Source organism: Diabrotica virgifera, chromosome 1 (assembly GCF_917563875.1).
Source record: "Diabrotica virgifera virgifera chromosome 1, PGI_DIABVI_V3a".
Taxonomy (NCBI): Eukaryota; Metazoa; Arthropoda; class Insecta; order Coleoptera; family Chrysomelidae; genus Diabrotica; species Diabrotica virgifera.
This window is the reverse complement of record NC_065443.1, coordinates 2,953,177-3,173,553: the sequence shown is the minus strand read 5'-3', so window position 1 is coordinate 3,173,553 and position 220,377 is coordinate 2,953,177. Positions and strand designations below refer to the sequence as shown.

Below are 220,377 nucleotides of genomic sequence, written 5' to 3'. Positions count from 1 at the left end.
TATGTATTATTAGTAAATACGGGCATCTGTGAAATATTTTTAAGACAACTAGGATCAATGTCTTAAGTAGGTTATAGATAAATTATTTTATATTTTTAAATTTAGGGTACCTTAAGTTTTATCACGGAAGAGACTGTTTTATCAAGGAAGAGGCTGTTTTATCAGTATTACACTCAATGATTGGCTAGAACGACGCGTGGTGATTGGCTGAAAAAGCAAAAACGTCAGAATTTGACAGGTGAAAAAAATAATCAATTATATTGTTGTTCGATACGCGTTACGTGGTAATATTTATGAGAGGTTTTTAGGTTTTAGAGACGTGAGTAAAAGCAATAAGGCAGAATATATTTTTGGTGTTTTAAAGAACAGATTCAAATTTTTTGATATCAAAAATAAATTGGTAGGGCAAACTGGGGCAATCTTATGACGGCGTTGCTGTGATGTGTGGTGAATTGAATGGTCTCCAGTCAAAAGTTAGAACTACATATTGCATCACAAGCTTTATTTACTCACTATTATGGGAATATAATGAATTTAGTTTTGCATGATACGTGTAAAAAATAAAGAATATCGTCTTTTCTTGCCAGTTTAGCTCACCTAAACGGATTACTGCTTTAGAACAAATTTGTTTCGAAAAAAAAGCGAACAGTTTGACAGACGCGATGAAATTTTAAATCTCGATTAGTTTTATCTAAGCAGATTATCTCTGGTAGTTTTAGTATCTGTAACAGATTTTCGTGAACAGCTTTTGGAAGTTTTTGATTTTATTATCGAAGGCGACGATTTTGAAATTGGCGATACCTTGATCCGTGAAGCAATCGGTTTAAGAACTTTATTAAATAATTACTCTTTTAATATTCTTTTAAATATTTTTAAGACAGAGTTTGCCCAAGATATTCATTATTGTTCAAAATCAGTCAACTGACATTATTTATTCAAAAAATAGAATACGAAAGCTGGTGCAAAATCTCAGAGATTTTCGTAATGATAGTAGTTTCCAATATATACGCAGTGAAATTTTGGATTCGCTTGATATTTCCGAACCATCCCAAAAAAGACAACAACATGATACATCTCTCGAAAAACGAGTAGGTATATCTTGAAATTTTGGATACCTACTAATATATGCAAATATAATACTCGTTTTTCGAATTTTGAAGATTTGCAAATTTTTGACCTCTTTGACGATTCAAAATTTAAAAGTTACCTTCGCCAAAGAATTTCCAAGATATTTATTATAACAAGATAGGTACTTAAAAATTATGCCGATCCAAATATTTTCAGAAAGTGGGATAAGTTACAAAATATGTATGTATAATTCTATGTAGTAAGTACTGCAATTCATTATATCAAACTGTTCATCAATTTTCTTATCACCACTACCACCAAGAGAGAATGTCAAGTACATCAAATAAAAAAACAAAAACAACAAAATCTCCTATGATGATTAAAGCCTTTTAGTTTGATGGTATACCTATATGAGGAGACGGAGACAAAAAAACCTTGCCGACCCTGTCTCCAATTCCACGAGCCGCCACTGTGCGTACCTATATAGATACTTAAAGATAAGTTGCAGAGAATCTTCCTAATACTGTTAAAAGAGCTTATGGCTTTTTGAAGTTATACTTCTTTCGACACGAGGGTGAATTTTTACATTCCCTGGCGCATGCGCACACCGAAAGTATTGTATTAGTCGCTCAAACGTTATACGGGATATGATTGGGCGTTAAAATCATCTGTCAATAATTGTTCAATATGGAGATTATGCATAAACAAATGTTGTGTATATTAGTTTTTATTGTTGTGATGGCAGAGAAAAAAGCAAGTTTATATTTGTAGTGACTTTTTAAATAGTTTTTTAAAAGCGACTGGTACGTAATAATTGTAAATGTTTCAGTATCCTAATAAAAAATTACATAGGTACCTATACCTACTTGGAAAATTTAAAATGAATATACCAAAATAGTATGTAATGCTTTGATATACATAATTTGATAACCATCAAAATTTCTACCGATATTCACCTAATATATTGTTATTCCAGAAAATATTCCTTTAATTCCACAAAAATCAAACTGATTTGATTAAATTCATATAAGTAATAAACAACTACTGTCAAAAAGTTTATGGTGTAAACATTCAGTTGGTGTATATTTCCACATGACAGACACGCGAAGTTGGAGCAATGCGGGTTCGATCCCAATGCAAGTTACTACATTTTATTTTTTTATACATTTTATGATTGTAGGTATATTATTATATATTTTTTTCAGAAAATACGTATTTAGTTAAAAGTTTTGGCAACAATAATTATTGTTCAGAAATCATTTCTTTGTGGCATTTTTCAATGTGTTTGTGTGTGTTTTATTCTTTTATTTTTTTAATTTTTGGTATTGTTTTAATAAAAATTTTTGGAAAGTAGTAAGTATTAAAATTAGTTTAATAGTTAAATTAAATATAAATAAATTGTTTAAAGTATATTGATTTCGTTGAAATCATATAATAGAAGTATAACTTCTTACGTGCGTACAAAGTACACACATTCTTTTTTAACGTGAGTTTTTATTTTGCAGTTATGATCCCAAATACCCTTAATATTGCATATTTTCTGTACCTACTCTTTCTAACGGTGTATATGTTTATGGTAATTTGAGCGTTTATGTTGATGTTCTTACTAGAACAGATAGAAGCCTGCAGGAAACAAAACGTACATGCTCATATGGTATTCATTGATCTTGACAAAGCACATGATACAGTTCCTCGACAGATTCTGTGGTAGGAGCTTAATAAGAAAGTAATATCTGAATTGCCGATATGAATGAGGAGAGGCAGATTAAATTAAGTTAGAAGAATTTTTTACTAAGCAAAAAAATTTGTTTAATTTATTAATATTTTGTATTTATATAATGACCTCCGAACTGAAATTCGAAACGTCAATAAATTTCATTTTTAAATTAAATTGTGACTAATTTCTCAATAAAATAGTAAATTCTATAAGATGCCACAAAGGAACAGCTTCAGAACAATATTAGATTATTAAAATAAATTGTCACTTCGTCACATTATATGAAAATCATATTAGTCCATGTGGTGAGACCGCTCCCGTCTGGAAAAATTTCTGATTCGGTTTCTTTGTGGATTCCTATTCAAAAATGTCCCCTTTAAACAAATTTGAAGGGTGCCGGGCGGAATTTTTGGGCAGAAATTGTTTAAACAATTTTTTAGACAAATACAAAAGATCACTTTTTTGCTCCGGAACGTATATTTTTTAAATTTTATGGGTCATTCTAAACAAGAAAGGTACCTTGTAAATTTTTTCAAAAATTGATAGTTTTCGAGTTATAGGCGATTTAAAATCTGAAAAATGTGAAAATACGCATTTTCGAGGCCTAAAAAGTCACATTTAAATTAATATTTCTAGCCTTAATTTAAACCGTTGTTTTTGAAGATATTCTTCTTTAGCGGCGAATCGATTGAGGGTAAAATTGTACATGATCCGCGCGCCTGCGCACACTGACAGTATGTAGTTCTGACAGTATGTAGTTCATTGCTAATCTTTCAAGATAGGTATGTATGTATCTGTAACCGTGCAAATAAGTCATTAAAAGAATATATTAGTGGTTTTAGGAAATGTATTATTTATTATAATTCTTGTGTTTTTGGATTTGTGTTTCCCTGTAGTAAAATAATAAAACATTATGTAAGCATAACATTTTTACACTATATGTCGCCGTGTTGTGTAATTATATCCGAAACTTACATGTCTATTTCTAGGGCCTCGCTGGAGTAGTGGGAAATGCGTTAGCACTGAGATTGGAAGGTTGCGGGTTCCATTCCTGGGCGATTCATATTTTTTTTATTTGTGGTTGTTTTAATAAAAATTTTGTGAAAGTGGTAGATAAGAAAGTTAGTTTGATTTTTAAATAAAATACAAATAACCTTTTAAGTATATTTACTTCGTTTAAATTATCTATTATATAATAGAAGAATATCTTCTTACGTGCGTACAAAGTACACACACATTCTTTTTTTAATTGTTAAATATGCATGTCCATCCGATTTTTTTGCTGGTACAGATCGCCCTATTTTAAAAATCTCCAATTTTCCCCCGACAAATATTTTTTCTAGATTATTTGGGACATTCTAAATAAAATAAATTTCTTGACATTTTTCTCAAAAGTTAACAGTTTTAAAGTTATAAGCGATTTAAAATCCAAAAATGCGTTTTTTGGCATTTTTCGGATTTTTAATCGCTTATAACTTTAAAACTGTTAACTTTTGAGAAAAATGTCAAGAAACTTATTTTATTTATAATGTCCCAAAGAATCTAGAAAAAAATATTTTTCCGAGGAAAGTAGAAGATTTTTGAAATAGAACGCGCCGCACCGACGAAAAATTGGATAAACACGCATATTTAATAATAAAAAACAACGGTATAAATTAAGATTCGACGCGATTACTCTCAGAATCTTGAAGCTGAATGTTTAATCTTGAATTTAAGTATCTGGAAACCTCAAAAATAATAAATTAAATATGAGTTTTTAAGCCTCGAAAATGCGCATTTTCGCATTTTTAGATTTTAAATCGCCTATAACTCGAAAACTATCAATTTTTAAGAAAAATTACAAGATACCTTTCTTAGAATGACCGAAAAAACCTAAAGATACTATAGCTGCAGAGCAAAAAAACGTGATCTTTTGTATTTGTTTAAAAAAATTGTTTAAACAATTTCTGCCCAAAAATTCCGCCCGGCACCCTTCAGATTTGTTTAAAGGGGACATTTTTGAATAGGAATCCACAAAGAAATCGAATCAGAAATTTTTTCAGACGGGAGCGGTCTCACCACATTATGACCTATTATATTAGGCAATTAAGTACAGGTACAGACTTTAGAATATCTCCGATGTAGGCAATATACTATCCTCATCACTGTATAGTTGTGTGCATACTCTTTGGAAGCGAACCTGACATTTGTCTAATCTTAGCTGACTGACAGCTGACAGTGACAGATCTGACAAGGCAAAACGCAACCAAGCCTGTAAAAAATAAAAGTAAAATCTAAAATAGTAAAATTAAATTACACATTACACCACTACGAAATGATCATACTTTGAACAAATGTTTGTAGTAGATAAGCTTATCAGTCGTCGTATTGTTCTCGTCGGGCAGTGATTGTTTAATGACCACCCGTCCCTTTGTTTTCGTTTAGACCTGTCCATTAACTAAAACAGGTGGATGATTCATTCTTCATGATTTTAATTAAAATATAAAATCAATTTTTATTAGGTAGTTATAGTCCAAAGTGTTCAGGTGCAAAATGTTCAAGGCTGCCAAGCTTAGATGTTCCATTATATTGCTAGTGTTTTTCCCTGTAGCTAATAAGGTAAGTTTTTATCTTTTTAATCTGTAAAAAAATATAGTAAATATCACTTTCCATTTCATGGATTTCTCCAGGGTCATTATATTTATAATGTTAATGTATGTTTTCTTCCTCTTCTATTGAACATTGAATGTCATCATATTTATATTTGTTTACTACAGGTATTCTAAACAATTAATTTGGAGTGCAACCAAACCACTCTTAGATTTCTCTTCCAGTGCATTCTTCTGCAGCCCAGATTCCTTCATCCTTCAATCTTTACCTGCATTATATTTTGTAGGAATGTGTATTTTTGTCTTAAGAAGAGCAAACACTGAGAGAAAATTGCTCAACTTGATCAAGGCACGAAAAATTGGTTACCTGGGCCATATCCTGAGAGGGGAAAAATATGCAATCCCTCGACTAATCATCCAAGGAAAGATTGAAGGCAAGAGTGGAGTAGGTCACAAACAAATGTAGTGGCTGCGAAATATGGACGGCGTTATGCATAACTCGACCAAGCGCCAAAACATAGTTTTGAGATAAATGGCTTCAAAGTTTTTCGTTTCTTGGTTGCTTAATGGTCGCTTAATGGTAAGTGGATTAATATCGCTGGGTTTAATTTTGTTTTTCTTAGTAACCGTTAACGTGACAATAACGGGGATTTTTTCCAAGATAGTTTTAGTTATGTGTCACCAGAATCCTCTGTTATCTCGATATTAAAGAAATGGCGCTTGGTTGAGTTATGCATAACGCTGTCCATATAAAGAACTGGACAGGCATAACTAACACTGGTGAACTTTTGCATGCTGCAAAAAACAGATGTTTGACTTTAAGATAATTAGCAAACACACTATAACCATAAGAAGAAGAGTGTATTTTTGTCCCCGCTTTAGATAGCCCAAGTATTCCTATTTTCTCTTTTTTATGTTAAGTGAGTCGTCTAGTTTTAATACCCGACAAATGCACTTTTTATGAATATTGAGTTATTCGTGTCAACAGATTTGTAATCTTGCCCTCTACAAGTTTATACTGAATTTCTGATGCAAAACCCTCCAAATCTAATCTTAATTTGCATTTGAAATATTGGGTTGGTTTCAAAATCCAGCAAATCCAATGAATACCCATAAGCTTAACTTTCATACTAAAACAGTTTTTATGAATTTCTCAACATTTGACCTCAGTGGATTTATCGGGTTTTGAAACTAGACGACTCGAGTATTACTTCAGAAAATCAGTAGCCTCAGATATGCTGATAATACATTAATAACCGCTTCAAAACAAGAAGAAATGCAAAACATAATGAGACGGATAGAGGAGAAAGGCAAAGTAGTGTATTGGCCAAAGCTAAATATGAGCGAACACAGAAAATTCTTCAGTATATTAAAGAGACCGGGGGTTTTGAAGTAGTAGATAGTTTTATATACAGTCAGAAAAATGAAAGAATACACATGAACGATCATATCAAGCACATATTTTGGATTGACTGCCTTTTTCTATAAATAATGAATGAGAGAGAGAGAGAGAGAGAGAGAGAGAGAGAGAGAGAGAGAGAGAGAGAGAGAGAGAGAGAGAGAGAGATTATTAAGTGTTGTCTACTAAGCAAAAACGTTATCCAAGACATACGCAGTTACATAAATATTTATAATTGACAGAGTGAGACAGCGATACAATTGTTTAACGTAGTTATATTAATTTAGTAACAAATTTAAACTCATACCTGAGTATTTCTGTACTTCTAATGTCATTCTTAGAAAAACATTCAACATCAGTAGAGATAATGATTGTATAAACTACTATTCAAGTAACTGTGCTGGTCAACTATAATCTGACAGATTCAATTTCTGTCACTTTGACAGTGAAACTGGGTTAGGTTCGGTAGAGTTTTATACATTTTAATAATCAGTCATATTTACTTGAATAAACTCAGTTCTTTTAAAAGCTATTTTGATATTATATTGTATTTTTGGTTTGGTAAGTATTTATTTAATTAAAAGAAGTCAATAAAATTTGTAAGTAATCATCTGTCAATATGGTTAACTTCTATCTATGAGTTTGCCAAACGTGTACATATTACTCTAACTTTTCAATCATAGTGTTTAAAATTACAGATTAGTATGTTTTTATGAATGTACATTTATTCGCATATGTCTGGAAAGTGATCTGGATACGAAAATGATCTGAATTCATTAAGTTTACTTTCATTTAAGTTTAAGTCACTTAATGCAGCTGACATAAACAACATTTTTTAAATTCCTGTTACTATTTATGTCCGGCAACTTTAACATAAAGAAATTCACAATACAATACATAGAAGGCTTACTATCATAAGAACAGCTATGATAAAGCTTATAAGAATTTGGAAGAATCTACCATAACAGTGCACACAAAATTAAGACTTGTACACTAATGTTCCATTTTTTGTTCAATTTGTTGATGATTTGAAAATGTCTATAATAGTTTAAGACATAAACAGCTGTTTTAATCTTCAGAACGACTTTGATGCATTGAGCAATTGGTCATCTCTTAACCTTCTCCCATTGAATCCCAATAAATGTCATTGCATATGTGTCTCAAGAAAACAAACTCAATTAAATTACGACTATATTTGTGAACAATGATGTGTCTTTAATTCTTGTTACTGAAATAAAGGACTTAAGGATTCTTTTCAATTCTGATTTAACTTTAAAGAACCATATTAACCAGATTGTGAATAGAAGAATGAGAATGTTGGGATTTATAATTTGTAATACTCGGTCCTTGTCAGCTTATGTATCTAAAGTAGTTTTTACAGCCTATGTCAGATCCATTTTAGAATATGGGTCTGTTATATGGAACCCACACTATTACAATTCAGTTGAAACGACTGGAATCAGTTCAGCATAAATTCTTTAGATATATTACATTTAAACTTCGATATGCTAGAGCAGGGGTCACCAATTAGCGAACTGCGGTCTGCATCTGGAACGTGAGCTACTTTTGTGCGACCGTCATTAAATTCAGAATATAGCGTTTGGCAATTTTGAAAATGTTTGGCCATGAAATTGTATATTATGACTCAACTTATGTGTGCGAAGCCGCTTTATCAAGAATGAACTTTATTAAAACTCAGTACAGATCTCAGCTAACAGATGAAATATCTCAACTCCCCAATGAGAATCAGTTGCACCAAACTCACTCCAAACTTCAGACAGGTTGTACATAATAAAAAATGTAATTTTTCTCACTGATAATTTAATTTTGTAAAGAATGACAAATTTTCTGATTCTGTTTTTTTTTGTGGATTCCTGTTCAAAAATGTCCCCTTAAACTTTAAACAAATCAGAAGGGGCTCGGGATGCCGGGCAAAACAATCTTTTTATACAAATTCAAAATTACCTTTTAGCCCCGAAAATTGTTATTAAAAAAAGGTCTCTTATCATTTTTTTCAAAAGTTGATGGTTTTCGAGTTATAAGCAATTTAAAATCTGAAAAATGGAAATTGGAAATTCTTTATTGAAATAGAAATCCTACTAACAATATTTAAATATGAGTTTGCCTAATTAAATGTAACATACAATATACAATACATGCAATATTATACAACACATACAGATTTATTAAAAATTATTTTTTTTATCTAGGTAAAATATATGTCTTCAGTAATTTTTTAAAAATTTGAACTGTCAGTGCATTCTTAACACTGGGGGGAAGATGGTTAAATTCATTCATACATTTGTAAAACAGGGATGTCATTGTGCTATGTTTATTAGTTTTTTGAATATCAAAATCTTCAATATTTCTCATGGTATATGAATGAACTTGACCCCTCAATGTAACATATTCATTAAAATATGCAGGCAGCATTCCTTTTTTTAATTTAAAAATGAAAACCATAGTAAGGTAGTAAAGCCTTTGTTGAACTGAAAACCAACCTAAAGTAGAGTACATCATCTCAATTGGCGTGTAGCGATTGCATCGAAGAATTGTTCTCATACCTCTGTTATACAAAATTTGCAATGATTGAATTGATCCTTTATCACCTAAATATAAAGCACTTGAACAGTAGTCAAAATGGGGCTGAATTATACTTCTAAATACAGTGATCCTTGAAAATAATGATAGATCTTTGCTAATGTGAAAATACCTACGCATTTTCGAGGTTTGAAAACTCATAAAATATGTAAATTATTAGTTTTCAGGTTGCCAAGTGCCTAAATTGAAGTTTATAAATCAATTTCAAGATTCTAACGAGTAATCGGGACTTACTTCAATATAGACCGTTGTTTTTTAATTGTTAATTATGCGAGTCCACTCGACTTTTAAGTCGCTGCACATCGCAATTTATGGTGCGTCTCTGTCGCACTTTATTATACATATTATAATATGTACTTATGCAAAAAATGCCCAACAAATACTCCACATTTATTAAAATTTTATAATTTATTATTAACATATTTTTTTCTATATGATTTATTTATTTATTCAATTAATTATTGCCAATGTGCTAATTAAATATGCCAATAAAAACAAATGGTCGAAATTGAAATAAACCCCGATAACTCATCAGAATCTTGAAATTGAATGTTTAAACTTCAATTTAGGCACTTAACAACTGCAAAAATAATAATGTACACATGAATTTTCAAGCTTCGAAAATGACTATTTTCACATTTTTCAGTTTATAAATCGCTTAAAACTTGAAATCTATCAAGTTTTGAGAAAAATGACAGAAAACCTTTTTTTGTTGCTGAAAACATATTTTCGGCAAAAAAGGTGATGTTTTGGATTTATTAAAAAACTGATAAAAACAATTTCTGCCTAAAAATTTCACACTGCACCCTTCTGATTTTTTTACCGAATTGGAACAACCAGACACAGGTAGCGTTGAATCCGGACCGCGGAAGTGTCATAGGTTTTCGAAACGGACTCTCAGGAAATATAATTGGTGACCCCTGTGCTAGAGCAGTGGTGGGCAAAGTACGGCCCGCGGGCCAACTCCGGCCCGCGAAAGTATTTAATCCGGCCCGTCGATAGTCCATCGACATGTATAGTATACATATAGCTTTATCACAAAATGCATTTCTTCAATATAGTTCTGGCCCTCCTACAGAATTTCGTGAACTTTGAGGCCTCCCATTAAAAAGTTTGCCCACCACTGTGCTAAAGGTACATATAGTTATGCAGAATTACAAAATCTTAATTTTATTGTTTAAAGTTATATCCGGAATTGTTGGTTCAGAAGAACTGTTATTCTTTAAGAGTTACAAGGAACAATGTTTTGTTTGCCCCTAATAGTCATATAACCAACTATGGATACCATGCTCCAAACAGGGGTTTCTTTAGCGAAATTTCATAGGGACAATCTACTAATTTGACTGTTTTTTGTGTTTTTTTTCTCTTTGTTTATGAACCAATATACAGGGTGTAACAAAAATACAGGTCATAAATTTAATCACATATTCGGGCATAAAAAATAGTTCGATTGAAGCTAACTTACCTTTGTACAAATGTGCATTTAAAAAAAGTTTTGAAGCTTTGCCCTTTGAAGTTACAAAATGAAAATCGATTTTTTCCAATATATCGAAAACTATTAGAGATCTTTTATTGAAAATAGACATGTGGCATTCCAATGGTAGTAGTATCTTAAGAAAAAATTATAGTGAAATTTGGACACCCCATAAAAATTTTATGGGGGTTTGGTGCCTTTAAACCCCCCAAAGTTTTGTGTACGTTCCAATTTAATTATTATTGTAGTACCATTAGATTAGATTAGATTAGATTATGTGAGGTCGTTAAGGCTATGGAGCCTCTCAGCACTTCGACCTATAGAGATCTTTTGTGCATACCTTAATCTAGTTAAACTCTAGGATGCCAATACTTCTGATGAAATTGATTAGCATCCTAGGTGACTTGTTTCCTATGTCAGAGGGCGTTAGGGTGACCTCTTCTAGGAATTTTAGTCGTTTGCAGAACAACGCTACGCAATTGCATAGGATGTGTTCTGCCGTTTCTTTTTCATTGTCACAGAAACGACAGTTCTCACTATCGGATTTGCCCATTTTTTTGAGATGATATCTCAGAGGGCAGTGCCCAGTGAGAAGGCCAGTGACCATTTTTATATCTTTTTTACTCATTTCGAGAAGGCGGTGTGTTGCACTAGGCGACACCTTTATGAGCCTTTTTGCTTGCCTTTGTCCTGGTGTGTTGGACCAGTATAATTTTAGTTGATTGAGTTCCCAGGTCCGGAGTTCCTCTCCGATGTGGCTTTTTGGTAGTCCACAGAAGGGTTCTGGACCTTGGAATGGGGTGTTGGCCCCTTCTTTTGCGAGGCTATCAGCTTCCTCATTTCCTGCAATTCCCTTGTGACCTGGCACCCACATCAAAGTTACTTTGTTGCGTTCCGCCAGCTTCTTAAGGGATTGTTTACATTCCCAAACCAACTTTGACTCACAAGTAAATGACTTTAGAGCCTTTAAGGCAGCTTGGCTGTCTGATAAAATGAAGACTTTTGCCCTACGAGTGTCTCGGTTGAGACATTCTTGGGCACTAATCTGTATGGCATGTATTTCTGCCTGAAAGATAGTTGGGGCGTTTCCAAGAGATTTGGATAGGCTGAAATTCGGCCCAGTAACTCCCACTCCTGCCCTTTCATCTATCTTAGATCCATCCGTATACCATGCGAGTGAACCTTCCTCCAGTTTCGGTTCAACTGTTTCATTCATTTGGTGGTTTTTTATGACCACTTCAAATGGTGTTTCAAAATCGAATTTGACTGGCATGACGTCTGTCGGCTTATCCTTAGAATTCAAAGGAATTTCTTCCAGGATTTTAAGATGGCCCTGTAGATCGCCAGGTTTCATTATTTGTGTCTGTCGCAGCTTTAAGGCGGTGGCTACTGCCTCCCTTCTTATGCAGAACTGCAGGGGAGGAAGGTTCAGCATCGCCTCTAAGGCTGCCGTGGGGCATGTTGACATTGCCCCTGTGATTCCCAGACAAGCTAGCCGCTGCACTTTTTGCAGCTTGGCATTAGCTGTTGTTTGTTGTGTTTTTGGCCACCATACGAGTGATGCATATGTGACCATCGGCCTAATAATCGTTTTATATGTCCAGAGAGTCATTTTCGGTTTTAGGCCCCAAGTCTTTCCAAATGTCTTGCGGCAGGTCCAACTTGCCACCAAGGCTCTGGATAAGATTTTTTCAATATGACTATTCCAGGTGAGTTTTTGATCTAGGGTTACCCCCAGATATTTTACTTCTCTGGAATAGTCTAGTGTGATGCCATTCATAACTGGAGCCTGTAAATTGTATTTACGTCTCCTTGTGAACGGTATGAGAGTCGTTTTGCTAGGATTGACATTTAAGCCCTCCTTCGAACACCAGTTTTTGATTTCGTTCAGAGCAGTTTGCATGAGACTAGATATAGTCTGGTCATGCTTGCCCCTAATTGTAACAACTAGGTCATCTGCGTAGCCTTGAGTTGTAAAACCAGAATCATGCAACTTAGTAAGGAGGTCATCCACAACTAGAGACCACAGCAGGGGCGATAGTACTCCCCCTTGAGGGCACCCCTTTACTGCTGTCACAGTTACAGACTCTCCCCCAATACTAGCTGTGATGATTCTGGTTTTTAGCATGGACTGAATCCATTGTATTAGTGAGGCTTCAATGCTCCTCTTTACTAGTGCTCTTTTTATAGATTCATATGAGGTGTTATCGAATGCTCCCTCTATGTCAATGAAAGCGCAAAGAGCTATTTCTTTTGCCACTATTGTCTTTTCAATGTTTCCAACAAGAGAATTTAGAGCATTTATAGTGGATTTGCCTGTCTGGTATGCAAATTGATGTTTGTGAAGCGGTTTCCTAATTAGAGTTTCGCTTCTTATGTGGTAATCTACTAGTTTCTCCATTGTTTTTAGGAGAAAAGAGGTGAGGCATATAGGGCGATAAGACTTTGGTTCGTCCGTAGGACGTTTCCCCGTCTTTGGTATAAATACCACTTTTGCGTCCCTCCAAGTTTTTGGAATGTGACCCAGCACAAGGCTTGCTATGAAAAGCCGCTGTAGTTGCGGCTGCAGTTGCGTAAAGCCTTTTTGAAGTAAAGCAGGAAAAATTCCGTCTTTGCTCGGGGATTTAAAAGGTTTGAAGCTTTTAACAGCCCATTCGATTTTGTTTTTTGTAAAGATTTTTTCCGCTAGCTGTCTGCCGGATCTATTGAGGCCTTTTGGGGCCTCTGCCAGCTGGATGCTTTGCGGTTCATCTTCTAGTACTTGTTGAGAGCCAGGAAAATGAGTCTTTAAAAGCTCTCTAATAGTTTCCGTTAGACTCTCAGTGTAGTCACCATTCGGCTTTTTAATCAGTCCGATTTCATTTGAATGATCTTTTGAAAGAACCTTTTGGAGTCGTTGTGCAGGGGCTAATTCCGTTATCCCTTCGCACAGTTTCTTCCAGGAGTTCCTCTTTGATTTCCTGAGTTCTTTATTGTACTCAGTAAGGGCACTTCTGTAGGGGTCCCAGCTACCTGTACGTTTTGCCCTATTGAAGAGTTGTCTGACCTTTTTTCTAAGTTTAGCCAACTCTTTGTTCCACCAGGGAACATCTCTATTGGTTGTCTTACGTTTCAATGGACAACTTGATTCATATGCCTTTATTATGGCATTTTGAAATTGTCCCGAGGCTCTATCTAGATTTTCCTCTGTGTCAAGCGACGTATCGAATTCCTCCATTTCGCTTTCGAGACGCTCTGTATAAGTGTCCCAATCGGTCTGTTTTGGTACTCGATACTCCTCAAGGCCCTCCTCAGATGCGCCCAGGTCGAACCTTATGTGTTGATGGTCCGACATTGAGGCTTCATTCGAGACGTGCCAGTTGTATATATTATTTGCTATAAACGAACTAGTTAGGGTTATATCAAGAACCTCTTTCCGAATTGCGTTTATGAATGTGGGTTTATTACCTCTGTTGGCAATATCTAGGTTGTTAGTAGATATGTAGTCTAGGAGGTACTCACCCCTGTTGTTAATTCCTGTACTGCCCCATACTGTGTGGTGTGAATTTGCATCGCAGCCAAGAATTAGTTGTCTATTCCTCCTCTTGCACCATCCCATGAGTGTTTGTACTTCCTCTGGAGGTGGATGGTCTTCAGAGTCACCCGGGAAGTAGGCCGAGGCAATAACTATTTGCCTCTTGCCTACTTCTGTTGGCATTTCCACTATTGCGGTTACCAAATCTGCCGTAATGAATTCTGGAACAGAAATGTATTTAGTATTATGTGAGAGCAGTAATGCTGCTCTTGGATTATTAGTATTGTTACTATAGAGTAACCTACCTGATTTTATGTTGAGTCCTTGTATTCGTCCTCTATTAATCCAAGGCTCCTGTAGGAGACCTATGGCTATGTTGTCTTCAGTAAACCTTCTTCTAAGCACGCTGGTAGCTGCTTTTGAATGTTGGAGGTTTATCTGTAGACACTTCAGCCTTTGAGTTGGTTTTTCAAATGGGCTTAGGGACATTTTAATTCCCCTTGTCTTTATCCGGTTTCCCAGATTTTTTATCTACGGCTGATTCCTTGGAGTCAGGCCTTTGATTGCCTGTCCTCCTGGATTCAGCTTGGATTTGCTCCAGAGATTCGTTCCCCTCGGTGCTCGTAGCTTGAGCACTTTCTTGCTCATCTGGGGCCTTAGATATTGTAGCGGGTTTTTGAGACCCGCTTGTTCCGGGTTTTTGGGACCCACTTGTTGCGGGTTTTTGGGACCCGCTTGTTGTAGGTTTTTCAGACCCGCTTGTTGTGGCTTCGTTCCTGCCACTCTTTTTCCGGATAACTGTACGACCATATCTATAATTGATCGTATAGCCCATAGTTCTTAGTCTTTCGGCTGATTGGCTATCTACCGAAAGGGTTAGAATCTCCACGGCTCCACTTGTAGACCTATTTATTACTCTCCATGAGGAGGTATGGAGGCTGTTTTGGGCCTCTATTAGGCCTAGAATTTTATTCGTGGAATACTCTTTACTTCCGTGAAGGTACGTCGTAAAGAGTTCGGTGTGAGGAATTTCTTCTCCCTCTACAAGTCTCAGCGTGGCGCCCTCCCATGGATGTATTTCTCCAATGTGTGTCTTTAGCCACTGCAAGGTGGCTTTATCGGCGCACATCAGAGCTAGCCAGCCGGGCCTGTTTTGAGCACTCAAAAAGTTAGGCTTTTCGCTCTTTTCCCTTTGGTGCTCAAGAATCTTGTCTAGGATCAATTCCTTAACGGCTTCTAATTGTTCCGTTGTAAGGGATTGACTTGGGAATTCCGAGGGCATAATTCCCACTTTTATACCTTCAGCCATTTGACTGAAGGAGGGTTTTGCAGATTTAGGCACAGTGTCGCCTTTGTCTGCATCACTCCTTGATTTTTTTGCATGTCGGCCTTCAGGAGTGTTCTCTTCGGAACGGACCCTTTTGGGTCCTTTTCCCAGAGATTTCTCCTTTATGGGCTCGACTGCTTTCTCTCGGGCTTCTTTCGGAGTCAGCCCTTTCTTAAGAAGGTATTTAAACCTTTTTCTTGCGGCGCCACTGAGCTTTATCCTTTCTTTCCCTTGTTCAGGACCTAAGGACTTAAGTTCATCGCCACTTGTTAGGAGTAGCTCTTCCTCAGTTTTTTCAGGCTTGTTTTCGGCCTGTACATGAGGTTCGCCAACTTCCATTTCTGTTTCCGAACTTTGGGAGTCGGATGTCCCTTCGTTTTCTTTATTTTTAGATTCCATAAAAGTTCCCACGAGAAGCTAGGGAAATAAAAATCGCCTGCAGCAGAGCCCCGCATGCTACAGGAAGGCTATTGAAACTGGGGTGCGCCAGGTGCCCCAGAGTTCGCATAATACTAGTTAGATACCCTCTAACCATTCATCTCTTCGGCTTATGCTGTTCCACCTTGAAATTGGGGGGATTTTTATTGTGGTTCCCTTCCACTTGGCCGGCCGGTTAAGGCAAGCCCCCACATCTATGCTCATCTTATGACGTAATAGATACGGTTTATACCAGGCAGGTTTCCGCAGATGGCTGTCTCCCCCCGCAACAAAACATCAATCCGGACATTGATCCAGTCTTGAGATTCCATTGCAGGGGGCGAGCACCATCCTCCACGCTGTGAATCCTGGTATTAGTAGGGGTAGGTTGCTTCTTGGTCGCTGAAGCAGTTCATCCATTCTTAGTCTCTTGACTACCTAGGAAGGATTCCCAGATATTCAAGAGAGCTAAGTTGTGACAGGAAATGCTCTAGTGAGGTCGTTTCACATCCTTTCATACTTCCTGTTCACCAGGCTTGTCCGTTTATAGGAGGTGCCTTCATTCATCGGAGAGCTCCTATTAGGGAGATCCCGTTCATTCACACACACACATACATGATCCACTTCCTGCGCCAGATTACAGCCCTATCTGAACAGCCAGCTTAAGCCCCCGAACCAACATCAAGGTCTTGCAACCACTATCGGGGGTTGTAGTACCATTAGTTAAACACCATGTTTTAAAAACTTTTTTCCTCTTAGTACTTTTTCGAAAAGTCAGTTTTTATCGAGATATTTTGAATATTTGTCAAATCCACCACATATTTGTATATGGCTAAGTACGATTATGGAGACTTGGTAATAATATGAAAATTTATTTAAGATTTACATTTTTAGGTATATTTTGAACCATATTAAAAAAAAGAAGTAATATCTCGATAAAAAGTGCCTTCTCGAAAAAATACAAAGAGGCAAAAAAGTTTTAAAAACACTGTGTTTAACTAATGGTACCGCAGTAAAAGTTTAATTGTAACATACACAAACATTTGGGGGGTTTAAAGGAACAAAACCCCCATAAAATTTTTATGTAAACATATTAAAAAAGAAGCCACAACTCAATAAAAACTGCCTTATCGAAAAAATACTAAAAGACAAAAAAGTTTTAGAAATATTGAATTTAACTAATGGTACCACAATAATAATTTAATTGAAACGTACACAAAAGTTTGGGGGCGTTTAAGACAACAAAACCCCCATAAAATTTTTATGGGGTACACAAATTTCATAATAATTATTTTTTAAGATGTTCCTGCCATAAGAATGCCACATGTCTATTTTCAATAAAAAATCACTAATAGTTTTCGATATATTCGAAAAAATCGATTTTCATTTTGTAACTTCAAAGGGCTGTAACTTTTTTTATGTGCATATTTGTACTAAGGTAAATTAGGTTCATTCGAATTATTTTTGGTCTCAGAATATGTGATTTAATTTATGACCTGTATTTTCGTTACACCCTGTATAGTTGGGACATGGTTTTAAGTATGTAGGTTACATTTATTTAAGTTTTTAAGTACATAGGTACTTAGGTTAAATATTTTATTATTTTATTTGTACTTTTATTTGTGTAATTTTTATTACTTTTGACACTTTCTATATGTTCTATTTCAGTATTTTATGAATGATTGTAAAAAAAAGGTTTTACCATTTAATAAATAAATTTTTCATATAGCTACGTAGGCGTCTGATACATGGACAGCAGATAAGAACAAAAGAGAGGCTTTTGAGATGTGGGTATACTGCCGCATGTTGAGAATATCCTGGCTTGAACATGGAACAAATGTATCCATAATAGAACAATTCAATATAAAAGATAGGTTACTTAAAGAAATACAATAGAGATACTTACAGTATTTTGGACATATTTCCAGAAGAACAGGCACTACGAAAAAACTTATCGTCGAGGGCAAATTTGCAGGAAAAAGACAGGGGAGTATATCCAAGCCATTGGATTCATAGTGATATGGATCGGTATTGCTTTGGAAAAACATACAGAAGATGTGCAGGTGATAAGGCGAATGCCAACTGACATGTACATTGAAAACATTTTAGAATATCATAACTTGCCAGTCATATTGGAGATGACAGATTTGTGCTAATGCACAATAACCCACTATTAGAATAGTGAATACTTCCTTAATGAGAGTCAATTTTTAAAATTATATTGGCCACCATATAGCTCATATCAGATTTAAATCCAATTGAGCATTTATATGACAGTTTAAAACATCGCATTCAGAAAAGAAATCACCAAGTACACCCGATAAAATTATGTTAAACAAACTTTTCTGGCTATTACCAGAGGCGTACGACAGGGGACAGTGAATGGTTGACCCTTCCCAAATTACACGCCACTGGCGGAAATGCCATTTTAGCGTAATTTTTTGATTCTCCAGTACTCTCTATGTAGATAATATGCTTCATTTGCAACGATAAAGTCATTGGTTTTCGAGATATTTGACGTTAAACATGTAATGGCACAGATATTTGATTAATGTATTGTGCCGCTTGATTTTAAACTTCAAATATCTCTAAAACCAATGATTTTATCATTAAGACTGAAGAGTATATTATTCATTCATAATGAAAAAATCTGGAATGTTCATTTGGAAAATTTGGAATGTGCATTTAAAGATGGAGTTACTACAAATAAAATGGTATCTTTGGATGGTGAAATGATTGTGAAAAGCAATAGTTTTAAGTACCTAGGATCCGTATTACAGAGTAATGGAGAAATAGATGCAGATGCATGCAGAATTAGGGCTGGATGGATGAAGTGGAAAGAAGCGAGTGGTGTGTTGTGTGACAGAAAAATTCCAATGAAGCTGAAGGGAAAATTCTCTAAAACAGTCATAAGAGTGGCTATAATGTACGGAACTGAATGTTGGGCAGTGAAAAAGAAAGAGGAACAACGAATGCATGTGGCGGAAATGAGAATGCTTAGATGGATGAGTGGAGTGACAAAGAAGGATAAAATTAGAAATGAGTATATTAGGGGAAGTCTAGGTGTGGCACCAATTGATGCCAAAATGAGAGAGCATAGGTTAAGATGGTTTGGTCATGTTCAACATCGAGACGTTAATCACCCAATACGAAGAATAGCTGAAGTGCAGATTCCTGGAAGGAATAGGAGAGGAAGACCAAAGAAGACCTGGGGGGAGACGATAAGGCAGGACATGTTGGTGAAGGGGATTAACATTGATATGACCCAAGATAGAATTGTGTGGAGAAATGCAATTAGGGAAGCCGACCCCGCATAGGGATAAGGCAAAGAGAGAATGATGAATTCAGAAAAGAAATCCTATTCCCATAACCAGTGCCGGATTTAGGATATTTGCGGCCCTAGGCCAAATTACCCCGAGCGGCCCCCGATAACTTCACGATTATGTAATTAAAGCATAAAGACTTAATAATAATAATAATAATTAAAACGTTTATTTCAATTTTACTTTTTAAAATTCATAATACAAAGTATAACATAAATGAATAGAAATGCCTCTAATGTTCTATTTGAATACGGACATAAATATGTTGAAATGTATTTACTAATTAAATAATCTGGGTTTGGGGTTTGCAAATTTGGCTAAAACCCCAAAACAGCTCTAACAATTTCTATATTTATAGAAATTTCGAAAAAGAAAATTTATAGAAAGAATTCTATATTTATAGAAGCCTTTGAGATGTTGGTTTTTCGAAGGATGCTGAAGATCTCTTGGACAGATCACGTGACCAACAACGAGGTGCTGAGAAGAATGGAGACTGAGAGAATTCCTAAATATTGTAAAAAACAGAAAAACGAGTTATCTAGGAAATAATTTACATAGGAGAAAGATACAACTTTTTACGACTCATAATGGAAGGGAAAGTGGAAGGAAGAAGAGGTTCAGGAAGAAGAAAATGCTCCTGGCTGAAAAACGTGAGAGACTGGACAGGCATGGACACACATTCGATACTAAGAACCGCTCAAGATAGAGAACAATTTTCTGTAGTTATAGCCAACTTTCAGTAATGGAGAAGGCACCTTAAGAAGAATATAGAAAATATATAATTCAAAATGTTAGCAAACAGCAGTTATTTGTAAAATTATTAACATTGCTAAAATGATTATATTATAAATAATTAGTATTGTAGTTAATTGTTAAAATTAAATACCATTTGTTTCATTCGGAGGGAAAAGTAGGTACAGATGACAACAAAAAACTAAAAGAAGCCGAGTTGAAAAGACATTATAAGTAAAAGAACAAGCAAAATAACTACGGTACTGAAAAATAAAAATATTAATGCCTGGTTGCACCAACAAATCTTAAGCTCCAGCTTAACCCAGCTCAGCTTATAGATAGGGCCGATTTAAGTGTCACATACGTTGCCCCATAATTTTCAATTCTTATCAATGCAATCCACATGACAATCCATTGTGACAAGCTGGAAATTGATCTAAGACTCAATGGTGCAACGCATATATGTTTCGTTAATGCACGATTAAGATCTGTTGGTGCAGCAACCAGGCATAAAAATACAACAAATAAACTTCTAGATCGTTCAGTTCATTATTCTCTTATAATAAATATCATATCTAAACTCTAAAATCTCACTTTTCTAGCTTTTTCAAGTCTGAAGCTTGAAAAAACTCTGCATTTGAAACAAAACTGGCCGAACTAGACAATCTAGAATCTTCGTCAGAAGTCGAGTTACTCAAGTAGTTTTTGATTCTTTTCAACACATTAGCTGTCATCATGCATAGTAGAATGCGCAAAGCCGTGTCCATATACCAAAATAACGTTGTTAACTGTTTTTCATGAATGATTTTCAGATACTCCAAAAGTGTATTTCTCGGAGGCTTGGTAATCTTGTTGTCATGAGGTTCTCTTTCTTCATCAAACATATCTTCAACAAAGCCTTTGAACTGTACACACTCTTCTCTTCTCCAAAGACGCCATCTATGGCGATTCGATACTTTTTAGTCAAATAGAAACGTTTACCCCGATTTCTTCATTGGAAATTGATGATAAGTTGTTTTAAATCCAAATTCTTCATTAAGACTGAAATAAACTTCGGACCTTTCATTCAATTTTGAATAAAGCGTGTCAATTACAACATTGAATTGTTAAGTTTTCTTTGCCATTAAAGTGGGATTCAGTGGAATTATCTTCTTTGTCTTAGTCAGGAAGAGCTTTTCTTTTCGGGCGTCTTTTTATTTCAAGAATATAGGTTTCATTTTTAGACAACTCTTTTCCTCTTTTTTCATAGGAATCAAAGTTGTCTCTCAGACTCAATGCATACTCCTTGTAGGAGTGTATGTTGCAAGTCACATTCAAGTCTGTAGCAGTTAATGTTTTGCTACTCTTGTCAAAACGTTGTAAAATACCGTACCACGTGTTTAGTAGAATAAGTAGCCATTATCTTATTTGAAAAATTGTTTACCGATTTCAATTCAATTAGTAAAATTTTTTTACCAAAAAAGGTTTTTTTTTTACAAAATGCCCTTTCGCTTGCGGCCGTAGGCCGCGGCCTAGTCGGCCTAGTGGTAAATCCGGCACTGCCCATAACACTGAGGGGCTAAGGATTGCATCACAAAAAATTTCGCTTAACATGATAATCTTAAAATATGCAATACATTTCTCCATGAGTATATTTTCAAATCATTTAGGTTCGTATCTTTAAATGATCCCTCTATTTCTTACAGAATTTAAATATTTTTTTAACCTTTGTTGTTATCATACAGGAAAGAACTGTTGAGTCACAAAATAAAAGAAATTAGTCATTGAATATTACACCAACCAATCCACTTACTATGTTGTTATTCAAACAAATAACATATGAAATCAAAGTTTAATTTATTTATCAGTATTTGTCACATAATTTTGTTTTCTTCTTATAACATTACATGCTGATACAGAATGTAAATATTTCCTTATTCATACTGTGTTTGAACCTTGAGATGAAATCAGAAAGAGTATGAGTAGATTTTTGTTTTTGATTATAGCTAATTTAGTAATCAATAGCCATTTCTTTGTGTATTCTGTTATCATTCTATTATATTTAAGCGCAGTCATGCCTCAGAAAAATTAATTTTTATTGGGCAATTTGAGATAGCTGATAAGATAAAGAAATTATTGTCAAAAAAGCTGTATCAGGTAAACAAAGGTGTAACCATATGTTTAATAAATTCTTTAAGGCATAATAATCATTCCTAGTTTTTCATTTAAAATCAAAATAAGTAAAATTGTATTTTATAAGTTGTGTCCATTTCTAAGTTTTATTTATTTATTTATTTATTTCAACGGTAGAACCATTTACAAAAGAATACAAAAAAAATAGTAAAAGTAAAGATCATGTATAAAAAACATCAAAAAATCAACGAATAAAAGACAATTAAACAATCAAATTTGTAAAATAACACAGTAATATCAAATCACAGAAGATGAAAAATATCACATATTTAAATCATTAAACTCCCAAGTTGTTTTTTGAAGCTATTTGCTTGGACAGAATGGATCAAGTAGCATGTCATTGCAAAAGCTGAGCATTCTCGACAAGGGAAAATGATGAGCATACTCAGTCCTATGAAAAGGAATATAAAAGAGTGCAGTGTGTCGAGTTCTATGTATTGTGTAAGTACACATTATCCAATAACGAGGGACAATTAATAGCATTGTTTAGAATTTTAAATAGAAAGAACATATCCGCTCTCAACTTGCGGTTCTTCAGTGTAGCAACAGAGAATAAGGACCATGGTAGCAATGTTAAATTGAGACATTATTCCAGAATAATCTATGATGAAATTTTGAGTATTTCTTATATTAGTATGTGCTTTATAAGCTAAAGATCTTAGAAACTTCCGCTGAACGTTCTCCAATCCATCAATGTAGACTTGATGAAATGGAAACCAAACAACAGAGCAGTATTCAAGTCCTGAGCGCTCTAGAGAGCAGTACAGTAATTTGAATACAGTAGGTGAGAGATCATGACGCGATAATCATGTTGCGATAAATAAAACCAAGATTGGTTCTAATGGCTTCTAAATATCAATGCACGATCCAATAATACACCCAAATCTTTAATCTCAGTAATTGAATCCAAGAGTATATCATTAAGAACATATCTATTAGCTGTTAGATTATTTATACGACCAAATGAAATACAAGAACATTTAGTCGGATTTAGGCTTAAACCATTTTGTTTCGACCATAAACATATATTATTAACATCATCTTGCAGGAGATCTCTATCTGATATATCATGTATATTACGAAATAACTTAAGATCATCAGTAAATAGTAGAAAGTGTGAGTTTTTGATAGCCTTACCAATATCGTTAATGAACAAGTTAAAGAGCAAGGGACCACAATGAGAACCTTGTGGGACACCAGAACAACAATGGAATTCTTTAGAAACATAATTGTTGATGAACTTGTGTACGTCCCATCAAAAAGCTTTTAATCCAATTAACAATGGGTTCACCAAAGCCAGATGCATGAAGTTTATGAACCAACAGGTTATGATTAACCCTGTCAAATGCCTTTGAGAAATCAGTATAAATGCTGTCGACCTGAATCTTATTCTCAAAAAGTTATTGCTAGATTTACAATATCTTTGTCGAAGTTAAAATAAGCGGTAGAAACACAACCTGACACAGAGAGGAAAAAATAGTGCTAAAACAGCGGAGATGAAAACTCTTCGAAAAATCGATGGTAATACACTATGAGGCAGAGCTAGAAGTACAGATATACGACAGAGATGCAAGGTGGACAACATTAATAACTGGGTGCAAAACAGAAGAGTAGAATGGAATGTCCACATAAGCCGACTGACAACAGAGTAGTAAGGACGGCGAGAGACGGTTCCCCAGTAGAAAGACGATTAGTGGGAAGACCACAAAAACGTTGGAACGACAACTCACTGGAGGAACATTGAAAAAATAGAGTCATGCCTATACAAAAAGAACAAGAAGATGTTAAAATAATACATTTAGATGGCTATGACTGTTATAGTCGATTCGCTAATCTGAGACACTGTCTACATTACAATCACAATAAAAATGCACTATATAGAAATAAACAAACCAAGACATGTTGAATGTTCGAGGAGCACTCCCAAATCCTGATTTGGGAGTGTTCCTCTTGCTTGTTTATTTCTAGTGCATATTTAGTGTGATTGTAGTGTACATAGTTGTGTCTCAGATTAGCGAATCGTCTATACAATAAAAACTGTAATGTTTCAATTATTTAGTATTGTTGGTGTTCATTTAAGAGCAACCAAAGTCCGAAAATTGAATTTTTTAAGTTTTTTGGGTTATGATTGAAAATTATTCTCTGAAATCTTCTCTTTCCAACGATATATAACACATTATAGTAGAAAAAAAGTCCATGGGTACAAAATTATTTTTTTTAACGTCTGCACTCAACTTACCGTGTACTGGTCAATGGCGTAACTAGGATGATCCTAAGGGTGAGGGGGTACAACTACTGGAGGGTCTCTGGGGGTATGGATTACCACCCATTTAAGCTTAAAGTACATCCTAATCTGGGTTTCCCCCCAAACTTCCCCTGCTTACGTCACTAGTACTGGTAGCTTTCTTTATAGCCTATTAGAGTGTTTTATGTTTTTGCGATTTCCCGAATACTAGGTTTTTTAACTTTTGATGTCAAATATATCTGGATTCTTAGATGATAGAAGGTCCAAATGTTTACAGTAGTTGTAGATAGATAATAATATTGATATTATCAAGTCCCGGGTAAAGTTTTATTGAAAAAGGTACAAAAACAAGTAATTAAAATAAAAAATAAAATCTAAACTTTTTTGGGTTTTTTGTAAGGGTATTTTAAAAAAATTTAAAATAACTGTTTCTTTCACTCTAACTTTACAAAAATTTACGCGGGACTAAACAATACATCTAGTTTCAAGATAAAAAAAAAATAGGTCTCTAAGTGCTTTGGTTACAGAGCTATGTGACATAATGTTAATATTGTCGTTAAATGGGACTTCGGGTGCCCTTAAGTCACAATGGATCATATATATTAGTTCCAAGAGTTGTCGGATGATGATTTTGATGGATATGAAGAGTTTGTAGACATAATGAGGAAAAAATGTTACAACCAAATTTATCCAAAAATTTTTAAGTAATATTGTATTTTGCGAGATACTGGTCACGTAACAATCCTCATTGGATGCCTAAATACCACACACTAATTGGTCCCTTTTTCATTGTGGGAAACTTAAATGGTCCGGCACATTTAGGTTGATTGGAAAGAGTTGGCTAGGTTATTTAGAATTCCAAGCTAATACAATGGGTAAATAATATGTCCTTAGATGATGGATTGAAAGGCGTGGGTTTCCTTTAGACTTGAGACTATTTCCTGTAGAGTAACTTAAAAAAAATCGTTTATAAAACAAAACCTGCCAATATTCAGGAATTAAAAGGTAGAATTACCATAGATAAGAAGAATTGAGCAGTCGGGGATGTCGCAAAATGTATTGCAAAATTTTAAAAACCTCATGGCTTGATAATAATAGCCTTTACTGGTTTATCTAAAACTCCTAATTTTTCTACTACTCAAATATTGACATAATTCTAACATGATTTTGTTTTCAGCTGCCATAGGTTTTCTATTGATAAATATTTTAGGTACCAGTTTTGTTTAAACTTTTTACTAATTTATTGACAGGAGATCTTGTTATAATATTGTTATTGTTTGTTTGGATTTATATGACTGGGGACACTAAATTCATTCGCCAATTTTTTACTTAATAGGGCCGGTTTTTCAGTGCTGGGTTAACCCAGATTTTTCGGTCACCGAAATTTTTATGGTTAATCAGTTTTTCAGTACTAGGTTATCGCTTAAACCCGTTTAAGTTGACCAAGATTTTAACCGATACTCGCTATCATAGGTGGTCCGAATTTTCCGACAGACGTTTATCTATATTTGCTGACATAAGAGGTTAGTTAAATTATGACATTTTTTGTTATCGCGGGAAATATGGTATTATGTATTATTATATTCTTGATTATATCTTCATCATCAGATGAAGAATCGGAACTTGAATGCATTAATCATTTTTGTAATGTTATGTTATTTGTTATTTATAAAATAGGTTATGAAATTCTATTTTGTTTATTTTTCTGTCAAAAATCTATAGAATTGCACATCTTGGTTTAAAGCACTGAAAAACGATATAAGGGTTAAAATATTGGTTAAAATTTAAACTAGGTTAGCTAACCAAAATTTTAACCGCTCACTGAAAAACCGGGCCTTAGTCATGTAATAAATGATTGAAGAATAAATATTCAAATTAAACGAGTTTACTGAAGAATTTGACCTGTATTCGAATATTTATAAGTTTCATTTAAAGTTTTTACTAATTTATTGACAGTAGATCTTGTTATGATATTAATGAATAATTATTCGGCAATAAATGATTAAAGATTATTCAAATTAAACGAGTTTTTTGTAGAATTCGACTTAATATTCGAATATTATAAGTTTTTTTGTATCAAGTTTTGTTAACGCTACTATACTGTAACAGTATTTGTTATTGGTTCTTTTAAACCAAGTGCCTTTAATATTATTACTTAAAAATATTATTTCTTAAAAATAACAGCTTAGTAATAAAATAATGACAAAAATTTCTTCAGGATCTTGTACGAGGGGCTTTAAACTTTGATTTAGTCACTTTCTGACTTTCATAATAATCACTTTTAACCGAGTTATTAAGTAAGTAAGTAAGTAAGGTATGCTTTATTGTCAAAAAATTTTAACAATTTGTGGACAAAGCTTATACAAAATAAAAAATATAATAAAAAACAAAAAATAGTAAAAAACTACAAACAAAACAAAAACAGAAACAGACACCAAGTAAATGGCGTGAGTTATACTACTTAATATAATTTTACAGTTATTAAGTACACATTAAAAAATTAAAAATTTTGCAAACAATAAGTATACAACGTCAGAGCAAAAAGAAGGCAAACGAGGAAAAGGGAAAGGGAAAGTAAATCAAAAGTTCTATGCCGCTGCAAATATGTACACAAGTACTCGAAAGTAATAATCCTACAAGTCAATTTGCTGAATTCAAATCGTTTATAAAAAAGTCATTCACTGTATAAAAAGCTTTCTCCAGCAAATAAGCTTTCAAGGCCTTGCGAAAAGCGGGAAATGCTGCAATAGATTTGATGTTAGATGGCAGGTGATTGTACATTTTTCTCGAATTGTATAGTATAGAGCACTTAACCAGCTCAGACCGTGGGGTTGGCAGATAAAGATTATGATCCATGTTTCTAAGGGGATAGTTATGAGTGGGTCTCTCTGGACCTTCTGATGCATGTTTGCGGATTAAACAAACGGATTCAAAAACAAACAAAGAAGGAAGAGTTAATATTTTAAATTTTTTAAAGAATTCTTGGCAATGAACTCTGCTATTGAGTCTCAGGGAGTAACGAAGAGCTCTCTTTTGTAGTTTAAAAATACGCTCAAATTGAGTCGCACAACACGTACCCCAGAATGGAAGGGCGTACCGAAGATGAGACTCAAAAAGGGCATAATAAACGGTCCTAGATGTTGACAAATTCATTTCCGTAGCAACTGATCTTAGCGCAAAACAAGCAGAACTTAATTTTTTGTGTAAGGCATCAATGTGCAAGTTCCATTTTAGAGACTTATCCACAATAATCCCTAAGAACTTCACCGATTCAACTACCTCTAGACTGTTGTTATTAAGTACTAAAGGTTGCATCATACTGTTGTAAGGTAGGACTTTGGTTTTAGAAACGTTAAATAACAGGAGATTCGAATCGCACCACGATTTAATGGTGACTAGGTCTGTAGCTATGGTATTGCGAAGATCCATAATATCCGTGTTACTCCAAGTAATACTAGTATCATCTGCAAAGAGACATATTTTACCTTTAATGTTAAGACTAGAGATGTCATTTATGTATATCAGAAACAATATAGGGCCTAGAACTGAACCCTGAGGTACCCCACATTCTAATGGCATGCAAGAAGACGTCTTCGTGTCAACCCTTACAAACTGACTTCTTTTATTAAGATATGATTTAAGCCATTTAAGAGCATTTCCCCTAAATCCATAGTGCTGTAATTTGTCAGTCAAGATGTTATGGTTTACACAATCGAATGCTTTAGAGAAATCACAGAAAATTGTTGCTGTAGAGTGATGGTTGTTTAGACTGGAGTAAACATGATCGAAAAGGAAGAACATAGCATCATTCGTGCATTTGTCACTCAGGAATCCAAATTGATGTGGAGTAAGCAATTTGTATTTCAACAGAAAAGATAAGATTCTTTTTTTTACCAGACTTTCAATTATCTTCGACAACGTGGGCAGGAGTGCATTTAAGCCTTGAAAATCGCCATATTCGCGTTTTTCAAATTTTACATTGCTTGTAACTCGAAAACGATCAACACTAGAGACTAATTACAACAGACCTTTTTTGTCCAGAACAATTTGGAGCACTTTTCACGTGGGCGACTTCTTGAACTTGTTTTGGGATGTCTCACGAATGTGATTATGCAAAAAAATCTCATGGCAATATTTTATCCAACGAACCCGCCGTTTTCGCCTGGTCTATTTAATGGATAAAAATTATTGGATATGTAATTTAGTGTGTTAACAATTATTACAAAAAAGCAAAGGATGTCCGATCTAATTTTGTTCTGACTATAATTAATTAACAATTAAAAAATTACTTTTTTTTCATAAATTAAAAAAAAATTCGACCCGGTCAGATAGTATTTTAGATGTTTTGGACCATTCTAAACAAAAAAGGTCTTTTGTAATTTTTCTCTAAAGTTGATCATTTTCGAGTTATAAACAATTTAAAACTAAAAAAAGAACGAAAGATGACGATTTTCAAGGTTCAAAAACATAAGTAAAAAATATAATTTTTGAAATTACGAGGTACCTAAATTCAAGTTCAAACAGTATTCTATCAGTTCTTGATAAGTACGTTGAACTTTTTCATTTTAAAATATTGTTTTTCAGTTATTAATGCCCATCTTCCCATAAAGAACATTCCTCATTAACAATTAAATATATTTTAGAATAAAGCACGGCACAAATTGTTATTGGGACCTGATTGATATGTTTGAACTTGAATTTAGGTACTTGATGATTAGAAATTAATATTTTTACCTGTGTTTTAAGCCTTGAAAATCGTCATTTTTCGTTTTTGAAGTTATACTTCTTTAGGCGCGATTGAGAGTAAAATTACACAATTCTGCGCGCATGCGCACACAGACAGTATGGCGTTTAGTTGCTAAATCTTTCAAGTTATGTACAATAATCTTTCAAGTTATATAAATATATCAGTGCAAAAAAAGGCGTGAAAAGAATATATTAGTGTTTTTAGTAAATATATTTATTATAATTTTTGTGTCTTTGGATTTTTCTTCCTCAGGAGTAAGATGAGTATTATTAAAACATTTTATTGTTGTCTGTTTGTTACCATGAATTGTCATTAGGTACGTCCGTACCGAAATAAACATAGTCCTCGTAGCGCAGTTGGTATAGCATTCGGCCAGAGATCGAGAGATCTTGAGTTCGAATCCGGAGCAATCCTATACTTTTTTTTATTTTTTTGAAAGCGGTAAGCACAAAATTAGTTTGGTGTTTAAAAAAAATTAAAACAAACTGTTTAAAGTATATTTATTTTTGAGAAATCATATAATAGAAGTATAACTTCTTACGTGCGTACAAAGTACACACACATTCTTTTTTTTATAGTTTTAAATCGTTTATAACTCGAAAACGATCAACTTAAAATAATTACAGATCTTTTTTATTTCGAATGATCCAAAAAATCTGAAATAATATCTGCCCGGGTCAATTTTTTTAATTTATAAGAAAATGTTTGTTTTTTATAAATTTTAACATACTAAATTACATGTCCAATAATTTTTATCCATTAAACAAATCGGTGCAGATCGACCTTATCGGATCCTCTATTATCATGATTTTTTTCTTCCTGATTCTTTCTGATCTCTCTCTTTGATTGATTTAGCATACTTTCAATGTTCAAATGAATTTAACGGGAACTGTTAATTTGACCAACAAATTTTGTTGAATCATTGTACAAAAATTTACCAATCATTTGTATAAAAATATTAAAAATTAATGATACATAATACAGTTAATTATATTGTATCAACTCGACGCAACTCTTTTCAAAAATGGTTATTTAATTGCAGGGTTTTTGTAAACGCAATGAAGTGGTCTGGAATTTATTATAATACAATTTGTGAAGCATAAATGAATAGAAGATACGTAAGGGGTTTTTTAAGTAAAAATAATTGACCTCTTTAACCAATTTAATGATAATTAGAATTTTTCCTTTTTTGGATTTTTCAGAATGTCCCCAGCCATTGAGTAGTTTTACCTGGAAAGTTTTCCAGGAGTTTTGAAAATTGGTAATTTTATAGATTTCGGTAGGTACACTCTTTTCGCATGTCAACTTTCTCTCTCTCTCCTATGTTGCTAAAGCCTTAGTCGGGCCCTGGCCTTCCTCAGTATCCTCCTCCAAGTATTTCTGTCCTTGGCTGTTTTCATCCAGTTATCCACCCTCAATATCTCTTTATCATCGGTTCTCACTTCGTCTATCCACCTGTTCCTTGGTCTTCCTATTGGCCGACGTCCCACCATAGTTCCGCTAAGCGTTCGACTAGGTCTTCTTCTTCTACGGCACTACAGCCCAAATTGAGCCTTGGCCTCCTTGCTTGTCTGTGGCTGCTCTTCTCCATACACGGACTCCTAAAACGACTTGTGCGTCGCTGTTTACTGTGTCTTCCCAGCGCTTTCTTGGCTTTCCAACCGGTCTCTTTCCCTGCATTCTAGCATTCAGTGCTCTTTTTGGTAGCCTATCCTCTCCCATTCTTATCACATGTCCGGCCCATTGCAATCTTTGTATTCTAATGAAGTCTGACAAGGGTGCTTCCCTATAAAGTTGATAAAGTTCGTTGTTGTATCGACTTCTGAAGATTCCGTTTTCCCTCACAGGTCCTAGTATTCTCCTCAGTACTTTACTTTCGAATGTGTCGAGTTTGTTTTTGGATGTTTCTTTCATGACCCAGGCTTCACTGCCATAGCATGTTATTGGTCGAATTACAGTTTTATAGATTCTCATCTTTGTATTTCGGTGGATACTTTTAGACCGAATATATGGGAGAGGGCAAAATAAGCTCTGTTTGCCTGCATTATTCTCTTCCGTATTTCTCCATCTTCTGATCTGTCGGCATATATTTGTACTCCCAGATATGTAAACTTTCCAACCGTTTCAATGTCATCTTCATGTATAATGTTTTGTGTGACTATATTTCTTCACGTGAGTCATTATTTTTGTTTTTTCTGTGTTAATTTCCAGACCTAGCATTTTTGTTTGTGTTTTTAACTCTGCGTATGCTTCCTGTGATCCTGTTGATGTTCTACTCATAATATTAATATCATCTGCATAAGCGGCCAGTTAAACCGTTCGGTTGGTTAGTAGGTTTCCTCGTCCAGTTTGCATTTGTCTAACCGCATACTCCAGTGCCAGGCTAAACAATGTTGGAGCCCATCTCCCTGCTTTAGTCCCTACGGAATTTTGAAAAAGTCTGTCCGGTGGTTTTGTATTCGTACACATGCCTGAGTTCCATCCATTGTGGCTTTAATGAGTCTTATTAGCTTGTGTGGTATTGCCAATTCAGCCAATATACACATATGTCCAAAAGTTTGGAGTATTGGAATATTTCGTCTTTTTATTGATTTTTATATATAAACTTTTCTGAATAGTTAAACATCATTTTGTTTCAATTCTTCTTCTTCTTAACGTGCCCTATCAAGTCCCCTTGACGTTGGCGATTAACATGGCGAAACTGTCTCTGTCTCGAGCTATTCTAAATAGGTGTTCTGCTTTCTTTATTCCTGTCCACTCCCGGATATTCTTCAACCAAGAGGCCGCTTTCTACCAATTCCTCTGCGTCCTTCGATTTTACCCATCATAATAAGTTGAAGAATATTATACCGGTCTCCCCTTACTACGTGTCCAAAATAGGCCATCTTTCTATATTTGATGTTATCAAGCAGCTCGCGGGTAGCATTTGCTCTCTTAAGGACTGCCACATTTGTCAGCATAGCCGTCCATGGTATTTTCAGAATACGTCTGTGAAGCCACATTTCAAAGGCCTCCAAACGGTTAATGGTGGATATTTTTAATGTCCATGCTTCGACACCATACAAGAGGACTGACCAAATGTAGCATTTAAACATGCGCTTTCGAAGTTGAAGTTGCAAGGTATCATTACAGAAGAATGACTTCATTTTTAAAAATGTCGTGCGGGCTATCTCGATTCTACATTTTATCTCTTTATCTGGATCTAGTTGTTCAGTAATATGGAAACCAAGATATTTAAAACTGGGTACTCTTTGAATTACTTGACCATCAACATATAACCGTGAATCTTGATGGGCCAAACGGCTAAATACCATGTATTTTGTTTTTGAACAGTTTATATTCAGGCCAAACTCTCTTTCCACTGTGTCAATGGCATTTAAAAGGTGTTGTAATCCATTCATATCATCACTTAAAATAACTGTATCGTCTGCATATCTGATTGTATTTATCAGAATTCCATTAACCTTCACACCCCATTCCAAATTATGCAGCGCTTCCTTAAATATTCTATCTGAATACAAATTGAACAACAGTGGGGACAGTATACAACCCTGTCTGACACCTCTTTGTATTTTGCATATTTCTGTTGATTTTCCATTTATGCAAGCTGTCGCTGTTTGACGCCAGTATAATTTTTCTATGATTCGTACATCTTGACTATCAACTCCTTTATCCTTTAATATTTTAATTAATTTGTGATGTTGTACTCGATCAAAGGCCTTCTCATAGTCAATAAATACAGCAAAGACGTCTTTCCTTTGATCTCGGCATTTCTGCAATAACACATTTAGTGCAAAGAGTGCGTCCCGGGTTCCCAGTCCATTTCTGAAGCCAAATTGTGTTTCATCCTGGTCTTCTTCACATTTATCTCTGATTCTACTGTGGATGATACGTAGAAAGATTTTCAAGGTGTGGCTCATAAGGCTTATCATTCTATAGTCGCTACAGTTTTTCGGACGTTGTTTTTTTGGTAGGGTTATGAATTCGGACTTTAACCAATCTTCAGGGATATCACCAGTCGAATAAACATCATTGAAAAGTTTGACTAGTATTCCAATGTTTTCCTCATTTATGAGCTTTAACATTTCTGTAGGTATGTTGTCGGGCCCAACGGCTTTCTTGTTTTTTGCCAATTTTATAGCATGTTGTATTTCTGATTTTAGTATTTCTGGTCCTTCACCTTCATCTAAAGTGTCCAGTTCTTCGGGTCTATCATCATTATACAGTTCATTTATATAATTATACCAGGTAGTTCGAATTTCGTGTTCGTCTATTATCATTTTTCCCGACGAATCGGTTATAGTATGTGGAGTTTTCTTATAATAAAGACCAGCTACTTCTCTAACTTTTTTAAACATATTAAACGTATCATGTTTTTCATTCAACTTTTCTAATTCCTTGCATTTATCCTCCATCCAGTTTTCTTTAGCTACCTTTATTTTTTGTTTAATTAGTTTCTGTTTTTCTTTGTATTCTGTTTTGTTATCTTTCAGTTTTCTTCTCTGCTCCATCAATTCCAGGATTTCATCAGTCATCCATTGTTGTTTTTTGTGCCTCTGCGTCGTTGTTGTATATTTTTCCATTACTTTCCAGGTAAGATCATTAAACGTGTTCCATATTTCTGTATTGTTTTCATTTGTTGAATTCTTTAGCTGATTATTCAGGTCATTTTCTATTAGCGTTTTGTTGGATGCTGATATATGTAATTTTGGTGTTTTGGGGGCTTTCTTCGACTTTTTTGAGCTTCACTTGGATGTCAGTTATTAGAGGGTTATGGTCTGAACTGATATCTGCACCAGGATATGTCGTTGATCTCTTGACACCATTCTTAAATCTCTTGTTTACGAGAATATAATCTATCTGATTTCTAATTATATGAAGTGAGTTATCTCCTGGTCCCTTCCATGTATATAATCTTCTTTTGTGTAATTTGAACCATGTATTTGCGATTATCATGTCATGTTCTTGACAGAACTGGTATAATCTATCGCCTCTTTCATTGCTCTCCCCTAGTCCATATTCACCTATCAGGTCAGATCTTCGTCCTTGACCAATTTTCGCGTTAAAATCTCCAATAATATATGTGATTTCGTTCCTTTTTAGATTATGTGTCTGTTTTAATTGACTATAGAATGATTCAACATCACTGTCATATTTCTTTTCTGAAGTAGGGGCATATATCTGGATAACATTGACATTAAATGGTTTACTATTTAATTGGAGTATCGCTAGTCTGTCGTTTACAGGTACAAATTTTTTTACATATTTCTTGAATTTAGATGTTATAAATATGCCAACTCCATTCCTATGATGTACGTCATCTTCTACACTTCCAGAATAGTATAGTGTGCCTTCATTTTGTTCACATGTTCCCGCTCCAGGCCAGCGGAGCTCACTGATGCCCATTATATCAATTTTTAAGCGTTTAACCTCTTGAACTAAGTTACTGAGCTTGCCTGCTGCATAGAGGCTTTTAACATTCCATGTGCCTAATCTGATTGTACTGCTAGACATTTTTAAAATTGTCGTACTTTTTAAATTGTAGGGGTTTCGTGTGGTGACGACCGGGAAGGCCCTACAGTCTGGTGCGCACCCTTCCCTGCCGGATCTTGGTTTCCGAGATCCATGATCAGTAATACTCTGATTATGTTTGGATTGCGCCATGTTAACTTTACTCGGGAGAAATAATTGGAGTGGTTTCCCGTTGCCTTCCCCAATGATTTTTCTGGCGCATTAGGTTTACTCCTGTGGGTTGGATAATCGGAAAGGATTTTTGGATATTTGGTAGGAAACTTTGATCGGGACATGTCCTCCCCTATTTGGGTTTGGGGGATAGTAATGGCTTGCGTGAGCAGGGTCGCGTCCCTGAAATAGATCTGACTTACACCGGGATCGTATAAGTGTATCTATCCGCTACTACTATTCAATTCTTAAGAATACTAAATAAATCTCAAAACCAGATAAACGATATGCAAAAAAAATATTTATTCTCTTGGAGTGAAAAACTTAAGAAGAACAACTTACATTTAAAAATAAATTAAGTAAAGAAAAAAAATTTTTTAATAAAACTAATAATTAGTGTTTCCTCCATTGGCCTGTATGCATGCCTGTAGGCGATATTATGGCATGCTGCCGATTAACTGGTCGAGCTGGGCTTGCGGAATTCTCTCCCATTCTTCACGAGCAGCATCTTTTAGTTCGCGAAGTGTAATAGGGGGATTGTTTCGCTTTTTGATGCGTGTCTTAAGAATGTTCCAAGCATGTTCAATAACGTTCATATCCGGGGAATTCGAGAGAAAACTGTAATGTAGATATTCCTTCTTCTTCCAGAAAATTTTGTACTGCTGCTGTTCGATGAGGAGGTGCGTTGTCATGCATAAACACAAATTCATCACCTACTGCCCCTCGGAATAGACGTACGACAGGATTTAAAACTTCCTCGATGTACACAACACCAGTGACATTTCTCTCCAGAACCAGCAGTGGCGTCCGTGTATCACTCATAACACCACCAAAAACCATAATACTGCCACCTTCAAACGGGACACGCGGTTAGGCCGTTTCTAGTCGGTCTTGTCGTCCTGGGGCCCTCCACACCAGTGTTCTTCGCGAGTCAGATACCAAGCCAATTTTTGACTCATCAGAGAACATCACGTTATTCCAGTTAGGACCATATTGCACCATTTCTCTAGCCCATTGCAACCTTACTATTTTGTGTTGGTAGGTTAGTTTAGGAACATGTAAGGGCCTTCTACGATACAAATTTACCGCATTTAGTCGGCGTGTTATTGTTTGCCGTGAAATATTCAGTCCTTGCCGCCTAGAAATTTCTCTGGATAAACCACTTGTGGATTCCAGACGATTTCTTCGAGCTATCAATGTTATCTGCCGATCTTGTGCTGCTGTTGTACATCGACTCCTACCACTTCTGGGACGATCCTTGACGTCATTTGTCTCTTGGAATTTTTTTTTAATTTTAGATACAGTAACTGATAGGTATTCTACTTCAAATATAGGTAACTTCAAATAGGGTTCTACTAGCTATTCTGTTATTATTATCTGTATTATCCATTCTTATAAGGTGACATGTATTTTTGCAAAATTTGCAAAACAGAAATGATAAAACGGGAGACTATTATATGCATAATTTGCTATCGAGTTCTTTGTAATATAGGTATAACTTGTGGTTGAGCCTTATTCTCCATATACTGTTGTCGCAAATGGATCTCAATTCCTTAATATCTTTCTTTCAAAAGTATTAATAAGGTTTATTGTCTTATTTGTCATGATCCATGTTTCTACGGAATATGTTCTATTAGCCGTGTATGATGATTTTATATTATCATTCTCTTTACCTTATCCCTATGCCGGGTTGGCTTCCCTAATTGCATTTCTCCACACAATTCTATCTTGGGTCATATCAATGTTAATCCCCTTTACCAACAGGTCCTGCCTTATCGTCTTCCCCCAAGTCTTCTTTGGTCTTCCTCTCCTATCCTTCCAGGAATCTGCACTTCAGCTATTCTTCGTATTGGGTGATTAACGTCTCGACGTTGAACATGACCAAACCATCTTAACCTATGCTCTCTCATTTTGGCATCAATTATTGGTGCTACACCTAGACTTCCCCTAATATACTCATTTTTAATTTTATCCTTTTTTGTTACTCCACTCATCCATCTAAGCATTCTCATTTCCGCCACATGCATTCGTTGTTCCTCTTTCTTTTTCACTGCCCAACATTCAGTTCCGTACATCATAGCCGGTCTTATGGTTGTTTTATAGAATTTTCCCTTCAGCTTCATTGGAATTTTTCTGTCACACAACACACCACTCGCTTCTTTCCACTTCATCCATCCAGCCCTAATTCTACTGCATGCATCTCCATCTATTTCTCCATTACTCTGTAATACCGATCCCAGGTACTTAAAAGTATTGCTCTTCACAATCATTTCACCATCCAAAGATACCATTTTATTTGTAGTAACTCCATCTTTAAATGAACATTCCAAATACTCTGTTTTTGTCCTACTAAGTTTTAAACCTTTTTCCTTAAGCTTAAGAGGTTGTTTCCACTGTTCCATCATCCATCATCAGCATACATTAGGCACCATGGAATGCTACCCTGTAGTTTTGCTATTATCTGGTCCAAAACTAATGAGAATAAATAAGGACCAAGCACCGAGCTTTGGTGCAATCCTACTTTCACCTGAAATTTATCAGTCTCTCCCACACCTGTCCTAACACTAGTCGTTACTCCCTCATACATATCTCTCACAATCTTTACATATTCGCCAGGGACTCCTTTCTTATTGAGTGCCCACCACAGAATCTCTCGAGGAACTCTATCATATGCTTTCTCAAGATAAATGAATACCATATGAGCGTTGGTTTCTTTATTCCTGTATTTTTCCATCAGTTGCCTTACAATGAAAATTGCATCTGTTGTTGACCTGCCCTGCATAAAGCCAAATTGATTATCGGATATTTCGGTTTCTTCACGTATCCGTCTATCAATTACTCTCTCCCATATTTTCATGGTGTTGCTAACCATTTCGAGAATTGCGACCATGCGATGGTTAAAATCTACATAGTGGCTCGAGCTCTCATATGGAATTTTTCTCGCTTCACTGCTTGAAACATTTGGTGAAGGGAGAAAGATGCTTGAGCCACTATGTAGATTTTAACCATGCATCGCATGGTCGAAATTCTTATAATGTGAACGATCGCATTAGGCTGTCTGTCGAATTCTTCATTTAATAAACTGTCAAAATACTTTTTCCATCTCTTTTTGACATCCTTTTTGTGGATTAGTATTTTTGATGATTATATATGATGATTTTATATATTTTAAATTTTACTCCCCTATGGATGTCTTTGGATCCAAACACCTGCGACAGAGAGAAGTAATGCTTTGTTAGCACATTATCCGTTTCCGTATTTCCTCCTCGTCGCTACCGTCTTGAGTTATCAGTACACCAGGTATGTGAGCTGTTTTACTACTGTTATGTTAGCGTCTTCTATAGGGCTTTTCATTGACTGTCATTTGTTTCGAGCTCCTGTCATGTGTCACATAATATTAATATATCTACGTCAGACGTTATTGGTTTGTATTATTGTAGATACTAATAACGTATGACGTAGATATACATATTAATATTATGTGACACACGACAGAAGCTCGAAACAAATGACTATGAATGAAAAGCCCTATTGTCAAATGCTACAAGTTTCGTTGTTTCCTTTCTTGTATTAGGGCTAAGTTTTATCTACGTGGACGGCTAGTCCTATTTCTTTTGCATTTCGCACCGATCGAGAGGTCCCAGACCGAAATTTCGTCCGCATTATCTGCGATGCGACCATCAGAGTCTTCACAAGCCTCTCCGTTTTCGATTCCATCAAACATTTGTTCGAAAATGGTCGCTATTTTCTGTTCTTCATCGTAATCATTTGATGGAACTTGTGAATTGTTACAAGCACCACTGAAATTTGTACATATCTGTGGCTTGATGGTAAAAGAGCCAATGTTTTTTTTGCGATTTTGTTTTGTCAATATTAAATTAAAAAATAGATGTACATACATGTAGGATTCTTTAAAGACAATCGTAATAAAAGTCCTTCTGATGTTTAACAGTTTTAATTAATAAAATAGACAACTAAAATTATAGATACTATTAAATTGACGAAATGTAAAAGTGTTTGTGTAATTGCGACCAAATTTTTACGTGTTCTTATTCTTACAAAATAGATATATTTGGAAAAAATTGCGTCTAATCAATATTATAACCGGCTTGTCAGAATACCCGTCTTAAAGCGTCTAAGTTGCGTCTTTTCCGATTATCCCAAATAACACGTCCGTCTAGGTGCTGATGTTAAATCGACTGAACTCGCACCCCTACGCTAAATAAAAATCTCTTACATCTAATCTCCCTTTTCCGTTTTCCCCTTAGAACCAACCTATTTGGCCCAAAGTATGTACCGACCTTTTCCAATAAACGAAAACTATTAAAATTAGTCAAGGCAGCTACTTGTTTATCTTGCGTCTTAGATTCGATTCTCCGATTCCAAATCCCCAAGCCGATCCGCACATATGTGTTCGTATGCGTGAGACTATTATTTCGTTTTCGTAATATCGTCGCCTTAATACTATAACTTGATAACTCGAAATTAGTAGTTTTGAGATAAACGAGTTTAAAGATTTTAAAAATATTTGTGCTGCTACTCGTGCTATGTTGGTAAATACGGAATTCCCTCTGCGGCTCTAAAATACTGTTGCTTAACTTTTTGGCAACTGATCTATTTAGGAATACGGTGCAAATTTGTTTTTCAATATGGAAAAAACCATGAAAAATTAAAATTATCAACTTTTAGCACTACCATAATGTTAACATTTGGTAATGTCGCATGTTGTGCCAAGTTGCATATAAGTGAACTTTTTAACACAACTAATATTTTAAACATTATTTTGTTGAAAACTAGCCCTCTGCCATGGGGGTTGCCAGATCTGCTAACAATTCTCCAAATCTTGCATTAAAATGAACCGAATAAACAGATAGCAATTATGTGGTAAGCTCAATGGTTTCAGAAAAATACGTGCTACAACTAGATAACTCGAGTTATCTATTTATAGCATTCAGTGTATGTCGTATTTACGATTATTTCGATTAAATAATAGCTTGATAACTTATCTTGTCAACTTTTAGCACTGAATATTAGGGGCATTTGAGTTTTATCAACTTTCGTCAATCATAAATAAATAATTAACCCGTTTGAAGCAAGCTATCAAGTTTTTACACAATATGGAGGCAAATAAAATACATCTTGTGAACTAGTTATCTCAAAAACGTCAATTTTGATGTTATCGAGTTATAGTACTAAGGCGACGATATGTAATTATAATTAAGAAAAATTATATATAGGAGTCTTAAAAATTAAGATAAAATATTTACAATTCTACATACATAACAGCAAAAACATGACATTGGCCCTTTTAGCACCAAGCCACAGATATAAAAGAGCATTTTAACCCAGCTTTTCTGCATTCACCGGCTTTCTGACATTCCTTTTTACACTTACAAGAAATAAGTGTTAACAAAGGTTCTGGAACTGGGGGTTCCAGTGTCGTCACAGGAATTAATCCATATTTTGTTCATTCTCGTACCACTGCCAAACGTGTTGCTAGGTTCGGGATATCTAATATCTTTATTATCCAAACCTACAAATCTGATCATTCTACCATATTTCTTACTTCAACTATACCTAATTCTTGCTTTATGCACGCACAAATTTATATTGGTCTATGTTGAACATCTCTATATATTGTTCATCCAAAGTTGGAACATGGCCTCCCCTAATTTCTTCCAGTTCTGTCGGTCTTAGCCTTCCTGCAACCAACTCCCAGCAACCCTTTTGACGTCGTCTGTCCATCGTGAAGGTGGTCTACCTCTACTTCTTCTGACTGCTCGTGGTCTCCACAATGTAATTTTTGGATCTACCTCCCGTCCTTCATTCTGGCTACATGGCCCGCCCAATGTCACTTCAGCCATTCTTTTTTAAAACTACTTACTACCGCATTTTATCAAATTTTATTAAGTTTACTTAATTTCCATTCTTTGGTACTTTTTCTTGTCTTCCATCATAAATATATCTATCAGTATTATGTCTTATATATTTTATTTGTTTCCTGGCAAATCTATTTTAAGAAATAAATTTATATAGATTAGTATCATCAGACCACTTGACATGACATCAGTAATGACTTATTAGGAAATTCTTATCAGCGTGTTAGATGTTATACTATCACAGTTATAATAATTCCATATAAACATGACAAATGTTTGATAAGGAAAATGTTTTCATTTATAATGTAAAAGAAAACAATATTAATATTACAATAAATATTTATAAGTATTTTTTATAAGGCAATAACAAGATTTTTATTGCGAATTGATAAAAAACGTTATAATAAAAATGCAGATAATGATGAGGAATTAGTTTGATATCTATTGATATTTAGAGTTAATTATATAGAAATATATTAAGTCTTATTTTATCGATACCAATATAGAAACAAGTCAAAATATTTTATTTTCCATCAAAATAATTATACAGCGAGGACGTTTAGGTTAGAATAAATTCATTTTCTCGAGAATGTGACATCATATATACCATACTAGTGACGTCATCCATCTGGGCCATCTGTGATGACGTAATCGATGATTTTTTAAATGAGAATAGGGGTCATGTGCTAGCTTATTTGAAAGGATATTTAATTCCCTTTACAGTAATATAAACGTTAACATAATTATTTGTATCTACAAGGTGTCCGAAAAAAAAAATGTTTTGGATTTAAATTAATTGACAAAAAAAAAGAAGAATGTATATAGCTTATTTAATTCAAAATACATTTTACTGCTGTTAGAAAATAGAAAAAAATGTTTATTTAACAAATAAACATTGTTTTTATAGAGAGAAATACTTCAACGTCAGAATCAACAGATCGACAGATCTACAACAAGTATAAGAAGAAGAATATTGTTTTTCTCTTAAATTCAATGTTAATGCTGCCACCCACCGGCCTCTTGGCAGGAGCTACCGTGGTGCTTTTTGCACGTTTATTCCACGATTTTCTTGGAATTTTTCTCGTGAATGGATGAACCGTTAAATTAACTCAATATTTTTCTTCGTGGTATTATGAAATACACACACCCAAACTTATATGGAATCACCATGTATTTCAAAGTAATATTTATTTCTTTTGAAAAAACTTGTTATTGTTGCGAAGAATGAAGTTTTTTATCGAAAATAAACAAATCGATAAGACGATCAGATGGTACAGCTCGGTGCGGTATGGGTTATTTGCTTGAGTTGCAAATTGAACGAAAATAAATAAACTAATTTTTGCGCCCAAAAACGAAAATATGCCTTATATGGGGTTATAGAACTTACAACGGGGGAAGATTATTGGTCTAGTAGAGCAAGTAATGTTCTGAGAGGAAAATAGCTGCAGAGCTAGGCGTAACACAGGGCGTTCTGTCCAAAACCTATGCTAGGTAACAGAAACTAGGAAAACTCAAAAATTAAGCAAGAAAAAGTCGCCAAAAAGTAATAACGGCTTGCCACAATCGTTTAATTATCCAATCAGCTGGAGACACCCAACCATTTATCACCAGCAGCTCCAAAGACAGCTTTTGGAAGCTACAGGGGTAACTGTTTCAGTTGAAACGATAAGAAGAAGAGTTCGTACCAAGAATTATACAGCAGGAGACAGTTATGGGTTCCCGAGTTATCCAGGCAACACAAGATTGATCGCCTAAATTGGTGTCTTCACCACCAAAACTGGAACATTGGGAATTGACAAAATGTGCTATTTTCAGAAAAAGTCAGGATTTGTGTAAAATCAAATGACCCACGAAATCATGTACTTAGAGGTCGAGGATGACAAGCAAGAACGAAAACTCTCAGATCTATTCACAAATATAAAAGGGAAAGTGTAATGTTCTGGAGAGGAATTGTGATCCTTAAAAAACTCCGTTAATTTTCATCCAATCAACTAACTGCTCATAGGTATGTTAATATAACCTGTAGTTAGGCTGTGGAGAAGTGTAACAGGAGAAAATTTAATTTTTTTAGCATGATAATGGACCTCCACATACCATTAGAGTGACTAGAGACATCATTGAAGCAGAAGGTATCCCTTGTTTGGAGTGACATGCTTGCTCACCCGAGCTTAACCCTATAGAGTATTTGTGGGATATGTTTAAAAGAAAAATTAGAGCTCGCCGGGAAAATCCACAAAACATCGCACATCTATTATAAGCTGCTCTTGAAGAATGAAGCAACCTAGCACAACCCAGCACAACAAAATGTTAATAATTGATTAGGAGTGTGCCCACGCAAACTGAAGCTTGCATAAGGACTAGAGGTGATAACACTAACTACCAAAAAAAAAAGGAATGTGTGTGTGTGTGTGTACTTTGTACGCACGTAAGAAGATATTCTTCTATTATATAATAGGTAATTTACGAAGTAAATATACTTAACAGGTTATTTGTATTTTATTTAAAAATCAAACTAACTTTCTTATCTACCACTTTCAAAATTTTTTTATTAAAACAACCAAAAATAAAAGAAAATATGAATCGCCCAGGGATTGAACCCGCGTCATTCTAATCTCAGAGCCAACGCATTAATAACTACTCCACCGAGGCCCTAGGAAGTGACATGTAAGTTTCGGATATAATTACACAACACGGCGACATATAGTGTAAAAATGTTATGCTTACATAATATTTTATTATTTTACTACAGAGAAACACAAATCCAAAAACACAAGAATTATAATAAATAATACATTTCCTAAAAACACTAATATATTATTTTAATGATTTATTTGCACGGTTACAGATACATACATACCTATCTTGAAAGATTAGTAATGAACTACATACTGTCAGTGTGCGCAGGCGCGCAGATTTATGTACAATTTTACCCTCAATCGATTCGCCGCTAAAGAAGAATATCTTCAAAAACAAAAATAATAAATAAAAACAATTTAAACATTCTTCGTTTTACATTGAAGTTTTTTATGCTATTGACTTTAAAACAATTTGTCTCAATTTGTTTTTAAATACTTTGTTGTTTTATTCAATTGTTATGTATTTGTTATTAAATTGCTTTAAAATAAATATTGTTTGACTTCGTATATTCGTTTTTTTAAATCCGCACGAAATAATAAGAAATATCAGATGATTCCATATACAGTTGAGTCCGCGAGTCTTTACCCGTGCGTCATTAATACCTGGCGAGATAAAACACATACTTTTTATCTAGCATCATTCTCTTCCATGCATGAAACTTATGACAAACCAGCTGCCGTTTGTTATTAAGTAGCAACACATGTTATTTTTATGAACCATCTAGACTCAGAGCATTGAAAAGAGATAGGTACAAAAAAAGACGATTCGGTATGTTTTCATATTTTAAGCACAATAGGGCTTTTCATCGATTGTCATTTGTTTCGAGCTTCTGTCATATGTTGAATATAGTATTTTTACTACAAAAACGTTATTACGTAGGTCAAAATTTTTGACGTAAGGGAACTGTCAAAACATTAGATTGTGACTTTTCATTATTGCCGTATTTTTAATAAACATAGCAATAATGAAAAGTCACATTCTAATGTTTTGACAGTTCTCTTACGTCAAAAATTTTGACCTACGTAATAACGTTTTTGTAGTAAAAATACTATAATCTGTGTATAATATTAATATACACGGATTATACGACATATGACACAAGCTCGAAACAAATGACTGTGAATGAAAAGCCCTATTTGTTTGACGTTTCTGATTTGTTTAATTTTGTGGCTGTCAGTCAGTTGAATTTTTTGCGGTTTTTGTCGAATTTTTGCGTTTTGAAGTTTCTTTATATTACACAAACAGTTGTTTTCACAATGTTCATATGTTTTCATATTTTAAGCACAATTTGTTTGACGTTTCTGATTCGTTTAATTTTGTGGCTGTCAGTCAGTTGAAGTTTTTGCGGTTTTTGTCGAATTTTTGCGTTTTGAAGTTTCTTTATATTACACAAACAGTTGTTTTCACAACTAATTTTATATTGGGCTTTGAAATTTTAAGGTAAATAATTACAGTTGAGTCCGCGAGTCTTTACCCGTGCGTCATCATTTAAAGCATACGAAATAAGTCGGAAATTTACTAAACGCAACGGCAAGTGGATATTATTCCGATCACGGGTTATAGTATAAAATTTGACGTTATCAAATAAATATAATGTCAAATTTAAGTGGTGCTTTAAAATTTTGGTGCATAATTACAGCTACATTTAAAGTAGCTTAATAAATTATTTTATTATCATTGATTAAAAAATACATAAACAATTTATAAAAAAATTCAATAACATATTTTCTTTTTGTTATTTTATTCACTTTGGCGGAACCTTAAACACAAGCATTCAACTGTGTCAACAATGAGGTTAGCTTTGTACGTTGTCAAAATTTATCGTAAAATAACATAAACTTATCAAACAATTTCTAACTCCAATATAAAATTTTTTTGTGAAAACAACTGTTTGTATAATACAATAATAAACAACTGTTTGTGTAATAAAACAATAACAGCAAAAAATTCAACAAACTGACAGCCACAAAAGTAAACAAACCAAAACGTCAGAAATTGTACTTAAAATAGGTGAAGACATCCCCCAATCGACTTTCTTTGTACCTATCTCTTTTCAATGCACTGAGTCTAAATCGTTCATAAAAATAACATGTGTTTTTACTTAATAGCATGCGGCAGCTGGTTTGTCATTAGATTCATGCGTGGAAGAGAATGATGCTAGATAAAAAGTATGTGTTTTATCTCGCCAGGTATTAATGACGCACGGGTAAAGACTCGCGGACTCAACTGTATATTTAGGCAATTAATATTTAAAACATACAAAGCTAACGTCATTCACACAGTAAAGAAATGACTGTGTTTAGATTTCCGTCAAAGTGAATAAAATAACAAAAATAAAATATGTTATTGGATTTTTTTATAAATTGTTTATTTATTTATTAATCAATAATAATAAAAGAATTTATTAAGCTACTTCAAATGTATAGTATTTTTACTACAAAAACGTTATTACGTAGGTCAAAATTTTTGACGTAAGAGAACTGTCAAAACATTAGATTGTGACTTTTATAAAACATGGCAATAACGAAAAGTCACATTCTAATGTTTTGACAGTTCTCTTACGTCAAAAATTTTGACCTACGTAATAACGTTTTTGTAGTAAAAATACTATAGCTGTAATTCTGCGCAAAAATTTTGAAGCAAAACTTACATTTGACATTCTATATATTTGATAACGTCAAATTTTATAATAAAACCCGTAATCGGAACAGTAGCCACTTTCTGTCAGTTGTTGTTGCGTGAAATAGATTTCCGACTTATTTCGTATGCTTTAAGTGATGACGCACGGGTAAATACTCGCGGACTCAACTGTAAGTTTGGGTGTGTAGTGTGTGTATATTATTCCATTGTACATAGACCAGTAAGGATCTGTTTTTAGGTGGACATGAGAGGTGGCATTCAGATTTTTGCGGATAAAGTTAGGTGATAACTTCGTTAATAATAATTGATTTATGCTCCTTCTCAAATATGCCAGGAACATTCATAAAAAAATTCAAATATTTAAAAATTTCGAATAACATCGATTTTTTTTCTAATTTTTTTGTTTATAACTTTAAAACGATTCATTTTGGAACAAAGTCGTATAGAAATAAAACAAAGATAATTAAATTTTCTATCAGATGCGATTGGTTAAAAATGTCTTAATTTATGACCCTTGCTGCAAAATAGCAATAAATATAAAATAAGGGGGCAAAACAAGCCTGTCCTTATTCAATGATTTTCCATCACTTAGGTTACACTTGGAATCTTCCTAATTCGCTTAGAAAATTTTTGTAATGTGCTAAAACCGTACACCAAATTTCATTAAAATTGACTTACTAGATTTTGAATAATAATTTTGCAATCTAAACTTTTTTTAAAAAATTAAAAATTTTTAAAATCTTGCACAACCAAAACTAGAACATACAAAGATTTGTCAAATTTTTTACATATAAAGAAGCATTGCACCTATCTAATGCACTTTACAGAATTGAAATCGGATTATTTAAGCAGCCTCAGCAATGTTTTAAAGTTATAAACAATTTTTTGGCTTATAAACAAATTAGTGCTGTGGCCAGGAGGGTGTGCTACGCGCTCCTTTATTTAGATGGACTTACCCAAGATTTTTATGTATTTTTTGACCCGTAGAACACGATTTTTTTGGGTAACAGTTGATCCGGATGTCGATAAGATTGTTATAAACAAAGAACTTGAGGAATTACATAACATCGATTTTTCGCAAAATAAAACATTTTTTTGTATTTCTTGGGTAATTCTAAGCAAAAAATGTTCTTACAAGTTTTTTCGTAGGATGCATAGTTTTCGAGATAAACGCAGTGGAACTTTCAAAAAATCGAAAAATTGAAATTTTTGAACGCGAATAACTTTTGATTAAAAAATAAAATAGCAATTTTGCTGAGAGCATTTGAAAGTTTAAATCAAATTATACCGGTTTTAATTATTTGCATTGCTAAAAATTATTTTTTTTATTATTAAACAAAGATATTTGTTTATAAGCCAAAAAATTGTTTATAAGTTTAAAACATTGCTGAGGCCCCTTAAATAATCCGATTTTAATTATGTAAAGTGTATTAGATAGGTAGAAGAGCACCTCTTTATATGTAAAAAAATTAGCCAACTTCTAAATGGTCTACTTTTTGTTCAGAAAGATTTTAAAAAATTTGAACTTTTTTAAAAACATTTAGATTGCAAATTTATTATGCAAAATCTGTTAGGTCGATTTTAATGAAATTTAGTACACGGTTTAAGTATGTTACAAAGAATTTCCTAAGCGAATTAATAAGGTTCTAAGTGCCACCAAATTGGTTAAAAACATTGAATAACAACAGGCGTATTTTTCCCCCTTATTTTGTATTTATTGCTATATTGCAGAAAAGGTAATACATTAAGACATTTTTGACCAGCCGTATATCATACAAAATTCAATTATCTTTATTTTATTTCTCTACGACTTTGTTCCAAAACGAATCGTTTTAAAGTTAAAAGCAAAGAAAGCAGAAAAAAATGACGTTTTTCGAAATTTTTAAATATTTTAATTTTTTTATTAATGTTCCGGGCATATTTGAGAAGGAGCATAAGTCAATTATTATTACTGAAGGTGTCACCTAACTTTATCTGCAAAAATCCGAATGCCACCTCTCACATCCAAAAATAGACGTTTTTTCACAGATCCTTACTGGTCTAACAAGAGACTAGGACATTGTCCTTGATATGGTAATTTAAATATAACTTAAAAATAAAATGTTTCGTAATAAAAGGTTGTTTTTTAGAAATATGACAAAAAATTGTGTAAAAGGTATTATTCTTCGGAGAATAAGCACCAACAATATTGTACAAAAATACCTCAAAACATTTTGCAATAGTTTGTTATTAAAGAGAAAAACGTACAGCCAATGTATCAGCTACATTTTTTTTTTCTTAAACTTTTGTTTACTTACATGTTTGCTGACCTGGAATTCTATTTTTAGTAAACAGATGAATAAATAACAAACATGAACAACTATGTTAAAAGCTTAAAAACTCTGCTATAAAATATTGAATACATACATTAATTCTACTTGCATAGCCTCTTTGATAAGGGGTAGAGACCCCGAAACACGGTGTCAGAGGATGGCAAGAGACTCGAATTGAATCAAAACGAAAACGATTATTTTCTTTTCTTATTAATTTAAAAGTACATACTTAAATGAATTAACAATTCGAAGTGTTATTCCGGAGAAATAAAACCTCTAATGAGACCAAATTTCTGGTTAGGCCTTTGTGAGTTCTATTGCTTGCAAACCAAGCGAATGCTGAATAAAAGATTATTTTAAAAAATTCCAGAATCCCCAGAATTTTATTTACATATTTGTTTAATTTTTTCGTTTTAATAATTTAAGTTATTTAATTATTTTTGAAAATTATCTTTTTCAAATAATGTACAATTTTATTTATTTTATCAATCCAGAAAGGATTTAAAAAAGGGATTGTAATAAAATGAATCTGAGAAAAGGTGCGATGAATTATCATTTATTTATGAAAAATAAAATCATTTTTACTCAATTAATTACTCATAATCTTCTTCACTGATGTACTTGCATCGTTTTCATCATCAAATAGTATGTGTTTTTTTATTTATTTGTAATAATTTAGTGATTTAGAAAACTAGTTTTGGTATTAAAAACTTTGGTGATTTAGAAAAAGCACATTTTCATCTACTTAATATTTTTATTGCTTTTTATTTATGTTCAACCAAGATGCACAGCAACGTGAACTTGAAAATAAATTCAACAAATTGATATTTTAAAACAACACAATATTTTTAACCTTACAAATAATATTATAAAATTTTAAATATAAATATCATACAAACATTCTAAAATGTAAATCCAAAATGTAAATCCAAAATTTTCCGCACGCGTATTAATTTAGATATGTTAATATGGCCTTAAAGTAATTATAATACATGTAATAAACTAATATTTAGATATTATTTACTAATTTATTTCAAATATATCTTATTGTGTTCCTGTTTTAATGAAATTAACGCGACAATTCGATAAAATAAAATTATTTTGACATAATATTCGAAAGTCAAATCGGTAGACAATAACAGTCGTTTTGAATCATCGTCATGAAAACCAAGATCGTCGTCATGCTAACTACAGTTGAGTCCGCGAGTCTTTACCCGTGCGTCATTAATACCTGGTGAGATAAAACACATACTTTTATTTAGCATCATTCTCTTCCACGCATGAAATTAATGACAAACCACCTGCCGCCTGTTAATTAAGTAAAAACACATGTTATTTTTATGAACGATTTAGACTCAGTCTATTGAAAAGAGATAGGTACAAAGAAAGATGATTGGGGATGTCTTCACATATTTTAAGTACAATTTCTGACGTTTTGGTTTGTTTATTTTGTGGTTGTCAGTTTGTTGAATTTTTTGCTGTTATTTTGTCGAATTTTTGCATTTTGAAGTTTTTTATAGTATACAAACAGTTGTTTTCACAACTAATTTTATATTGGAGTTAGAAATTTTGTGATAAGTTTATGTTATTTTAAGATAAATTTTGACGACGTACAAAGCTAACCTCATTGTTGACACAGTTGAATGCTTGTGTTTAAGGTTCCGCCAAAGTGAATAAAATAAAAAAAAGAAAACATATTATTTATTCTTTTTATAAATTGTTTATTTATTTATTAATCAATGATAATAAAATAATTTATTAAGCTACTTCAAATGTAGCTGTAATTATGCACCAAAATTTTAAAGCAAAACTTAAATTTGATATTCTATTTATTTGATAACGTCAAATTTTATAATAACCCGTGATCGGAATAATATCCATTTGCCGTTGCGTTTAGTAAATTTCCGACTTATTTTGTATGCTTTAAATGATGACGCACGGGTAAAGACTCGCGGACTCAACTGTAATTATATTGAAAGTTTGGTTTTGACAACCTTTGTCAAAGAATTAATTTGTGTATGTATTTTTATATTAATTAAATTAATTGATTAAGATTTGGTAATTTTTTAAAAACTCTTAGAAAAAATATTGTTTCTAACTCTTGCAGAAAGTCTCTTTTCCGCACTCGACTGCTTGCCGAACTCCCGCTTCGCGTCGTTCGGCAAACTGCAGTCGCGTGCGGAAAAGAATGACTTTCTGCACTTGTTAGGAAAATAACTATATTGCCCCCAAAAACTATATTATTTGTTTATCTTTACCTAGACATATTTTTCTAAATTATATTATTTCTAATTTGCTATCCAATTTCATTCATATTAGAATTGAGGTTTTTTTATACATTTTGTATTTTTCGTGAATTTTTATGTTTTGTAATTATCCCAAAGTATTGATGAAAAAATTATTTAATTCAAAAATGTGAAATTTTTTATGTGCGCACCCATCCAATAGGTAACACAAATAATAGTATAAGCTGTTACAAAATGGGCTATATCTCAAAAACTACAAAAGCTATAATAAATTTGTCAAATTATTGAGATAAAGTCATGCCAATAATAGTTTCCTATATAATTTTTTTTCATTATTTTACGAAATACTTATTCCCAAATTTCATTCCTGATTTGTTTTTTTTTGTTTTATTTTGTTTTTCTGTAAATTGTCAATATAAATGAGCCAGACTAAATAAATTATTAGAAGAATTTTTTTACTTACCAACAACATTTTTGTTTATTTTAGTAGTATTTTGTATTTTGACAACGAACCCCGATTTGGGCTTCGAAACGTTAATAAACTCATTTTTTTGGTAAAATTGTGGCTTATTTCCCATTGAAAATAGTTGTTTTTTTTTGTTGAAGAATAAACATTTTCATTCGCAAATAACTCGAAAAGTATTGACTTAGTTAAAAACTGTATAAAACAAAAGTTCTTAAAATATATAGAACAAAAGTAGTTAAAAAGAATTAGTCAATTTATCGATTTCCGGACTTATTTTGAACGTATGTTTTTCACTCCCGAGAAGAGGTGGCTGAGGGTGAACGTAAAGTAGAGGGTAAAAGGAACCAAAATCCAGATTTTCATACAATTCGGTGGTGAAACTGAAAATTATACGGTATCGTCGTATTTCACGTCCATTTGCTGGGCTAAAAACATTTACAAAAACACGTTATTTTGAGTGCTAGTTAAAGTAATTAAGATTTAATCGTAAATGACTCCAAAAAATTTAAGTTGTTATCAGCATGCCATTACCTTAAATTACTACTATCTGACGCGTGCACCATTTTATCTTTTCAATATAAGAGACATGTTTTATCTTTCAATATAAGAGATATGTGGCTTGACACTGTTTTCAGACACACAATTTTAGTCAATACAATAAACTACTCCAAGAAATTAACGCACCACCTTAAAAATGGGTCATTTTTTATGTGTCGAATTTCCTAAGCCTGCTGTCCGATGTAAGTGATTTTTTTAACATGTTATAGTCTCATTGTCTCATGTTATCATCAAAATTGTTAGACAAGGTAAATTATCACTGTTTATTCTAAATAAGATTCTTTGGGACATTCTAAATAAAATAAGTTTCTTGACATTTTTCCCAAAAGTTAATATTTAAAGTTATAAGCAATTTAAAATCCGAAAAATGACAAAAAAAAACCACATTTTTGCATTTTAAATCGCTTATAACTTTAAAACTAGTAACTTTTGAGAAAAATGTCAAGAAACTTATTTTATTTAGAATGTCCCAAAGAATCTAGAAAAAATATTTTTCGGGGGAAAATAGGAGATTTTTGAAATAGAGCGCGCCGCACCGGCCAAAAAATCGGATGGACATGCATAATTAACAATTAAAAAACTACGGTCTAAATTGAAGTTAGACCCGATCACTCTTCGGAATCTTGAAAAGGAATGTTTAAACTTTAATCGAAGTTATTGGCACCCTTACAAATACTAATTTAAGTATGAGTTTTTAAGCCTCGAAAATGCGTATTTATTTAAAAAAATTGTTTAAACAATTTCTGCCCAAAAATTCCGTCCGGTACCACTCAGATTTATTTAAAGGGGACATTTTTGAATATGAATTCGCAGAGAAACCGAATTATAAATGTTTTTCAGACGGGAGCGATCTCACCACATGGACTATTAGGAAATTCGAGATATCAAAAATGACTCATTTTTAAGGTGATGCGTTAATTTCTTGGAGAAGTAGTGTAGTTTATTGAAAAGTTACATTTAAAGAGAGTACAGCAGGCATCTCTACCGGTTTCGGGGCTTCTTAGCCCCTCATCCAGAGATACATCTTCTCTCTGACGGAACCAGGATAATACTCCGCGTGCAGTCACGGATTGCAACGAACGAAATGGCAGAGATGCCTTCGTTGCAATCCGTGACTGCTCTCGGTGTATTATCTTGGCTTATTCAGAGAGAACAGCGTATGTATATCCTGATGTGGTGCTAGGAAGCCCCGAAACCGGTAGAGTTACTTGCTGTACTCTCTGATTGAACTAGAATGTGATACGACTGCAGTTTCGAGTTACAACGAAATTGAAAATGTTTATTAATTTTTAAACATTTTTACAATGATGTCTTCATCTTTGCTCTGAACTTCATGGTGACTGGTGACCGTGCTTGTGTGAGACAGCAGGAACAGACGAGTCTGTTGCCAAATAACCTTCGAGTTTATCTACAAAACTGACCTTCTCATTAATATTTCATGGAACGATTAATTTGTCAGTTTCCAGTCCAAACACTTGACCAACCTTTGTATTACCTATACATATATAGGCCTGGATCCCGAGTAAAAAAAAGTTTATTAATAGCAAGCTGAAAATTTGTTAATAGCTTAACGGTGTCTAAAAAAAAATAGTCGGACAAACTTTGATGTATGGGAACACTGGAACAGCGGAAGTTTTAATTGTGGAACGTGATTTTAATTGTGGAACTTGTCATCCTGACAGGTTTATGATTATGAAAACTAGTAGGTTGTTTTTAAGTGTATCCAATAGCAACCTTTATACAGTGCATTCATAAAGTGTGGAAACAGTCTATTATCTCATGACTTAATTATTTTCAGAGTTAAAGCTCTGACAGGTCGATTTTTATTTTTAAATTATGATTTTTTGACGTATATCCCATAATAGTGACGTCATCGATTTGGGCTGATGACGTCATGATGATGATTTTTAAAATGGGAATAGAGGTCGTGTGGTAGCTCATTTCAAAGGTGATTCAATTCTCTATTCAGTAATATAAACATTAACATCATTATTTACACCGGGTGGCCAAACAATTTTTTAAATTAAATTAATTGCTGCAAAAAAAGAATATATGTAATTTATTTAACTCAAAATACATTTTACTGCTGTCAGAAAAGAGAAATAAATTGTTTATTTTACAAATAAACATTGCTTTTCGCTTAAATTAAATGTTCAAACTGTCAAGAGGCAGGTGTGTGGCTGTTTGACTTTTAATTTAACGAAAAGCATTGTATATTTATGAAATAAACATTTTTTTATACTATGTGGTATCAGTAAAATGTATTTTGAATTAAATAAATTACATACATTCTTCTTTTTGAGTCAATTATTTTAACTCAAAAATTATTTTTTGGCCACGCTGTATATATAATGTTTATATTACTGAATAGAGAATTGAATCACCTTTCAAATGAGCTACCACATGACCCCTATTCCCATTTAAAAAAACTATCGACGTCGTCACACCCAAATCGATGACGTCACTATTATGTACTATACGTCAAAAAATCATAATTTTAAAATAAAAATCGACCTGTCAGAGCTTTAACTCTGAAAATAATTAAGTCATGAGATAATAGACCGTTTCCATACTTTATGAATGCACTGTATAAATGCAAAAATGTTTGTCTTACAAATATGTTCGGCATTTTAATAAGTCCGACACGTAGAACATGTCAAATGACAGGAATTATGAAAGGTGATAAATATCAGTCTGATTTTTGCATGAGAGTTTAATGAAATGGTAACAAATCAATTGGAAATTCTGCCCGACAAAATACATGGAACGTTTTCGTAGTCCGACGTCCGAAAGCTGTAACCTGTTCCACAATTAAAACTTCCCCTGTTCCAGTGTTCCCGTACATCAAGGTTTGTCGGACTAGACACCGTTAAACTATTAACAAATTTTCAGCTTGCTATTAATAAACTTTTTTTTGGTACGCGGGATCCAGGCCTAATAGCAAAAATATAAAATATAAAAAGGCAAAATGTACAATACATTCGCCGAACATCACTAATGTTGTCGTTAAGACGAATTTCGTTTATGGTAATAAACAAAATATGTTTATTACTTTATCAAACTTTGTAAATGATACGTTTCTTGGCTTAATTATCTAAAAAAACTGGTTGTTAAAAAATTCATAATGGTTAACTACAATATAATTACAAACCTCGTCAGACGATGTGGAATGCAAAGTTCACTAACATAACATCCAATATCCAATCACATTTATTTTTAAGTAATTATTCAACAATTAATTAATGGGATTAAATAATATATTAAACAAAGTCGATCAATCAAAGGAATACATGTATAAAACTTACAAAAACGTTTATTAAATGGTGTGAAGTGGTACATACAATATAATAAATTCGTTACTTGGTAAAATGGCGACTTTAATGAAAAATCCCGAAATAAGTCGATTTTTACTTTTAAATTCGTTTTAATATGACCCGTATGCGCGCCAATGGCGAGTATAAGTTCTTAATTTTATGTCAAAAAATCCGCAATAACTACCTCTTAAAACCCACCAAATTTCATTTGCGTATCTCAACCGGTTTTTGAGCAACGAATAAATCGTCAGTTTGTAAGAAACATTTCAACACCCCCTATCTCGGAAACGATGCATTTGCGGACATACGTTTATAAAGCAAACTGTCATTATTTTATCATGCAGAATTACCCCTTAAAGTTTTCCATACTTATTTAAAAACACCCTGTATTGATGAAAAATTTGGCTAGTTGTTAAAGTACCTAACTTTTTGAAGATATTCTTCTTTAGCGGCGAATCGATTGAGGGTAAAATTGTACATTTACCGCGCGCCTGCGCACACTGACAGTATGTAGTTCATTGCTAATCTTTCAAGATAGGTATGTATGTATCTGTAACCGTGCAAATAAGTCATTAAAAGAATATATTAGTGGTTTTAGGAAATGTATTATTTATTATAATTCTTGTGTTTTTGGATTAATAAAATATTATGTAAGCATAACATTTTTACACTATATGTCGCCGTGTTGTGTAATTATATCCGAAACTTACATATTTATTTCTAGTGCCTCCATGGAGTAGTTAGAAATGCGTTAGCACTGAGATTGGAAGGTTGCGGGTTCAATTCCCGGGCAATTCATATTTTTTTGTATTTTTGGTTGTTTTAATAAAAAGTTTTTGAAAGTGGTAGATAAGAAAGTTAGTTTGATTTTTAAATAAAATACAAATAACCTTTTAAGTATATTTACTTCGTTTAAATTACCTATTATATAATAGAAGAATATCTTCTTACGTGCGTACATAGTACACACACATTCTTTTTTATTATCCAACATAAGCGAATGAATTAAAAAACAGAATATTAAGAAAACATGGGGCTATAGTTGGGTTTCAATTTCAGCATTTTATAGATGCTAGAATATTCCACAGTGTGATACGAACTTTGACAAAAAAAACACCGTTTGACGGGTTGTTGGTACACCCGGTATACAATGACAATTTACCTGTTTAGCAACAATATTATTACAGCGATATTGTTAACCAATAAGGCTATAACATATTAAAAAATCACTTAAATCGGACAACAGGTTTAGGAAATTCGAGACATCAAAAATTACTCATTTTTAAGGTGGCGGTGCATTAATTTCTTGCAGAAGTGTATAATTATCTAATTCACTTGTCGAGGAGTGTATATTAAATAGTTAAATAAAATGTCTTTATTTTTTTACAGGCCGATGAAGCTAGTCAAGATGCAGGTGGTCACTGTATATGGTACGGCGTCTGCTATACAGACGAAGACGGCTTAAGTAAAAATTGTGTATATAATGGTACGGCTAAGCCACTTAATGATACAGACGCCATTAGTATACTTAAAAGAAGATGTCCATATATTTCGCCAGACGCCACTTGCTGCGACGCCGAGCAGGTAAGCATAATGTCATGATTTTTTCATTTTCTTCAAAATTTAGAATGTTAAAAGGCGACACTTCGTAACGGTGACTATTCGTAACTAGCACAATTCGTAACGGTATAATGCGTAATGTCAAAATTGAACATTCTGTTTATTTTTGTTAACGTGGTATAACGATCGGATGGACAAGAGGTCATGAAAGCTGAACCAGAAGGATCAGGACGATATTATCCTTAGATGGAACAAGGAATGAAGGAAGTGGTTAAAGAATTTAAATATCTAGGAGCAACAATCACAAATGACAACAAATTAGAGCGAGAAGTTGAAACGAGAATAATGGCAGGAAACAGATCTTTCTTTGCAATGCAACATCTAATGAAGTCAAAACTTCTTTCACGAGGTGCAAAAATCCAGATATATAAGACCATAATGCGACCAGCAGGCGCGTATGGAAGCGAAACATGCACGCTAACAAAAAGAGAATTAAATAAATTGCTGGTGTGGGAACGTAAAATCCTTCGAATGATATATGGCCCTTGCAGAGATAGCGTGACAAACGAATGGAGGCGCAGATACAATAACGAGCTAGAGTTTCTATTCGGAAAAGAAAATCTAGTCAGATATATAAAGGCCAATAGACTCAGATGGGCAGGGTATGTGATAAGCAGTAACGACAATCACCTTATAAACAATGTGTTCTGGGAAAGGTCAGATGGAAGAAGATCTGTTGGGCGGCCTAGAAAAAGGTGGAAAGATGCAGTCAAAGAAGATCTAGATAAAATGGGAGTGCGACAATGAGAATTAGTGGCACAGGACCGACACACATGGAAGGCAATAGTAAACGCGGCAAAGACTCACGAAGAGTTGTAGCGCCATTGATGATGATGATGATGATGGACAAGGAATTACCGAAGATGGAAATGTCCAATCATTTACATTTGCGATACGATGGTCACGTTGCTCAGTCTGAAGAGATGTAGGCGTGGTTCTTTGGGTTGGGCTTATGTTGCAATAAAAGGTGGAAAAGGAATAAATAATAATATGCAAATAGGGCTAATGAAACGATAATAGACAAAAGATGGATAGATAACAATTAATTGATGGTTTGACACTTGGACTCAAAGAAAACGAGAAATACATAACATACAACAAAAAAAATGGGCGCCATCAAATTTTAACCAATTAAATTTACAAAGGAACAATTAACGACACATAACACAACGACAGAAAAATTAACAACACTGCTACGACAAAACACAACTACCAGTCTTGAGGTGATAGTGTGACTGAATGTACCATTAGAAGAAAACTGACAGAAAGACATTTGAGGGCTTTCCGTCCAGCTCGCGTCTCACAGCTGCCCCCACAACACCGTAGAGCTAGACTTGGTAGCGCGCGAGAATATGCTGACAGGACAGTGGTGGAATGGAAGAACATACTGTTCTCAGGTGAGAGCAGAATAGCCCTAATAAATCCAGATTGAAGCGTGTCTACAGTCTACAGGGCTTAAACTCGAAAGATTTGGTCCGTGCACTGTAACCGAAACAGTCGCTTACCGAGAAGGGTCACCTAACTTTTAGCTTGTATAATTTTTTTTTGTAAGAAGAATGTCTCTCGAATTATTTCTTGTTTTTCATCCGATCCCAGAGATTTCAAAATACTTATTTAAAAAAAGTGTATCAAAATCATTTTTTTCTCTTGTAGCTCCAACTCCTGGACAGCAATCTCCAACAAGCCCAGTCTCTGCTGAGCAGATGCCCCTCCTGTATGAACAACTTCGTGAAGACGTTTTGTCACTTTACCTGTTCCCCAACACAATCCAAATTCATGCATGTCAATACCACAGAACTAAATCCAGAAACGAATAAAACGTACATCACAGATGTGGATGTATACTTGGATAACACCTATATGGAGGGTGCTTACAATTCCTGCAAGGAAGTCAGTGTACCAGTGACTGGAGGAAAGGTGAGTTAAATACTTGTACTGCTTGAAAAATAGGTCATGAATACAATACATGTTTTTTGACGTTTAATCTAAAAGTGTCATATTAATAACTACAAATAATGCCCTGAACAAAATTAGTTATATGCTTAGTGCCAACAAGAAATAATGTACACTTGAGTCCAGGTTTCTTTACCCGTGCGTCATTAATACCTGGCGAGATAAAACACATACTTTTTATCTAGCATCATTCTCTTCCACGCATGAAACTAAAGACAAACCAGCTACCGTCTGTTATTAAGTAAAGACACAAGACACATGTTATTTTTATGAAAGTTCTACATCGAAAAGAGATATGCACAATAAAGACTTTTATGGCGTTTTCAGATTTTAAGTAGGTACAATTTGTTTGACGTTTCTGGTTTGTTTACTTGTCACTGTCAATTTGTTGAATTTTTGGTGTTTTTGTCCTGTTTTTGCATTTAGAAGTTATTTATATTACACAAACTGTTGTTTTCACAACTAATTTTATATTGGAGTTTGAACTTGTATGGTAAGTGTATTCTATTTTTCCATTAATTTACCTAGGGGCCGTCCATTACTCACGTGAGGCTCGAAAGGGGGGAGGGGTCTAGAAAAAATCACGAAATGTCACAATACACGTAATATAGAGGGTCTTAAACCTCACAATGTACCGCCAAGGGGAGGGGGTGTCAAAAATTGCAAAAAAAATCACGTGATTAATGGACGGCCCCATACAAAGTTAACCTCATTCACAGTTAAGGAATGGTTTTGTTTAAGTTTCCGTAAAATGAAATAGATAACAAAAAGAAAATATTTTATTGTCAAATATTTATATTATAACAAATATTTAATTACACTAATGTCATCAAAAGAATTTATTAAGCTACTTCAAATGTAGCTGTAATTATGCACCAAAATTTTAAAGCAAAACTAACATTTTACATACTATTTATTTGATAACGTCAAATTTTTTAATATAATCCGTGATCGAAGCAGTATCCACTGTATGTCACTTGCTGTTGCGTGGAATAGACTTTCGACTTATTTCGTATGCTTTAAATGATTACGCACGGGCAAATAATCATGGACTCAACTGTATAAAAACAAATAATATATTTAAATATTTAATAAAATTTGCTACGTATAGGTAAAAATTAATTGAAAGATCGTTTTTGAACACACCCATGATGTTGAAAAGAAGCTAAATTTAACGTACCTTAGTTTAGTACCTCATTTCTATTTCAGTACTTAAATTGCAACGTTAGGACTACCACAGATAGTTGGGGAATCAGTTAATGTAAAACACTAAAATTTCTACTTACTATAGGGATTCTAACGTTACACATTGGCGCCACACGTTGCGCGCACGTACAATTAAATCATCTTTTTAATCTAAGAAAAAACAAGAACTACACATCTACAAAAAACCATTGTTATATGCATGCGTTCTAAAGTAACAAAAAAGAAAGTTCAACATAAATATAAAAATAAATAGACTTTAACAGTTACTATTTTTTTTGTTTTGGCAGGTAATGAACCTTATGTGTGGCCAATATGGCGCCGAAAAGTGTAATCCTCTGAGATGGTACCACACTTTAGGAGACTATCCAAATACACCGGGTGTACCGTTCCACATTGATTTCATCAACGCTACTGGTCCTACCAATGGATACACGCCTCTGACTGCCGATATAATTCCTTGCAGCAAGTCTGTAGATGTAAGTTTTCTTTTCTCAAAAATCCACGAGGAAAATAAAATTCCTGTAGCTGGCTGTATACCATAACCATAAATCACAAAAATACAGGATCCTTCGTAAAAGGTATATTTAAAAGACCCTAAATAAGGGTTACATTAAATCACATAAGTATAAGCTAATTAGATAAGAAAAATTATTTAAAAAGTTGACTACGGTTAAAAAATGCAAGAGGATACTTACAAAAATAGCATGCCTGAGCCACCAAAATGTTTTGGGTAAAAACCCTTTAAATGTTGAAAGTTGTTGTGTTATACATACTACATATTAATAAAAATACTTAATGATGTAAATATTCCTGTATATTACCCAGGGCAACACAGGACTCTTCCCACGTGGTGTAACATATGGAAAGACACTGTTTTTATTTTAAATATCAAAATAAACTTTAAATTCTATGTCTGAAGTAACAATATAACATTTCCTAACGTTGCATTGACAGTTTGTCTTTGACATCCTTCTAAGGTCCTTTTTACGCCAGTCAATGGGAGCAAGAATAGGATATTACCTCCGAATTCTATCCTACTGCATGGATTTTAATGAAATTTTGGGCCTAGCCTCTACTTATCTCCTAATTCAAAGTCTACCCTATGCCGATGTGCGCTCTTATCTTGGGGGTGGTTCCCACCCCTTCTTAGGGATGGAAAATTTTTTGCTTAAAATTACCACGGAATTCGCTAGAGAACCTAATTCTAAGCAAAAACTGTTCTATAATTTTTTTTTTCGAAAACTCGATAGTTTTTGAGATATTCGTGGTTGAAAATTGGCCATTTTCATTGAAACATAATACGATCGGTAATCGAACGGTTTTTTGCGAATACCTTGAAAACTGTGCATCTAACTAAAAAAGAATGTGTGTGTACTTTGTACGCACGTAAGAAGTTATACTTCTACTACATATTATGTGATTTTTAAGACTATACCAAAAATTTAAAAAAATAAAAGAATAAAACGCACACAAACACATTGAAAAATGCCACAAAGAAAAAATGATTTCTGGACGATAATAATTGTTGGCAAAAATTTTAAATACGCATTTGCTGAAAAAAAAAATTATATAACAAATATACTTACAATCATAATATGCATAAAAAAATAAAACTTGCATCGGGAATTGAACCCTTGAATTTCGTGCCGCTTTGACTCGTAATCGAAGCGTAGACTCACTCGTCCAATCCCACATTATTTATCATGTGGAAAAATACGGTAACTGAACGTTTTACTGTTTGACAATTGTTTTGAAAATTATGTAGTTTCAATTTTGTGGAAGAAAATATAAAAATATAACAAAACAGTAAGAAAACAATATATTAGATGAAGATTGGTAGAACTTTTGTTGGTAATCAAATTAAGTATGTAAATCAAAGCATTACATACCTACTAGATAAATAAATCTACGCCAAAAAATCATAATTTAAAAATAAAAATCGAACCTAATTTGGGATTTCTCTCTAAAATCCGCATTCTTGAGAAAATAAATGTATGTATTTCAACCTAATCCAAATGTATAATTACAATATGATTATAATAAAAACTAGGTACTTACCAAATTAGAATGAGTTTTCCTTGTCCAAAATAGTCCAAAAGTCCAAAAATATAGATATATGAAAACTATTTAAAAAGGCAGTATAACTATTAACTAACTTTTGTTTGTTGTTTCTTTTCACACAAATTTTAAAACGCAACAACCATAAATAATCTAACTACAGCTGTGCCACAGCCACCATATTGAATAATTTTTGACATGTCATTTGAACATCCAATCAGAACAAAGTTATAATGCGCATGCGCCCGGTCGCTAGGTTTTCCCATATAAAAATTTACCCTCTATCGCCGGTAAAGAAGTATAACTTCAAAAAACTGTATTAAACATTTTTGTAGGTTATAAAAAAAACAAAGATACACTTGCCTTCAGAAATCTTCTAGTTATAATACAAAAAGAGATATGGTAGGTGAAAATAGTTTGTTTTTTGGTACATTCTCAAATTGGTGTATTCAACTTGAAATAACAGAGAAACGGTCGATTTTAGGTGTATAATGCTACTAATACCTTTTGTAGTGCTTGAAAAGACCTTTAAAATGAGCTATATTAAAGGTCCATTATATTAAAACTAAGCGGGATATGCTGCAAACAAAATTGATAGCTAATGTATTTTAAGAAAAAATGAGAAGTAATTTTAACCCCCATCCACCAAAATATAAATGCATCGTTTTCCTTCCACAATACCTTTTATTATAGTGTTATTTCTATGTTCAAAAAGTTGGACGGGTTTAAAATGAATGGTTTAAAATGATAAGAGCTACAGTAGTGAAAAATAAAAAGGAAATTTTTATCTGAAAAAGCCCTACATTTTTGTGTGGTATCTTTTTTTCGTATCTCTTATCTTTTTCGAGTTACATGGAGGAAAAGGAAGATTTTTAAGAAAATTTAAAAATGCACTCTATAATTTGATCTTATTTTTTTCAAAAACCATTCATTTTAATCCAGTTCCACTTTTTGAACATAGAAATAACACTATAATAAAAAGTATTGCAGAAGGAAAACTATGTTTTTAAATTCTGATGGATGAGAGGTTAAATATACTTCTCATTTCTTCTTAAAATACATTAGTCATCAACTTTTTTGCAGAATATCTCGCTTACTTTGAATGTAATCGACATTTAGTATTGCTCATTTTAAAGGGTTTTTCAAGCACTACAAAACTTATTAGTATCATTATACACCTAAAATCGACAGTTTCTCTGTTATTTCAAGTTGAATACACCGATTTGAGCATGCAGCAAAAAAACAAACTCTTCTTACCTACCATATCCCTCTTTGAATTTTAACTAGAAGATTTATGAAGGAACGAATCTCTTTGTTTTTTATAACCTACAGAAATATTTTATATAGTTTTTTTGTTAGATGCATAGCTTTTAAGGTATTCGCAAAAATCCTTCCGAAAAGGTGTCATTTTTCAATGAATATGGCCAATTTTCAACTACGAATAACTCAAAAAGTATTGAGTTTTCAAAAAATAATTATAGAACCGTGTTTGCTTAAAATTAGGTTCTCTAGCCTCTTCCGTAGCTATTTTAACCAAAACATTTTTCATCCCCGAGAAGGGGTGGAAACCACCCCCAAGATAAAAGCGCACATCGGCATAGGGTAGACTTTGTTTCCTAAGCTATTCCCTACTTACTGTGAAAATATTAAGTAAATCGATGTAGTAGGATGGAATTCGGAGCCAAATACCCTCATTGACTGCCCTATTTGTATTCAGTTGGCCATTGAACTTCAATATGTGAGGTTTTAATCCTCAAATTCCAACCATGTGGGAAGAGCCTGTGTTGCCCTGGGTAATATCCAGGTATATTTGCAACATCATTAAGTATTTTTATTGATATGTAGTATAACACAACAACTTTTAACATTTAAAGGGTTTTTACGCAAAACATTTTGGTGGCTCCCAAAACATTTTTTGTAAGTATGACCTCTTGCATTTTTTAACCTTAGTTAACTTTTTAAATAATTTTTCTTAACTAATTAGGTTGTACTTATTTTAGAGCTTTTAGTAACACTGATGATGATTTAATGTAACCCTTATTTAGGGAATTTTAAATATATCTTTTACAATGGATCTCGTATTTTTTTCTTTTTTCAGTTTTTGGCGTTACCGAACTTTGTAATAACCAACATTTTTTCCTGTAGGGTAAGTCACCTCCATGCAGTTGTGTCGACTGCGAAGACAGCTGCCCAGCACCACCTCCACCCACTCCGCCCCCAAAACCATTCAAAATCGCCGGCCTAGATGGTTACGTTTTCATCATGACCATGGTATTTATTATCAGTTCCTCTCTGTTTCTTCTTTTCAATTTTATACACAACAGAAATTACTCAGGTGAGCAATGGTGTTTATTTTTTAAAGTATTTTTATTATTTTATTTTTCAATACTAGGGAACTTGCACAATTTTGTTAAATTACACAATATGGTTCAGTTTCGTGTAAAAGTAAGATTTCCAAAATTCCAGGCCTCAAAACCTCATAATGAGTTTTTTCTTTTATGGCCTTTGGGAACTGCGCCCATTTAGCCAGCAACACTTCTTGAAATCGACGCCTCACCATACACCAAGACCATTACGAATCCATTACAAAAACAATCCAGGGTAGGTAAGGGAAAAAAACTTTTCGCACCCAGATCGTTCAGGGTGACTAACCACAGACTAAGTAGAGATAATACGGGGTATTATTAATTTACACGACTAATGTTATAATCTAAAGTTTCAATTTACACGACTTAACATAATTTAGAAGAATCCTAAAGATTGACGGTTTGTTCAAAGGTAGTAAGTTCATCAGATTATATGGGGGATAAACGTTTTCTTGCAATAGCTGCATATTCAACAAATTTCTTTTTGTCACATATTTGTCACATGCAAAAAATATATGATCCAAGTCACTTATTGTATTGCAATTTTCGCACAAAACCGACTGTATTACATTGATTTTATATAGATGTGCGGGATAACAGACATGGCCAAATTTTAGTCGAGAGATAGTAACAATATCGTGTCTTGAAAAATCTAAATTTTTATGCCAATAATCTGTCGAGATTTTCGGATGTAAAAGAGTATACCTTGTCGGACAATTTATACAGTATTGATTCCATTGAAGTTTCCAGTTATCATGTAATCTCATAATGAGTTAGAAATACAAATTTTAAATCTTCTGTGTATTTAAATCATTTCAAACGGTCTGTGACGTCATACCATAATATTTATAATGACAATTCTCATTATGACAATATAAAAATATGTATATACCAGTTTATTTAGATTGGAGGTAATATAGTTTTTGAAAAAATAGTATGGAATTGTGTGTGTGTTTACTATGAAAAATAAAAGTAAATACTATAAGTGTTGTTTAGTACCATTGTTTAGACAACCATAAAAACCCCAATAAAATATTTATTAGATTATCAGTAGATAAGAAACGGCGTAATAGCCCGATAAGGGAACGCAAAATTTTACGAAAACCTCCACAAAATAAAGGAAGGATGAAAATGTGGGAATAGGTAGTTGAAATTGTCTATTATTATATTTTTTTTTTTATTTAACGTCCTAATTTATTTACAATCTGTAAAACAAGTTACAATAAGTAAATGTTGTGACCACTAGTGTAGGTGACTTGGAGAAAATGATTCAATAATCATTTTCTTTACAAATATTTTACATAGATATAAAATTGTTTGTCTCTGGGAATTACGGCACATATAACTAAAATCGCGATGGTAAATCACTAGGTGTATTTCGTCTAAGTCTCCGTCTGACTGGTTGGCTCATCAGGTTTCTGGCTAGTACATTTGGATGTTGTGCCAGTCTGTCTTCGTATTTCTGTGCAAAGTTGGTAATTTCTTCTTTTACTGTTGAAATTTCTAGATCGCGTCTAATAATAATATTTGCAACATACCATGGGGCATTTGTGATTATTCGAAGAACCTATTATTATATAAGAAAAAATTTACAATTCTACATCCCCTCCATTTTACAAAAATTGGAAAATACGGGGTGAAAAATTTTTTCTCGGGGGTGAAAAAATATACGTTCAAAATAAGTCCGGAATTGGATAAAATGACTAATTCTAAGTAACTTTTGTTCTATGAGTTTTTTTACTAAGTCAATACTTTTCGAGTTATTTGCGAGTGAATGTGTTCATTTGTAACCAAATAAAAAATGTTTTTGGACAGTTTTTCGGAGATAACTCAAAAAGTAAGTATTTTAGCGAAAAAAATATCCCAAGTAAAAATATAGCTTATAAAAAATTGAAAAAAATGGTGTATGCATGAGGTCTGCCGACCCAGTAGAAGCAGAGTTGCAGCTAATGAAATGTAGGTTCTTCTTCGTCAAATTCCAAATCGAATATTTCAATGTGAAATAACCAAAAAACGGAGCACTTTTCGGGGAAAATTCATTACAACTTTTTTAAAGTGCTTAAAAAAAGGTTTATTTTTGTTTTTAAAAAAAACTTCTAACATTAAAATTAAGTGAGTTACGCTCAAAATATTGTTGGTCTCTTTTATTTTTTGGTAAAAAAATGGCGAAAATCACCCCTTAATTAGCTTCTCAAATAAAATTAATCGTTACCGCTTTACAAGTTACTTTACTTATGTATTGTTTATATTATCTATAAGTTTTATTGGTTTAAAGTGCTCAGCTTTGAAAAAAATTGGGTTTAAAATAAAACATTTTTTTTTTTGAAAAAAATCGTAATTGTTTATGGAATTAACTTAAAAACAATTAGGAATACCAAAAATCTCAAAGAGTAATAAAATGTACGTTTTGCTTTTCTGAATATTTCTGATTTTTTGTTTTCTTGTTAGACAAAAATTGGTTATGCTATGGCTGTTCAAAATTTGCCTAAACTCGTGATTAGTTACTCGTTCAAGCCATTTTAACTACAGCTTTTTCAAAACGATGCACTTTGAACCGATGAAATTACAGATCATATAAATAATACACATAGACAAAGTAACTTGTGAAGTGGTAATGTTAAAATGTATATGTGATGCTAATTAGGGGGTGATTTTCGCGATTTTTTTACCAAAAAATAAAAGGGACCAACAATATTTTGAGCGTAATTCACTTACTTTTAATATTACAAGTTTTTTTTAAACAAAAATAAACATTTTTTTAAACACTTTAAAAAAGTTAAAATGAATTTTCCCCTAAAAGTGCTCCGTTCTTGGGTTACTTCACATTGAAATATTCGATTTGGAATTTAACGAAGAAGAACCTACTTTTCATTAGCTGCAACTCTGCTTCTACTGGGTCTACAGACCTCATGTATACACCATTTTTTTTCAATTTTTGATGGGCTATATTTTTGCTAAGAATATTTTTTTCGCTAAAATACTTACTTTTTGAGTTATCTCCGAAAAACCGTCCAAAAACATGTTTTATTTTGTTAAACATGAACATATTCACTCGCAAATAACTCGAAAAGTATTGACTTAATGAAAAAACTCTATAGAAGAAAAGTTGTTTAGAATTAGTCATTTTATCCAATTCCGGTCTTATTTTGAATGTATTTTTTTCATTTTCGAGAGGGGGTATTCCCCTCCATTTTTGTAAAATGGAGGGGGTGTAGAATTGTAAACTTTTTCTTATATAATAATAGACAATATCAACTACCTATTCCCAAATTTCCATCCTTCCTTTATTTTTCTTGGGGTCAGATTGTTCTTTGATCGGGCTATAAGTGGTTACGTTCATTTCGAAAGGACATTAAATACATTTTAGTTCATTCTCAAGGTCTTCATATATGCGAAAGATCACATTCAGAGAACACCTGACGAAAACAGCAGCAAAATTGAAAACACGCAACAATATAATACAGAAACTCTGCGGCACTACATGGGGGTCCACAGCATCAACATTAAGATCCTCTGCTCTTGGCCTGATATATCCGGTGGCAGAATACTGTGCTCCAGTGTGGCTAAATAGCAGGCATACCCACCTGGTCGACACCCAACTAAACCGTACTATGCGTATGATAACAGGCACAATTAAGCCCACCCCTACAATGTGGCTACCTACCCTTAGTAATATAGCACCACCCAACCTACGCCGCGAACATGCATTGGTTAAAGAATATAACAAAATAATGGACAGTCGCCAGCTTCTAGTCCACAACGACATCCCCGATATTCTTGGAAACTGTCTCCGATCCAGGTTACCCCCTCTACAATCTGCTCAAGCGCTGCAGCAATCCAACTTTGACTTAAATACCCGATGGAGAGAAGATTGGGAAAGTAGGACAGATCCGCATTACCATAGTCTACCGGACATCATAGGGAAACCTGGTGAATTTGAACGTCCCCGTAAGATTTGGGCAGCCCTTAATCGAATTCGAACAAACTGTGGAAGATGCGCCGACTCCCTCCACAGATGGGGTAAACTCCCCTCGCCTTCTTGTGACTGCGGCGCTGCAAGACAGACGATCAGTCACATTGTTCAGGACTGCCCACGCAGAGCATACACAGGCGACCCTATAGACTTTGTAATGGCAACCGAAGGGTCAATCGAATATATAAAAAAATTGGACATCTGTTTGTGATGCATTGTATAATGCATAAATCTAACTATATTCTGTGATATACTTAAGCCATACGCTAAATAAATAAAATGCGAAAATAAGTTTGAAGTAAGTATTAATGTCTGTTGTCTACTTTAATAGTTTTTTAACGAATTAAGTGTATTTTAGAACAAAAAGAAAATATATCTTTTGGTATACATATTTTGGTAGATGTAAATTGCATATTACATAATATTTACCTGTACAATATCTTTCTGGAACTGTTTTTACTATAAAATTAAAATAAAATAATCATAATAATAAATATTTATGTTCACAATGGGTAAGTTATTTTACTGCCCTTTAGAAAAACCCTCTTTTTTTTCCTTGGGTTTGTATGACTGCGGACCTTAGGGTCCATTCGCCCATCTAACCGATTTTGCTCATTTTTACATTAATTTCAACTACTCTATGTTTGTTTTCATTCCCTATTAATAATTATAATATCATATCATTATTATACATTAACATTTTTTACTTCTATTTTTCATATTATTCATTTTTTTTATTCAATTATTTTTTCCTTTTTTTTGTATCTTTTTTGTTTTTTTATTTTTTTTGTTTTTTTTTTCTTTTCATTACGGTAAGACTAAAACCCGATTCAACATCTCGGAGGTTATTCGTCTTCTTAATGGTTCCGATTTTATTTTTTTTATACTTATTACAATGTTTTTACATTTTTTTTACAATATTTATATGCTTCTAAATACAGATAGTTAACTATAGTTACTCATATTTTCAGTTTAATATTTTTAATATGCTCACATAATAAAACGACCACTTGTGGATTATTACTTTGATTTATTAAGAACTTTAAAATAATTGGATGTATGACATCCTTTAACTTATAAATTTTGTCCAAAAAGATTTTTACTTGAGCTTGAATTAGAGGGCAATTTAATATTTGATGCTATGATCGGTTTTTAAACGAATTTTAAATAGAAATTTGGGAACAGGTACGTGATTAAACCTCAAACGACAAATTTTTCTTATTGCATTTTTGGAAAGATTCCCCTTTATAAACCATTGTTTTTTGGGAATCGTTTCTTGAATTTCTTTGTAATGTTTGCCTTTTTGATTCTTTTTTATTATCTTCTTCCCATTTTGTTTTCCAAACTTCGTTAATAACTATTTTTATTTCATTTGTTGTATATTTGTATTTTGTTCCTTCTCCTTCGTGTATGGCCCTTTTAGCTAAGACATCAACTGTTTCATTGCCCAGTATTCCACAATGGCTTTTGACCCATATTAGATGTATTGTTTTGAAATCTTTATTTAATTCTTCAACTTTTTTGTAAGATTTCTAAAATGATATAATTTATTTTAGATGTAGATTGAAGGTGCTTAATTTTTTGCAAAGCACTTTTACTGTCAGAGAAAATATAAATTTTCTTGTTTGGAAGATGTTGGCAGTATTTTAGGGCTTCTAATATGCCTATTAGTTCAACTGAGTATATGCTACTATTTGCGTTTAATTTAAACATCTTACTCTCATTTGTTTGAGGATCGTATATTGCACATGCTGTTCCTTTAGTACTTTTGGAAGTATCGGTGTAAATTTGATAAGCATTCAATGATACTTCTTATCAGCTTTGAACATCACATCTCTAATACGTGTTGGGTAATTTGAATAATCTCTTAGGAAGTTTATTTTTAAATTTTTTAATTGTACTATATTAAAAATATAATTTAAATTAATTGGGGTTGTATGTAAAGTTTCTTTATATTCTGCCAGTTCTCTATAACATTCAGCAATACAGAGATATTTCTTTTTTTTTTCAATAACTTTTTATTAAATCATTTATCGAAAGCCAATGAATTTTATTAATTATTTATGATTCTTTATGTAATAAATTTACCAATAATTGACTACACAGTTTATTTCTTCTTAGCCTTAATGGCATCTCTGCGCACTCCACATGTAGATTGTTTATTGGAGTAGATTTTAAAGCACCTATGCAAAGTCTTAAATATTTATTGACAATATTTTCAATTTTTTGTAGATGAACATTTGCTGCATCTGCATAGAAAATAGATCCGTAGTCTATTATTGATCTAATATAGGATCTATACCCTCTTCGGTCATTTTAAAAAAGTTGTCTTAACAGAAACGCTCAAATATTTTAAAATACATAGTTCACAGCAACTATCTAAAGATTTATAAAACCGAGATACACCATAAAATGATTATTTTACAAGTAAACAAATATAAAACTTAATGAATTACAAATTATAATGATCTGACGTCACGACCAGTGAGGGCGCATTTTTGGCTGGCTGTTATAATTTGAATTTTCTCTCGACTTTAGGGGCCAAACGGAACACAAAAACAACTTTTTATCTTTGATACATGTTTTAAATTATGTTCTGTTGTGATTTATAGCATTTTTTCGAATTTAAAATTTTATGCAAGTTCCCTGTTTTATTCATAGGCGTAACCAGGATAATCCTAAGGGGGGGGGGTTACAACTACTGGAAGGTCTCCGAGGGGTATGGTGTTAAGCGTATAGAGCTCAAAGTACATCCCAATGGGGGGTTATAACCCCCAAAACCCCTACTGGTTACGTCTATGATTGTAGTATTTTAGATTTATTACCATTTTAGACAAAGACGTTGATATCTGTTTATTAATATTTTTATCTGGTTTGCAGTGTCTGTAGGATCATATGAAGTTGCTGTAGCAGATACAGAAGCGAGTCCTCTTCAGACACCAGGTATGTAAATAGTTTGAACAAATAAATATTGTTTTCACCCATTTTGAACACACGTGAAAACCTTGAATTATCCATGTCTATCCCAGTGAGTTTATAAACACAACTTCTCCGTCATTAGACCAGATAGAATGACAAAAATGATGTGTTGAATGAAAGCTTATAACCCAAGGATGATATTAAAGGTGAGAAATTTAACCTCTGACTTCTACTTCCAGAGTTGCAACCAGAAGTACGTTTTAAAGTCTCCGAAAAGACACAAGCGCTATATTATTCGACGCGCCTTAGCAAAGCGAGAACGAATATATAGTTTTGTTTTTTATATCACTTCCGGTTAAACCAGAAGGGCACATCGTATGGCACGTTTAAATTTTGCACTTAACCGAACTTTACGGGCTGTGGAAAGATCATTGCTCAGTTGTTTAGCTGTAATATGATGTGTACGCAAAGTCTGCAGATGTATATAACGTTTATCTGCGGGGTTCGTGCACCTGAGAAGTCCTGGAACTGGTCTTCTTGTGTATCCTCCACTTTCTCTATACCTTCTGAAAGCACTTGAACCGCTGGATTGGTGGATTCCCACAACATCAGCAAGATATTGCTGCGATCGTCCATCTCCAATTAAAGCTACAATTTGAGCTACTTGTTCTGACGTTATATTACTCATTTTTTGTAAGAACGCACCTCTTCATTGAAAATCAAGCAGACATACTGCACAGATCAAATTCTCGAAGACAAATGTCCAAAATAAATTATTCTGTTTTAACGTTGTGTTTACTGTTTTTTTTTTTTGCAAAAACACGCTTCAACTTATAATGTAATGGGTTTGTAGACACATAAAGAAAACGATAAACGAGTATTTTAACATTCTGCTAAAAATTAAAAAATTATTTTTAAACTTTTTTTCTGTTTTTTTCTAGTTTTATTAACAAATTCTTGTTTCAGGGGAACAAGCACCAGAGATGAAAAATGCTGGGCCAATCGAAGCCTTGTCTTGTATTGAAAAGTTGGGCGCCAACTTCGATATATTTTTGCAAAAGTCATTTGAGAAATGGGGAACTTTTTGTGCTCAGAGGCCCCTAACTGTTCTCTTACTAGGAACTCTTATGGTGGTCAGTCTCGGGTGTGGAATCAAATATTTAAAAGTAAGTAAAAGCTCTATGTAATAGAATAAATTTTTACAATAAACTATCATATGACCCATCATTGATGTACTTTGTTTTTATCAGAAGGTGAAAAATCATATATTATACCGTATGATTGGGGAATTTCTTTCAAGCTCATGAAACTGCAAACATAATTTTAAAATGAAGTGCGCTTGAAAAACAGCAATATCTCGGGTTCTACGTAACGTAGAACTTTCTTTTTTTATTACTTGGAGTCTATCGTATAAATAACAAGTTCTGACATATTTTCACCCCTATAAAATTACCACCACACCCTAAAGAGTTTGTGTTTTATCCTTTTTTTTTGCATTATTTCGGATGGTTCATTTTCTTTACTATTTTCATTATTCAGTTGAATTTTCTTTATATTTTTGAAAGAATACAATGCCTGAAAACCACAAACCATACATACTCTAGACCAGTGATTCCCAAAGTGGTCCAGGTGGACCCCCAGGGGTCCACGAGGGACTCAACGGGGGTCTACGTTGGCGTGAAATAAAAATGGGGGTTCACAAGTTGCAAGTGGGGGTCCACGAAAATTTTATAACAATTTGGTATTTATTTAATCAAATTTGCATTTTTTTATTGTAAAATATCAATGGAAAAAATAATATTTTAATAGTAGTTACTCAAAAATGTTATTATAATGCATCATAACAAGTTATTTTGATTAAAAACAAGTTTTTGATCAAATTTTAGTGTAGAAAACGTTAAAATACCGTTTTTTACATTTTCCTCCATTCCCAAAACACATGTCTTTCGATTTGACTGAAAATTTGCCCACAGATAGTCAAAACACAGGACTGTTAAAATAATTTGTATCGTTTTACAATACAAAAAAAATACGTGGAATAATATCAGAATCAAAAATATAGGCGTCTACTGTAAGTAGAATTAATTCGGAAAATATCGACCATACGAAAAAAATGGTTAAGAAAATTATAATAATTATTGTAAACACAATTTATTTGGATCAATTTCAGCTCCTACCAATTTTGTAGAAAAGTTGAGAATTGCGGAGATATTGAACAAAAACCACTGCTATCAGATCAATCAGGGCTTATGCTCGCGCCTTTACCGCATATGTACTACCTGAAATATTGATTTTAGCAAAAACATGAAAGAGATCAAAATTGTATAAAATTTAATTCTCTCCATTTTTGTATAAGTACAATTTTGTTATAAAACTAATAATAAACGAGATAATTCAATAATTATGCTGTAACTGTCACTCTTTTCCCCCATATCGACGGCACAAAAAAATTTACAATAGAATAAATTATACGAAATCATATTTTCCACAACTTCAACTTTTCAGTCCAGAAAAACGGTTGTTCTTTATGGTAGGGGAGCAAAGTATGCTAAATGTGCAGTCACTCGAGCGCTTTGGGGACCTATTGGGTTGTGATTATTAGGTCCTAAAACCAAAAAAAGTTAAGTAAAATTTTCCATTTTAGCGGGCGCTTGCCATTTTTTAATTTCATTTTCCATTTCCATTAATCGTTTTTTCCGAATATAGCGCCATCTATCCATAATTCGAAAAAATGTTTCGAATAAAAGTTGCTTATTTTTATGCAGAAAATTCAAATCTACAATAAAAAATGGGGGCTCCCATTTAAGATTTTAAAGTAACCCCCCACCCCACCTCCGTGGGGGGTCGCTTTTGGTACCATTCGATAGATTTTTCAAAAATATTAAATAAGTGTATTTTGCAGTTTTTCGATCTGATGTTTATTTTACTAAATATCGCGGGATTTGTATTTAAAATTTAAAATTTACCCCCCACCCCTCTCTGCGAGGGGTCGTGTTTGGTATCTATCGATAGATTTTTGAAAAATATTGAACGTGTAGTTTTTAGTTTTTCGATCTGAGTTTCATTTCGCGAAATATTCGCCTTTTTCTTGTGAAACTTTGTGACTCACCAATTCCCTTACGCCCCGCTCAAATCGTCAGATTTTTTAAATATACACTGTTTTGCATGTACTTAACTTACCTTATCTTAATCTGACAATTTCGAGTATTTTTAAGGATAGATTTTTTTTTCGGGCCCCCTTAAACGAACTCCCCTGTGTTAAGAGCCAATATATGGCAGAGGTACATCTGCAGGGTACCACGTTTGTCCCCATATGATAATCTGACGCGCTCGAGTAACTGCAAAAATCCCCGCTTGGGCTCCCCTACCATTATTCCCGATCTTAAATTTACACTACTACATGCTAACCCGACTGTACTATATAATTTTGACTCTTTATTGCATGTAACTTTTCTTGTATTGTAAAACTATACAAATTCTTTTAACCATTAAAGTCCTCTATTTTGGCTATCTGTGGGCAAATTTTCAACTAAATAGAAGTACATGTATTTTGGGAATGGAGGAAAATGGAAAAACAGTATTTTAACGTTTTCTACGCTAAAGTTTGATCAACAACTTGTTATAAAAGAAAAAACTTGTTATAATGCCTAATAATCACAATTTGGACAACCCTTCTATTAAATTATTTAAAGTATTTTTTCAATTGATAATTTACGATAAAAAATGCAAATTTGTTAAGTAGATTCCAAATCACTGTAAAATCGCTTAAAATAGTATTTTGAGAAAAGAAAAGAAGACGAAAAAGACCTTCAATGTCTTATTTTTAGCCCCCCCATGTTTTCATTACAAGTATGGTAAAAATGTAGCAGCAGGGGGTCCACCGAAACCAGTATATTTTTTAAAGTGGTCTACGAGAAAAAATTGTTTGGGAACCTCTGCTCTAGACTCTAGACGTTCCACCGGCGCGCGACTTTTCCCCAACACGACTTTACCTTATCGGCAGAGTTTACGAGAAGTGTACGATAAATTGAAGCTGTAATTACAAAGAAACAAGTATGTATGTCTTTGTACTCACTTTATCACGCTTAACTTTAACGAATTACAGGATCTGGATTTCAATGCATATTTTTTTTTTTATAATTCTCGTATCAACGTTACGCGTGAAGTTAGTCGTATTGACGACAGTTGGGGAAACGTCCGCGACCCACGTTCCACGACCATGGGCCTGATTCTAATTCATTTCGACAGTCGCAATTTCATTTCGACACCGCGCGATTCTTGGGGATATTAACCTTATTATGTTGAGACTGCTCAGAATTTGGGTTGGCGCTTCGTTTCTTGGATTTTGTTGATAGTCTGGGAAAATTATCGAAAAAATACCATTTTTGGGAAAAATTATTTACCAGCTATTTTATTGCTAAAATCGAATCTTAAGATTGCATATATTAGTAATATGGGGTATGACAAGTCCGCAGAAAGTGTGTTATTTTATTTATAAACAAATTAGCACTCCTAAATCTTCTTTTTTTTTTCAATTAGTGGTCTGTAACTCCTATATTTTTTCCTTTGAGCCAAAAACACTCAAATAAAAATTCACCGTAATTTAGTTCTGCACAAAGTTATTTTTTTTCCGATTTCCTTCAACAAAAATTTTACTCAGAAAATCCGAGTTTTCCCAAAAAATCTGCCATTTTCAATTAAAATTTTAGGGAAGTACCTAATTATTTATCAATAATTAAATAATTGAAGACATGAAAGATTTATTATAGTAGATTATACAGAGGGGCTAAATTATGGAATAAATTCATTTCTTTAAAACGGACGATTTTGGAGCAAAATCCCGAAAGAGGTCGATTTTTATTTTTAAATTACAATTTTTTGGCATATATTTCATACTAGTGACGTCATCCATCTGAGCGTGATGACGTAATCGATAATTTTGTTAATGGGAATAGGGGTCGTGTGGTAGGTCATTTGAAAGGGCGTTTAATTCTATATTCAGTAATATAAACATTAATATCATTAGGTATTTATACATGGTTGCCAAAAAAAAATTTTGAATTAAATTAATTGGCGCAAAAAGAAGAATGTATGTAATTTATTTAACTCAAAATACATTGTACTGCTGTCAGAAAATAGAAAAAAAGGTTTATTTCACAAATAAACATTTCTTTTCGCTTAAATTAAATCACAAACAGACTCCCTCCTACCTATTGGCAGTTTGAACTTTTAATTTAAGCTAAAAGCAATGTTTATTTGCAAAATAAACATTTTTTTCTATTTTCTGACAGCAATACAATGTATTTTGAGTTAAATAAATTACATGCATTCTTCTTCTTGCGTCAATTAATTTAATTCAAAATTTTTCTTGGCCTCCCTGTATAAATAATGAAACTAATGTTTATAATACTGAATAGAGAATTGAACGCCTTTGTAAATGAGCTACAACACGAACCCATATTCCTATTTAAAAAAATAATTACGTCATCACGCTCGGATGGATGACGTCACTAGTTTGAAATATATGCCAAGAAATTTAATTTAAAAATAAAAATCGACCTGTTTCGGGATTTTTCTCTAAAATCGTCCATTTTAGAGAAAATGAATTTATTCCATAATTTAGCCCCTCTCTGTATATCAGGAGACCGGCGACAATCTAACCAATAGTTTAGCAATAATTAAAATGTTAATTAAAAAATTTCGGTCGAAATAATAACCAGAAAGATTATGATACACCAGAATAACTATGATTTTCATATAAAAAAGCACTATACCTATTCAACGTACCTTACAGGATTGAAATTGGACCATTTGAGCGGTCTCGGGAATGTTATAAAGAAACAATTTTTTGGCTTATAAACAAATAGAACCCCTCAGAAAATATTAGATTAAATTAAATTAAGTTAACGCTGTTGAAAAGAGCACGGCTTCTGTGTCCTTTTCGAAGAAAAACAAATTGAATTGCGAGGAGTGATTCCAGGTATAACCGGTCAAATTTGACCGGCATTTGCGACAGAGTTATAAACAACAGGATTTTAATCTTTGAACCATTAGATACCTTTTAATTCCGGTCTTCTTTGTACATACAAATTTTCATATCTTCAAGACACTCATAACAAAAAAGATTTATGTCACTGTCACCAAATTATTTAATTATTGATAAATAATTACTTCCCTCAAATTTTAGTTGAAAATTAAAGATTTTGTTTGGAAAACCCGAATTTTCCGAAGAAAATTTCCGTCGAAGGAAATTGGAATAAATTATTAATGTGCAGAATTAAATTACTGTCAATTTTTATGTGAGTGTTTTGGTTTAAAGTTAAAATTTTCGGAGTTTTAGAGCAATAATAAAAAAAAAGATTTCGGAGCGCTAATTTGTTTATAAACAAAATAGCACACTTTCTGTGGACTTTGCACAGCTATATTACTAATATAGGAAATCTTGAAGATTTTATTTCAGCATGTCCAGCAATAAAATAGCTGGTAATTAATTTTCCTTGTTTTTTACTAATTTTCCCAGATTATTACCTCACATCTTTCATTGAGTTGATGATTCATGTTGTGGACATTCTCAATTATTATATTTCTAATTTAATACTATTCTATCTAATTCCTCAAAACAAGCAAATTTCAATTAAACCCAGCTATATTATAATACCTTTTGATTTAGTTTTCCTTGCAAGAAATAAACAAAACACATCTAAACTAAACCTAACCTCGCTTTTGGCCATTCATTCATCTCCATGTCAAATAATTTCGACAGTCGCCATCGCCATATTGAAAGCGACTTGTTTAGTGTCGAAATTTGATTTAGAATCAGGGCCCATGTTAATCTTTCGGATCGAATTAACGCCATCTCTTGATTGAACAACTAAATTGACAAATTATAGTTACGCGGGAATTTCAAACTATAAATTTTGCTCAATTTTTGATGAAATTTCGCAGGAAATTGAAACAACAAAAAGACAACTCAATGTTTTATTCAATAATTACCTTACCAACTACCTTAAAAGTTTCATTTTCATCAAAAATACTAAAAGTCTTAAGTTCTGTCTAAAGTTATGGTAGTAGGTAGTTTTGTAATCGGAGCTGAAATACCAATTTAAACAAAAATCATAGTTTTACTGAAACTTCAAATATTTCAATTTGTTTTCAAAATGCTAAACAGTACTGCCATGTGTCATGTGAAAGCACTGTTTTTGTAATAAATCAATGTTTAATATTTAGTTGAATGAAAATTTTTGGAAGAATATCTTGTAGGAAGATTTTTTTAGATAAATACCTTATAATCTTTTACAAACTTCCGCAAAATACTGGGTGTCCAGGAAAATAGTGCGTTCCTTCAAGGTAAGGGCTAAGTGCACCATTTAGAGCAAAAAAGTCTGATACAATTTTTTTGTAATGTCAACCGTTTTCAAAAAAATAATTTAATAATTTTAATGCATTTGATTAATGTCCACAGAAATGCAAATACAGCTGCCAACGCTGCGTTCCTTCTTTTATGTAAAAATAATTTTACTGGAACTCAACTATCATGAATCATCGACCATTAGGCATAAATTATGTATTGATAAAATACTGATAACAGTGATAGAAAAACAGCATAATATTTGTTTATTAAATATCTAATAAATAAGGTTTGTGTAGTGTTTTAACTTACATTAAATCGTTATTTTCCTAACAAGTGCAGAAAGTCATACTTTTCCGCACGCGACTGCAGTTTGCCGAACGACGCGAAGCGGGAGTTCGGCAAGCAGTCGAGTGCGGAAAAGAGACTTTCTGCAAGCGTTAGGAACAATATTTTTTCTACGAGTCTTTAAAAAATGACCAAATCTTAATCGATTAATTTAATTAATATGAAAATACATACACAAATTAATTCTTTGACAAGGTTGTAAAAACCAAAGTTTCAGCATAATTGGTTAGCATGACGACGATCTTGGTTTCCATGACGACGATTCAAAACCACTGTTATTGTCTACTGATTTGACTTTCGAATAATATGTCAAAATTATTTTATTTCATCGAATTCTCGCGTTAATTTCATTAAAACATGAACACAATAAGATATATTTGAAATAAATTAGTAAATAATATTTAAATATTAGTTTATTGCATGCATTATAATTACTTTAAGGCCATATTAACATACCTAAATTAACACGCGTGCGAAAAAGTAAAACGCGTGCGGAAAAGTAACACGTGTGCGGAAAAGTAAAACTTTCTAAACTAAAATGCGTGGGCGAAAGTAGACATTTTTGCACGCTCGTAGAAATTTTTTTTATTACAATCAGAATCAAGCTTCAGGAAGTGTCTATCGGTAGAACATGTTACAAAAAATTTGAGTGTTACATTTCTCCATTCAATCTTCTGGGAATTTCGAGTGGTTCAATCAAATGATTACTAATAATCCCAGCCCATACATTAATACTTTTGGCATTATAAAAGTAAAACACACACACACCATTTCTCGTAAAACAAGCTTGATCTGCACACAACACTTTACACATTTTGTTTTGAAACCATCTACAAATCCTTAAACTTCGAGGTAAAATCGCCTTGGTGTACCTAAATCTTGCACTAATTATACACTATAGGTAGGCAGTTAACAACATACTTGCGATCGAAATCATGACAATACCACAACAATACAATGTATTCTCGGGTTACAGGTAATTATGATATGACTGTTTGTGTTTACAATTTTAAACATCTTCGTCATGTCAAAATAAATAAAACTGCCGGGTTGCCAAATGTAAATTTTAGTAAAAGACATTATTTTATTTTTTTGAGGCAACAGATGACTTTAGAAAAAAAATTATAAGAAAGTTTTCTTTTACATGGTGCATTCTACCCACACCTTTAAGGAACGCACTATTTTTCGGGACACCCTGTATATAGGCACTAAATGTTGATGACACACTCGTCTATTGGAATAAACTGTTTCAGGATCCATTATATTATTTTTTACATGTGGAGAAATACAGCACGGGATGATCCAATGCTTAGTGTAAACTAATAATTCTACTCATAAAAACGGAGAGGAGGTTAATAAAATTGATTAAAATTGTGATTTAATCCCATTAAAAACCTAACAGCACTATAATAATTAGGCCACAAATTATAAAGTAAATACAAACATAACCAATTTAATTGTCAAAATTGTCATTGTAAAATGTGACAAGAAAATTGACAAGACGACATCTCTGGATTTGAAAGGCAACTGATTTGCTGTCTTGACCTTGACCATTTACGTGAAAGGTATAGAGTCTAGAGTGTAAGGCTTTTCATCGATTGTCTTTTGTTTCGAGCTTCTGTCATATGTTGTATAATCTGTGTATAATATTAATATACTCGGATTATACGACATATGACAAAAGCTCGAAACAAGTGACTGTGAGTGAAAAGCCCTATGTATTGTTTGTGGTTACATAACGTAAGAAATAATGAAATAATAATTAACATTAATATTAAATATTATTAAAATGAATTTGTTATATCGATTATTTTCGTAGATTATCACAGATCCAGTGGAACTCTGGGCTTCCCCATCTTCTAGAAGCCGCGTCGAAAAAGATTTCTTCGACAGTCACTTCGAACCCTTCTACCGTACAGAACAAGTCATCATCAGAGCAATCAATCTGCCAGACATCACCTTCAATAACACCGATGAAGTTTTGAAGTTCGGTCCTGCTTTCAACGCGACTTTCTTGAAATCTGTTCTGGATTTACAAATGAGGATACAGTCCATTGGAAAAGACAGCGATCACAGCCTGGACAAGATCTGTTTTGCTCCGTTGAGAAATGAGGGCCAGAACGGGACTAAAGTGTCAGAATGTGTCGTGCAGAGTATCTGGGGATACTATAAAAATAATGTTGCGAATTTGGACGGCGACTATTTGAATAAATTTATCTCTTGTTCAACGTAAGTATACATTTTGTCATCTAGAGCTTTTCTGTGCCATGCCCCCTCTTCTAAAGGTGTTGGCGACCTAATTGACCCATCTTATTGTATTTGGTGGGGCAAAATTTTTGAAACGCAAAACCACCTTTCTAAAATTCTTATGCCGCTTTCTAAAATATATAATAAATAAATGATATTTTTATTATTTTAATTTAGTGAGATCCTTGCGCTTGATCCTGGCTACACAGAGATTTTATGTTAGGTTCCAATTTGGTTAGCATCAGTCTCACGTCTCCACGTTGTGTTGTATTCAGCTGATATTTTTCTTACCATTAAATCATTTACAGTATTAAATCCTTCTTCTTTAGGTGCCGTATCGTATTCAGAAGTTGGCCGTCATCGGCCAGCGGCCTATCAGCTGCTGTGCGAAATAATTCTTCTACCGTGGAACCACACCATTGTCTAATGTTACGCAACCATGGAAGTTTCTTTCGACCAATCCATATCTTTCCTTACACTCTTCCTTGTATTATAAGGCGAAGTAGATGGTATTTAGGTCTTCTAATTGTATGGCCGAAGTATTCTGTTTTTCTCCTCTTTATGATGTTTACGAGCAGACGTTCTGAATTCATCATTTGGAGAACATTATCCTTGGAAGTGTGCGAAACCCACGATATCTTTAGGATTCGTCGATAGCACCACAATTCTACTACCTATTTAGTATTGTGGTTTTTAACGTCTATGCCTCACAACCATACAATAATATAGACAGACCACACATAGCATTTCAGGACCTTCTTGCGAATATTCATCGACAGTTTTCGATTACATAAAAGTGGTTTCCAGGTCATAACAGACTTACGTGATCCAAGTTATTATCACTTCATCACAGTCGCAATTTATATTTAACCAGCTGCTAAGGTATTTAAAATGGTTCTATCTCCTCTCCATCAAGAGAAAGCACACCTTGATCTACATTAATCGTTCCAACTGTCATCCACTTTGTATTTGAAATATTGATTTTTAGACCTCTCTGATAAGTTGCTTCACTGATTAGATTTACTAATGTCTGGAGATCTTGTAAATTTTCTGCAAGAATGGCTGTGTCGTCAGCGTATCTGATATTGTTGGCTACTTTGCCGCGCAGTCTTACTCCCTCTTGTCTCTCGTCCAAAGCCTTCCTAAAGATTTCTTCAGAGTACAGATTGACTGGGTGACAAAACACAACCCTATCGTACTCCACGTTTGATGGGTACTTATCCACTATGGAAACGGTAGCAATAGTTTTCTTGCACATTTGGTTGAATTTGGGTATTTGATTTCTGTTTCCTCACAAAGCCATGCCATTGCTCCTTTTATAAAAGTTTTAACTGACTCATCTTGTTGCACTATGTTTAAGTTTTTGCTCTTAATATGTTTCTGACATAACTCAGTTTGGGTAATGAAACCAAATATTTACCATTATTTTTAACATATATTTCATTTCACGTTTGTCGCTTAAAATATTCTATGAGTATCAAACACTACCATAAATCTTTTTAGGCAGTTCCCTTAGATAGCTATCCTACTTCAATATAAAGTAAAAGGTCTTCATTTTTTTCTTTACAAAATAGCTTGAGGAGATACTCACATTTGGCTTTAGTTTTAATAGCATTAACACACCATATTACTGAATGTAGTACTTCATTTAGAACAGACGAGATGTTTTTAGCTACCAAGTTTTCCCTGTGAATAACACAATGCACAAGAATCATTTCTGGATTAGCATCTTTCATCAATTTTTAGCAGCAATTTTTCTTGTAGTCTTCCAGATGTTATATTTTTCATTGGTATATCATTGTCATCAGTTTTTAACTTATTATATATTTAGATTATTAGACATGTTTGAAGGTAGTGGCACTTTCTAATCTTTTATAGAACAACATTTCTTCAGCAAAATGCCCTTTATCAATATATCTCACGTAATTCACGTAAGTAACCAATACTACCTACTATTCAAAAAGGTTTGAGAGACAGTGAGGCAGTATTGGTTACTTACGTGAATTACGTGAGATATATTGATAAAGGGCATTTTGCTGAAGAAATGTTGTTCTGTAAAAGATTAGAAAGTGCCACTACCTCCAAAAAAAAGGTTCTCCGACAGATTGCAGTAATTACCGTACAGTAGCGTTGATATCTCATGCGAGCAAAGTACTTCTAACAATAATCAATGAAAGATTAAAATCCATTCTCTTACCGCAAATTCCACAAGAACAATGCGGATTCGTCCCAGGTAAGGGAACAAGAGAACACATTCTTAATATTCGTCAAATTATCGAAAAATCTCGAGAGTTTTTAGACATAGAAACATATTTGTGCTTTGTTGACTACTCCAAGGCCTTCGATAACGTAAAATGGGATAAAATGTGGCATATACTTGGAGAAATGGGTACGCCAGAACATCTAATCTATCTATTGCAAGCACTTTATAACACCGATAATGTAAGAGTTAATAGTGGTTTCGAAAAACTTCAAATTAAAATCTGGAGTGCGGCAGGGATGTATAATATCCCCCATTCCATTCAATATACAGAGTGGGCCAAACAAAAGTATCCACCTCGATATTTGGCAGTATTTATTAGATTTTAAGAAAATAAAAAAATAGGTCAATTTTTGAACCAAGGGAGACACATGTTTACGGTACAAACATCTGTCATTTGTCAACTCTCTCCCTTCCACTTCCCCCATCCCGTATTTTTAAATAGGGAATAGGGATCGTGTGATAGCTCATTTGAAAGGTTATTCAATTCTCTATTCAGTAATATCAACATTGACATAAACATTTATAATACAGGGGGTCCAAGAAAAATTATTTTAAATTTAATTAATTGACACAAAAAGAAGAATATATCTAATTTATTTAACTCAAAAAACATACTGCTGACAGAAAACATAAAAAAATGTTTATTTGATAAATAAACATTGTTTGTTGCTTAAATTTAATATTCAACCTACCAAGAGGCAGATGGGTGGAAGCTTGAACATTGAAATTGAGCGAAAAACAGTGTCTATTTATCAAAAAAACATTTTTTTTCTGTTTTGTGACAGCAGTAGAATGTATTTTGAATTAAATAAATTACATACATTCTTCTTTTTGTGTCAATTAATTAAATTCAAAATTATTTTTCTTAGACACCTTGTATAAATGTTTATGTAAATGTTGATATTAATGAATAGAGAATTGAATAACCTTTCAAATGAGCTATCACACGACCCCTATTGCCTATTTAAAAATAAGTGGTGGGGGAAGTGGAAGGGAGGGAGTTGACAAATGACAGATGCTTGTATCGTAAAAATGTGTCCCCCTTAGATCAAAAATTGACCTGTTTTTTTTTATTTCCTTAAAATCTAATAAATACTGCCAAATATCGAGGTGGATACTTTTGTTTGGCCCACTCTGTATATAGTGAACACATTATGCGTCAAGTTTTTGAGGAATGGCAAGGTGGAGCAACGATAGGAGGAAGAAAAATAACTTACTAATGAAGTAAAAACCTCACATGTAGGTAGGTGGTATATAATTTATTAAAAAAAACGTTTGTGATTTTATCCATCTTGGATCATTTTTAGAAAAAAATTTTTAATAAATTATATACCACCTACCTACATGTGAGGTTTTTACTTCATTAGTAAGTTTTTATTATGGTATACAGCCAATGAGAGGAATCTTTTCCTTTATATTTTGAAGAAAAATAAAAAACCTACGTTATGCGGATGACACTGTTATATTGGCGTCTTCACCAGAAGAACTGGAAGAAATTATGAATAGGCTAAGAACGGTGAGTACAGAATATGGTTTGAAAATAAATATACAGAAAACCAAAGTACTGATCATCGATAGAATCAGAAACAACCAACCGGAGATCAGAAACTTGGCAGGTTACGAAGTGGTCAGACCATTTAATTACTTAGGCTCCGTTATTACTAACAGTGGAGGATGCGAAGACGAGAACGAGATCCGTAGGCGCATCATAATGGCCAGACCGGCAACAGCCAAATTCGCAAAAATATGGAAGAATACTGACATTACAAAAAACACAAAATTACGCCTTGTTCGAGCGTTAATATTTCCTATCGCCACCTACGCTTCAGAGACTTGGATCATCAAAAAAGCAGTTTCAAAACGTATAATGGCATTTGAAATGTGGGTCTACCGGAGAATGTTGCGTATACCTTGGACCGCATATCGCACAAATAATTCAATAGGCGAACTTAACATAAAAACTAGACTCAGCACAACTATCAACCAAAATATACTGAGATATTTTGGACATATAACTAGAAGAAGAGAAGGCATGGAACGAATGATAGTTGAAGGCAACGTATAGGACAGAAGATCCAGAGGAAGATCTCCATTACGATGGTCGGACCAACTAAGAGACATGACTGGTTACTCGTTCTCCGAAGCAAAACAACACGCACAGGAGAGAGAGGATTGGATAGAAATAGTCAAACGAATTACATGACGCCACTACATCCTTACGAAGGAGAACAGATAGAGGAGGAGGAAATCTCTCAAAGTTTGTTCATCCATTTGCACTGAGAAATGTCTTGTTTTCAGCTTTTCAACAAGTTGTTTTTCAATATCTTCATTCATTTTGTCTGTTCTTCTTATAATAGTATTGTTACCGAGTGGCATAGCTTTTACATATCTGTCATCTTTTTCAAGAGCCGTTTTAAGAAACGGTGATGATATTGACGGTTTCAATTTTTCCTATAGTATGATATCCAGTTTTAGCAATGAATAAAGAAATTTGATAATTAGTCTCAAGAACACGATTATTAGTTATAAGTATGAGCAGAAGGTTATCTTCTTCTTAGGGTGCCTGTCCGTTCCGAACGTTGGCGATCATTCTGGCTATGATGACTTTGTTAGTTGCTATACGGAATAGTTGTGGTGAGGTCTTTCTATACCATGCTCTCAGGTTAGCAAGCCAGGATATTCTTCTTCGTCCTGGGGCCCTTTTTCCTTCAATTTTACCTTGTAAAATGCACTAGAGTACCTCGTATCTGCCTTGATTTCTCATTATATGCCCTAAGTACTGCAGCTTACGGCCCTTCACGATGTTGACTAAATCTGCGGTTGTGTTCATCCTCCGTAGTACTTCTTCATTGGTGACTTTGTCTGTCCATGGTTTCAGGATCCTTCTGTACAACCATAGCTCAAAAGCTTGAAGTTTCGATAGAGTTTCCGCCTTCAAGGTCCACGTTTCTACTCCGTATAAAAGCACTGAGTGCACGTAACATATAAGGAGCCTTATCTTTGCTTTTAGAGTGATGTCATGGCTCTTGAACTCAGAGCTCATAGTCAAGAATGCACTCTTTGCCTTTCCGATGCGACATTTAATCTCTTGAGTATTGTCCCACGACTCATTGATTATAGTGCCCAAATAGTTGTATTGTGAGACACGTTCAATTCTCATTTGGTTCACATACAGATTTACTCCAGTTATGTTTTGCTTGCTGATGATCATTAGCTTGATTTTGCTGGTGTTTATATTGAGTCCATATTATGTTCTACTTGTTTCCGTTATTTTATTCATTAAGTTTTGCAGCCCTTCTATGGTATTGGAAAACACTATTGTATCATCTGCATATCGCAGGTTACTGAGCTTGACTCCATTTATTGAGATGCCTTCATCAATATCTTTTAGAGCCTCTTCAAAAATGTGCTCTTCAGAAGGTTATACTAGTTATAAATGACACTAAAACTCATATTAAGATCTTACTGCATTTATTATTGTTGATTCACGTTTCAATAATGTTTTAATTTACAGATCTCCCTATGACTGTCTCGCACCGTACGGAGGCATAGTTGATCCAGCAATAGCCCTAGGAGGCTTTTTGGAACCAGGAGAGACCTTGGCCAAACACCCGGATTATAAAAAAGCTAACACTGTCATACTAACGTTCATCGTTAACAATCACCATAACAAAAGTATGTTATCTCAAGCTTTACAATGGGAGGAAAAATTCGTTGACTTTATGAAAAATTGGACAGCGACGGAAAAGCCTGAATATATGGATATCGCGTTTACTTCAGAGAGATCCATCGAAGATGAGCTAGAGAGAGAAAGTCAATCTGACGTTGTAACTATTCTCATTTCCTACATGATTATGTTTGCCTACATCGCTATCTCTTTGGGACAAATAAATAATTGGTCTAGGCTTTTAGTGGACAGTAAAATAACTCTAGGTATGTATGATTGACGATATTTTCAATTCTAACAATAAAACACTCAAAACTTTGGGTTTTCAATGCTTCCATAAAATTTATTACAAATTAATTTCACTACAGCCGTTTCGGCAGAGTGCATTTCCCAAGTGATGTGTTTTTACTATGTGTCTACACTTCATAGTCTTTAACTGGATAAATTGAGAAGAGGAGAGTTTTTTTTTCTTTCCTTATTGGCTTTGGATTACTTGATCCATTCAGCCACGATAGATACTAAATTACTGTTTGTATTTTATAATATAAATATTAAGAGGAGAGTTGTTTGTCTAAAGTTTGTCATTCAGAATTATATCTGTATTTTTTAGTTATTAATTTCCGTAGATTGTAATTCCGTAAATAACTTAAGGCCTCTATTTTGAAAGTGAAGATCTTAAAATTGGTCATTAAAAGAATGATTATGATCTAGAATGTGAAGTGCGTACGTAGTTTTTTGTTTTTCTATTACTGAAAGCTTTTTGTGTTCTGCTATACGTTTGTTTAACTTTTTACCAGTTTGGCCGATGTAAGTTTTTGGCCTTTACGCCCTTCTTTTTTATGTATTTAGTTATTTTAGTAGGTATTTTGCCTTTATATGTAATTGAGCAGATAGTACTAATTTCTGGGCTTTCTTATGCTAACTTCAGGGCTTTCTTATGCAGATTTTGGTTTAAAATTTCGTTTATCATTTGCCAGTTGTATCCATTATTTCTCCATCTATGTAACATACTATGGTAGGTTGCCAATTTATGTTAGGTAGGATGGGATAATGAATTGTGTATAAAAGTCTGATAGTTTTTAAATCTAGAAAATGTATGTGAGTATGGAGAGAATATTAATGTTTGACATAGGTCAAACTCGTAGAACCTTTAACAAACGTATAGTAGAACACAAAGGGGTTTTCAATAATAGAAAAACAGATTCTACTTACGCACTTCACCTTATTGAGGCCGTGCAAGTTCGGAAGAGCGACACCTAGTGTCATAGCTCAGCAACATTTGTAGCACTTTTAATTATATTGGCTAATTATATTAGTCCTGGTTACTGGATAACTGTCAAGGCCATAACCCAAAAAATAATAAGAAAAAGTAAGATTGAGGCTATGTTATTAAAAGGTAAACATTGTATGTAGTCAAAATACAATTAATTAAATTCACTCTAATATTTGCATATCATATCAATATTGTGGAGCAACATTAATGCCCGATTTCATAATGACAACCTAAAATACGCTTAACTAAGATTCATTTTAGACTAAAGTACATAAAGTTACTTACTTCTGCTTCATTATGATGGAAATCTACTTTTCTGTTTGTATTAATTTGTGCTTAGAAGTTGGAAACGAATAGAACTTAAATTGACAATTTTTTGTTGTAGTTTTACTATTTATAACACAGCATTTGCGAAATACCATTTTTTTTTTCAATGACAGTAGGTATGAAATATGTCAATATGACAATTTCAATTGACAATATGAATTATTTAAGAAAGTTACAAGATTTCTCCGCTACTCGTGCACGATCGTTTCTCGTATTCTCTCCAAGTACTTGCACACAGCGAATAGATCATAATCATGATTTTAATGACCAATTTCAAATTGTTCATATTGAAAGTGAAGGCCTTAAGCTATCCTTATTAGAATATATGGAAATTAATAAATTAAAAAATACAGATATAATTCTAAATGACCAAAAGTAAAAGTCAAAGTTTTCATCCTAATAAAAATATTTTTAAAAGATATTTAATTGAAAACTTATTGGAGCATTTTCCTGGTAACATCTCAATGGCTTCTAAAAATTGCAAGCCAGATAGATGCTGAAGCGAAGAAGACAAGAGGGAATTGTAAAATTTGCAATTCACGACCCCGTCTGTTCAGCGTAGTAAATTCCAACGGAAAATGGACTCCTTATGATGTTACTCAAAGGAGTAATACTAATATATAATAAAAATGTATACCATTTTTATTCAGTTGCAATGCGAAGCCAAAGCCGTAAGTTTAAATAGGGTCGAAAAAATAAAGTCGAAAATTTAAACTTAGGGCAGAGATAGCAACCTATGCATTCTCTGAGGAGCCACTAAAAAGGGGCGAAATCGTCGATAAGAGTGCTGTTTGCACTCTCTGAACTATGTAAAAATTAACAGTTTTAGCTTCTCATTGCAATTGAATAAAAATGCTACAGTCCTTTTCATGAGCATTTTTCAGTGCGTCACAAATGATAGAAAAAAAGGTAAGTCCGTGATAATCGTGACCAGACACCTCGTAACGCGACAGTTCGTAACGGCGACAGTTCCTAACTATACAAATTCGTAACGGACAATTCGTAACGTCCAAATTGAATTATTTAATTCTGTTTATTTTTGTTAACGTGGAAACTAACTGCTATTACAGTTATAATTGAAATTATGTTTATCAATTTAACGAATCAGTACGGGGATAAACATGTTTAACACATTTTATATTTCGTGTTTCAGTGTATAATAAAAGTCTTCAAACACAAACAAATATTTAAATACATACAACCTTTTAACAATATTTTTAAAAGTTTATTCCTCTTATTGTTCCTTAAATTTGCATATGTATAGACAAAGGTATAATGAAGTACTTAATTCCTGAAATCTTTAATCTGACAACCGTCTTTAGACATTCCAAACTTTTTAAATAAACATTTTGTAAAGAAAAGATTATAATTACCTGTTATTATACTAAGCCTTGTGATTGGTAATAGCTTTTAGGCATTCAATCAACGGTTATAGTTGATAAAAGGGATGGCTTGTAATACTTTAATACTTGGTTTAAATACTTTTATTATATTCTGAAACACGAAATATGAAATGCCTTAAAAATGTTTATCCTGATACTGATTCGTTAAATTTATAAACATAGTTCCATTTATCACTGTAATAACAGTTAGTTTCCACGTTAACAACAATAAACAGAATAATTCAATTTGGACGTTACGAATTTGTATAGTTACGAACTGTCGCTGTTACGAATTGTTTGTTACCAACTGTCCGGTTACGAACTGTCTCGTTACGAGATGTCATGGAACCCGTGATAATACACATTTATGACATTTATTCTAACATGACATTTTAGTTAAATCTGACAGTTGTCACATTTTATTTATAATTTGGCATGAAAACAAATCAATTGTGTTTATTGCATTTATGAAATGGTATTTTCTTTGATTTGTATAGTCTTAAAAATGGTACAGATTATATTCGTAGATATATAATTCGTAAATACTTTTTTCGATTATAGCGCCATCTATCGACAACTAGAATAACTAGAATAAATGTTATAAATGGGCGCGAGAGGTTTCCCCAACACGACTCTACCTTTCTCAGAGTCTACAAGAAGTGTACGGTAAATTGAAGCTGTAATTACAAAGAAAGAAATATATATGTTTTTGTACTCACTTTATAACGCTTAAAGAATTACGGGATCTGCATTTCAATGCATATTTTTGTTAAATTCTCGTATCAAAGTTACGCGTGAAGTTAGTCGTATTAATGACAGTTGGGGAAACATCCGCGACCCGTTATAAATGTCTGTAATCATAGACGTTTTTTGTCACATAAATTTAATGCGTTAGAAAGAAATCGAAAAACTGTGACGCACTGAAAAATGCTCATGAAAAGGACTCTATACATATTTATTAAAGAAAAAAGTATTCAGGGTTTTATTGTTAGATAAAATAAACTTACATCAAATAACAGTAACTATATTTTTGATTTTTTTGTTAGGTCTTGGTGGAGTTTTTATCGTACTAGCATCAGTGGTGTCATCAGTTGGTATATTCGGTTACATCGGAGTCCCAGCCACCCTTATCATCATCGAAGTGATCCCCTTCTTGGTGCTGGCCGTAGGAGTGGATAACATCTTTATTTTAGTACAAACTCACCAGAGAGACAGCAGGAAACCTAACGAAACTCACGCAGAACATATCGGCAGGACTCTAGGGCATGTTGGACCGTCGATGCTGTTGACCAGCGTTTCGGAAAGTTGCTGCTTCTTCTTGGGAAGTTTGTCTGATATGCCAGCTGTTAAAGCTTTCGCTTTGTACGCTGGTATGGCGTTGTTGTTCGATTTCTTGCTCCAGATCACTTGTTTTGTCAGTTTGATGAGCTTGGACATTATAAGGCAGTCTGCCAATAGGTAAGAATATACTTAAGGCCATCGGTACATAATTCGCAAATATTTTAAGGCTATCCTTACTTTTTTTGTCTTTACACGGCAAATTACGTGTAGTAAAATTCACACTGGTATGGATTTGTAAACATTACTAGAATGTCATTCTACTTGAAAATGTCATCATTAACTTAAGGAGATGGCTTTTGATGGAATGTTCTTGGATAACTGTTATTTGTATAATTGCAAATTATTAATTCAGTTAATAGATGTGATAATTTTTTCACTAACTATGTATTCAGTGATTGTAATAATTTATATGTACAACAAAAACTAATACTCAATCGAGAAAAGAGGAAAAGTGTTAAAGTGATTTTTTAATAACATATTGTTACTATGGAACGCTTACAATTTTGAATATCTTTAACAACAAAATACTTGGATCACAGAATATATATTATCCTGATGTATTCTCTGCTTGGATCTTCCACAAATAATACTTAAATCAATTATTTATCAAATACACTATATATCAATATTATTTAATCAACAACTCAAAATATTCTCGATGCCATGTCAAATATTTAAAATTGCCACTGATTATCACTGTCTGACTGACAATATTCTATTCGACTGAGTGCGTTGTAAGACAAAGATAGATTTGGAAAATATTACCACGGATATTGTGTTCAATTTTTTTTCGAATCCTGAAAAAACCAATTAATATTTTTAAAAAAATTTAAACGCAGAATGAAATACTAAATTATTACCAAGGGCCGAAAGTCCCTTAGAATAAATAAAAACTTTATTTTGAATGAGATATTTGAAATTAAAAATCACACTACATTTTCTCTTAGTTTTTCACCCCTGTAACTTATTAAAATAAACATTATAGAAGTTCTCAGGGACTTTCGGCCCTCGCTAATAACGTAATCTTTCATCCTGCGTTTAATTTTTTCAAAAATACTTATTAGTTTTCTCAGGATTCGAAAAAAATTAATCCCCATTTGAATAGCATTGCAGCCGAAAATACGTAAACATCCCCTTAAGTTACAGTTTCATCTTACGTGTAAAAGCAGTCATAATCAACAAAAAAAAAACGTCCGATAGCTTAAACACACATACATAATCGTTCCTCTTTTACTTTTAGGTGTTAAGAGAGATGCGTCTAGCTTTTGATGAATTTTTCTCCATTCTTTTCTCTTCCTCGCCATTTGTGTTGCTTCTTGCCAAGATTTGCCCTTATTTTGTAATATCTCTAATATGTCGCTGTTCCACTCTTTTATTGGTCTACCTCTTCTGCTCTTCTCTATTGGTTTTGCTGTCCACACTCTTTTCCTTTGCCTGTTACTCCCATTCGTGTTGTATGACCGAACCATGCTAATTGTTCCCCTTTATTGTGCGGAGAAAAGGTATATTTTTAAGTAAACTTTCTTATTTCTTCATTTTTGAGTATGTCTGTGCTTCTTGTCCCTATCGTTTCTATTCGTTACTATTCTCTACTATTTTTTCATTTATTGGTTCTAGCTTTAGGTTTTGTCAGATTGTTTCGTTTCGTATTTTGTCTGCCCTCTTTCTCTTTCCTATTTTTCTCGGGAACCTCATTTTCATAGCATTGGCTCTGGATTTTTGTCTCCTCCTCAATGTCTATGTCTTGCTGCTATACATGATTGTTGGTCTAACTACTGATCTAACGACTGCCATTTTTTACTTTCTCCGTTATCTCTTTTTTTTTTCAAAAATGTTGTTTTCATAGTGTTAAAAAAGTGTCCTGTTCGTCCCATTCTCTTGCTTATTTCCATGTCTTGTTTACCATTTGATTCAATTATTTTATAGTTTGTAAATATTTTTAAACCCTTTAAAACTACCCTCTAAATCAGAATTTGTATAAAAAATATTTGTAACTTTAAATTAGGTAATGATGTATTTTGTAGTAATTTAAACTTTATTTTATGTTTGCAATTTAGTTTATTAAGCATTTAATATTTTCAACCCTTGTAAACTACCCCTACAAAGACATTTATTAGATCATTCACTCGCTGTAAAATATTGCAAAGCCTGTGAATTTTAAACAACCGCTTGGGTTGACATGAAATTTGGCATTCACATAGCTAATAAGTCAAAGAAAAAAGTTATATAGTACCGATGTGTGCTTTTGCAGGGGAGGTGAGTTTCAACCCTTCTCGGGGGTGAAAAAATATAGGTCCAAAATAAGTCCGGAAATGGATATTCTGACTAATTTTAAGCAACTTTTGTTCTGTAGAGTTTTTTCGCGAAGTCAACATTTTTCGCGAGTGAATATGTTCATTTTTCAACAAAAGAACCACGTTGTTAGACGGTTTTTCTCAAATAACTCAAAAAGTAAGTATTTTATCGAAAACATATTCCGAGCAGAAATGTAGATTATGAAAAACTGAAAAAATCTGTATGTATGAAGTTTGGAGACCTAGTAGAACCAGAGTTGGAGCTAATGAAGTTCCAAGATACGGGGTGTTGAGATTTCTCTTACAAAGTGAAGATTTATTGATTGCTCTAAAACCGGTTGAGATATGCAAATGAAATTTGGTGGGTTTTAAGAGGTAGTTATTACGTATTTATTGACAGACTTACTATTAAGAATTGTATATTCACCATTAGCCGCATACGGTTACTAGTCTGAATTAAAAAAAAATAGTACACTACTGAGGTATTTCAAATTAAAAAGCATTTTTGAGTTACTTATTTAATTTATGACAGAAAATATATCTTCTGTTTTTTTCATACGATGCGCCTTTTTCACGAAAAAAAAAATAAAATACTTATATCAACGCTTAAAAAGTATTCGACATAAGTTTCAATATGGTTTTTTAACGATAACTTCTGTAATTTTCAAGATATTTCATTGTTCCAATGCTTATTTTGTGGGGAATTGTAAGTGCTAAAAGTATTCAGAAGCTGGACTTTCTGGAGGTCTTTGATTTTTAAAGCATGCGATTCAAAGAGCTTAGAAAACTGCTTCTCACACTTACGTGCAAACTTAAAATATAAATCTCTCACTCAGTGTTTACCATAGAGACATTGAAAAAACTGAATACGTTTTAGTATAAAAAATACTACATTTTAGTATTGATATATATTTTTTAGATTTCTTTTAGTTTTCAAGTAATTTTGGAAAAATGGAAAACATTTATAAAATATCAAAAAATAATTTAATACTAAATTGAAATTTTTTTCAAACCTAAGCACTTTAAACTGGTTAAAATTTCAGAACGCGTAGTCAGGCTATAAATAAACCTAATTGTGTGTGGAATAATGTTAATTTTTATTTTTGTGGAAAATTCACCAATTTAAGTAATTATTTTTTTGATTTTTCAACGACATAATCGTTTTGTTTTTGTAATAACTCAGCCATTTTTTATCCAAATCACTTTTATCATAGCACCTTTTAAAGGTATCAGTAAAATATTTAAAAGATGTCTTTATAATTTTTTTCTAAAAATCTTTATTTCTTGCGTTATTTAATGATAAAATGTTTGATTCAAGGTTAATTCGAAAAAACCCCGATTTTAAGTAGGCTGTAACTTAGGTTGTGTTATTGCTATAATAATTTAAAGAACACCACTCCATTCACCAATGTAATAGGTTTCTTTTTGATTATAATGACTTTTTCGTAGAAATGCATAATTTTAGACATATTTTTGAAAATCCACTCAAAACCGTGTATTTTTCATGTAGGAAATCATCAATTTCGATCGTGAATAACTTGCTAAATATCAATTTACCGAAAAAGTCGTATATAAGATTTTTTACTCAGAATTGAAATATCTATCAATTTCCGAGGTTATTTTGAGGTTAAATATTTCCACCACCGAGAAGGGGTGGTACCCACCCCCAGAGCAAAAGCACACATCGGCACAATATCACTTTTTTCTTTGACATATTATGTATATGTATGCCAATTTCAAGTCTATCCAAGCGGTTCTTTAAAATTTACTGCAAAAACCGTCAAAGAATGGACTATACACAAACATGATTGTTTATAGTCAAATAAATAGGTGACATTGATTTCACAATGTAGGGCACTCGTTTCGAGAACGCCCTAGTCGTCAGCTATTTTGATATTATGAGTATTTCATGGTCGATTCGGTGTCGGCAATCATAATAACAATTACGAGTTTATTTATAGATACGGAGAAAGTAAATCAGAGATCATTCATTAATCATTCATTATTTAGACATCAAGTAGTTAGAATATAGACTTTGCCCACCAACTCATTACTGATATATTTAGTGTGGTAAATAAATACATGATTGATAAATAGTGTTTTACAAGTCAACTTCCTCGTCGGGGGTAAACAACCCCAACCACCATATGGCGATCCTGCCAGGATTAATCATTATAATAATAATTATTATTACAGTTTCTCTTCTCTTCTTATTTAAATTAATATTGTAAGTGTGTGTAAGTAATAACCTACCATGTAATAAACTATTTTATAACGCTTGTTTGCAGGTTTGACATATTCTGTTTCCTTCGAGCTTCGAAGATAAACGAACCTAACTCAACGGGTGGTCAAGAAGGTCTCCTCTACTCCTTCTTCAAATATCTTTATGTACCAACATTAATGAACAAAGCTGTCAGATGTGCTGTGGTGATTTTGTTCTTCGGATGGCTGTGTTCTTCAATAGCTGTAGTTCCTTATATCGAAATTGGTCTAGATCAGGAGCTGTCCATGCCCGAAGATAGTTTTGTGTTGAAATATTTCAAGTACCTGAATGAATATTTAAGTATGGGACCCCCAGTATACTTTGTAGTAAAAGGAGGACTTAACTACAGTGACGTCAAAGCTCAGAACCTGATATGTACTGGTAGATACTGCAAGAGTAATTCCGTGGTTGCTCAAATATATGCCGCTAGTAAAGATCCAGAAGATACATACATTGCCAAACCTTCTTCTAGTTGGATAGACGACTACTTTGACTGGGCAGAAAATGATAAATGCTGCAAAAAATATGCCAACGATAGCAGCTTTTGTCCGCATAATACTAAAGGCTTTGGTAAGTAGAAAAAGTTTTTTTCAATTTATGATACGTTTCAATTTATACTTCTTCTTTTTGTGTAGACATGACTGTCTGTTTTTCAATTTGCCTCTAGTAAGTTGTCGTTCCATCGTTTTCGTGGTCTTCCCACTGATCGTCTTCCTATTGGGGAACCATCTCTCGCTGTCCTGACTATCCTATTTGTTGTCATTTGGCTTTTATGATCATTCCATGCTACTCTTCTAGTTCTTACTCAGTCCTTAATGTCCTCCACTTTACACATCCGTCGTATATCTGTACTTCTAGCTCTGTCCCATATTGACTTACCATAGATTTTAGCATCCTTTTTGTCCTCTCTGTGGCAGGTTGTGTTTCTGCTACGTATGCCATTATTGGTCTGATTACTGTTTTGTAAATTCTCCCTTTAATTTCTTTTCCGATATTTTTATTTTTCCATATTGTGTCATTCAGGCAACCTGCGGCTCTGTTTGCTTTGCTAGATGATAGTGCAGCTTAAATTCTTGCACGAGTTGGATTTTCTAAGCACGCAAACCAAGATATTTTCGCAAGATCTTCCATAAAGTGAATGGATACTAGTACAAGGTCTCTGTGGATGCGTATTATCATTTACAGTAAACGTTCCATGGTTAATCGAATTAATTGCTCTGATGAACGATTATGTTGACAGTTGACACAGATACGTGTTTTGAAGAAAACGATGATTTTCAAAATAAATTTGCACAGTTTGGAAGTGTTGTTCAGGCCTCAGTCTATTCATGCTGAAATGCCAAATAGGTCTGGATCCCGCGTACCAAAAAAAGTTAATTAATAGCAAGCTGAAAATGTCGATGGTTAAACTGCAAAACCCCGTAAGTCGACTTTTGGTCAATTATGACTTTTATACGTTTTTGGTTTATTCTTTTATATATCTTTTAAACTACGGAAGCTTATAAGTCAATATTTAAATTTAATGGTACTAGCGACATCTACAAAAACCTCATAAGTAAGATTTTAAGTTGAAAAACCTCGTAAGTTGCATTTTTATGAGACAATACCTCGTAAGTTTAATGATAGTTTAAGATTTTAAATTTTTGTTAATAGCCTAAGGGTGTCTAGTCGGACAAACTTTGATGTACGGGACCACTGGAACAGGAAAAGTTTTAATTGTGGGACAGGTTAAAGATTTGAAACGTCAGACTACGAAAACGCCCCATGTATTTTGTCGGATAGAACTTCCAATTGATTGGTTGCCCTTTCATTAAACTCTCATCGAAAAATCAGACTGCTATTTGTCACCAACGTAATTCCAGTTATTTGACATGTTCTACGTGAAGGACCTATTGAAATGCCTAATTGGTGATAAATAGCAGTCTGATTTTTGCATGAGAGTTAATGAAAGGGTAACACATCAATTGGAGGCTCTGTCCGACAAAATACATGTAAAGTTTTCGTAGTCTGACGTTCCAATTTTTTAAATTGTTCCACAATTAAAACTTCCCCTGTTCCAGTGTTCCCGTACATCAAAATTTTGATCAACTAGACACCATTAAGCTATTAACAAATTTTTAGCTTGCTATTAATCAACTTTTTTTTGGTACGCGGGATCCAGACCTAAAACCAAACATATATCACTCGACAGATGTCAAAATGACTGCCAGTTAAAAAGATACCTCTAAAAACCATTGACATATTAAGCGTAGACTTGGCATACTCACCAAAAAAGCGTAACGCGGAAACAGCATGGAAACAGTCGATCGGTGGTCTATCTATCTCCTTTAACCAAACGATCCCGCGCATGTGACTGACAAAGATGGCTAGACCACTCAGTCCTATGTCGACTTTACACCCCGATGCAGAGTGGCATATCCCTAGCCAAGTCTATCCTTAACGTGTCTATGCTAAAAACCCCCTATACTTCATTCCTATGAATTTATGGTTACAGTAAATTGTTATTTTCAGTGTGCAAAATGTGCAACATCAAATTCCAAGGGGTGGAAAACCGACCGGTGCCAGAAGATTTTCAACGCTACGTGTCGTTCTTCTTAAGGGACAATCCAGATGAAAATTGCCCTAAAGGAGGTCACGCCGCTTACGGTCAAGGAGTAAACTATAAGACCAATGCTACCACCAAGCTATCTACCGTTGGAGCTTCCTATTTCATGACTTACCATACAATTTTGAAGTCTTCGGAGGATTATTACGAAAGCATGAGATCATCGAGAAAGATAGCAGCCAATCTCACAGATACCATTGGCGTTGAAGTGTTTCCCTACTCAGTGTTTTATGTGTTCTACGAGCAGTATTTGACGATGTGGTCGGACACTCTTTTCAGTGTTGGTAAGTAGTAAAAAATATGTTTAAGTGGGTGAATATGGTTTAAAAATTATGAAATTTTTGATTTTTTTATTATTTTAAATGAAAGTACTTAACTTCAAGAATACTATATTGAGAGGCTATTGAATATCCACCTTCGACTCACATTGCAGCAGCTTCGCGCCAGCGCACTTGAGCGAGTGAGAAACATTTAACAGCTGTTTCCGTTCTCTTTCGTAAATTACTCCGCGATTCAAAAACATATTCCGGTGTGCATTACTTAACGATTTGACAGATAAAAAGAAATTGAAAATAAAAGTTGTCAATAAACTGTAAACGCGTTTTTCTCAAAACTGTTTTTTTCAAAGGCCGTGGACATTGTAAATCAAAAACTACCCAACCAATCCACCTGACATTTTCTATAGATTTTCTTTAAACATTTCGTAAGGTAACGCTATCGAGATATTTTTGTTTTATGCTTATTTTTTGTTTATCAATAATAAACATACATCTAGGAAATTAAATTCCTGTTGCTGGCTGCATCCCATAAATCACAAAAAATAGTAAATTCCTTTGTAAAAGGAGTAGTTAAAAAATCCCTAAAAAGAGTTACATCACGGAACATAACGTTTCCGGAATACTAATTCCATCATCAGTGTTTAATTACAGTAATGTACATGTCTGGAGCCACCAAAATGTTAGGGGAAAAAACCCTTTGAATGTTATAAAGTTTTAAAATTAAATTAAGAATTACAGTGATATACTCAAAATACTATAGCACTGCAAAGCACTAGGTACAAATGGAAGAAAATAAAAGTATTATCAGGTACAATTCCTTTCTTTTTATGGTTCACCAAATGGAAATATTCAGCTCAGTTATTCAGTGGTATGAATAAAAACGGAGTATAAACTCACGAGTACGTTCTCCTGAGTATGAGCATAAGTATAAGTTTATACTCTATTTCATACGAATAAAAATGTAATGATGTGATGACTTTCTACTCACAGCACATAAGAATAGATGGAGTAGATACTCCAACATTTGGAGTATAAACTACATTCTCCTTTTTATTCATACGAGTAATTACGTCGATTGTATGTGAGTTTTTATAGAAGAAGCACTGTTTGATCAAGTATGGACTGGTTAATCTTCACTCCCATAAACTTTACTTAACTGTCACTGAAGACAGAATTTTTACTTGACTTTGAATGGAAATTGATGATACTGGGGGATAATCCCCCAATACCTGGCGAAATAGCCAGTACCGGCCTCCTCAGTAGCTGAACCGGAATTAATAATATGATTGACGAAATCTCAGATCCATCCTCACCACCGGACAGATCTCCACTGATCTTAATACTATCTCCAAGTTGTCAATTTGATTTAATTTCGCTCTCGGCGAATTATGAATAAACAAACACATCAATTTCACTAGTGACGGCTCCTAATATAAACAAAATATTGTTTTTTGCTTATTCTAATTGAAGAGACACTAATGCCTGGTTGCACCAACAAATTTTAAGCTCCAGCTAGCCCAGCTCAGCTTACAAATAGGGTCGCCTTAAATATCACTTACGTTGCACAATAATTTTACTACCGTACTAAAACTACTAATTTACCGACTTCTCCCCCATTATTCCCCCAAACCGGACGTTCAAAATAGTGTAACTTTTTACTGAACAATATGTTTACCATATAGAACAATTTGGTGTTGGAGGAAAACTTTTACTTTGGATGTTTGGGTTAGGCCTTTTTTTGGACGAATTATACTATACTACCTCCGTAACTTTGGAACCGTTCATTTTAGAAGGATTATGCATGGGCCTTTTTTATTTCAAATTTAATGTAGAACATTTTTGTATAGAAGGTTGTTCGTGCTAAACCGCATAGTTTTAGAAATATTGACGAAAAACGTAAAAAACTACGAATTTACCGATTTCTCCCCCCTCCCCCCCTAAACCCGACGCTCAAAATGGTGTGACTTTTTTCTGAACATTACGTGGACCATATAGAACAATTTGGTGTTAGAGGATAATTTTCACTTTGGATGTCTGGGTTTGGGTCTAGTTATACCATACTAACTATATTTAATTAATACTAAACAATTTGAATTCATTATACCTAAATAAATTACACAGAAATCAGTTAAAATATTAATGCACTGCCTTAATTTGTTTGAATTTAAACTATTTTAAATAATTATTACAAAATAATGTCTCATTTGACGTTATATTTACGCAGTCACGGAGTTCCACTAAACCTACTTCATTCGACGTATCTTGTCGAGTCTGGACATGAAACAAAACAGCAGACGTGCCTGGAAGCTGTTTCGGAATCTTGGCAACGATCCCGCTGCTCCGGCAGTCAACATGACAGAAGTCACACCCGATCAGATAGCCCATCATCTTCTAATGAACGGTAAGACGACATCAAGAAAGAACAAGGTGAGAGCTCAACGGAATATCGACGAAGAAAGAGATGTTCTAGGTACCTCTTTTTGTCTAGAGGAGATGAGAGGCGCGATCTATCAAATGAAAGATAATAAAGCGGCTGGCCTGGACGACATACGAACAGAGCAAATAAAGAACTTTGGACTAAAAACCGTAGAGTGGCTCGTAAAAATGATGAATTGCTGCATCCGTACATTACAAATCCCCAAAATCTGGAGAAAAGCTAGAGTGGTAGCCCTCTTAAAACCAGGGAAGGATCCGGCGGATACAAAGAGTTTTAGACCTGTATCTCTCTCTTGTGCCACCTTTTCAAGGCCTTTGAAAGAATGATACTGAACCGGATCGCAGAATATGTGGAGACTAAAATTATTCCAGAACAAGCAGGATTCAGGCCCGGAAAGTGCTGCTGCAGTCAAATTCTTAATCTCACCCAACATATTGAAGATGGTTTTGAACGGAAGGAAATAACAGGAGTAGCGTTCATAGACCTAACTGCCGCCTATGATACAGTTAACCATCAACGGCTACTCGCAAAACTCTACGAAACTACAAAGGATTTCCGACTAACAAGGTTAGTGAAATGTCTCCTCCAGAATAGACGCTTCTACGTAACGCTCCAGTCCAAGAACAGTCGGTGGAGGGACCAAAAAAATGGGCTACCACAGGGAAGTGTCCTCGCGCCGATTCTATACAACATATACACCAACGACCAACCCATACACCAACAAACAAGGCAATTTATTTACGCTGATGATACAGCGGTGGCAGCTCAGGGAAGAACCTTCAATGAAGTCGAAGTGAAACTGACAGATGCCCTGGGAGACTTAGCTCTATACTATGATAAAAACCATCTGAAACCCAATCCCACAAAAACCCAGGTATGTGCTTTCCACCTGAGAAACAAGCATGCCCGAAGGTCGCTGGAGGTGGAATGGCGTGGTCAGATGCTGGAACACAACAAGACGCCAAAATACCTTGGCGTCCGTCTGGATAGAACTCTGTCTTACCGATACCACTGTCAAGATGTCAAGAAGAAAGTAAGTGCCAGAAATAATATCATCCGCAAGCTAACTAATACAAAATGGGGAGCACAACCACACACTCTCCGCACTTCTGCCTTGGCATTATGTTTTTCGGCCGCGGAGTTTGGAGCACCAGTATGGGCAAACTCCGCTCACGCAAAGAACGTCGACGTGGCTCTAAATGAAACGGTCCGTATAATATCGGGTTGCCTGAAACCGACACCTATCGAAGAGGTATACCCCATTGCTGGAATTGCTCCACCACCTATCAGGAGGAAGGTCACGTCAGAGATAGAACGGAAAAAGCAGGAGACGGACCGAAGACACCCCTTATATGACCACCAAACTCAGCCAAGCAGACTAAGATCTCGGAAAAGCTTCCTGAAAACATCAAGATCCATCCCCGAAGCGCCAGAGACGCGCCGAATACACCTATGGCAAGCGTCAGCTACCGCGACACATTTTCCTCCCTCGGAGGAAATGGCTGCTGGACACAATTTACCGTATCCGACTTGGAAAGCGCTAAACAGACTAAGAACCGGCGTTTCACGTTGTGCTAGTAACCTGAAAAAATGGGGATACCAGGAGGACGATACCTGCGACTGTGGCGCGGTTCAGACCAGCCGGCATCTACTATCATGCACAGAGATGAGAGAGACCTGCACAGAACAAGACTTAATTATAGCAAATGACAGGGCCATCTATGTGGCCAACCATTGGAAATACATAATTTAAAGTTGTTGGTGTTCCGGACACGGAAAGTAAAGTAAGTCGAGGTTGCTAAATCCTTATTGGTTAATTGATAATTATAAAATGTTTATTAAGAATAAAATTGTAAAATAAAACAGTTGTAACGTCCATAATTTCTATTCTATAGGTAAATATAATAATTGTCTCATAGGTTATATATTTGTCTAAACTTTAACCACGGATGTAAACAGAATATGACGTTACTCAGAATGAGGTAGTCCACTGTGCAGAAAAGAACTTTCCGGCGCAGAAACGTCACTTTTCTGCACACTAATGTCAAATATCTTATACTGTGAGAAAATATCAAGTTTGCTAACATAAAACTGTGCAGAAAAGTGCATTTTGAATAGTGGTAGAAAAAAATTTTTATGATATACAGGATTACAGCTTTCTAAATTAAATGAAATTTCAAAATGATTTTTGAATCGTTAACTATTATTTTTGATTTTGATTATATATTTTGTTATTTTAAGGTATAAGTTTGCTGGCCATATTCGTCGTGACATTCTTCCTGATGGGTTTCGACATATTTTCCAGCATCGTAGTAATAATTACAATTACGATGATCCTAGTGAACCTGGGAGGCCTCATGTACTGGTGGCACATCACTCTAAACGCAGTTTCCCTGGTCAATTTAGTAATGGCAGTAGGAATCTCAGTAGAGTTTTGCTCCCATCTGGTCCATAGCTTCTCCATGTCTATGAAGCCCACTAGATTGGAGAGAGCTGCTGATGCTCTCACAACGATGGGCAGTTCAGTGTTTTCGGGTATTACGCTGACGAAGTTCGGTGGTATTATCGTGCTGTACTTCGCCAAATCGCAGATCTTTCAAGTCTTCTACTTCAGGATGTACTTGGGAATCGTCTTGTTGGGAGCCGCTCACGGGCTCATATTCTTGCCAGTTTTACTTAGTTTTATAGGTAAGTGTAATAAATGATTGTGTTTTTATGGCATAAATTGAGGCAACGAAGTTAAAATTGTTAGCTTTACTAGTTTAAATTGTGTTGATATGTAAAAATAAAAATATTTATTTTTACATATGTAAAAATAAAAATATTTATTTTTACATTTCAAATTTAACCCAAATTGGTTTGTAAAACCCATCAAACTCAACCATTAACTTTATCCTTTTTTGTAACTCACTCATCTATCTAAGCATTCTCATTTCCGCCACATGCATTCGTTGTTCCTCTCTCTTTTTCATTGCCCAATATTGAGTTCCGTACATCATAGCCGGTCTTATCGCTGTTTTATAGAATTTTCCCTTCAGCTTTATTGGATTTCTTTCTGTCATATAACACACCACTCTCTTCCTTCCTACGTTTAAGTTTTAAACCTTTTTCCTGGAACAGTGAAGAGCTGGTTTTCACTGTTCCAGTTTTATTCTAAGTCACTTTCACCATTTCCTTCTAACACTACATCATCAATATACCCTCCCTCGTATCTTTTGAACGGTTATACCTATGATAGTAAAATTTGGAGGGAGGAAATAAACGGACGTAAGCTTCTTAACTAGTCATGACAGGTGACGTAATTATGACAGATAACTTTACAGCGCCACTGTGACAGATAATTTTAAATGGGACCTTATGGCAAGTGATACCTCGTTTGAAAGGTATTGAAAATATCTATTCAGCTATACTAATTTTGTTTGAGTTTAAGCTAATGTTGATGAATAAATTAAATAAATATAAAATTGTAGTTTCGCATTTAATTAATAAAAATTCAAAATTCCGCATATGATTACTTGTCAAAAAGGTTGACGTTTACGTAAAAACTACTAGAGAATTGAAAAACGTCAACTTTTTTCACAAAAAAAACCATAGGCGGACATTTGAATTTTTATTAATTAAATGCGAAACTACAATATTATATTTATTTAATTTATTCACCAAAATCAAAATCAACTATAACCCAAAAAAATAGTATGACTGAATAGGTATTTTGAATACCTTTCAAACGAGGTTGTTGAGATAATACTATCACAACATGACAATAGGACGTTCATATAGGACGTCCTAGACAAAGAGAGAGACTGTAGTTACTATAGATGCTGGTTCTAAATTAAGTGTGAGGTTATCTACCTGTACCTGTAATCAAAGGTGAGAGGGTTTCTAGAACTATGGTGCAAAAGAGTTTGTACGAAGGATACTAAATAATTTATTGTACAGAAACACAAAAACTGGGAAATAACAATAATACATATAAAAAAGAATCAAAACAAATAAGCATTCTCAAATAAAACAAAACTACTAATATACTACTATATTACTTACTAGTATGAGTCTTTTGAAATGTCTGTGTGTGCGCACTATACTGTCTATCAACACATCCGCTGGTACCAAATTTCTGGCTGTGGAAGTACGGGAACGGCAACGTTGCAGTTGGTGATAATAGCAAAATAATAGCTATCACAGGTGATGCGAACTGGAACACTTGTTCGCACAAAAAAGAGGCACTATTGACACTCGATTGCTGCATAATAAAGCTGCTCGATTGCTGCTCAAACTAAGACACAATGTTTTTCAGCGTAACTGCTTGCTCACACTCTGAGCACTACGAGCAACGGGGTGTTGCTCCGAGGTCTTTGAGAAAGTCTGGCAACGGGGTTGTTGCTCGAATCTTGGTTGAGATCACACTGACTTAAAAAGGCGATTTGCCCTGGTCCATCCATGGGACCAAGAGGGATGCGCGGGATGCATTGAGGTCTCGAAGAGAAAGTTTTCCCGAACCCGTGTCCCGAACCATTTATGTCTTTTGAGTTGAGGCACACACACATAACTAAACACTAACTTGTCCTTTGTACATATTTGCACTGTTGACAGTGTTGCATTCAAAAATGGAGTTAGATTGTAAAAATATTTTAAACTATTTTTCATGTTCGAATAATTATTCGAACAGAGGTATCACTTGCCATAGGGTCCCATTTAAAATTATCGGTCACAGTTGATCTGTAACGTCATCTGTCACTATTACGTCACCTGTCATGACTAGTTAAGAAGCTTACGTCCGTTTATTTCCTTCCTCCAAATTTCACTATTATAGGTATAACCATGTATAACCGTTCAAGAGATACGAGGGAGGTACAGACTTTTGACTGGCACAGAATCTCTCGAGGAATTCTTATCATATGCTTTCTCAAGATCAATAAATACCATATGAGCGTTTGAATCTTTATTCCTGTATTTTTATTTGTCAGTGGAATAAATTAATTTTATATCAATATCAGTTGTAGACGTTAATGATATATTAGTTAATTTTATAATAGCGAAAATTCGGGATATAAAAAATATTTAATTTTTAACTTTTTTTTCAATTTTATCAGATACAGTTTTCTACTCATTCTTATATGAATATGTTTTAAAAACGTTTAAAAAGCATTTTCGTGTTATAATATTGACTAGCATGTGAGACAAATATCGAGAAGACAATTAAAATTACTCTGTAGGGTGATATTGAGCAGTTTGGTGGTACAAACTGTTGAATACCACGGAATTACTTGGACTCCAGTCATCAGAGCTTAGCTTTGCTGAGCATGTCAATTTTGGGACCCCAACAAAGATGCAAAAAAGTTTGTTACTCCTAAAGTTTGCCGGACTTCCTCCTAAAAACCCCTTCCTAGAGGGGAAATTCCTTACGAGGCCCTTCTTGGCTTTTTTTTTAACCTTTTTAGCACTTTTTGGGTAGAAAGAACCATTCCTTCAGAAACAAGCCGGTTGCTTCAAGCGTGTTTCTAAGCGAACAGTTCATTATACACAGAAAGCGCTAGTAAACATTTTTATTAAAAATTATCTCGGCTACATTTTTTGTTTGAAACATTTTTTACGGCATACAGATGCTTGGTAAATCGATGTTTTTGTTTTCTCCCATATGAGGGGGGTTTAGAGGGGAAATCCGGTGGTAACACTGGTCGGTGTGACAAACCTTTTTGCAACTTTTTTCAGCGTGTTCGTATGATTTTTATGCTGGGGCCACAGTAACGTTAACGTCTAACGTCCATTATCGTATTAATTAACACACCAAAAATGATGAATAAACTGCTCGTTAAAGTGACTTTCCACACTTATTTTAGCGCGTAGTCAGTAGAAAACGAATCAGCGAAAAGTCGAAGCTGCTACGCTGTTATATTCGTATATAGGTTTAAGACAACTATGCATGGCATCAAATGCAAACTAGCTTGTTTTATATACCTCATTCGTTCCCATACCAGATTTTAACGATTTTTTATATTCATTTAAATGGGTCCTATAGTATCCCATAAGTGTGTATTTTTTCTTTTTCAAATCTTCTATTGTCGCTGGAAAAGATAATGATTGCACAATTCGATGCCAAGCGTCACCATGAACACCACGATTTTTATGTGATTTTCGTAGAATAGTATCTATGTAACCTATTTCACAAAACAAATTACTCTGCTGCGCCTCAACAGTGCAAGTGTAGCCACAACAACGCGATAAGTAATGGAGTGACTCCTTTGTAGTGTCGAAAGAAACCGACACCCGATCTATCGCCTAACGTTTAACGGCATTCATAATGGCATTAACAAATTAGCGAGACAAGTCGTGGACACACCTAACGCGTTAGTCAAATAACGCGTTGATTAACGGCATTAGACGTTACTGTGGCCCCAGCATTAGAGATTCAGTGGCATTTGTCGTCTCTGATGCCTGGACTACTCTAGTAAGTAGGGGTATCGGTTAAATAATTATATTTTTGGCTTAATTCTTGTTCTACTCATCTGTTATCTTCTACTTTAGGTGAAGGTTATTTTAAAGTTTAATTTTATTGTTTTTATTGGTTTTAAAATTTATTTTTTTTTGTTTTTATTGGTTTTAAAATTTGAAAAAATTAAAACAAAATACATTTGAACTTTGAAAAATATATAGAATCGAATAAAAAAAGGTATGGTGCATTAGAAATGAAAAAAAAAATAGTCAGTTTATGCTGAGCTTATGTGGGTAAACGTGACAAGACATCTCGCAACAGTGACAGTTCGTAACCCACAAATAGTAACGGACAATTGACGCCCTGCACATACAAATATTGTATGCAAAATGTATTTTTGTATAAATTAAGTATTACTAAATTTGCTAAAAAAAAAAATTACAATGTTTTCGTTAGAACTGACGCCGTTACGAAGTTTCCGTTACCATTTGTCGGGTTACAACCTGTCGCGTTACGAGATGTCATGGAACGCCGTGGGTAAACCGCTCGCCTGTATATATCGCTTAAGTTGGATTTAGGACATCTGGGCGTCGCTGTTTCGGCGGGGCCATTTGGGCGTCGGGCCAAGTGGACGTTAGCCGTTTCGGCGTCGTAATTAATTAGGAACGTTAAAGGTTACTTCGGTCAGTTTAATAATTAATAAAAAGTTGATTCTGGATTTTACGTTTCTAAGGTTACTGATGTTGCCATGGTCACTTTAAAACGCGATTTTATGCTGAGTTATCAGAAGATGCGAGGATTTCAGACCCGGAATCGTACTTCAGGGTTAATACATATTATTGCTGTTTGGATATATTGATTTCTTAAACCAAACAAAGGTTTTAAACGACCAAAGTCTCTGTGACTTGAGTAATAAATATTTGAAGTATTGCAACCCAAATGTTCCAAATGAAATTATAAAAGAGTAAGTCGAAATACTAACTACTAAATACGATAGAGACATTATATTTGATCTTTATGAATAGTTACTTGCTTTACTTTATACTTTATTTTAATTTATATGTGTTGAATAATTTTTTTAGGTTGAATATAAACACGTAATACTGTATTTAAAAATAAAATATTTTTTTTATTGCTACTATTTTTTGTTTATTTAAACAACGCTGTAGAGTGGATAAATCGAGTTTTTTAATACGCGCGTGTTTTAAAGAGACCATGGCAACCGCAGTAACCTTAACAACGTAAATTCTAGTGTTAGAGTCAACTTTTTCAACGAAAACTTTTCGATTCTAAATTCGGAAAGTCTGTTCGTTCGTGCGTCGCCGCTCCTGCAATACTTAGATTTACCGATGGATCCCCATGTAGTTTTGTCTTCTAAATCCAAGTATGAAAACGGCATTTCGATATCTCTAACCATCTTCGAGATAACTGACCTCAAAGTCTAGAATGTGACGTCACAAACCTTCTTCAAATATTTATTTTCTGCCTACACACTACACCTCAACTGAAATCGTGGCTAGTAAGTAGGCTAGTTTTAATCTGAATTTGTTAAGCAAAGCGTAGGTTATTTACATTTGAGTTTGACACTTCGTGAATGTCAAACTAAATTTTAAATTAGGTATTAATAAAATATATATATATATATATATATATTTTTATTAACTCCATTAAGTACAACAATCTGCCCATTGGACGTTAAGCATTTCTTATGGTAAAAAAATACAGACGTGTAGAGAGTTACTCCAGTAAGTAACCTTTTTACAATTAACTATTTTCTATGGGAAATAAGCCACAATTTTATTAAAAAAATGAATTTATTAACGTTTCGAAGCCCAAATCGGGTTTCGTTGTCAAAATACAAAATACATCTAAAATAAACAAAAATGTTGTTGCTAAGTAAAAAAAATTCTTCTAATTAGCAACAACATTTTTGTTTATTTTAGAAGTATTTTGTATTTTGACAACGAAACCCGATTTGGGCTTCGAAACGTTAATAAATTTATTTTTTTAATAAAATTGTGGCTTATTTCCCATAGAAAATAGTTAATTATAAAAATGCCACAAGGAAATAGCTTCAGAACAACATTAAGAAACCTCTTTACAATTCTAAAACTCTTAATAAAATATAAATGACATTTGATAGTGAATTTAATTATTATATAAAATAAATAAGATGTTTAAAAATACAATTTGAGTATATATTTTGAAAGCAATAATTTATTAACAACTTTAAAAAGGTTTGTACGAGTATACGGCCCCCCTTTAACAAGAGTATCTAATGATAAATGGACTGTTCCATTTCCATCTATTGTTGACGATTCAAAACACTTTACTATTCGCTGTGTGCAAGTACTTGGAGGGGATATGAGAAACGATCGTGCCCGAGTAACGGATAAATCTTGCAACTTTCTTAACATACTTCTTAAATAATTCATATTGTCAAATTGACGCATATTTCTGTCATTGAAGAAAATAGGATTTCGCAAATGCTGTGTTATAAATTGTAAAAATTATATGTTGCTCCACAATATTGATATGATATGCAATTAAAAGTGAATTATTTAATTAATTGTATTTTGCTTGTAGCACTGCATTTTAATAATTAATTTTATTCACTACAACCTACAATGTTTACCTTTTAATAACATAACCTGAATGTTACTTTTTCTTCTTATTCTTTTTTTGGGCTATGTCCTTACCAATTATCCAGTAACCAGGACTAATATAATAGGGAACTTGCATAATATTTTAAATTCGAAAAAAATGGTATAAATCACAACAGAACATAATTTAGAACCTGTATCAAAAATAAAAAAGTTTTGTTTGTCTTTCGTTTGGCCCCTAAAGACGACTAAAAATTCAACTTATACCAGCCACCCCAAAACGCGTCGTGACGTCACGTGGTTGTATGTTTACATTCTACACCAATTGTATATACATATAATTTTAAATTAGACATTATAAACGTCAGTAAAAAATACAGTTATGTAACGTTAAAAGTGTTTTTGATCGTTTGAATTATTCATAGAAAATTTGTACTTTTAGAAAATGGTTTTATTTTCAATAGTAAACCTTCTTTCCTTTCCTTCAAAAACTGTATCAAACTCCAATCTCAACAAACTGGTATATATTATTACAACGACATACGATAAATGTCATTAGAATATAAATATTTTTCCTTTATTCCCCGACGACGAGCTGGGCAAATACCCAAGTAGGTGGAGGCCAATAAACTAAAGAAGAAGACGAAGAATATACGTAAATATAACCATAAACGGAACCACATAGTTAAACTCTGTGACGTCACGGGTCGTTTAAACTATTTTAAAATAAAGAAGACTTTAAATTTGTACTTCTAAGTTATTATGAGTTTTTGAAGCGTGAAATTTTGGAAATCTCATTTTTATACAAAACTGAACATTATTATGTAATAAAAAAAATGTGCAAGTTCCCTATTGGCCAATATAATTAAAAGTGCTACAAATGTTGCTGAGCTATGAAACCAGGTGTCGCTCTTCCGAACTTGCACGGTCTTAATACTTTAGTATTGGGTATCTTTACAAAAGTATCTTTATTTATTTCACAGTATTGAAAATTGTTATTATGGAATGTTGTTTGGAATAAAAAATTATGTTCTGATATATGCAATTACATCCTTCTAATGGAAAAAAAAATATTTGAAGATTTTTCTCAAATTATGGATACCAACATCATTTTCATTTATGTTGTTCAGAAGCTATTTCCTTGTGGCATTTTTATAATTACGTATTTTTTATGGGAAATAAGCCACAATTTTACTAAAAAATGAATTAATTAACGTTTCGAAGCCCAAATCGGGTTTCGTTGTCAAAATACAAAATACTATTAAAATAAAACAAACATGTTGTTGCTAAGTAAAAAAATTCTTCTAATAATTTATTTAGTCTGACTCATTTATATTGGCAATTCAGACGTATATTATACATTTTAAAGTAGAAGACTTTAAAATGATATTGCCAATATTTATGAGTTGCGTTCCTGGGACGACTTTACTAAAAGATAGTTCATTCGATTACATGAAATCAATCCCAACTCAAGAATATCCGTCGCAAAAAAAATCATACCATGTGATCTGTCTTTAAAAAGACAACCAAATGCAACGATGACAGTAAAATTCTCGCGATAGAGATTCCATAGTAAATCACGAGGGAAAACCAGGAAAAAACCTCGTGATACTATCCCGACATCGTAAGTATTTGGTCTTACATTTAATCTACCTTCAAAAAAAACTAATACCAAATTCTGACTTTAATATGTTTAAATTATAAATAATATTAATATTACATAGATATACAATAAGTGATACTAAAATATAAAATTTGTACTAACTCGATATGTTATTGAACTAATCGTGGTATTTTCTTTCTATTGACTTCCTCTTTCAGTATGGGTAACCACATCTTACTGCATTCTACCTCGGTAATTCCTAATAATTAGTAATAAGTCGCAAATTCCTCGGTAGAATGCAGTAAGATGTGGTTACCCATACTGAAAGAGGAAGTCAATAGAAAGAAAATACCACGATTAGTAAGTAAATAACATATCGAGTTAGTACAAATTTTATATTTTAGTATTACTTATTGTATATCTATGTAATATTAATATTATTTATAATTTAAACATATTAAAGTCAGAATTTGGTATTAGTTTTTTGAAGGTAGATTAAATGTAAGACCAAATACTTACGATGTCGGGATAGTATCACGAGGTTTTTTCCTGGTTTTCCCTCGTGATTTACTATGGAATCTCTAACGCGAGAATTTTACTGTCATCGTTGCATTTGGTTGTCTTTTTAAAGACAGATCACATGCTATGATTTTTTTTTGCGACGGATATTCTTGAGTTGGGATTGATTTCATGTAATCGAATGAACTATCTTTTAGTAAAGTCGTCCCAGGAACGCAACTCATAAATATTGGCGATATCATTTTAAAGTCTTCTACTTTAAAATGTATAATATACGTCTGAATTGCCAATATAAATGAGTCAGATTAAATAAATTATTAGAAGAATTTTTTTACTTAGCAACAACATGTTTGTTTTATTTTAATAGTATTTTGTATTTTGACAACGAAACCCGATTTGGGCTTCGAAACGTTAATTAATTCATTTTTTAGTAAAATTGTGGCTTATTTCCCATAAAAAATACGTAATTTTCATTTATAACTCTTTTATTTTTAATTTGACGAAGAAAAGTTATTCTTCATAAAAAGCTCCTCATGGTCTAAGATTTATGATGCAACCATCATATATATCCAATTTTATTAATTTTATACGAGGTATATAAAAAATATGAATTTCGATCAAGAGTAAAGTGTCTTTATAGTTCACAACATTTAAATTAGAATGATATAATTGCACATTAAAACATAATTTTTATTTCTAAACAACTTTTCATAATTGCAATTTTCCATATTATGAATTAAAATACGTAAATAAACAAAGTTTTCGTTATGATCATGCTCGCATTTTCAGCTTGTTATTTATTGAACTAGCAGATGTAACCTTTATCGTTACCAATTAATTCCGCCCAAGCGACGACGTCCAGTTGTCCCATTCGCTTAAATTATTGGCTACATAAATAAAAAAAATTGTTGTACCGCGTTTTTTGTATAGAGCCGATGAGTAACACATGGAATTGTTGTCTAAATTGAAATTTTTCTTCTGTATACAGGGTCGCCAGTTAATAAAGAGAAGTTGGAGAAGCATCGAAGTAGTCACAAGGCTTTCCAGGAAACGTTTTTCGACAGAGTAAGATTAATTGTCTTTGTAGGATTGTAAGATTAATGTTGTAAATAGCTTCAGAACAAAATTTGTATCTTTTATCTTTTGAGTATTGGAACTATCTTTCGGACCTTTTCCTAGACGAATAAGACGAAATGTGATATTGTAGATTCTTTTCGCTTTCTTTAATCGTCGTATCTTGGCTTATAAATTGTAAAAGTCATAGATAAAGAATGTTACCAGAAAGTGGTTCCAAGAAAGTTTCAGATTTAAATCATTATTTGTTATTTTAATAACGAATTTTGTATCTGGGACCTTTCTTCTTTTCTCTTTAGCTTCAGAACAATATTTGTAAATGTTGTTAAGTTTGTTGGGGCAAGTTTTTTAACACTGTCAATAAGCTATTAAACTTAAATTAAAAAACGAGCATGAATGTTTTTTAGCTTTATTATTGTCAGCCACGATTCAGTACATCATTTATGCTATCAAATCAATCATTGCATTACTAAGAAATAATGTTGATTTTTTATATTATTCAAAACATACTACAAAAATCATTCAGTCAATATTTATACTATATGCGGGTATTTTAGACCCTTAGCTAAATAAATGATGGACTTGATCGTTTTATCTAACAATAAAATACTGAAAACCTTTGTTTTCAATACTTCCAAATGTATTACAAATTAATGTCACTACAGCTTTTTCATCAGAGTGCCTTTCTCAAGTGACGTATTTTTTTTACTTTTAAAATCTTAAGCTATGTTTATTAGAATCTATTTGGAAATTAACAAATTCAAAAATACAGATATAATTCTCAATGACTAACTTGAGAAAGGCAATCTGCCAAAACAGCTGTAGTAACATTAATATGTACCCTAATAACACCAAACATTCCATGTATGTTCCTAGAATGTACAGACAGGACATTGAAAACAATCCTGGAATGTCCTCAAAAGCACAAGAACGGCCCCTAAATGTCCCAGGAAAGTCCTGTGTCAGCATTTTAAACATTCCTTGAATGTCTTGTTGGAACATTCCATGAATGTCTACGAATGTTCTTTGGACATTCACAGTATATTTTTTAGACATTCCCTGGATATAGTCGCTGATGTGACATAATACCTCTGATTTGTTTTTTCATGAGTTTTGTAAGAGACTAAAAACTTTTTTTATAGTCACCTCCTGTTTTCATATAATATTTTTTGACATGTTTTGTAGTAAATTCAACTATTTACTACAAAACATGTCAAAATTTACATGTGAAAACAGGAGATGACCCAAAAAATGGTTTTTCGTCTCCTACAAAATTCATGAAAAAGCAGATAGGAGGTATTGTCACACCACCGACGATATGCCAGAAGTATATGTGGCCATACCAAATAATACATCCTTGATAAATATAAACATTTTTATTGCACAAAATCTTGACATATATTTTTTTCCATAATCATCACTACGATGATGATTCACTGTATTGAATTGTACATTACAATTACAATCTGGTCATAACTGACCAATGAGCAATTTTAATTTAACCTAAATTATTACTGTTCCTTAAAATGAAGAGCTTACCCCATAGCGTCTCTTATCTAATCTAACAAGATCGTGCACTATTTTAACATACACAGGCACACAAGCACTATGCTCTGCTTTTCACGATCACCTATCACTCAAACTAGTTCAAAAGACTTTGTCCTCTTCAATCTTCTAGTTTGCCCAGTAGTATCGAGGAGCTGGATTTCCTCAATATTCTCGTACTTATGAAGTTGTTGCTCCTGACTTCATGCCATCTTCTTGGTGATTATATCCAGGTTCCATTTCTAGGTCCTTATGGAGATCACTGTTTGTCACATACCAAGGAGCATCCGAGCATCTACAATATTTCTCAGTATTTTTTCTGGAATCTTTGTATAATTTTTATATTACTTGGTCTAGTAAGTATACCCCCATAGTGGGCTTCCATAAGTCCATACAGGTCTTAATATTTGTTTATAAAGTACCTAATAACTTGTTATGCATCGACAATGTGGAGTTTCTTCCAACTAGCCAATACACTTTTTACATATAGGTGTCTTTCTTTTGCCTTTCATAGCCACAAGGCTATACATACGTTTCGTTCCTGGTTTTTTTGTAGATTCGATTGATCGAATAATACTTACATAATTGTTTAAATAAAAGAGATCCAGCCAGAGCAAAACGTGGCAAAACTAACATACAGAACAGCAAAAAAAGCCACTAATTCTAATTTCCGTTTTCCATCCAGTCATAAGTTTTTAGGTTATCATGAAATGACCACGAGGCACACGACACTACTTATATAGCACACGCGCGGCAAATTTGAAAATGAACGCACATTGAATAGTAAATGGCCTCACTTAAAATATAGGACATTGGTAGTATGTTCACCGAATGTTCCTTAAATGTCCAGGACATTCAAACATTAATAGAACTTTGATAGTACATTCCTGGAATGTTTTGTGTTGTTAGGGTACCTAATACATTTTGTGGAAGTGTTAAAAACAAAAGTTTTCAGTGTTTTATCCTTAGCTAAATGTTATCTTTCTCCACTCTTCCTAACCACAACCTTTTCCAATTTTCAATTTTTTTCACACAAAGTAAAAAATTACGAAACTAATTATAACAAGTTCATTCTGCCTTCATTTACTTAATTTATGTAATAAACCTTATGACTGATTGTATTGCACTTGAGTTTCAGTTTAATTTTTGAGGATAACTACATATTGTGTTTTTATTAGTTTTCTATAAAACATGTACTCAGCTAAACAAATTCTTACTTTATAATCGACTTTTTTGTCCTCAATATACAAATAATTTGTCACTCTGTACAGTAAGCGCCACGCTAGTAGACTATGTAATTGCTAGGCTTATGGCCTAATCCGGCCCGTTCTCACATGTGACCTTCAAGTCGTGTCATGTATTTTATAACTTTTTACAACACATGACTAAAATAACAATGACAACTATAAATTTCAAATCATAGACTTATACAGGGTATCCAGAAACTCACCGACAAACGAAGACAGGAGATTCCTCAGATAATTTGAATAAAATAATTTAACACAATTCACTTAGTCCGAAAATGCTTCTTAAGGGAGCTAGAGCTCTTTGAAGATGGCGTCTTGTAATTAGTTTTTCTTAAATACCTCCAGAATGCTTCTATTTATCTTTCAGAGATAAATGGATTCCATCCATTGTGAATTTCTAGTACCGGTCATAGGCGTCCGTTTTGGATAGGGTAACGGTAATTTTGTGTGTATTTAATTTTTAAGCATTTTTGACTATGGGTTATTAAAGTGTGAGATATACCTCGTCCAATTTACTTACCGTTGCACGTCATCCGCGCCATAGCCTGTGACACGATACCAACACGAAATATCTAGGCGGTAGGTGTGTTCCCCTTTAGAATCATTTTGATTCTAAAAAAGAACACACCCACCGCCTAAATATTTCGTGTTGCTATCGTGTCACAGGCTATGGCGCGGATGACGTGCAACGGTAAGTAAATTGGACGAGGTATAGTCTAGTATTAAAAGGTACTCTTGCTTGAAGTCGATAGAGTACACCGTTTTCTAGAAAAATCGATTTTAATATTTTTCATTTTTTGAATTTCAAAAAACATTTCAAAAAAAACTATTTAGAAAAACGAAAACCGGCACGTTTATTTATACTCTGTGAGCTCGTAGATAGAGGGGATATTTAAAATTTCGCGAGCGCCAGTAGTGACAACTCAGTGAACGTTCGGTGGAAATTTGACATAAATGTCAAAGTGATTAATATATCGTAATATTTAATTATAAATTAATCTAAGCGCTATCTACACGATAATTGTGAAAGTATCCGAAGTAAGAAATTAATATTTCATTAATAGAACGTTTAAATGATTAGCAACATCTTAAAAAAATCGATTACAATTTAATTACTTTTTTGCGTTGTAAATATTAAGCGATAACAATTAAATAATAAATTTAAAAATTACCGTCGAAAGTTGCATTAGTAATCCGCTAGTAGCGACACCAGAGAAGCTCAGAGCGTATATTCCAGAGATAAATCGATTTCATTAATTGCGAATTTCTTATACCGGTCATATGCGCCCGTTTTGGGTAGGTAAAAGGTTATTTTATCGCATAACTTTTTTGTCTTTAATTTTTAAGCATTTTTGACACTATATTTTTAAATTATGAGGTATTCTAGTGCTAAAAGTTACTCTTGCTTTATATTGGTAAACAACACCGTTTTTATAAATTTTTTCAATTTTTTTTCAAATTTCCAAAACGAAAAATTTTCAAATCGATTTTTTTAGAAAACGGTGTATCCTACCGACTTAAAGCAAGAGTACTTTTTAATACTAAAATACCTTATAATTTAATAATCCAGAGTCAAAAATGCTTAGAATTTAAAGACAAAAAAGTTATGCGACAAAATAAACTTGCCCTACCTAAACGGACGCCTATGACCGGTACTAGAAATTCGCAATAAATGGAGTCGATTTACCTCTGGAAGATAAAAAATATGCTTGCTAATTTTTGTTTTTCTAACTAGAAGCGTTCTGGAGGTATTTAAGAAAAACTAATTTCATGACGCCATCTTCAAAGAGCTCTAGCTCCCTTGGCAAGCATTTTCGGACTAGGTGAATTGGGTTAAATTGTCTTAAAATTATCTGAGGAATCTCCTGTATTCGTTTGTCGGTAGAGTTTATGGACACCCTGTATATTATCATAGACAGAGTGTCATTCAGAGATAAGTGACGACACCATCATTTTTATTTGGCTCAGTGCTGTTTCACTCTTACGCATAGTAAAGTTGCGACAGTAGTCCTGCCCTTCCGTGCCTATACTCACACTGAATGTCATCTTAGTTTCTCGATACAATATGCTAGAAAGAGATACCGCAAACCAGTCCACGAGATCTTGTCGTCAGGAAGCGCGGAGGTGAGGCTCACTCTATGCTTCAAATACAACTATTCTATAAACTGTCAACTCTCTATGTTTATACATATAAATGTTCTGACGTTCTAGACTTCACTAGACATTTCTAGGTTATTCAATGACACCTCGAATATCCTCCAACTCAATACTTCTTCTTTTACGTCAAGGGACTTTTTCTATTAAGGATCAATCTGTATACTTCTAGGCATAAAAGTAAACAGTGCACCAAGTGAAGGGTTCAGGACTGTATTAGCTCAATGTGTCCGTGTGTCTAGTAGCGTAGCGGTTAGTGTATAGCCATAAACTACGTCGTAAAAATTTTGGACTTTTTAATACCCTTCCTCCTTCCGTCGTTTACAGTTGACCCCCCCCTCATACCGACGTCGCAATTGCAACTCATAACCCCTCTTTTTAGTATTTTTTTTTTAAAATTCCATGTTATTTCTGGATTTTTTAAAGTTAGCTATCAATGTTTATTTACGAATGTATCCAAATCAGTATTACTAGTAGCTCATTAATATCCGCGTACCTTTTTCTCTCAATCCACTGTACAACTAATTTTTATTGGGACAAAAGACAATACTTTTATCGGAGTTCCTATGCTTTCTTAACTACATCATATAAATCTTGGTACTTATTTTGTTTTGATTTCAATACCATTTCTTTTATTAAGTATACATACAATGTACTAACTAAATAAAATAGAATATTTAATTTCTATTCATTCTTGTAGAATAATTGTTTCACATAGAGTATTCAGTAAATAAATGAACAGTTTAATATTTATTGCTTCCAGACGCTGTTCTGTTTAGAAGCGTTTGTTTAAATACATAGAACAATTTTATTGTTTGTTATTCTGTACAAAACTGCTAGCAATATTATTAAGGCTGTGAGTGATAAAAACGAAATGAAAAGTATGCGATAAAAGTAATATACCTACTAATTCTTTTTAATCCTACAATAGGGTATATTTTTTATATTCGTGAACATCAAACGACGTCGGATGTGCACTCATGCCCCCCCCCCCGTCGTAATAAGCATAGACCCCCCTCCCCATTTTCAACGACGTAGTTTATGGATGTTCCCATACACTTTTTTTAAACTGCTTAGGAATATATTATAAATTGTCATAATATAGTACAAATGAAATGAACAAAACACTATTTTTCAGGCATGAGTAACACCAACAAAGTTAGATATTTCCATCGAGCACATTTGGGAGTGTCGGAACCAACGGAGGAGAGTATGGAACCAACGCTTGTATCGCCATTACTGCCGTCCACGTCCAGTCATTCATACGAGTCCATACAACGTTCCTAAAGATAATGTGGGCCGTTTTTTATTGTAATCGATAGTGACTAATAGTGATTAGTGGTGGACAATCGTGTGACATTGATTTCCCAATGTTAGTGCCTTACAAAAGAACTTTTTACTGCGAGGGTGGTATGACCAATGGAGTATTTCTGATGAGATTTATTTATAAAACTTTTATTTGAAGCTCAGTAGTATGAAACAACTCAAAAATGTAATATATTGATTGTTAAAACATGTATTTAAAATTTTCCAGTAATACCCTCAGATCATTCAAACCTTTTTCTTCTTTCAGTACCCTGCCGATCATCAAATGTTGGCAATTATATTGGAAATAGTAATTTTGTCTAAAGCAGCTCGAAACAGATTAGCGGATGTCTCTTGATACCACTCTTCTCTGGATGTCTCATTACATGGCCGAAATATTGTAACTTTCGAATTTTTGTTATTCTTGTGCTGTTTTTCATTCCGTGTAAAACTATTGCATTTCTTATTCCATCAACCCAACTTATCCGAAATATTCGTCGGTAGATCCTCGACTCAAAGGCCTTCAATCGTTTCATTAATGTCTATGTGAAGGTCCACCTCTACATACCTTATAGGGCAGTCAATGAGAGGGTAATTGGCTACGAATTCAATCCTACTACATCGATTTTCTTGATATTTCCACAGTAAGTAGGTAATAGCTCAAGAAACAAAGTCTACCCTATGCCGATGTGCACTTTTATCTTGGGGGTGGTTCCCACCCCCTTCTCGAGGGTGAAAAATGTTTTGGGTAAAATAGCCACGGAAGAGACCAGAGAACCTAATTTTAAGCAAAAACTGTTCTATAATTATTTTTTTGAAAACTCGATACTTTTTGAGTTATTCGTGGTTGAAAATTGGCTATTTTCATTGAAAAATGACACCTTTACGGACGGATTTTTGCGAATACCTTAAAAACTATGCATATAACAAAAAAACTATATAAAATATTTCTGTAGGTTATAAAAAAACTTTTATAGTGCTTGAAAAGACCTTTAAAATTAGCAATACCATATGTCGATTACATTCAAACTAAGCGAGATATTCTGCAAAAAAGTTGATTAAGAAGAAATGAGAAGTATATTTAACCCATCATCCATCAGAATTTAAATACATCGTTTTCCTTCTACAATACTTTTTATTATAGTGTTCTTTCTATGTTCAAAAAGTTGCACTGGATTAAAATGAATGGTGTTTGAAAAAAATAAGATCAAAATACAAAGCGCATTTTTAAATTTTCTTAAAAATCTTCCTTTTCCTCCATGTAACTCGAAAAAGATAAGAGATACGAAAAAAGATACCACACAAAAATGTAGGGCTCTTTCAGGTAACAATTTCCTTTTTATTTTTCATTACTGTATCTCTTATCATTTCCAAGTTACATGGAGAAAAGGAAGATTTTTAAGAAAATTTAAAAATGCTCTCTATAATTTGATCTTTTTTTTCAAAAACCATTCATTTTAAACCCGTCCAACTTTTTGAACATAGAAATAACACTATAGTAAAAGGTATTGTGGAAAGAAAACGATGTATTTACATTTTGGAGGATGGAGGTTAAAATTACTTCTCATTTTTTCTTATAATACATTAGTTATCAATTTGTTTGCAGAATATCTCGCTTAGTTTTAATGTAATGGACCTTTAATATTACTTATTTTAAAGGTCTTTTCAAGCACTACAAAAGGTATTAGTAGCATTACACACCTAAAATCGACCGTTTCTCGTGTTATTTTAAGTTGAATACACCAATTTGATAATGTACAAAAAAAAAAACTATTTCACCTACCATATTTCTTTTTGTATTATAACTAAAAAAATTTCATTAAAATCCATGCAGTAGGATAGAATTCGGAGGTAATATCCTATTTTTGCTCCCATTGACTGGCGTATTACAGCAATGTCTGCTACTGCAAGCGCCAGTTAACTTGGCGAGACGCATTGCACAGTGGCTCATGGGATGATCATCAGTCTCAGTGTCGTTGTGCGTATTCGCTGTCGCCAAGTTAACTGGCGCTTGCAGTATTAATCTAATTTTAAGGTTTAAAGTAATATTTCTAGTAATGAGAATTTTCTTTACTTTATAGAAGGCTGCTCTGGCTTTTTCGATGCGTATTCTTATTTCTTTGTTTTTATCTCAGTTACTCCGATGCTTCGAGGGGCATAAGGAGTGTCGAGAAAGAAGAAGATATCCCAGTTATCGTTAACTTTGGCACCCAAATAGGTGATATTTTGGACTCTTTCTAACTTTATTCCATACAACAACCATAAATTTGGTCTTGAAGTATTGTTTTAGCCCATATTAAACACATGTTTCGGTCATCCTGTTTGTAAGTCGTTAAACTCTTTGGAAGCAATTAGTACCGTGTCGTCTTCGTAACTGAGATGGTTGACATTAATTCCGTTGATTTTAATGCTTGCATCTTCATCTAAGGCTTCTTTGAAAATAAATTTTGAGTATATATTAAACAATAGAGGCAATATAATACACCCTTGCCTCACTCCACGTTGTATTTCCACTGCGTCCGTCGTGTTCTGGCCAACTGGTATGTTTGCACAAGGATGCCAATACAAATTTTTGATAATACCGAGGTCTTCGTCATCAATTCCCACTTCTTGCAAGCCACCTATCAGTTTGTCGTGGATGAAGTGTTTGCATTTAATTCCCTTTTTGATCACTGTTTTTAAAAATATTGTTTTATTATCGATAAGTTGTCATTTTGACAACCATATTATGTCAAGTGATTAAAAAGCAGCTTAACACATTGATTGTTAACACGAAGTGAACATTATTAACACATTCGCGGTCATGACTGCATATGAAGTCATTTACTCCATAAGAATACGTGTATAAAATGACAGCGTGTCCGCGAACGTGTTAAGAATGTTTGACTTGGTCATATCACTTTCCAAAATCAAATTGTATTAAGTTATTCTGAAATTATATTAGACAGTACATCCCGAATTGTACGGATTTCTTTTAGACCAATGTTATGAAATACGATCCAAGCAGCATGTTTAGTTGTCACTAGAATATAAAGTTTTAAATATCAATAGGTAATTGACATTTCAAAAATATCGGTGTAAATAATATGTAGGTACATATATTGAATGTATATAGACGTTATAGATCCATACTTGTTCCTTCTTTTTTTTTAGCTCAAGACCAGTTTTTATATTTTAAAACTTCCCTCAAAATTTTTGCTTGTTTCCTTTTCCTTCTCTTTAACCTCTTCATCCAAGCACTTGAGTCATCGTTACCTGTTCTTCATTGGACAGTTTGGTTTAGCTTATTCCATATTAATTCCTTAAGATCACACTAAATCTTTTCGTTCCAGTTAATATTGGGATTCTATATTTCACAATTTGAAGACTAAAATTATCAGAAGTGTTAAAAAATGGGGTTAAGAGTCATCTGGAATATTATGCAATGTTTAGGGTATCTGTAGAGTCTCAAAGTAGTCTTTTATAATTTAAGATTCTCCTGTATTATTGTAGGTGTCTCCGGAAGACTTCGTGGTATTTTGAAATGTTTGAAAAGTGGACGTCAGTAGTATGAAATGTTCAGGTATTACTGTAAAAGGTTTGATATTTATCCGAAAGGAGCCTGTTTGAATATTCTCCTGGAAGGTTTTAGAGATCTCTGTAGGGTATCAGAACAGTCTAAAATGTTCCAGGAGTACCAAATTCTTTTTTTCCTTCATATATTCTAGAAAACGTAAACCTGCTACTTGAGACAATCATTGTAAATTGTAAAATCACTGTAAAATGTAAGAGTTAAGAATTTAGAAAATATATCGGTTGATGTTTCCTTGTTATGTGTACTTATAGAATAAATTTATTTTAAACACTGTTGTAGTGAGCAGATAGACTGTTTGATTCAAAGTTTAGTGATATTTTACCTATCAGAACCTAGAAAAACAAAGTTATTGTCTCCTGTAAATTCCTTGAGCCCAAAATGTTGACTATACAGGTTGTCGCCGAAAATAGTGCGTTCCTTTAAGGTATGGATATAATACACAATTTAGAACAAAAAAGTCCTATAACATTTTTTTCTAAAGTTAACCATTTCCAAAAAAAAATCACATTGTTCGCCATATAAGCGAACTTTTATTTTCATAAAATTAACTAATTTGGCATCACTGTACAAGAACTGTTTGTGATTTAGTTTATTGACACCACAAATGTAGGTCAGACAGGTACACCTGCAAAATAATTGTACCACCCCATGTTTGAAAATCCAACAAAACAGAATTTGTTTGTTTGTTTAGGATGAAGACAGTGAACGAATGTGAATACTTATGGCTAAAATGCTGCAACTATTTTTGAATTGTGATTGTCTATGTTTAGATTTTTGTATACATAGTTGTCAGATTTCAATTTGCATATCAAAATGTATTTTGGTTTTTTAGCGAAACGGTTGCATTTAGAAAAAAATGTTATAAACTTTTTTGCCCTACATGGTGCCTTCACCAATACCTTTAAGGAACGCACTATTTTCGGGGACACCCTGTATAGAAAATAACATTCTTGAATAGTGTTCACACAATATATTCCCAATTATGAATGTTTGTTGGTCCTATCCGACTATTTCCCATTGTCTCACTCTCATTTTCTCCAGATCTTATTTGACTGCATCTTTCCACCTTTTTGTAGATCGTCCTACAGACCTTCTTCCATCTGGTATTTCCCAAAACACATTGTTTATGAGGCGATTATCGTTATTACGTATGACATGTTCTGCCCATCTTAGTCTATTGGCCTTTATATATCTGACTAGATTTTCCTTTCCAAAGAGAGAGACTTTAACTTATTGTATCTGAGCCTCCATTCGTTTGTCACGCTATCTCTACAAGGGCCATACATCATTTGAAGGATTTTACGTTCCCACACCAGCAATTTATTTACTTATTTATTTGTTAGCGTCCATGTTTCGCTTCCATACGCGACTGCTCGTAGTATTATGGTCTTATAAATCTGGATTTTTGCATCTCATGAGAGGTTTGACTTCATTATATGTTGCATTGCGAAGAAAGATCTGTTTCCCACCATTATTCGTGTTTCAACTTCTAGTTCTATTTCGTTATCATTGATATTGTTGCTCCTAGATATTTACATTGTTTGACCACTTTGAAGTTATGATCGTTTATAGTAATATTTTGCCTTATTCGCCTATGGTGGCGGGGGTAGTTACCCCCTATGATGGCGTTGATTAAGTCGAACATTATTACCGGATATATATTTATTTATCAACACTAACTATACCAGTAACGAGTTGGTGGGCAAAGTCTATATTCTAACTACTTGATGTCTTAATAACGAATAAAGAATAAAGAATGATCTGCAATACTTTGTCCGTATCTATAAATAAACTCGTAATTGTTTTTATTATGATTGCCGACACCGAATCGACCGTGAAATATTAATAATATCAAAATAGCTGAAATTCTCGAAACGAGTGCCCTACATTGTGACATCAATGTCACCTAGTTATTCTACTAAAAACAGTAATGCTTGTGTAAGACCTTTAAAAATTAAATCGATATGAATTGTTCTTAATTTTTTGGATGCTAATATAAATCCTGTACACGCCGTCGTTTTTGTTTTGAAACGACCATGTATTTTGTTCTGTCTTCTTTTACTGTCAGCCCAATATTTAATGCAGCTCTTTCAAAGCTCGAGAAAATATCCTAACTTCTAATTTTGATTGTGTCATTGGCAAAAACGAGGACGATTTTTCCTCCCCGAGCAACTATGTCTGATTTGATTGTTGGATAAATTCTTCGCATGACATATTCTAAGGCCAGGTAAACAACAATGGGTAAACAGAATTTACACAGAAAGCATTTGATATTTTCCCCCCTATTCTAACTTGTGCAAAGGAGTTACTTACACACATTTGAGTTACCGCAGTTAGTTTCTTATGTACTTATGCCCAGCTCAACTACTGCATTCCGTAATGTTGGACGATTAATTGAATCATAAGCCTGTTTGTTAAGATCTCTGATGCACGTCTTGATTATACTCCTAATACTGTTCAAGCATTTGTCTAATAGTAAATATTTATTTATTTATTTATTCTTCTTTTATAGTTCGAACACTATTCCTTTTTCCTTTCTTATGTATTGGTGCAATAATACTACCACACCATTGTTTAGGCATTATTTCTTGTTGCCAGGCCTTTTCTGTTAATTGATGCATTTTACTTATGAGTTCATGACCGCCTTTTTTAATTGACTTGGCATCAATATTGTCCAGATCAGGGGTTTTATCGTTTTTAAGCGTTTCTTTGACATTTCTAATTTCTTCTCGACTTGGTGGGGGTATTTCAAATTCGACAGTTTGATACTCATTTCTGTTATTTCCATCATTTTCATCCTTTTCTTCAAAGAAATTTTGGATAATCAGGAGCTCTTCAAAGTATTCAGACCATCATAGTTATTCCCCTATTTGCCCTATTATATTGCTAGAATGTTCCAATCAAAATATGTTCTAATTGATTATTTCTTCTTTCATCGTTTGATCTCCATGTTGCCTTGTGGATCTTTTTTCTAGCAAGCTGAGTGAGAGTATAGTAATAAATTGAAATAACTTATACATTACTGCAGCTTTATTTTTGCTTCTGTATTTTCATACACTTTCATATGACTTCTAACCTTGCGATACACAGGAAAATTTGATACTTTGTGTTTCTTCGTTCTAGTCAAAAATGCATTACTTTACACTTCACAACCAAAGACGTATTATTATGCATTATGTAAGCGTTGAGCACACCATTTGAAGTGTTTATAAAGTGTGTCCACCAAGAATGTTCGATAATATAAAATAACTTTATCTTTTACTCTTAGTATATTATCACATTCCTCGAATTGAAAACAATTATATGTTTTGCATTTTTGTAATCATTGGGAAGCTATTTCGTATTGTAACCAATTTCTCTATAAATAAATGTATATATTTATTATCTGCATTTTTACTCTAATTATCACCGTATTGAAAGACACGAAGAAGTTATGGCAAGAAGAAGAAGAAGTTATTTCAAATATGGCAAGTAACCAATAAATATAAGTAAAATCTATGGATACCTGTAAGAAGGAGAGGAAACGCAATGCATCGTTTGTGGGCTAACTTTTCAACATCTAATTCAGCTTCCAGCAATCGCCGCTAGAGGCGCAAGTGTTCGAATAGGTGCTACAAATACATTAGTTCTTATGGACTAATTTATTATTTAACTCATTTTATTCATGTTTTCAGCGTAATTAGACATTAATTTATTGGTTGATTAGTGCTGAATATGTTTTATGCCAAAAATAAATTATTTTAACTTTATAACATATCGACGTGTGGTAAAAAGTGTATTCTTTCTATACCATTGTAGATGGAGATGTGACATCAAATTTAAATTTGTCATTACTTTAATGTGGGACAGCTTATTTTGAAGCGGAAATATTTTGTCACATTATTATCTAACTGCCACATTTATACAGGGTGTTTCATTAATAATTGTCCATATAGTAACTGGAGAAACCGTAGCACAAAATACGAAGAATTAACCTAAAACACTTAAATAAAATGTGGTTCCTTACTGAGTTACAGGGTGTTTTATCTAAAAATTTAAAAACTATTTTTGCTCAGCATTTTAAAACTATTCGACGTATCCTTTTCATACTTGACAGGAAGTATAGGTACTGTACAAACTACTAAATTATGTTAACAAACGTTTGAGTAAACGTTGAAATGAAGGGGCGACAAGAGGCATCCCTGCCGTACTCCTCTTTTAATGTTAAGAGCCTGTGATTCCAAACCGTCTACTAAAACTGAAGTTGTTCAATTCCAATACAAATTTGCAATTATGCGAAAATCTCTGCTGTCCAAGTCAATGTCTTAAACCAACTGCCAACTTCGATCAATGTAGAGTGCTTAACACGATCAAACGTCTTTTAGAAGTCAATATTCCTCGCATTTATTATAAAAATTATAGTATGTATTACCACAGAATAACTAACCATATTTATTCTGTGGTATTACCATGAAAACATGTGTTATCTTTAGAAAAATTTTCAATAGTTGGCCTAACAAATTGATGATTCTATAATCAGCACAGTTTCTTGCTGTTGTCTTTTTAGGTAGAGCTACGAACAATGAATTGGACCAACCATTAAGTAGGTGCACTGGTATAAATAGTATTGAAAAACGAACTTAGTCTCTAAAATATTACTTTCATTTTAGAGCAATTGGTATCATTTATAAGCTTATATGTTTCATTTAGAATTTCATTAGGACCTGCCGCTTTGCCATTTCTTAATGATTGTATGGTTTGTAGTACCTACCTCAGAGCGTGTTATTAGGGGCCCGTCTAGGATGCCTCTTGTCGCCCCTTCATTTCAACGTTTACTCAAAAAGAATTTTCAGAAATTCACTTTCTAAAAAACAAGCAGGAATAATTGTGAATGGTGAAGTGTCATCAATAATTTACGTTATGCGGATGAAACAGTAAATCGTATATCAAAGAGTTGTTAATATTATTCATAATTTATTTTCAAGCACAATTATTGTAGAAATGTATGTAATTTATTTAATTCAAAATACATTTTACTGCTGTCGGAAAACAGAAAAAAAAATGTTTATTTGAAAAATAGACATTGCTTTTCGCTTAAATTAAATTTACAAACCGCCAAGAAGCAGATATTGTTACATTAATAATAATATTACTGGATAGAGAATTGAATAACCTTTCAAATGAGCTAGCACACGACCCCTATTAATTCTCATTTAGAAAAATCATGATTACGCCGTCACGATTATGATATAATATATTGTAATATATTATATTCCAAAAATCATAATTTAAAAATAAAAATAGACCCGTTTTAGGACTTATTTCTAAAATCATCATTCATGAAATAATAAATTTATTCCAAGTGGCTTTTACAAACTGTATACATAATTAATAACCAATGACGTATACGATCAGGAAAAAGAAGAAGATAAACTGATATAACCACAATCGATATACGACTAACTTCATAATTATTTTTAATTTACTAATTTTATTATTGTAAATGTAAAGACACGTAAAGATTTTTAATTTCTAAAGAAAAAACTATAAACTATGCGCTATTTTATACAAAAAGCGAATAGAATAACCCGATAAGATAAAAATGTAAGACGAGTACAATAAATAAATGAAGTATTATTGCGCTTTATATACATTTGTATAGATTTTAGAGTATAATAATTAAAGGATTAAAGAAAAACTAAGTATACCTTACATTACAACTACAACAAAAAAGAAAAAACATGTCCAAAATAGAAGCAGAACCTCTAGCTGATTTAGAATCACAATTTATACTTAGATTACCTGTGGTAAGTTACTATAAAAAAATTACAGGCATTTGTTATGTAAACTTGAATTATCAGTATTGCATTTTGGTTTTTCCAATTTTAGATTGGTTTTATAAATTCAACATTTAGTTCCTTAGTGTCTTTTATATCTGAATTCTCCTTTTTTATCACCTTGGCTGTGTTTAGAGATATTTATAAACTTACGTTGAGTGTGTTACGAGGCATGTATGTCCTGTATTGAACCTTTGCCACAGTGTGTTACTACACAGTCAATGCAGCCAACCGTTAGTCTAATACAAGACCTATTTGTCCCGAAACACAGCCAAGGTGTGAAACTTTTTTTGATCTGCTCTCTTAAGGGTCGTTTTCACGCTACGTCTTATTGTACGTTTTGTGTGTCATGCAAAACGTACGTTTTATCAAGTGTATAGATACATATTAACGTTTTTCAAACAATGTGTTCAATCTTCGAGACAAAACAATATTTTTTATTTATTTATTCATATCTTCGGTCTGACCTTGGATTTCATTTCGATTCATTTCATTTCTTGTTATACACTGGACACATACGTTTTGTCATACATTTTGCATGACACACAAAACGTACAATAAGATGTAGCGTGAAAACGACGCTTTACAAGCTTACTTCATTCTTCAAAATGAAGAGCCCATTATTAATTTGGACAGTTTATTACTATTATTTACACATTCATTGCCATCAATGGTCACTGCACAACTCAACACTTCAGATATTCGACAGATAGTAGCAACACTCTAAAAAACTGCACCTACGGTCTGTCAAAACTAGAAACGACTTTGAAAACCTTACAATCGCTAAAGTTGTAAGATCCCACATCCACTTGATGCACAGTAAAATTAACGGAAATATATTAGTGAAAGTAAACAACTCAACAGCAAACTTTGGTTGATACAGTCTGTACTGGCATATAATATACAGTCACTAAACCTGCATTCATTGTTCCCATACTCGCTGGAAAAGTGACAACTCCAATGAAAAATTATATGTTACAATAATTTCAAAAGAATGAAGACTGAAAACAGTGAATGCAGGTGTAGAAAGCGGTTTTGTAAAGAATGCTTGTTTGAAATTTAAGTCAAACACAAAATCAGGGGACCACCACAGTGAAATGAATGATGAAAATAGTAAAAAATGGCTTCATAAAATGCTTATTCCCAATCTTCCTCCTCGTAGTGTACTAGTTGTTGACAACGTTTCTTATCAGAATGCGCAAGCTGAAAAATTTCCTAATTAATATTACTTGATTAATATTACCAAAAATTTAATAAAACACTGGCTAACACAATGGAATCTACCTTTTTCAGAAGGTATGTTAAAAGTCAATCTTTACAGCATTGTACAAATCCATAAACCCAGATTGAAGGTGTGTGAAATTGACAGAATACTGGGTAATATTGGTCATTCAATGTTAAGGGTGCCTCCGTATCATCCAGACCTCAATCCCATAAAATTAGTGGGCGCATCTTTTAAGAAATAGGTGGCTTAGGAAAACGTTGCTTTAAGTTTACTTCTGTGGATTGTTTTTGTGATGAATTTTTTTTAAATAGTTTTAAATGAAGAGTGGAAAAACGATGTGAACATGTTAAACCTTTCGAACAGTTTTTTATGGAAAACAAACCCGTTTTAGATTTAATATTTGATCAAATAATAATTAATCTTCAGGAAGATAGAACTAGTGATTCCAGTGATGATAATTCTGAATCTGATAGTGATTTCTCAAGAATTGAACTCCTGTAAACATTTTACTGTTGTTAATTATTATTTCTTATTGCCATGTCTTCTCTAAGTTTTTCTTTTCTGTTCATTCCTAAAGCTCTATATGCTTTTTTTATTTATTTTTTGCTTTGAAAACATAAGGGAAATTAAAAAAATTCTTATTGGTTTGATTACTGCTACGTCAGCCAAGATTTCTAAAGTCACATTTAAAGCCAAGATTACATTTGACAAGTAATATATTATGTTTTTTGAGTTTTAACACATTGCGTGCCACGTCGCTCATATATGAGATACACAAATATTTTGCCAGGGGCCATATCACTCATTTTTGATATACACATATGACTTACTTTCTTGCCGTGGATATCAATTTGCTGAGACTATTATCCCAATTAAAGCGTGGCACACAATGTGTTAAAAACTTTCACTATTTTCTCACTTTTAATAAATATCATTTAATCATTAATGTAATAACTTTTTTAAGGAACCAGCTAGAGCATTGAAGGAAGCAATTCGGAATAATAGTTCATTAAAAGATAGAGTAGGTATTAAAATTGATGAAGATATGCGTCATGGAGAGGTAAGAGTAGATCATTGGCTGATGGGTGCCAAAGTTGTTGATTTACCAACAGTAGTTGAATCATTAAAAACTATCGATGCCAAGGGGTTTTATAAAACAGCTGATATATGTCAGATGTTAGTTTGTAAAGAAGAGGATGATCAAACTACTACAGACGAGGACTCACCACAAAAGAAAAAGAAAGATTCAAACAAAGTTGACAAAAAGTATTTATGGCCCCATGGAATAACACCACCCGTTAAGAATGTAAGAAAAAGAAGGTTTAGGAAAACTTTAAAAAAGAAGTATGTAGAGGCTCCAGAAATTGAAAAAGAAGTTAAGCGACTTTTAAAGATCGATAATGATGCTGTAAGTAAATTTTAATTGGTAAAGTAGTATAACAAATTTTAATTTAATTCATGAGATTGACTGAATTATTACTATTTAAAAATTCATAAAAATTATTTTTTCTAAATTGTTTGAAATTTAAGGTCAGTGTCAAATGGGAAGTAATCAACGAAGAAGATGAAAATAAAATAAACAAAGGTACAGTAGTTAAGAAAAGCCCTAAAGAACCCATTAAAAACGTTGCCGAGCATGATATATTTGGAGGAGCAGTTAGTGATTCAGAAGATGAAGACGCTCATCTTAATGTACTGGACGTTTTGGACGAGACTAGCCAAAATTCAGCAGAAAGTCACCTTACCGATTCCAATTCTGTTCTGGTAATAACTCAAACATTGTTTATTTAATGAGTTTTATTATTTTTTTGTCTTGAGTAATAACATAAAAATTTTTATTTTTGTAGAATCATTCTGCTGATTCCAAAATTCTCACAGAATTTACCAGTGATATGTTTAGAGAAATGGAACAGTCATCAAATTTAATGCAAGAAATGGATTACTACCAACCACCAAGTACTTCATATACAGAACCATACTTACGAGCACCAGAGCATAAAGGAAATTTCAGAAGTAAGTACTTACATTAAAAAGTTATCTTTTGTGCAGAGCACAAAATATCAATGATATTTATAAAAATATCAAAATATCGGATATATATGATATATATCCGATATATATCCAAAATGTGATATTTATATGATATTTTGGAAAACATTTCAATAGAGAAACTAAATTGACCAAAATAAGACTCTAAATGTAGAATGTAACAGTATAAAAGATATATTTTTACTTAAATAAAAAATACAAAAATATAAACGTACGTATGGTAGTATGTTACATAAACGGAAAACAAAATGATATGAGTATCCAAGTAACAACTAAATTAAGTAAAAATATTGAAAACATTAATTTAAACATATAGGTATTTCTATTTTTCCCAAATAACTTAAAATTTTGAACATTTAAAAAATAAAATCAAAATTTAGAAAATTAATTAAAATGATGATTTAACATCGGAAATGTCTGAATCAAAACCAGTAAGGCACCCAAGACTTCATTTTCCCGTCTTTCAGTTTCTTGTTCAGGCCAAATCCATTCCAAATTGTCATTTTTTTTTTTGTATGAAGAACTGTTTAAATATTTAAACATGAATACAAGTTTAGCAGCCTTTTCGGTTCCTAAATTATTTCGTAATTTGGAAATACAAGTCCAAAGCTTGAAAAGCACCTTTCAATGCCTGCCGTTGAGGTTACTGCTGTAAGCAATTGGTTAATTCGTTCGATAAATATGTTTTTATCAGGCCAAGCAGATTCAGCGATTGGAACAGACTTCCGCCATAATAATGGAGATGTTTTTTTGAAATTTGGACCATACATGAAAGACGGAAAAGGTTTAGACTTCGAAGTTAGAGCCATTACAAACGGAACAAAATCTGTGTTGGTTGAATTAAAATATTCATAAGCCTGCTCTTTTTGTTCAGCAGTAAGTCTTTCTCCCAAAAAGCGATGGTCCAGTAAGTTTGCCAAAAAATGAGGCAAACCTAGAGCCATATTCCTCCTTTTGTAATAAAAGTTCTTAATTTGAATTGGTTGATCACTCAGATCTTTTTCCACTTGACTCCAAATTTCTACGGGGACAGCAATTGTCGTTGGTTTTAACCTTCTTATGTAAAAATTAGTACGAAATAAAGTACTGATATATATCACGATATATACAGGGTGTCCCAGACTAAGTTACCCACGCTATATCTCTTAAACGAATAGAGATTTTCGAATGGGATAAAAGGTGTTATATTCTACTTGTAATACACTTTAATATGGCGTACAAAAAAATCATCCCCTAAATAATCATCCCTTAGTTACAACCCCTAACTTTAATTTTTTAATAGCACCCTGTATATTTTTGTATAGTTTTGGATGTGGTCTTTTATCGTCTATTCAACACATTTTTTGAAAATAAAATCGGTTCGTATATAACCTAGAAACTATCAGTTTATTTTTGTAAATTGTGTGTCCCAGACTAATTTATCCAGGCTATATTTCTTAAACGAATAGAGATTTTCGAATGGCACAAAAACTGATCTATTCCATTTGTAATACACTTTCATATGGCGTAGAAAAAATTCATCCCCTAAATATTCATCCCTAACTTACAGGGTGCTATTAAAAAAAATAAAGTAAAGGGTTGTAACTAAGGGATGAATATTTAGGGGATATTTTTTTTCTAGGCCATATTAAAGTGTATTACAAATGAAATAGATCATTTTTGTCCCATTCGAAGATCTCTATTCGTTTATGAAATATAGCCTTGATAAATTAGTCTGGGACACATAATTAACAAAACTAAACTGATATTTTCTTGGTTATTTACGAACCGATTTTATTTTCAAAAAATGTGTTGAATAGACGAGAGAAGACCACATCCAAAACTATAAAAAAATATATAGGGTGCTATTAAAAAAGTTAAAGTTAGGGGTTTTAACTAAGGGATGATTATTTAGGGGATGATTTTTTGTACGTTATATTAAAGTGTATTACAAGTAGAATATATAACCTTTTGTCCCATTCGAAAATCTCTATTCCTTTAAGAGATATAGCGTGGGTAAGTTAGTCTGGGACACCCTGTATAATATAAATATCATGATATATATCACGATATATATCGTGATATATATCAGTGGATATATATCCTCGCGCCCTGCTTTTGTGTGACTAAAATTTCTTCGATATCTTCTTGATGTGCATATCCATGACGAATTTGGCTTTCATCATGGTAATTTTTATCTTATCTGCAGCATCGTGGAAAACCTGCACAGATGTTGAGTTGAACCAGGTTTTGAGGTTCTTTAACCAGGATGGTCTTCGTCCTGGACCTCACTTTCCAAATATTTTCCCTATCAGATGGCTTGGAGGCATATCTTAATTCATTTGGCATGTGTCCGAATTATTGGAACTTTCTAGATTTGATGGTGGTCAGTACCTCTTGATTCTTCATTTTTCTGAAGGACTCAGTGAGTCAATCAGTCCATGCGATTTTAAGTATTCTCTGATATAGCCACATCTCAAATGCTTCCAATCTTCTGCCAAAAAAGACAGCATCACAGCATACTTTTATACTAAGAGATGTTGTGGCTCTTGAAGACGACCCCCATCTCCGGTTGAAGTTAGATCTAGCTTTCCCGATGCATCCTCTAATTTCTTGGTTGTTGGTCCATTCTTCATTTATTATAGCGCTGAGGTAGTTGTAGTCCACTCTTTCTACAGGGATGTGATTTTGTTCGTAAACACATAAAAGTCTCATAAATTGTCTGCAAATACCAGATAATGTTAATATATGTTAAGTATCATCTGTATATCTGATGTTGTTTAGAAAGTAATCGTTTAGTAGAATGCCTTTTTCAGTTGCATGCAAAGCTTCGATAAATATTCTTTTAGAGTAGAGGTTGAAGATTAGAGAAGACAAAATAAGCCTTGCCTCACTCCATGCATAATTTTCATATATTTGTTGTGTCTTCACCTTCAATTCTGACATTTGTGGTCTGATTCTAGTAAATGTCTAATTATTTTCAGATCTTGGTTATTAATTCCTGCTTCTGTTAGTATGTGCATCATCTTGTTGTGCAGACTTTCTGTTGGTATTTTTCCACAATTACTAACTCTAAGATCTCTTTGGTCTTCAAAACTAATCTCTTTTTTCTTGTTTCAGTTACTATTCAAAGCAGACTCGATGAAATCAACCTAGAAATAGCTGATTTGAAAGCAAAAAGACAACAACAAGAGACAAAAATTGAGAATATTGAAAATCTTGCTCTGAGGCAACGGTTCCAAGAAATAGTAGAAAGTCTTTTACAAGAACAGCTTGAGAAAGAGCAAGAGAAATATGAACTTATAGATATGTTAAAACAAGGATTAGATTAACCCAAATCTTTTATTTATTTATCTGGCACTTTTGGTTTTGTTTTAAGGTACTAGTACACTTTAGAAGACCAAAAATAAGCATTTTTTCAAGATTTTTTTCTCAGAACCTTTATTAAAAATGAGCATAAAACTTTTTACATATTAATACCTAACTCTTAGAGAATACAAAAAATATATCTTTTTTCATTTATGCATGTACACTAATATTGTAGAGGGCGCCAAAGTCGGGGCCTCGAAAAAAAGTAGTTCCGATGGCGGACATTTAATCTCAGGATTGGGATCTCTGAAACAAAAAAATCGTACGGCATTGGAAAAAGAAAGGTCTCTTACGTGACAATTTACCACATTTAGTAAAAAATTCCGCAAAAAAAAGATTTTACGGAAATTTGAAAAAAATCGCCCGTTTTTTTTTCAGTTTTTCATGGTTAAATAGCTATTTGTATAACAAGGGAGGAAAGTGTAACTTTTCCTCCCGAGAATGAAGTTTACTGCCCGACGCGTAGCGGAGGGCAGTAATCATTCAAGGGAGGAAAAGGCACTTTACTCCCATGTTATACATATGGGTTTTCCACCTTCCTCAAATCACAAGTCATTTTTTCATTTTTACTTAATTTATTTATGTAACTAACCAACAAAATTTATTAAAACTAAAACAACAAGTAGGTACAATATAACTGTCAACTGTCAAATATAAGTCAAATTATTAATGTAAACATTGTTAAATCAAAATAACAATTTACTGTTTTTTACCATTCTGCAAAATACAGGATGTTTTATAAATAAACGTTAAAATGTATAGATACTTCGTAATAGAAAATATATATTATACAGGGCGTCAATAAGTTATATTTCATGAATGAAATACCATGACGTCACTTTTACTTTTCCTCCCTAGGGAGGAAAAATATTTTCCTCCCTAGGGAGGAAAAGTACAACTTTGCTCCCTACAATCAGGTCCGGAAAAGTATACTTTCGGTAGAGGTAGGTGGAAAAAATATTTATTTTTTATTTATTGGTCAAATTGTGGTAAATTGTCACGTAAGAAACCTTCCTTCTTCAAATGCAGCCAACTGTCCGCCATCATTTTTCGGGCCTCAAATTTTGCGCCCTCTACAATATTTTACAATATATATTTTTTGAAGTTATGCTTCTTTAGGCGCGATTGAGAGTAAAATTTTATAATACTGCGCGCATGCGCACACAGACAGTATGGCGTTTAGTTGCTGAATCTTTCAAGTTATGTATAAATATATCAAAAAAAGGTGTGAAAAGAATATATTAGTGTTTTTAGTAAATATATTTATTATAATTTGTTTGTCTTTGGATTTGTCTTCCTCAGGAGTAAGATGAGTATTATTAAAACATTTTATTGTATATTTATTATACTTACTTCACCTTGTCTGTTTGTTACCGTGAATTGTCATTAGGTACGTCCGAACCGATACAGACACAGTCCTCGTAGCGTATTTGGTATAGCATTCGGCCAGAGATCGAGAGCTCTTGAGTTCGAGTCCGGAGCAATTCTATACTTTTTTTTTTATTTTTTTGAACGGTAAGCACAAAATTAATTTGGTGTTTAAAAAAATTAAAACAAACTGTTTAAAGTATATTTATTTTTAAGAAATCATATAATAGAAGTATAACTTCTTACGTGCACATACGAGTACACACATATTCTTTTTTGTACTCTATAAGAGTTAGATATTAATATGTAAAAAGTTTTATGTCTATTTTTAATAAAGGTCATGAGAAAAAAATTCTTGAAAAAATGATTATTTTTGGTCTTCTAAAGTGTACTAGTACCTTAATACTGATCTACAAGTGAATGCTAGATAGAATATTTTTACTATACAAATGGGTGAAATCTACTGTTCGATATATCTAAAATTTATATGTTTCAAAGCACCTTTTATAGGATGTTAAATTTATTTTTGTTTTAACCATTTTATAATTTTTATTTATTTTAAATAATTTTTCTCTAATAATAGATGCTTATACAATGCCTGTCTAAAATCATTCCATGTTGTCAAGTCCATGGTCATCATTAAAGATCAATGTAGGGGGAAAAATAAGTGAAGTCAACTTTTGAAAGTTTAGTAGTCGTGCTGTCTATAGGTGTAACAAATAAGGGGGCAAAAACATGTAAACAATGTTTGAAATTTTACTTTTTTCCCGTTATGTTTACATGAATTTTTGAGACTTTTGACATAATATACCTACATTATTGTAATATAGGTACATATATTATAAATAATACAAATAAAAAATATCCAATTTCAACACAATCAACAATTTTTTTCTTAAAATATATGACAGTGTTGCTACTATGAAGAGTCGATTAGGAACTGCCAGTTTGTTCTAGTAATTGTAATTCAGCGTTCGCAAACAATTTTGCCAGTTTTAGCTTTAAATGTATTTGTGATCTTGGTGATAATTTTTTGAATGTCTCGGCATAACTCAAAAACAAAAAATCGATTCCATCCTGCTGATTTTTCTTTTTACTATCTAGATATTCTATGATTTTATTTATATCTTCCTCTCTGGTTGGGAGTCCTGACTGCTGTACTGGAGGTATCGTTGCCTTCTCAAATTCACCTAAAATAAGATTTAATCATTAATAAATCATTTATCACAGTATAAATATCTAGGAGCAACAATCACAAATGACAACAAAATATAGAGAGAAGTTAAAACGTGAATAATGGCAGGAAACAGATCTTTCTTTACAATGCAACATCTAATGAAGTCAAAACTTCTTTCACGAGTTGCAAAAATCCAGATATATACGACCATAATATGACCAGCAGTCAGGTATGGAAGCGAAACATGGACGCTAACAAAAAGGGATGTAAATAAATCACTGGTGTGGGAACGTATAATCCTTTGTATGATATTTGGCCCTTGCAGAGACAGCGTGACAAATGAATGCAGGCACAGATACAATGAGTTAGAGTCTATTCGGAAAGGAAAATCTAGTCAGGTATATAAAGGCCAATAGACTCAGATGGGCTTGGCATGTGATATGCAGTAACGACTAAAATTAATAAAAAAAAAACTGAATACTGGTCCATTGGAGAACAACAAAAAGATCTCAGATTAGATAACATAACCATGATAAAGCACTGTTATGACTACAAATATTTAGGTATCAATATTTCACACAATAGACAAAGTCAGAAAAGAAAGAAATACCACAAGTAGAAAAGCAATCACAATGTTAACACATTGATCGCCATGTCGGATATACAGGGTGTTTAGTAAAGAATGGGCCATAGCTTAACCTCAGCTTCCTGAGGTTAAAATAGGCTGATTTAAGCTAACTTACCTTAGTACAAAGTTTATAATAACCGAGATACAGGGTGTCAAAGTTAAACTTTTTTTTATTTATTATTGAATATTTCCTGACAGGCATGAGATATCAACACGAAATTTGGTATGTGGGGGTTTTTTGGGACGAGAAAACTAAATTCCCTACCAAAAATTATGTGTTGCCCAGAGGGCGCCACATACGCCCTTCAGCACTCATTTAATACGTTCATTTTTTTTATCTGTCACTCCGTATAATTTTGACATTAAAATTTTTATTCCCCTATTAGTTTTACTTAAAAAAGGTATACCTCTTTCATCTCCCTAAACTCAACCGTTTTCGAGATAAACGCATTTTAAATCTGCGGTGCAACATAATTTTTAGCATAATATTGTAGGTACACCAGAAAAATAACTTAAAACCATAAAATTATCCAAAAATGTATCGCAAATTTCTTCAAATGGAATTTGCGATGCAATTACATAAATTTGAGAACTGGCACAATTATTATAGTTTTAAGTTATTTTTCGGGTGTAACTACAATGATATTATGCTAAAAATGATGGTGTATCACAGATTTAAAATGTGTTTATCTCGAAAACGGTTGAGTTTAGGGAGATGAAAGACGTATACCTTTTTTAAGTAAAACGAATAGGAGAATAAAAACTTTAATGTCAAAATTATACAGGGTGATGGATAAAAAAAATTGAACGTAATAAATGAGTGCTGAAAGGCGTATACCCAAAAAACCCCCACATACCAAATTTCATGTTGTTATCTCATACCTGTCAGGAAATATTCAATATTAAATAAAAAAAAGTTTAACTTTGACACCCTGTATCTCGGTTATTATAAACTTTGTAATAAGGTAAGTTACCTTAAATCGGCCTATTTTAACCTCAGGAACCTGAGGTTAAGCTATGGCCCATTCTTTACCAAACACCCTGTAAGCTTCTTTTCATGAGCATTTTTCATTGCATCACAGTTTTTCGATTTCTTTCTAACGCATTAAATTGTATATGACAGAAAAAAAGGCACGTCGGTGGTTACTTTGGTAATTATTCTAGTTCGGTGATTATTCTAGTTGTCGATAGATTGCGCTATAATAGAAAAAAAATTATTTACTAATTATATAATATATCTACGAATATAATCTGTACAATTTATAAGACTATACAAATCAAAGATAATACAATTTTATAAATGCAATAAACAGAATTGATTTGTTTTTATGCCCAATTGCAAATAAAATTTGACATTGGTCAGATTTAACTAAAATGTCATGTTAGAATAAATGTTATAAATGTATACGCTGTGAGCTTCGTTGGTGTCGCTCCTAGCGGACTACTATTCAACTTTCACCGGTAATTTTTAAATTTATTATTTAATTGTTATCGCTTAATATTTACAACGCAAAAAAGTAATTAAATTGTAATGGATTTTTTTAAGATTTTGCTAATCATTTTGACGTTCTATTGACAAAATATGAATTTCTTACTTCGGATACTTTCACAATTATCGTGTAGATGGCGCTAAAATTAATGGATTAATAGATTAATAGAACATTAAAAAACTTAATATATACCACATTAAAAGGTAAAAATATATACCACAGCTTTGACCAACTAATATTTTTTATAATTAATGTTTTTAATTTTAATTTTAAATTAATCACTTTGACATTTATGTCAAATTTCCGGTAAAGGTTTACAGACTTATCACTACTGGCGTTCGCGAATTTGTAAATATCCCCTCTACGTACGAGCTCACAGCGTATATTATCACGGACTTAACCTTTTTTTCTATCATATGTGACGCACTGAAAAATCCTCATGAAAGGGACATGACATTTTAGTTAACACTAGAAAGCCGGAGGGGCCAATTTGGCCCCTGTTGCGATTTAAAGTTATTGTAGTTTTTTTATTTGAGGCAATAATATTTTCATATTTTATGACTTTTAATATTTTGATACAAAGCCTTATTTAAAACAAAAAAATATTGTTTACTAAATTTATTTAATGGTTTTTAACAAATCTACCATAGAAGTCTAAAGGGGCCAAATTGGCCCTGTGTAAGTTATTATCGTTTTCTGGTAAATTCGACGATCCTTTCTTTCAAATTCCTGTCGAATGGGTAAAATTATATTTATGTATGTTTATTGTAAATGGTTACCCTTATACTGGTACTGATCATCTACGTAATAAAGATACAATTGTTGGCGAACACAAGTGAACACAAAGATGCAATTGTTGGTGTAGAGGACCAAATGACGTGCCTTTATACTACAAAAGCAACTTCAAGACGATGGCCTATGTACGTGTTTTATCATACTCTTGACTTGGAAGCAATAAATGCATGGATTATTTATAAAGAAATAACTGGAAGTAGACTCAGTTTCCGTAAGTTTATTCTTCGGCTGTGCGAAGAATTATGGGCCCCATACCTTGTCTCCCGAAATCTGGAACTACGTCTAGCAACACCAGGTCTACCAACAACTATCACTGTTACTATCCAAAAACGAAAAAAATATCAGTTGAAAATATTTTGTAAAGGAAATCATACTTCAAATCATTGCCACGGTTGTAACAAGGCAATGTGTGGCAAATATCAAAAACTGCAAATTTTATGAATGTTTTTGATGGGCAGCGAATGTGTTAAACAATAAAAGTAAAAAACAAAATTAGATTCTACCGGCTAGAGTTGATTTAATTTCTTTAAACTGAGTTTTAATTGATTAAAGAATGTGGGGCCAAAATGATCCCTTCCGGCTTTCTAGGTAGGTATGCTAAGCCAGACATTCTAGTGTTAAATCTGACAGTTGTCACATTTTATTTGATATTTGGCATAAAATCAAATCAATTGTGTTTATTGTATTTATAAAATGGTATTTTCTTTGATTTGTATAGTCTTATAAATTGTACAGATTATATTCGTAGATATATTATATAATTCATAAATAATTTTTTTTTTCGATTATAGCGCCATCTATTGACAACTAGAATAAGGGCGGGTTGTTTCGAACGCTAATCAACAATGATCATTATCAAATATTTAATTAGTGTCACCAACTGTCAATGTCAACTTTGATTGGGTTGCTAAAAACATAATTATTGATTACAATTATGAAATTAGTTAATCAATTATGTTAATAATTGTTATGTTAATTGATTAACTAATATGAAATTAGTTAATCAATTATGTTAATAATTGTAATGTTAATTGACTAACTAATCTCATAATTATAATCAATTATGTTTTCAGCAACCCAATCAAAGTTGACATTGACAGTTGGTGACAGTACATAATTAAATATTTGATAGTGATCATTGTTGATTAGCGTTCGAACAACTGGCCCTAAATGTTATAAATGTCACCGACAAAATGTAATCACCAACGTGCGTTTTTTTCTGTCACACACAATTTAATGCGTTAGAAAGAAATCGAAAAACTGTGACGCACTGAAAGATCCTCATGAAAAAAAGCATATATGGCCGATACCAGTAATGCTTATTAGGCCATGTCGCTCATATGTCTGACATAATACACGAAAATATACACATGGCCACCCAGAATTTTTTTGAAGTTATACTTCTTTACGCGTGATTGGGAGTGAATTTTCATTATTCTTCGCACACAAACAATATGACATTAGTTGCTAAATTATTAGTTTAGTTAGTTGCTAGTTATTAGTGTTTTTAGTAAATATATTTATTATAATTTTTGTGTTTTTGGATTAGTCTACCTCAGGAGTAAGATAAGTGTTATTAAAACACTTATATTTATTATACTTCACTTCGTCTCAGACATTATGTCTGAGACTATAAAAACAAAAAGCTTGTAGCGTTATTGGTGTAACATTCAGCTAGAGATCGAGAGTTATTGGGTTCAAATCCGGACCATTCCCATTATTTTTTTTTATTTTTGGAAAGTGGTAAGCATTAAAAATAGTTTAATGTTTAAATAAAATTAAAATAAACTGTTTAAAGTATATTTATTTCATGGAAATCATATAATAGAAGTATAACTTCTTATGTGCGTACAAAGTACACACACATTCTTTTTTTTAAGACTGGCATTGGCGATCAATGTGTTAAACAGTATTTTATGGGACCAATCCATCAGAAATTAAAAAGAGGATATACGAGACTATAGTGAAAAGTATCTATAAAGCTGTGAGATATGGCCACTGAAACAAAGAACACTGGCAATGCTAAGAGGAACAGAAATGGATTTTTGGAGAAAAGCTGCAGGAAGATCTAGAAAAAAAGGACTACCAAAGAATGCATTAGAGAGAGAAATAATAGGAACCATATGAAGAATCACAAATGATTTATCAACAAAACAATTTATCTTATTCAGACATAATATACAAAAAATGGAGATGAACAACGAATACCAAAACTGCAACCAAAGGCAAAGAGTTTAGAGAAAGAAACATAGAAGAGGATGTATGGAATGGTGGGACAAAGTGCTGATTGAAAGCAGTGGCGGCTCGTGGTAATGTAAAATGGGTGTTCAATTAAGGAATGTAATTATAGAAACGGTGAATAAAAGCCGCGGGAATTGCGGCACAGGCGAAAAATTTTTGGGGCCTCGCCCTTTTTTGTCTAAAGTACACCGCACACATCTTATGGAATATATAATGTCACTTAAATTCAATAAAAGTTACATAAATAGATTCGTCTCAATTTAACGGTCATTTCGTATCATTGCGCCAACTCTTAATTATGATTAATTACAAAATTTTACACAATCGATAAGAGCGGATAAAATGTAACGATTTTTTTCTAACTTGGTCGTTAAAGGCTATTTTATATTGATTTCCTATACCTAGAATCTAATAATTGGCGAACATCAATACTGCCAATACATATCTGAGAGTTGCATTTCATTTTTTAAATGAATTTGAGAAGACCCGTGTTTTTTAATTTTTGTCGATAAATGAGATAAATCCCGAACGCCCGTTTTTGTCCACTCTGAAGAAATAGTTTCATTTTTTGAAAGTACTAAACAGGGAAAACAAAATAAAGAATGTAGTCTATCACACCCGCACAACCACGAAGTTTTTTATATTGTTCAACTATAAAGCAACGTTTAAAATTTTCGTTTTTTATAGCACATTCTTATACCAAGTTTATCTCCGGCTGAGGTGGACCATTCTTTTTAATAAGAAGTCGATTTTCAAAACTATTTGTAGTCTTTTATAAAATCCACTGAACCTCCATCATAAAACTATTAATATTGTATTTAAGATTTAACTGTATTTAACTAGAACCCACAACAGAAAATTCCAAACTGTGAACCGAAACCAGAGAACTATATCTCATTGATGGATATAGAATTCAAATCAAATCCTAGATACTTTTGGAGGTACATAAAGGACTTAAAAACCAACCATTCTCTTCCCCAAACAATAATATACGGCGAGGATAAAGCAAATGAGGCAGGAGATTGTTGATTTGTTCAAAAAGTACTTCCAAACAGTGTACACCCCAAGTAACCCAGAGAACAAACTAGACCTTGGAACACCCACAAATATTTACCAAAACTATAAGTTTTCGGATATTTCTACAAAAGAAATATACGAAAAAATATTTCTTTTACCTAGTAAAAATACCCTGGGTCCCGACGGTGTTCCAAGTAGCCTGTTAAAATATTGTGTATGTACCCTTGTGGTTCCACTAATTTTATTATTTAATAAGTCTTTAAGATCCTCAATTTTTCCTGAAAAATGGAAGGATAGTTTTATCACGCCCATCTTTAAAAGTGGGTACAAAAACGATGTTACGAACTACAGGAGTGCATGCATTCAATCATCACTTCCAAAATTGTTTGACAGTATTATCAGCGACCAATTAAACTGGATGTGTCGTGGGCTAATAAATAAGAATCAGCATGGCTTCTGTTCAGGTCGTTCAACTCTAACTAATCTGTTACCATATCAATCAAAAATAATTAAAGCTTTGGAAGAATTCAAGCAAGTTGATGCAGTTTACACAGATTTTTCAAAGGCTTTCGATCAAGTAGACCATAATATTTTTCTCAGGAGATTATTTGATATAGGGTTTGATGTTTCGGCTGTAGGTTGGATCAAAAGTTTATTGTCAGAGCGTAGACAGATGGTCAAAATAGGTGCTTTTAAATCAGATGCAATATGTGTAACTTCTGGTGTTCCCCAAGGGGGGCACTGTTCCCCAATGTTTTTCAATCTGTTTGTGGACTCAATTTTTGATTGTTTTGAAAACAGTGAAGATCTCGCTTTTGCTGATGATTTCAAAGCCTACAGAATAATGAATTGCCAAACTGATCAACAACTGCTGCAGGATGATCTTGACAGATTAACGCAGTGGTGTCACATTAATAAATTAAACCTAAATATATCAAAATGTTGTCTAATTAGTTTTTTAAGGGTTCCAGAAAATATGACACTTTTTACGAACTGTGTGGACAACCATTAAAAACTGTATCAAAAATAAAAGACTTGGGAGTAATTTTCGACAAAAATTTAACATTTGTCGATCATATTAACTCTGTCACAATACAGTCATCCAAAATGTTGGGTTTCATCGTGAGAAATTGTAGACATTTTTCTGTTGACACTGTCAGAAGCCTTTACTTTTCATTAGTCAGATCTAAACTTGAGTATGGATCAGTGGTGTGGTCTCCTTACCAAGCTGTCCATAAATATACTGTAGAAAAGGTTCAGCATAAGTTTCTACGATTTTGTGGATTCAAATTATATATTGGGATCTCTGATCATAATTATTCAATTCTGGAAAAACAACTGAATTTGAAAACACTTTCAGAAAGGAGAATCTGTGCTGGATTAAATTTTTTGCATAAAATTGTTACAGGGAAAATTGATAGTGCTGAATTGTTGGAGTCGGTTAACATTGAAATTGTCACACGAAATAGGAGACATAACTACTCTTCTTTTCATATACCCTATCATCGAACAAATTATGGTATGAATTTGCCTATAGAAAGATACTCGAGATATGTTAACCAACTTCATTTGGAAATATTTGATATGTCTGAGAGTGGGTTCAGGGCTCAATTTAATAGAATCAATTTCATAGAATAATTAATACTTTAGTTTAGTGTAAAACTTTAATTATAAATTTAGGGTTGTAATGTTAATTGTTGGTTGTTTGAACATTGTTGCAGGTTGAATTATTTTTGCTGTTTTTTGATTATATTTTTTTCTCAATCTATTACATACATCTTACATTTTACTATTTGTTAATTGTAACTGTTAATGGGGTTTCCCATAATATTAATAAATGAAAAAAAAAAAAATAAAACGTTCTCTGCCGAAACGCACCACTGGTCTCTGGGTGCACTGCACAAATTTTTACTGTTTTAGATAGGCGAAAAGCTATTTCACCGATTTTAAGATTTCTCTTTCTAATAAAGGCGTAGGTTAGTCCTGGCTGGTTCAATTTGAATTCTGCACCAGAGCACAAGTATCTGCACTTGTCACGTGCATTCAGCGGCGCAGCGTATAGCAAATAAATATGATTACTAAATAAAGTTATATTTTAATTTAATTATTCTATAAGATTAAAATTTTTTTTAATATTAATGAGATTTAAAAAAAACTGTATTTTAATTAACTTTTATTGGGTGTTCACTGCACACGTGAACCAATGGAGAAACCGCCCCTGATTGAAAGTCAGAAAATGGTGGAGAATATTATAAACCAACATGTAATAAATAGTAGTACATGTATTATTAATTTACTTGTTAAATTCCACATTCCATTAATCTTATTATAATAAACAAAACAACTGTATTGGAATTATACCTACCAAAATTGTTTTCGTGCTCGTCTTCATTGGGTAAACCATCAAATTCATTTTTTTCACATTTTATGTCATCAATATCTACTTTTGTGTTTAATTCTTTTTTCAAATACGTATTACTATCAACACAATGGTCTATATCACTATAATGACTTTCTTCGTCTGTCAATTCTTCCTTGATCTGAATTCTAGAATAATTTCGATTGTTTACATATTCTGATTTATTTCTTTCTTGTTTGATATTGCACCTATTCACAATTAATTCATCATTATGATCTTCGGACTTAATTGGAACACCCTTACTGAAATCTGAGGCCATAATAGCTCGACAATCGGTTAATAGCATACAATGAATACCTAATTAACAAATCATATCCTGAAAATTATTACCTACAACGGTATATAGAGAATTGAGATTGATTAACAGGGACCACACAGAGATAATATAGATCCATTTTAAAAATACTAAGTAGTTTGTGGATTTTACACACAAATGTCAGTGATTGGCATTTCAGCGATTCTGCAAATCATAAATTTAATATCAGTCCTGCAATTTATCTCACTATCATTGTTAATTAATACAAACGTTGTTTATAAACTGATTTGTTGTATTGAAATTTTTATTAAATTAAAATATGATATATGATAAATAAGTTAGGTTATGTATATGTCAAGTGTCAGTCAGGCGGACTTTCTTCCAGTTATTCAAACGACCCCTTCGTGCTTTGGCCTTCGTCTATTTTAGGCACTTCGTGAATACGTAAAAGAAGAAGAAGATTGGCAAATGATTTTGTTGACGTATTTTGACTTTGACGTATTGTATTTCTGTCATGTTGTGTTATGTTAACTTTAACTCTAAATTTGTGATTTTAATTTTAAAAAATAGTGCACAACTCTTTTAATTTATGTGTTGTAGTATAACTTGAGTTAATTCTGTAAAATTCGTGTTGACTGACCAGAGTCCACGAATAATTTGTATAACTTTACGGTAAGTAAAAATTATGATTCACACTAGCTCCACACCCATTTTATCATTTCCAAAAAATAATCCATTAAATTTTTGAACCATACTTGCATATTTTTTTCTTTTTGACAAAATTAATAAGGTAAAACTTAATTATCTATAACACTGCTAAATGATGGCAAAGCAGTAGGCCCCGTTAATATATTATAAGCCTAACTAAGTACTCAAACTAATGGACAAGGCATCATTAGCAGTAATCACAAAGACACTCAACAACATATACAACTCGAAGACAACGTATACAACGAGGAAATAGCAACAGAATGGCTGAAGTCTGAGCTTATTGCACTTCCAAAACAGGAGCCAAAACATATAAAGAATATCATAGGATAAGCTTATTGAGTCAAATTCAAACTAACTTAAGCCAAAAAACAAAAATAACCATATAATAGAAAACCCTTATAAACCAGTGTTGACATATAGATCGGAGACATGGACCATCTCCAAGGCAGATGAAAACCTTCTGCTTATATTTGAGCTAAGGATCCTGAGAGGAATATTCGGTGGCATCTGTGAAAATGGTGGCTAAAATCTGAAAATTATTAGAAACCTTAACTGAAATCAGACCGCAAATCTCACGAGTTGAAGGTGAATACACTGAATATGTTAAATCATTCTTGAAGTGAGGTAAGGTTGTATTTAGTCTTCTATTATATTCAATATCTACTCTGAAATAATATATAGAAGCTTTTCACGAACTGATAAAGGTATTCTACTAAACCTGTACAGGTTAAACAACATTAGATAATGATGTCACTATAGTATTTGCGGACAATCTAGAGCTCTTATGATAAAAACTGTTTTCTGTGTTATTTGTTATATGTATTGTAACAAAATAATTATTGACCTACCCTCGTATACCAGCTCCCGTCTCCGCACAGACAGAACACTATCGATGTTTCGAGATATGCCGATGCAGCGCCGATGACGTGCAAGCGGTCGAGTCACATGGACATAGCTGGAGATATATAGATATTTCTGGAATATCTGTATCGCATATATAAATAGGACGTATTTGTAAATAGAGTTAGTCTTAAGCTAAAGTTTGTAAAGTAAACTTGTATAAATAAATGATAAAGTCGTAAATAAATTACGAACCGCTAGTTTTATTGTAATTAGAAGTAATTACACTAATCACGCTACAGTTGGTGTCGGTGTTCGGTTAACTTAGTGCGATTAAATAAGTGAATTACAGAGAGACTTTAAAAGACTTTTGAACTTTATTCGTCGGGAATAACCGGAGTGCGTTAATTGTTCGGTATTCGGAAAGACTTTAAAATACTTTTGGACTTTATTTGTCGGGAATAGTTAAAGTGCGTTGATTGTTCGGTATTCGGAAAGACTGTTAAAAGACATTTTGGAAAGTACGTGTGTGCCGACCAAAGATGTTGCTACAAGAACTTACAGTAAAACAGCTCCGTGAACAGCTCGAGGAACGGGATCTGGACAGCAGTGGGCTCAAGATAGTCCTACAAGCACGACTCGAGGATGTCCTCACGAAGAACGGAGAAGACCCAAAGACGTTCCACTTCCAGTCAGCAGAACAAGTAATCTTATCGAAATTAAAAATTGTTTCTGAAACGATCGATGAAACTTCTAGAAGAAGCGACGAGAAACTTGAAGAAGTTAGTAGAAAAAGCGACGAGAAATTCGAAAATGTTGCTAAAAGATTCGATGAGACTTCTCAAATAATTAAAGAGGTCTGTAGGCAAAACAACGAAAAACTAGAAGAAGTTTGTAAACAGAACAATGAGAAATTTGAAGAAGTTTCTAGAACATTCGATAAGATGCAGAAAAGTGTAGAGACCGTAGAAGAAAAGATCACACAGCTAGAGAGCAGGATAACCGATACAAAAGTACAACCATCAGTTAATGCAGCAACGTTAGATCCTTTAGTGAAAGACGAACTACCGAGAGACGAAACGTCGCATAATATGAGATTCAAATTACCACCATTTGATGGAAAGTCCTCTTGGTCCATATATCTTAGACAGTTTGAAGCTATTGCGACCGCCAATTATTGGACCGAACAAGAAAAGGCTGTTTCCTTGACTGCTGCTTTACGAGGTGATGCTGCAGATATATTAAGGTCAATTCCCAAGGGTCAAGAAAATTGTTACCAGACCTTGTTCACTCGTCTAGAAAAACGCTATGGAGATGCCCATCTACAACAAGTATACAAAGCACAACTGCGAAGTAGAAGTCAACGAGCAAGTGAGAATCTGCAAGAATTTGAAGCAGATGTGGCTCGTGTGGTGCGGTTGGCTTATCCAGAGGTGCCAGACAGCGTTTTAGAAGAAATTGCAGTATATACCTTCGTCAATGGGCTGAAAGATAATGAACTACAGAAAGCTTTACGACTAGCAAGACCGAAAGTTTTAGATGAAGCACTTGCTATTGCCTTGGAACACGAAGCAGCTAGCCAAGCTTCACGAAACAATCGAGTAATAACCGTGGAAAAAGGCGATAAGAGAAAAGATGAACGTTTGGTGGAAATGGTACGGAGGGTGATTCGTGACACGATGCCGAAGAGACGCATGAAGAGGGCTGGAAGAGTTGGTTCAAATACAGATGCTTCCTCGATACAGCCATGCAGTGAAAGTTGTAATCACCGGCTTAAACTAGATGAACAGCTTTGCACTGTGAGACGAACTACCGTCGTTAATGAGCAATGGCAGCCACAACAGTTACAAGAAGCCCAAGAAGACGATCCATGTATAAAAAGAGTATTGGATTGGATGCGTCGAGGTGAGAGACCTAGTTGGCAAAACATTAGTGCATGTAGTCCGGAAGTCAAGGCCTACTGGAGCCAATGGAATTGCCTGATACTAAAAGATGATCTTCTGTACAGAACCTTTGAGAATGATGATGGTACAGAATCTAAGCTTCAGTTGATTGTACCTAAAAGTAAAGTGTCAGAAGTATTGCGTCAGTTGCATGACGGTACATCAGGTGGACACTTTGGTATTACGAAGACTCTGCAAAAGGTTCGAGAACGGTTCTATTGGGTGAACTGTAAATATGATGTAAGAAGATGGTGCCGGAAATGTGAACTGTGTGCATCCGGTAATGGTCCAGTTGGTAAAAAGAGAGCACCCATGAGACAGTACAATGTTGGAAGTCCTATGGAAAGAGTAGCAATCGACATTGCAGGTCCATTTCCAGAAACCGATGCTGGAAATAAATACATTCTGGTAGCCATGGACTATTTTACGAAATGGACCGAGGCCTATGCATTACTGAATCAAGAAGCTGCTACCGTTGCAGAGGTACTTGTTAAAGAATTCTTCAGCCGATTTGGTGTTCCCTTGGAGATCCACTCCGACCAAGGGCGAAACTTTGAGTCAGCTCTTTTCCAAAACGTTTGTAAATTGATTGGTGCCAATAAGACCAGAACAACACCCCTGCATCCTCAATCAGATGGAATGGTCGAGAGGATGAATCGAACGATGGGTAAACACTTGTCCAAAGTTGTATCTGAACATCAGCGAGATTGGGACCAACACATTCATTTATTCCTGATGGCCTACCGCTCGGCCGTGAATGAAACTACAGGTCAAACACCAACCTGCCTGATGTTGGGTCGTGAAGTTCGTTTGCCCTGCGACCTAGAGTTTGGCTGCAGACCTTCCGAGGAATATGTTGCAGGCGAAGAATACGTAGACCGCCTGAAGTTACGAATGAACAACATTCATGAACTTGCCCGACAACACATCCAGATAGCCAGTGACAGAATGAAAGATCAATATGATTCTCGCTGCAAGAATGAAAGCTTCGAAGTAGGTGATCTTGTCTGGCTTTATAATCCACAACGTCGTCGAGGCCTGTGTCCTAAACTGCAAAGACAATGGGAAGGTCCGTATGAAGTTAAGAAGAAAATAAATGACGTAATATACAGAATTAAGAAGTTACCAAACGGTAAACCAAAAGTTATTCACATAAATCGTCTTGCACCATATGCTGGCTCAAATGAAACAGAGGAAGCCCGAGTCCTCCAACAGGAGATGAAAGATGCACCACAGCCAAGTTTTAAGGAATTTATGTCAAATTACGCAGAAAGAAAGAGTGCTAGATTCGGCGTGACCACAGAAGTTCAGCAAGATCTGTTTGGTGTTCCAGAAAACGTCTCTCTAGCCCACTGTGTTGCCCAAGACCTCGAGATGACTAAAGGAATCTCGTCCGTATTCAATAGAAAGTTCGGCCGCCTGGACGAGTTAAGGAATCAACAACCTAAAATTGGAAGAGTATTGCGATTGGAAGATGGTCCTCGATCTTTGCTGTATATAGTGACCAGGAAGTCTTATACGGACACGCCAAGCTACGAGAACATATGGCGTGCTCTAACTAATTTGAAGAAAATGGTCTGTAATTATGACATCAAAGATTTGGCTTTACCAAAAATTGGCCATGCAGTAGAAAATCTGGATTGGAAGATTGTGAGAAGCATGCTGGAAGTGATCTTCAGAGAAACTGGCGTACGGATTACTGTGTGTTGCATGAACCCGAAGATGTCATACCCTTCAAAGACAGTAGACTGTTACTTCTTTTCTAGGGGTGTATGCAGAGCTGGAGAATCCTGTAGATTCCGCCATCCTGGGCCATCTAGAGTTGCTGATCGGGACGCTCAGATCTTAAGAGGGGAGCAGTGTAACAAAATAATTATTGACCTACCCTCGTATACCAGCTCCCGTCTCCGCACAGACAGAACACTATCGATGTTTCGAGATACGCCGATGCAGCGCCGATGACGTGCAAGCGGTCGAGTCACATGGACATAGCTGGAGATATATAGATATTTCTGGAATATCTGTATCGCATATATAAATAGGACATATTTGTAAATAGAGTTAGTCTTAAGCTAAAGTTTGTAAAGTAAACTTGTATAAATAAATAATAAAGTCGTAAATAAATTACGAACCGCTAGTTTTATTGTAATTAGAAGTAATTACACTAATCACGCTACAGTATCTTAATGTCTTCTATTTGATTTTACCTTTACCCCAAATGGACTAATTTACATTTCGATACCCCCCATCGAACAAGGTTGTAACTCATTTTTAGCGATTTTACAGGAGAGGCAAAAAACGAAAACAAGAATTTTTTAAAATTTGTAGCGAAATGATTAGACCCTTTTACACTAATGTGATATGATATTTATAACATAATAAGGGATTACTGTGAGATGTATGCTTTGTAATTTTATTAGCTATTGAGAATCTTGAGTTTGATTGAGATACAACCTTGAGATTAAACATGAGTATTCATAGAAAAAGGTTGTAACTCACCTAACAACCATTTTACACTCTCCGTGTTAATTATTTTTCCCGTTTAACTAGTAAAAGGTTGTATGTTTTGAGTTATTTGCAATATAGTTGTGTAATGTTAATATTAAACTTTTTCACTACATATAAGTACATAGCAAACACTATTCGATACTTATTTTGTCCACCGCAACTACCAAAAAGAAAAAAACTCCATAAATCCGTTTATACTTTTATTTCGATAATTTGACTTATGAGATGCACCATATGTTTGAATACGTTATAAATTAAACATACATGCAACAAAGTTGTAACTCATTTAAAAACCTTGTTGATCGTCAAGTATAAAGAAAGTAAATATTTTCCATAGGGAGTATCCAGTGTTACTGCCTTCTTCAAGCTAAAATGGAGTAAAATGGCCTACGTAACTTAAAATACAACTTCTTATTAGCCAAACTATTGAGAATTAAACTATGTCATTTATTTTGACGTATGCGCAATTTTTTGCTGAATTCGCCTGTGCTGAAATCTGAAAAAGATGTAACTTGAGTTACAACCTTGTTCGATGTGGATGTCGATTTTATGATATTGTTTGGATAAAGACAAAGTCTAACAGTTGTCTATTGACTATTAAGCAAAACATATACAGTAGACTCCCTCTATGACAAGAACTGAAATGACAGACTAATTACCTCATTATATGCCAATCTCGTTATATCAGACAACAATAATATTGCTCATACATATGAATATCTAGTTTTCTCAGACATTAACTTCCTATAGTGAAGCCATTTCGAGCAATACAATGTGCTAAATATTATTTAAATGGAGCTTTTGAAAAAGTTGCTGGATGAACAGGAAGAAGTTGACAGGCAGTGGAATTTATTACATCACTGGCCTCGATAAGCACACAGATTTTAGGCATTTCTGTACACAGGCAGCTGGGGAATTTATTTATAGTCATCACCCTGAAAAAACAGGTAAAAAAACATGTTATTTGATCTCATTTTCCTTCATTATAACCAAATATTTCTCGTTATAAGCAAGGGTTGTAGTTCAATAGGAATTTCATGGGATACCTAATGTACTTCTGAAGCTATTTCCTTGTGGCATTTTTTATGATTAATTATTTATATGGGAAATAAGCCACAATTAAAATGAAAAAATAATTTTATTAACGTTTCGACGCCCAAATCTGGTGCCTTTGTCAAAATACAAAATATTACTAAAATAAACAAAAATTGTTGCTAAGTAAAAAATTCTTCTAATAATTTATTTAATCTGACTCATTTATATTGGCAATTCAGACATATATTATACATTTTAAAGCAGAAGACTTTAAAATGATATTGCCAATATTTATGAGTTGCGTTCCTGGGACGACTTGACTCGACTGAAAAATAGTTCATTCGATTACATGAAATCAACCCCAACTCAAGAATATTCGTCACAAAAAAATCATAGCATGTGATCTGTCTTTAAAAAGACAACCAAATGCAACGACAGTAAAATTGTTGCATTAGAGGTTTCATAGTAAATCACAAGGGAAAACCAGAAAAAACCTTGTGATACTATCCCGACATCGTAAGTATTTTGGTCTTACATTTAATTTACTCTCAAAAAATAATACCAAATTCTGACTTGTAAAATGTTTCCTAATGTACCTTGGTATAAGAAACCTCATAATACCCGTGTTCGTTATAGAGAGAGTATACTGTACCTTAATTTTGGCCAAATTATAGACATGTTTGCTTCGTAAAATAAAACATGTAACTGATATACTTTTTGTACTCTTGTTTAGATGACTGAACAACATAGATTTGGAAACATCATTCAACCTATAACATGTCATGCTTGGAATAAAAACAGAACTCGTAAGTATATACAAATTAATAAAAAACAATAAAATAGCCCACTTTACAGGTTTTCGAAAATTCGCTTGCAAATAGTGTATTTTATTTGAACAGTATAAAATAAATGAATACATATATTTTTTTTTGAAATATTAATAAAGTCCTTTTTTGAACAAAGCTTTTATATATGGGAGGAATGCCATTGTTGATCGCTATGGTTAAAAGTGTGTTCATTTGCATATTATTTTCCTCTTGGTTTTTAAGTTATATCGACAATTTGTTGTGTTTTCTACATTATTCCTTTAATTTTTAGATTTTTAGTCTGCTTTTATATAAAAAAGAGTCTTTTTAACTTTTCAGATTTCTTTAGAGACATAGTATAATATAATATTTCTGTACCTCAGAGGTAAACTACACTATGCCATTTCGAGCAATTTTATTTAGCTTGTGTTTGCAACAAAGTTTAGAAAACTTAGGGCCGGTTGTTCGAACGCTAATCAACATTGATCACTATCAAATATTTAATTACTGTCACAACTGTCAATGTCAACTTTGGTTGGGTTGCTGAAAACATAGTTAATTATAATTATGAGATTAGTTAGTCAATTAACATAACAATTATTAACATAATTGATTAACTAATTTCATAATTGTCATCAATAATTATGTTTTCCGCAACCCAACCAAAGTTGACATTGACAGTTGTGACAGTAATTAAGTATTTGATAGTGATCAATGCTGATTATCATTCGAACAACCGGCCCTTAGGATGTTAATAAAAATCTGATATATCCCATAATTGGTTGAAAGACAATATGACTAAATTTTAATGATAATATTATAACCAATTTGTATAATCCAACTAATAAAATAAGTGGATTAAAGGAACTTATTCTAAACAACACCATGTCGATATAGCGTAGTTAACCTCCGAGATCCAGATTTATGGATTTCATTTGTATAATATAGTTATAGTTATTTATATGTTGTTGCCATTTATTGTTTTGATTATTGTTTGACACAGTTAGTTTAATATTATATATTTTATGTTTAAGATTAAAAACTTAAACTTTTTCTAGTAGATTTCGCTAGGGCATTCCTACCATTTCGTTCGTTGCAATCTGTGACTGCACGCCTAGTATTATCATGGTTCCGTCGGAGAGAAGAGCATATGTATCTCCAGATGAGGGAGCATATGTATCTCTCTATCATAAGTCGGTAGAGATGCTTGCTATACCTACTCTCTGATTGAACTAGAATATAATAATACTGCAGTTTCAGGTTGCAATGAAATTTATTTATTTACGGGCAAGCCCAATTCAAAAAAGATTATTACAAAAAAATATTACAAAGACAAAAACAAATACAGTGTCAACAAAAAGAACAAATTTTCCACACAATTACATTTATACTTAACTTAATGTTCTAATTTCAAGACTGATTTGTCAACTACTGTTATTGTCTTTGTTCTAGGATAAGTTGTATTTGTCAATTTCAAAATGTTCTAGCTCTCAATTGTTAAATGAGAGCAAGTAATTTTATTATTTATTATTGTTTGTTATGTATTTACCAATTTTGTACCTACTAGATCTTATTTTTCTAATTTGTGTGACATTTTAATTTAATTGTATCATGTACTAATGGACTTCGGTCCGTAAATAAATAATAAATAAATAAATATTACAATATGTATTAGACAACAAAGCTATTAAGTTAAAGGAGAAAAAAAAAAGAAAAGAACATTACGATATAAAAAACAAACAAAGTTTAAGCTTAAAAATTTATGATAAAAATTATATTACGTTTTAACATACAGTTATATTTTTGTATGTTCATGGTTTTTAAATCTATACACGGAATTGCAGAATTGGAAATGTTCATGCATTTTTAATATTCTATCTGAAATTAAACTGTAAAAAGGGGTTCTCCCATTATTAAATAAATAAATGTGGTATCAACAGAAATATGTTGTGAATTGAGAATTATTTTAATTTCTAAGTGTAGATATATGAAGGTTTTTTGTCTAGCAATGTACTATATCTATTTTCAGAAATCTCTCTGTCTCCAAACAATCATGAAGTGCACATTTACCAGCGGAGTGCTGCCGAATGGAAACTTCTAGATACGCTGAACCAACATGACTTGCGTGTAATGGGAATCGACTGGGCTCCAAACACCAACAGAATCGTTACTTGTGCTGCAGACCGAAATGCGTATGTTTGGACTCAAGATAAGGATAACAAGTGGAAGCCGACATTGGTGCTGTTAAGAATAAACAGAGCAGCTACATGTGTGAAGTGGTCCCCAGATGAAAATAAATTTGCTGTAGGATCAGGGGCTCGCTTGATCTCTGTGTGTTATTTCGAGTCAGAAAATGATTGGTGGGTGTCAAAGCACATCAAGAAACCTATCAGATCTACAGTGACTTGCTTGGATTGGCATCCTAACAATGTGCTACTTGCTGCCGGATCTTCTGATTTCAAAGTCAGAGTTTTTTCTGCTTACATTAAGGATATCGAAAAGACTCCCGAACCGACTGCGTGGGGTTCGAAAATGCCTCTGGGACAATTGATGGCTGAATTTGTCAATTCCAACGTTGGAGGGGGTTGGGTTCACAGCCTTAGTTTTTCTCCAGATGGAAACAAAATTTGTTGGGTTTCCCATGATTCCTCGATAAATGTGGCGGATGCAAGTAAAGGGAATGCTGTCCATAAACTTCGTACAGAGTTTTTACCATTTCTTAGTTGCACTTGGATCGGCAATAAATCAGTAGTGGCTGCTGGGCACAGCTGCATTCCGATCGTATATGGACTCAAAGATAATGGTCAATTAGCCTTTACTGCGAAATTGGATGCTTCCCAGAAGAAGGAAAGCGGAGGATTGTCGGCCATGAGAATGTTCCATTCTTTGGACAAACAAGTAAGTATACAGTATGAGGGAAAAGTATGGAACAAATTTATTATTTCAGAAACGGAAGACTTTAAAAAAATCTTAAAACACGTCAATACTATATGACATATAAATGACCTTAAAGTCAGTATTTGATAATTGTCAATAGTGTCAAAATTTCATAATTTAGTGGGGTAAATTTGCCTGCGGTTGGACCAATTACAAATAAGCATTATATACAGTACGTAAATTGTTCGGCTGGACATGGGGAGTATAGGTACTTTGAGACAATTATGACAACTGCACTCTCTCGATGACAATATGGTTGTTAGCATTAAGGGGCATTAACCTCAAAATTGACAATTCATTTCAGCTGACACAAATAAACGTCAAAACATGTCAATGTTTAAGCCAAGTATTTTTGGCCTGAGGAAATGGGAAAACTGTGCATGTTTAATTTTGAAATTAGTTTAGAAATATTTTAAAAATTAAAGTAAAATTAATAACTTAATGAATTTTAACCTTTGTTTTTGATTTATTTATGGACAGCGTTGCTTTCAAACTCACTCATTATATTCGTTCTACTATTGCACCAAAACTCGTACTCGAACAGAATCTTAAACTAACATAGGTTAGCGCAGTTGCCACAATTATCTCAATGTATATTCCCTATGCCCAGCTGTACGATTTACGTACTGTATATCCAATCCTGTTACTCCGTGAAGGATCATAGGGCATCCACGAAGCTTCTCCATTCCCCTCTATTTCTGGCCATGGTTGCTATTTCTCCCCAGGTTTTCTTTATACTTTTGTAGTCTTCTTCAATGGTACTCCTCCATGTTTTTGTTGGACGTCCTCTGCTCCATTTGAGTGCTTGTTTTGTTATGTCTGCATTTTCTTTCCTCAGGGTGTGTCCCAGCCCGTTCAATCGTTTCCTCTTTATTGTTGTTCTGATGGGTTCTTGTTTGGTTTTCCTCCATAGTGCTACATTTGTTATGGTATTGGGCCAATATACCTTTATAATTTTACGTAGACATCTATTTAAAAAAACTTGGATTTTATTTACATTTCCGTCAGTTATTGCCCATGTTTCACTCCCATAAAGTAGCACAGTTTTCACGTTACTATTAAATAGCCTTATTTTAGTATTTTGGCTAATCTGTGTTGATCTCCATATATTTGCGAGGGTTCTAAAGGCATGTTGTGCTTTTCGTATTCTCTGTTTAATATCTGCTTGAGCTCCACCTTTTGCACTGATTATACTGCCTAGGTAGCAAAATTCTAAATAAGCATTATGGCGCGATAAATTTTAATTACTCCTAGTTTAAAAACGAGGTAAAGTTTAAAAACAGGGTTTAAATCCATTTTAATTTACAAGTGCTATTTGAAAAATATTTAAAATCTCGTTCGTAGGCCGATTTCTACATTCCTTTTCTGGTTTAGTTAAATTTTGACAATCATTTTTCTTTCTGTTCTTCTTAAACTATAAAATAAGGTGTAACTTTTGCGATTTTGTAAATTATTTCATTAAAAAGGTGAGATCATAACAATAAAAATGAAACCTTATGCGTTTTATTATTAATTACTTTGTGTAGTGCTTCTCACAGGCTTTTTTCAGTACGTCACAAGTGACAGAAAAAAAGGTACGTCCGTGATTATACACATTTATAACATTTATTCTAGTTAATGATAGATGGCGCTATAATCGGAGAAAAACTGATTTACCTATTACATATCTATACGACTAAAATCTAAAGTTCTTCTCAATGTTTCAGTGTGTCACATATATGATTTTAAGAATGTAGAGAATCATTGCATGACATGTCAGTTGTCAGAATCGTAATCAGCCAAATATGAAAAGGGTATTGCAGTATAACTCTTTTATTTGCAATTTGTTTAAAAACAAATCAATCGTGTTTATTGCATTTATAAAAAGGTATAGTATGTTCTTTGATTTGTATAGTCGTATAAATTATACAGATTATAATCATATAGATAATACGTAAATCATTTTTTTATTATAGCGCCATCTATCAACAACTGGAATAAATGTTATAAATGAGTATAATCACGGGCGTGCCTTTTTTGTCACTTCCAACTTAATGCGTTAAAAAGAAATCGAAAAACTGTGACAGACTGAAGGAAACCTCTGAGAAAAAGTATATCATTATATATTTGTATATATTTCATACATGCTCTCTTTATGTTTAGGCAAGAAGTGAAACCTCTGATACCAATTTAGACTCGATTCATCAAAACGCCATAACTTGCGTCTGCATTTACACTGGAAAAAAAGAGAAAGCGTTGAAGATTTCTACATCTGGAGCCGACGGACAATTGGTTATTTGGGACTTGAATTCCCTGGAGAGATCCATTCAAAACCTAAGAATTGAGTAAAGAGAAGTGTTTTAAAAAACTACTTTGAAATAAAATTTTCATTTTGTGTTTTTTAAGTTACTGAATTCGAATAAATGGCAAAACTTTATTTCTTGTTTTATTTATTTGCATAAACTTGTACATTTTGACTATTTTTATACGAATACAGCAAAACCACAGATATTTTCATTAAAAATGGATAATGTTCAAAACAACAAATAATAATGGAAGGAGAATAATTGAGTTTGCGGAAGAACGGATCATGAAAGTGATAAACACACATTTCAAGCGCAAGGGTATTTATAAAGGAACCTGGATGGCACCAATGGGGAATACACAAATCAAATCGACCATGTAGTTATAGATAAATCATACAGCAATAAAGAAGACTGTGAACAGTTCTGTTTGCTATTGCTATGTGTTTTTTTATTTCGTCCCTTGTGTTTACTAGCGATCCGAGATATGTATATAAATTCCTTGACTTCCTCAAAGGCCTGGTTGTTAATTTGAATTTTGTGTTGGATTTTTCGGGAGTTTTTAGAAACTAACATATATTCGGTTTTTCCTCGTGTACCACAAGTCCCAATTCACTTGCCGCGTCCGCAAGTGAAACACTGCACCATGTCTCTCATATTTCTGCCCACTATAACGATATCGTTAGCGCAGTGGTCGGCAAACTTTTTAGCCAAAGAGCCAAATATGAACATTACAACAATTTAAAAAAAATTGGGAGCCAGATCTGCTTGTTCAGCAAACTTTTATTACACTAAATAAAACTAACGGATCTAGTACTCTAGTCGATTAAGATAGTGAAAAATGCTAGCAGTGATATTCCAAAAATAAAAAAACACATGTTCTACATCAAAAAGTATTCGACCAAAATAGTTATTTTCCTAACAAGTGCGGAAAGTCATACTTTTCCGCACGCGATTGCAGTCGAATGCGGAAAAAATCTTTACTCACAATCGGTTAGTAATTTATGGATTTCTAACCTTTGAAGTAATCAGGAAGCGACTTATTACTTACTTTACTTTCCCAGCTAGCCGGGAAAGTACTTTCCCGGCTAGCATCTGTCACTTTTCTACCTGCAAATGTCAATGTCATTTTTGATTAAAAGATGGTTTAGAAAGAATAGAATCCACTCGACATTTATTTAATTAAGAAACAACAATAACAAAAAGAAAACTATTTGGAATTATAAATATTAATAGTTACATTGGAATTATGATTACTATTAACTGTTAAAGTAAGACCGTGTTACCTAGCAACGATCTCACAGGTTACTTAAAATAATTCATCTTATCACATAATGAAAATGGATACAGATATTTGAAACGAAATTATTATTGGTAGATTGTGAGTATTAGAAATCCATAAACTACTAACCGATTGTGAGTAAAATAGTATACAAACCTCGCGTCTGTAGTTTACCTCGGTGCTTCGCACCTCGGTAAACTACCTTGCCGCTCGGCTGAAATAGAGTACTTTCCCGCTAGGTATGCAATATACTATTCCGTTAGATTTAGGAACAATATTTTTTCTACGAGCTTTTAAAAAATGACCAAATCTTAATCAATTAATTGAATTAATTAAATATGAAAATACACAAATTAATTCTTTGAAACGGTTGTCAAAACCAAACTTTCAATATAATTGGTTAGAATGACGACGATTTTGGTTTCCATGACGACGATTCAAAACCACTGTTATTGTCTACTCGTCTACTGATTTGACTTTCGAATATTATGTCAAAATAATTTTATTTCATCGAATTACCGCATTAATTTCATGGAAACATCAACACAAAAAGATACATTTGAAATAAATTATCTAAATATTAGTTTATTGCATGTATTATAATTATTTTAAGGCCATATTAAAATATCTAAATTCAGTGCGGAAAAGTAAAACTTTCCAAACTAAAACGCGTGCGGAAATGTAGACTTTTGCACGCTCGTATAAAAAAAATTTTAAACCCCTCGCAACATCCATAACCCTCCAAAAAATTAAAACGTGTTTTTTCGTTTTTTTTTGTGGTATCTTCGTTTCTAATCATCGTAGAAACTTCTGTTTTCTTTCGTTTTGTAAGGTTTTATTGCCTACAACACTGTATTTTTTACAAAATTTTTGGCCCAAAATCCATTTTTTTTAAATGTTGATATGTAAAACCGAAAAGGGAAAGCACAGCAAACGTGAGCTTTTTCAGCTGATCATAAGAATCAGGAATACTATTCCAAGCGTTGAAAATGATCATGTCTTCCTTCTTCAGGTCATTCACAGCAGACTACTTTTGTGTTGTGAACATTTTTTTCTTCTCCTATATTCAACACAAAGACGTTCAAATTTAGAGCGCATTAGAAATTGTATTTCAAAGCTATTAATGCCAATTTCAAAAGGAGAAAATTTCAACTCGGTTATCATAGCATCAAGAGGATTTTTGACAAATGCTAAAGTTTGATAAAAGCTAATTTATCAAAATGAGATGTAGGTAATGTTTTTCTACCAAGTTTTTTTAAATGGAAATATTATCTATTGTGTTTTCCGTGGATATTTGTGCCAGAGCCGCACCTAAGAAGCCAAAGAGCCACATTGCGGCTCCGAAGCCGCACTTTGCCGACCACTGCGTTAGCGAATGCGAGAATTTGCGTCGATCTATTAAAAATGGTTCCATTCATTCTAATATTTAATTTTCTGACTGCCTTCTCCAAGGCAATATTAAAGAGGAGACACGCCAGCGCGTCTTTCTTAGGCCATTATTAATGTCAAATAACGTACGAGTTTTCTCCTTGAATTCTAACCAGGAGCTTACGTTTTGCATAGTTAGTTAGGTCAACTTAACTAACTCAAGTCTATCATTGCATTATACAGGGTGTCCCGAAAAGATGGTCATAAATTATACCACACATTCTGGGGTCAAAAATAGTTTGATTGAACTCGACTTACCTTAGTACAAATGTGCTCATAAAAAAAGTTACAGCCCTTTGAAGTTACAAAATGAAAATAGATTGTTTTCAATATATCGAAAACTATTATTTTTTATTGAAAATGGACACGTATCATTCTTATGGCAGGAACATCTTAAAACAAAATTATAGTGAAGTTTGTCCACCCCATAAAAAAATTATGGGGATTTTGTTTCCGTAAACCCTCCCAACTTTTGTGCACGTTTCAATTAATTCATTATTGTGGTACCATTAGTTAAACACAACGTTTTTAAAACTTTTTGGCCTCCTAGTATTTTTTCGATAAGCCAGTTTTTATCGAGATGCCAGATTTACGTAAAAATTTTATGGGGGTTTTGTTCCTTTAAACCCCTCAAATGTTTGTGTACGTTCCAATTAAACTATTATTGTGGTACCATTAGTTAAATACGGTGTTTTTAAAACTTTTGCCTCTTAGTCTTTTTCTCATAAGTAACCTTTTATCGAGATGTAGCTTTTTTTTTCAAAATATACCTAAAAATGTAAATTATAAATAAATTTCCAGATTATTAACAGGTCTCTATAATCGTACTTAACTATATGCAAATATGTGGTGGATTCAACCAATATTCAAAATATCTCAATAAACACTGGCTTATCGAAAAAGTACTAAGAGGCAAAAAGTTTTAAAAACATTGCGTTTAACTAATGGTACCACAATAATAATTTAATTGGAACGTACACAAAAGTTTGGGGGGTTTAAAGGAACAAAACTCCCATAAAATTTTTATGGGGTGCACAAATTTCACTTTTAATTTTTTTTTAAGATGCTGCCATAAAAATACCACATGTCCATTTTCAATAAAAAATCTGAGTTTTCGATATATGAAAAAAAAAATCGATTTTTATTTTGTAACTTCAAGGGCTGTAACTTTTTTGTGTGCTCTATTGTATATAGGTAAGTGAGGTTTAACCAACCCATTTTTGATCCCAGAATCTGTGGTATAATTTATGACCAATCTTTTCGGTATAATGCAGTTCTTTTAACACTGTCATAGGGTGCTTTGAAGTCTACGAAGAGATGGTGGGTATTGGTTGTGACTTTCCAGCAGTAAATCCGCATTGATGTTGACCAACAATATCCTTTGTAAAATGTTAAGTCTTTCAAACAATACATTGTCAAAGATTTTATACAGAGATGTTCAGAGTAATGCCTCTATAGTTTTTACAATCCAGTTGATAACGTTTTTTATGTAACAGACATATTATTCCCTTTAGCCACTCTTCTGGTAGTTAGGTACCAATTCATTCTGCCATATAAGTACTATTAGTTAATACTTACACTCTGGGTTTTTCGAAGGTCACTCTATTCTATTGAGGACTATTTTAAATACGCACAGTTCCACATGTATGTATAAATATGTACCTACATGTATCACATGGACTCGACATTACGTCTTGTCTCGATTACTATGGCGGTTTGGCTGTTTTATCTGCACGTGTATTGGTGGTACCCCAGCTATAATTTGTAGGGCCAGTGGAGCTCGTTCTATAGGCGCATACAACCCTTAATATAACTTTTCTTTCCCTTAATAGGGCCTTTGTAAAATCTTGTTTGTTCGTTACTTGATTCCAGTATGGAATTGTGGAGTGTATCACATCAGAATCCTTTTTTCCCCCAAGAATTGGGCATATGGCCGTTCCTAGGGTATCTGCTGCCCGGGTATAAGTAATTTGGCCGTCCTCAACCTTCCCAGAAAGTTATGAGCATTTGTATGTAAAAAAGTTAAAACAATTTTACGTTAAAAAAAAACAAAATCATAAGAAGCATATTGTTTATTTAATATAATATTACAACTAGTTGCAATGTTCTGTATTAAAAGAATAAATACAGGAAAGGATGTTAACTTATCTATTTAATAATGTATATGTTACAGTTCAAGTTGATTATCCAGTTGGAGTTGACTCCAACTAGTTGGAGTCGACTCTAACGGCTGGTTTCAGTAAAAGTTGATTATAAATATAAAATGAATATTTATATTCAACATTTACTAGTAAAAGTAGACTCCAACTAGGAAAAGTATACTCTTCCCAATGCCATTTAGTAAAAGTTGATTCTGATTCACACAAACAGCCGATTCTAGAAATTAAATTAATGTTACTGAATATGTTCAAATTAGTCTAGGCTGTGTCGTCGTCCCCGTTAGTGAAATTACTCCGATTCGAATTTTTTGCACAAACTTACTCAAAAAGAGGTCCTTATAACAAATCTACCGGGTGCCAGGCAGTACCTTGATCGATAAATTGTTTAAACAATTTTTTTTAGACAAATTCACAAAAATAATTTTTTCACTTCGAACAATTTTTTTTAGATCATTTGAGTTATTCTGAGCAAAAAAAGGTATTTTGTGATTTTTCTCTAAAATTGATTGTTGTCGAGTTATACGCGATTTAAAATTTGAAAAATGCAAAAATAGCCATTTTCAAGGCTTAATAACTCGGTTAAAATCCAAATTAAAATTAAAATTAATTTATAATTATTATTATAAAAGTCAGAAAGTGACCAAATCAAAGTTTATAGCCCCCTCTACAAGATCCAGCAGAAATTTTTGTCACTATTTTATTACTAAGCTTTATCTTTAATTATTAACAATGAGGGCTAAGTGTGTATTAGACGGCCGACAATGGTGAGTGCTAAAGAGATGCACCATTTGGGCCGTCCAATGGTGAATCTCACTCGCACTCACATTGACGGCCGCCTCAATACGCGCTTAGCGCTCATTGTTGATAATTAGAAATAATATCTCATTAATGAAATAATGACAAAAATTTCTTCAGGATCTTATAGAGGTAGCTTTTATCTTTGATTTTTTTAGTTTCTGACTTTCATAATATACAGTGAGCACGTAAAGGTTGGAATAAATTCATTTTCTCGCGAATGGACGATTTTAGAAAGAAATCCCGAAACAGGTCAATTTTTATTTTTAAATTACGACTTTTTGGCATATATACCATGTGCCACTAGTGACGTCACCCATCTGGGCGTGATGACGTCATCGATGATTTTTTTAAATGGGAATAGGGGTCTTGTGACAGCTCATTTGAAAGGTAATTCAATTCTCTATTCAATAATATAACTAATAACATAATTTTTTTATACAGCTGCCCAATTTTTTTTATTTTTTTGATTAAATTTACTGACATAAAAAGAAGAATGCAAGTAATTTATTTAATTCAAAATACATTTTACTGCTCTCATAAAACAGAATAAATTGTTTATTTGAAAAATAATCATTGCTTTTCGCTTAAATTAAATGTTCAAACTGTCAAGAGGAAGGTGGGTGGCTGCTTTAATACTGAATTTAAGCAAAAAACAATATTTTTATTTGTCAAACACACATTATTTCCTGTTTTCTGATAGGAGTAAAAAGTATTATGAGTTAAATAAATTACACACATTCTTCTTTTTGTCAAAAAATTTAATTCAAAAAAAATATTTTTTGGACACCCTGTATAAATAATAATGTTAATGTTTATATTACTGAATAGAAAATTGAATTACCTTTTAAATGAGCTATCACGTGACCCCTATTCTCATTTAAAAAAACGTAGATGACGTCATCACGCCCAGACGGGTGACGTCACTAGTATGATATATATGCCAAAAAGGCGCAATATAAAAATAAAAATGGACCTGTTTCGGGATTTTTTTCCAAAATCGTCAATTCTCGAGAAAATAAATTTATTCCAACCTTTACGTGCTCACTGTATAATATCGTATGACTTTTTGCCTTTCGGACAGTTCCGGCGCCAATTACATATTTAACCCTGTTTCAAGTAACTAATGTCGATGTACACTAGCCCAGGGGGCCCGACGGCTTAACGTGCTCTCCGAGGCACAGTGAGTGGGCTCGTGTCATTATTGGAAATGAAAATGGTTTGTCTTTGGCAGGGCTCGAACCCACGTGCACTGGCGTATGAGGCCAGCGATTATGCCGTTACTCCACGGCCGCTCGCTTAATATTTTCAAAGTTATATAAATTTGAAAAAAAAATTATTACTTAAATGGAGCGGCGGATAAAACGGAACGGCGGATAAATGAAGGGCGGATAACCGAGACTCTACTGTATATTCTGTTCTGTATGATACGCAAGAAAAGCTTTAGAATGTTATTTAATAGACTTATAAGGCGGAAGTCCTGGAATAATTTGGCATTATTCTTTTTAGGTAGTGGTATGAAGACTGATTCAAGCCATGTTTTAGGGATAGTCCCTGTATTGTAAACATTATTAAATAGTCCAAGAAGAAGGTCTAAGTTTTCTCGTTGATTAACTTCAACAGCTCAGCTGGTTTTTCATCCTACAGATTTGTTGTTTTTTAGTTGACGTAGAGCATATTTCAGTTCGGACTTCAGTATTGGAAGACCTTCATCGTTTTCGGTATTTAATGTAGGAGGTTCTCTGATGTGATAGAAGAGTTCCTTTATATAGTCTTCCCACATGTTTATTTGTTCTTCAGGGCTTGAAATCAGTTTGCCTTGATTAGATTATTTAGTCCTTGTGAATATGTCGTGCCTGTGAATTCCTGAGTTTCTTATACAGATGGAAGTCATCATGTTTTTTATATAAGTTTTCGATTTCTTCACATTGTTCTGTTATCCATTTTTCTTTTGCAATTTTTATTTTTTGTTTAATGGTTCTATTTAATGCTTTGTACATTGCTTTGTGCTGTTTGAATTTTCTTCTTTTATCCATTAAATCCAATATTTCCTTTGTCATCCATCTTTGCTTCCGTGGTCGCTGTTTTGTGAGCATTTCAGTTGCCGTTGCAAGGGCGAGTCGGATTTCCTCCCGAAGGCGAAAGTTAAGGATGTTTAATTATATGAAAGTGTGCTAAAAAACAATGCGAAAAATTAAAAGCCATTTAAAATACATTGTTACTTCAGACACACTTTAAGCCCTTCATGTACTGCTATCTATATTTACAATTTTCACACAATAAAACCTTTACTTACATAATATGAGATAAAGTAGATAAAAATTATTTTTGTAAATTTAACAAAAATTGGTTAAACAATTTATCGACCGCGGTACCGCGTGACACTCTGTGTATTTGTTATAAGGATTGTTATACGGATGTATTTCTTTGAGTAAGTTTGTGCAAAAAATCGAATCAGAATAATTAACCTAACGGGGACGACGTTACAGACTCTACTAATAAGTAGTTAAAACGGTCAAGACAAAGAAACGCACACTCATCAAAAATGCACTTGAGATTCTCGTATAATCAACATTTACTGAATCGATCCAGGAAGAGTCAACTCCAACTAGTACAAGTTGATTTAAATTTTTAAAATCAACTTTTACTGCTCGTTTCAGTTGGAGTTGACTCCAACTAGTTGGAGTCGACTCTAACTGAGAATCAACTTGAACTGTAACATATACATGCTACAGTAAATTTTGCTTAATTAATTTTTGTTTATTAAATAATCCCGAATATTGTGTGATTTTGTGGGAGTATACAGACCGTACAATATAAATACCGTTGAACGTCATCCGTGTCATAGCATGTGACGTCACATGATACCAACACGAAATATTTAAGTGATAAGTCTGTTCTTTTTTAGAATTTCGCACACACATCGACCACAGTAAAAGCCTCATGCTCACATAGAGAGGGGCGGATATCAAAGAATAATGATGTATGCCCTAAAACTTTTTTTTTAAGGGAATCGCTCGCCAAAAAACGATCGCAGAAACTCCATCCACATCGGGGCGGATATCAGAGAATAATGACCGTATTAGTTGTAGATTTTGCGTTAATTGTGATAAAAAAAAATTAGACATTGCAACACATTAAGAATGTTCATAAACCTATTAGGGCTAGAAATTTTATCTGTAACGCATGTGGTTAAAACATTGTTTTAAAGGGAATGGCTCGGGAGCATCCTAGCACGTGTTCTAGTTCATCACAGATAAATATTTGAAGCCCTCGCCGCCCCTCATATAGAGGGGCGGATATCAGAGAATAATGACTCGAATAGTTGTAGATTTTGCGTTAATTGTGACGAAAAAAATTAGACATTGAAACACATGTTAAAAATGATCATAAATCAATTAGGGCTAGAAATTTTGAGTGTAACGCACGTAGTAAAACATTATTTTTAAAGGGAATCGCTCGGGAGCATCTAGCACGTGTTTAGTTCATCACAGATAAATATTTTAAATTCCTTGCCCCCCCCCCACATAAAGAGGGGCGGATATAAGAGAATAATGACTCGAATAGTAGTAGATTTTGCGTTAATTGTGATGAAAAAAAATTACGACATTGGAACACATTAAGAATGTTCATAAATCTATTAGGGCTAGAAATTTTATCTGTAACGCATGTGGTTAAAACATTGTTTTAAAGGGAATGGCTCGGCAGCACCCTAGCACGTGTTCTAGTTCATCACAGATAAATATTTGAAGCCCTCGCCGCCCCTCACATAGAGGGGCGGATATCAGAGAATAATGACTCGAAGAGTAGTAGGTTTTGCGTTAATTGTGACGAAAAAAAATTAGACATTGAAACACATGTTAAAAATGATCATAAATCAATTAGGGCTAGAAATTTTGAGTGTAACGCACGTAGTAAAACATTATTTTTAAAGGGAATCGCTCGGGAGCATCTAGCACGTGTTTAGTTCATCACAGATAAATATTTTAAATTCCTTGCCGCCCCCCCCCCCACATAAAGAGGGGCGGATATAAGAGAGTAATGACTCGAATAGTAGTAGATTTTGCGTTAATTGTGATGAAAAAAAATTACGACATTGGAACACATTAAGAATGTTCATAAATCTATTAGGGCTAGAAATTTTAAGTGTAACGCATGCAAAACATTTTTTTTAAAGGGAATCGATCAGGAGCTAGGATACATGTGCTAGGATACATGTTCTAGTTCATCACAGATAAATATTTGAAGCCGTCGCCGCCCCTCACATAAGAAGGGGCGGATATCAGAGAATAATGATTTTTTTTTACATTTGACCGGATTCTTTGTCTGTTATATTAGAATTCCGTTAAATAGAGGTCCGTTATATCGAGGTTTTACTGTATTAGCAATAGATTTTGCGTTATCTGTGATGAACAAAAAGACATTCGAATACATATAAAAACTGTACATAAAAGATAAACAGTGATGAGCGCGCTAATAACCGGCAAAATAACGCAAAAGATGGAAAACATATTTAGTTGTGTGCGATAAAAAGAAATGAAACTAGTAGAGTTGGGAAATTTAGCAATAAAAACGTATAAATTCACATTATATTTATTGTTTTCCACCTTTAGACATATCAGAGGAGTATGTCAACTAAAACTGTCACTGTCACAGTGGCAGTTGCCAAACTCGTCCGATACGTCTAAAGGTGGGAAACAATAAATATAATGTAAATTTATACGATTTCATCGCTAAACTTCCCACCTCTACTAGTTTTATTTCTTTTTATCTTTTGCGTTATTTTGCCGGCTATTAGCGCGCTTATCACTTTATTTATTAGGTAACGGTATCCATACTGAACGAACTGTATGCTTGATTAGTAATACATTAATGATTTATATTTATGGTGTTTACTTATTCTGGTGTCGCTCCTAATTTCTGAAACAAAAAGAAGAATGAGTAAGTCTAGCTACATATTTTACACTAAGAGTCTGATTTCTATTTTAAATCAGAACATGCTTTCAACAATACGTAAATATTTCTGAAGAGGTGTCAGAAAGTTAGTGGTTTTCATCATTTATTTTTTTTATCAACTTTTGTAACCAAAATGACTTATTTCTAAAAGTAGGAAAACTAGTTAAACATAGAATTACCTAATTATTGAATGCAGTACTCTTAAGTATGCCTGATTAGTAAATCAATGATTTATGGTGCTTCAGGAAACTAACCTCTTCTGGCATCAAAACAACATAACCTCTTCTGAAACAAAAAGAAGAATATGTAAGTCTACCTACATTTTTACACTAAGAAGCTAATTAGTCTTTTGAATCAGTCTAATAAATATGTTTTCAACAGTGTGTAATTATTTCTGAAGAGGTGTCAGAAATTTATTCGTTTTCATCATTTAGTATTTATAGCCCGATCAGGGAACACAAAATTTTTCGAAAACCTCCAAAAAAATAGAAGAATGAAAATTTGGAAATAGGTAGTTGGAATTGTCTATTATTATATGAGAAAAAGTTTACAATTCTACATCCCCTCCATTTTACAAAAATTGGGAAATACGGGGTGAAAAATATTTTCTCGTGAGTGAAAAAATATACGTTTAAAATAGGAATTGGATAAAATGACTAATTCTAAGCAACTTTTGTTCTATAGAGTTTTTTCACTAAGTCAATACTTTTCGAGTTATTTGCGAGTGAATATGTTCATTTTTAACAAAAAAAAAACATGTTTATGGACGGTTTTTCGCAGATAACTCAAAAAGTAAGTACTCTAGCGAAAAAAAGATTCTTAGTAAAAATATAGCTTATAAAAAATTGAAAAAAATGGTGTACGCGTGAGGTCTGCAGACCCAGTATAAGCAGAGTTGTAGCTAATGAAAAGTAGGTTCTTCTTCGTCAAATTCCAAATCGAATATTTAAATGTGAAATAACCAAAAAACAGAGCACTTTTCGGGGAAAATTCATTACAACTTTCTTGAAAGTGTTTAAATTGGTTCAAAGTGCTCAGTTTTGAAAAAAATTGGGTTGAAAATAAAACATTTTTTTTAATTTTGAAAAAAAAAATTATTTTCATGGAATTAACTTAAAAATTATTAGTAATACCAAAAATCTTAAAGAGTAATAAAATGTACATTTTGCTTTTCTGAATATTTTTCTTTTTTTGTTTTCTTGTTATACTAAAATTGATTCTGCTATGGTTGTTCAAAATTTGCCTAAACTCGTGATTAGTTACTCGTTCAAGCCATTTTAACTACAGCTTTTTCAAAAATAAGCACTTTGAACCGATGAAACTTACAGATCATATAAATAATACATAAGCAAAGTAACTTGTGAAGTGGTAATGATAAAATGTATTTGTGATGCTAATTAATGGGTGATTTTCGCGATTTTTTTACCAAAAAATAAAAGGGGCCAACAATAGTTTGAGCGTAACTCACTTACTTTTAATGTTAGAAGTTTTTTTAAAAAACAAAAATAATCCTTTTTTAAACAATTTAAAAAAGTTTAAATGAATTTCCCCGAAAAGTGCTCCGTTTTTGGGCTATTTCACATTGAAATATTCGATTTGGAATTTTATGAAGAAGAACCTACTTTTCATTAGCTACAACTCTGCTTCTACTGGGTCTACAGACCTCAGGCATACACCATTTTTTTCAGTTTTTTATAAGCTATATTTTTGCTAAGAATATTTTTTTCGCTGAAATACTTACTTTTTGAGTTATCTTTGTGGCATTTATATAATTTATTATTCTAAATGAGAAATAAGCCACAATTTAATTTAAAAAAATGATTTTTATTGACGTTTCGACTTCCAACTTGGACGTCTTTATCAAAATATATAACTATTAGTATAGTATAGTTGATCCAAAAGATGGCATAACCCAGACATCCAAAGTGAAAGTTATCCTTCAACACCAAATTGTTCTATATGGTCTACACATTGTCCAGAAAAAAGTCACACCATTTTGAGCGTCGGGTTTGGGAGGGAGAGGGGGGAGAAATCGGTAAATTCGTAGTTTTTAAGTTTTTCGCCAATATTTCTAAAACTATGCGGTTTAGCATGAACAACCTTCTATACAAAATTGTTCTACATTAAATTTGAAATAAAAAAGGCCCTATGCATAATCTTTCTAAAAGGAATGGTTCCAAAGTTACGGAGGTAGTATAGTATAACTGGTCCAAAAAAGGCCTAACCCAAACATCCAAAGTGAAAGTTATCCTCCAACACCAAATTGTTCTATATGGTCCACATATTGTTCAGTAAAAAGTTACACCATTTTGAGCGTCCGGTTTGGGAGGGAGATGGGAGAGAAGCCGGTAAATTAGTAGTTTTTTTTATGTTTTTCGTCAATATTTCTAAAACTATGCTTTAGCGTAAACAAAGTTATATACAAAAATGTTCTACATGAAATTTAAAACAAAAAATGTTCTATACATAATTGTTATAAAATCAACGGTTCCAGAGTTACGCAGGGTGAAAAGTCCAGGTTTTCGATACTTTTTATATTTTTTGGGCAATATTTATGATACGAACTATACCAAAAACCCAGACATCCAAAGTGAAAGTTATCCTCCAACACCAAATTGTTCTATATGGTCCACATAATGTTCAGAAAAAAGTCACACCATTTTGAGCGTCGGGTTTGGGGGGGGGGGGGAGAGGGGGGGGGGGGGGGAGAAATCAGTGAATATAAAAAAGTATCGAAAACCTCCACTTTTCACCTTCCGTAAATTTGGAACCGTTGATTTTATAGCAATTATGTATAGAACCTTTTTTGTTTTAAATTTTATGTAGAATATTTTTCTATAGAACATTCCTTACGCTAAAGCATAGTTTTAAAAATATTGACGAAAAACGTAAAAAACTACTAATTTACCGACTTCTCCCCCATCTCCCCCCCAAACCGGACGCTCAAAATGGTGTAACTTTTTACTGAACAATATGTGGACCATATAGAACAATTTGGTGTTGAAGGAAAACTTTTATTTTGGATGTCTGGGTTAGGCCTTTTTTGGACCAATTATACTATACTACCTCCGTAGCTTTGGAACCGTTCATTTTAGAAGGGTTATGCATGGGACCTTTTTTATTTCAAATTTAATGTAGAACAATTTTGTGTAGATGGTTGTTCATGCTAAACCGCTTAGTTTTAGAAATATTGACGAAAAACGTAAAAAACTACGAATTTGCAGATTTCTCCCCCCTCTCCCCCCAAACCCGATGCTCAAAATGGTGTGACTTTTTTCTGAACATTATGTGGACCATCCTACTATATCTGAGTTGGAAATCGAAACGTCAATAAAAATTATTTTTTATGTTAAATTGTGGCTTATTTACCATTTAGAATAATAAACCAAAAAGTACTAGTGCCTAAAACTTGTGAATAATTAAACTTAAATAACATAATAAGTCATTTGAATAGGTTTTCATAAAAAAAATTAGAATAGTAACAGTAGGTAAACTGAATTTACCGCCTGTGTTGACGGCTTGAAAAACACGCATACTCACAGAATAAGAAAATAAATCAACATAATTTATTCCTTTGAAACCGTTTAAATCAAACAAAGATAGCCAACTGTATAGAGAAAGAACAGCTGATTGTAAAACCAAGGTTGGAACTATTGAAAAATCCCGCAATATTTAAAAAATCAATTATAAAGTCATGTATCTTGTGAGATACATTGGGCAAAAGAGGGTTAATAATTTCTAAAAGGGGTAGTTCCCTGGGTTGGCTGTATACCTTATAGTTAAACAAACTGGAACATGAAGTAAAACCACTTCTATGTAAAAGGTATATTTACTAAAATTTTTTAAAAATCCCAATGGATTGAATAAAATGTGTTCATCAGAACGTTTCCGAATCTATCGGTCCATCATCAGTGAATTTGAATACTTGCAAAATAGCCTCAGAACCAAACAATGGTTGTGATTATAAATCAATCTACATTGTGTTAAAATAATATTGTAAAGGCTAAACGCCGATGTTCATGGATATAACCTCTGGGAACATGGTGATACTCTAACCGAGGACCCAATCAACCATCCTAGGAGGGTAGCCACAGGGCAGCTTCTCCCTCGTGAATTTAACATTCAAACTACTTACTTATAGCTTCGATGAAGCAGATTGTAAATTAAATCAGGTAATATAAAAAAAATAATAATTTGTATAATTGAAAATGACTTACTCCAACAGGAAAACCAGATAAAAATATAATAATTACCTTTTACGCTGTTTCAGAAACTAACCCAACTGACATTGTTCTTTATTTCTGAAACAAAAAGAAAGAGAAGTAAGTTGAGCTACATAATATGCTGCACCAAGAATCGAATTAGTCTTTTGAATCAGACTAACGAATATGTTTTCAACAGTGTGTAATTATTTCTGAAGAGGTGTCAGAAATTTATTCATTTTCATCATTTATTTTATATTTAGTTATTTATTTTACGGATATACCATTTTTACAAAAGTATAACATTAACCTTTACAAAGCATGGGTTCTATTAAAAAGAAACAAACCAATATTAAAATTAAACAAAATTTAATTAAATCAGTATCTTAAGTTATTAAGTAATGCTCAAAATCTCAACTGATTTCTTAAATGTTGTTGTATATATATACCAAATAATACTACAATTGCTGTGTTCATTGGTAGTTTGCAAAAATTTATCATAAACAATAATATAAAAATAGAAAAATAAAAAATTATCAAAATAAGCCTATAAAAAATAAAAAAAAATGTATTTAATAAATTAAGCTAATGCTCAACTTACCCAGACGAAAACAATTGGGGGTGGGTACTTCAGTAGGAAAAGCCTCGTAATTGTAGTATGCGCAACGATGTTCACACCACTGAGCACAGGTCAAAAGTGTAGTGCTTTTCTGAAACAAAAAGAAGACTAAGTAAGTGAAGCTACATATTTTACACTAAGAATCTAATTAGTTTTCTAAATCAGAACATGCTTTCAACAATGTGTAAATATTTCTGAAGAGGTGTCAGAAAATTAGTGGTTTTCATCATTTATTCTTTGTCAACTCTCATAACCAAAATGACTTGTAGACCAGGGCGCATCTGTAAAAATATTAGTACATTTGGACGTTGAGAGGTGACTCAAATTTTTTTGCAGGAATTGCTTCAAAATAAATCAAATAATAATATTTGAGTTATCCTCCCTCTCAAAAAGGTCCGGAACATTGTTTAAATAATCAAAATGTCAAAAAATTAAGGAAAAATTCGATTTTTTTCTTGGTTTTTTGATTATAACTTTAAAAGTATTCATTTCCGAGAAAAGTTGTACTGACATAAAAGTTGCGTAATTAAATTTCCTATAATACAGAATTGGTTAAAAATTTAAAAAATAGTCACCCTTGTTGCAAAATAGCAATAATTGTGAAAAAAACAAGTATTCGCATTTTACGTTTTTCAACCATTTATGCTACACTTAGGACCTTCATATTTCACTCTGAAAAACTTTATGATACAGTAAAACAATACTCTAAATTTCATTAAGATCGGTTCAATAGATTTTGCAATCCAGCTTTCGTAAAAAGAATTCATTTTTTCAAAATGTTACAGGACTGAAAATAAAGCAGATAGCAAGTTGAAAATTTTTTTGCATATAGAAGTGGACTGTACCTTTCATTTGCAATTTTTAAAAATTAAAATCGATTAACAGCATGGCGTCAGGAATTTTTTTAAATAAACATTAATTATTGGTGCTACGCGCAGGACAGCGGATAGTTTGCTCTGATTGGGCATTCCAATGACCTTTGATAATGATTGATACATTTTAATTTACATCACATTTCGATATAAATAAATAAATTTGTTTATTGCAAAATAGAAACACATACTCTATCCTTTGAAATAACACTTTTATTAGCAAAAACTTTCTTTGTTCAAATATTTTAACTTAGATAATAAAAGTTTATTATTTTTAAACATATGCAATTGTTTAAACAATATTTCACAAACAATAATAAAATTAGTTTGATTTTTGTGTAATTAAAATATTAAAATATAACAAAATATAGAGTAAGAAAATAATATATTAGATAAAGATTGGAAGAAATTTTGGTGGAAATCAACTTGTGTGAATCGAACACCGCTGTCCTGCGCGCAGCACCTAAAATTATTGTTAATTTCAAAAATTTTCTGACGCCGTGGTAATTAATCGATTTTAATTTTGAAAATTGCAAATGAAAGGTACAGTACACTTGTATAAGCAAAAAAAATTTCAACTTGCTATCTGCTTTATTTTCAGTCCTGTAACATTTTGAAAAAATGAATTTTGTTTGCGAAAGCTGGATTGCAAAATTTATTTTGCCAAATCTATTGAACCGATCTTAATGAAATTTACAGTATTATATTACTGTATCATAAAGTTTTTCTGGGTGAAATATGAAGGTCCTAAGTGTAGCATAAATGGTTGAAAAACGTAAAATGCGAATACTTGTTTTTGTATGGTTTTTTCGCAATTATTGCTATTTTGCAACTAGGGTGACTATTTTTAAAATTTTTAGCCAATTCTATATTGTAGAAAATTTTATTACGCAACTTTTATGTCAGTACAACTTTTCTCGGAAATTAATACTTTTAAAGTTATAATCAAAAAACGAAGAAAAAATTCGAATTTTTCCTTCAATTTTTGACATTTTGATTATTTAAACAATGTTCCGGACCTTTTTGAGAGGGAGGATAACTCAAATATTATTATTTGATTTATTTTCAAGCAATTTCTGCAAAAAAATTTGAGTCACCTCTCAACGTCCATCTCAAAACAGATGCGCCCTGGACTATTATTCCAACATCTAGAAAAAACTAGATAAATAATAGTCTAGTAAAATAAAATTACACTACATGTAAATCAAAATGTAAATTCGTACAGGTTGAAACAAATTTTATATCAAAGTTTAGGTGGGTACAAAAGATATTTTCAAGAAAGTATCCAAATCATACAAGGGGATCATTGTTTAAATAATTAAAAAGGGGTCATTTTTGCAAAAAAATTACTTTTTTAACGGGTGAGGTCATTCAATTACTAATGAAGGTCTATAGGATTGTTTTCTGTAAAGTTGAAGGGTAAATCTTTCACATAAGTGCTACTAAATTAAATTTGACCCCCTATTTATTTAAATAATTATACATAAAACTTTAAAAACAAATTTGCAAAAAATTATTTTTAGCGTTTTAAATAAGCACTATAAGATATCTTATTTTACAGGATAAGTTGTGCTATGTTATCAGTATTAAGCAAAAAAAAATTGGTCGAAAAATATTTAATATTTTTTGAGATATTGAATTTGTTTATTAAATGTTGCTATATTTTTCAATTGCAAAAACGCGGTTGTTGCCAAAGAAATATTCACCTGTATTAAATCTTATTATTTTTATATATATTTTCGATAAAAGTATTGATAAATTTAAATTTCAATTAAACTGCCCCCTAAAATTGCATTTGAAAATAATTCAAATTTGTTTATAATTTGTTGTTTTAATAACGTCGCGGTGATTAAATATTTTAAAATGCCGTTTCGATAATTGCGTTCCTGGGAATTTTTCACTAATTAACAAATTTTTTTGTCTTTTTTTCCTCTTCTTTTTTTTTCTTGGCATTGTATTACTACGGGCCCTTTTTGGGTTAAGTTTCATTAAGAATGTCGAATCTCTAAGTTGTAGATTCTAGACCTAAAAATATCAAGATTGGTCTAAAATCACTTAAATAAAATGTGGCTACTTACTGAGTTACAGGGTGTTTTATTTAAAAATTTAAAAATTATTTTCACCAAGTACTTTCAAACTATTTGACGCATCCTTATCATACTTTACAGAAAGTGTGGGTACTATACAGTTTACTAAATTGTGATAAATAAAAGTTTCTAGCTACCACCAGAGGCGTACGGCAGGGGCCAGTTAATGGTTGACCCTTCCCAAATTCTACGCCACTGAGGGAATTACTGTTTTAGCGAAATTTTTCGATTCTCCAATACTTTCTATGTAAATAATATACTCTTTACTGGTAATGATTAAGCCATTAGTTTTCGAGATATTGGACGTTAAAAATGAAACGGCATAGTTATTTTGATTCATTCATTAATTCATTCATTAATTTTAAACTTCCAATATCTCTCAAACTGATGACTTCATCAATACCAATAAAGTTATTTACATACAAAGTATTGGAGAATCGAAAAATTTCGCTACAATAGTAATTCACTCAGTGGCGTAGAATTTGGGAAGGGTCAATCATTCACTATCCCCTGTCGTATGTCTCTGGCACTAGCTAGAAACGTTTATTAATCACAATTTAATATGGTGTATAATAACCACACTTTCTGCCAAGTATGATAAGGATACGTCAAATAGTTTTAAAGTACTTGGTAACAATAATTTTTAAATTTTTAAATAAAACACCCTGTAACTCAGTAAGTAGCCACATTTTATTTAAAAGATTTTAGTTAAATCTTAATATTTTTAGGTCTAGAATCTACAACTAAAAAATTCGACATTCTTAATAAAATTAACCCTTAAATATTAAACGTATTAATATAACTCCAAGAAGAAAAAGAAGAAGAAAAAACGACAAAAAAATTTTGTTAATTAGTAAAAAAATCCCTAGAACCCAATGATCGAAACGGCATTTCAAAATACTTAATCCCCGCGACGATATTAAAAAAACAAATTATAAACAAATTTGAATAATTTTCAAATGCCATTTTAGGGGAGAGTTTACCTGAAATTTGAATTTAGCAATACATTTATTGAAAATATACATAAAAATAAAAATATTGAGATCTTAAGCAGGTGAATATTTCTTTGGCAACAACCGCGTTTTTGCAATTGAAAATATAGTAACATTTAATAAACAAATTCAATATCTCAAAAACTATTAAATATTTTTCAACCAATTTTTTTTTGCTTGATACTGGTAATATACCGCAACTTAGTCTGTAAAATAAGATATGTTATAGTGCTTATTTAAAACGCTAAAAGTAATTTTTTGCAAATTTGTTTTTAAAGTTTTATATATAATTATTTAAATAAATAGGCGGTCAAATTTAATTTAGTAAGTCTTATGAGAAATATTTACTCTTCAACTTTGCAGAAAAAAATCCTATAGACCTTCGTTGGTAATTGAATGACCTCAGCAGTTAAAAAAGTAATTTTTTTGCAAAAATGACCCTTTTTTAATTATTTAAACAATGATCCCCTTGTATGATTTGGATACTTTCTTGAAAATATCTTTTGTACCCACCTAAACTTCGATATAAAATTTGTTTTAACCTGTACGAATTTACATATTTACTTTTTTTTTTATTTTATTAGGCTATAATTAAAATTACCTTTATTATTGATGATTCATGCTGTTTCGAGAAACTAACCAAATTGGCATTGTTTTTTATTTTGAAACAAAAAGAAGAATAAGTAAGTCAAGCTACATAATATGCTACACCAAGAATCGAATTAGTCTTTTGAATCAGACTAATGTATATTGCTTTCAACAATGTGTAACTATTTCTGAAGAGGTGTCAGAAATTTAGTGGTTTTCATCATTTAGTATTTAACCCTCTTTTGTCCAAAAGAAATCCTCAACCCATGTTAATTTCCGTTTAGCATATAATATGCTGCCAAATGTGTACTGGAATATACATTTTATAAAAGTATATTCCAAATAAACCAGACAGTTCTGAAGCTATTTCTTTGTGGCATTTATATAATTTATTATTCTAAATAAGAAATAAGCCACAATTTAACTTAAAAAATGATTTTGATTAACGTTTACCAACTCGGACGTCTTAATCAAAATATTTTGTATATTGATAACGACGTCTGAGTTGGGAGTCGAAACGTCAATAAAAATTGTTTTTTTGTTAAATTGTGGTTTATTTCCCATTTAGAATAATAAACCAAAAAGTATTAGTGCCTAAAACTTGTGAATAATTAAAATTTAATAACATAATAATAAGTCACTTGAATGGGGTTTCATAAAAATTATTAGAATAGTAACACTAGGTAAACTGAATTTACTGCTTGTGTTGATGGCTTGAAAAACACGCATAGTCACAGAATAAGAAAATAATCAACATAATTTAATCCTTTGAAACCGTTTAAATCAAACTAAGACGACCAATTGTATAGAGAAAGAACAGCTAAAATTGTGAAACCAATGTTTGAACTACTGAAAAAAGCCCGCAATATTTAAAAAATAATTATAAAGTCATATATCTTGTGAGATACATTGGGCAAAAGAGGGTTAATAATTTGTATAATTGAAAATGACTTATTCCAATAACTAGGAAAACCAGATAAAAATATAATTACCTTTGGCATCTCGAGCTCGAGATGCCAAAGAACGAAGAAATGTTTTCTGGATGGACTCAATATTTCTAATGTGACAATCATAGTAAGGTGACCATATAATTGAGGCATATTCCAGCAATGAGCGCACAAAAGAAACATATAACCTTATATAATTACCTTTTACGCTGTTTCGGAAACTAACCCAACTGGCATTGTTCTTTATTTCTGAAACAAAATGAAGAATAAGTAAATCTAGTTACGTAATATGTGACACCGAGAATCGAAATAGTCTTTTGAATCAGACTAACGAATATGTTTTCAACAGTGTGTAATTATTTCTGAAGAGGTGTCAGAAATTTATTCATTTCCATCATTTATTTTATATTTACTTATCTATTTATTTTACCCATACACCATTTTTACAAAGTATAAATTCAATTCAATTCAATTTTTTTTAAATACAATGTAAAGCTGTCACTGTGAACTGTCATTTAGGTATTTATTCTATTTATTTGTCTTGTGTAAATTGTATGTAATTGTTATTGAGTTCTAAAACTGTTAAACATGAAATATTTAATGATTGTAATTATTGTAATTGGTATAACCGTAAATAAACTATTTATTTATTTATTTATTTATTTAACCCTTACAAAGCGTAGGTTGCGTTAAAAAGAAACAAACCAAAATTAAAATTAAACAAAATTCAATTAAAGTAGTATCTTGAGTTATTAAGTAATGCTCAAAATCTGAACTGGTTTCTTAAATGTTGTTGTAGATATTCCAAATAACTCTACACTATTATTGCTGTGTTCATTGGCAGTTTGTAAAATTTTGTCATAAACAATATATAAAAAAAGAAAAATAAAAAACTATTAAAATAAGCCTATAAAAATGAAAAAATGTATTCAATAAATTAAGCTAATGCTCAGCTTACCCAGACGAAATCAATTGATGGTAGGTGCATTAGTAGGAAAAATCTCGTAATTGTAGTCTTTACTACAATCTTCACACCAACGAGCACAGGTCAAAACTGTACAGTGTTCTTCCTGCTTATGCTGTTTCCGAAAACTAACCCAACTGGGATTGTCTTTTATTTCTGTAACAAAATGAAGAATAAATAAGTCTAGCTACATAATATGCTGCACCAAGAATCGAATTAGTCTTTTGAATCAGTCTAATAAATGTTTTCAACAGTGTGTAATTATTTCTGAAGAGGTGTCAGAAATTTATTCGCTTTCATCATTTATTTTATATTTACTTATTTATTAATTTTACGGATATACAATTTTTACCAAAGTATAACGTCAACCTTTACAAAGCATAAGTTGCGTTAAAAAGAAACAAACCAAAATTAAAATTAAACAAAATTCGATTAAAATAGTATCTAAGTTATTAAGTAATGCTCAAAATCTCAACTGATTTCTTAATAATGTTGTTGTAGATATTCCAAGTAACTCTACACTATTATTGCTGTGTTCATTAACAGTTTGTAAAATTTTATCATAAACAATATAAAAAAAAAGGAAAAATAAAAAATTATTAAAATAAGCCTATAAATGAAAAAATGTATTCAATAAATTAAGCTAATGCTCAGCTTACCCAGACGAAATCATTGGTGGTAGGTGCATTAGTAGGAAAAATCTCGTAATTGTAGTCTTCATTACGATCTTCACACCAACGAGCACAGGTCAAAAGTGTAGTGTTCTTCCTGCTTGTGCTGTTTCCGAAAACTAACCCAACTGGCATTGTCCTTTATTTCTGTAACAAAATGAATAATAATTAAATCTAGCTACATAATATGCTGCACCAAGAATCGAATTAGTCTTTTGAATCAGTCTAATAAATATGTTTTCAACAGTGTGTAATTATTTCTGAAGAGGTGTCAGAAATTTATTCGTTTTCATCATTTATTTTATATTTACTTATTTATTAATTTTGCATAAGTTGCGTTAAAAAGAAACAAACCAAAATTAAAATTAAACAAAATTCAATTAAAATAGTATCTAAGTTATTAAGTAATGCTCAAAATCTCAACTGATTTCTTAATAATATTATAGATATTCCAAATAACTCTATTATTAGATTAAATACACTATTATTGCTTAGTTCATTGGAAATTCAATAAATTAAGCTAATGCTGAACTTACCCAGACGAAACCCATTGGGGATAGGTACGTTAGTAGGAAAAACCTCATAATTGTAGTATGCGAAACGATGTTCACACCACCGAGCACAGGTGAAAAGTGCACAGTTTTGTGCTTATGTGTTCTTCCTGCTTATGCTGTTTCCGAAAACTAACCCACCTGGCATTGTTCTTTATTTCTGAAACAAAAAGAACAATAAGTAAGTCTAGCTACATAATTTGTTGCATCAAGAATCAAATTAATCTTTTGAGTCAGACTAATGAATATGTTTTCAACAGTGTGGAATTATTTCTGAAGAGGTGTCAGAAATTTATTCGTTTTCATCATTTACTTTATATTTACTTATTTATTTATTTTATGGATATACCATTTTTACAAAAGTATAACATCAACCTTTACAACGCATTGGTTGCGTTAAAAAGAAGCCAACCAAAATTAAAATTAAACAAAATTAAATTAAATTAGGGCGGGTTGTTCGAACGCTAATCAACAATGATCACTATCAAATATTTAATTACTGTCACCAAAACTGTCAATGTCAACTTTTATTTAGTTGCTGAAAACATAATTGATTAAAATTATGAGATTAGTTAATCAATTTACATAACAATTATTAACATAATTGATTAAGTAATTTCATATTATGTTTTCAGCAACCCAAACAAAGTTGGCATTGACAGTTGGTTGCAGTAATTAAATATTTGATAATGATCATTGTTGATTAGCTTTCGAACAACCGGCCCTGAGTATAGTAAGTTATTAAGTAATGCTCAAAATCTCAATCAATATTGTCATCATATGGATGCTTCAGAAGTCAAATGGTGTAAATCACATTCTCCCTAAAAATGACCTATGAGATTTAACACATATTATTATATACAGTGCTAGTCAAAAGTCCGTACCCCCCCCTCGTAACTTTTGAACGGTTTTACTTATAATATTGAAATTTGGAGAGAGGAAATAAACGGACGTAGGCTTCTTAACTAGTCATGACAGGTGACGTGATAGTGACAGATGACGTTACAGAGCCACTGTGACCAATAATTTTAAATGGGACTTTATGGCAAGTGATACCTCATTTAAAAGGTACTCAAAATACCTATTCAGTCATACTATTGTTTTTGGGTTTAAGTTGATTTTAATTTTGGTAAATAAATGAAATAAATATAATATTGTAGTTTCGCATTTAGTTAATAAAAATACAAATTTCCGCCTATGGTTTTTTTGTCAAAAAAGTTGACGTTTTTCAATTGTCTAGTAGTTTTTACGTTAACGTCAACCTTTTTGACAAGTAACCATAGGCGACATTTTGAATTTTTATCAATTTAATGCGAAACTACGATCTTATATTTATTTCATTTATTCAGCAAAATGAGCTTAAACTCAAATAAAATTAGTATGATTAAATAGGTATTTTAAATACCTTTCAAACGAGGTATCACTTGCCATAAGGTCCCATTTAAAATTATTGGTCACAGTGGTTGTGTAACGTCATCTGTCACTATTACGTCACCTGTCACGACTAGTTAAGAAGCCTACGTCATTTTAGTTCCTCCCTCCAAATTTCACTATTATAAGTATAACCGTTCAAAAGTTACGAGAGGGGGTACGGACTTTTGACTAGCACTGTATAATATTATAATTTCCATGTTTGTATTTATGAATATAATACTTATATTATGATAAATAAAGATGGTTTATTTATTTTTTTCTACAACCGTGTTAAAAATGCAGTTTTTAGCACTCCATAGGAGCGTTAAAAATGCTACTTTAAAGCACTAGTGCTTTAAAATTTTTAAGGCACTGCATTAATAAAGACATGGAAGTGAATTGTCAAATTGTGAAACGTCAAAATATTTATATTTCATTTACATATTAACATTAATATTAATAGTACAACTTGCGCAATTTGAAAAAGGTGGTTTAAAAGGTTTTTTAAAATTTAATTTAAACTGTATTATTGCATTTTTAACACGTAGAAAAAAAACTAACGTATTGACAGTATAGGCAGTTTTGATGTATTGTCAAGAAAAACATAAAAATGGAATGTCAGTCAAGTTCAAGTAAAGTTTTTGTATGTATTGTCCTGTATTTGAGAATGAATAATGATATACGTGTTAAAAAGTACATTTTTAAGGCACTCATGTGAATTGCAGAATTCGCTTCGCTCATTCTGCAAACTTTCACATGCGTGCCTTAAAATTGTACTTTTAACACTTATATCATAAATAACCATTAATAACTCCTTATTTTTCTGCAACTACTTTCAAAAATATTCTCTTATCTCATTTTTAACATTTATTTACTTACACTGATTGGCTTATAAGACTTATTTTTTTTATCAATTTTTTATTGCTGAAACTACTAATTCCCAATTAGAAAAAACTATATAAAATTAGAATTACCTAATTATTCACCGCAATACAGAAGCTACCATTTATGGTGTTTCAGGTAACTAACCCATTCTGGCATTGTTATTTCTGAAACAAAATGAAAGAAGTATGTCTACCTACATATTTTACAATAAGATTCTAATGATTAGTCCTTTCAATCAGAATATGATTTCAACAATATTTAATTATTTCTGAAGAGGTGTCAGAAATTTAGTGGTTTTCATCATTTATTGAATGTTTGTTTGTAGGGCTTACAATACCGGGATCCCGGACGATTTTTATCCGGTATTCGATACCGGTATTTATAATAAACAAGCTGAAAATGCGAGCATTGTCATAACGAAAACTTTGTATATTTACGTACATATTTTAATTCATAATATGGAAAATTTCTATTATCAAAAGTAGTTTAGAATTAATAATTATGTTTTAATGTGCAATTATATCATTCTAATTTAAATGTTATGAACTATAAAGGTAAAGTAGTGGAACGGTTGAATATTTCGCGAACTGAACATCGGATCGAAAAACTGAAAAATACGTGTTCAATCATTTTCAAAAATCTATCCAATTACACCAAACACCAACCTCCACTACACCCCTGGAGGTGGGGAGGGGTAACTTTAAAATCTCAAATGGAAACCCCTAGATTTTCTTGCAGATTTGGATTCGTTACGTAAAAGTAAGTAACTTTTATTCAAGACAAATATTCGAACTGTTCGAATGAAATATTCGACCGTTCCCCTACTTTTGGGACACGGTTGCATCATAAATCTTAGAACCAGAAGAGCTTTTTATGCAGAATAACTTTTATTTGTCAAATTAAAAACAAAAGAGTTATAAATGAAAATGTTCTTGGTATCCATAATTTGAGAAAAATCTTCAAATATTTTTTTCCATTAGAAGGATGTAGGTACACAGACACAATACTGGCTAGTGATTTTAGTCAATAATTTTGCCAATTCGACAAAAAAATAATTTCTAAATAGTTAATAATTATTACTAATTAATTAGTAATTTTGCCAATTTCGGTAAAATTCTCAAAAAACAAAAAAATTACCTTCTACAATCACTATCCAGTTGTCTCGAGTTTAGGGAACGACTAGGTATACATAATATTTTAATTTTATAGCAAATGGAACAGTCCATTTATCATAAAGGGGAGGCCGTATTTATACTGGTATAAACCTTTTTAAAACTGTTAATAAATTATTGCTTTTAAAATATTTATACTCAAATTGTATTTTTGAACATCTTAATTATTTTATATAATAATTAAATTCACTATCAAATGTCATTGATGTTTTATTAATACTTAATTTAAAATTTAGTTTGACATTCACGAAGTGTCAAACTCAAATGTAAATAACCTATGCTTGGCAAATCGAGATTTAAAAAAAAAGTAGCCTACTTCCTAATCAACCATTTGAGCTGACGTTTAGTGCGTCTGTAGGAGATAACCGGATTGTGACGTCACATTTTAGACTTTGAGGTCGATTATCTCGAAGACGGTTAGATATATCGAAATGCCGTTTTCAGATTTGGATTCAGAAGGCAAAACTACATAGGAATCCATCGATACACCTGCTCTAAGTATTGCAGGAGCGGCAACGCAATAACACACAGACTTTTGCAAATTTATAAACGAAAAGTTCTCGTTGAAAAAAATACCGGTATTTCAGTATTAGCTTAATCTACAAAGAGTGAATTGATGCACAATAAACTTTCTTCTAAGATATTTTTTGCTATTACAAGAAAATATTTTTGAAGATTAAGGTGAAACAGTAGCGATCAACAGGTAGCGAAAACGCGTTTCAAGATTGCAGATGTAATTTTGAATATTTTTTCGAGATATTTGGCACACGTATTCGTAATATAATAAAGAATGGCGATACAGAGCCCAATTTGAAAAATATATTAATATGTGGAAATTACTCTGTAATTAAATACAATATTAAAAAAACGAGCCTGTACCGCCATTAAGAAGAACAAAAAACTACACTTTCTTCAAATAAACTTTTTTATCCGATGCCTAGATTTTGTGTCATTTTGGAACTATTAATGAAATAAAAAATTTTAGTCGTTCCAAAATGACAAAATATAGGCATCGGATAAAAAAGTTTATTTGAAGGAAGTGTATTTTTTTGTTCTTCTTAGTGGCGGTACAGGCTTGTTTTTTTAATATTGTACAGAGTAATGTTTGTAATATTGTACTATTACAGAGTAATTTCCACATATTAATATATTTTTCAAATTGGGCTCTGTACCGCCATTCTTTATTATATTACGAATACGTATGCCAAATATCTCGAAAAAATATTCAAAATTACAGCCGCAATCTTGGAACGCGTTTTTGCTACCTGTTGATCGCTACTGTTTCCTCTTAACAACCAATATCATTGTAAAAAATATTTATTAAACACATTTATTACAGATACAAGTCAAGTATAGCACTTTCTAAAAGCGTGAATGTCGTTAATTTAAGGCGAAGGGTTATATCAGCTTCTACAACCAAATTATTAAATCTAGTCTATACAGATACATAAAATGAGTTATATAAAAATTTAAATACTACTGATAAAAATCAGACTACTTTATTTTCTAAATAAGCCGTAAGATTTATTAATCAGAATTGTTAATACATTTTCAGATCTATTTTACATTTTTTTGTGTAATGTGGTGTATAAATTAGGCTCACTTATTTTCTGAATTATTAGTAATTGAAAATATATAGCGGTCTAAATACAGGGTTATACAAGACATAAAATATTTGTCACAGTAAGTTAATCTTTGTATTAATATATTTTAAAATTAAATTAATTTACAAATAGCAAATTTCATAAGTAGTATCCTATTATATGCAAAATTTATCTTAGAATCAAATATATAGTTTTTCTTTTTGCACATTTTTGTATAAATCTATTCCTACTCTCTATGTAATGGTATAAACAACATCTACTCATTTCGAAACAAAATTTAATAGGTTTCATAATATATTATTTAATAACAAGTCAATATAACAACTGAGGATAGTATAAATATAACGTGTATATTTTTTATTCATAATACCGGGATTCCGGTATTTGAAATTTTAAATACCAAATACCGGTATTGAGATTTTGGCTCGGTATTGTAAGCCATATTCGTTTGTACAGTCGAGTCCGTTATTGGAATAGCCTTCGTGATAAGCAGAAATATTTCCTATAACCGGAATATTCTAATAACCAATCATTGATAGCTAGTAGAAACGTTTCGGGACCTCAAATTTTTATTCCTTAAACCGGGATAGTTTTCGAAGTTATACTTCTTTACCGGCGATAGAGGGTGAATTTTTATATGTTAAAACCTATCAGCCCGGCGCATGCGCATTATAACTTTGTTCTGATTGGATGTTCAAATGACATGTCAAAAATTATCCGATATGGCAGCTGTAGGACAGCTGTGGTTTGGAGGTAAAGGTAAAGGTAAACAAATGTATAATATATTAGTTTTATTGTTGTGAGGACAGAAACAAAAAAGTTTATATTGTAGTGATTTTAAATAGTTTTTAAAAGCAACAGGTACGTAATAATTGTTAATGTATCATGAGTATAAACCTACCTATTTGATCTGCCAAAATACATAGTATGTAATACTTTTATTTATATAATTTGATTACCATCAAAATTTCTATCAATATTCACCTAATATATTGTTTTCTTACTCTATGTTTTGTTGTATTTTTTCAATTCTAAATCATTTCAATTCAAAATTAAAATAATTTGATCAATTTTCAAAATATCAAAATATCACAAGTTTAATCCGTTTAGTTAGTCGATCTTCGTAAATAATGACACATAGTGTCCGTGGCTAAGTGTTGCGGGCGAATGAATTATAATACCAACCGCGCTTATCAGCGCTGGTTCGAGTCCCAATAGAAACTTTCTTTTTTGTTTTTTTTAATACATTTTATGATTGTAAGTATATTTATTATATAATTGTATTTTCAGAAAATACGTATTTAGTTAAAAAAAATTTCGACAATTAATGTTCAGACATCATTTGTGACTTGTTTAATGTGTTTGTGTGTGTTTTATTCTTTTATTATTTTAATTTTTGGCACTGTTCTAATAAAAATGTTTGAGAAGTAGTAAGTATAAATTAGTTTAATATTTAAACAAAATATAAATAAAAAGTATATTAATTTCGTTTAAATCATATAATAGAAGTATAACTTCTTACGTGCGTACAAAGTACACACACATTCTTTTTTAAATGTAAAAGAGTTTGGTCTGGTTATTTAATTGTTAACTTACCACAAAAGATGGATTAGAAGGTTCGTCTCCTGTCTCTGAACTGCCATTTTCCAAAGAATGCACAATATCATTGTCATTATCTTCCTACCAAATGTATCATTAATTCAACTACAATTAATTCTAGATCTAGAACTGGTCCCTTATTCATAAAATAACGATAGAAAGAATATTTTTTTACTCCTTTTTTCACAAACCCAGATTTCATATCTGGGTATGTGAATTCTTATCATGCTATATAATGCTGTCTTTATCATTTCTTCTGGAAATCAGAACAATAATAGAAACTAACATAGATGCACCTTCTTATATATTTTTAAACTAAAACTAATCCAACTGAAATTGTTCTTTATTTCTGAAACAAAAAGAACAATAAGTAAGTCTAGCTACATATTTTACAAAAATAATCTAATTAGTATTTTGAATCAGACTAAAGTATATGCTTTCAACAGTGTAAATATTTCTGAAGAGGTGTCAGAAATTTACTGTTTTTCATCATTTCGACTCTCTCAAAGTTACTTCCACTTTTGATTTATCAGATTAAGTAAAAGGTATACCTGTGACTACATGGACCTTGGGGCCTGATTCTAATTCATTCCGACAGTCGCAATTTCATTTCGACACCGCCATGACAGCCGCAGAGTATAGCGATTCTTATTCATTTCGATATTAGTTACAACTGGGGATATTAACCTTATCATGTTGAGACTGCTCAGAATTTGGGTTGGCGCTCTGGTTTATTGGAATTTGTTGATAGTCTGGGAAAATTATCGAAAAAATGCCATTTTTGGGAAAAATTATTTACCAGCTATTTTATTGCTAAAATCGAATCTTAAGATTGCATATATTAGTAATAATATGGGGTATGACAAGTCCGCAGAAAGTGTGTTATTTTATTTATAAACAAATTAGCACTCCTAAATCTTCTTTTTTTTTTTCAATTAGTTGTCTGTAACTCCTAAAATTTTTCCTTTGAGCCAAAAACACTCAAATAAAAATTCACGGTAATTTAGTTCTGCACAAAGTTATTTTTTTTCCGATTTCCTTCAACAAAAATTTTACTCAGAAAATCCGAGTTTTCCCAAAAAATCTGCAATTTTCAATTAAAATTTTAGGGAAGTACCTAATTATTTATCAATAATTAAATAATTGATGACATGAAAGATTTATGATAGTAGATTATACAGAGGGGCTAAATTATGGAATAAATTCATTTCTTTAAAACGGACGATTTTGGAGCAAAATCCCGAAAGAGGTCGATTTTTATTTTTAAATTACAATTTTTTGGCATATATTTCATACTAGTGACGTCATCCATCTGAGCGTGATGACGTAATCGATAATTTTGTTAATGGGAATAGGGGTCGTGTGGTAGGTCATTTGAAAGGGCGTTCAATTCTCTATTCAGTAATATAAACATTAATATCATTAGGTATTTATACAGGGTTGCCAAAAAAAATTTTTGAATTAAATTAATTGGCGCAAAAAGAAGAATGTATGTAATTTATTTAACTCAAAATACATTGTACTGCTGTCAGAAAATAGAAAAAAAGGTTTATTTCACAAATAAACATTTCTTTTCGCTTAAATTAAATCACAAACAGCCTCCCTCCTACCTATTGGCAGTTTGAACATTTAATTTAAGCTAAAAGCAATGTTTATTTGCAAAATAAACATTTTTATCTATTTTCTGACAGCAATAGAATGTATTTTGAGTTAAATAAATTACATGCATTCTTCTTCTTGCGTCAATTAATTTAATTCAAAAAATTTTTTGGCCTCCCTGTATAAATAATGATATTAATGTTTATAATACTGAATAAAGAATTGAACGCCTTTGTAAATGAGCTAAAACACGAACCCCTATTCCTATTTAAAAAATAATCGATTACGTCATCACGCTAGGATGGATGACGTCACTAGTTTGAAATATATGCCAAGAAATTTAATTTAAAAATAAAAATCGACCTGTTTCGGGATTTTTCTCTAAAACCGTCCATTTTAGAGAAAATGAATTTATTCCATAATTTAGCCCCTCTCTGTATATCAGGAGACCGGCGACAATCTAACCAATAGTTTAGCAATAATTAAAATGTTAATTAAAAAATTTCGATCGAAATAATAACCACAAAGATTATGATACACCAGATGTGACGTTCCGCCCCTTATAGAATCGATTATTGATGGGAAGATATTATTTAACTATCCAAAATATTATTTAATTATTTTCAGAATTATTTTCTTTCAATGTTTATTCAAATAGAACTTAAACCCATCTCAGAATTTTTAAATGCTTGATGACGTCACATTTAAAACGTGGCAACATTGGTTTCCCCACTTTGACAGCCAATGCTTAGTAGAGGGGTACGAAGGATTCAGCTGTGAACGTGAGCCTTGGATTGCCATTGTTTCTCGAGTGTTCGGTCTGAATCGTAGTGTGCGGGGTCATTAGACTCAATTATTCACCTCTAATTCTCAGTTCCAAATTGATTAAATATTACAATAAAAGTATAGTGAAGTTATCCAGCAGCAGTGGATTTGAAGAATTTTAGAGCATACTATATCCAATGAGTTCTACCCCGGTAAATACACATTTTATTAAGTATTTTATTCAGCCATTTTGGAAGTCCTTGACATTTGCTAACTAAGTTTCACATAGTCTATTTTCATGGTTTTTATGTTTTATTTTCATGGATCAAACTCATCTAGAGATAATTCAATATTCGTTGTTAATTTGTGCTTCCAGTTGGAAAATAGAGCTAATTTAAACTCCATTTTTTATATTCCTTTCAAGTCTACAGAACTCCTATCTTTTGAACGATGATCAAATAAGTATCCATCGCTTAGTCTTACTATATTTCATCCTTGTATAATATATCTATATACCGGTGTATATATTATAATAAAATATTCTTTCACAGTAATTATATTTTGTATTTCAATTGGAAATTACTTGTGTTATTTGACCAAGGTCATCTGATAGCAACCTGATAAAAGGTCAAGCTGTCTAGTCATTCAAGTTTTTGGACTTAATGACCTATTTCTTCTTATTCCCATAGGAATAAAAACACCTCCTCGTATCTCTTGCTTCTTTTTTTTGACATTGGTAGATTGGTAGTAACACCACACTGTGTTTTTTTTTAGCACCTACCATGAAATCTTAAAGCCACCCTACAACAACACCAAGGCCAGACCACACAGAGAGAAACAATCAATAGGCGACCAGCCTGGATTATTTCCACATTTTCTTTTTTTTTGAGTACCTCCAGCTGCTTTCCAACAGTTTTGAGTACCTTCAGCTGCTTTCTACCAGTCTTCCTCTCCTGTACCTCCAGCAGGACAGCTGCTAGCGAGAGTTAGCACCCTTGGGTGCTCATTACATCAACTTCAAGATTAGGAAAGAGTGGTTTGTTTGGGAACATTTACTGTGCTCTTATTAAAGACAGACTGGTTTTGTGATATTTAGTACATTTTTTTTTATAGTTCAATTGCACACACATTTTTCCTGCTTTATATTTTTTATAGGTTTTTTTTTCTTTACAACATAATATTTAATTGATAGCGTTCCCCAACACTCTGCAATCTATAAAGGTATAAATTTCTGAGCTCAGATATTTTCCCTGATAATAGTAGTCGGTACTCTTATCTTGATTATTTTTAGGCTGTGTTCCACTTTTGTATAATTATTTAAACTCATTCCATTATTTTAGTATATGTTTAATTAAATTTTTAAAAATTAACTTCACATATTAGTCAAAATTGTAATTATTAACTTTATTTAACTTGAACTTATTAACTTTACTTAACTTTAACTTATTAACTTTATTTAACTTTAACTTTAATTTATTAAATTCATATGAACTTCTGGATTCTAATCCCTCAGATTAGTTTTTGGTTTCACTTGTTATTATTACTATTATAAACCACGAGTTAGGAAAAGGATCTGTGTATCCACTCGTAGGTTTATTTATTCAATAAGGCTTGTGCCTGTCCCACTCACAGTGAGGTATTTATATGTTATATATAGTATCAGGTAGTATTTAATTAAGGTGTACGTATTATAAACGTACAATTATTATTTGGTGAGGGTTCTACTAACCTAGTTGTAAGTTGTACTTCCTGTATTAGAGGTACCCGTAGTCAGTTTTTCTAACCTTATAAAGAGTATTCTTAGATCATAGTTGTATGATGATTTTGTAATTGACTTTCACTAGTATCACTTTTTCCTGTCATGTTAGAGTTACACACTAGTTACTTGTCCTAACTCAGAGATTGTTAAAAAGATCTAGTAGTTACATTCAATAAATATACATTTATTGTGATTTTTTTTTTCTTATTACTCCTTTATTTTTAGTAGTATATTTTATAATTTAATAATTTTTAATAACTTTTCACATACTTGTACTACAAATTTAACATACTCTATAGCAGCGTAGAATACCTGGAAGAGCGTTAACCTAGTTATCCTTCTTCTGGCGCCCAAAAATTCATTCTATTTTCAGTATATTATTATATTTACTCTATCTATTTTCTGAACATTATCTTCATATCTTCTTTTCGAGCCATCATTGTCACTTCCTTTAATCTATTGTCTGGCCAAAAATAGCCGTGCAAATTGGCCGAATCCTTCCTTGAGTGTCAAGTGGCCCTTCTCATACATATTTAGCTAGCCATTCAAGTTATATCTATCTATTAATGATTTCTCATCTCTAGTCCTGTATCAATTCGATATTCTTTGTCTTGGCATCCTTCCATACAAATACTACTACAAAGTTGTATTTTAGTTACTCCAGCTTCTTCAACGGAGAAGCCACACATTTTTGTCCTTTGGCTACATTAAGTAGATCTTCTTCTTTTTACTACTTCTGTTGGAGTTTACCACTCCCTTTTCATTCACTCCAACAGAAAATCATCAGCTAGTTGTTACATCGGCTTTCCAACGTGGTGGCTTTATTTTTGGTCTGAGACAGTATTCATTTAGGTCAATTCTTCTCTTTTATCTGAAATCTCTTTGTTATTTCCGTTTGGTATCCTATACACATATTGTTACTTATTTATTTTATTTTTAATTTCTGATACATATCAGGTATTCTTAAACGCTGTTTTGATTTTTGTTTATATTTTGGGACCTCATTATAGTATATGTTTGTGCAGCTTACATTCTGGGTTAGATTTTGAATTTTTATTGGGAACTTATATTTAATATTGCTATTAATAATATAATTCATATAACAATTTTATTTCTTCAGTCAATAGTGGTATAGTTGGAGGTACAACTAAGTGTTGATTATTATTATTATTATTATAGATATATATTTTTTCTAGAGTGGTGGTAAGTTACATATAAATAAAAAAAATTTACTTCCAGTATTTAGGTAGTAGGTTTACTTGAGTATACAATATTTATTGGATTATTTATCCATTTATTTGATCTTATATATTTATTTGATCTTATTTATTAGATTATATACTGCATTATATATATATTTTTTTTTTGCTGGCTATTTTGATTTTGTTGGTGTGTTGCTGATATTTTCTCGGTTTATATTATATATATTTTGCGTGCAAACTTTCATATTTTCATATTTTTCATATTTCTGTTCTTTGGACTATTTGTCAATAACTTTGCTCTCATCATGTGTGCTTTTAAAGCTGAACATCTTCTGGTGGATGAATTGGATTATGAATTAAAGATTCGGGACATAATGCCAGAGGAGTCGACAACTGTCGATAAAAAACGCAATCTTTTGAGAGGTGCTTTGAAACAAGAAGCTGGCAATAGAAGTTTTCTCCAAATTTCAGCTGTATCCCTTCCTTTTGAGGAACAACAAAAAGGAATCACTGAAACATTGGACAGCTTGTCTAAAAAAATCGAAAAGTTTAGGGGAACTGTAAAGGATACAGAGTATGCGCGATTAACATCTCGTCTAGGCCATATTTCTGCCCGTGTACACTTGCTACACTGTCCTTCTGAAGAACAGGAACCGTTCAAGAGGTCTGTTTCTCTTAAAATATTAACACTAGAGGGTGAACTTGATTCTAGAGTTAACCCCATTGCTACCTCTACTCCTAATGCTTCAGTCAATGTACCTAGCTTTACGTACTCCAAACCTGTTCAAGTACACAAATGGGGTATTTCATTTTCAGGTGAAAAACAGCACACTGATGTGATGTCATTTTTAGAAAGGGTTGAATGTCTTCGAATATCTAGAGGTGTTTCTGAAGAGGATTTGTTTGCTGCTTCTGCTGAGTTGTTCACCGGGACCGCTTTTACATGGTTTATGAATAACAGGGGTAATTTTTCTTGTTGGTCTGATCTGATTAAAAAGTTGAAGTCGGATTTTCTTCCGTATTCATTCCAGGATGATTTATTAGATCAAATTAAGAATCATAAGCAGAAACCTGGGGAATCTGTTACTATGTTTATTAATACTATATTAGGTATGTGTAGTCGTTTAGACACTCCTTTGTCAGATTTAGCTAAAATTAAAATCATCCTTAAATGTCTATTGCCCTTTTATCATCAACAATTAGCTCTTATGGACATTCAGAACATTGATGACCTTACTATAAAATGCAAACGTTTGGAGGAAACGTTATCCTGGTCTTCTCAACCTCCATCCACATCTCGATCCTCTTCTAACTCTTCTTCTCAGCCAACTTCCTTTAGGCAACGTTCTTGGCTAAATAAGGGTCATGAACATAATGTTTCGGTTGTTAGTTCTCTTGTCTGCTGGAATTGTGATCAGCCTGGTCACCCATTTTACAATTGTGGGATTCCTCAAAATCGTATTTTCTGCCATGGTTGTGGCCGAGAGAACACCCTTAAAAGAAACTGTTCTAAGTGTTCGGGAAACGACACGTCGGAGGTCCGTCCCCTGAACGTTTCTCCGTCCAACATCCAATCAGGGAATCAAACCCCATCGTCAAACGAAACTGCTGGACCAAGCACATCCAGCAACCCAAACCCATCTTCACGAAAAGGGAAAGGGGTGTCGTTCAAGAAAGCAGCACACACCACAAAACAAAATTAAACCAGAAATTTATTTCTATAGATAATACGTTAGATTCGCTTGATTCAAATGATCACAGATGGTCATTTACAAACGCTTCTTTGATTGGTAGTGTTCAACGTAACAATAATAATTGTGATAGTAATGTGGTTCCATTATCTATATTAGATTCTAGTTTTGTTAATGATGATGATACGTCTGGGTTAGTTCCATATAACGGTTGTAGACAACCAAATACTTTAGATCTAGATATTAATTCGTTATTAGTTAGGAAACAAAATGATAATAGGCCATATCTTCCTATTCAAATTTTAGGACAATCGTGTTTAGCTTTGTTAGATAGTGGCTCTAATATTTCATTGATAGGGGCACATTCGTTAAATTTATTGAAAAATTCTAGTATTCCCATTATGCCCATTTCATCTTTGCAAGTATCTACTGCAGATGGTACAGTTCAGTCCATTACGGGCAAACTCCAAATTAAAATCACAGTGGCAGATTTATGTAGGGAAATTACATTTTATGTTATTCCTTCCGTGCAGAATTCTATAATTTTAGGTATGGACTTTTTCAATGCTTTCAATAGTACCTTAAGTTGTTCTGATTTTTCTTTTTCCATATCTGAATTTAATTTATCTACCCTTAGTGCTATTCACGATTTTGCTAGTTTATCAAGCTCTGAACAAAGGCAATTAGAGAGTATGATCTCTAAATTTACTACTCTTTCTTCAAAAGACAAACTAGGTCGTACGTCGTTAATCTCTCACACTATCGAAGTGGGAAATCCCACTCCTTTCAGATTATATCAGTACCCCATACCTCAAGCCTGGCAGGCAGATTTAGAAAAGGAAGTAGATTCGATGCTTGCTTTAAATATCATAGAACCTTCAACATCGTCCTACTGTTCTCCGCTCTGGTTAACGAAGAAGAAGGATGGATCCTTCAGGATCTGCTTTGACGGTCGAAAACTAAACAGTATCACAACTAACAGGGATGCTTATCCTATCCCCAGAATAGATGTGATTTTGAGCAAACTTCAGAATGCCAAATACATCTCTTCTATTGATTTGTCTAAGGCCTTCCTACAGATCCCACTGAGTGAAGAGAGCAAGAAGTATACTGCTTTTGCTGTCAGTGGTAAAGGATTATTCCAGTTTGTCACCATGCCTTTCGGTCTTGTTTCTGCTCCTCAGACAATGTGTCGTCTGATGGATTTAGTCATTGGTCCACCGTTAGAGCCCTATGTTTTCTATTATTTAGACGATATTTTGGTTGTCACTCCTGATTTTTCCCTTCATATGGAAATTTTAGATAAGTTATTTTTACGTCTTAAGGAAGCTAATCTAACGGTCAATCTGGATAAATGTCAGTTTTGTCGCCCTAGTCTTAAGTTCTTGGGTTATGTTGTGGATAACCAGGGGCTGAGGACTGATCCTGAGAAAATAGTTGCTATCAAAAATTTTCCTATACCAAAGACCACCACCCAAGTCCGTAGGATATTGGGAATGTGTGGCTATTATCGGCGATTTGTACCGTCCTACTCTACTTTGTTGTCACCTCTTACTGATCTTTTGAAGAACAGGAAAAAGGGACAGACCATTACTTGGACTCCTGAGGCTGACGAAGCTTTTAGGCGCGTTAAAGATGCTTTAACGAGCGCTCCGGTTATGATGTCACCTAATTTTGATGAGCATTTTTATCTAATGACAGATTGCTCTAATACAGCTTCTGGAGGCGTATTATTTCAGTTGAAAGATGGCTCCGAACACCCCATAGCGTACACTAGTAAGAAGTTGAACAAGGCCCAGAAAAACTATTCAACTACGGAGAAAGAACTCTTAGCTATCATCCATGGGTTAGAAGCTTTTCGTTATTATCTGGAAGGTCGTAATTTCACTATAATTACTGATCATAGTTCCTTAGTATGGCTTCATAGTATGAAAAACCCTTCACAGAGGCTTTCTCGATGGATATGCAAACTGGCTGCCTATTCATATAAGATTGTCCATAGAAAGGCAAACGGGGTAGTGGTCGCAGATGCTCTTTCACGTGTCCATGATATTAATGTCCTAGATCTGTCCTCTTTAAGTCCTGATATGTGGTATCAGAATATGATTGATAGGGTCACTCAAGACCCACAAAAATATCCTGATTTTAAGGTAGAGAATAATATTCTGTACAAACACATCTTAAGTCCGATAGAGTCCTTATCCAATATGTCGGAGTGGAAAATAGTTGTACCTACGCCAAATAGGGAAAATATTCTGCATATGTTTCATGATGAAGTTACGGCGGGTCATTTTGGTTTTTATAAGACTTATCACCGTATTGCCGAATTATATTATTGGCCTGGTATGCGGAAGTCTATAAAAAGGTACATTTCTAAATGCATGGTTTGTGCTACTTGTAAACCAAGTAACCTACCACAGGCTGGACTTATGGGTTCCTTCAGGAACATAAATTTTCCTTGGCAGATGATCTCAATGGATCTCATTGGACCTTATCCTCGGAGTTACAAGGGTAATACCTATTGCCTGGTAGTTGTGGATTATTTCACTAAATTTCCTTTAGTTTGTCCCCTTCGCCAGGCCACAACTCCAGCAATTTTAAAATATTTGGAGGAACAAGTCTTTTTGGTGTATGGTGTTCCTCAAATTGTGTCATGTGACAACGGTCCTCAGTTTGTATCGAAGGCCTTTAAAGATCTTCTAGCTAAATATAAGGTTCAAAAGACCTTTTATAATGCTGCCTACCATCCACAAGCAAATCATACTGAGAGAGTAAATCGCAGTATTGTCACAGCTCTAAGGTCCTATACTTACCCTGATCACAGAGCTTGGGATCAATATATTCATTCCATAGCTCAAGCCATAAGGACTTCTGTCCATGAAGTTACCCAGTGCTCTCCAGCATATTTGAATTTTGGTAGGAATGTGGCTTTATCAGGTGATTATTTTGGTGTAATTTCAGACAATTCCGAAAATCTTCCTCAAATATCTGAGAAACTTCATCGCTTAGATGATCTCCAGGCGTTACCTCATATTTTCGCAGACATTAGGAAGAAGTTAAAAACTTCTTACCTAAGGAACCAGCAGCACTATAATTTGAGGAAACGAGATCTGCGATTCTTTGTTGGTGATCGAGTCTTAAAGCGCAATTTTGTCAAATCCAATAAGGGTGATGCCATTTCTGCAAAGTTTTGCCAGAAATATGTCCCATGTACTGTCTCAAGGGTAATATCTCCTTTGATTTATGAATTAAAGGACAATTCGACTAATAAGCGAATTGGTCAATTTCATGTAAAGGATTTACTGCCTGACAACACCATGGACGATGTGGATTCTTCAACTTCATCGGAAGAAGATTAGCTTAACAGGGTTGTTTAAGCTAATATCTTCCTGTGTTTGCCTTTAATTAGTTTTATTATGGTATAGTATTTTAGTTTAAATTGTTAATCACCAGATAATGCCTGACCATAGCAATTTTTATCCTTCGGCATGGCTTGATGATTTCTCACGTATTAGTTATTAGGTACCGAATTCTTGTGTAATACCGCTTGTATGAGTTTATTATTATTTTTTTGTATTATAGATTGCATTTGAGTCATTATCGACAAATATTCTCAAATACTAATCCAGCCAGTAGTATTACCAAGTTAATAACCTCCACTTGTACTCTTAGTTTTGTACTCAACCTCTCAGAATAAAAGGGCTGTTGATTATTATATATTAAGATATTTGGATGTGTGGGCTCATACAAGTATTCTTGCTTAATATAGATGGAGCTATGTTACACTACCATATCTTAGATTATGTGTTATATCTTGGATATTTGATTACATACCTATTATTTTTTTTTATTGTTTTTATATCATGTCATTGGATTTGCCATATTGGAAAGAAGTTGTGGTTGTTAATTTGTTATTGGGTTACTTTATTGATATTTGTCACAGGTACCTTAAATACTTTATATTAATTCGGATTCTTACTTCCTCCACAGGATGATTCTGGAATGAATTTGGAATTTTGATTTATAAATGAATTCTTGAGTCCTTCATATTTCTTCTTATGAACTAGTCTGTTAATGCTCAAAGTTGGTGAATACGTGGGTTCGAAGTTCAGCAACTGATCACTGCTATCCGATTTCGTAATCCATGTCTTTCTTGTCAGAGTAGGCAGATGTTTATCCATGATAATATTTCTGGTTGGGAAATGGTGTACAACACTTCCTAACCATTCTTGTGCAATTGTTCCAAATATTCCAGGCACATTTTCACACGATAATAGGGAAGTCTAGTTTGCTTATTTTATGTCTCTTAGTTCATAGTATATAGATGCTTGACTTTCCATAGACGTAGAGTCGTAATGTTAGTGATTAACCCACTGGGACAAATTATTGATTTTCTTTTTAGTAGATTCCCTCTTCTTTCCTTAGGCATTAATTGTTGCTTAGATTCAGGAATATCTCCTGGATAATCCTATGTATGTTCACATGAATATACAGTCTTATGAAAGATTGGGAGCTCGTTCCCGTCATATTTTGTATTTACCATGGAGTCATAGAACTTATAAGTTCATCCTTTATTTTTACTATTTAGTTTCGATAGGCTCATATTACCGGATGAGGGTAGATCTAGAGCTAATTTAGTTAGTTATTTAGTATTAGTGAGAATTGGTCCATAAATCTTCCTGATCGTTCTTCTTTGGATATGCTCCTATAAATCTGGTGTCCATTGCTAGTCCGATTTTGGATTAAGTGTCCGATTCTTCACTTATTTTGTTTATTTGGTTGTATAGGTTCGTATTACCGGATGTGGGTGTACGTAGACCTAATTTATTTATATGATTTAGTATGGATGTGAATTGGTCCATAAATCTTCCTGGTCGTTCTTCATTGGATATGCTTTTGTGAATCCGTTGTCCATTGATAGTCTGACTTTGGATTGAGTGTCTGATTCCACATTTATTTTGGTTAATGTGTTTGCATTCCTTTGGTATGTTCACTATTTATATTAGTTGGTATTGGTGAAAATTATTCTATAAATATTCCTAGTTGTTCTTCTCTGGATATGCTATTACGAATCTGGTGTCCATTGCTAGTCCAATTTAGGATTGAGTGTTTGATTCTTCACTTATTATAGTTATTGATTTCATTGGTGACTTTAGTATATGTACTTGCGTTATGGTATGAATTGGCTCTCACCTTTGCCTGGTTGTTCGTCCTTGGATATACTCCTTATAAATCTGATGTCCATGGATAGTTCAACTTTGGATTTACTGCCAATTCGACACTTATTTGTCATTATAAATTATGTCTCATCTTTAGCACTTTTACTAGGACTTCGGGTCATATTTTGCAATTTCCGTTATTTGCTGCAGTGACCATCCTACTTTCCCTTGATTATTAGTGGTGATTATTTGTAATCTTGCGAATCAACGGGGAATGATACACTAAGCACTACTACTCTAGTTTAATATTTTGAAAAAAAAAAAAAAAAAAAATTTTTTTTAAATAAAATTTTTTTTCTGGTGGTTGAAAGGGAATGTGACGTTCCGCCCCTTATAGAATCGATTATTGATGGGAAGATATTATTTAACTATCCAAAATATTATTTAATTATTTTCAGAATTATTTTCTTTCAATGTTTATTCAAATAGAACTTAAACCCATCTCAGAATTTTTAAATGCTTGATGACGTCACATTTAAAACGTGGCAACATTGGTTTCCCCACTTTGACAGCCAATGCTTAGTAGAGGGGTACGAAGGATTCAGCTGTGAACGTGAGCCTTGGATTGCCATTGTTTCTCGAGTGTTCGGTCTGAATCGTAGTGTGCGGGGTCATTAGACTCAATTATTCACCTCTAATTCTCAGTTCCAAATTGATTAAATATTACAATAAAAGTATAGTGAAGTTATCCAGCAGCAGTGGATTTGAAGAATTTTAGAGCATACTATATCCAATGAGTTCTACCCCGGTAAATACACATTTTATTAAGTATTTTATTCAGCCATTTTGGAAGTCCTTGACATTTGCTAACTAAGTTTCACATAGTCTATTTTCATGGTTTTTATGTTTTATTTTCATGGATCAAACTCATCTAGAGATAATTCAATATTCGTTGTTAATTTGTGCTTCCAGTTGGAAAATAGAGCTAATTTAAACTCCATTTTTTATATTCCTTTCAAGTCTACAGAACTCCTATCTTTTGAACGATGATCAAATAAGTATCCATCGCTTAGTCTTACTATATTTCATCCTTGTATAATATATCTATATACCGGTGTATATATTATAATAAAATATTCTTTCACAGTAATTATATTTTGTATTTCAATTGGAAATTACTTGTGTTATTTGACCAAGGTCATCTGATAGCAACCTGATAAAAGGTCAAGCTGTCTAGTCATTCAAGTTTTTGGACTTAATGACCTATTTCTTCTTATTCCCATAGGAATAAAAACACCTCCTCGTATCTCTTGCTTCTTTTTTTTGACATTGGTAGATTGGTAGTAACACCACACTGTGTTTTTTTTTAGCACCTACCATGAAATCTTAAAGCCACCCTACAACAACACCAAGGCCAGACCACACAGAGAGAAACAATCAATAGGCGACCAGCCTGGATTATTTCCACATTTTCTTTTTTTTTGAGTACCTCCAGCTGCTTTCCAACAGTTTTGAGTACCTTCAGCTGCTTTCTACCAGTCTTCCTCTCCTGTACCTCCAGCAGGACAGCTGCTAGCGAGAGTTAGCACCCTTGGGTGCTCATTACATCAACTTCAAGATTAGGAAAGAGTGGTTTGTTTGGGAACATTTACTGTGCTCTTATTAAAGACAGACTGGTTTTGTGATATTTAGTACATTTTTTTTTATAGTTCAATTGCACACACATTTTTCCTGCTTTATATTTTTTATAGGTTTTTTTTTCTTTACAACATAATATTTAATTGATAGCGTTCCCCAACACTCTGCAATCTATAAAGGTATAAATTTCTGAGCTCAGATATTTTCCCTGATAATAGTAGTCGGTACTCTTATCTTGATTATTTTTAGGCTGTGTTCCACTTTTGTATAATTATTTAAACTCATTCCATTATTTTAGTATATGTTTAATTAAATTTTTAAAAATTAACTTCACATATTAGTCAAAATTGTAATTATTAACTTTATTTAACTTGAACTTATTAACTTTACTTAACTTTAACTTATTAACTTTATTTAACTTTAACTTTAATTTATTAAATTCATATGAACTTCTGGATTCTAATCCCTCAGATTAGTTTTTGGTTTCACTTGTTATTATTACTATTATAAACCACGAGTTAGGAAAAGGATCTGTGTATCCACTCGTAGGTTTATTTATTCAATAAGGCTTGTGCCTGTCCCACTCACAGTGAGGTATTTATATGTTATATATAGTATCAGGTAGTATTTAATTAAGGTGTACGTATTATAAACGTACAATTATTATTTGGTGAGGGTTCTACTAACCTAGTTGTAAGTTGTACTTCCTGTATTAGAGGTACCCGTAGTCAGTTTTTCTAACCTTATAAAGAGTATTCTTAGATCATAGTTGTATGATGATTTTGTAATTGACTTTCACTAGTATCACTTTTTCCTGTCATGTTAGAGTTACACACTAGTTACTTGTCCTAACTCAGAGATTGTTAAAAAGATCTAGTAGTTACATTCAATAAATATACATTTATTGTGATTTTTTTTTTCTTATTACTCCTTTATTTTTAGTAGTATATTTTATAATTTAATAATTTTTAATAACTTTTCACATACTTGTACTACAAATTTAACATACTCTATAGCAGCGTAGAATACCTGGAAGAGCGTTAACCTAGTTATCCTTCTTCTGGCGCCCAAAAATTCATTCTATTTTCAGTATATTATTATATTTACTCTATCTATTTTCTGAACATTATCTTCATATCTTCTTTTCGAGCCATCATTGTCACTTCCTTTAATCTATTGTCTGGCCAAAAATAGCCGTGCAAATTGGCCGAATCCTTCCTTGAGTGTCAAGTGGCCCTTCTCATACATATTTAGCTAGCCATTCAAGTTATATCTATCTATTAATGATTTCTCATCTCTAGTCCTGTATCAATTCGATATTCTTTGTCTTGGCATCCTTCCATACAAATACTACTACAAAGTTGTATTTTAGTTACTCCAGCTTCTTCAACGGAGAAGCCACACATTTTTGTCCTTTGGCTACATTAAGTAGATCTTCTTCTTTTTACTACTTCTGTTGGAGTTTACCACTCCCTTTTCATTCACTCCAACAGAAAATCATCAGCTAGTTGTTACATTATAACTATGATTTTCGTATAAAAAAGCACTATACCTATTCAACGTACCTTACAGGATTGAAATTGGACCATTTGAGCGGTCTCAGGAATGTTATAAAGAAACAATTTTTTGGCTTATAAACAAATAGAACCCCTCAGAAAATATTATTAATCTAAGTTAACGCTGTTGAAAAGGGCACGGCTTCTGTGTCCTTTTCGAAGAAAAACGAATTGAATTGCGAGGAGTGATTCCAGGTATAACCGGTTAAATTTGACCGGCATTTGCGACAGAGTTATAAACAACAGGATTTTAATCTTTGAACCATTAGATACCTTTTAATTCCGGTCCTCTTTGTACATACAAATTTTCATATCTTCAAGACACTCATAACAAAAAAGATTTATGTCATTGTCACCAAATTATTTAATTATTGATAAATAATTACTTCCCTCAAATTTTAGTTGAAAATTAAAGATTTGTTTGGAAAACCCGAATTTTCCGAGGAAAATTTCCGTCGAAGGAAATTGGAATAAATTATCAATGTGCAGAATTAAATTACTGTCAATTTTTATGAGAGTGTTTTGGTTTAAAGTTAAAATTTTCGGAGTTATAGAGCAATAATAAAAAAAATATTTCGGAGCGCTAATTTGTTTATAAACAAAATAGCACACTTTCTGTGGACTTTGCACAGCTATATTACTAATATAGGAAATCTTAAGATTTGATTTCAGCATGTCCAGCAATAAAATAGCTGGTAATTAATTTTCCTTGTTTTTTACTAATTTTCCCAGATTATTACCTTACATCTTTCATTGAGTTGATGATCCATGTTGTGGACATTCTCAATTATTATATTTCTAATTTAATACTATTCTATCTAATTCCTCAAAACAAGCAAATTTCAATTAAACCTAGCTATATTATAATACCTTTTGCTTTAGTTTTCCTTGCAAGAAATAAACAAAACACATCTAAACTAAACCTAACCTCGCTTTTGGCCATTCATTCATCTCCGTGTCAAATAATTTCGACAGTCGAAATTATAATATCAACACCCTTTTTAAAGTCGCCATTAATTTCGATAGTCGCTATTTCATGACGTCACTTCGTTAGTTCAACTAAAATCTACAAGACTCGCACAATCGCATTTCAACCGTCGCCATATTGAAAGCGACTTGTTTTTGGTCGAAATTTGATTTAGAATCAGGGCCTTGAACTCACCCAACAATGCAGCTGAAGAGTTGGATGCAGAATTAGAGCACAGAATTGAATATGAAGAAGATAGTGAACAGGACGATAACAATTATGGCAAATATGAAACTGTATGGCAAAATACTTGTTTCTATGAAACAGAAGCATCTGGCAGAATATTTTACAGTAAATTTCTGCTGCAGTGAACTTCAGTAAAATAAACAAATTTACATATCCCTAATTACACCTGAAATGTGCAATACTATTCTAAGAGAAAAGATCAACACTTAACACACTGTTGAGGACTATTGGGACCGTGCAAGTTCGGCAAAGCGACCCCTATTTCTACGCTCAGTACTTTTATTCGCACTTTTAATTATATTGGCAAATTATTATATTATTTTGTGTATTAAAGGAGGTTAAATAAATAAATAAATAAAAATAAATAAATAAATAAATTATTTGTATGATTGCTTATTCTTAAATAAAAAAACATAGCAAATTTAAGAAAGTTTCATTGAATCCAAAGTTTTGTTTAATTTAAAAATAATTTATATTTTTGTTGTATAAATAACGAATAAAAAATCCTGATAATAGAAGGTAAGATGAGGATGGGAGGCCGCTTTTCTATAAAATCACCGGGCCGCTTGAAAAGTTTCAGCACGCCACTGAATATTTGTGAAATAGGATATATTGCTTTTGATGACTATGAAACATTCTTATTTATTGTTAATAAACGGGGCAAGCCCATTGACAAAAAATATACAATTAAGCAACATTTATAAACATTACAAACAAATACTGGATAAAATACAAAATCATAAAGTAAATATGTATATAAAGTTACAATTAAATTTAACGCTTAAGAGCTTGTTTAAAGGCACTTAAGGACAAGTTAAAAAAATCTGTCTCATGAGGCAACCGATTAGCATGAGCAAGAAGTCTGACCAGACCTATATTCACAGAATAATTAGTTCGGCGTAAAGGAAAATTAAATAGTGTATTCTCACGAAGGACACGGGAAGGAATGTGGAAACAAACCAATTGAAGCAGTTCAGGTGAATGTATCATTCCGTTAACCAACTTAAACATATTTAAACCAACATTTAACACAATCACACTTATCGAGCTTCCCCTGTAGTTAGTATAAGTTATAGTAGATATAATTACCATTCACTGTCTGAACTGTCTTACCTGTCTGAACTGTCAGAACTTGCCTCGAAGGTTTTGGCAGTCTGCCTCCAACCATGCATTATCCTGTGTTTTTCTTCGGTTGTAACCGAATACCTACTTACATAGATATTGGGCTGTATCTAAAATAAATAGTAATTATTTAATATAAGAGTTTAGACATATCTTTCGACGAAAATTTGAAAGTTATAGTAGATATAATTACCATTACTGTATACCATTACTGTAATACCAATTACCATTCACTGTCTGATCTAGAGTCAGAACTTGCCTCGAACGTTTTGGCAGTCTGCATCATCCAACCCTGCATGATTTTATGTTTTTCTTCAGTATTCGGCTGGATCTAAAATAAATAGTAATTATTTAATATAAGAGTTTAGACATATCTTTCGACGAAAATTCGAAAGTTATAGTAGATATAATTACCATTCACTATCTGAACTGTCTGACCTAGAGTCACAACTTGCCTCGAACTTTTTGCTGTTTGGGTCAAACCCTGCATTATTCTATGCTTCTCTTCGGTTGTTAGAGAATACTTCGCATTATATATGTTCGGCTGTATCTAAAATAAATAGTAATTATTTAATATAAGATTATTAATATTGATTCACCAAAACAGTACGTGTATTTTTGTGCTCCTCTAAATTCAAGTTTTTGTGAGGAAATACTTAATAATCAAAGTTAAGTTTGGTATCAAAGTAAAGTACAAGTGATAACCTTTCATCTGATCAGAAAAACTTCGTAAAACAATTTTATTTTAATGGTCTACATTGCATTTAACTGGTAATTAACATAATTCTTTTTACCAATATAAAAACTAATTTCATTTTTATGGTGTGAACCAGGTCATTTCTGACTCGTTTTGTTTATGTTAATGAGTTCTGAACTCAAAAGGCAGTGGCGTATCAATTTTGAACTTGAATAAATTTTATTAAATAATCCAGTACCATGGGATCAACAGGAAAATGTGCTAAATGTAATTATGATTGTGTGTTTAAAGAAAGCAAAACGGAATTGTTTGGTGATAACAAAGATTGTAACAATTATAGGGGACTAACATTATTAAGCACAATAACAAAAATATACGAGAAAATAATACAGAAAAAATTGAGATTAATCACAGAAAACACATTAACAGAATCTCAAAGTGGATTTAGAGAAGGTCGAAGTACACAGGATCATATATTCACTTTGAACGAAGTTATTAGCAGGAAGTGGATAGCAGAGAAACCCATATATTTAGCCTTTATGGACATGGAAAAGGCATTTGATGAAGTCAATAGAGAAACAATTTGGAAATGTTTAAAAAGGAAAAATGTAGATCAGAAACTAATAAGGATAATACAAAGTTTATACAAAGAAACAAATAACTGTGTAATAAGATATAATATGATATCAGAAAAATTTGCTACAAATGTGGGAGTTAGACAGGGAGGGGGATTGAGTCCGCTTCTTTTCATAATATTTATGGATGAAATAATAAGAGAAACGAAACAAAGAACTAAACCAATACACATAGGATATAGGAAATTAGAACAAATAGGGATGACAGAATGTGCATTTGCGGATGATGTGGTTATTACAGCAGGAAACGAGAAAGGCCTAAGAGAAAGCTTGATAGTATGGAATGAGGTATTAACAAAATACGATATGAAATTGAATAAGAGTAAGACAAAGACAATGGTAATAGATAGAAATAGGAAAAGGATAAATGTGCAAATAGATGGAGTAGAAATAGAGCAAGTCAGTAAATATCAATACCTAGGTGTAATATTTGAAGAAAACGGAAAACAAGAAATAGATATAAATTATAGGATACAAAAAACAAATAGACTATATTATGCAATAAACAGTGGATTTGTAAATAGACGAGAAATATCAAGAAAACCGAAAATGAGTGTATACAAAACTGTGTATAGACCTGTATTTACATATGGATGTGAATCGTGGGTATTGACAAAAAGGGATAAAAGTAAATTGTAGGCAATAGAAATGAAATACCTAAGAAGAGTAATGGGAGTGACAAGAAGAGATAGAGTTAAGAATATAAAAATAAGAGAAGAATTAGAAATAGAACCAGTAGAAACTTATATAGAAGACAGCTGGGTTGGTGGGGACACCTTCAAAGAATGAGTGATAATATACCTGTTAAAAATATCTGGGAAAGCAGAAATATAGAAAGGAAAAAACGTGGTAGACCAAGAAAACAATGGAATGCAGTAATAATGGATATTTTGGAAAAGAGGGGAACAACATGGAACGATGCCAAAAAACTAACAGAAAACAGAAAGATATGGAAGAAATTTACGAAGAACAAAAAAGAATAAAAGAAACAGAAACAGATCCCTACACCTCAGGGTAGAAGGGATAAAGATTATATATATTATTTAATATAAGAGTTTAGACATATCTTTCGACGAAAATTCGAAAGTTATATTAGATATAATTACCATTCACTATCTGAACTGTCTGACCTAGAGTCAGAACTTGCCTCAACTTTTTGCTGTTTGGGTCCAACCCTGCATTATTCTATGCTTCTCTTCGGTTGTTAGAGAATACTTCGCATTATATATGTTCGGCTGTATCTAAAATAAATAGTAATTATTTAATATAAGATTATTAATATTGATTCACCAAAACAGTATGTGTATTTTTGTGCTCCTCTAAATTCAAGTTTTTGTGTGGAAATACTTAATAATCAAAGTTAAGTTTGGTATCAAAGTAAAGTACAAGTGATAACCTTTCATCTGATCAGAAAAACTTCGTAAAACAGTTTTATTTTAATGGTCTACATTGCATTTAACTGGTAATTAACATAATTCTTTTTACCAATATAAAAACTAATTTCATTTTTATGGTGTGAACCAGGTCATTTCTGACTCGTTTTGTTTATGTTAATGAGTTCTGAACTCAAAAGGCAGTGGCGTATCAATTTTGATCAGTACCATGGGATCAACAGGAAAATGTGCTAAATGTAATTATGATTGTGTTTAAAGAAAGCAAAACGGAATTGTTTGGTTTTCCTTGTGACCTATGTAAAAGAATTTATTGCAAGAAGTGTTCCAACCTCTCCTCTTCTGAAATTCGTGTTATAGTGATGGTATCTAGAGTTATGCCTTTTTATTGCCCCCCATGTCGAGAAAATGTAATTGGGATTCCAGATCTTATAAAACGTATCAATGTATTAGAAGAGGCTGTTCAAGATCATAACTCCAACACTCAGGGAAAATTCATTTCTATTGAACAACGTATCATAAGAATTGAGGATACAATTAATAATTTAACTATTATAACAGTAAGTTCTAACAGTAAGCATGTCAAAATAGATGCTACTAACTCCATCTGCCCATTGGAAAGTAACGTTGATGCATTTCTGGAAGAATTGGAAGAAAGAAAAAAGAAATCAACTAATCTGATTATTTACAATTTGGATGAATCTACCAAGCCTACAGTCCATGAGAAAGAAGCTGATGATCATAGCAGAGTTGTAGCTGCTCTAACTACCATTTGCAGTAGTGTGAATTTAAAACATGTTTTTCGTCTTGGCAAAAAAACTAATGTAGTAAAAGCCTAGGTTAATCAAAGTAGTATTAAACTCTGAAACAGAAGTGCTTAATATTTTGAAAAATAAAAATAAAGTTGATAAGACTGTGTTAGGTAATTTACAGATAAAATCTGACTTAACTAAACTTCAACGTGATTATCTTTTGAAAGTAAGAACTGAGTTAACTAGTAGGGTTGCGAATGGTGAGACTAACTTAACCATTAGGTATATTAAGGGGGTACCCAAAATAATGGCAGCAAAAAACTAACAACTTCCAATACAGTAAACCAACAGCTTTCTTATTGTAATAATGTAAATAGTATTTATCAGAGTATACCTGTTAATACGGATATTATACAGTATGTCCCTGTAAGTTGTATCCATATGGAAAACTTTTTTATTATTAATTTTACGAAAAAAAGTTATTCTTCATAAAAAGCTCTGCATGGTCCAAAACCTAAGATTCAACCATCAGATATCAAATTTTATGAATATTATACGAGGCATGTCAAAAAGTTTGAATTTCACTCAAGAGTAAAGTAGCTTTATTTTTCACAATATTGAAAATTGCTATTATGAAAAGTTGTTTGGAATTAAAAACTATATTCTAATATGCAATTACATCCTTCTAATTGAAAAAAATTTTTTTTTTTGAAAAATTATGGATAACTAACATTATTTTCAGTAATTTTAATTCTAATAACTCTTTTATTATTTATTTTACGAAAAAAGTGATTCGTAATCAAAAGTTCTGCATGGTCTAAACCAGCGGTTCTCAACCACCGTGTCGCGACACACTGGTGTGCCGGAAGAACCTATCAGCTGTGTCGCGAGATTTACGAATACGATATTTTTATTTATATTTTTTTACTTGTCATGCATTCAACCATTTTTTAACTATTAGGTATATACCACGTTATACCAATCAATAAAGTGCCAATCCGTAAATATTTCCTAATATATTCATCTGTACTTACCTACCACTAGCAAACAGTTGTACATATAAGGGTGTCGCGAATCTGTAAGGAGTACGTTAGTGCGTCGCTGAGTAAAAAAGGTTGAGAACCGCTGGTCTAAACTACTCTAAAACCTAAAATACAACCATCTTATGCCAATTTTATACGAGGTGTGTCAAAAAAGATAAATTTAGATCAAAAGTAAAGTACCTTTGTAGTTCAAAATATTTCAATAAGAAGGATGTAATTACATACTGAAACATGGTTTTTAATTCTTAATAACTTTCCATAATAACAATTTTCGATATTGTGAAAAATAAAGGTATTTTACTCTTGAGCCAAATTCATATTTTTTGACATACCTTGTATAAAATCGATAAAATTTGACATAAGATGGTTGTATTTTAGGTTTCAGAACATGCAGAACTTTTTATTAAGAATCACTTTTTTTCGTAAAATTAATAATAAAAGAGTTATCAGAATTGAAATAACTGAAAATAATGTTAGTTTTCCATAATTTTTCAAAAAATTTTTTTTTTTTCAATTAGAAGGATGTAATTGCATATTATAATATAGTTTTTAATTCCAGACAACTTTTCATAATAGCAATTTTCAATATTGTGAAAAATAAAGCTAACTCTTGAGTGAAATTCAAAGTTTTTGACACACCTGGTATAATATTCATAAAATTTTATATCTGATGGTTGAATCTTAGGTTTTGGACCATGCAGAGCTTTTTATGAAGAATGACTTTTTTTCGTAAAATTAATAATAAAAAAGTTTTCCATATGGATACAACTTACAGGGACATACTGTATATGTAAATGCTCAAAGTATAATTGGTAATTATGATCAAATATGTCAAAGTTTACTTTGCTATAATCCTAAAGTGTTGCTACTTAGCGAAACTAGAACAACTTCTGATGTTGAAGAGAAGGAAATTTACATTGAAAAATACAAATGCATTCGATGTGATTCAACTAGTCGCCATACTGGCGGAGTCTTAATATATATTCAAAGTAGTTATGAGTAATCTGTTGTGAAAACTTTTGTTCTGAACAAAAATTATTGGTGCAAGGTTGTTAAAACTAACTTTTTATCATCTATTTGGTTGGTGGGTTGTCTCTATCATTCGCCTTCAAGTTCTGATGCTAAGTTCTTGGATGATTTTGAAAATATGTGTGATTGTATTATTGCTAGTAATTACAATTTTGTATTAATCGGTGACTTTAATTTGAATTTTTTTGCTGATACTTTTTATGTTAGGAAGGTTAAAAACCTATTATCAAACTATGGTATAAGACAGGTAATAGACAAACCAACACGCATAACAAATACAAGTAAAACGTTAGTTGATTATGTACTTACAAATGAGGATCAAATCACATCCAATGTTCATGATTCTCCTAAAATTAGTGATCACTCAGTAATATCAGTAAATCTTAATAATACGAAGTCCACATCTAATATGATTATTAAACAATATAGAAATTTAAATGAAAAAAATTATTTGAAAATAAAAACTAACTTAATTTCATATAACTGGAATTTGGATTCTACTGATGTGGATGTTATCTACCAACAAATACATGAAAATTGTAAAATTGAAATTGATAATAATGCACCTATTCAGACTTGTAAACATAATCCCAAATTACCATGGTTTGATAATGAGGTTTAAAAAAAAATTAAAATTCGTGATGATGCATATAAGAATTTCAAATCATGTGGTCATGAAACACAAAAACAAGTTATGTGGAATAATTTCAAAAAACATAGAAATGATGTAGTTAGTACTTTAAAGTCCAAAAAATCTGCATACTATTATAATCAAATAGATAATTATAGATCAAATCCTAAAAAAATGTGGAAGACACTAAAAAAATTGGTCAATACAAATACAAAAGATACACCTAAATGTGTTGAATTTCGATGTAACATCACTGGTGAAATAGCCGTTAAAAGAGACAGTATGGACATATCTATGGGTTTTAATGAATATTTTGTTGAGAGTATTTCTAGTATTGTAAGTCATACAGATTTTTTTAATGATTGGATAAATGTAAATTGTAATCTTTATTTGCCATTTGACAATTTTGTACAATTAACTTTGAAAGAGTTAGGTTCATTTATGAATGTGTTGGATAATAAATATTCTAACTATGAAATTTTAAATGGTAGAACGTTGAAGGAAATTTATGAGACAATTATTCACATCATACTAAACTTAATTAATACGTCACTGGATGCTGGAAAGGTGCCAAATCAGCTTAAAACTAGTACAATTATTCCTATCCAAAAGATCAGTAATACAAATAAGGCTGAGGAATTTAGACCTATTAATACATTACCGACAATTGAGAAACTCCTGGAGCTAGTTGTTTATGAGCAATTAATGGAACATGTAAAAAGGAATTCAATTTTAATAGAAAATCAATCTGGGTTTAGAAAGAACCATTCTTGTGAAACTGCATTACAACTAACAATCTGCAAGCTAAAGAATGATATAAAATATGGTAAATATACTATTGGAATTTTTTTGGATCTGAAAAGAGCTTTTGAAACCATTGATAGAAACATTTTATTAGCTAAAATTGAACAATATGGAGTTTCCGGTAAGGTTTTAAGTTGGTTTGAAGATTATCTAAGCAATCGCACGCAAAAAGTATGTTTTAATAATACAGTATCGACTGAGAAAGACATTTTGGTAGGGGTACCTCAAGGTAGTGTCCTTGGACCACTCCTCTTCATACTGTATATAAATGATATAGATTTGTTTTTGGATTGTGAATTTATCAATCTTTTTGCTGATGATACTTTGATAGCATGTAGTGATGTTAAGTTAGAGAATGCTGTAGAGAAGATAAACAGAACACTTGATCGAGTTAATAAATACCTCAACATGAATAAATTAAAACTAAATATTGATAAAACCAAAGCTGTTATTTTTACTGCTAAATATAAGTATAGTTTAATAAATTTAAATCTGATTAATTTACACATTAACAATGAAGAGATCAAAGTTGTAAAAACGGCAAAATATTTAGGTTTTCAGCTTGATAACGTGCTGTCATTTGATGGACATTTTGAGTATATAAGTAGAAAAATTTCAAAAAAATTGTACTTTTTCACCAGAATAGCTCAAAATCTGTCGACTGAGACTAAAGTAACTGTATATAATACAATAATACAGCCACACTTTGATTACTGTGCATCGATTGTATATTTATTCAGTCTTAATAAAATTAGTCAGTTACAAAAACTTCAAAATAGAGGGATGCGCATCATATTAAGAACTAGTAGAATAACGCCAATATTGATTATGTTAAAATCACTTGAATGGTTGTCAGTTCGTCAACGTTTGCATTACCTAACCATGGTTTTTGTGTATAAAATATTGAACTCGTTGGCTCCATCTTACTTTCAAAAATATGTTTTTTTCAGAGAGATGTACATGATTATAATACAAGGGGTACAAATAATCTACATATTGTTGAGTTTAAAAATAGCTTTATGATGAATTCTTTAATTTGCAAAGGGTTTAAAGAATATAATGAACTACCTCTCGATTTAAGAACTTGTAGAAACATTAATACATTCAAGTACAGTTTAAAAAAATATATTATAGAGAATAAGATGTGTTGAATGTATTTGTGTTGCCTTATATGTATACTTATTGTGCTTACATTAATCGCATTGATATTTTATTCAAATGTTTGTGTCTTTCGATATTGACATTTTAATTAGTTTGAGTTTTTTACTTTTTAAATTTTAAATTATCAAATGTTTGTGGCTTTAGGTATTGACATTTTAAATTAGATTTAGTTTTTTACTTTTTAAATTATGTTATGGACTATATCAATACTTGTATTGTTTTGACTATATGTACTTTAGCATGTTTATATTAGGTTATCCTATTTCAAATAAAGTATTATATACAGGGTGTCCCGAAAAGATTGGTCATAAATTATACCACACGTTCTGGGGTCAAAAATAGTTTGATTGAACCTAACTTACCTTAGTACAAATGTGCTCATAAAAAAAGTTACAGCCCTTTGAAGTTACAAAATGAAAATCGATTTTTTTCAATATATCGAAAACTATTAGAGATTTCTTATTGAAAATGGAAATGTATCATTCTTATGGCAGGAACATCTTAAAACAAAATTATAGTCAAATTTGTCCACCCCATAAAAAATTTATGACGATCTTGTTCCCTTAAACCCCCCAAACTTTTGTGTACATTCCAATTAATTCATTATTGCGGTACCATTAGTTAAACACAACGTTTTTAAAACTTTTCTGCCTCCTAGTATTTTTTCGATAAGCCAGTTTTTATCGAGATGCGGCTTCTTTTTTAATACATTTACGTAAAAATTTTATGGGGGTTTTGTTCATGTAAACCCCCCAAATGTTTGTGTACGTTCCAATTAAACTATTATTGTAGTACCATTAGTTAAACATAGTGTTTTTAAAACTTTTGCCTCTTAGTGTTTTTTTCATAAGTCAACTTTTATCGAGATGTAGCTTCTTTTTCAAAATATACCTAAAAATGTAAATTATAAATAAATTTTCAGATTATTAACAGGTCTCTATAATCGTACTTAACCATATACAAATATGTGGTGGATTCGAAAAATATTCAAAATATTTCGATAAATACTGGGTTAAAAAACAAACTATAGAGGCAAAAAAGTTTTAAAAACATTGTGTTTAACTAATGATGCCACAATAACAATTTAATTGGAACGTACACAAAAGTTTGGGGGGGTTTAAGGGAACAAAACCCTCATAAAATTTTTACGGGGTGCACAAATTTCACTTTAATTTTTTTCTAAGATGCTGCTGCCATAAAAATGCCACACGTCCATTTTTAATAAAAAATCTCTGAGAGTTTTCGATATATGACAAAAATCGATTTTCATTTTGTAACTTCAAAGGGCTGTAACTTTTTTTGTGTGCACTATTGTATATAGGTAAGTGAGGTTTAATCAACCTATTTTTGACCCCAGAATCTGTGGTATAATTTATGACCAATCTTTTCGGGACATATGTATTTCGGGACCCTGTATATAAGAGTTTAGACATATCTTTCGACGAAAATTTTGTTTTCATATACAAATTCGCAGTCTGTTCGTTTGTGCGTTGTCGCAGCTACAATACTTGGAGCCGATCTACTGATGAACCCACATGTGATTTTTTAACTACTTAACTAACTTAACTCAGAACAAAAGGAAGACGTTGCACTGCAACTATTGTGCAGTGGTAATGACCTTGTTTTTACGAAGGTATGTTTGTAAGGTATATTTGTTTAGGTATGTATATGAGAGAGGAATATCTTTTTCTCTGCAATCAGTCTGGGTTTCGAAAGGGTCACTCATGTGAAACAGCAATACAACTTACCACCTCGAAGTGGAAACTACTTATTGATAATAATAAATTTGTAGTAGCTGTATTCTTAGACTTTAGAAGAGCTTTTGAAACTATAGACATAGATTTGTTAATTAAAAAATTGAGGTTCTACGGTTTTAAAAAAAATGTTATAAAATGGTTTAACGAATATCTCAAAAAAAGAACTCATTATGTGCAGTTAGGCCAAAGTAAATCAACAGAACTACCTAATTGTTTTGGTGTACCACAAGGCAGTGTACTTGGAGCATTATTATTTATTATTTTCATCAATGATGTAAATTATGTTGAGGGTCTAGAATTTATTAGTCTTTTTGCAGATGACACATTAATTGTATGCAGTGGTGATGATATTGTGGAGGTTGTTTGAAGGATGCAGTGTTTGTTAAAAAGAATTGAGATATTTTTGGATGCTAACAAGTTAAAACTTAATGCGAGTAAAACAAAGTCAATAATAGTCTCTAGCCGATATAAATTAAATAATATAAGTATGGAAAATTTGAAACTAAAAGTTAATAATGAATGCATCAAATGGGTCAATGAAATTAAATATCTTGGATTTATACTGGATAACACACTCTCTCTGAAACCTCATTTTCAATATATTTGCAAGAAAATATCTAAAAAATTATTTTTCTTTAATAGAATTAGCAAAGATCTATCATTATTTTCAAGGATCACTGTATTTAGAAGTATAATTCAGCCCCATTTTGACTACTGTTCAAGTACTTTATTTAGGTGATAAAGGATCAATTCAATCATTGCAAATTTTGTATAACAGAGATATGAGAACAATTCTTCGATGCAATCGCTACACGCCAATTGAGATGAAGTACTCTACTTTAGGTTGGTTTTCAGTTCAACAAAGGCTTTACTACCTTACTATGGTTTTCACTTTTAAAGTAAAAAGAGGAATGCTGCCTGCATATTTTAATGAATATGTTACGTTGAGGGGTCAAGTTCATTCATATACCACGAGAAATATTGAAGATTTTGATATTCAAAAAACTAATAAACATAGCACAATGACATCCCTGTTTTACAAATGTATGAATGAATTTAACCATCTTCCTCCCAGTGTTAAGAATGCAGTGACAGTTCAAATTTTTTAAAAATTACTGAAGACATATAGGATTCATATTTAAATATTGTTAATAGGATTTCTATTTCAATAAAGAATTTCGAATAGGCCTACAGGGGTAATGACCGGTAAAAAATACCAGGGATCTGTTGTTATGTGGTAAGAATGGAATATCTGTAGCTAAGGGTTAAGAAGAAGAAGGTTTGTGGAATACCACAGGCTCTGATCAGATAAAATGAGTATTTTGCTCCTTCTGTAGCAAGGCTATCAACAATCTTATTACCAAAAATTTCTTCATGCCTATTGACAGCACAATATGTACTTACTGTTTTAATGAACCTGCTTTTAAGGCTCTGCCACGTCCTGTCCTCTAAGAATATTTTTCCCGCTTCCATATCTTTCCAGAGTGCTGAACCTCGCAAATGGTAATATCCCTTTACCCTGATAATCCAATTAAGGATTAAGTTATCTTCTTCAATAGTATATGCTCTCCTGTAACCAGCCATATTTAATTATTTAGGGATAATTTATTTAGCATATTTAATTATTTAGGTATAATTTATTTAACACATCACTGTCTCACAGTCAACAAAGCTGACAGCATAAAAAACCAAAAACCAAGCCAAAGCGAAGTAAGTACTGTAAACGTAAAAAGCAATGCAAAAAAATAAAAAAAAAACGTTATGGTTATGACACTATTGCCAAATCTATCCACTAATCTATCAGGGCATTGCCAAAAAAAATTTATAATAATTACAATAACTGCAATTAATATAAAAACAAACGACAAATATTGATTCGTTCATGTTTTATTTAAATTAAAATATCCTCAGCCATGTCTGAACTGTCTGACCTGTCTGAACTGTCAGAACTTGCCTCGAAGTTTTTTGCAGTCTGGGTCCAACCCTGCATTATCCTATGTTTTTCTTCATTATTAATGGAATTGTAAGTACTTTTATATATGTTCGGCTGAAAGTTTAGACATATCTTTCGACGAAAATTTTGTTTTCATATACAAATTCGCAGTCTGTTCGTTTGTGCGTTGCCGCAGCTACAATACTTGGAGCCGATCTACCGATGAACCCACATGTGATTTTTTAACTACTTAACTAACTTAACTCAGAACAAAAGAAAGACGTTGCACTGCAACTATTGTGCAGTGGTAATGACCTTGTTATTACGAAGGTATGTTTGTAAGGTATATTTGTATAATATCTATGGTATGTATATGAGAGTGGAATAGGCCTAAAAGGGATACCACTATAAAAAAAAATGCTCCAAACGTTATCTACTTCTTTCAAGGGCCAATCCATGCCAAGTGGTCCAATATAAATTAAGTTGGTTGCCTGACTATTTTTAATACTTTAAAACATAAATTAACAATTTTATGCAAAAAAATTTTTTAGCGCAAGTTCTCTATTAATGACTAATCTGTTATTATCAAACCAATTCGCAAATAAGTCGAGAGATTTCTGAAGCCTAGCACAATCAGAGTAATCCCGAACAGAACAAAACAACTTTATGTCATCGGCATATGCCAACACTTCGCAGTCAGTCAATGATTTAATTTAATCAATAAAAACTGCAAACAATAAAGGTCCCAAGTGGGACCCCTGAGGCACTCCTGGGAGTGGAAAATACTCATTAGAAGTGAAACCTTTCAGTTTGACACATAAAGACCTGTCCCGCAAGTAAGTTTTCAACCAGCAAATAAGTTTACCACTCACACCAAAAC

The 220,377-nt window shown here is 32.7% G+C and overlaps 4 protein-coding genes and 1 long non-coding RNA gene across 9 annotated transcripts; 3 read left to right on the top strand and 2 right to left on the bottom strand.

Annotated features, from left to right (window-relative positions):
• The first annotated feature begins 5,015 nt into the window (after positions 1-5,015).
• On the top strand, positions 5,016-126,665 carry LOC114328011 (NPC intracellular cholesterol transporter 1). Of its 4 annotated transcripts, XM_050653827.1 has the most exons (15): positions 5,016-5,383; positions 56,448-56,642; positions 58,332-58,595; positions 60,125-60,313; positions 64,041-64,230; positions 71,115-71,177; positions 72,120-72,319; positions 80,669-81,078; positions 86,874-87,292; positions 91,055-91,466; positions 95,932-96,476; positions 98,418-98,795; positions 103,468-103,914; positions 113,373-113,449; positions 119,543-126,665. In XM_050653827.1, exons 1-15 carry the CDS (start codon positions 5,318-5,320, stop codon positions 119,546-119,548), a joined length of 3,861 nt encoding a protein of 1,286 aa, XP_050509784.1. In that variant the 5' UTR covers positions 5,016-5,317; the 3' UTR covers positions 119,549-126,665. The 4 variants fall into 4 exon arrangements, with proteins under 4 accessions (XP_050509784.1, XP_050509762.1, XP_050509769.1 ...); XM_050653805.1 differs by lacking the exon at positions 113,373-113,449; XM_050653812.1 differs by lacking the exons at positions 5,016-5,383; positions 113,373-113,449 and adding an exon at positions 51,855-51,992.
• Positions 126,666-128,748: 2,083 nt separating this feature from the next.
• LOC114328030 (transcription initiation factor TFIID subunit 7) lies at positions 128,749-137,685 on the top strand. Of its 2 annotated transcripts, XM_050653849.1 has the most exons (6): positions 128,759-128,866; positions 128,925-129,069; positions 131,289-131,732; positions 131,855-132,088; positions 132,172-132,337; positions 135,473-137,685. In XM_050653849.1, the coding sequence occupies exons 2-6, from the start codon at positions 129,004-129,006 to the stop codon at positions 135,682-135,684; spliced, it is 1,122 nt and encodes a 373-aa protein (XP_050509806.1). In that variant the 5' UTR covers positions 128,759-128,866; positions 128,925-129,003; the 3' UTR covers positions 135,685-137,685. The 2 variants fall into 2 exon arrangements, with proteins under 2 accessions (XP_050509798.1, XP_050509806.1); XM_050653841.1 differs by having other exon boundaries at positions 128,749-129,069.
• Positions 137,686-137,832: 147 nt separating this feature from the next.
• Positions 137,833-147,455, bottom strand: LOC114328031 (uncharacterized). The gene is made up of 2 exons (XM_050653862.1): positions 146,803-147,455; positions 137,833-138,279 (listed from the first exon to the last, which is right to left on the bottom strand). The coding sequence occupies exons 1-2, from the start codon at positions 147,140-147,142 to the stop codon at positions 138,023-138,025; spliced, it is 597 nt and encodes a 198-aa protein (XP_050509819.1). The 5' UTR covers positions 147,143-147,455; the 3' UTR covers positions 137,833-138,022.
• A 132-nt stretch (positions 147,456-147,587) lies between these two features.
• LOC114328027 (actin-related protein 2/3 complex subunit 1A) lies at positions 147,588-160,308 on the top strand. Its single transcript, XM_028276767.2, has 4 exons — positions 147,588-147,784; positions 154,883-154,955; positions 156,985-157,853; positions 160,035-160,308. Exons 2-4 carry the CDS (start codon positions 154,883-154,885, stop codon positions 160,218-160,220), a joined length of 1,128 nt encoding a protein of 375 aa, XP_028132568.2. The 5' UTR covers positions 147,588-147,784; the 3' UTR covers positions 160,221-160,308.
• A 4,633-nt stretch (positions 160,309-164,941) lies between these two features.
• On the bottom strand, positions 164,942-175,570 carry LOC126886744 (uncharacterized). The gene is made up of 3 exons (XR_007698759.1): positions 175,048-175,570; positions 170,974-171,079; positions 164,942-170,758 (listed from the first exon to the last, which is right to left on the bottom strand). It is a non-coding gene; the product is annotated as an uncharacterized LOC126886744 (long non-coding RNA).
• Positions 175,571-220,377: the final 44,807 nt, after the last annotated feature.

What these genes read in the sequence shown, in the direction of transcription:
- LOC114328011 (XM_050653805.1), top strand. Translation starts at nt 5,318, where the DNA reads ATGTTCAAGGCTGCCAAGCTTAGATGTTCCATTATATTGCTAGTGTTT. An exon ending in GAGTCCTCTTCAGACACCAG is followed by an intron (nt 71,178 to 72,119) that starts GTATGTAAATAG and finishes TTCTTGTTTCAG; the next exon opens with GGGAACAAGCACCAGAGATG. An exon ending in AAATTTATCTCTTGTTCAAC is followed by an intron (nt 81,079 to 86,873) that starts GTAAGTATACAT and finishes TTTAATTTACAG; the next exon opens with ATCTCCCTATGACTGTCTCG.
- LOC114328030 (XM_050653841.1), top strand. Translation starts at nt 129,004, where the DNA reads ATGTCCAAAATAGAAGCAGAACCTCTAGCTGATTTAGAATCACAATTT. An exon ending in TTATACTTAGATTACCTGTG is followed by an intron (nt 129,070 to 131,288) that starts GTAAGTTACTAT and finishes AACTTTTTTAAG; the next exon opens with GAACCAGCTAGAGCATTGAA. An exon ending in TAAAGATCGATAATGATGCT is followed by an intron (nt 131,733 to 131,854) that starts GTAAGTAAATTT and finishes TTGAAATTTAAG; the next exon opens with GTCAGTGTCAAATGGGAAGT.
- LOC114328031 (XM_050653862.1), bottom strand. Translation starts at nt 147,142, where the DNA reads ATGCTATTAACCGATTGTCGAGCTATTATGGCCTCAGATTTCAGTAAG. An exon ending in CGAGCACGAAAACAATTTTG is followed by an intron (nt 138,280 to 146,802) that starts GTAGGTATAATT and finishes ATCTTATTTTAG; the next exon opens with GTGAATTTGAGAAGGCAACG.
- LOC114328027 (XM_028276767.2), top strand. Translation starts at nt 154,883, where the DNA reads ATGACTGAACAACATAGATTTGGAAACATCATTCAACCTATAACATGT. An exon ending in TTGGAATAAAAACAGAACTC is followed by an intron (nt 154,956 to 156,984) that starts GTAAGTATATAC and finishes ATCTATTTTCAG; the next exon opens with AAATCTCTCTGTCTCCAAAC. An exon ending in TCCATTCTTTGGACAAACAA is followed by an intron (nt 157,854 to 160,034) that starts GTAAGTATACAG and finishes CTTTATGTTTAG; the next exon opens with GCAAGAAGTGAAACCTCTGA.